The 288,358-nt window shown below is 31.8% G+C and overlaps 6 protein-coding genes and 1 non-coding gene across 17 annotated transcripts in view; 5 read left to right on the top strand and 2 right to left on the bottom strand.

Annotated features, from left to right (window-relative positions):
• Window positions 1-22,665, top strand: part of LOC143067832 (N-acetylated-alpha-linked acidic dipeptidase 2-like) — a 30,645-nt gene extending 7,980 nt beyond the window's left edge. The window contains exons 2-18 of the mRNA XM_076241410.1: window positions 3,818-4,121; window positions 5,390-5,512; window positions 8,733-8,922; window positions 11,677-11,773; window positions 12,789-12,881; window positions 13,702-13,787; window positions 13,932-14,051; window positions 14,419-14,504; window positions 15,606-15,669; window positions 16,514-16,581; window positions 17,063-17,160; window positions 17,603-17,693; window positions 18,642-18,731; window positions 18,923-19,088; window positions 19,614-19,695; window positions 20,716-20,808; window positions 22,090-22,665. Of these exons, the coding sequence (XP_076097525.1) occupies window positions 3,818-4,121; window positions 5,390-5,512; window positions 8,733-8,922; window positions 11,677-11,773; window positions 12,789-12,881; window positions 13,702-13,787; window positions 13,932-14,051; window positions 14,419-14,504; window positions 15,606-15,669; window positions 16,514-16,581; window positions 17,063-17,160; window positions 17,603-17,693; window positions 18,642-18,731; window positions 18,923-19,088; window positions 19,614-19,695; window positions 20,716-20,808; window positions 22,090-22,312 (2,074 nt within the window). The 3' untranslated portion in view covers window positions 22,313-22,665. The remainder of the gene's footprint in view (window positions 1-3,817; window positions 4,122-5,389; window positions 5,513-8,732; window positions 8,923-11,676; window positions 11,774-12,788; window positions 12,882-13,701; window positions 13,788-13,931; window positions 14,052-14,418; window positions 14,505-15,605; window positions 15,670-16,513; window positions 16,582-17,062; window positions 17,161-17,602; window positions 17,694-18,641; window positions 18,732-18,922; window positions 19,089-19,613; window positions 19,696-20,715; window positions 20,809-22,089) is intronic.
• Window positions 22,666-34,370: 11,705 nt separating this feature from the next.
• Window positions 34,371-53,684, top strand: LOC143067831 (N-acetylated-alpha-linked acidic dipeptidase 2-like). 2 transcript variants are annotated; one of them, XM_076241408.1, is made up of 18 exons: window positions 34,371-34,703; window positions 36,571-36,874; window positions 38,692-38,814; window positions 40,242-40,431; window positions 40,874-40,970; window positions 42,919-43,011; window positions 43,655-43,740; window positions 43,883-44,002; window positions 44,990-45,075; window positions 45,535-45,598; window positions 46,290-46,357; window positions 46,881-46,978; window positions 47,496-47,586; window positions 48,493-48,582; window positions 48,833-48,998; window positions 49,583-49,664; window positions 50,095-50,187; window positions 53,138-53,684. In XM_076241408.1, the coding sequence occupies exons 1-18, from the start codon at window positions 34,423-34,425 to the stop codon at window positions 53,358-53,360; spliced, it is 2,355 nt and encodes a 784-aa protein (XP_076097523.1). In that variant the 5' UTR covers window positions 34,371-34,422; the 3' UTR covers window positions 53,361-53,684. The 2 variants fall into 2 exon arrangements, with proteins under 2 accessions (XP_076097523.1, XP_076097524.1); XM_076241409.1 differs by lacking the exon at window positions 50,095-50,187.
• A 4,456-nt stretch (window positions 53,685-58,140) lies between these two features.
• Window positions 58,141-71,659, top strand: LOC143067830 (uncharacterized). The gene is made up of 5 exons (XM_076241407.1): window positions 58,141-58,277; window positions 66,535-66,721; window positions 68,575-68,641; window positions 69,517-69,617; window positions 70,776-71,659. The coding sequence occupies exons 1-5, from the start codon at window positions 58,222-58,224 to the stop codon at window positions 71,160-71,162; spliced, it is 798 nt and encodes a 265-aa protein (XP_076097522.1). The 5' UTR covers window positions 58,141-58,221; the 3' UTR covers window positions 71,163-71,659.
• An 11,830-nt stretch (window positions 71,660-83,489) lies between these two features.
• On the bottom strand, window positions 83,490-208,107 carry LOC143067828 (papilin-like). Of its 8 annotated transcripts, XM_076241398.1 has the most exons (47): window positions 193,963-194,108; window positions 186,316-186,422; window positions 185,401-185,455; window positions 183,568-183,670; window positions 182,667-182,803; window positions 180,110-180,221; window positions 177,150-177,230; window positions 175,998-176,167; window positions 175,375-175,561; window positions 174,641-174,782; window positions 173,452-173,668; window positions 172,828-173,007; window positions 171,554-171,574; window positions 169,650-169,743; window positions 144,111-144,293; window positions 126,598-126,621; window positions 124,712-124,885; window positions 122,287-122,454; window positions 119,890-120,057; window positions 119,030-119,194; window positions 118,280-118,585; window positions 117,629-117,775; window positions 116,341-116,385; window positions 114,915-115,097; window positions 114,055-114,222; window positions 113,412-113,518; window positions 106,009-106,207; window positions 105,175-105,327; window positions 104,560-104,666; window positions 104,139-104,184; window positions 103,523-103,681; window positions 102,703-102,870; window positions 100,981-101,181; window positions 100,353-100,535; window positions 99,096-99,269; window positions 98,444-98,638; window positions 97,356-97,571; window positions 96,791-96,958; window positions 94,787-94,951; window positions 92,524-92,826; window positions 91,706-91,876; window positions 89,904-90,047; window positions 88,642-88,768; window positions 88,079-88,233; window positions 86,539-86,811; window positions 86,032-86,304; window positions 83,490-85,748 (listed from the first exon to the last, which is right to left on the bottom strand). In XM_076241398.1, the coding sequence occupies exons 1-47, from the start codon at window positions 194,011-194,013 to the stop codon at window positions 85,612-85,614; spliced, it is 7,212 nt and encodes a 2,403-aa protein (XP_076097513.1). In that variant the 5' UTR covers window positions 194,014-194,108; the 3' UTR covers window positions 83,490-85,611. The 8 variants fall into 8 exon arrangements, with proteins under 8 accessions (XP_076097513.1, XP_076097515.1, XP_076097516.1 ...); XM_076241400.1 differs by lacking the exon at window positions 89,904-90,047 and having other exon boundaries at window positions 193,963-194,092; XM_076241401.1 differs by lacking the exon at window positions 124,712-124,885 and having other exon boundaries at window positions 193,963-194,092.
• On the top strand, window positions 186,965-187,037 carry Trnat-ugu (transfer RNA threonine (anticodon UGU)). Its single transcript has one exon. It is a non-coding gene; the product is annotated as a tRNA-Thr (tRNA).
• Window positions 208,108-232,451: 24,344 nt separating the features above from the next.
• LOC143067826 (N-terminal kinase-like protein) lies at window positions 232,452-272,578 on the bottom strand. Of its 3 annotated transcripts, none has more exons than XM_076241394.1 (20): window positions 272,345-272,578; window positions 265,906-265,965; window positions 264,542-264,622; window positions 263,929-264,051; window positions 262,976-263,202; window positions 262,211-262,301; window positions 261,627-261,782; window positions 260,389-260,547; window positions 258,975-259,082; window positions 258,099-258,212; window positions 247,710-247,802; window positions 246,334-246,396; window positions 245,817-246,005; window positions 241,065-241,140; window positions 240,163-240,288; window positions 239,120-239,289; window positions 238,459-238,599; window positions 236,126-236,305; window positions 234,543-234,870; window positions 232,452-232,637 (listed from the first exon to the last, which is right to left on the bottom strand). In XM_076241394.1, the coding sequence occupies exons 1-20, from the start codon at window positions 272,459-272,461 to the stop codon at window positions 232,504-232,506; spliced, it is 2,736 nt and encodes a 911-aa protein (XP_076097509.1). In that variant the 5' UTR covers window positions 272,462-272,578; the 3' UTR covers window positions 232,452-232,503. The 3 variants fall into 3 exon arrangements, with proteins under 3 accessions (XP_076097509.1, XP_076097510.1, XP_076097511.1); XM_076241395.1 differs by having other exon boundaries at window positions 239,120-239,286; XM_076241396.1 differs by having other exon boundaries at window positions 239,120-239,265.
• A 142-nt stretch (window positions 272,579-272,720) lies between these two features.
• Window positions 272,721-284,067, top strand: LOC143067827 (3'(2'),5'-bisphosphate nucleotidase 1-like). The gene is made up of 7 exons (XM_076241397.1): window positions 272,721-272,874; window positions 274,415-274,516; window positions 278,067-278,177; window positions 278,946-278,994; window positions 281,427-281,570; window positions 281,970-282,115; window positions 283,496-284,067. The coding sequence occupies exons 1-7, from the start codon at window positions 272,755-272,757 to the stop codon at window positions 283,919-283,921; spliced, it is 1,098 nt and encodes a 365-aa protein (XP_076097512.1). The 5' UTR covers window positions 272,721-272,754; the 3' UTR covers window positions 283,922-284,067.
• Window positions 284,068-288,358: the final 4,291 nt, after the last annotated feature.

Here is a 288,358-nt window from a genome sequence, read left to right as displayed (position 1 = left end):
TTTTAAAAGCAAAATTATTTCATTTGGCAAGGAATATGAAAGACAAAAATTACAATGTGTCTATATTAATTTTTTTTATCAAACAAAGGGTCCTTAAATTATTGATAATCCCTGAAATCATATTAGGGAATTTGTAGAATAATTATTCAAATGTTCAGTGATTATGTAAAATCACTGGTCATTTTCAGGGATTATATATAATTACTAAATGATTTTGGTAATTCTGCATATTCCCTTAAAAATCAGGGATTCTACATAATCCCTGATTATACAAATTCACTGTAACATATATACCAAGGGGAAACTTGATGCAGTGCACTAGTAGTTACTGTTAAATTGCATTAAATAGAAAGAGTACTTTGTGGCAAACAAACCAAGATTTTTATAGAAAATCCACAGCCTTTAATACAGAGAAGTTTGTTATAAAATTTGAAACATAGATTACTCACTTGCTTTTCTATTATGTGCTAGTGTTTATTTTTAACAAAAAGTTCTAACCAACCTGTAAATTCCAAAATACCTCTTGCTGAGTCACTAAAGTCAAGCGCACCCTAAAAGGTGTACTTGAATTGGTCCATATTTTTATTTGTTTTAGCCAATAACTACATTAATAAACTTTTTTTTTAGGGAAATCAATGCTAGCACTGCATGCAATACTCATATATCTATAAGTCATCAAATTGCGAAATATGAGAGTACAGGGATAAAGGCTGAGGATTTTCTATAAAATTGCCATATGTTTAGCATTAAATCAAGACAAGGGTACATAATTCTTAATCTTTTTATCGTTGAAAACTGTATCTAAAATCCCCCCCCCCCCTTTTTTTATCCTTGGTTGCTATCAGACGCTTTCCCTGTACAATTGTTGCTAGGGTGTTCTCTTCGAGGTCCGCGTTAGGAGCTCACCACTCACCTTCGGGCACCGAGGCGACCGTGCGAAGTCTGTGTAGCCAGTCAAGGTCGTTAAACACTTCCAGTTGTTGTTCAAGTTGTCAAGTTGTGACCGTGCAAGGGCTGTACAGGTACAGCCAGGCAATGTCGTTAAAAACTTACATTTGTTCAAGTTGTAATTCGTATCGGAGACGTTGAAAGAAGAAGAATAGAAAGGTAGGACCGTTAATATCTTAAGACGAGTAGCAGGATTAGTCAAACAAAGTGGAGTGTTTGAAAAAATGAAAATAGCCTTGCCAGACGTCATAATTATTTGGACTAGGGTTAGTGCTAAGGATTTGCGTTCCACATCTCTCACTTTTGCAGTGAGTGTTTGCTGTTAAACCATACCTTAGTGCTACCCTGTTCTAAAAGTTTTATAAATATATTTTATTAAAAATTCATACGTCGAAAGTTTACAACAGTTGGAATAGTTTCCATATATTCGTTTTGATAGGTTTTAGCCCTGTTGCATACATAAGGTTTCAGACCAGTTTTATACCTTTTAGGTTTCAGCCTAGTTTGATACATTTAGGTTCAGCCCCGTTTTATACATTTAGATTTCAGCCCGTTGGAAACATTTCGGTTCAGCCCCGTTTTATACATTTAGGTTTCAGCTCGTTTGATACATTAAGGTTCAGCCCCGTTCCATACATTTAGGTTTAAGACCAGTTGCATACATTTAGGTTTAAGACTACAGTTCCAAACAGTTGGTTTAAACAGGTCCGTGTTTAAACTGGTTGTGTTAGTATTGCTAAGTCTTTTAATTGGTTGTCTTTGTTGTGTTTTGTGTTTTGGCCATTTATTTTTATTGCCATGGCGTTGTCATAACGTGATTTATGAGTTTGAACGTCCCTTTGGTATCTTTCCACTTTTTTTTTATTGGGATTGCAAGCAAATATGCAAACAGTGATCTGGAGATTCTAGCATCTCTTTAGCTATATCTATTTTAAAGTTTGTTATGTTGTTGCACTGTACGTCAATATCCTAGATTAATTTAGAAGGCACACGAGTATATTTTAAAATAGGAAACGTGAATGTATCTGATACCTGGCGCAAAGAACCCTGTCCAGCCGTCCATCGACCATTTCCCTATCTTGTCTCACGATTCTTGTTTTTGAAACAAATCTAAAGCTTCATTGTATACCTCAAGTTAAAACATTGTTATGACGTCATTCTATTGTTTTACCTGTTCTTTATTTCAGTGATTGGACTATCATTTACCTATAAGAAACCATTATGTTACCTTTAGATGTCCAATATTTTTAAGAATAGCCCTCTTCTTTCTTACAAATATTGGACAGCTAAAAGTAGCATAACTGATTCTTACAGGTAAATGATAGTTCAATCACTGAAATAAAAAATCTAGTAATTCCCCTAATTATTTTCATCATGACATTTAAAAAAACATTTTATTAAAGTCAACTTCCAATACAATAATTTTGTCACTCATCAAAAAACGGTTTCTTTAGGAAAAATCACTTTCAATTGATTTTTAACACTACCAATACTTATATCACAGCCATTTTTCTCATGTTTTTGGGTTGTCTCTGTTTGCACTAATTCAATAAGTTGATTATGCTCGTTGTAAGTCTTGTTTTTTTTTGCCTTTATAAATTTCTTTTTTTTTTCAAAAGATTTATCGTCGTCCGTCTTTAGGTGATTTCTGATGTTGTTCTTATTCTTCCTAACATCATTTTCAACTACAATTAAAATGAAAAAAAAACAATAAAGTAATGCTCTTAAATTTGACATATCATGCCGCAATACAAGGGCCACAAACAACCCGAACCTTATCCTGTGCGAATCTAGAACTCCCTTCATGAACTAGGGGACTATAATCCTTTTAAGAATTTTCAGAATTTTTCAAAAGAAAATCGAGACTTAATTACTTTTCGGTAAGATTTAAAAAAGACACAAGGGACTCAATACACATATAAACGAAAAAAAGAGCGATACGACCTTGCAGAAAGAAGAAAAAACAAAAAAGAGGTGGGGGTATTCAGATGGTACCGTTTGAGTAAACAATAACAGTCTCTTGAAAATTCCAAAGTATATAACCGACTGCATGTTGTTATCTCTTCGTTTGTTCATATTAATTATGTATTTGAAATAAAATTTGATTTTAATACAATTGAAAGTTTGAAACAACACAATAACTAATAACGACATCTCTTTCTTCGTTTTTGCATTAAGAATATCATTTCATCACTTTATACATTTTGAAACACAAAACGCATGTTCATGTAGCAATACATGTTGTTTACCTTTAGCTGTACTTTCTTTTTGTTTCTTTTTTTTTAATTTGAGCTACTGTTTGAAGGGGCCAACATGTAGGATATCTTTTAATGTAAAGAAGTTTATTCACAAAACAATTTTCATACTTAATTAAAATAAATCTTTGTTTTCTTTTTCTGTTGTTTTACCTTTTCAGCGTGTCAAACAATGTTTTACGTAAGATAGAAGCCTCTAACAGTCCATTCTGTAAAATACTGAACAGGTCTTCGGCTTATATCCCTTACATAAATGAAAGGGAAGCACACACATGTTCTTCATTTAGCATTGGTCATATGTGTCCCATTCAAAACTCAGATTACATTACTTGACTTTCAAGTTCAATCATGGAAACATTGAAATTCTTCGTATGGCCATACCAGTTTAAAAAAAACACCCCTGCTATATAAACCATGTGAATTATTGTATATTTCCATTTGCATACTTAGGCAAAATTCCATAATTTTTCACTAGTGTGTGTGAACGGGCTTACTTTTCCATGGTTTAAAATATGCCTAAAAGTTTGTGTAACCAGGAAAGTTGGAAGATCTTATATTCTATTAAATTCATTAATATGAGTTAGCTAATATCATGTTCTTCCCCGTTATTCTAGAGACCTATCAGAAAATCCTCACCTTGCTGGAACTCCCGCCGACTGGGAACAAGCCGACAATTTACGAAAGTTTTGGACAGACAATGGGTTGGACGAGGTATTTATTAGTGAATATGATGTGTTGCTGTCCTATCCTAATACAACAGACGAAGATAATATGAACCAGATACAGATCGTCGACAACAGCACCGGCAATATCATCTATAAATCACCATTATATGAGGATATACTGGATGAATCGGAGAACAAGTCCAATGTTGTTCCTCCTTTTAATGCTTTCTCTAAACCAGGAACGGTTGAATCGGTAAGAATTACCAATTGATAAAGCACTGAACTGTTATTTCAATGTCAATATCTACATATTTGCGTGTTTTATTGGCTTTAACGTATTTGACCAAGTCTAGTGGTGCTGTTTCATATAGAAGTACACACAAGCACCATTGAAGGGTAAAGATAAAATTACATTTTCAAAGGGTAAAGATCGAATTAAAATTTTAAAATTACATTAATACTTCAGCTAATTTTATCAAAACCATTGAAATGTCAAACATAATCTAGGTTCTTTTCTTAGTGGTATAGTGTAACTGTTGACTGAAGACAGATTTGGTACAATTTGAATGCATTTGTTTTCTGTTTACTTCAGCTTTGTTATTAATATAAAATTCTCCTGTTTTCATTCAAGTGCCACTTGTGAATCTCCTCTGTTGCAATGCACGCCTGGTATCTTTGATGAATTTCATGACATCAGTGAAAAGAGTTTTGGTTTTATTCTGAGCAACAAGACTGTGTCCCCTAGTAGACTGTTATTGATTACCCTTTAGTATCACATGAGTTTATCTCCTCTATTTTGAGGAGTCTGTGTTACTCAATTTTAAGTTTTCTTTGCAGTGTTATGTGAACTCAGTGTTGTATGCTTTTATAGAATTTTGTTCTGGTCGTGTTTAATTTTGCCCCTTCATATATTCTTACTCGTTTGTGTATATGATTGATGTAATACGATTGGTATACGTCGATGAGGCAGCCATACATAACACAACAACCAACCTATATTTAGGGTTCAACTCTGCTTGTTTAATTAAACATTTAAAAGTACTAATTCCTGGTTTCAGATTATGATAAATGTTCGAAAAGAGACAATATGTGTCCTACGGCTATCTGGGGGAAACTTAAATTTCAGCGTTGTTTCTAATTTCTAATTTTGTTTCACACTTTAACAAATTATTGAAAGTAATATTAAAAGATTCACGAAAATCATTAGAAGATGCACTGAACGTGCGCGCTTCATTAACACACAAGTTACTTATGAATACTGTGGATTCATTTATTGTCGTGGGTATCCATTTAAGTGGATTGAGGACCTTTTCCATTTTTGTGAACATTTGATTTCGTTGTTTTGTCAATTACTGCATAAGTCTTTATAAAATTTGTAATTCATGGAAAATTTGAAATCATGGTCACCTGTATCTACGAAACCGACGAAAATTGTTATCCAAAGAAAAATTAAGAATCCACATTAGGTTGAATATTATGACTGTATGGATTTGTTATACATATAATATTGTTTTTTTCCAGGATCAGCTGATATATGTTAACTATGGAAGAGTTGAGGATTATACACATCTAGACAGTTTAAATATAAATGTATCCGGGAAGATAGTAATTGCAAGATATGGGAAGATATTTCGAGGAGATAAAGTAAGAGCCCTTGTAATGTATACTGAATCTGATGACAGTGGCAATAAAAAGGATATGGGGGAAGATGTCACTGAAACAACGATCCAACAAAAAAATGCAGATTGTTTTTACGTTTGACATTTTTTACTGAGTTTGCATACATAAAAAGTGATAGGTTTTGCATTAATATTGACCGCCGGATATATATTTGCGTCTTTATGGTTCATTTTAGGTATGGACAAGAGGTAAATAGGTAGGAAAAGCGTTTGAGGTTTTAAAAACATAAAATGTTCAAACCTTAACATCCTTGTGGTCTGTATTAAAAAAAACTGAAACATTCGTCAGTTCAGTGTGAGATCTATACTAACGTAAACACCTTGTTATAAATACATCCATTTAGAATCTATATAGGAAACTTTACGTTTTGTACAGTTGTGAAATCTTGTACTTCAAAGGATAACTTTGTTTATATTGTTAAATCATAAGAGAAACCACTCACACCTTTTTAACTAGGATGTTTAAAAGCCTTCTTGATGTTTAATTCCTCGGTAAATCTTGCAGTTCAGGTTATAGGATATTTTATTTTGCCCATTTTTATACGACCGCAAAAATTGAATATATTTTGGTCGTATATTGGTATCACGTTGGCGTCAGCGTCGTCCGAATACTTTTGGTTTTCGCACTATAACTTTAGTTTAAGTAAACAGAAATGTATGAAATTTAAACACAATTTTTATGACCATAGAAGGAAGGTTGGGGTTGATTTTGGAAGTTTTGGTTCCCACAGATTAGGAATTAGGGCCAAAAAGGTCCCAAATAAGCATTTTCTAGGTTTTCGCACTATAACTTTAGTTTAAGTAAATAGAAATCAATGATATTTTGACACAAAGTTTATGACCACAAAAGGAAGGTTGGGATTGATTTTGGGTGTTTTGGTTCCAACTGTTTAGGAATTAGGGGCCAAAAAAGGGCCCAAATAAGCATTATTCTTGGTTTTCGCACAATAACTTTAGTACAAGTAAATAGAAATCATTGAAATTGAAACACAAGGTTTATCAGCACAAAAGGAAGGTTGGGATTGATTTTGGGAGTTGAGATCCCAACAGTTTAGGAATTAAGGGCCAAAAAGGGGCCCAAGTAAGCATTATTCTTGGTTTTCGCACCATAACTTTAGTTTAAGTAAATAGAAATCTATGAAAGTTAAGGGAGTTCGCTTCTCAGTTTCAAAGTAATTAACTTTTCAAAAGACTAGTTTATATTGATAGGGGATTAATTAAGGAATCCATAGAGCAAAAAATATATATAGGTCGCCGTGCTCGTTTTCGATATATTAGCCATTGAAATTTTGGCGGGAAAATATTCTCTCTTGACTTTCCATAGCTTTATCATTGACAAGTTAAAGTCCTCAAAAACTATTAAAAAGTTATTAAAATTTTAAAAGACTTCAACAGACAGCTTGAAACTATACATGTAAAAGAATTATAAAAAGAAAAATGGGGGTCACCGGGCAAAATTTGTTAATGCATTCCAATGAATAAAACCAGAGGATTCCGAAAATCTGACCAAAATTCCAAAATATTACAAGCCAGCTTCCTTAAACACAAGGTTTATGACCACTAAAAGAAGGTTGAGTTTGATTTTGGAAGTTTTGGTTCCAACGGATTAGGAATTAGGGCCAAAAAGGTCCCAAATAAGCATTTTCTAGGTTTTCGCACTATAACTTTAGTTTAAGTAAATAGAAATCAATGATATTTTGACACAAAGTTTATGACCGCAAAAGGAAGGTTGTGATTGATTTTGGGTGTTTTGGTTCCAACTGTTTAGGAATTAGGGGCCAAAAAAGGGCCCAAATAAGCATTATTCTTGGTTTTCGCACAATAACTTTAGTACAAGTAAAGAGAAATCATTGAAATTTAAACACAAGGTTTATCAGCACAAAAGGAAGGTTGGGATTGATTTTGGGAGTTGAGATCCCAACAGTTTAGGAATTAGGGGCCAAAAAGGGGCCCAAGTAAGCATTATTCTTGGTTTTCGCACCATAACTTTAGTTTAAGTAAATAGAAATCTATGAAATTTAAACACAAGGTTTATGACCACTAAAGGAAGGTTGGGTTTGATTTCGGGAGTTTTGGTCCCAACAGTTTAGGAAAAAGGGGCCCAAAGTGAACTTGGTTTGATTTCATCAAAAATTGAATAATTGGGGTTCTTTGATATGCCGAATCTAACTGTGTATGTAGATTCTTAATTTTTGGTCCAGTTTTCAAATTGGTCTCCATTAAGTTCCAAAGGGTCCAAAATTAAACTTAGTTTTGATTTTAACAAAAATTGAATCCTTGGGGTTCTTTGATATGCTGAATCTAAACATGTACTTAGATTTTTGATAATGGGCCCAGTTTTCAAGTTGGTCCAAATCAGGATCCAAAATTATTATATTAAGTATTGTACAATAGCAAGACATTTTCAATTGCACAGTATTCAGCAATAGCAAGAAATCTTCAATTGCACAGTATTGTGCAATAGCAAGAAATTTTCAATTGCACAGTATTGTGCAATAGCAAGAAATCTTCAATTGCACAGTATTGTGCAATAGCAAGTATTTTTAATTGCACAGTATTGCGCAATAGCAAGAAATATCTTATTGCACAATATTGCGAAATAGCAAGAAATTTTCAACTGGAGTTATCTTTCTTTGTCCAGAACAGTAGTTGAATCAACTTAAATCAATGTTTTACACAATATACAATGTATATTCACTTTTACTACCAACTGATAAATTAAAACAATCTTTACCATTCAGTGATAACAATCACTTTTTTTTTATATTTTAATATTTCATGATGTGCTTAAATGAGTAGTTATTGTTGCAAACTCCATTAGAAATTTGAATTGAGATCAGTTTTGGAATAAGGGAAAGGGGGATGTGAATAAAAATTGGAGGGCGGGGTTCAATTTTTCTCATTTCAGATTTCATGAATAAAAAGAAAATTTCTTCAAACATTTTTGTTGAGAGGATTTATATTCAACAGCATAATGAATTGCTCAAAGGCAAAAAAAGTTCATTAGACCACATTCATTCTGTGTCAGAAACCTATGCTGTGTCAACTATTTAATCACAATCCAAATTTAGATCTGAATCCAGCTTGAATGTTCTGTCCATACTTGCCCCAACTGTTCAGGGTTCAACCTCTGTGGTCATATAAAGCTGCGCCCTGTGGAGCATCTGGTTTTATTTATATTGTAGGCAAATCTAGCTTATGTTCATGGGGCCATAGGAATTATATTATACTCGGATCCAGCAGACTATGCCATGGGACAAACTGATAGTTCACAAGTATATCCTCATGATTGGTGGCTCCCGGCCTCGGGGGCACAACGCGGGACAATATTTTTAGGGTCTGGAGATCCTTTAACTCCTGGGTATCCTGCAACAGGTACCGACTTATTTTGTAGTCAGAATTTAAATTATGTTTCATCATTCCCAAAATTATGCTCTATTTTTCATATAAAAACACTTTCTTAGGTTATTCATTGTCTGATTTTAATGAAATGTTTACCAATAACAGATATTATTGCAGTCTTTTAACTATATTTTTAAATTCTATGGCTTTTCGGATAATTCACTTCATTAAAATAATCACCATTTTAAGACAAGTCTGAATTTCTGCACGAAAAATATAATATGGGTATAAAGCATCTATCGGTATATGGAACAATGACACTTCATTTCAATGCTTGTATTTATTACTAATTATATTTTAGCAATGACATACAACACAATTTGTTCATAACAATCATAAAGGGTAAACATTTATGAGATCAAGACGAAATGAATTTATAACAATTAAAAAGTGTTTTCATATGAAATATAGGGTCCGAAATATACAGCATAATTTCTATTGATAAAACACTTTTGACTACTGAATCTTTTATTGTTGTTTATGGTATGTTTTTCACGTATAGCTCTGATTTCTTATCCGGGTATTGCTTTTTTATGCCCTGTTTGGGTTTTTTTTTTTATCAGAATTTCGAAGTTTGTGTAAGGTTTTGGCTTTTTCAATATTTTGGGCATAACCGAGGAGACATTAACTTAAGTTAATAGTCCGGATGCGCATCTGGTTCAATGTTATTACTACCACTTAGCCGATACCTTTGCGGATAGACTGTTAGCCACCAAGAGTAGCACCAGTCCATTAGCTTATAATTCGGAACTGGCATGAAAATACGGATAAAGATTTATCTAAATTTGTTGTTATACATAATTATTTTAATTAAGGAATATATCTCCCTCCTGCATTCCTTATTTGGTATAGCGTTACTTTTGTTTTTTTTTGTTTTTATGGTTTTATCAGCTCTCCATCGTTTAAATTAAGTTTCTGGCTTTCAAATATTTTGTCCTCGAGTGTCCCTGAAAAGATAGTAATAGTCGACATGGGCATCTGCTGCAGTCAGATGTGTACTGTTAAGGTTATCTGTACCATGTCATATCCAGCAGAGTTTGCGTATGAGTATATATTTCTCTGTTGATACGATAGTCCAGAACGTGGATTCTCTATCAGCATTTACTTGAGAGATGGTTGTTGCTTACACTGAAACTTTTAAACCAGCATTGTACTTATATGAGCAACCCGACAGATGCAAAACATGATCTGCTGTTACTTCCAGAGCACGTGAGAATACCCACGGCTTTTTTGGGGGCGTATTCGTGTTGATCAGTCTTTAGTATTTTTGGGGGCGTATTCGTGTTGATCAGTCTTAAGTATTTTTGGGGGCGTATTCGTGTTGATCAGTCTTTAGTATTTTTGTGGGTTTTGTATACTGTTGTTAGTCTTTTAGTCGTTTTACTAATTTTATTTATGTACTTAATTTTTTATTGTGTTTGTTGTTATCTTATTGTGTTCGTTTTTATTCTATTGTGCGTTTTGATCATGATATCTCGAAAGTTCTTTCGTTGATTGGGAGCAGAGTACACATATTTAAAAAATGTCATTATCCCATTAATCATTTCCTTCGATGTCATTATCTTTTTATATGGGATCTTTTAAGGACGGGGGGGGGGGGGGGTTGAGATCAATTGAGATGTTTTTTTTTTGTTAGTTTTTTGTTTAGTTGTTCTTTCATTTAAGTTTACCCTGTCACTCTTATTTCCATTCATGTCTCTATGTCAAACAACTAATGTTACTTCAAACATAGTTGTGTATTTTGTGTTAATAGAATTATTTTAATACATTCTTGTACATATTTTATTTTACGGTTAAGCAACAGTTAATTATGCGTTCTCACAGATTGATGGAAGATTTTGTTTGTTTGAAACATAAATTAATAATCTGTCACATCTATGTATATAAACAGTTTTAAAATTATCTGTCAATCTATGTTCTTCTAGACCCAATTTATAGATTTTTCGTTGAAATCAATTTCTTGTTTCTGTTTTCAGTCATTTGCATATATATTGCAACATTATACCATTGGTAAGGAACAACATATGGTTGCTTACTTATTAAACGTGCATTTTATAGAACAATTTGTACTTTTTCTGTTTTAGTTATAGCCTCAACATTCCGAATTTAATTACAAAATCTTGTAAAAAAACTTTGACATCATTGTTCTTTATTCAAACCTAAGAGCATTCAAACATTTTGAGTGTCTGCTTGACAAATGAACAGATATTCATATAATCGTTTCGAAAAAAGAATATTTTATCGACACCAACGCTGATGACCTATTTTGGTCGAACAGTCAATGCTTCATCTCCACTCTTTTCAGTGGCGGATCCAGCCATTTTAAAAAGGGGGTTCTCAACCCAGAGTAAAGGGGGGTTCCAACTATATGCTCCCATTCAAATGCATTGATCGACCAAAAAAAAGGGGGGTTCCAACCCCCCCCCCCCCCTGGATCCGCCACTGCTTTTCCTTCTCTCTCTTTCTGTCCGAATTTATTTAACTCGTTTAATCACAAAACTATAAGCATCGTTAAATAATTTTTACTTTCAAATTACCTAATCCATGGTTCAGACCAATGAAATATGTCATGCAGTTCTAGAGATGGTGATAATTTTAATATCCCAAAAAATTGCCAAAGTGTTTTCCAAAAGACATGAAGCTGTTTATACAAATGTTCCTTTTTTTCGAACCTAAAAAAATTGTTTGACACCCTTCAATATACGTATTTTTATATAACTTTATTAGAAACTGCATACCGTCTAGGAGAGGATGAACCAGAAGCTGGCTTACCAAAGATTATAACACACCCTGTTGGGTATGGCGTCGCTGAAAAAATACTGCAGTAAGTTCGACCTTTGAATAAAATTTGATCTGTTTTAAACTATACCAATTAAAGTTATATAACGTTCATCAAAATACTAATTATTTAATACAATTTAAAAAAAACCAGCCTAATCAAAAATATGCATTTGTCCTATTAAACACCATTGGTAGTCATTTAGGATGAAGTACTTCCTTTTTCGTGGATATATTCCCTCACTATGATATCAATCGATGTATTTTAAAGTAGAATTCATAAATCAACGTAATAAACAACATAGTAAAGATGCCAAGTGTATATAAATCAAGGCACAAAACTACGAGAGAATAAAAGGTCATTTAAAAGGATATTGTAGTTGACGTGTTTAAAATGTGAAAATGGTGAAAAAGCAATAAACAACGATTGCCAAGCAATAAAGTAGAACGGGCGTTACATCTACATCTGGCACATCAGTGACTCTTAAAACAGAAAATTAAAAAAGAAATAAAGCCAAAGACGACCAGACAATCTATGCTTGTAGTAGAAAAACATAAGAGTGTCGAATAAGGCATCAATTTATAGACCGTAAATTGACAGAAACTGAACATATCCATGATATTTCATGCAGACACTAACGTACTGAGGACTAGGCGGTGATACTCACAGGTTAGGGGTTTTCCACCAAGAGTGACATTGAACCTGAGCATTGAACTTGTGGTTAAAAATCGCATCATTAAAATACCAGGCTAATATAATTAAAACTCATTCTGTTAAACGAAATATATTATTTTAAGTTGATAAGTGGAACAAGCAGGAAGCTTATTCTTACAACATTTATTTTGTAATAAAGTGTATACCCGTTTCAAACTGTATCTGCTTAAACTATTTTGATTTAAAAATGTATCTCCTTAAACTATATTTTTGTTAAAACTAATGCATCGAAAAATACTAGCCATATTCAAAACGTACACGCCGTTTTTGTTTGTTTTTTTTTTTAATTAAAAAAACCACAATCGTACGGTTTGAATGAATGATAGATATTACAATTTGATTGCAGACAGATGACTGGTGATAACGTTCTATCGGATTGGGAAGGTAAGGTACCAAACGTCACTTACAGATATGGTGGACAATTGACCAATTCAACATGGTAATAATTTCGATAGTATCATTTCTGACGTTTTATCTTTAGTATTAATAGAGATTCGTCGTTTTTATATGTTCTTGAAAATTAATTATTCTAAATAAGTATGCTATGACCTTCGTCTGCAATCAGACGTGTCTATGTATCGAATAAGAAAGAAGATATCAAGGGCAACCAAAATGTCATGATGAAGAAAAAGAGAAATAGAAAAAAAAAAGAACAGAAAATAAACCAAATCAACAAATCACTACACATAACAAAGATAAAGAAACATGAACCCTGACCAAAGGATCAACTGTTTCCACACGGTCTGTCGAATGTGGCGTTAAATGTGTAAAACCTTCATACCAAAACGAACCGGAACACCCAGCAACAATATAAGCTTTGTCATATGCGTTCCAATTTTGGCATTAGCCAACACATGTGTTTGATTTATCGATCCAAAATATTTTATTTTGGTAAAACTGTGGCGTGACAGTAGTTTACCAATGTGCAAATCCCAGTTATCGATAGGGCATAGACAACCCAAAATCCTAGGAAATTACACGAAACTCCAAAGATAGCGAAACAAAGTGCGTCGACAGGCACATTATAACACTGAATAGAAAAATTCTCACTAATAGTATAAAATTGTATAAGTGGCGCACCTTTTTGGCATGACCAAAAGTATGATACTACTCACATAAAATGAGACTACATGCGCCTGCATAGACATGCTAGAAGAATACAATAAAAAAAATACCCGTTTTCTACAAGATTTTTCAGTATTAACCAATTAATGAGAATATGTTTTCGGAGGTTATCCTTATCAATTTTTTTCTTTCAGGAAAGTGAAAATGAGGATATCAACAGCAAATAAAAGAGTCAAAACTTACAACGTAATAGGAATAATAAGGGGAGCTATTGAACCAGGTATACACGTTTTTATATAAGATTATTTTTTTTAATATTTGTACTTCAAATATGATTTCATTGTTTTATACATGTACCTGTTTCTATAAAATTGGGGAATATATTAATCGATATGTTATTTACAATGTTTTGGTATATTTTAAGACAGGTACGTACTTATGGGTAACCACAGAGACGCTTGGGTGTTTGGTGCAATAGACCCTTCTAGTGGTACAGCTGTAATGAAGGAGGTGTCACGTGTCATGGGACAACTGGTTAAAACTAGTAAGTCACTTTTTTTTTATATTATCTGCATATATATATAATTCTGTCCAAACTTACACTGTTTGGGGCAATTACAGTAAATCTTTATTATGTTTTGGCCATTTATAGAGATAAGCAATTCCGTAACAAAACACTAATAATAGCTTTGATGGACAGTTGTATTTTCCGTTATATTATACATTGTAATCTTCCTTTTTACCATAATTCAACCAGAGTAACAAAATATAATATATAATGTATGAACGGTTGTTACACTTTTTTCTTCTCTAATGCAGTCAGGGTCTTGTCGGTTTCGTTAATATGGTTAACCCTTTAGCATTTCATTTTTTCTTGTAGTCAAAATTAAATATGTGTATACCGTTTTCAGATAAATGGCGACCACGTCGATCAATAATATTTTGTAGCTGGGGAGCAGAAGAATATGGTTTAGTTGGTTCCGTAGAATGGGTTGAGGTATACTTACTTTTATAAATTGTTATTTGGAAGGAGAGTGGTCTCAATGGCACTCACACCACATCTTCCTATATCTATTGAGTAACTGTTTGATTTTATTGTACAGCATGTTATTTTGTCATAGCATTAGTATAGCATAGCATATAGAACACCGAGGCAAATTATCACGCGCATGTGGATCTTCTTAAGTTAAAGAGTAAAGAGAAAAATGATAAAATGACCAAGGCTTCAAGTAAAAATTAAAGACAATTATAGTAAATATTACGAGATTGGATAAATATCAATGTTACAACATTCCAATGACAACGCTAATTAAGAAAATGATATCTAGTCCTTACATCAATAGCCTTATATACAATATATTAAAAGTTCTTACTCGTCCCGAGTCTTAAACAGTTGGGAATACACTTGATGGAAATTATCAAAGATGCTATCAACACAAAATTCGGTAAAATATTAAAACTTGAGATAACAACAACGCATTTCAAATATAAAAAAAAGTACGATGAACATATATGCTTCAAAGGAGTAGGTCCAGTAAGATCCCTTTTTGGCCCAAAAATATAGCGGTTTTACAAAATTGTTAAAATATAAACTTTTTGTTATTTATTGGAAAGTAGAATGCTTCTGCTACATAAATATGGGCTGTTTTTGACAAGAAAATGCACATATATCGGGTACAAGCATCATTAAGTTATCCCAAATTACTGAAATCTTCACAATTTTAGCAGTTTAGTTAAATTTTAGACGATTTCCGTCTTAAACGAAAGTGGCCGCATTTGTGTTCATTCTAAATATTGAAATGTAAGTTGTATTTGATGATAGTACATAAAATATATAGAGGTTTAGGACGAACACGGATGCGACCACTTTCTTTTTTGACAAAAACCATCTGAAAAGTTACATTTTTTTCCATAGTTGATAGATTTTTCATATTTAAGCTTGAATCGGAGCGTTTTTAATGAGTAAATCAGTTAAAATCTTTCACATAAACTAAATGAATCAACTGAAATAGATGAAGTTGTATATACTCAGTTTAACGATACTCGTTCAGATACTTCAAATTATGTTTTATATGAATTATTTTGGTGTTTATTTCAGCAATATATCAAAAATCTAGCGGAGAGATCACTTGCTTATCTCAATGTTGATTTAGCTTTACAAGGTATGTGGTTAGATGGCCAGTAGTAATTTAAAGTCGTTGATTGTGGATGATCTAATGGTGCTAAATATTAAGATTGCAATACAAATATGTGTATTCTCTGATTTGTCTTTTTGAATAATACCTTTACTGTTTCGGTTACTTTTTGTGATATTCATTTGACGTGACTCGGTACCTCTTTATCCCGTCATTGTGTTATTGTGCTGTGGTAAATTTTAGTAAGTGTCTTTTATTTTTGCGTATGTACCTTTTCTATATGCCCTTTTGTGTTTTCTTTGTTACATATTGGTTTGTTTTATAGTGATTAAGATAATAACACAACGTTGACTATTGTACCCCTATTTTGACGTTTTTACCTATTGTGTCTGTGTGTTTCTTCTCACGTCGTTATCAATATTATAGAACTTTATGCGATTGTCAAACAAGTGATATGTTTATATAGCTATAAAACCAGGTTTAGTCCACCATTTTCTACATAAGAAAATGCCTGGACCTATTCATATATATATATATGACAGTTGTTACCCATTCGTTTGATGTGTTTGAGCTTTTGATTTAGCCATTTGATAAGTGACTTTCCGTTTTGAGTTTGAAAAGTCCCTAATCAAATTGCAAAACCAAAGGTGTAAGCACTTCAAACGGTAAAATGAAATCGACAAAGATACCAGACCTATAATTATGTACCCAGGACGCGCGTTTTGTCAATAAAAGACATACCAGTGACGCTAAAACCAAAAGAAATCAGAGACTAAATTAAGTACGAAGTTTAAGAGCAATGCGAACCCAAAATTTAAAATTGATACCTTCCACTAATTTCTAGGAACTAAAAACGTTCTTTTCAATACAGGTAATTTTTCTCTGAGAGCGCTGGCGACTCCACTGTTGTATGATGTCATTTTCTCAGCTACCAAAAAGGTACAAATTATACAGGAATAAATTTTAAGATGGTAACTAAATTTCTTGGATAACTTGAATAATTATTTTATATTTGATATCAATATTTTGCTTCAAAAATGTTCCTGAGGGAAGGCATTTAAAAAAAACCGCACAAAATATACCAGGTTGATCATTTTGTACACCAGACGCGTGTTTCGGGTACATGCTACTTAATAGTGTTTAAAAATCTAAATATTTAAAAAAAATAGATTTTATTAGTTTATGAGCTGAAATGTAGTTATTTGGGATAGTTTTTTTTTCGTATTTATACAATTTACTTAAATTCAACACGTATAATGGATGAGAAAGGGTCTGAAATCTTTAAGTCTAAGAAATATAACTCCTGATATCTTTGTATTGTAATTTTATATAATTGTTTCATTAATCCGGTGCAGTTAACATGTATAAGATATATTAATGTTCAATTCTTATATCATGCATTTTATTTACTTACAACCAGGTCCCTAATCCAGACTCCACTGAAATCCATAAAACTGTGTATGATAAATGGAAGGCTTCTTTTCCAAAGGATAGTAGTGACCCTAATAGTGTTCCTAGGTAAGTTTACTATACTCAATTGGTAAATGATTTCCTCATTTTCCAACCTTTTTATGCAAAATTTTGTTAAAAAGTAAAATCACAAAAATACTGAACTCCGAGGAAAATTCAAAATGGAAAGTCCCTAATAAAATGTCAAAATCAAAGGATACAACACATCAAACAATTGGGCAATAACTGTCATATTCCTGACTTGGTACAGGCATTTTCAATGAAGAAAATGGTGGATTGAACCTGGTTTTATTACGCTAAACCTCTCACTTGTATGAAAGTCGCATGAACTTCCATTATATTTACAACGATGCGTAAACAAAACAGACATATAAGGTAAAAAAAAAGGTCACCATATGGGTACAGAAGTCATCACTGCGTCACAATATCAAAACATATTTTAATGTTTTAGATCATTTATAAACACGTGTACATTTAATTTATGTTTAAGTGTTGGTGGTGTTGGTTCCGGAAGTGACTATGCTCCAATGGTACAAATGGTTGGTTTACCAGTCTGTGATGTCCGTTATACATTTGATCCTGTAAGTCATAACATTGTCCCATTGTTTTACTGATCTGTGATGTCTGTTTTACCCTCGATCCTTTGTTGAAACTACTATTTACCCAGTTGTGATGCCCATTGTACATTCTATTACTGTAAGTCATTACATTATCACATCGATTAACCCAGCTGTAATGTGTGTTATATATTCGAGCCTGTGAGTCATTCCATTGTCACACCGATTTACCCAGCTGTGATGTCGGTTATACTTTCGATCATGTAAGTCATTCCATTGTCCCATCATTTTACCCAGCTGTGATGTCCATTATAAGTTCGATCATGTAAGTTATTACATTGTGACATCGATTTACCCAAGCTGTGGCATTCGTTAAGATTCGATCAATTATGTCATTACATTGAATCTCCTGTTAACCAAGCTGTGATATGCGTAATACGTTTGATCATGTAAGTCGTTCCATTATCTCATCTCAATAAGATGATGTCATGAAATCGAAATGACAAAATATTATGAACAATACTAGTAATGAACATCTGAAGTAAAAACATAACCTTTCCCCAAAAAATTAAAACAGTAATTTCCTTAAAAAACATTCGTGTTTTTTTTAATAAAAGAGGGGCGAAATATATCAGAGGAACAGTCAATCTGTAATAAGTTGATACAATTTTCTAAAAGCATGAATCTTGCAAAGCCAACCATGAAATATAAACAAAAAGAGGCAAAAGATGACAAAGTGACATTCAAACTGAAAAGTCAAACGAAACTGACAGTAACTGCTGAAATATTAAAAGAACAAATCTAAATTAAGCCTCCAAACAAATTATATTCAACTATGTTTTCCCGACTCAAATGTACCGATATCTCCTTGACATTTATTCCGTTAGTAATATAACAAAATCAAGTTTACAATATAAATATATGTCCTTTGGCCTGTCCATGATGATGTAGCTATTTCATTTTTCATTATAGAAAAAGTACCCGTTGTCTTCATATCCACTGTACCATTCAAAGTATGAAACTTTTAAGGCTGTTGATGAAATCATGGACCGAGGTTTCAAGGTAAGCTGCAGTATTTAAGCAAACGGATTGTTTGAAGTATAATACAAAGAACCTGCAACAGACTATTTCATAAAAATTAGGTATTTAAAAGTGTGCTTTATTTGTTATATTTAAGACCTCAAAGAAAGGAAATCATTAAATTTTATAATAATATTCGTATTACAGACAAAATGTATTCTTTTAAATCACAGCATCACCAAGCCACAGGACAGGTATGGGCAGAGATGGCAAGAACTTTAGCAGATACAATGATTATTCCATTAGATGTTGTAAACTTTTCAAACGAACTAATTTCGTTGGCCAATACCCTCGACAACGATTATGGAACAATGCTGCGAAATAACAGTATTACTTTTGGTGAGAGATTCTAATTTCCAAATCATTTATACAACCCCTTATAGGTTAGTGCTTAAAAGTTTTAAATATTTGAATCGTTTTCATTGGAAAAAATTTGGAAGCTTACAGAATTCAGAAATCCAATAACATTGTAGTACTTTGATTTTTGTGTGATACTGCATTTTAAAAGTATACAAATACCGCATATGTATCCAGTTTTTGATGAATGAAGTAACCTGAATTTTGAAGATTACCAAAACAATAATATGAATTTCAACTTCATACTTTTTGTTACCCTTTTAACTCTATTTATCTAATATTTAAGTGTCTCCGATGATTCATTTATAGGTTTGGTATTTATGATATTCTATGGGAGAAATTGAAAGTGGTGACCATGTAAATTATATTGAATAATAACAGTTCCAGCTTTAAGGATAAATAATAAAAAAACAAATTGGTAAGGTACAAAGTAAAATCATAAAAATACAGGACTCCGAGGAAAATTCAAAACGGAAAGTCCCTCATCAAGTTTGTTTTCTATTTTAGATGATTTAAAAACGGTGACAAACAACCTTAAAACAGAGGCAATGGCATTCAAAAGCAGAGTAGATAATGTAGACAAATATAAGTAAGTCGCTTATGTTCTTACAACATTTTAAATTTGCCGGAAAATTCATTCAGAAATACTAAACAGGTAAATAAACTCATCATAGATACCAGGATTGAAATTTTATGTTTACACCAGACGCGCGTTTCGTCTTCAAAAGACTCATCAGTGACACTCGAATCAAAAAATGTTAAAAGGCCAAATAAAGTACGAAGTTGAAGAGCATTGAGGACCAAAAATCCTAAAAGTTTTGCCAAATACAGCTAAGGTAATCTATTCCTGAGGTAGAACAGCCTTAGTATTAGATTAGGTAAAAGGTTTTATTCAGTAAATGTTATCGAATATATTGTAAATTCTGATAGACAATCAAATTAGCTTCAATTATAAACTAAGCTAACAGTAGTATGCCGCTGTTCAAAGTCATAACTATAGTAATAAATTGAGAGAAAACAAGTCTGGGTTACATCTAAAACCGAGGAAAACACATGCCCTATCAGGGGAAAACAAGAAAACAACAGAAAACAGAAGTGCAGCATACAACAAACGACAATATTTGTTATGAGAAAAAAATTGCTGATACAATGGTATATAAAAAACCACATAGACATACATAATTATCCTTTAAAACATATGATGAGGTCACAGCAAATCAAGACTTCTTGAGTGAAGGATGCATAGGTTTGAAGGATTACTTTTAATTTGTTATTTATGATTCTAATGAACTTACAAAAAATTATAAGATTTTGATTATTTTGAAATATTCAACTGGTTTAAAAGATTAGAGTGTTAATGTTGGTACAGTATTTTTTGATACATTTTTTCATTTCTTCTGAAAAAAATATGTACATTCCGTTTCAAATTCCATTTTGTCTGGGTATTTTAACGATGACACGTTTCAGTTCTGCTGATATGTTTTGACTTTACAACATCTTCTATGGTGGATAGTTCGTCTTGTTGGTGCCCATACCACATCCCATTTTTGTTTCTTAAAATAGATTGAATTTGATATCAAATATATTTATTTGACATGTGTTATTTCAGTCCACTAGCAGTCCGGCATATAAACGACCAGTTAATTTTGTTTGAAAGATCCTTCTTAGATCCACAGGGTCTTCCGGGACGTCCGTATGCTAGGTAAATTTATACAATTAATAGTATTCTATGTGTAAATGTTTACTTATATTATTTCATTGCAAATTATGGAAAACTATTTTTTTTTATCTTCAAACTAGGTTTTCTTTCTTTTAAATTAAGTTAGATCGGAATAGTAAAATAGCAGAAAACCTTTGGTTTAGATCTTCCATAAAATAAACAACGTTTGAGAGAGGTAGGATTGTAATATGATTTTTAAAAAAGTTTCTTTCCAAAAAGACCATTATGTGTTCGATACTTATTATTATTATTTATCTTTCAATGTACAACTTATGTTTTGTTTGTTTGATTTTTCCTCTTCAATGTAGACATTTAAGTTGAAATTACTCAGATAATCTAATTTTATTTAGGAATATGTTGTAATTAAAAAAAAAATCTAGTAAGACAAAAGTCTCATGACCCTTATTTTATCATTTTGTTTCACGCTCGACACGTTTAGTGCAGCTCACCTGTACTTCCTCTTATGTTAAGCGCTCTCACGTTTACAAATATTGACAAATTTATGTCAAAGGATTATATCATCAATGTTTAATCAATTTTTTTTTTTTAAGTAATGAGATTTGTAAAGATATTAATATTAGGAAAAATTGCATTGAAAGAGCCCTTACGTGTCTGAATCGCTGGAGTACTACAGTAACAATGGTTGCTGTATCTATATAAATAGGATGCAAACATTTATTCAACACTCTGTCTCTGATGAAGGTCCCTTTTGGACCAAAACCGGTCAGGCTATGAAACATCACCAGGTACTGTTAATTATGTGCATTGGCATATACGACATTTTCTACCGCTGATACACATGAATAAAGTGGCTTCTACTGACGAAAGTTCCATCTGGAGCTAATGTGTTTGGAGACCTCTTATGTCAGTACACCTTTCCTATATTACCTATAGTGTAAAAATTACTTGATTGATTGCTGATAACTTAATATTGGATATCATGGATAGAAATTTGTGTTCAAGTCAAAGAGTTGTTGCAGTGTGCATGAACATTCACAGAACGAGACTAGTCTTCAGATTTATAGTTTTTAGTTCAACCGGACGTGGGTGTGTATTCATACATCCAACATAGCCATAGGCCTTGAAAATAGAAAATGATGGCGAGAATTTGTCCCTTACCCTTACAAACTGCGTTATATCGGAGATATGTGCATCCTTCGTCTTCAGTTAAAATCCTTTGATTTGATTCGTCCTTGAAAAGGAGAGATTTCATGCTCAAACTCGATCAAATTTGTTTGTTATTTATTAACTTTATATCCCCAGGCATGTTCTGTTTGCCGAGAGCCAGGTTAACACCTATGCTGGTAGTAGTTTCCCAGGATTGGTGGATTCATTGTTTGAAATCGAAAAAGACCCGGATCAAAAAGGACGATGGAATATTGTTAAGAAACATTTTTCAGTCATTTTATTTACTATAGAATCAGCCACTTCCACTTTAAGAGATGTAACAAAATTTATGCCAGTATTTATTAAAGATAGATCGTGATTATTAAGTACGGTGGTTTTATTGTAAGTTTTTTATTAAATTTCTTATAAATATTGATTACTCATTGTAAACAGAAAATAGATAGCTTTAAAAAAAACTATTTTCCAGTATTGTGATTTTACTTCCAGAAACCAGAATGTTGTCAAAGCTCATTTTGATACCATGATTTTATATTTTTGCTGGTTTTTTTTATCATATTTTCTTGCTTTAATTGAGTGAAAAATAAAATACGTCATCAATAAATTAATGAATGTAGTAGACATTTCTCGTTTATAAACATGGGGAAAAACTGAAGGATGCATGCGTCATATATGTACATGTATATCATTCATTAATAAATTATTCTATTACCAGTTTGATTTTGTTTGTTCTTTTACCAAACTGTTCTTTTTAAATAAATAAAAAGATACAAGGGAAGCAGTCAAAACTATAAGTCGGAGTAAGACAGACAACACTATGGCTTAAAACCAAATAGTAGCAAAGAGGAAAAGGAACCGTCAAAAAAACACTCAAAAGGAATCTAGCGGATTTAGAGTCAGAATTAGAGGACAAACCTTTTCTGCCATGGCTCTGTCAGTTTGTTTTTTTACGTATGATTTTGAATACTTTTTTGGTATGTTTCGGACCTCTTTTAAGTTATATTGTAAAAATATCTTATAAGAATGAACTAGCTTTCGTGAAAAAAAATGCACAGATAGCAAACGTATAGAAATTGTATGTGTTAAAATCGATATCCGATATTTCCCTACCCCGGAGAAGTTAGAGTCACGATAAGTTTAAGCATTTTTTTACGAAATATAGACACTTGTCTGTTATGAAAGTACTAAACATTGGATATCCACACCAGTGATCACTGTTTCATAGGGTGCTATTATATGTAGCATTTTGTACAGCAAATTTTGCAAACAATGGCTTGAAAAAAAAAATGGTATAAGCTTGGAATAGTATACTATACTAGGAAAAGGTAATTCTTCCATTAAACAGTTTGTTCTGGATAAAATTGCGGCCTACTTCAAAAAATAATTATTTTAAACTATCATTTCCTATAGGTATATGTCCTATCTGATACAAAAACCGTATTCATAAATGGGATTGCAAAACATAACTATATGGTTAATCATTACATCTAAACGTTTTTATACCCTCTTAATTGTCCATCCGTGCAGATACATGATATGGCGCATATAACCATAGGTAATCTTTGGTTTTCATGAAATATCGTATTTACCCTGAGTATTTACCAAAATAATGACATATAATACAAGAAGGATCACGTCGTTACTACAAAACTGACTGAATGCAAGGCAGTAATCACATTGTCCAGATTGATCAAAACAAATAAAATATAGTTATGTCCTAATTTCAATAGCTACTTGTCTGAGCTTATTGGGAAAAGCCATATTACAACAATAGAAAGAAATTCAAAACAGTGTGGCTGTGGCCATTGATTGACACATTAAATTCATCCATTGACTGGGACAATTTAGGTGAACGTTTGTATGTAACGACCACTGCTCACTATGTACTTTTTAAAGACACTTAAACTATTGGGTCACCAAAGGTTCTCAACACCTTAAAGTAATTCGAAAAATTAATCAGAAATAACACAATGTTTTGATTTATATCAATTATATAAATCAAAACATAAAGGTTATTCCTGATTAATTTTCGAATTATTTTATAATTAAAGGCGTTAAGAAACCTTTGGTGACCCCACACTTTAAATGTCTATCGTAGGTACGTCGTGAACAGTGGTCGTTACAGACAAACGTTCACGTAAATTGTCCCAGTCAATGGATGAATTTAATGTGTCAATCAATGGTCACAGCCACACTGTTTTGAATTTCATTCTATGTCTAATCTAACCTCAACCAAGGTAACAGGAAGGAACTGGAATCACCTCTTTACTAAGCAACCGTCACAATTTGGTTATAGACCTTTTCAACAATTGTCTACACCTACAGTTGAGCACGACTACGACAGGTAAGATGTGACGGGTCATCTCAAAAATAAAAATTGAAAATTATAATAGTTTCGGTCACTGTTGATTTTATTGCGTGAAATTTACTTGATTAGCAATGATACAACTTTCCAACAGAGTCCAAATATGGATTTTTAATTTAGAATGAAGAAAAGGATTAATTTTACGGTAAATAAAAACTTTAAATGAAAGAAAATAAAAAAAAACAGCGGCCTCTGATTGACTAAAAATAATCAAATATAATGGAGAAATTATAATGTCAAAATATCAGATAATTTACTAAAACTTCTACCGTATCAAGGACGTACAAATTACTAACATTTTTGGACTTGTTTCAGGCCCACAAAACATACGACGAGGTTTAACTAGTCTAATTGGATCCAAAATCTGCCTTATGTATTGTCATAGATTAAGAAAAAGAATCATAAGTACGAAAACATAGAAAAAGGTTACAAAACCAAGGCTATGTCAAGCAAAAGAGAACTACAGAAACATTTTTTGACCCGTTGACAACAAAATTAAATAAAGCAATGACAGTGTAATATATAAAACCAACGATATTTGATCAACATGGACCCTATTAAACTTCACTGCTAAGCAATTCCCGCTTATTGTAAGAAAACCAGAGGTCATTTCCAAGAACTGCCCAGTGGGGAATGACACTACAATAAAGAGACAATGTATGTTATTTTCGGGACACGTCCATTATATTGGTCAATCAGTTCGTGAGGACGACCATATAACTAGACGAGGGATAACCTAAGTCATTGGAGTCCAAATCTCTGCTTAGCACTGTCTAAAAAGAATTTGCAATGACAACAAGCTCTGCATTAAATAACGTGTTGAAATATAAATTCCATACGCAGGTATGTAATGCTTACATGATTTCACATCGGAAAGAGAAGTCAATTACACCCCCTTCCCAATTCATCAAGGAAATAAATTAGCGTTAACAATGAAGTGGCGTAGTTCCTTGTTGATAAAAGTTACGATGTGATATTTTCCTTTGACCTTTCAAAACAATATGTGTTTACCCCTCCCGAAATTGAACCAGTAAATCGGGTAAAGTTGAGATCGGTTGGAAAACACCAAGCCAACCGTGTTTAAAAAAGTGTGTAACGGACGGACAATAGTTCAGTAATTATTTTTCAGACGTTCTCATAAATTTTTACAAAAACATTTACATAATATTATACAAATTTTCTTGTTATTGGCATGCGGCATAATCTTAAACTTGAAGAGAAAGATGATCAGGATGCGGAATGATTTCAGTAATATTTTTAATCAATTCAACGTGAAATATCGTGTTAATATATGAAATAAGAATATAACATAACAGAGAAATATATCTATTTGTTTTTGTTTGATATATCTTATGTAGCTATATAAACCGCCAAATCGAATCTATATACGTAGTGATTAGCAGATTGCTTCTGTATTTGAGACGACCCCTCCATTTTACCTGTAAACTTTAGGTGCCGAGAGTTGTTGAAAAGGTCTATTAGTACCTCGACTATACCTACTAATGACACCTATCTCTTTAATATGTCATATGAGTCGACATTCATTAACCTGGCAACGTCATAATCTTTATTTATTTCGTTCGTATCGGAGGCAAACTTATCGGTTCCAAAGACAAACTTGATATCTTCGTCAATGTCTGAAGGCATAACATTTTGTATATATATATACAATGGCATACTGTAAAACATGGTATGATACGATGGTATGGTATGTGTTATGGTATGATGGTGTGGTACAAATACCATCATGGTATGGTATGATGGTATGGTACAAATTACTATACCATGGTACAAATTATTATACCATGGTATGAAGTATGGTATGGTTTTTCAAAAGAGGAAATTTTGAAAAGTTAATAGACCTATTCTTAAACAGGATTTCTGTTTTCTTTTCTTTTTTTTTTTTTTACCTATTCTAAAACAAACTTTTTTTTTCAATGAGAAACAGGGACAAGAATATTAATTTTTTGTTGAAAAACAATGTAAATTAAATATTCATTGGTGCAATTTTTCCAAGACATTTAGAATCAAAACAATTAATTTAGAAAAGAATTGCCCACATACATTTAAAAGCTGAGTCAGTTCTTTAGTTAGGATATTGACATACATTAAGCAAGTTAAGAACTTCATGAAGTTGTTAGCAAAAATTAAAATTGATAAAATCTTGATTTATTCTTGTACTTTCCTTGCCACCTAGTAAAACTATCATGCTGAAGAAAAAACAGCCAAAGTGAGGTTGGTGATTAGTTGTAGTTAGTAAGAATATAATCTGCTGTGATTGTAACTTTTATTCAATCCCAAAGGACTTTTTTATTGCTATTTTTTATTGCCAGCAAATAGTGTCACTTCTGAAAATGTCAAGAAAATCATTCTAGGGGTCTTCCTTCGAAGACAAAACCATTTTAGACATTGGGGGATGTTCCATATAACAAACAAAAATAACCGGCTTCCTGGTGCAAGATTTTTTCACTGTGTAAAAGACTTTATTTTTGCCTTGTACTGTTTTCTACTCTTTGGTCGGGTTGTTGTTTCTTTGACACATTCCCCATTTCCATTCTAAATTTTATGAAGGATTTACTATACTCAAAGACAGTTACATATATGCTGTTTATGTTACTCCTTTGAGGAAGCACCGTAAAGAAAGAAATGGACAGCAAATTTAATGTGATAAGTGGGAATCTTAAAATTCTTGTAAACAACAGGTACATGTAAGATCAGTTCTCATAGACAAATTATGTCCAAAAACACTTTAAGTGTCTAGTAACAGATTACAGGAATCCCATTTTCATAAAAACAGTAAACAACATTACAAATTTTAACAGAACAGATAACAGCCAGTGGGTTGAAAACAGTTAACAGTTTATTTATGTCTCAAATAACATTTAAAAACACAACGGCAAAAACAGGTTAACACAAAAAGGTATTGCCCCCTCCCTCTTATAGGTCATTATGTTGATCATTTTCTTATACGTATAGTTCAAAATCAGTCTACATATATAAAGGATACTACATCATTATATTAATCAGTATCATTGAGAAATTAGAACATATGGCAAATAGCCTTTTGGTTTGGTATAATATAACACAGATGTTTACATGTCTTCCTAAAACGTCCTGTTAAACAAGCCCATGACAGTTTTGACAAATCAAGCTCCGCTGTCAATGTATAAATACATTTGTTGAGAATCATTTTAGAAAATAATACATTTGAATTCGATGGAAAAATTTAATAAACAAATAATAGTTGCGGCAATTGGTGCAGTCCCTTCAGGGGAAATCTGTTATATTCTTAATCATGTTAATATATTCGAAATAATGAATCAAATACTTTCTGCATTACATAATATTCTATCATGGCAGATATGGGACAATATGTATTCATAATATTCGATGGAACATCAGATGAAATAATAGATTTTTTTCGTCTAGCAAATTATTATAACCCTTTATTAAAGTTCAAACGAAAAAATGTCGTTCTTCGATGTTGATTTAATTAAAGTTCAAATATTTACAACACATGGCAATTATAATTGACCTCGAAGGACATTTTAAAGAAACCTATTCTTATCTCTATCTGCACAGAAATAGCTGTCACTCTCAGCATGTATTAAAAAAAATCGAAATAAAGTTGTTTAATAAAATCTCACATAATAAAAAAAAAGACTCATTCCTTGGTTGATATTGTGTATTAACTTCCATAATGCACATTGTTTTTACATATAAATGAAGAAAACAAAATACACTCTACAACATGTGGTATCTATCAACTAACATAGTATTATATTAGTGACAGTTTAATCTGAAAGTATGGTGTTTTCTAATCCACATAGGAGATGCTTTCACCTTTAGTATTCACATTTTTAGTGCAATTTCTTGGCCATAGATGTAGACAGAATATACAACTGTTTAAAGGGTCGTATTTCAAAACAATATAAAAGTTGACCATTGACAGAAGGTAATGCAATAAAACTTTAACTGCATTATCTAGATTATAATCAAAAGATATGCAGTACTTCCCAAAATTTCAAAGAATAATTGACAGCCATTTGCAACGTGTCAGAACAGGACATTATTTATGTATTACTGAAAAATTATTACACCAGGGTTTTCGATATCACAAACTAGTCAAAATATTTACTAAATTTTATCATCGGTATAAGGACATCATTCGTAAATATAGCTCAACATGCAGACTTCTTATACGTTCAGGTATTTCACATCCAATTTTTTAAGGAAATATTCTTTATAAAATACAAAGGTGTCAGTATTCACCTCAAAAACTAACAAAACCTCTGAATAGACTTATTAAAAAGGGATATAGTTACGATACTGTTGTCAGGTCATTAAAGATTGCATATTTTGGCGTTAATATTGATTCACTTATTGGGTCTTTGCATCGGAACTAAACACATTTATTCAAAAACTAGTTGTTGGCATGACACGGGTTATGTTCTTCTCATATATGTTATGATGGTATGATACTAAACCCCTAACGGGAAGGATTGTGCCTGATGTTCATATGATGAAATCATAATCTTTCAGTCAGTTTAATTGAAGTCTGGAGCTGGCATGTCAGTTAACTGCTAGTAGTCTGTTGTTATTTATGTATTATTGTCATTTTGTTTATTTTCTTTGGTTACATCTTCTGACATCAGACTCGGACTTCTCTTGGACTGAATTTTAATGTGCGTATTGTTATGCGTTTACTTTTCTACATTGGCTAGAGGTATAGGGGGAGGGTTGAGATCTCACAAACATGTTTAACCCCGCCGCATTTTTGCGCCTGTCCCAAGTCAGGAGCCTCTGGCCTTTGTTAGTCTTGTATTATTTTAATTTTAATTTCTTGTGTACAATTTGGAAATTAGTATGGCGTTCATTATCACTGAACTGGTATATATTTGTTTAGGGGCCGGCTGAGGGACGCCTCTGGGTGCGGGAATTTCTCGCTACATTGAAGACCTGTTGGTGACCTTCTGCTGTTGTTTTTTTCAATGGTCGGGTTGTTGTCTCTTTGGCACATTCCCCATTTCCATTCTCAATTTTATTATATCTATCTTATCTTAACTTGATAGTTATCTGAGATGTTTAAATTGAGTTTTTCTCTTGTTTTCGGTTCACAGCTTTATACATGTAAGTGATAGTCTATCTAATTAAAAAAAATCGTATTTCATATTACCTAAATTATTTTTTTCAAAATTTCCTACTTCAAAAAATCATACCATGCTTCATACCATCAAGTTATACCATGGTATAATAATTTGTACCATGGTATAGGAATTCGTACCATGGTATAGTAATTTGTACCATACCATCATACCATACCACGGTACCATTCATTCATACCATGGTATAATGGTATTCGTAACATGCCATCATACCATAACACATACCATACCATCATACCATACCATGTTTTACAGTATGCCATATACAATGTACTTAAATACACATATATAAAATATACTGTAATACTATATTATTGATGTCTACTTCAAATGTATTAAAGATGCAGCTTTTTTCTCAGTTTAAAAGGGTCAAAACGAGTACATGCATATATATCTGGATAAAAGCTGTAAAATTACATACGTCATTCTAATTCTCTCACTTCTTTCTATTGTCTTCTTTATTGATGTATGACCTTCGAAATGTGTAAGTGCACTGGGGTAAAGCTGATGACCGTAACTGCATTCACGGTCATCCCAAGATGTCGGATGAAAAATTAGGTCAGTTTCTGTATTGTCTGTTAAAGTGTTTCTATATCATTTTCTTTACAAATCATACATTGAAACGATGTAAATTTATAAAAGAATCACTCGGAAATCACTAATTATTTCTGAGAAATGTGCATGAAACGGGAAATTCGATTTGAAAAAATCGCCAAGATGACCGTAAATCACAATCGAGATGACCGTAACAGAATCAGCGATTCATAACAAGGCTGACCGTAACTGCTTTTAAGATGACCGTAATTTGTAAATGATGACCGTAACTTTTAAAGGATGACCCTCAATTCTAAGAAATATCCGTATTTATATAACTATCTTTTTGTATCAAATGATTAATCGTGTTGGTATACACATATTAATATGAGAGTTTTATCCTATAGGTAGAAGAAAATAAGACGTGCTTCAAATGCAAAGATTACCATATGTATCTTTTTTACAGTAGAGTGTTTAATTTTTAAAATGAATTTGCCAAAAGACATGCAAATGAACAGGAAGGGAAAACATGCTACAAAAGCGCGATAAAATGACACCTTACAAGCATAGTGAAAAAAATGCGGTGCACAGTTCAACTGCTCGACATAAGATTTTTTTTTTGTTTCTGGGATTCCTTTTAATGACATATAATAAATACACATTTTTAAAAATGCCAAAAAAATGCATGTACACCCATTGATATTATATCGTCTTTCATTTTGTCGTGCAAATAAAATAACAGAAATATTTTGAAAATATCATTCGAATAAACTAGTGAAGGTGAGCTCCAGCAAAGTAGATCCTTAAAATAGTATTGTACGAAAAGCGTATCACAAGGCGGAACGTTGTCAATTTGTATATACAATGTATACAGAAATGTTATTCATACAGTCAGGATTCTACTTCTTTAAAATTATCTCCCCATTACGCCAGTTCATGCTCACAATCGTAGAAATGGAAGCCATTGTAGGGATGACGCTCTGCCAATTTTGCTCTTGAAAACTGATAAATTTATCCACATAGCACCATTACGATCCATCGTTATATGTCAGTTATATTTTAAAAGACAAATGTATCTACTAGCTAATGAGCATTAGTTAATGATCTTGTCTGCATTGATTCAACTTTAAAATATTGTCTGTTCGGATGTCAGATGGAATTTTTGAAAATTCTTAAGCATTTAAAAAAATTCTAATTAAATATTTCGTGGAAGGGCAGACTAAACAATTTTAGTGGTTGAAGATTATAAACCCTAGTTATCACACACAAGAAAATCATATTTTTTCGAAGATATCCATTTTCATCATCCAAATTAAAAGACTGTCGTCAAGTACTTTTAGAAAAAAAATAGCTATTCGAACACACCTACTCTGTTTTTGTGATTCATTAGATACATGTAGGTATCTCACTTGACCCATATATTTCATCTTTTCGTACTGTCATTTTTTTACGTTATAAAGTCAACCTGTTTTCGATACAATCGTTACCTGTTTTGGGGGAATTTTTTCTTGATTCACATAATGGAAGGGCAGACACGAAAATTTCTGAACTATAAGATTGATATGTTCTCCGTCCGTGATAAAAAAAAAATCGGAGGTTATGCATTTTCTACATCCAACTTATAGATACTATATATGAAAAAAAAGATGTGGTATTATTGCCAATGAGACAACTATCCAGAAAAGACCAAAATGACACAAACATTAACAATTATAGGTAACCGTAAGGCCTTTAACAATGAGCAAAGCCCATACCGCATAGTCAGCTATAAAAGGCCCCGATAAGAACCATGTCGTCGACTTGATATCTTATTGTTTTGCACTACTATGTAATAGATACATTGAAAACTTATGCAAATGGTGTTTTTTAAAATAAGAAAATTGTCGTTTTATTTGTTTCTATTAACTTTTTAGAATTTGTTACTATATCAAACATTACAGTTAACATTTATCGCTTTCTCGGACGATACACACAGAGCTTTGATTCTTTTGTTCTATTTCAAAAGTGTTTCCGCCTGCATATACCAAGACAAATTAAGATTTTAATCTGCTTCCTCTGGAACCATACACATGGGCTCGATTACCAAATATTCGTATGTATTATTAATGTTTTTAATGCTCCATTTATTGGCATTATGTTTTTCTGGTCTGTGCGTACGTTCGTCCGTTCGTCTGTTTGTTTGTCCAGCTTCAAGTTAAATAAAATTGAAACTTAGTACACATTTTCCCTATAGTATGATCTTTTTAATTCTAATGCCAAATTACAGTTTTATCCCATTTTCATAGTCCACTAAACATAGAAAATGATAGTGTAGATGAGGCATCCGTGTACTAGGGACACATTCATGTTTCTTCAAATTTTCGTCGTATCGCTGTCAATTAGTGTTAAAATTTTAACGTCGATATCAATAAATATTTCATTGTTTACGAGAAATATGCAATTTACTATCATTGTTATAAATCCTTAATATGGCCAACTATCTTATAGTTTAAAAAAAGAAATTTATGAAACATATTTATATCCGCTAACCGTGCCCCTATTGAGATCGACAAACTCAACAAAAAAGCTTTGAATACAATACGGATATTTCTTAGAATTGATGGTCATCCTATAAAAGTTACGGTCGTCCTATATAAATTACAGTCAGTCTTTACAAATTACGGTCATCCTTTACAAGTTACGGTCATCTTTTTACCAATCACGGTCATCCTTGTTTTATGTTACGGTCATCTTGAAAATATTTTGATTATGATTTACGGTCATCTTAACGATTTTTTCAAATCGAATTTCCCGTTTCATGCACATTTCTCGGAAGTAATTAGTGATTTTCGAGTGATTCTTTTATAAATTTACATCGTTTCAATGTATGATTTGTAAAGAAAATGATATAGAAACACTTAAACAGACAATACAGAAACTGACCTAATTTTTCATCCGACATCTTGGGATGACCGTGAATGCAGTTACGGTCATCAGCTTTACCCCAGTGAAGTGTTAAACTTGTAGCAATTAAGGTCATTTAAAAACTCAGATGTATACTACTGCAGTACAGAGGCCCCTCATGGGGGGGTCCTAGTAATCACATAATCACCATTTTTTTGCCAATATAATCACATAATCATTAAATATTTCCTTATCTTTAGTAATCAAATAATCATAAACTAAAAATACAGTCCTAGGTAATCAAATAATCATGAAATATTTGGCTTAATAATCAAATAATCATTAAAAAAACGGCCAAGTAATCACATAATCAAAAACCCCATGAGGGCCCTCAGTACAGTTTTGTTCTTGAAATATTCGTGTTCAATTTATATCACTGTTAAAAGTATAATATCAAACTTTTTCCTTCAACAATGTATTTCAAAGGATTGGCAGTACATAAAGTAAGGGTAGCTTTGTGCATTAAGACAATCGCATATGTTGATATTGTGAAGATAATATTACACTAACATTTTATGGTTATGAGTATAATAGTAAGTACATTGTTCCCCAAAGTGCAACTATTGTAGCCGAAAATAATAGTTCGATATATCCGATGGGCAATAACCTTACCATTCCAAGAATATACAGTCAGTAGGTGTTTTACTATTCCGAAACAGACAATAAATTCCAAGGCTTAATCAACTATCGTAATATTAAAAGCAGAAACACAATCATACTTTTTAACATTTATTTTATATATATTCTGAATGCTAAAGATACGTCCCGCACTGACGTCAACCCTAGATAAAATAGACAAAACACGACGTCGTAACTCCAGCGGGAAGTCTCAGCACTGTCAAAACCCGTGACTGCAGTTGAAATTCCGCGGAATATTATGACATTTGCCGTCAAATAGTTTCATCGAGGGAAAATAGTTGGAAACAATTCACCGGTTAAACAGTTCAACGCTATCGATTTGAAAAATAGTGAAAATATTATGTATTTTTATAGAAAATGATAACTGAATTAAAATTTCCCTTGTTTACATATTGTCCATATGTATCTTTAGTCTGCTTCTATGATATGATAACGCTTGTCAATTATTAATATTACGTACTAGTAAACATGATATACATACCTGTTTCCGAGGGTGATCTCATATGTTGTATTCTTCAAAGCCAACTTTGCAATCAATGGTTCTTAAACAATAAATATAAGCTGGGAATATTACATTATCCTCTGTAAAAAATATCCGTCCCAAGACGTTCAAAAACAGCATAAAGTTAATAAACAATGTTTTAGGATGCATTGTAATGAAACGAAAACACTTTGCATTATAGCATGCAACCTATCCTATATATAGTGCCCCATTGTATAATCTACGTGTTAATAAATGTAAATGCACGTAAAATTAAAACAGCCTTCTTATACCAGTAGGACTAAGATCATTTCCATCGTATCGTCTCTGAATAACAACCAAATATGGAGATGTCGGATTCTAATGAGTATATGTTTAAGGATGCTAATCGCCGCCATGCTAACAGAAAGATCTGGATATGTGGTGCTGTGGCAATCATTGTAGGGTTTGTCATAGGCATACTGATTGGACGATTTGCGACATGTCCAGAGGAGAAAGTGGTTCCAAAACAGGACGGCACATTTCTACAAGGTGTTTCAGATTCTATCATAAAAGATGGTGATCCCAAAATAAGCGAGGAGATATTAAATGGCATACGAGCAGAAAATATTAGAGAATACCTAAGGTATGTTTTCCCTACAATGAACAACGCATAAAATTCAGTTCATTTTGATTACATAGCCTCACAGTATATTTTATATTCATATATTGTTAACAAGAGGTCAATGGTAAGCAAGTCCAACTGCGAGTAACCATTAGTTTTAAAGTACCCTTTTTAAAACATATATTTGTTTAACTTCTAATACTGATTCATGATACTCTGTTATTGTAAGATTATAAACCCATCAATCATTTTCATTTTTATGGTTAGTTTGAATGACTGTTGTGTTAAACCAAAATTTAGTATATATTTTTATGCCATATATAGTCCATGTAAATTTAAAAACAGAACTAAGTTATAATGACATGGGTATATCATTAACACAGTTCCACACAGTTTCTTGCTCCCATTTGTCGACCTGTTTAAAATGAATTTACATTTCATTTGTTCATTTTGATAGAAAAGAATAGGCGGTCTCTCTTTTAAGATTATAGAAATATAAACACGACTGGGCTTGACAACATTTGAATAATACATTAAGTGAATGTGTTGTATCTTTGTAATTCTTCATAAATTTACATGTATAAACCACTAAAACATGCTGTTTAAATTCATAGCTGCATGTAAGTATAAATGTAATGTTGAGATGGGAAAAGATAATTTATTAGATATTCCGGATAATCTGGACAACTACAATAAACTAGTTGAGTGAAAACTGAATATCAAGCTTTTTCCTAAACTCACGCCAATATTGTCGTTAAATAAAATGGGATACCCTGCATTTATCATGCTTTTCAAAAGCATATTTTACAATGGCTGAAAGATCCCCCTTTTCCCTTATTTATTGAAAACTATCATTTTGCATTGACATTAAAATGTTGGTGTAAATACAATGATATGTCCTTATAGGCTAACGCCTCAATGTCTTTCTAATACAGACAGCAAAATTTCATTAAATTCTATTGCGAATCCTATATTTATAATTTTTTTTACCTCAATATATGAGTAAACTGCTGAAAGACAACAACATTTTTCCTTAATCATTAAAATCTATCATTTTCAAATAACCTGCTATAATACATCGAGGTTAATTAGATTAAGCATCACACAATCACATCATCCATCGTTCAATGTGATACTATGCATATCTCTCCCGGGAAATAAAATACAGTCCGAAACTATTAGAGAAAAGTTTCGATTATTATGATATTGAAACGAAATTTCTCGTGTTGTTATTATCTAAGCTCTATCCACTACTCCTATGTAGTTAACTGTGTACCTTGATCCAACCATTTTTCATCAAATTATTCTAAATTGTTCCCACCAATATTTCATTGTTTCATTCACAAAAGATTCAAATCAGGTGTGTATCGAATTAATGATTGAACTTGTTATAATGAGGAATTATCTGTTAAACAAAGAAGATGTGTGCTTTATTTTTCGCACACACATATGGCAAAGAATCACACATTTTCTTCGTTTAGTATTGGACATTTGTGCCCATTTGCAATTTTAGATAACTTGACCCGACTTATAATTTCTTTTTTTCCGACTTATAAGTTCAGTAATGGTAAATAATAGATTCGTTTTAAGGTCTAGAAGGATTACATTAACATATGATGGCATTTTATAAAAGTACACTCCAGGTATATTAAGTCTGTGAAATCATTGTTTATTTGCATTTTCACACATAGGCATACTACACATGAGCAAATTTACATGCATGTACAAAATTATCGACTACATGTATATGTGTATAGGCTTACTATTCAATTGTTTTGAAATATGCCTAAATATATTTTTAAAAAGGAAGGTTGTATTTTATTAGATCTTTTATTGTTAGTATGATTGAAAATATTTCATTATACTATCATCTTTCCTGTTATTCCAGAGATTTAACAGAATATCCTCACCTTGCTGGAACTCCTGCCGACTGGGAACAAGCCGACAAGTTACGAAAGTTTTGGACAGACAATGGATTGGACGAGGTATTTATCAGTGAATATGACGTGTTGTTGTCGTATCCTAATACAACAGACGAAGATAATATGAACCAGATACAGATCGTCGACAACAGCACCGGCAATATCATCTATAAATCACCATTATATGAGGATATACTGGATGAATCGGAGAACAAGTCCAATGTTGTTCCACCTTTTAATGCTTATTCTAAACCAGGAACGGTTGAATCGGTAAGAATGGTCAATAAAACACAGAGAACTAAACATCAATCTTCATGTTTGCATACTGTGAAAGTACTTTAATTCGTGGGTATCAATTTTCGTGGTTTGAGCAATATTTACATGTTCGTGGGTTTTTAAATTCGTGGATTTTAGTTTTCTAAAAAAAAATAAAATTGAAAAATTGAAGCCTTTAGAAACGAGGGTTACAAATAGTCTAGATTGAAGGAAATTGCAAAGTAAACATTGACCCGTGTAAATCGTAGTGATAACACTAATTAACCCATGATAAAGTGATCAGCAGATTAAAGACCATCAAAGGTGTTAATTAGGCCATTAACATGTCACCTAAAGAAAACAGTAACATAAACAAATGCTATGAATTGCCAAATAATTCTTATCAAAATCAAGACCAGCATAATTTTTTTATTTCTTATATGTACGAGAACTATGAGGATATAAAATGAACACTTTATCATACTAGCATATCAATACCGGAAATCTGACTTTCATTGATCAAAAACAAAAGTTGTACATTTTAGGTTATTAAAGATTAAATGGGTATAATCCTGCATGCGGTTGTAGTTCTGTGACTGCTATTAAAGTATTCTCAGAGTTGGTGCTATTCAATATCTTCTCTTAGACTAGATCATACATGTCATATCAGTAGTCAAACCTACCGATTGGGATCTTTCCAGGTCTTGATTTAGACAATGGTTATTTTATTTCGTTGGACACTTAAATTCGTGGATAAAGTCATCCACGAAAACCACGAAAATTGGTACCCCACGAATAAAAGTACTTTCACAGTATTTGATTGAGGTATTTTGTAGGTTTAACGCATACCCATCACGTTATTACTACAGATTATCGAAATGTCAAACATTTAAATCATGTACTAGAAGTTATCCAATAAAATGACATACGTACGTTACTCGACATAGGGACCTAATGGGACTGGTTATTAAATGCTTTTGGTATAGGTCAAACGACAAAAAATTTAGAGAAAAAAAAACAGTTTAAGAACAATGACGTTGAATGAAGCATACGTTTATACGGGGTCTTCTCATAATCTATGCATCATTATAATTAAATACTAGATAATAAAAAAAAAAAACTGATTTAGTAAGTGTAATCACGCCGGGTGAACCATTTACTCTCAAGCAAATGGTTAAGCTTACAAGTATAATTTCATTCAGCTGAATATGTTTTTTATGCCCCACCTACGATAGTAGAGGGGCATTATGTTTTCTGGTCTGTGCCTCTGTTCGTCCGCCCGGTTAAAGTTTTTGGTCGAGGTAGTTTTTGATGAAGCTGAAGTCCAATCAACTTGAAACTTAATATACATGTTCCCCATGATATGATCTTTCTAATTCTAATGCCAAATTATAGTTTTGACCCCAATTTCATGGTCCACTGAACATAGAAAATGATAGTGCAAAGTTCAGGTTAAAGTTTTTGGTCAAGGTAGTTTTTGATGAAGTTAAAGTTACATCAACTTGAAACTTAGTACACATGTTCCCTATGATATGATCTTTCCAAATTAAAGTTTTGACCCCAATTTCACGGTCCACTGAACATAGAAAATGATAGCGGGAGCGGGGCATCCGTGTACTATGGACACATTCTTGTTTTTAAATATAACTATGGATGACGGATAAACTGTGTACAATACTAGGCAATTTAGGTCAGATATACAATAGAATTTTAGGTTTAGTTCTAGGTGATTCATTAAAAGAGCATACTTCTGTAAAAAGTAAATTACTATTGGATAGCTTTTTAACTATATTAATTCATGACATAAATATGATTTTTGTGTTTATTTTCAGGATCAGTTGATTTATGTTAACTATGGAAGAGTTGAGGATTATACACATTTAGACAGTTTAAATATAAATGTATCCGGGAAGATAGTTATTGCAAGATATGGGAAGATATTTCGAGGAGATAAAGTAAGAACCCGTGTAACGTATATTGAATCTGAAGACAGTGTAAATAAAATAGATATGAAGAAAAGGGTCACTGAAACAACAACAATAAACAATATTATACGTTTAACATTTACTTCTGAGCTTGCATTCACAACAAATAGGTTACAGACTCACAAAATGTCAAACAGGAAAAAACATTGACCACTGCACATTTATTTGCCTCCTAATTCGGTGTCTTTAAGATTCATTCTGGGTATGGAAAAAGAGGTTCAATGATGAGAAATTCGTATAGTATTTGTTAAATCATATACATTGTATCATCTTTTTACATCCTTGTGATCAATCTGTGTTTAAAAATTCATATTAAAAATGTTTCATTCCGGTGTGAGATCTAGCTTTGCATGTAAAAAGTAAAATCATAAAATAAAATAAACTCCGAGGAAAATTCCCTTATCAAATGGAAAAATCAAAAAGGAAAGTCCCTTATTAAATGGAAAAAACAAAAGCTGAAACACAGTAAACGAGTCAATATCAACTGTCATATTCCTGACTTGGTGCATGCATTTTCTTATGGTGGATTGGGTCTGGATTTATAGCTAGCTTAACCTCTCACTTTTTTGAGTCACACAAATTCCATTATATTGACAATGATGCGTGAACAAAACAAACAGACATAATAGGTAAAAATGTCCAAAAAAAGCAGTCAACATTGTGTTATTAGTCTTTATCACTAAAAAAAACAAACAAATTTGTAACAAAGAAGCACAAAATGGCATATATACCAAATATATTAGCAAAAAAAAGCACAGAAATACAAAAATTTACCATAGTACAATAACACAATGAGGGATGTATAAGTACAGAGCCACGTCATATATGTAACAAAGAAACATAAAAAGGCATATAGGTAAACTACATAGCAAAAAATGGAAGACAAGCAACACACAAATTTTATAATTTTAGCACATTATTGCCATAAACACCTTACTTTCAATTTTCCCGTTGTTATAGAAAACGCTAAATATCAATTAGAAGATGTGGTATGAGTGTCAATGAGATAATTCTCCAGTCAAGTCACAATGTGTAAAATTAAATAATAATAGGTTATCCCTTCCACACGAAGCCGTTGCTCCAACAAAGCAGAATGATATACATGTCCCCAAAATGACTAGTTTGAAACAATTCAAACAGGAGAACCGACAGTATAATCTATGTGAAAAACGAGAAAATAGAAACAATTATGAATCATATAAAAAAAACCAACAACATCTGAACAATAGGCTCCTTACTTAAGACAGGTAAGTCTTGTACAGTTTTGAAAACTAGTATCAAAAATGGATCATTATGGATTGATTTGGTTTTTTTTCATAAAAGAAACCACTTGCGAATATTTTAAAGACTTTATAATACTTAAATCCAGTTTTGCACATTGTCTTTTCATATTGTAGGCAAATCTAGCTTATATGCACGGGGCCATAGGAATTATATTATACTCGGATCCTGAAGACTATGCTATGGGACAAACTGATACTTCACAAGTATATCCTCATGACTGGTGGCTCCCAGCTTCAGGGGTACAACGCGGAACCATATTTCTGAGGTCTGGGGATCCTTTGACACCTGGATATCCAGCAACAGGTACCGACATATTTTACCGTGAAAAGTTAAATTATGTTTCATCACTCAAACAATTTGCTGTATTTAATATCTAAACACATTTTAAAACATCTTCTAAAGTTATTTATTGTTTGATTTTTATGAAATTTTACGATTAAATACAGAAATTATAGTAGTTTTTGTAATTTCTTTATCTGTTTCATTTTTTAATTTCAATGTATTTGTATATTACTATTTCTATTCAAAACTATGTCTATAAAGAACTATTTGGAAAAATGACACTTAACTTCAATCCATGTATTTAAATAATTATTTTTTAATAATGGCATGTCACAAAAATAGATAATAACAACCATAAAAAACGGTAAATATTGGTAAGTCCAAAAGGAAATAAATTTTTGACAGTTTTCTACCTGTAAAGACTTACACCCTTCTATATACGTTTTTTTTTTAACTTTATCAGAAACTGCATACCGTCTAGGAGAGGATGAACCAGAAGCTGGCTTACCAAAAATTATAACACACCCTGTTGGGTATGGCGTCGCTGAAAAAATACTGCAGTAAGTTCGACCTTTGTATTATACGTGTTTGATCTTGACCAACTGAAATTTTATATTATTAGATAAATACGTATTCTTAACAAAAAAAATAAAATGGCACATACAAAATATTAATATGGAAAGGATAATCAGTTGACAATATAGCACAGCACCCCTAACAGATGTATGTATACAGTATGTCTCTGCCTCGAACCATATTTTTTTTTTTGAAATCTATTTTTGTAGTGAACCCGAATCACATGTCACATTTATACGTAAGGGGACGACCATTTGATATTCTGGGGGGGGGCCAGGAGGATTTTGAAAATAAATAACTCCGCCTTGATAATCACAAAAATAAATGGTTTGTTCTGTGGTAGTTTGAAAATAAATTACCTGACTTGCAATGTATTGGAAATAAATAACTCAGCAGGTCTAATCGAAAGTATGAGATGGCACCAGATTCTTCATAAATTCATCTTTTTTCAAAAAAAAAATCTCCTTCGGCAAACACTGTCCAAATCGTTTAATAATAAAAGTATAAATATTATTTAAATATACTTGAAATGTCTGTAAATTGGCTTCATTTAACTTGAGGTATGTTTTCTCCGCAACACTTACCTCACTTTTATTTAACAGGGCCGTAACTACATTGAGGCAAATGCCTCATGTAGGAAATTTCAAAACCAAACGCTTGTCTCCATATCAAATTGTTTTCACGTTGAGTGCCTTGCAAGAAGCAAGTTCTGTTCTCCCTAAGACGTAGCCCCTAATTTTTTCGGGATCAATGTTTCTTATTTATTTGTCTTTTGTTCATTGATAGCCCTTCTGTATTCTGTTAGTGTTGCATTCCTTTAGTAATTTAGTAATTTTGTTATTAAATGATTAACTTGATCATGAGTTTAAAAAACAGAAGCCCCAGACTTCAACTATGTGAATTACATTATAAATCATTTGCTTTATCATGCATATTGGTCTATTGATGGTGTCCCTAAAAACTTAAGTTTTACACTGAATGTATACATTTGTACATTTTACTTCGAGACCAAAAATACGAAAGGGTCTGGGGAACACCCAGAAAGCATGATTTTGCATCATTTCTTCTAAAGCTTCTTGTGTCTTCTGTGGCTCCAAAACCCTTAAAAAAAATTTGCCTCGCTCTGCTCGGCGTACTATGTTTTGCCAATACTCTAGTCTAGATACAAAAAATCTTTAATATAGTGTCTTGAAGCAATACATGTATATGCAGTTGGAAATATAGAAGATTCATTTCTGCAGAGGATGATGATTTATTTTGATTAAATGGTACATGATGACTTAACTATACATGTATTATTTAAAATTTATAAACAGATAATTTAAAAATTGTATGTTTTTGAATATTATAAATTTAGTTGTGAAAATAAATAATCAGTCCCTTGCTTTAATGAAAATGAAAAATCTTACTTCAATAGTGCAGAAAATAGATAACATGTCCTCTTAGTATACAAAAATAAATAACCGATCCAAAACAAATCCTCCTGCCCCCCCCTCCCAGAAATATCAAATGGTCGTCCCCTAATTATCTCTTCTAAAAATCCTTTGTAGATGCATTGCTAGCACTTGTGACCGATTAAGTAGCCCCCTGATACTATAAGCAGATATGTAATCAATGCTTCGATACTGATGCGATCTATGAACTACCTTTATTAAATTAACTTGCTTTAAGAAATTTATTAAAAAAAAATCAGTCTGGAAGAGTTGACCTAATTAAGATAAATTATTTTTTAATGTTCTTTTTAATTATAATAACTCATGTATTGAAGTACTAATCATATAGCTTTAGCTTTTATATGTTTGTGTTTGAGCGTTTAGAATTGTATCTGCTATTTATTTTTCAAAACTCATCAGTAATTCGACTCTCCCTATACAAAAACATAAGACAATCGAAGGATTTGAATGAATGATGGACATTACAATTTGATTGCAGACAGATGACTGGGGATAACGTTCCATTGGATTGGGAAGGTAAGGTACCAAACGTCACTTACAGATATGGTGGACAGTTGACCAATTCAACATGGTAACAAGTTCTATATAATAATATTTTTTGCATTTTAGTATTTCTAGTGATTTGTCGTTTAAATATTTACTTGAAACTTAATTCTTCTTAAATCTTACGATAAAGTCAGTCGGTAATCAGACAAGTCTATGTTTAAGAAAAGAGAGAAGATACCGAGATACACAAAAATGACAATAGGTTGTTGCATGATATTTAAGTTTGTTATAGTGCCTTTTAGAGTATGGCATTTCGAACATACGTTTTTGATTTACCGTCCCTAACTATTTACTTTTTGTTCATGTCTGATTAATTAATTGAGTATAGACAAATAAAGGTAACAAATATCTGAGGAAATCGCGTGAACTCTTCAAAGAGTGAAACCGGTGCATCAATAGGGAAATAATAATTTTTAAATCACATAATACAAATATAACAGAATCAAAACCCTCACTCAGAATATGAAATACTACGCTTGTTAATCTCACCAAATGTATGATAATAATCAAATAAAAAAAGAAAGAAAATGTGACTGCAGGTATCTGTATGAAAGATTAACAAGTTAAACGAAAAGAAATTCTTCTTTCTGATAGTTCAGTATTAATCAATTAATGAATAAATGTTTCAAAAGGTTATTCTTGTCATATTTTTTTTCTTCTTTCTTCAGGAGAGTGAAAATGAGGATATCTACAGCAAATAAAAGAGTAAAAACTTACAATGTAATAGGAATAATAAGGGGAGCTATTGAACCAGGTATACATTGATTTTATTGGAATTATTCTCAAATTTGTACATCATATAATTATGATTTCATTGTTTCATATATAAGTTTTACCTAGTTCCTATAAAATCGGTGAAAACATCTCCTGTTAAGAAATATTGTGTATGTTACAAGACAGGTACATACTGATGGGTAACCACAGAGACGCCTGGGTGTTTGGTGCAATAGACCCTTCTAGTGGTACAGCTGTAATGAAGGAGGTGTCACGTGTCATGGGACAACTAGTAAAAAGTAGTAAGTCAGTTTTTGTTTTACTGCATAGTGTCTACCTAAGCTTATAATGTTTGATGCAACAAATATTTTATATATTTTGACCATTCATAAAGATGTGCTATTCCATAATGAAACGAAAATATAGCGTTTGAACTAAAATTGTGTTTACCGTTATTCAATTCATTGTTAGATGTCAGCAAAAGTGACAAAATATATATTTTATGTATGGTTCTCGCCGGTTTTCTTCATCTCTGAAATAGTCATTGACTTGTCCAATCTTTCTATTTACGGATTCCGTTAAATTGGCATTTACTGCTGGATAAACACACAAAATATAAGTTTTTTTGGTTCAATCAAAAATAAGAGTGTATAGTTAAAGACATATTTACTTCAGCAGCAAATCTAATTCAATTTTGTCCAAATAAGATAAATTACATCTCTGATGAATTATTCACTTGCAATAAATCGACTTCTTTGAATCAGTATTCATGTGATCTTTAATTTAATTTATTAGCTGGAGATGGGATACGTATGTATTCAGTTTTTTAAAGGAAATGAATGTCAACATTAAAAGTGAAACAAGGATGAATCATTTGGGTGACTGATCCACAAAAACATCGTACTAACACAAATAAAAACTTTTAAACCTACGATATGAAATCAAACAAACCTAGAACAACCCAATTGCACGACGTCGCTTTCAGTTTATGATTAAATTTCTGATTATATCGGGTTAGTTGGTAGTCTTCGGAAGTCATCTCGGTGGTTAATTATATGACGTCTAGACAAAAATACACACGAAATGTTGAAATAAATTATCGAGTCCGTGTATTGTATTTTGTTAATTTTAGACTTAATTTCTATAAACGTTTTAGTGTGCTTTAAATCAAATATTAGAATTTGAGTTAATTTGGGGAACAAGAATTTGACAGCTAATGCTTATTTAATCCTTTAGCATGTTCTTACCTTTCTTGCCGTTAATATAAAATGAGTATATACCGTTTTCAGACAAATGGCGACCACGTAGATCGATAATATTTTGTAGCTGGGGAGCAGAAGAATATAAATTGGTTGGATCTGTAGAATGGGTTGAGGTACTTAACTGTGATGTTCTGTGATTAACGTCATGTTATTTTCTCAGAATACTAGTCATGTGAGCAAAAGAAACACCACGGAAAATTAACACGATCCTGTAGAACTTCTGAACAGAAATATAAGAGCAAAGAGATAAAAAAAAAAGAAAGCAAATAGTAAAATGAAAGAAAACACCGAAGCATCAAGTAAAATTTTAAGGCAAACAGAATGAATATTCGGAGAAGGGATATAAATCAATGTTATAGTTATCCAACGACACCGTGAAATATAAAAAGGCGTGCATACAATATATCAATAAAGCTCTTGCTCGTCAACACAAAATGATGTTAATCATTAAACTTGAGACAACAGCAACCATCAGAAATAACCAACAAAATCCTAGAATGAACATAAATACTTCAAACTTTTCAAATATATATATATGTGTTCTTTGGCTTTTATTTTGATGTTTATTTCAGCAATATGTAAAAAATCTAGCGGAGAGATCACTTGCTTATCTAAATGTTGATAAAGCTTTGGAAGGTATGTAACCAGTAGCAACTCAATTTAATTGGAACTCGTTTATTGTTAGTGCTAAATAGCAATATTGCAATTAAATTATATACCAATCCTTAAGATTGCATTCGAAATGAAAAGAGGTAAAGCAGTGTAGTCATGTAAGTTCATGATACTAACCATTCTAGTCATTTATTAACATATGTATTGAAATATGGGAAGTCACGATTTGACCCTCATCTCTACCATCATAACTCTTTTTTTTTACTATTGAACGCTAAATCTATATAAAAAAACAAAAGTTGATACAAGAAAGAAGCAATAAACGAAAATTGTAAATGTCTGAATATCAGAGTGAAAAAGTATACAATAAATACGAACATGAATTTTAAACATAGCATTGACTGAAAAAAGACTTGTTATGAATATTTCACCAAATCAGTGCAGAATATGAGTAATTTTAGAATTCCTTGTTTTATATTGAAGATTTTTATTGAAACATTTATTCCTTTACCAACCAAGGTAAGCTTACATCTTCAAAACATTATCGAATTGCATCATGCAGATGCCAAACAGGACAATAGAACTGTTGCAAAAGAAGTTTCTAAAAACTGTTTAATTCGACATTGTTTTGTGATAATATATACAAATCGTACATGGATGTGCTAAAATAATAAGTCTAGTTTCTAGGTGCTAAAAGTTATATTTTTCTATACAGGTAACTTTTCTCTGAGAGCGCTGTCGACCCCATTGTTGTATGATGTCATTTTCTCAGCTACCAAAAAGGTACAAATTATACAGGAATAAATGCATAGCTGGTAATGTAATTCAAAATTCAGAGATAACTAGAATATTTCTATTTGTTTAAAAAGTTTAGAAATGCAATTTAGATACAAGCCTATCATTTTGTAAACCACACGCGCGTTACGTGTGCATGCGACTCATCCGTATTTCAGACAGTTAATTATATTTAATTTATTCTCCTACTGCTTCCAGTTTATAAAGTGTCATGTAGTAATTCTGGATAGTTTTGGGATGTTTTATTATTTAGTTTTACCGACACCCAACACCGTTAATGTATGAGACAGTGTCTGAAAACTTAAAGTCTAAAAATCTCATTCCTGATATCTTTGGATACTAATTGGCTATAATACTTTCGCTTATTCGGCGCAGTGAATAATGGAAGCAGTATTAGTGGTCAAGACAGGCACATTTGCTGAGATATTTCAATGATTAAACTCTATATAATATATATGATATATACAATTATTCATTATTAATAGTATATATTGTATATACTTAAAACCAGGTCCTTAATCCAGACTCTACTGACATTCATAAAACTGTTTATGATAAATGGAAGGCATCTTTTCCAAAGGATAGTAGTGACCATCATAGTGTTCCTCGGTAAGTTTACTTTATACTCTTGATGGAAAGTATCTTTACTTTTAAATGTTTTATGCTAGTTTTTAGTTGTGATATTTTATATTAAAAAAGTGAAGATGTGCTATGATTGCCAATGAGACAACTCTCCAGAAGAGACCAAATGACACAGAAATTAACAACTGTTGGTCACCGTATGGCCTTCAACAATGAACAAAGCCCATACCGCAATGTCAACTATAAAAGACCCTGAAATGACAATGTAAAACAATGCAAACGAGAAAACTGTAAAAAATGAACGAAAAACAAGTATGTAAAATATAAACAAACGACAATCACCAAATTACAGACTCCTGACTTGTGACAGGCACATACATAGAGAATATGGCGGGGTTAAACATGTTAGCGGGATCAAAACCATCCCTCTAACCTGGGACAGTAGTAAAAATCAGTTGAAAAAGGCTTAACTCATCAGATGGATAAAAATACAAGTGAACGTAGACCATAACTAAGTGTATATTTGATGTCAATCCTGTTCTAGTGTTAGTGGTATTGGTGCCGGAAGTGATTATGCTCCAATGGTACAAATGGTTGGTTTACCCAGCTGTGATATCCGTTATACATTCGATCATGTAAGTCATTAGATTGCCCAGTCAGTTTATCCAGCTGTGATGACCGTTATACGTTCGACCTTGTAAGTCACTACATTGTTCCATCGGTTCACTCAGCTGTGATGTGCGTAATTCCCAAAATGACAAAATATCTTGGGGAAATACAAAATATCTAAATTCAAAATTTAAACTTAAATAACTCTATAAAATACCATGCTGATCTTTTTTTGTTTACCAAATGCGTGTTTCCCCTTCTAAAAACTCATTTGAGAGGCTCAAATCTAAACTGATGGAACTTTAAGAAAAAAAGAAATTCCACTAAGTTTTTCAAAATAAGGCTCAGGCATGTCGAGGTAGAAAACCTTTTCAAATAATTCAATATTTTCTAAACAGTCAATTACATGTAACATAAAGGTGCTGTCTACTAGAAGGATGATACCCTAGCAATGGGATCCACCTAGTAGTTGTACAAACTCATCAATGAAATCAGGATAATAATTGTGTTTGGAAAACGCGCGTTTTTGGCAATATAAGATTTGTAGTATCTAAGATTTAAACAATGACGCTCGAATCAAAACAGGTGGTAGAAAAAGTTGAAGAGCATTAAAAACTGAAATTTTCCCTAAGATTTCCAAATAAAACCAAAGAAGTAATATACCTAGAAGACATACGTGTTTCTAAGATAAGTTATTATAATTTCCCCCAGGAATGAACCTTGCAAAGCCATCCTCAATATCTGAAAATTTGGAAGAACAAATCGAAATTAAAACTTAACATATTGATGCACTTTAAAGATTTACATAAGCTTTACCTGTTTAATGTATTGCGAATTCTGCCTCCTTTTCAAATCACAACTCAACTTTATACTGATGATGATGCTATATGGTTGAGGTTATACATGTAGTATATAATTTTTTTTCATTATAGGACAAGTACCAATTGTCCTCAGATCCACTTTACCATTCGAAGTATGAAACTTTTAAGATGGTTGATCAAATCATGGACCGAGGTTTCAAGGTAAGATGCTGCGTGATGTGGGGTATGGGACAATGAGAGAAATGTATACAAGTATATACATACATGTATATGGCATAATGAACTGGCAACTGACTCTATTATAAAAAGCTAAGTATAAAAGGTGACTTTTGTTAATATGTGCATTATTTGTCATGTCCAAATCAATACCTCAAAAAAAGGAAATCGTGGAATTGGTCAAGTTGATAATAATAATAGTATTAAAGATCAAATGTATTCTTTTAAATTCCAGCATCACCAAGCCACAGCTCGGGTGTGGGCAGAGATGGCAAGGGCTTTATCCGATACAATGGTTATTCCATTTGATGTTGTAAACTTTGCAAACGAACTGCTTTCCTTGGTAAATACCCTAGACGAAGACTATGGAACAATGTTGCGAAATCAAAGTATAATTTTTGGTAAGAAATTGTCGATTTTGTTTATAAATTTTACCCATTTACTACAGTGATTATATTTTTTTTTTAATTTCAATCATTTTCATTGGAAACCCGGCATTTAAAAGCAATGCAATGATAGTGTAGTACTTTGATATGAAATTGTAAATTCCTACTATGTGATATCATTTTTGTTAATTTACAACTTTTCCATATATATATACTATTTTTGATGACTGATATATGGTGATTTTTTCTTGGAGAGTATGAAAGCAAAATATAACTGACAATGGTCTTCCTCTTTGTATTTTTCCCTTTATAAACTTAATTTGATCTGAACATCACTGGTGAGTCGTTTATAGACGAAAAGTGTGTGCGGTGTACATAAATTTTTAGATTGGTATCTATGATGAGTTCTTTAAAAACATGAAAGAAAATCTATGGTAAAAGTTCTTAGAACTGAAAACAACGCGTTATATATTGCATGCGTCCGCGGCGCTTTTCTGAGTATTGACAGTGTAAATCATATTGAATAGTAAAGTATTTCAGCATAAGCAATGAATAACAAACAAATTTGGTACGGTCAAGTCTATTTTTTTCTATTTAAGATGATTTTAAAAAGGTGACAGACAATCTTAAAGCAGAGGCAATGGCGTTCAAAAGTAGGCTGCGAAATGTAAATAAATATAAGTAAGTCATGATTTATGTTAATAAAACAATTTTAACGTTGTTGGTAACAAGACAATATCATATTCAGAAGCACCAACATGTAAAAGTTTTATTCAGCAAAGATTGTCGAATATATTGTTAATTCTGATAAACTATCAAATCATGATGACACGTTGTAACTATGTGTATGTGTATCCACTATAGAACATCGTCTACGGTGGATATTATATCTAGTTTGCAATCACATCCGATCACCTTTTTCATATTATAAGAATAAAAATACCGAACTTCTAGGTAAATTGAAAACGGAAAAACCAGTATAAAAATGGCAAAATCACAAGCTTAAACAAATCTAACGAATGGAAAACAAGTGTCATATTTCTGACTTGGTACAGGCATCTCATTATGAATTTGCTCTCGCGTATATTTATTTTGTCATGTTTTATTTCAGTCCTCTAGAAATTCGGCGTATAAACGATCAGTTATCATTGTTTGAAAGATCCTTCTTAGATCCACAAGGTCTACCTGGACGTCCGTATGCTAGGTAAATTTATAATGTAAACAAGATTTAAGGTTTACCGTTTACCTATATTATTTGGACAACAGTTACTGTTTACATAAAAAAGAGAAAAGATCGAGGTGTCACAATAGAACAATACAAATTATTGTTCTATATCTAATTCTTCAATTAATTCCACAAATTTTGAGAGATGAAGGTTATATGTTTACAAGACTTTCATCCGAAAAAAAAACAATACATGTATTTAGTCCAATCACTACAACTTGGTTTTTTAAGACGATAATTTAAGCTTTGTTTGTTTTAACGTTGTCATAAGAGGGAAGGTTTGGCATGTCATTAAACCAGGTTTAACCCATGAATTTTTTCTTCAAATGTCCTGTACTAAGTTTGGAATATGGCAGTTGTTATCAAATAGTTGGTTTTTATGAGTGTTGGCATTTGTTTTGGTGCACCTCGGTGTTCTGGTTGTTATTTTGTTTTCCTCTTATTGTTGATGTGTTTCACACGGTTTTGGGTTGTAACCCGGATTTGTTTTTTTCTCAATCGATTTATGACTTTTGAACACCGGTATACTACTGTTGTTTTTATTTATTTGTTTTCTCTTCAATTCAGCCCTTTAATTAGAGATAAAATGGGGAATGTGTCAAAGCGACAACAACCCGACCATTAAGCAGACAACAGCCGAAGGCCACCAATTGGTCTTCAATGTAGCGAGAAACTCCCGCACCCGGAGGCGTCCTTCAGCTGTCCCCTTAAAAATATGTATACTAGTTCAGTGATAATGGACGTCATACTAAACTCCGAATTATACACAAGAAACTAAAATTAAAAATCATACAAGTCTAACAAAGGCCAGAGGCACCTGACTTGGGACAGGCGCGAAATTGCGGCGGGGTTAAACATGTTTATGAGATCTCAACCCTCCCCTATACCTCTAGCCAATGAAGATAGTAAACGCATAACAATACGCACATTAAAATTCAGTTCAAAAGAAGTCAGAGTCTGATGTCAGAATATGAAACAAAAGAAAATAAATAAAATGACAATAATACATAAATAACAACAGACAACAACAGACAACTCATCCGATCTAAGCTTTCATAATAAATGTGTATTTGTTTCTGTTTTGTAGCAAGAAAAAACAAGTCCAATGACCATTATCTTTTTAATGTGTCCCTTCGACGAGCTCTTCTCACTCTCTCGGGTACAATTCTTACTAGATTTGTATCAAACTTATGTAAGGGTTATATCACCATTGTCTAGGAGTATACCTTTTAGAATTATTGATATTATGGAACATTGCATTATAATCTTCTTCAATCTAAATTTCTTGATGTAGTTATGACAAATCATAAAAAAAATGCATATAAATGCATGTCTTTTTCAATATGAAAAATTAATTTTGATAATTGAATAATTAAATATTTCGGAAGGTTTGTTGAAGCTCATGCACGTGTATCAACACAAAATGACGATGTTCAATATATTTTCCACTTATGTTTTTTTTCATTCAACGTCCGTATCAAAATTTATATTTTAACAGATCTTAACAATATGCATTTCAATCAGTTTTAACCTCATCAGCCGTTACATAATGATAAGGTTCAATCCGGAAAGAATACAGACTTTGAAACTTTTGATTTTTATTGTTTTTCAACTTCGTAACTGATTTTGCCTTCCAACAGTTTTGATATACACAGTAAGTGTATATTGTGTACTCAAAAGTAAAACAACAAAAACGCAAAACTCCAAGGATTATTCAAAACGGAATGTCCCTTAACAATTGGCAAAATTGAAAGCTCAACCACATCACACGAATGGATAACAACTGTCATATTCCGAACTTGGTACAGGAATTTCCTAATGTAGAACAGGGTGGATTTGTCACGCAATAGAAGTTCCTTCATAATATAAGTTCCAAAAAGAAAATATATTACAGAATATGTTCCTAACGGAATAAATGGTATAGAATATTTTTTTCCAACAGGAATAGATATTATGACAATGTTTATAACAAAGTTTCCATTGGAACTTCTGTCAGGTGGAACAAATATACAGATTAAACATGGTTTTAAAGAAGCCAAACCTCTCATTTGTTTGTCAGTCGCATAAAACCCTATTATATTGATAACAATGTGTGCATAAAACAAACAGACATAAAAGGTCAAAAGGTCAAAAATAAGGGTACAGCCATCAATATTGTGCTATTATCTCAATTACTATAAACACAAACAAATATGTCATCAAAGAAAACCAAATTGACATATAAACAAAGCATATACGCAAAAATTAGACACAAATACATTTAAATAAAATAGCCACAGCAAAACAACACAATGGTGGGATGAACAAGTGCCGAGTCACGACTAAAGGATGTTACCAAAACAGGACTAAACAGTAAAAGTTAATAATTTACAAAGACAAATTAATTATGGTCAAGGATTTGATGTGTTATATCATTTGTTTTTGCCATTTGATTAGGAACTTTCCGTTTTGAATTTCCTCGGAGTTCAGTATTTTTGTGATTTTTTACTTTTTTCTCGTAATTGAGTTGATTAACGTGACTACTTGTTCATACATCCCAAACAACCAACGGATGCACCTTGATGTAGAGCGATACGTTAGAGATTCATGAGTTTGACTGTCCCTTTGGTATCTTTCGTCCCTCTTTTACACTCAGGAGGAGAACTTGGACTAATTTCTATAACAAAAGGGTCCATTAAAGTAATATTTTCTAGTGATTTTCAATAACACAAATATCAAAAAAACAAATATAATAGCTATATATTAAAAATAACAATTGATGACGATAATTTGTCCCCAACCACGACACATTATATCGGAAATGTATCCCCTTTCCTCTTCAGAAAAGAATACTCTGTTTTGATTCGTCCTTCAATGGAGCGATTTAAACCTCAAACTCAAGACGAGCCAACTTGTTTCTTATTAATTAACTTCTGTTTTATATTCCCAGGCATATTCTGTTTGCCGAGAGCAAGGTTAACACGTATGCTGGTAGCAGTTTCCCGGGATTGGTGGATTCATTGTTTCAAATCGAAAAAGATCCGGATCAAAAAGGACGATGGAATATTGTTAAGAAACATTTTTCAGTAATTTTATTTACCATAGAATCGGCAACTTCCACTTTAAGAGATGTTACAAAATTTATGCCAGTATTTAATAAAGATGGTTCGTGATTTGTACGTACTTTGGTTTCCTTGCAAGACCCATATTTTGATAAATATCTATTGCTTATTTTAAACAGACTATGCATAGCTTTAGGAAAATAAATATTTGTTAAGCGATTATAAACTCCATGCTTTTATTGTATTTTCTTACTTCATTTGAGTGAAAAATAAAATAATACATCATATATTAAAATGATGAATTATCATAGCACTCAATGTTGTATATTTTTCTTGAATATATAACAATGAAATAAAACTAAAGGGTGCATTAGTTATAAAATTATTTGGAATATGTGCATGTATATCATTCATTAATAAATTATTTCAATATCAGTTTGATTTATGCCAATAAAACAAATTCATAAAAAAAAAACATTTAGTTTTGTTTCAATATTTGAAAGCATCTTAACAATAAATAGTGAATGTTTTGTAGAGTTTGTAAAGTATACAGCACTGTTTATTTGGAAACCAAAAAAAAAGTAAAAATGCAAAAATAGAAAAAAAAAAGTCAGATTATTTTTGCATATGTTGTATAACAGGGAACCATGAAAGTATCCTTCAGTCTTCAGACTGTATTTTTCAATTAAGTAAGTAGATACAAAGGAAGCAGTCAAAAACTATACAGACAAGCGCCTGGTCTAAAACACTCAGAGAAACAAAGGAAAAACAGAATCGTCAACAAAACACTCAAAAGGAATTGTGTCGTTTGTTTTCTCCTATATTTGAGTGTGTATTCACATTACTATAAGACGTGTCATGGTACTTTTCTATTCCAAATTCATGTATTTGCTTTTGATGTTATATTGGTTATTCTCATCGAATTTTGTCTAATGCTTAGTCCGTTGCTGTGTGTGTTACATTTTAATGTTGTGTCGTTGTTCTCCTCTTATATTTAATGCGTTTCCCTTAGTTTTAGTTTGTTAACCCGATTTTGTTTTTTGTCCTTAGATTTACGAGTTTTAAACAGCGGTATCCTACTGTTGCCTTTATTTAGCTGATTTCGAATTAGAATTAGAGCACAAAAATGTGATTTGGGTTAGATTTGAGTCACATCGTCATAATCTATCATAAGAACATTCTTATTCGTTCTCTTCTTTTGTTCGTCTTTTTTATTCTGTTACGTGCTGCATAATGTGTCTGACTCATAACTTGAATCACATCCAGAAATTTTTAATGAGGGTCGGTTGAGAACAATAAAGTTTCCATTTCTATGTATAGCAAAATTTTAGCATTGCCTGCATATATGCCGTTATGGAATTCTGTTTCAAAACTGACGATGGATATGTTTCAATTGTCTCAACTATACCATCCTTCTTTTCCCAAAATATGACCTACAGAATTAGATTTATCGTCGTGTGTGCACTTATACACTAGCAACACGACGGTTTTCAAGCTCATGGGTAAAAAAACTAACAGCGCCATTGAAAAAGAGAAATAGACAAACAACAGTATACAAAACACAATAGAATACTAAAGACAGAGCAACACGAAGCCCACCAAATTCCGAGTCATCAGATTCTGTTCTATATATGAAACCCGTCGTGTGCTCATGTAAGTTCACACTCTATTCTGTAGGTCCCCAATTATATATCCATGCAGATCTCCAGATTGATCTTTTACTACTTATCATGCAGAGTGCAACTAAATGTAGTCCTCTTCTGATATTGAGTGTTTGTTGCTATCTTAATTAAAATTATTGAACAAAGATTCACAAAATCATTTGACAATCCTTGCAATCTTCTGCTTCTTTACGTAAATCTCTCCAGCGTTATAGCACACTCAGCTAGCTGTGTTCCCTTCTTCTTCTGTCGCATAGATATCCTTCCAGATGTCGAACACCACGTACAGTTGTGTATATGTATTGAGATGCGTCACACAATTTTAAAACTCATTTAAAGTTATGAATTTAAAATCGAAGTGGACACTTTAATTTTAAACAGTATTAATATGGGGAATACAATTTTGAAATTTACGTATTCGTATAAATTTAAAATCTAGGAGGAAACGTTATACAGTAAAAGTAAGGGACCCTTAACGGGTCATTTTAAAAAGTGTTAATGTATTCACAAAGAAGTTATTTCAAAGTTTAAATAGTTGAAAGGAAATTCTCCATAATGTTGCACATACACAACATTTATTCACAGGAATGTACATATTATATACACGAAGCACTGATAGTATGTTAGTCAATCTACAGCTAATTGAGATATATGAACTGTAGGCACATACCGGTATTTAAATTAGTGTCTCCTCCATGACAGTCTTGAACATTAAAACTCAATATTAGAAAAAAAAAAAAAAAAAATGCTATTTTCAGTGTTTGTTACAGGTTGGCTGTCACTATGCACCTATATAGAACCCTATGGTGAAAACCAAGAGAACACTTGTCAAAAAACACTGTCAAACATCCAAACATACTTTCCACACTGATCTGTGTCCACACTTGTTTAATATGAATAGATTAATTTGAATTAATTATGTGCTATATTCCGAACGAATTGATAATCTATTTTATTTATATATTCATGATCAATATGTCTAATATTAAGTTATGCTACAGATTTATAAGTTCCGTATTTTAAATTCTTAACGAATAAAATGAGATGGAAATTGGTATACTTTTGATACTGCAAACCATCAATTAAAAAAAAACAAACAATTAAAAGTCATAAAGAGGTCGTCTCGACATATACCGTCTCAAGTAATACTACATGTTTTTACAATACGTCAAGCTCCGAAGTTACCTTTTTCCTTTCTCTTTGTTTGTAAGAGTTAATGAATGCTAGCAAAGCACCAATTCTTCTATTACCACTAGCGTCGAACTTGTCCAATACAAGGGCTCGGTCAATATCTCTATCCTTGTGGATTTGCAATCCGTTCAATCTATGATCGGTCGTTGTTGTTAGATTCCATAGTTTAAGTCTTCTCAGTGCAGAAAAGAATCTTTCACACGGATCGGAACCTACTGGCATAGTAAGTAACAGATGAAATATTGTTTTTATAGTATGGTAGTAGTCTGGATCAGCTAGAATGAACGATTCAGAAAGCGATGGTTCTTGAAGGTGATTTTAGAAAGCCAGCGTCCCCTGCAGTTAAGCGCTGTATCATTCTCTTAGCTGTTTTTTCTAATTGGATATCAACACATGTGGCCAAAACGTTAATCTTTTCCCAAATACTGTCGAATACGGTATCGATCCTCTGTTCATTAATCACGGTTTTGCTGTGTTTGCATCTTGGTATGCTTTAATGATATCACAGTCAGTTGTCTGTAGAATCTGAGTTAAAGGTCATTTTGTCTTGCGTAACAACAAGAGCAACAATGAACTGGCTACTTTGCAGCATTATCAAATGGACACTTGTCTTAATTCTCGCATCGGAAGCCCTGTTTTCAATGATCCAGGATATCCTGAAGTGACTGTGCAATAGAATTGTATATTTAGCTATTAAAGAAGATAACGTGTCTACTCTTGCTGTCCAACGTGTTTCACATAGTTTTTGATTGAATCGAATGTCGTTTACCATCTTTTTCAATTAATATTTTAATGACCTTATCTAGTTGAAGTTCTTATAAAAGGATGTGAAGGTTTAAAAAAATTTACTGTAGAAAAGTATACTGCCACTGTGACAGAAGAATATCATTAATGGTTTCAACTTTGTAATAGCTGTATAACATTGTATAACAAAAGATAATATATAAGAACAACTGCCTCGGTTGTCCCAACGTAAGCTACGCCAATGGGAGCTAATACAAATTGTGACTTTTAAACTAATATGAGGAAGTTTAAAAGTTCCAGACAAAAAAGATTTTTTTTACATGAGAAACACAGCGGGTGCCACAAGTGGAGCAGAATCTGCTTTCCTTCCAGAGCACCGAATATCACCCCCATTTTCGGTGGGGTTCGTGTTGCTCATTATTTAGTTTTATATGTTGTGTTTCGGTTTTTTGTTTAAAGCCAAAGCGTTGTCAGTTTATTTTCTACTTATGAGTTTAAATCGGTCCCGTTTGCAATTTTTGTCATTCTTTTCAGTAAACTGTCCGCTATCATATCTTCTATCATCAAGAATATAATAATGTAGGACAGAAAGTCACAGGACAAAAAGTCACGGACAAAAAGACACAGGACAAAAAGTCACAATTCAGTTTTCGACGAGATTATTTTTCTTTGAATAATGAAACACTAATTTTGAAAATATTTTTTTAAATTTTTTTCATGAACTATCATATATAAAGCAACTTTGTAATTAAAATCTATTCAATAAATATCATTGAATTATGACCAAATTATTGTTATAAAAACAAAATGTCAAAGTGGCTTGGTACTTAAATGTCTTAAATGGCTTCCTTGTGCCAAGAAATGTATCCTTTGCATGATTAAAATTGAATAAATTTTCGTTTTTCAAGGCATATGAACAATATCCTAAACTTAGAAATAAATATATCTTATAAAATGAAAATGATTTCAAGATCGTTCTCTTATATATTTAACAATGGTGAAAAATTTATTTGTGACTTTTTGTCCTGTGACTTTTTGTCCTATCAAATTTGTGACTTTATGTCCTGTGACCTTTTTGTCCTGTGACTTTCTGTCCGTTTACCGAATATAAGTGGCAATATTTTATTACTTTTAAGTTTATACATCATAATTATCAATTGTCACCGTGTGTGAACATTTACTTTTTAACTCCAGATAGAAATATCCCTGGTTGTTTGATACTATAAAAAGAATATCTATAGTGGTGCTCCTGCTAAACGGAGGCTAAATACGTAGCAAACATACATAGTCGAACGCGTTTCTGTTCCCTTTCTTGACATTCCCCGTATACTCATTGACTTTGGATGGCAAAGTGATTGAATCTTGATGAATTAAAAATGCTACATAATGTTTTAAAGCTTGGATTACTTAAAAGATGTAATCAGTGTCTCTCGTAAGTTGTGATTAATAGCCATGTCTCTCTATTTGTAACCGATCAACTGCTCACATAAAAGGTATCGGGTTCGCTCCTAGTCCAAATAATTATGACGTCTTGGAAGGCTATTTTAATTTTTTGGTTTGACGCCTTCCTGCGCCGATGTAAGGCGTAAAAAAATAATATAATAGCCTTTGAAGATGTCATAATTATTTGGACTATAGTCGCCGTCAGCTGAAATTCGTAGCGGTTATCGGTAAAAATAATCTAAACTATCAATCGCGTTCACTCGAGATATAGTTTTTCACATTCCATTCATAAATCGCAAAAAGAAAAACCACTACTGATCTACCTTTTAAGTGATCACACTGTAATAATCCTGACCTTCACATTTTCCAGAATATTTTCCATTGTAATTCCGCCATCTTCGTTTCTATGAGGATCATTTGTTTACATATGACATTCGTCACTGTACGCAGTTTCCTGAAATGTTCCTTTCATTGATGTGATAAGGTTTCCCGCGCTTTATGCAAATTTTATGAAATTGAACTCCACGGAAACACTTCCGGTAAAAACAATGGCTGATTCCACCATTCAAAATCGTCTATGAAAAAGTGAAGGTCAGGATTATTACAGTGCGATCACTTAAAAGGTAGGTCAGTAGTGGTTTTTCTTTTTGCGATTTATGAATGGAATGTGAAAAACTATATCTCGAGTGAACGCGATTGATAGTTTAGATTATTTTTACCGATAACCGCTACGAATTTCAGCTGACGGCGACTATAGGTCCGCTCCCAAAAAGGTATCGGGTCCGCTCCCAAAAGCATAATGTTAGTTCGTGGTCTAACAGGTCAGGAATAACCCACCAATTGACATATAATGGTATAGACCAATTGGTGTATAATTCTTTGTTTTTCAAAGCAAATTATTCCACCAAAACAGTGATCTGGAAGGATTTTTTCTCTATGGGCCCAGGGCCCCTCAAAATTAAATTCAAGAGGCCATTTTAAAAAATAATGGGCCATGTTTTCAGATGAATTTGAATTGACTACAGTGGAAAAAATAAAAAGTGTAAATCCCGGCAAAGAGATGGTGGTACTGACCTTTATGATTCTAAATAATATCATGGATATTGTGCCTGTGATTTTGTTATTTCAATTTCAAAGAATGCAAAATAACTTCTTCCAAACCAGACAATATTTAAGATAACGATCTGAAATCCATTTGACGATATCTAAACGTATCGAAACGAAGTGAAAAATATCGTGCGCCACGTGGGCGCTTACATAAGTCACTCTTTGCGCCATTTCTGGTCGATATGCGCTATAGGCGCAGGGCGCATGTCCTTCCCGATCACTGCCAAAATGGAGCATTGTTTTCTTAAAACCATATTATGGTATATAAACTTGTAAAACATTCCTTCTTCTTTCGTTAATCAGCAACGAAAAAATACCATCACGCTGATGCTGTGGCATCAAGTGCAGGTGCTGTACAAGTCATGCAAGTTGTGATCAGCAAAACTGAAAAGTAAATAAATATATAGTATACAAGTTTAAAATTGTGGTCGGCGCAGGATAAAAACAAGGATGATCTTTACAGTATCACTGTGTCTCTAGTCTCAGGATGGAGGTGTGACCAGAGGTGTTCCTCGAAAGTGTCCGAGTCGGTGTCAGTTGCAATGTTTCCTGGTAGATGGTTTCAGTCTCAGATTGTTCTTGGGTAGAAGCTGTATTACTAATTAGTATTCTGAGATGTTACTTTGTGGCTGCATGATGCTGACTGTGTGGCAATGACATGTTTTCCTGTTGTTGACGAGGTAGTATATGGGAATTTGGTGGCTACTTGACAACTTTGATGGTACAGTATTTTCTGAAATAATATTAAGCAATTTACTGTTCTTCTTGTTTCAAGGGTAGGCCAATTCAAAGATTGTATAATTGCGATCATCTAGCCGTGTTGGTAGTTGTAGTTCTTGTTTACAAATCTTGCTGCCCTGTGTTGTACCATTTCTATATATGGCATACCCGTAGCCAGGGGGGGGTTCGGGGGGTTCAGACGAACCCCCCTTGAAATCAAATAAGCACTGTTAAAGTCAACGTTTTGTTCAATTTGTGACTGTTAAAGTCGAGTTCATGAGTCCAACGAACCCCCCCTTGGAAATTCCTGGCTACGGGCCTGTATGTTTTGTGTCCTTCATCCAATGGGGGTCCCATACTGAACTACTGCATTCCAGGTGTGATCTTACCAGAGAAATGTAAGCGTGTTGTTTGATTTCTTGAGGGCATCTATATAAATTTCTTCTTACAACTTACATAATTCAGTTGTTGTGAAGCCTCGTTAACTTTTGAAGTGATGTGATGGTTCCAATTGAGCTTGCTGTCCAGCTCCACCCCTAGGTATGGGTTATGTTCTTTTAGTTCCAGCTTTGTGGAATGTAGGAAGTATGGTCTTGTAATTCTATTATGGATGTTATGTGTTGTCTGTAGAATGTAGCATTTCTTTGGATTAAATGACTTTTTCCAATCAATAGACCATTTTTATAATTCAGTTAAGTCTTTCTGTAATATTTCTGTACGTATCATTATGAGTTTCTGTATAGTAAGCAATTATCTGCAAAGAGTCTTATGCTGGTACCAGTTGTTAAATTATCCCCAATGTCATTGATGTATAGGAGAAATAGAAATGGGCCAAGTACTGTACCTTGTGGAACTCCGGATCATACGGTTGCTGGTTGTGATTTACAGCCATCTAGGAGTACTGTCTGTTTTCTATTTTGGAGCCAGTTATCTATCCAATTTACGGTGTATTTATCAATACCCTTGTTCCTGAGTTTGTGTACCAGATGGCGATGTGGCTAGGTATGGAAGGCCTTACTGAAGTCCAGTATCAGTATACATATATCTGCTAGATCTTCCGTGGTGTTTATAAGCTGTTGTTTGCACGAGTGTTTTTTCCTGAATCCATACTGGTATATGAAGACAGGAGTTTGTTGTCATCCAGGTAGTTCATAATGTTACTATAAAAGATGATGTGCTCCATAATTTTGCAAGGGACAGATGTAAGAGAGACAGGACGGTAATTTGCTGAATCTGTTGTATTGCCCTTTTTAAAGATTGGGATGACATTGCTGATGAGCCAGTCTAATGGTACTGTTCCTGATTTGATGGATTTATAAAATATTACCTCCAAGTATGGTGCTATTTGTTCTGCTGTCTCTTTCAGGACTCTGCAAGGTATTAGATCAGGTCCTATTGCTTTGTGAGGATTTATATTTTTCAGCTGTTTGATAATTCCAGGTAACGACATATTTATTGGTTTCATGTGTTCACTCTAGGTCTTGGTAATTTTGGTAGCCTAAATTCAACATCTGTATAGAATCGTATGTCTATATACTGGTTAAAATCAATATCAGAAAAAGCTGATTCGTACTGCTGGTTAAGAATGTTTTCTTTTTCTTCTGTATGTATGATGTCCTTACCATTCTTACTAAGCATGCTGATGTTACTGCTATCCTTCTTCATACCTTTTATATACAACCAACATTCGTTGTAGCATATATTTGTTCTCTGCAACTGTCTGTATGTGCTTTTGTTGGTTCTTCTGGGGTCAGAATATCTTTGACATATTAGTCGTGGTTGCTTTGAAGTTGCTCTTTTACTTTTTTCCTATAAAGTTTAAAATCTTTCCAGTGTTTCTTATCATTTGATTTTTTGGCTTTGTTGTAAAGTCTGTTTCTTTCTTATCACTGTTTAGTTTCTGTTGTTATCCAGGGAAGATTCCATCTGGTGGTAGTATACTTTGAAGGTATGTTATTTTCAATTGATTCTGTAACTAGGTGTTTGAAGTTTGTCCATGATGTTTCTACACCTTCTTTATTGCTGTCTTCATTGAACTTATCAAGTTTTGATCTTAGGTCTGATCTTATACCTTCCTTGTTCCCCTTTTTATACATGTACGTGTATATTTTCCTAGGCGTTTTTTTGTGAATTTTTGCCTTTGTATTTACAGTGATCTTTACAAGGTTATGGTCGCTTATTCCTGGTCCTACTAGTCTACTTTCTTTATAAGATTAGGGTTGTTGGTGAAACATAAATCTAGAATGTTGTTTTCTCTTGTTGGTTCTGATACAACCTGTTCAATATTGTGTATCCTAGTTTAGTATCTATAGGGACATAACATATTGCATTTAATTAATAATTGTATTTGCAGTTTCTTCTATTGTTATCTTGTCAATTCTTGATTGGCAAGTTTACCACTAATCACCTATGAGGGGGGATAGGACCTAATTGGGACTCCGGGATCGGGTGTTTTTAAGCTCAGGATTCTCAAGAGATGCAGCAGGCTTTGAAAAAACTGAAACTTTTGGAGGAATCAATAAGGGTCATTAAATAGGTTGCAAGTTGCAAAATCATGCTCCTATCTCACACTAGCATTTTATTACAAAAAACTTGCATTATACGTCAATTGGTCTATATATATATAGATTATAAATCAATTGAGGTATAATCCACCAATTGGTGGTTATTCCTGACCTGTCTAATACACCTAATCGCTATTTATTCCATTCCGGATAAGATCTAAAATTACATAACTTTTTCATCCAGTTGAAGCTATCTGGGACCCTTTTTAAACAATTCACCATGCATGATACTTTTAAACTACCATAAATACTTCAAACAAAATATTTTTTTACTTCAATTTTAATTTCGAAAAAGTGGAGCATTCTCTATCAAAGTTTCTTGATGATAGCTTTCTAAAGTTTTTCCTCCCTCAGCTCACTACTGATCTTTTGACACTGTGACACATAACAAGCTTTTATCAAAAATTTTGACACTGTGCCACATAACAAGCTATTATCAAAAATGGAAGAATATGGAATCCGAGGACCACTAAACAACTGGCTAAATATGTTTCTTACACAGAGAAAGATGAAAGTTGTAGTAGAGGGGGAACAATCTAAAGAAGTAAAAGTGGACTCTGGAGTCCCACAGGGAACAGTACTTGGACCATTACTCTTCTTATGTCACATAAATGACCTCCCGGACACTGTCAAGTCATCAGTACGGCTGTTCGCCGATGACTGCCTACAGTATAGAACCATCAAAACAGAAAAAGACCACAAACTGCTACAAGAAGACCTAGCAAACCTAGAAGATTTGGCAAATAAATGGGGTATGCGATTTAACGCTAAAAAATGCTACATCCTAAGCATCAAAAACAAAAGCCAGAGATTCTACACACTCAACGGCCAGATACCCCAGCAAGTTCAGAACAACCCATATCTAGGAGTGCAGATATCAGAAGACCTGAAGTGGAAAAAGCATATAACAAATGTTGCAAAAAAGGCAAGTTCAACCCTTGGCTTCCTCAGAAGGAATTTAAGATACTGCCCACAGGAATGTAAGAAAACCGATTACATTGCCTTAGTTAGATCAACAATGGAATATGCAGCAATAGTATGGGACCTCTACAGTATAATAGATGCAAACAAACTAGAGCGAATACAACGACAAGCAGCACGCTTCATAACAGGCGACTACAAAACAAGAGAAGATGGCTGCGTAACAGACATGCTTGCCAAACTGGAACTTCAAGACCTAAAAGCCAGACGCACTAGCCAAAAACTTATATTTTTGTACAAGGTGGTTGAGGGATTGGTACTTGCTATCGATCCAGATGACTTTTTAAAATCAGCCAGACCAAGACGAACCATCACAGCGAAAAAGTTTGAAAATTACCAGGCAACAAACATAGTGGAAAAACAAGTGAGGAACAATACTTGGTGCTTTGACATTCCCACCAGTAAAACTCAGCAATACTCAAACTCATTCTTTGTGTCCACAGTTATTAACTGGAACCATCTAGAGGACACTATTGTGCGCGAAACGAGTGTTGAGAGCTTTAAATCTGCTCTCACCAGACGTCAGTAAATCAACTGGGCCTTCACCCCGTTGTATTAAAGCCAGAATTGGTAGCTACAACATAACCATACAGATACAGATACTGATGACCTCTATTTTCGGCGGCCTGACCCAAACAGGAAATTGTATAAATGACTTTTTCCCGAATTGGACTAAATAGTGATAAGGTGTATGGTTAACACCGATGACTACAGTGTTGAAGGTCCTGCGTTCGATCCTCACTTGGGGTGCTAAAAATATTAGTACACTAGAAGGGTTATTTTCACCCTTTCACACACACAGTGTACACGGATTCCACTATACCCTTGCAGCTCTGAAGGAGTGTGCTGTAAATGGAGGGATCTACATATATACATGGTCCATCTACAATGTAGGTCATTGCAAGATTTCCTATAATTAAAAAAAGTTTGCAATAGTGCCAACATTGGTAAATTAACTTCAAAATTAGCTGACGGGGGGGGGGGGGGGGGGGGGGGGGGGGTCTCTGTGGCTTGTTGTCTAAGTAGTCGAATATACTGTTGTCTGCTCTATGGTCAGGTTGTTGTCCTTTGACACATTCTCCATTTCCTTTCAATTTTATGGTTCACTTGCCTGTCATTAGTGAGTTTTTTTAAAATCTTTCTTATTGTAAGATTCCTATAGTTGACTAGGACTGTCAGTTCTCTCCTTAAGCAATTACTGTGGATTCATTTTTATTCATGGTTCACTTGTAACAACGTTTATGTAATCCAGGACCACAAATTTTTATGTTCAACTAATATCAAAGTTTCTATACCGGTAGTGTTATATGCAGACTTTGGCAAAACCATGAAATCAAATATCCACAAAATATATATTTAGGTTGTTTGTTAGTTTGTTACCTACATTCTGACATCAGACTCATACCTCAAGTTTTTGCTGTGTGTTTGTTTTCTTTAGAATGGCTAGAGGAATAGGGGAGGATTGTCCCAAGTCAGGAGCCTGTGGCCTTTGTTAGTCTTGTATTATTTCCAATTTTAGTTCATTTATATATTTCAGAGTTACTTATAACGTCCATTATTACTGAACTAGTACACATTTTTGTTAAGGGCCCGTCTGAAGCACGCCCCTTCAATGGTACGAGATTTTCTTGCTGTGTTGAAGACCCATTGGTGGCAATTGGATTTTTTCTGCTCTTTGTTCAGGTTGTTGTCTTTTTGACACATTCTACATTTCCATTCTCAAATTTCAATCGACAAAAAATGGTATCCATGGAATTATTGAATCCACAGAATAGGGCACTGTATGGCCTTCAAAAAGGAGAAAAATCCATACATTATAGACAGCTATAAAACATGAAAACTAATGGCCTAATTTATAACAATACTAGCTTGAACATTAAAATAATACTTCATTTGCATAAATTGACAACCCTACATATCAAGGTATCCACTTCGGGGACTTTATCGAATGATTCACACAGGGGTTGGTTCACCAAACGGAGTTTAATTTAATACTTGGAACATATTTAGTAATCAAAGAGCATGATTGCTCTGAGGGATACGATTGCTATTGTTTTCATTGATACATGTATTAGTATTATTTTCAAAAATAATTCATCTGCACAAAGTCATGTAAAATGTATTTACGTAAGTTAAGGAGTTACTCAACTTTAAAAATAGCTAATCCTCAATACAAGTGTATGAACAATGTAATTATTGTGTTTTATTTTTGTATTACCAATTCAAAGTTTACTTTCCACAGCGTTTACTAGAGTGGGAGAAGGTATTTTATTTCCTACATGTATCTCATCACCTATTATTTTTATATCGGTGACATATAAGAAAAACTCTACTTCAGTTCCTATATGACAAAAATAGATTTATCAGAATTCAGAGAACTCTCACATTTTATCAAAACTGGGGAATTCCATCTGATTCTAAATTTATAAAAACACTAAACATGCTAAATATAAATACTGTTTAATTCTGATTTTCTGTGTTGTTAAAAACACACATATAAGTCAAGGGAAATATCAAAAAATGAAGATTATGAGAAGAACATTAAAGGAAAGTTGTTTAGATTCAATCCTTTTGTATGTTTTTACCTTTTAAAGCAAGACAATCTTAAGAATTTGAGATGTTCCATAATGTTTAGAATAAAACGGTTGACGTGAGGGCATGGACCTGAGTCAATGGTAAAAGGCTACAAATTGCTTGAAAGCAAGAGTATCCCAAAAAGAAATACCCAATGAACTAATGTACCACAAGCTCATTGACTTGGGACAGGCACATAAAGAGTATACCTGGCAGGTGTGTAATAGTGGATACTTTGGGCCTCTGGTTAGGTTCTACATATATCTTGCCAATCTTATGTACTGAATTTTGAATTTTCAGGAACGCAGTCAGAAATCTGAATACTGAAGGACATTTTATGAAAACAGAGTTGCAATTTTTAACCCATGAAGATGAGTCAAACTACTTATATGTCCATGCTTTTAGTCAAATGGGATTTTTATTGAGCAGTGAAACAAGAGTATTGGGTCCAATTGCACTTTTTCCAAAGACTGTTTTACATTGGAATGTAAGTATATTTCTATTCTTAGGCTCATCACACATCTCACAGCGGAAGTGGTACAAACCTTGTTGTAGCAATTATATGTTTAAAGACCAATGTCAATATCAAAAAGAAAATGTGGTATTATTGCCAATGAGACAACTCTCCACAAGAGACCAAATGACACAGAAATTAACCAACTATAGGTTACTGTACAGCCTTCAACAATGAGCAAAGCCCATACCGCATAGTCCGCTATAAAAGGCACTGAAATAAAATGCACACATTCAATTTTGTGTAAGGCTCTCTTAAGATTTGCTTGAGACCAAAATTTGTGACTCTCAATCAATAAACATATAACTTTGAAGAACATCAAAATTCACCGAAAAGCAATATATATATGATCTTAATCATCATAAAGAAGAAGTGGTATGATTGCCAATGAGACAACTCTTCACACTCTTCTCATAGCCTTAAAAGTTACAATCAGAATGCAGAATTTAAATATAGAAGATTCTATTAAACTTGATGAATATAAATGATGTATTTGAAATATATATATGTAAGACTCTAAAGTGCGATGGGGACGCTAAAGTACGATGGTCACGCTAAAGTGCGATGGTCTACGCTAAAGTGCGATGCCTACACACGCTAAAGTGCGATTGTCCGCGAAAGTATAGACGTAATAAACGTACAATAAATTATGACGAGAACAGTCGTTTATACAAACGAAAAATGAACATGCCGAAAGATAAATGTTTAAAATACAAAAAATGTATTTGATTAATAACTTTAAACGAAATGTCCATGACTTACTTAATTTAAACCTAACCGTGCTTTGTTGGCTGAAGTAACTGTTTTTTCCGGGTTCTGAAAGAAGGACTTATGTCCTGCAGTCGACCATTTTACTATACAGATGAGATACAAAAGTATCCTTGATCTTGTTTCTATATTAGAAGCTATAACGGATAATTGAAATTATTGTTTATGTTGCAGTTTTTTTTCTACTTTGCGGTCCCCGTTAAAATATTTTATAGACTTATTGCCTGATTCAGTAGGAAGTAGGCATGATCATAATACAAGACAAGAAATAATATTACAGAAGTCAACACACGGACCCGTTTATAATCTAAATATTTCATCCCTGCAACAACAAAACTATGGAACACTCTTAACCTAAACATAAGAAAATGTGAATCTCTGTCATTATTCAAAACACAAATTAGTACCCAAAATAGTAAGGTCCCAGTGTATTATTATATAGGACATCGTTTTGGTCAAATTCTTCATGCTCGCTTAAGAATGGATTCAAGTTCATTGAATTCTGACCTTTTCGTTCGTAATTTAGTAGATTCATGTGTAAATCATAAATTGTCCGCTAAAACATTATTTTGTACAGTGTAGGAAAATATAACATGTAGTGATGCCTTTGTGTTGAAGGCCGTATCTTGACTTATAATGGTTTACTTTTATAAATTTGTAATGAAGTTGGATGAAAAGTTGTATCATTGGCACTCATACAACATCTACCTATATCTATTGGTACTCATTACGAAGAAGAGGAAAGCTTGGCGAATATTGCATATATGCAAGCAAGCTAACTAAAGTCTTACTCTACAAGCATTAGGAAATTAGCTCTAATCCCTCGAACCTTACTATATTGGTTCATTGCACTTTAGCGTGATATACAATCGTACGTTAATAAACAAAACAACCATCGCACTTTAGCGTCACGCCGTGATACACCATCGTACTTTAGCGTAGACCATCGCACTTTAGCGTGACCATCGCACTTTAGAGTACCATCGCACTTTAGAGTCCTACATATATATTTCAGGTCAGAAGTCATGAACATATATATATATATTTTTTTTTTTCAGGTCAGAAGTCATGAATATATAAATGAAGAATCTCTAGCATTGTTTCCATTGCTTGTTCCCAAGTTAGGTTAGTTTAACTACAAAGAATGAACGCTTCCTGTATAAATACTACAATGTATGTTAGAAAATAGCAGCTGGAATGTATTTCAAGATACAGCCACCATGCCAGGTCCTTCTCAAACGATCAACTTCTTCATTTAAAGTTCAAAATGTATGCATAGTTTCTTTTGTTTCAGCTTCTGGTGCAAGTATTTAGAAAAAGTATTTTTATATACAAAACCAAATATATTAGCATAAGCTCTATAATAATGATCTTATGTTTCCTAGGGACAAATATATGTATTAAAACACTGTAAAATTAAAATAATGTAGGGTAATTCATAGATATATATAACAATTCAGTAAGGTAAGTGTTAAGTGGATCTAAGTTCTTCACCCCTTGAATGCTTCCTGTATATGTACTATGCTAGAAAATAGCAGCTGGAATGTATTTCAAGATACAGCCACCATGCCAGGTCCTTCTCAAAAGTTCAACCTCTTCATTTTAAGTCAAAATGTATTCATAGTTTCTTTTGTTTCAGCTTCTGGTACAAGTATTTAGTAAAAGCAATTTTATGTACAAAACCAACTATACATGTATATGCCATAAGCTCTATAATAATATTTTTATGTTTCAATATTCTTATGTTTCGTAAGGACAAATATATGTATTAAAACACTGTAAAATTAAAATATTGTAGGGTAATTCATAGATATAGTTTCAGTGGATCTAAGAGTCCCCCCCCCCCCAAAAAAAAAAAAAGATTTAAATTAAACAAACAAACAAAATCAAACATACAAATAAAGCTATTGTATTTAATTCTGATAAACATTTTTGTATGATCTTACTTGAAATGATACCATTATCTTCACAGATGATCAAATGTTTTTTTTGTTTTTCAGACTTAGTGATAATAGGCTATGGTGACAGAGACAACAAAGTCAGTAACAGTGTCTTTACTTTCCTTAAATCAAAGAAGATCAATGTAGAAATATTACCTACGGTAAGTACACATTTTGGTGGTATGGTTCTTTGTTGAGCAATGATGTCACATATTTGATCAGCCATGAAAGTTACTTGACTATAACTTTTATAATGTATAAGTAAGTTCATAAATAGATTTGATGACTTCTGAGATTTTTGCCCTTTCATATTTTGAAAAATCTGCATACATAATTCCAACTTATCTTAGTGTATGCTCCATAAAGACCTATTTAGATTCTCAAAATTATTTCTGTTTTATTTGAAGTTTTATTTAGGTGTTTTATTCTTTGACATAGCTAAAGATAGTTATTATCTGCATTGTAAGCCCACCTAGCCAAAAGATGGGTTAGTATGAGCTTTTCTTTTCGTTTTTTTGACCATTGTTTGTAATGCAGCATTGTAATTAAGAAAAAATAATTCTGGACCAGTTAGAAATCAATTTTTTGACCATTGTTTGTAATGCAGCATTGTAATTAAGAAAAAATAATTCTGGACCAGTTAGAAATAAATTTGTCAATAAGCATATTAAGTAAAGTATGTAGATTAAATAATGATGATATTGTAAACTTTATATAGATTATAAATTTCCTGTTGAAGAGGATATTTGTCTTTTCTTGGAAACTGTTATAGTATTGAGTATCTTTTGTAGAAGTAATGAGTGAAAGCTTAAAAGGTCTTTTTTATCATTAAGTAACCTTGTAGTTGAAATTGAAAAAAAAGCTATTGGTTCATTTTAAATGTTGAATTCTCTGATTCTGAATGACTAAATCTATTAAAACTGATTTAAATAGATGATGAGGAAACCCTCTACAAAAATTGATAATTAGTGCTGATAAGGTTGGATACAGCAAGCACCAGCTCCTAAATAAGTACTTTCATGAGATACCAAAGAACAAAAAATTGTTAAAAGGACTTGTTCTTAATTTTTTGTTTTGCTTTTAGGTCAGATTAGGCTTTCAATGTGAGCAAACAATAGAAGTGCATACCTTATAGAAAAAATGGATTTTTGATGCACATTCTCTAAAGCATTTAGATTCTGTCATGAAGAGCAGACATCTGTATCTCATGGAATTTCATTGTGAAGCAATTTTGATCTGTTAAAGTTTAAATTTTGAAAAAAAACTGTAACAATTTATTACTCAGTCATCTTTTTTTATTCTATAAAAATCTATTGCAGGACATTGCTTGTTCTACTTTCAATTTCCTGAATTTAGAAAGGCGGTATGTGGCTGCAGCTCTGATTCCACCAAGAAAAGATATGGATATAAAAGTTAGAGAAGATGATCATGAGGATGTATTTCAAATAAATTCTACGATACCAAGAAATGTACCGTTGACTCATAGTGATTCAGATATAGTAATAGAAAAGGGTAAACAACTAGGGGGAACGACTCATAGTGATTCAGATATAGTAATAGATAAGAGTAAACAACTAGGGGGAACCAACAAAATTCCTAGCTTGCAACAAAGATTTCGAAAATATGTCCAAGAAGATGACGAGACAAAAGATAAAGAAACAAAAGACAAAAACAAATCAGATAATGAAAATGATAAGAAATCTTGATAAAAAGTTTAATTTGTTAATAGATAAATATTGATATTAAGTGACAATAGTGTTCTTAAAATTATATATGTATTTCACATGATTCAACATAAATAAAAACAGTACTAAGAAAATCATGTACTGTTTAACTCTCCACAAATAATCTAAACAAATGTAATAACTGACACCCCGGTAGTCATCATTCACATGTATTACCTATTTTATGTAATAACTGACACCCCGGTAGTCATCATTCACATGTATTACCTATTTTCCCCCATTTATTAGTTCGATTACATTTTTCTAGCCAAATTTTGTTTATAACTTTCCTGTGGATACAAAAACTACTGTGTATTCAACACCTGGACAATCTATACTACTTTGAGAATTAATTTTGTTTATTATTTTTCAACGTATGATATTTTTCAATTTCAGATATTTGTTTAGAGCATAATTTTTGAAATGTACATATTTTAATGTTTATTGTTTTTTACATAAATTGGGCTGTTCAATTACTTGATTGAATTATTTAACACTTGTCATGCCTTTCATATCTTGCTATGTGCTATGTTTTTTGCTGACTTTTTTATTTTTTTGTGTTGACCTACAGTTGTTAGCTTCTATGTTATTTGATCTTTGGTGGAGAGTTGTCTAATTGACAATCATATCACATCTTCTTATTGTTATATTTGGTGCTTCATATTACTGTGTTTAGTTTGTTTTTGCGAGATAAAGCATTATTAATAAATTTCTAAAGATCATTACTGAATACAAAATTTCTTTCCATGATATAGTGACATGCACATATTAATTAATATGATACTTTTAAAAAAAGAAACAGTTCTATCATCAGGCAAAGTTGCACTTACATTATTTGTGTATTCTTTTTTGGTCAATTCTGGTCCTCACATATACAAAAATGCACTTCAGACAGACCTAAATTTTAATATTTTTATTTTTTTGTTCGTTCATTGCACTGGTTGATTATCAGGAAAAAGTTCAGGCACCTGTAGTTGACTGTCCATTTGGAATTTATCTACTTTGTGTTTTATTATTGGAAAGGGCAGAGCAAATTCTGGGTATAAGCCTACATGACATAGCTATTTAAGTACAAAAGCTGTAGTTGCATTTTAACATATTTCAAATCTTTGATCTTACTTTCTAAACTAGTTAAAATACACCAAATCAAATAAATTAAGATTATTCAAAGGTCATGTTCCAACCAATGGACTTTGTCACAGATTTTGGTTAAATTTTGCATACATCTTAGGCTCTTTCAACTATATTATTGTGAACCCTATCATAGTTTTCCATAGATTCACCTGCAAGTTACCTGTCCATTTAAACTTTTGTAAGTACTATTGTCCCATTGAACAAATACAACAGGTATTGTTCTCTGTATAGTTTATTTGATGGGACCTTTAAATTTCTTCCAAGAGAAATCTATCACTCATTGATTAATTTACCTGAGTAAAAAAAAATTCTTCCAAATAAATGAAAATACACTTGTAATTGTTCAATATACCCTGGTTGTTGTTTTTTATTCTTCATTCAAAACTGTGGCTTTGTTATGTTTTCATGAAAGGATGTCAATAGTGTATTTATTAGGACAGAAATCAATATAATAGATGCCCAAGGTGTATGAATGTGTGTTTTTTTTTTTTTTTTTATATTCTGTAAACCAACTCATTTTCACAAATAGTTATTCATCTCAACTTATTCCTTTTATGTTGATTTCTCAGCTATGTATCTGAATAGATGAATAATTTTCTTGCTGTTTTTATGTAAGGGAAGACCAAAAAGTAACATTTGTACAATGATTTATTTGTACTCTTATAATAAGACACAACACCACAAAATTGCTTGCAAAAATTAGTTGGTTTACATATTTGCATATTTTTTTACTATTTGTATTTCTTTCAGCTGGATTGCAATAAATAAATAGGGGTAAACAGAGTGTAAAATTAGGAATCTTTTGTTAATAAGTGATTCCAAATTGATTAAACAAACGCTTTTAATTTCACATCTTGAATAATTTTGAAATTTTGAAAATGACTTTGAAATTTATTTTGCAAACTAACTTGACTAAATAATAGCAATGCACACTTGGCTGAGATTCATTTTACTATCATAAGTACTGAAGTATGAACAAACTAATCCCCCCTTAGACAAGCTAACCCTCCTATAGGTAGGTTAATTATACAAAAGTTTGATCAGAAATCAACTTTTAATTTTTGAATCAGTGTTTATATTGAAACAATTAAAAATGTATTATTGATATTGAATAAATACAATGCCACATGCAGTTTTGCAGGAGTTTTTAATATTATTTGTACATGTATTTTTATCATTAACAGTTCAATTTTTTGTTCAGGTAAATTAATCAATGAGTGATAGATTTCTCTTGGAAGAAATTTAAAGGTCCCATCAAATAAACTATACAGATAACAATACCTGTTGTATTTGTTCAATGGGACAATAGAACTTACAAAAGTTTAAATGGACAGGTAACTTGCAGGTGAATCTATGGAAAACTATGACAGGGTTCGCAATAACTGAAAACTAAAAAAAAAATAATGCATGCATCTTTTTAATTGTTTGAAGTATAACTGACTAAATTCTTTTGAAATAGGCAAATATTTGTATAGAAAGCACATATATTCGACAAAAAAGTATCTTAAAAAAGTATGTTATTGGTCATAAATTTCCATTTTAATGATGTAGAAATAAATGGTAAGTAATGGATTGTTTAATACACAAAAAATAAAGTCAGTGACCCTATGGTTATTTTATATCATTACTAGAAATAATGATGTTACGTTTCAACTACATATAGTTTGATTTTTGAAAAATCTATGGACTCAAAATTGGAGATTTGATATTTGAAGACAAATTTTAAGAACGTTTTTTCACTCATTTCATATGCTTTCTATACAAATATTTACCTATTTTGAAAGAATTCAGTCAGTAATATTACACAGAATAAAAGTTAGAAATACATTATTTTTTTTTGATTTTCAGTTAGCGTTCATGAAGCCAAAGTTAGTTGTATGCAAAATTTACCAAAATCTGTGACAAAGCCCATTTACTGATTCTCAACTGAAGTCCAAGCTTAATAAAACAATATAAGCTCTGAATGAGATTTTGAACAAACACCAGGATAACAAGAAGCATGTTCAACATGAAAACAAACTCCAGGCATTACATGTATGTCAGTCATATTTTTCGATTCTCCTTCTATTCATATCTATTAATCAGTGGCAACTGAGGAATCAACTATTTTACCTAGGAATTAATTATACAATTGAAAGTTCATTATCTCATAAAAAAACTATCTAGTTTTATTGTATACCATTACTTGGTTACTTGTTCATAGGGTAAGACTTTCGGTAGACTATTGCATGTCATTTATAACTATACATGTATTACAGTTGACAACCTCAGTTGTTCATGGTAGTTGGCTGCCAGGTCAAACTAAACCAAAGACTCGAAAAATAAGTATTTGCTGGTTCTCTGAGCAAACACCATAATGGAGTAAAAGTAAAACTGGTCAGCTCAGAATCATGTGTGTAGGTAGGGTGACATGTCTTCCTGTATACTGCTTCTTTTGTCAACTTATACATAATAAAAATTGGCTAGTTTTGTTGATTTAGTACAACACAGGTTTTATTAACCGGATTTTTGTGACAAAATGTCTGTTATTGATTTGGGGATGTACGGCGGGCTGTCGGGCGGGCGGCAATCAAATGTTGTCCGTTCATTAACTCATGAACCGTTCAACCAAAGCTTTTAAAATTTTAATATGTTGTTACTGACAATTAAATGAAGGTCAAGTTCAATAATGGCGATTTTGACTTTTACCGTTCAGGAGTTATGGTTCTTGAAAGATTGAAAAATGGAGTTTCCAGTCGTGTCCGTGCATTTACGCATGAACTGTTCTACTAAAGCTTCCCAAATTTTAATATGTTGTTACCGATGACAAAATGGAGGTCAAGTTCAATGATGACGATTTTGACTTTTACGGTTCAGGAGTTATGGTTCTTGAAAGATTGAAAAATGGAGTTTCCAGTCGTGTCCGTGCATTTACGCATGAACTATTCTACCAAAGCTTTTCAAATTTTAATATATTGTTACTGATGACAAAATGGAGGTCAAGTTCAATAATGACGATTTTGACTTTTACCGTTCAGGAGTTATGGTTCTTGAAAGATTGAAAAATGGAGTTTCCAGTCGTGTCCGTTCATTTACGCATGAACTGTTCTACCAAAGCTTTTCAAATTTTAATATATTGTTACTGATGACAAAATGGAGGTCAAGTTCAATAATGGCGATTTTGACTTTTACCGTTCAGGAGTTATGGTTCTTGAAAGATTGAAAAATGGAGTTTCCAGTCGTGTCCGTGCATTTACGCATGAACTGTTCTACCTAAGCTTCCCAAATTTTAATATGTTGTTACCGATGACAAAATGGAGGTCAAGTTCAATAATGACGATTTTGACTTTTACGGTTCAGGAGTTATGGTTCTTGAAAGATTGAAAAATGGAGTTTCCAGTCGTGTCCGTGCATTTACGCATGAACTGTTCTACCAAAGCTTTTCAAATTTTGATATATTGTTACTGATGACAAAATGAAGGTCAAGTTCAATAATGGCGATTTTGACTTCTACCGTTCAGGAGTTATGGTTCTTGAAAGATTGAAAAATGGAGTTTCCAGTCGTGTCCGTGCATTTACGCATGAACTGTTCTACCAAAGCTTTTCAAATTTTGATATATTGTTACTGATGACAAAATGAAGGTCAAGTTAAATAATGGTGATTTTGACTTTTACCGTTCAGGAGTTATGGTTCTTGAAAGATTGAAAAATGGAGTTTCCAGTCGTGTCCGTGCATTTACGCATGAACTGTTCTACCAAAGCTTTTCAAATTTTAATATATTGTATATTGTTACTGATGACAAAATGGAGGTCAAGTTCAATAATGACGATTTTGACTTTTACCGTTCAGGAGTTATGGTTCTTGAAAGATTGAAAAATGGAGTTTCCAGTCGTGTCCGTTCATTTACGCATGAACTGTTCTACCAAAGCTTTTCAAATTTTAATATATTGTTACTGATGACAAAATGGAGGTCAAGTTCAATAATGGCGATTTTGACTTTTACCGTTCAGGAGTTATGGTTCTTGAAAGATTGAAAAATGGAGTTTCCAGTCGTGTTCGTGCATTTACGCATGAACTGTTCTATCTAAGCTTCCCAAATTTTAATATGTTGTTACCGATGACAAAATGGAGGTCAAGTTCAATAATGACGATTTTGACTTTTACGGTTCAGGAGTTATGGTTCTTGAAAGATTGAAAAATGGAGTTTCCAGTCGTGTCCGTGCATTTACGCATGAACTGTTCTACCAAAGCTTTTCAAATTTTGATATATTGTTACTGATGACAAAATGGAGGTCAAGTTCAATAATGACGATTTTGACTTTTACCTTGCAGGAGTTATGGTTCTTGAAAGATTGAAAAATGGTGTTTCCAGTCGTGTCCGTGCATTTTCTCATTAACCATTCAACCAAAGCTTTTGAAATTTTTATATGTTGTTACTGATGACAAAATAGAGGTCAAGTTCAATAATGACGATTTTGACTTTTACCGTTCAGGAGTTATGGTTCTTGAAAGATTGAAAAATTGAGTTTCCAGTCGTGTCCGTGCATTTACGCATGAACTGTTCTACCAAAGCTTTTCAAATTTTAATATATTGTTACTGATGACAAAATGGAGGTCAAGTTCAATAATGACGATTTTGACTTTTACCGTGCAGGAGTTATGGTTCTTGAAAGATTGAAAAATGGTGTTTCCAGTCGTGTCCGTGCATTTTCTCATAAACCATTCAACCAAAGCTTTTGAAATTTTTATATGTTGTTACTGATGACAAAATAGAGGTCAAGTTCAATAATGACGATTTTGACTTTTACCGTTCAGGAGTTATGGTTCTTGAAAGATTGAAAAATGGAGTTTCCAGTCGTGTCCGTGCATTTACGCATGAACTGTTCTACCAAAGCTTTTCAAATTTTAATATATTGTTACTGATGACAAAATGGAGGTCAAGTTCAATAATGACGATTTTGACTTTTACCGTTCAGGAGTTGACAGTTAACACAAAAAAGACCAAGGTTCTTGTATTTAACAAATCAGGAAGACTTAAAAATATTAAAATATCATTAGGAAACCAGACTTTAGAATGTGTACAGAACTACACATACTTAGGTATAAATTTTTCATCATCTGGGAGTTTCCAAATAGCACAGAAAGAACTTTATAACAAAGGAATGAAAGCATATTTCAAATTAAGGAAGACCTTTTCAGTGGAAAGCCCAAAACCTAGTACTTTATTACACATCTATAACCATACAATCCGACCAATCTTGTTGTATGGATCTGAAATTTGGGGTTATATACCACATAAGAAACAAATACATTTGGATAACTTTATATCAAAAGAAACTGATTATCTTGTACTAGAGAAAATTCATACTAAGCTTTGTAAATTTTCACTCGGAGTTAATATAAAAACATCAAATATGGCATGTAGAGCAGAACTAGGTTCACTCCCTACACTGTATTATGTAATAATGAATATGGTAAAATATTGGATCCATCTTATGAAAGATATTGAACCTTCAAATATTATTCTAAGGGAAGCCATAAATCTATCTCATTCTATGGACAAACATAACCAGGAATCTTGGATAGGAAGCATTAAACATATATTTAAATTTCTAGACTTAGAATATCTATTTGTTAACCAGTCAAACTTTAAACAAAACTATATTCTAAAAAAAGTAAAAACATCTTTAACTATTAAATTTAAAGAAAGCTGGTTAGCTAGTTTAGAAAGCAATTCTGGGAAGTGTACTAATTTACAATCTGGCAATAAATTAAGAACTTACAGAAAATTTAAAAATATTTTTATGTTTGAACCATATTTAAAAATGAATTCAAAAAAAGACAGGCAAATAATCACAAGATTTAGAACTAGCTGTCATGATCTTGAAATCGAAAGAGGGAGGTATATTGGAATTAAAGCTGAAGACAGAAAGTGTAAGCTATGTAAGAACGCAGTTGAAGAAGAACTACATTTTCTTTTAAAATGTCCTGTTCTAAAAGATACTCGATTTCAAATCTATCTAATTTAAATTCAAAATTCAAAATTTTTTCAAGATTATCTGATGAAATGAAATTTGTTTGGATTCTTTCATCTGAAGATTTGTTTGTTACTTCAAACTTATCTAATTTATTGGACTCCCTTTTTGAAGAACGAAAGAAAATTATAGAAAATATTGTTGTTTGAAAAAAAAAATAGAAGAAAAATATATATAGATATATATATAGGAAATAAAATTGATCAGGAGTTGTCTCCCATAGACCTAGAACTATAAAGATTTATGTAATCTCTCCAGGTCACAGTGGCACCCATAACAACTATGTTTTGTCAATAACTTGGTTTATATCAGGTTAATTAGTGTAAATGTGTGTTCATGTGGTTTTTTTGTTCAAATGTACTTTAATCATTCTAATCATTTTCTGTGCTTTATTTTGTAATTCATTTGATTGTATAGCTCAAATTTTGGGCACCATGATTGGTTAATAAAATTATCTATCTATCTATCTATCTATCTATGGTTCTTGAAAGATTGAAAAATGGTGTTTCCAGTCGTGTCCATGCATTTTCTCATAAACCATTCAACCAAAGCTTTTGAAATTTTTATATGTTGTTACTGATGACAAAATAGAGGTCAAGTTCAATAATGACGATTTTGACTTTTACCGTTCAGGAGTTATGGTTCTTGAAAGATCATAAAATGGTGTTTCCATTCACGTTGTTGCATTTACTAATGAACCATTCAATCTAAGCTTTTCAAATTTTAATAATAATAATATAATAATAATAATAATTCTTTATTTAAAGAGGGTTACACAGTTAGCTATAAAGCTAATCTTCCCTGAGGCCCTCATGAAATACAATGAAATATAACAAACAATTACAAAATATCAAACAGACACACATACATGAATAATGAAATAAAAATTGTTATGAAATATACAATTTTCAAAACAGGTAAAAGTTACAAATTCATATATGACATGTATAGTATTGGCATTAACAATATCATAAGTTTGAGTAAGTGTGTGAAAATTATTAAGCATATAAAAAACGCACAGCTTCTTAATGTTCCATCAAGTAATTTTTTAAATCTTTTTTGAATGAGCTTGTACTTGATGTTGATTTTTTCAGGGATATTGGTAAGTTATTCCATAAAATAGATCCTGAATATATAAAAGATTTCTTATAAAGCTCTGTTTTGGCTTTTGGAACTTGTAAATTTTTGCAAGAGGCATTTCTCAAACAATATTGGTTTATTTCTGGCATTTCTTTACATTTTTCAGTGAGATATACAGGGGCTTCATTCTTAAGGCATTTATGTATCAAAACTGATTTGTGGTATGAGATTCTGTTCTCTACTGTCATCCATCCAAGCTGTTTAAACAGTAATGTTGATATATGTTGATACTGACTACAAAATGGAGGTCAAATTTGATATTGACAATTTTCACTTTCAGCATTCATCAGTTATGGTTCTTGTGATATTGCTAGGACACAAATAAATGTTAATAAATCCGGTTTGCTGTCGTTGTGACAGCCTCTTGTATTCATGTTGCATTTATCGTTATCATCCTAAATATGCATTTGTTTGCACTTGTCCCAAGTCAGGAACCTGATGTTCAGTGATCATCATTTGTTGATGTGGTTCATAAGTGTTTCTTGTTTCTGGTTTTTGTCGCTTGATGGAGACATAGGTATGCTGTTTCCAGCAACAAAGGCGGCGTCTACAATGTATTAGTTTGTGATGAGGTCTAGATTGTGAGGAACCACAAGTGGTAGGTAAATCATATTTGGTATGTAGATGCATTTATAGCATTGACACATCTCATTTCCATGAAGATTATTTGGCCCTGTCTCCTCAGTCATGGTCTACTGACTTTTGAAATGTTTGCTTATTTTACATGTATGTGTTTGTGACTAGGTCAGTTAATGGGGAACCACTAGCAGTAGGTCAATCATATTTGGTTTGCAGTTGTATAATCATTGGCATATATCATTTCCATGGAGATTGTTTTGCGCCACCCCCTTAGTCATGGGGTTAAAGTCTTTAAACTTTGCTCAGTGCTCGGAGCATACAAATCATGCTTGAAACATGAAATCAAACATTTCGATTGGTTGATTTTGGAGTACGAGTACAAAAAAATAACTCGAAAGTTTTATGACTTCAAGGCCAGGTGTATTGACTTTGAAAAATTTGCTTAGTTAACATGTATGAGTTTGTGATTAGTTCAGTTCAAGGGGAAACATTAGTGGTAGGCCAATGTTAATTGGTATTCAGTTTAAGATGAACTGCTTATGTTAAGTCAATGATATTTGGTATGCTAAGGACAAGGTTCACTTATGGCACAAAATGGCCTAAAATATCAACTTCATCATAAAACACCAAAAAGATCTCAATTTGGTTCTTAAATGGCTCTTTTTCAAAAGTCTAAATGCTAAATATATCAGTTGTTTTCATAAGAGTACATAATAATCTCCAAAGTAAGCCTATTTTGGATATTTTGTCTAAATATGTCGATTTTGTGCATTTTTCAGACCTAAAAGCTTTAGAAACACCTTGCCCTTGGCCGCCACCTACGATTCAAAATGTGTTGTAACCAAAAGATTCCAATTTTGATATAGATTTCATCAATAAAAAAAAAAATGGATGGTAGATGGCAGCCAAGGTTGATTATGCCAAAAACAATGAAAATTATCGAAAAAAGAACCAAAATTGACCTTTTAATACAAATTATGTTTATTTAAGGGGTCATAGCTCCATAAAGTGCCAGAAAAAATATTTTTGTCTTAATAGTATTATTACAAGTATTTTTATGTGAAATTTGTAATTTTTTGGTACGATTTAAAAAATAAATAAAAAATTCAGGGCCAATTTAAACCCTTCGTGAACCTTCTCTTTTATTGACATTCATAAGTGTCGTTTTCATAGAGATTATATAGCTCAACCTTCATGGTTCATTGACTTTGAAACCATTTTCTACATTTGAAAATGCCTGTACCAAGTCAGGAATATGACAGTTGTTGTCCATTCGTTCGATGTGTTTTGTCATTTGATTTTGCCATGTGATTAGGGACTTTCTGATTTAATTTTCCTCGGAGTTCAGTATTTTTGTGATTTTACTTTTAACATAGTTTACAAGTTAATGTTTGTGTTTTAAAAGGTTTATTTAAAGGGAATGAATTATAATAAGTCAATGATATTTGGTATGCAGTTGTATTAGCATTGACACATCTCATTTACATGGAGATTGTTTAGCTATGTACCTCAGTCATGGTTCCTTGACTTTGAATATTTGTCTAACTCAAGTAACATGTTAAAGTATTGCTATTTTAATTTCAACATTTGCATATTCAAAATTCCAAAAAAGCTGGACATATCTCTGTGATAACAGTTTATTTATATAGATTAGACGGTTGGTTTTCCTGTTTGAATGGTTTTACACTAGTCATTTTGGGGGCCCTTTATAGCTTGCTATTCAATGAGAGCCAAGGTTCTGTGTTGTAGCTAGGCTGTACTATAATGGTTTACTTTATAAATTGTGACTTGGATGAGAGAGTTGTCTCATTGACACTCATATCACATCTTTTATTTATTTATTAGCTGCTACATAAACACCATAAGTATTTAAACTAATGGTCAGAGAGACTTCCTTGGCTGAGTGGTCTTAGTAGTTCAACCACTTAGATCACTTATTTGTCAACACTTATTGTGTTTGACTTCATCTTGATTGACAAGAATTGCTATACAAGACTCAAGAAAATAAAAAGTTACAGAAAGGACTGTACACAATGCCCAATCAAAACCACAAGTTGCACAAAAACAGACATAGCCATGATCAGAGAAAATTTACATTAGTCCATTAAGCACTAAAAATATTAAGCCTAAAATTGAGTAACAAGACATTTCTAAAACAATGGAATCAAATTAAGGATCTATTTGAGGTTCTTGCTCCACATGATCCACAAATAGTGCTGCTTATGACCAGTAAAAATCCAGCTATGTTGCATTCAGTATGATAGTTGCCTTATACAAGCTAAGTAAGAAGGGCGCAGTTGATTCCATTAGGAATGCCAATGGTCAGTTGAAAAACTTGTTTCCAAAAGATATCTGATGATTTACAAATTAAGCATCTTGATTAAGTCACTGATCCACTGAATAAGTCAAAGTTGTTTACTTTAGAATGTTAGATGAGTCCAATCATACAACAAAGTATTTGTATCTATATTGGTCTTTTTAATGAGACAACACTTTTTCAATGTATATTTGTTGTAAAGGAAGATGTGAGGTCTTAGGTTTTTATACTGCTGCATGCGGTTAAAGATTTATGTAGGTAAGAGGAACTTTTAATATCCATGCCTAAATCACAACACCCTGTATTAGGGAGTTTCACAATAACTCAGCTTATAGCTGATATAGATACATTTATAAGTAATTGGAGCCTCGTCAACACTGAGATTGTGAGTTCGAAACCCTGATCGTGCTGGTACACTGGACTCCAATCTTAATTGATTAGGATTGTCAATTTTCCTAAGGAAGGTCAGTGGTTTTCTCCGGACACTCTGACTTCCTGCACCAATAAAAACTGGCCACCATGAAATAGCCCAAAAGTTTCGTTGAAACATTAAAATCAAAATAAAATGTAGAAGTTATTTGTCAGCAGTTGGAAGACCTAGCCATTTATAAACTTTGTTTTTCAAGAAACTTTCAGAGTTTTGGCCAATTGATAAATTGTTGGCTACTTAACATTGGCAAATATATTTATTTTCAGGATTATTAGATTCAATGTATATATATTCACTGCTTTGTATTAAACTTTCATCATTTCTTTTACCAATTTTATGTACTGAAGTCCAAACCTGTAACTGAATCAACAACTGATGAATCAATCTATGATTGTCACTTCTTCTTTAGTAAGTGTTGAAAAAATATATGATGGGTTACTAAAAGTTAAACAATATTGTGTGGAGCTTTGTTTGCAGGGACAACAACATAATCGTCATACAGGTAAGGCAAGTGTTTGTCAATATTTGTGCCTTTAAGAATAGATGAGTGTTTTTAAATGACCAGTAGTTTTTTCCCTAACTTGTACCAATGACTTCAAATTTTTTACCCATTTGAAAAGAGTAATGATGTCTTTTTTAACCTTTTGTCGACTGTCTGGCATAATCCTCTGAAGGATTAATTATTCAACATAAATTTAGTTTTCATATTTTTTAATAGTTATAATTTCTTATGTGACTTAGACTGATGAGGGTATGTAGGGAAAGAACTGATTCATGTCTATACACTTACAATACTGATTCTAATCTTACGGTTAATAATCCAAATTATCTCAAATAGAACTATGAATCAATCTTTTTCCTACAGACATATATTTTACAAAGCCATAGAAATAAGAATGACAAATTTGAAATATACTACAATGTCAATAATAAATCTAGCACTACTTACATATTACACAGTTTTAATACATATATACCAGAAATAAAGATACAAACATAATTTGGTATTTTGATTAAAAATATACAAGCACTCTCAGAACATAACATGGCATATTACAATGCCCAGGTTTAAGTGACGAAAGCATTTGATATTCACAAGCCATGATTTTGTTCTGCTAACATTTAAGGTATAAAATACATAAACATAAATTTTCATAACATCTCTATGTAGAACTCAATCTGAACTGGGATTATTTTCTTTAGAAAAATTCTGTAGACATGATTTTACTATGGCAAAATTTATCAAGCATATCTTTTTAAGCATTTGGAAAACAATCAATATGTAAACTACATTGCAAAAAGCTATCATCTAAAATTCATTCTAAAGATAGACATTGACCTTCATAAAAACAAAATTCACAAACTATATTATGCTACAGGTCATTCAGAAAATCTGGCTTCCATGACTGTAACAACTAAGTAACACATATACTGGCATAACACTGTATTGAACACAAGTTCTCAACCTCAGAAATAATATATGAAGAAAAAAAATTATGCTGGAAAATATCAGACAATTACCCCTTCGATTTTCAAATACAAAAATAATAAAAATGCAAAGGATATTTTCCAAGAGAATACTAGAAAATCTGTACAAGCTTGACTAGTCTTTTCATTTCGAAACACAAATTATGTGGCATAGACAATACATATAGACTGTTTCAATATTGTCTTTCAAATTATAACTTGCTTAATTCAATTTAAGTTGCCTGGTAGAATTTCAGCTTGACTTCTGCATAAATTGTTTTTTTCCATAAATATATGGACAAATTTAATTCAAATCTGTATAAACTACTGGCAATCAATTAATTAAGTATTTAATAAATTCCGACAACCGTTTTGAAGAGAATATTCAACCTCTACACAAAACTTTACAACACTTGAATTTACATTATTGTAGTGGGTATAAAATATTAAAATTTAAAAATTGGTTATGCTTTAGCTATATTTTTGAGGTATACATTTTCAAAAAAATTGATAAAAAAAAGGCTTACAACCCCTGATAAGTAAACATTGAATGGATATATTCTGCAACGAGAGTATTTACTTATGGATTTCTTCTTCGACACAACTTGTACATAGAAATATTTAACAACTCTTTCTTGTATATAACTATAAAACCAATATAGACAGGTAAAAATATTAAAGCTTTCTTAAACAAATAAAGTAATTATACAACTATTTTTTTTTACAAAAAGAAAATATATGAGCATAGAGTACAATTTTATAAAATGTATGTTACAGCAAGGTGACATGGGAGGTAATCTATTGTATTTGATTGAGTTATGTCCCTTGCATTTAGTTATCTGTAGAATTGTTATGCATAAAGAAGAAAAAATACTTCCTTTCACTGTCCTATGTTTTAAATTTCTAAATAAATCAAAAGATGATTGCCAACCAATGACAAAATGTAGCATTTTATTAGATATTTTATAAGTTGTCTCAATGATTGCATCCATTACAAAGTAGGAACCATTTTTTCACAAATTTAATTTATTTTCATTATTTTTAATTCTGGTACCTAAAACATATGGAATGCAGTCTGTTGATATTGGGGTCAACAAACCATCAAGCCATTTTTGAGTGAGATTCCTTTCTGAAAGGAAAAAAACTACCTTTGTTACTTAATTATATGTAATTAAGTTCAAAAATGTTTAAAAAAATTATCAATAGATTTTTTATTCTGATTTACATCAATTTAAAAAACATCCTTTTTTTATATAAAAATCTTTAAACTGGATATCAAATTCTTCAGATCCAAGAAATGTGTAAGATTTTATTCATGCATAATAATTCTACAGTAAACTCTTTAACATTTAGCCCCTAAGTTTTGATTGGTCACAACTATAGCAACATTGCTTTGAATAATCTGTATATCCACAGAGTCCAGCTCTAACAATAAGACGACACATAGTCAGAGATGCAGAATCTTTGCATTCAGGAAGTTCCACATCTGAAAAATAAAAGCATTTTCTTTTTAATTTATTGCCTTTTCCTATATAACAAATCCATATACATTTGAGTACAATTTAAAGTAGAAGACATTTCTTTTCCAATCTATTACAATTAAATTTTTCATATCAATTTTACAGAAAAAATATTAAGAGTAATCTTACTTAATACTGATCAATTGCAGAAACTCTTAATTTTCTGTAAATTACACCTAAAAATAAATGCAAATTATATGCAAATCGAGCTGAATTTGCTGCCTATACCCATTGATAACTATAACTGACCTTTAGGAATAACTTGTATGGATTTAGAATCTTCAGATTTTTCTTCAGCATTATTGGCCACACAAGTATAACTTCCAGTATCATCTAATGTTACACTGGTAATCCGTAGGTTAGCACCATTAACTGTCATCCTACCAGTTGTAACCAGCTCTACCCCCATCTTCTCCCATCTTACTGTAGGTGGGGGAAACCCTTGTCCATCACATGTCAAATAAAGAGTATCTCCTTCTCTTATTCTTCCTTCAACAGGTTTAATTCTGGCTGATACTGACTCTGTAATTGACAGACATTTGTTGTATAATATATATTTCATAAATGAAGTTTCTGAAATAACTTTCAAAATGACAAATAAATGCATAAAACACAAACTAGTAAAAAAAATGTAGATAGCAATGTAATAAATAGATAAATTATTTTAATAACATTTCAATACTCGTGCCTGCATTTTGTGGTCATATATAAAATGACTGCATATAAAGATATATTTGATATAATGTTGTATGTTACCTTGTAAAGATAATCTAACAAGTCTCTGTACTGGTGATGATTGACCATTTCTAGCTGTACATGTGTAATCATCAATATCAGTCTGTTGAGTATCAGTTATGATTAGTGTACCATTAGGATAAACATAATATCTGCCTGTGTTAGCGACAACTTGTCCTGACTTAGTCCATGTAATAGTGGGCTGAGGACTTCCATAGGCTTGGCAGTGAAGGAAAGCATTATCTCCTGGTCTGACAACAATAGTTCCTGGGGTTGGGAAGATTGTGATGGGAACTGTAACAAGACAATTTAAAAATTAAATGTAATCACAGGCTAATTTTGGCTCTTTTATTTACTTTAGTATGCATCAGCATAGTTCTTTTTTGTATTTATCTTGTTTGACTACCTATAGTCTACTTGTCATTTACTTTAGTATGCATCAGCATAGATCTTTTTTGTATTTATCTTGTTTGACTACCTATAGTCTACTTGTCATTAATAAAAACAAATATTTAAAAGACCATGCAACCATTAACAATACTCAACTAATCGAGCCAGCATTGTTTGAAATAAACATATAAAATTTAATGAAAAGATCAATAATCATGTTTTTTTTACTTCTATTCATTATATTAAAAAGGAGCAAAGTCCATTCCAACTGCTAAAGGACAAGGTACAATAAGGCCTGTTTTTGGTCCCCCTATTTTCTCACTTTTCAAATCCTGTTTTGGAAAGCTACTTATTGTGTTGAAATATTCCCTGACGTTTGAAGTTTGCTTAGATAAACTTCAAAACCACTAATTGTAACAACTGGGTGTGGTGAGGGGGGTTAACTTTCTGTTATTATTCAAATATTGTAATTATTATTCACTTTACAGGTGTTCTGTACAACAAATTTTTAGTTTTTAAGTGCCTGCGCCTACTTGACCCAGGATTTTTTTTATTCCAATGTCATGAGAACTGCTTTTGCTGACTTAATCGCCATAATTTTCTCCCGGTCACTTAGGCACACACTGTTGAATTTTAAGAAACAATGGCAAAAAATCGTAGTTTTCCCTTCTTTTGGCGTTTTTGATGCCCTTTTAACCCCCTTATCTCACCCATTTTCTAAAATTAATGGGTTTGAAGTTCATTTACACAAACTTCTAACCTAAGGGAATATTTTAACGTGATAAGTAGCTTTCCAAAACAAAATTTGAAAAATGGGGAAATAGGGGGCCAAAAACAGGCCTTATCATACCATGTCCTTCAAAACAATAATCATAAGACATTATTTCACTGGTTCAGAATTTTACCGAGTGTTTATAAACCTACATGTTATACATATATTTTAAATACCATTCAAAATGCTGATACAATTTATTTTTCTACTCGACAACATCATCACCTGCTTTGCAATCAGCAGAAAACAGAAATTTCTATGGGCACCATTTGTGCTACCTTAATCGCACATTTATTCCTATATTGTTATGAATCACAGTTTATTGCAAAATCCAGCCCAGATTGGAATTTCAAAAGGTTTGAAAACTAAAATTACTTTTATTAATTAAATGATTTCTACCTTCTATCTGGACTCTAAACCTTCTGACAATAGCCTTATGAATTCCATCATCAACTCTACAGGCATACACGGCTGAATCGTCTTTAGTCAGTGTTGTGATTAATATAGATCCATTCTCATATACTGTGTATCTACGATCTGATGTTATCAATATTCTATAAGAAAAGACAAAACACTGTTTTATCTAACTATACACATTTGAAATTTGAAACAAACATACAAAAACTTGCCATCAGTCAAAAACATTAACATTTCAGTTTATCTTACTATAAATAGTAGTTGTCTGAATTTTTGGGGGAGTTTTTCCTTAAAATTAATGGCAATTATACAAGATAATTAGTTTAATTCTGTCAAACTGATTGGTTATGAAAATGCAAAAATTTAAAAAATGCAGAGATTTAAAAAAAAAATAAAAACCAAACAAAAAACTTAACTTTGCATTCTATTCAAATGTAGAAAAAAAAAATGTTTTATGTCAGAGGCAGAAAAGTTACACAGACTTAGCAGTGATTCCAGTGCTTATCAAACTTATTGTGTTAAAGTCAAATGTATCCAATACTTACCCATTCTTGTACCAAGAAACAGTTCCCTGAGGACCTCCACATTCTATAAATAGATTCCTATCTGGTCGCTCCACAATAACTGTTGAGTTTCCATCCACTAAATTTCCTAATTCAGTTCCAGTATATACTAAAATAAGAAACATTTAATCAGCAAAGGACTTAGTTGTAACAAAAGGAACAAATTAATCTTAGGACTTTATTTTTCTTATTTGTCAATATATAAAAAAAAATAACATTGGTATTCCTGTATTATATGTTTCAATTGAAACTCAACAATTATAATAATCAAAATAATATTTTATATTCAATTCTTTTATCTTTAATTGTATGTTCACATGATCACATGATAAACCCATTTAAACATGTCATTTACTAAACATTTACTAAACATGAACACTCCTCCTATATAAAATAAGATGCTTCAACAGAACAGGAAACTTAGAAAATAAGTAAAGATTATTGTTGTTATTTCAAACAAGGGCATATCATGAAGGGTGACTATGTTATATTCATACCATACTATTAAGATATGCTTATGATAATATCTGGAAACTCCTGTTCAGATTCATATATAGAAAGACTAAATTATAGACAGACAGACACACAGACAGATGTATTTACAAAATGACAAACTATATGCCCAAGAATATTTTTGTCTACAAGCAAAAAAAAAGCACTGGTATGCGACTTCAAGAAAAATAAAGTTATATGCAAAAGATTACAAATAAATAAAAAAAACTTTCAGCAAATAAAAAGAAATATTTCTTTTATTTACATTCTTTGCAACAAAAAAAATATAGATATGTCAGAATGACAAGAATGGCTCCAATTGCAAAAACATGCTGGTCGTTAAGCCATTTTTAGGAGTGGAAATTTTAAAAGTTCAAAGCCTGAAAATTAGTGGAATAGAACCAAATGTACACTCAATCTGTAGCTAATCATAGAAGACTCACATACTAAAAATCAACACAATATTTAAAGGCCTTTAGAATAAACCATTTGTATAGCTGTTCCTTTTAGTTGAACAAAATATTACATGTGTTGTTTCCATAATATAAATCATACAAATTTATTGGTTTATGTATACAAAGTCCTACCAAAACATTTCATTTTGGCATTAAAATTGTATTATTTCACTAAAAATCTAGACCAATCAATTAAACTCATTTGCAATCCAAGATAGCTAAATACTCCCATTCCGATTCCATCCTTATTCATTATATAATTACACATAATATGAGTACTCAGGTAATTTATGTTACCTCTGCAGTTACTGAAGTAAAAGTCATGAGCTTCAGTGATCCCATCAGGACAACATCCCCATGGTGAGTTGTCACATGGCCTCTGGGGACGGGGTCTGGAAGTTGTACGAGGTCTCAAAGTAGGACGGGCTGTAGGATATATTCCTAACAACATGCAAAGGGTTAGAGTTTAATATCAGGTGAGAAAGATGTTTGTGCTTTACTTTGAAAAGCTAGTGTATTTAAAAATGTTAACCAAATACTGTTTCATTGATAATGAATTCACAAATGTTTGTGTTTAGTTTTTTAGTTGGACTAAAATGAAAATGGAGAGGTCCTAAATTGCAATAATTAAGCTCATATTTTTTACCATTTTTCAACAATTGCAATAATAAATAAACACAAAAAATATCCGAGTTTACACTTATTCAGTAATTTACTCCAATGAAAAATTACATGATAATTGAAACATCATTGTAGAATGACATCTGCGATAACAAAAAAATAAAAGCTAATTGTATGTTATTCCAAGAGATTTAAAAGATACAAAATTTTTTACTTTTCTCATCTGACATTGAAGAACAAGTCAATCATAAAACAGTTTAAAACAAATACAATCAAACATTGCTATTAATCATTACAGACCAAAGTTATGTTTCTGTCAAGAGCAGATCTGCTGTCAATTGTTTTAAACACTTTTTAGAAACAATGTTTGAATGTCAAGAAACAAAATCCAAGGTCAATACAAGATATAATTGTACCAAGAATTTAAAAGGCATTTTTTTTCACCACTCAAAAAATAACTGGCTTACATTTAACGTGAAGACTGAACAGTATTTCAAAAGAGAATTTAAAAAGTTCTATAAGCTTGACGTCAATGTATAATAAGAAGTTGAGACAAGATCAATTCTATAAATGAGCTATCTAATAATCTTTTGATGATCATGTATCTCAGTCATGTATGTCCTTTTTACATTCATATATGACCTATCTATTAAAGTACCTTTTCCTTCTTGTTACAAATTCGTGTAATGACCACAAACAAGCTATAACTAAACATCAGAATAAAAAAACTTGAAATACACACAAGGCTAAAGGTAGAAATTGAAAACAAGAAAGCTGTTCCAAAAAATCAATAAGTGACTGAAAAGTAATTTTCAAAATAATATTTATAAATGCACTGATAATAATTTCCTGCATATATGAAAACTTGTTAATGAAAAACTGCAAACACAGCAGAATAGAATATGTCATATATTATTTCTTTTGGAACAGCTGACATGCAATGTAAATTTCGTTTTTTGTTGTTATTAGTACTTCTAACTTCAAAATGAAAACGGAGAAATGAAAATATTTGTTAAACATTCAAAGAAACTAAATATTCAGAATAACATATAAGATTGACAATTCATTCACATGCTTTCAAATAGTTTAAATTATTTAACATAGAAGTACATGCTTCAGTCAAAAATTATTTTTTCAGTTTGGATGTTCAACCCCTGCCAACTGCCCCCCCCCCCCCTCAAAGAACCCATTGATCCAAATGTTGATAAATTATAATATCTATACAAAATTTTCATCTAAGATTATTTCTCATGGCTGCTTGATATATGATGACACTTCCAAATGAACTTTACAGGGAACAAAATAAATTTTGATGTGAGGATGTGAAGATTCCATTCATCATACAGTTTAAAAAATTCCTAATTTTAATAAAAAAAATCATTTACTATCATAGAGCATGTTTGTTAATCAAAGTTCCATACCACCATACCACAATAGGAACTATAATAAGGATATACAACCATGCCTGGTGTAATTACCTTTGTTGATACACCTTTTTTCACAATCTGCCTCAGTAACAAATCGGTTGCCATTTCCCCCACAGCCTCCATACCAGAATCGTGTACAACGCTTATCTCCCCTGTTGTAGTACCAGCGTACAGTATAGTTAGTACAAGTACCTCTCTCACTATCATCTTCACATTCATCACCTATAACATATCAATTTAACAATTACTATTTTTAATTGTTGCATTTTACTGATAAGGCTGTAACTAAAATTCATATTTGATCTTCAAAAGTTTAATAACAAGAACTTTAATAGGAAGTGAATTATAAATGTGAGTAAGGGAGTAGATTTTTTTTTCAGTGAACTTTAATTTCAACCCATTTTATGAAGCAAGAAAATGAAAGTGATGACCTATTTGTCTCCTTCATTACCTGAACTTTCCTATTGTGTGTTATGTGAAACATGATATAAACTACATTGTAAGAAAAGTATAAATAAAATGCTATGTGTTTTAGTTTTATAATTTCTTACTACACTATTGTTTATAAACTTATATTACATGCACAAAGAGTATCTGCACCACTATAAATTCGTATCTTATCGAAAAAAGCAAAAGTATTTATCTTCTACCATAATTACGGGTGGTCTCAGGTGCATACACCTTATAGCTATTTGTCAACCATTACTGGACATCACAAAGTAAATTTTTGATATCATAATTGAAAGTATCTGATGACACAATGGAAAAGTGATTCTTGTATGACGTCAAAAGTTCAAGCGGGACAGATTCTCTGGTTGAGCGGCACAGTATTCCAAATAGTGATAAGGTGTATTGCCAACTTTATTTACCTGTTATAACAACATTAGTATCTATGGTAGGTACAGGTGTGGTTGTTGTTGGTCTTGGCGCTGGTGTCACAGGAATTACTTCATTAGTATAGTCATCTCTACAAACTCTCCTACAACGTGTAGAATTCTGGAATCTATTCTCATTTCCTCCGCAGCCAGAATACCAGAAAGGACGACAATCGTTGATTGTATTGTCGAAATAGTACATGACTTCTTGTCCATTACAAGTTCCATAATCCTTTAGTTGTCTACACTGTTCCGTTACAACAGGTGGCTGGATTGTAACATCGGGAGTAGTTAAGGCTGTACAAAATAAACATTTACATAAATGAATAACATTAAATGTGTGTATCCATAAAATCACAATTTTAATCCTCTTTATGATCTGAAAACCTAAGTATTAATATTAATTTCAGAGCTTTAAATGTTAATTTTTCAGAAATAATTTTATGTATTTAAATTAGTATCATAATAAGAGTATATATATATAGATGATAATGAAGTTATATCATGATAAGAGTATATATATAGAGATGATAATGAAGTTATATATCTACAGATCGAAAGAAAAGAGTAAATACAATTTATGTTGATAATGACATTTTCTCAACCTAAACTACAATAAAGCATTGGAAAGGTGATGGTAAGGCATGTGTGTTAGTTGTCTGGATTTCACATCTGTTATTATGAAGAATAGAAAAATGAGAGAAAAATAAAATTGAAAGAGAAAGAAAAAGACAATGATAAAATAAACAGGTCTAAGTTGAATTTTAAATGTAATAACAGTGCCTGGCCAAGTTTTTGCTACAAGTATTGTTTTTCTACATATTTCATATAAAAGATTAAAATGAGGTTGTTTCTAGTTGGATTTAAAGGGACATTAGCTGTCAACACTGAAATTCTCATATTTGATTTATAACATACTATATATGTATTTTTAAAAATCATAAAAATTCCAAAAGAAACAATTTACAATGCATGGACTAGTTGTAATGGATCCACATTTTGTGTGTACTTTAAACTAGACCCCATTTAATTAAATTATTTTGACGAAATTGAATCAAACCAACTGCTTATATTAAAAAATATTATTTTAAAAATGTTATATCATATAAATATATAGCAAAATATGGAAGGTGACAAATACTTGTGGACATGCACTGCAATTGTTTTGGTCACAATAATATGAATATATTAATGAATTTCATTTTTTCTGAAAAGATGATGTGTTAAATTCAATAGATAGAAATATTTTTATCACATGTCAAAGGCCTAAAATGACAAGCATTTACTTTGAAATAGTTATCTCTCAGACAGGACACTAAATGAAAATAAAAAAGATTTTATTTTAGATATCTGAAGAAAACTCTGTTAAAGCAAGGAGAGGTGACATGACTTTTGTACTAATCTAATATAACTACCTAAATGCAAAACATGGAGATGGGTCATAAACTATCTAATAGGTGTACTATTATCAAATTTTTTGGTGTAGGGACAATGAAAAAACTAAATTTTGACCATACAAGTAGAACTGATGATCTAAAAATTTGCATAAAATATGTTATTAAGCTTTTCTATTTCAGGTGACTGTTCACTTCATGCAAACTGACCACTTTTTGTTGACACCACAACTTCATCACTTGGGTCACTATATATTTCTCCATCGACGGTAAAGACCCTTAATTCGTAGACAGTACTCGGAATAACATCCAGTGTAAAATAAGAAGTGGTGGGAGGGTATACACGTTCTTGGACTTCTTTCCAATCAGAGTTATGGGCCTTTATTTGTACAATATAATGGGTAAAGTGGTGGAAGACATCAAGAGGGGCCTTCCAGGTTATATTTATGCCACCATTGTAAAACACAGCTGTGACATTTCTAGGTGTAAATGGATTTACAAAAGCAGCAGGAATCAATACATCTAAATCTGAAAAGTCTGTAAAATGACATAGAACTTTTTAAATATTTGCCATACTGTTAATGGTATTACCCCTAATACTTTAACATCCAGTAATGACAATAAGTCTTAACTAAATAATATGTCTATTTATGATTCTTAACTGATTTAAATGAAGAAAAAACCAATGAATTTTCATTTTCTTTCTAAAGGATTAAAGGTTTAAAAACATTAACAAAGGAAATGAAGGCAGAGATTGATTGGACAAAAGTTTATTATATTTGTGTATTTATCATTTCATGTAAAAATAACGTGAATCCACGGAGTGTCAAAATTTATCTAGTTACTGTAAGCAAAATACTTACCATCTCCACATTTCCTTCCACATGACTCTCTGGTCTGGAAACTATTAGCATTCCCTTCACAACCACCGTAGGTAAACTGTGTGCACCGTCCAGTTCTTAGATCATAATAAAACCGAGGGTAACTGGCCCTACATCTACCTGTTACTGGAGGTAGTCTACAAACAGCTACAAAGAGATAAATAAACATCATAATAATACCGTGGGTAACTGGCCCTACATCTACCTGTTACTGGAGGTAGTCTACAAACAGCTACAAAGAGATCAATAAACATCATAATACCGTGGGTAACTGGCCCTACATCTACCTGTTACTGGAGGTAGTCTACAAACAGCTACAAAGAGATCAATAAACATCATAATACCGTGGGTAACTGGCCCTACATCTACCTGTTACTGGAGGTAGTCTACAAACAGCTACAAAGAGATCAATTAACATGATTGTTCAACTGATATACAAAATAATTACAAGTTAGATACCTATAATAAAAAGACCATTTTTTTTAGGGCTCAGCCTATTAATTTGTCTTTTTATGTTTGAAATAAAGTCTATTGTTTTTTGTATCAAGTTTTATTTTCTTTAAAAGTACAGAGTGCTTTGCAGTACAAAATCTGACATTTTTTAGGTGTAATTTTTCAGGGAAAATCGGATAAAGACATCCAGCTTTGTTTACAGTGACTTGACTGTTAGTGTTGCTATTCACCAATTGCAACTCATTCAAAATTTTGACCCAATTGCAATTTGTTTTATTAAATCAAATTGTTCAACTGGTCAAAAATTTGAACAAACTGTTCAGCCAAAATGTGAAAGTGCAAAGTGATAAAATAAATCATACTTACAATCCTATAAGTCTGTAACTCCACTGTATTGATGTAATTCCTAAATCAGTCTATCAATCTGTATAGTTATATTACAGCCATTACCATACTAAAGGTGAACTGTTTTATTTTGAATTGCTATAAAAATGTCAAAACTAAGCTTTTATAGAGTTTTTCTTTTGAAAAGTATTCTATATTTATAAGTATCACACATTATGTGAATAAAAACATTTCATATTCAGTAAAATATGTATGAAATAACAATATGCTTCCTTGGGGAGATAACCTAAAATACTATTCTTTTGAATAAAGACTTTTTGAAACCTAAAAGCGATTATCTCCCCTTCCTACAAACACATTGCAATTTCAAATATTTTACTGAATATGAAATGTTTTTATTCACATAGTGTGTGATTCTTATAAATATAGAATACTTTTCGAAAGAAAAACTCTATAAAAGCTTAGTTTTGACATTTTTATAGCAATTCAAAATAAAACAGTTCACCTTTAGTATGGTAATGGCAATAATATAACTATACAGATTGATAGACTGATTTAGGAAATACATCAATACAGTGGAGTTACAGACTTGTAGGATTGTAAGTATGATTTATTTTATCACTTTGCACTTTCACATTTCGGCTGAACAGTTTGTTCAAATTTTTGACCAGTTGAACAATTTGATTTAATAAAACAAATTGCAATTGGGGCAAAATTTTGAATGAGTTGCAATTGGTGAACAGCAACACTAACAGTCAAGTCACTGTAATGCAAATTCCACTTTGTATTGTATTCACTGTCTGAACACTTAAACCAAACATCACAAATAAACTCTTAAGAACACTCAAGTTATGCAGTGGACAGAGTTCAAAGAAAAGAATTCATTTCCTTGATTTTACCTTTTGATGATTTAAGTCCAAATTAAACTATGCCATAATTTGAGTCATTCAAAAGCAGATTTACTTTTCTGTTAACCTCCCATTTATGTTCCTGAGGAGAAATCTAAACAATTATCCTAGCTAATGATAATGACATAAACCAACTTATATGTAAAAATTGAGAATGGAAATGTGAAATAGATCAAAGAGACAACAACCCGACCAAAGAATACATAACAGCCGCCAATGAGTCATCAGACATTGAAACAGATTGAACATAAACAAGAATAAAAACTAAGTTTAGTTGTACCTTCTCTGCTACAAGATGATTCACACACGTCTCTACTTGTAAAACGATTTTTGTTGCCACCACAACCTCCAAAAACAAATTCTTTACACACACCATCTAAATGATCATAATACCAGGCTGGGAAAGAATTCTCACAATCTCCACTCTCTTTGGGTAAATGGCAATAGGCTGGAATATATATTTTTATAAATTGTATATTTATGAATAAAACAAAAACAGATTACACTTTCATATTTCTTATGCTTTTATCTGTCACTGGACTTATAAAGATGAAATTCAAATACGTAACACCACTAGACAATGTCATCAAAGGGGTTTTCATAATTTTGCTGGGATTCTCATTTTCTATCTTCAAATAAAAAAACACATTCTTTTAACAATGAAAACTTTTCACTTTTTAAAATATAGCCCATTGAATTTTCCAATTATTTGCACACTAATAACAGTATAACATAACTAAACAAAATTGAAATATTTCCATAAAAAAATTGTCACACATAATCAATAACAATTTGATCATGTTAATTCTTTCCAAAAAGTATTGAATACATCCTAAAAAACTTACAACTATCAACAGTTACATCAGGATCTACAACAGTTACTTCTCCTGAACCTTCATTATTACAGAAACTATCACACTCGTCTTCAGAATCAAATCTGTTAGGGTTTCCATCACAACCTCCGTAGTAAAACCTCTCACATCTTACTGTTGTACTGTTGTAAAACCATTTAATATCTTGTCCTGTACATCGGCCTGCCTCTGGTTTTAAGGCACATATATCTAAAGAATTGAGTAAAAACATTTTCCATGAAAAACTTTCATGAGATAAATATTATTTAAGTTTGATTTCCCCAATAAATTCAAATTTAATTTCTGTTTTTCTAGCTTTGAACCTATAGTCATACCCTTTTATTCAAATAGCTGAACATTCAAAAACACAAATAAATCTAAATTTAATATTTCAATCAAAAGCCTTTTTTTATCTTACAGTATTTTACATTTGAAAGCAGAATTATGAAATGATCTGTGAAAGCTATTTATAATAATATTCATTATGACCCAATAATTTGTTCTTGCATGCATTTACAGTAAAATAAAATATCAAGACCAATAGACCACTTTCGAGTCCATCTGTCACCAGAAAAAACTCATCAATTAGGCGCGCCTTTGTGGCGTCATTTACCAGACAGAGGGGATCGCCTGTACCCCTGAATTATAAACGTTCATCAAGCGTCTTAGTGATCATAATTGTGCAGGATAAACTAGAAATAATGTTTGTTTTGTAAGTACTTAATCACAATTCCCTAATGACAGCAGTGCTGATTGTCAATTATGAGAATTTAGTTTGCCGAATAAATCATGTAATATAGTATTATAGTTTTCCAACCACTCGCTCAACATTGGAAAGGAAGTGACGATGCCCCTAAACACACGAATGATGTTCACTAAAACCAGAGTTTTTGACGGAAATGCATCGAACTTGAAAGTTGTCTATTAAAGTTCTTTTTTTCAAGCATATACATTTTGAATTTTATAAATTTTACAAAACATTTTTTAAAATCATCCAAATAACTAACTGAATCCAATAACAAGTATGCACTAGATAAATTTAAATATCCATGCTAAAAAAACTATATGTCAAATAATCTTACTATCATAAGTTTTAGGATCTGTTACTCCAGGAGCACATTTTCCCCTGCAGGCTTCCAGTGTCTCAAAGTTGTTCGAGTTCCCGTTGCAACCCCCATAAATAAACTCCTCACAGTCTCCAGTCTGAGCAGAATATCTATATCTCTTGATGTAAGCTTGACACGATATCAAAGGTTCTTCATACGGCTGACATACTCCTGAAAGACAATTATAAGGTGCACAATTGTATTATATGGTTCAGTTTCTGACAAAATTTCATTAAATTCTTATAAGGTGCCTAGGAGCAAATATAAATGTAAACTGTAGTGTATTGTAATGACTAATTACCCAAGTAAACCATGAGAACAATTGGATAAAGAAATGAAATAGGAAGTGTATAAGTACAGCATGGAATTAAGATTCTGAGAACAAGCCTTTCAGGAGAAGTATATTTAAAATCGGGACAGAAAGATGAACAAACAGACAGAATTACTTCCTACCATCGACATAAAAAAACAGGGGGCATAATAAACATATGATTTAAAGCTTACCAAGCCGAACTACTAGTCAAAACTAAAATTAATTGACGGAATGCAAATTTTTACTCGATTAAAATCAGATTTATCATTGCACTAAGGGAAATAGGTATAAACGAATACTTATTTAATGACTTACGCTGCCTGCTACACATGGATTCACATTCTTGTTGAGTTTCGTAATTATTTTGATTTCCTTCACATCCTCCATATGTAAACTGGCTACATTGACCAGCAGTATGATCATAAAACCAGCGAGGAATTGAGGCTCTGCAACGACCAGTTTCTCTTGGCAGTGTGCAAACATCTGTGGCTAAAATCATTGATCAAGAATATAACAATGGATAGAATATAATGAGTGGAGACTAGGTATATAATTTTAATCAAAAGTGTGATATTAGTACCTACATGTTTAACAAAGTGAAATTTGTCATCTATTGTTATCAGTAAATACACACTAAATAAGTTTGAATAAATAATATAATGAGTTCCTTTTACAGTTCAAACTGCATATCACATCTTCAATGACATTTAGTTTAATTAATCGACTAAAACAGTTAGGGTTTTTTTGCTTGTGAGAGTTCTGAAGGACCTATAGTTGTTAATTTCTGTGTCATTTTGGTCTCTTGTAGAGAGTTGTCTCATTGGCAATCATACCAAATCTTTTTTTTTATAACCAAGGTATTTCCACTATGTGAGGAAAGACCTTATTGTTTTTCTAATGTTTTTTTTTATTTTTCTTTCTTTTTTTTCTTCCATCATTTTTTTTACATGCCCTTCCCCCGTTTCTGTTGAAGTTATAATTGTAGTCTGTTGTTTGTCTTTTGAGTATTTGTTTGTTTTTGCCATTGCATTGTCAGTTTGTTTTCAACTAATGATTTTTACTACCTAGTTTGTACTTTTTGCCTCTCTCTTACATTTTGTTTTCATATTAATTTTCAATTTTAAGATCTACCAGATAAAGATGATAGGCTGATAATGAACCTGATTTGATCAATTATCAAAGGAATCAATTTTTAATTTAAAATTACATCCCAAGTACAAACACCTGTTAAATCTGAAGTATACTTATCCAAATCATATCTCCCTAAATCTTTTTTGATCCAATATAATAAATATTTTTGAGTTCATGTAATATCCTTTTTTCCGTACATATATATGCAATGAACACTTCTTTCGTAACAAAATGTTTTAAAGTGACATAAACTACAACATAAATATGAAACAGATCCAAATTTGACATTTCATCGACATTGGGGGAAAAATCAGTATTGCCCTATTTATTTATTGAAAAACATGTGATTGAAATTTCAACTTTATAATAGAAAATAGTATATTGTGCTGTTATAGATGCTGCTCCTAATGTCAGAACATAACCCTCTGGTGCATGACTTACTACTAGGGATAACAACGCTGAGGCACCCATCCACACATGCCTCTTTATCAATGAAGTTATTTAGATTTCCTTCACAGCCTCCCCATCCAAATTCTAAACATTCTCCTCGTCTAACATCATGATACCACCTTGGAATGTTACCCTTACATGGTCCTACATCATATGGTAGCTGACATTTGTCATCTGAAAATAAAGGAGAAAAATACTGCTAAAAAATGTCTTTAAATCAATTAGTTACCATTTAAACCTAAGATCTCCCAAATCAATTTCTTCTTTTGCCCAGTAAATTCTCAGACTGTCTGGAATCTGTCTAGTAGTCTTTATTACAGGGGATGCATTCATTTCAAAACCTTTTGGGCCTTGGTGGCGTTCTAAGCAGTACATCTACAGCATTTACTAGCCTGTAAATGCTGGGGTCGTGAATTTCAAACTGGAAAAGATTTTGGTGAATTTGACTCTCACCTTAATGGCTAGAATTTCATGACTGCCATGAGTTATGAAAGTGGTGTTAAAAACAATCAATCAATCAATCTATTCAAAGCCTTATCCATTGTATGTTAGTTTACATATCATGATCATCCTCATTTAAAAGTAACCAGTACATATAGAGTGTTATACCATAACTTACTTGTTAATGTTCCACCTGTCCTGCATCGTCTTTCACATTCCACTTGCGTCTCAAAGTTATTGTCGTTACCATCACAACCACCGTATATAAATTGTTCACATTGTCGGCTATCTTTGTTGTAGAAAAATTTTTTGAAGTATCCACGACATCTGCCCGTCCGCTTTGGCTGCTGACATACTGGCAATGTCTCTACTACATCCTCTGTAAATTCATATTTCATAAATATATATGATCTTAAACTAATTTTTCTTTCTTCAGCAAATGTGAAATCAGAAAGAAAAATAATCTGGTATATAATTTTAAAAGTTTACATCATAAAACACTCGTGTTTCAAGTTTCAAGTTGATCTGACCACACTTTATGGTAAATTACTTTAACATAAAACATGAAATTGTACTGGTTTCCAAGTACCAAATTATTGAACCCTAGAATTGAGCATACAATTCAATTACAATTGGAATACAATCTAGACATTATAATGAACATCTGTACTAAGTTTTAAGTCACTGTGACTTCAAATTCATCATAAACTACCCTTAAAAAAATATCAACCTCACATAAATGAATGATAGATGGACTAATGGATGGAAGTAAGGGCATTAGGAATTTGTGTCAGATGTTCAGACTCCTTGGTCTTTTTTCTACGATACAAGATAACTTATCGGACCACATATGAATTATCACGTTATGATTGGTTAAATGCCGTCACGTGGTGACCCCCTATGAGACCGTATGGGGTTAGTAAGTTTCATATGGGGTTCATGACGCGTTAATGGTGACGTCATCTATTAATAATGTTGAGTTTCATTGTTTATTTTTCAACAAAACGCCGCAGAAAAAGTCCAGCGTCCGACAAATTCGTTATACGGTTAACTACTGACCCCCTACGGATCTATAGAGGGTGAATAAAATTCATAAGGGACTCGGCCTCCGGCCTCACCCCCTATGGATTTTACTAACCCTCTATGGATCCGTATGGGGTCAGTAGCGAACCATATAACTTATAATATTTTGCCCCATAACACCCATTTTTCCTTTCATATAAGACTTCAATAGCTCATAAAAGGTCATTCACCAAAATTTAAGCAGATTTCTAGATTTCTTTTCTTTTGATTAGAAACCAAAACAATACAAATGCAAATATAAAATAAGAGACTGAGTCAGCCTTTTTCCATCATTTCTAAAGTGAACTCAAATATCTCGAAAAGGAGCTCCATAACCTATCAATATTTTTAGCTTATTTTGTTCCTCAACTTATATTCTTTAAACTTATAATATCAATTTCACCTAAGCACATCGTTAAAAGGTACCATAATGATAACATACAAACTGTATGTAGTACTGCAAAATACTTGAAAAAGGATTCATAAACAAATGAACTCTGTTCCATTAATACCGATCAATTGATAAAGCCTAATATTTAAAGCTGTAGTGAAAACCTCATGGAGTGAAATAAAATATATGTTTAAATCAACTTAATGCTGACATGTAATACTGTTGATTCATATCTTTTGTGGGAACCAATTTTCACGGTTAAAGGAAACTTGTAAGTTTGTGGATATCTAATTTTGTGATTTTGCCGAGGTCTGCATATAAACTTATTTGTTGAACATTAAATTTCGTGGTTTACCTGTACCCATGAAAATTGGTATCCAACGAAATAATATTGAATCCACAGTAACAGATAAAGTACCATCCATACTACATGACTTAAACACATACTTTTAACACATTCAGCTTGGCATTCTTCATCGCTGTCAAAATTATTTTGATTTCCTTTGCAACCTCCATACCAGAATCTCTCACATTTGCTTGAAGTTGTGTTGAAAAAATACTTCACAGTGTAATCAGAACAGGTTCCTCTCTTTTCAGGTTGTTGACAAACAGGGCCTTCAATAAAAATTTATTAAAATAACTTATGATATATTTTTTATGATGATCATAAGTATGAACCTTTTATTTTCACAAAATATCATAATTGCATAGATTAGTATTGGACATGTGCATTTACAAATATAAACCTCAGTAACATATATAGCACTAATAACTAAAACAGCATAAAGCAATTATATACTCTGTGCAAAATATTGCTTTTCTGTTACAATGGAAGATTGTTTTTAACGTTGAGATAGAGAGAATTTATATATACTGGTACCAAAAACTGCTTCAAAGGTATTCATTCAAAAATTACACATTTACAAACAATTGATGAATGATTACCAGAAGTCCAGAAAATTAAGAGAATTGTTCTATAATGTGAAGAAATATCAAAGCAAAATAGATACTTTGTCAACCTACCAAACTAATGACCAGTGTTACCTTTTAAATCAATATTAAATGTTTCTTGAGGTATTATTCTGTATGTTTTGATTAATCAAGATTTCACATGTAAAATTTTCGGACTTTATACAGTTTCTTTCAATATAGTTGTTTTTATTTCTTCCAGATGACGTAATTCAAATATGAATTAACGTGTTGAGTATATGTCAATAAAACAGCAAGCAACCCAACAAAACAAAATCATTTAGTTAAGTCTACCTACCGAGATCTGGTTTCTCTGTTACAATAACATACTCTTGACAGCCTTCCTTGTTAGGACCTTGTGCTGGTGTAATGCCGTCAGCACAACATTGATAGACAGACTGTTCACAGAAGTTATCCTCATCACCTGACCCTTCTTCACAACCGTCCTTGTTTGGTCCTGTTTATAGAAAAATATGTACCGATGTCAAAGTGGACAATAGATATGTAATCAATAAAATTAATATTTCAATATTTATCATGAATAGATTAAGTTAGTAATAAATGTATAAAACATTATCACAAATGTAGACCTAAAGTACTGTAAACCAACTTAATTTTTGGCGTTTGGATCTTTCTTTCCCAAATTTGCGGAAAATCAATTTCATGATTTTCAAAATAACTTGATGTATTAAGATCCAAGTCTTAAATTTTTGCGATGATTCATGTTATTTTTCTACTCTTGAAAGTTGCAAAAATTAATATCTCGCAAACAATTAGTTGTTTTATAGTATGCACATAAAACTTTTTTCTTATCTGCTGTTAAACAGTACCAAGTATCAATTTCTTCCAAAGATGGGATTTTAAAAGATGAACATCTATTTTATTTTTACTAATTACAGGTGTTAATATATTACCTGTAGCTTGAGTGAAACCATCATCACAACATCCATATTCTGTACCCTGTAATAGAGGTCTTGTATTTTACTTTTCAAATTACACTTGCATGTACATCAATTAATAAGTATTTTTTAATATCTGGGACAAAGATAGATAATTAAATATTAGTACATTTTTGTACTTATTTCAGGTAAAAATAAATTTTCTTTCAATTTCCTACAATTTTCTCTTTTTACAATTAATGAAGACTTTTTTCATAACTTTTGAAGTCTACTCAAAAGTCGTCTAAAATTTATACCACATTATCATGAATTAAATCTAAATTATCACTCATATACATTTGCATTCATAATTCTTTTTGCTCTTTTTTATTTCAAAATTAGTTAATAAATATCTAACCAAACTAGCACTTTAAATATTTGACGTAAGTTATTATACCTGACAAGCATCAGGACATCCTTTATAGTTAGGTCCTTGTGCTATTGACACACCATCCAAACAACAACCCCACATTGACTCGAAACATAACCTCACAGTCTCTACAGCTGTAAACACAAATAAAAACTCAACAAACTTTCAGTTTCTTTAATTACATATATTTATTTAATTTAATTTCTTCTGTTATACAATATCACGAAATACCATAGAAAAGTAAATCAGTACTTTGGGAACAAAATAGTATTAGCAGTAATTTATATCTACGGTAATATTCTTAAAATTTAAGCCAAAGTAATTACAAAAATACAAAAAGTACTTAATATATATATACATGTAGTATAAAGTATATTATAATTTGCTTTGCAAGTGATATTTCTATCCTCTTGTTTCATTCATACCTATTCAATGACCGTCTCTTGGTGATCTTGTAAGCATAAGGTTTTCTGTAATTCTAAGAATGACATCTTTGTAGCAGAATAAATTTGAACATCACATTTCTTTGACATTTCTTATATTTTCCTGGTAGACATTTTATGACAAGTTTACATGGCATAAAAAAACAACTCAATGTACAGTATATGCTGGTTAAACTTTTAATATAACATCAAAACTTACGTCTAGGTGTCTGACAAGACATTCCGCAGACATCGCGACAACACTTTAAATCTCCAGAACAATCATAATCTGCCTGACATAGCCTAGCACAATCTGGATTGATGTTAGATGTCAATTCTACACGAGGACATTCACCAGCCTTGTACTCAGGAGCTACAAGTATACAGATCTTAATAAGCACATCATAATTCATACTTCAATATTTCCTAAAGATGGAGCAATGTTCTATTTAGCATAGTATACATGTATTCAGTAATCAATTGATTGCACCATTCTTTTGAATTCATTTCCTAGCAATAAAGTTAATTGCCTTTACAATATCAACTCTGTGATAAGTATTGAAGATGGACAATCAAGATGATAAATGAATAATACTAATGAAGCATTTCAGAGACAACATACAAGGGAAAAAGATCAACTTCTTGTCCAATCATGTACACATTTTGTATATGCTTACCCCAAACCAAGAGCCTGTTTTCTTCCAATTTGTGGCCCCCTACTGAAAATTTCTCGATTCGTCACTGGCTACAGTCTACCATAGTTGTTTTTATTTAATTTTATATAAGCTTTAATCAGGACATTATTTGATTCAAATTTATTATCCTTTTATAGCTAACTATATGTTTTTAGTTTTTCTCATTGTTTAAGGCTTAACAGTGAGCAGCATCTATTTAAAACTTTCTCCTTTTGGTCTTTTCAGAGGTTTATAGGTAGGTGTAATATACAATTTAGGGTCACACCTGCTTTATATATATTAAGGCAAGATGTACCAGTATATGCATAGAGCTTAGGTTAATAATAAATCTATTAAAAATTCATTTATGAAACACTTACCTAACATAGTATCAGCTACTACTTGTTCTGTTGGTCCCCTCCTACCATCTCCTAGAATAGCTGTCAAGTTAAATCTGTATTGTGTGGAAGGTTTTAATCCATTGATACTGTAGGAGGAGACACTGCCAGGAATATCTATAACACTCACGCTGTCCCGCTGAACTTGGTCTCTATAGGAACGCTCTCCCATATAGGACAGCTACAAATTTAAACATTTGGAATCAAATTTTTGTAATGTATTTCATATCAATATTTGTATTGCTGATATTATCATTTCAATATGTTTTTACAATTAATTTCATGACTTAAATACAATTAAGTGTTTAAATAAAAAATATGTGACTTTAGAACATCTTCTCCCACTTTCACAATCACATTTTAATATTCAGTAAACTGCAAAATCTCTATCCAACCCTAACTTGATATGTATTTAAAAAAAATCATATAGATTGCCAAACTTCATAATGAACTTCCTTCAACTAAAACTTTTACCAAATACAGGGAAGAACAACCAACAAACAGACAGACAAAAAGACAAGAAATCATAATGCTTCATGATATTATAAAATGTCCCTTTCACAGATAACATTTACCACATAACATATTAATGAACACAATGCATATTTTCAGTGATTAACATAGAAACAAGAGGCCCCAAAGAGTTTGAATGGTTCAGCAAACTATCATTTCATGCAAACCTCCAAAGAAAAATAATATTCTTATTCATATTTCGCCTTCGGTCTCAAGTAATGAATTAGCTTAACTTCTCTATGAGGGGTGAAGCTTACATATAATATCTCTGTTTAAAGAAACGAACTATACCCACCAGACCATACCTGGCCAGTGACCTTGACCCTAGTATATAAGCACCTGTTCCATAATAACTTGTCATTATTTTTCTTGAGGGTTTGAAGTGAACAGTGAGTACTTTTTAGTTATTTTATTTTTATCTTAAATTTGGGAGAAAGTTATTAAAGTTACATTAACTTGTCTACGATGTACGACAAGTTCTAATGTTATTTTGTTATTTACAATTAATAATTCCTCAATTGTCTACGATGTATGACAAGTGTTGATGGAAATGAATTTAAAAATTTCTTGTCTACGATGTATGACAAGTGTTCATGGAAATTAATTAAATATTTTATTGTCTACGATGTATGACAATTTTATATATTCATTAAGTTTTTGCCTTAGTACGATGTATGGCAATTACTTTTTCATACCCCTGTTTGTTAAACAGGTAGATATTTAAAAGTATTTCTATTCACCTGAAGGTCGTGAGTACTCTTCACATTTTACACGTGTTTTACCTGCACAGGTACACATTTTTGTATTACAATGGCTGAATTTGTTTATACAAATGTTTTGTTTTTGCAAGATGTTTAGAATGATGTTTACACTTACAAGGTTGATGGTTATGATTTTCATCACCTCTGGAATGTTTTAGAAATTAAAGATGATAAATTTAATAGGAAAACAAGAGGTATTTTGAATAAATCCTCTTCTTAAACAGTTATAAAACCTAGTAGTTTTATAATAAATCATAATGGCATGGCAATTGGAAATAATTGAAAAAGCAACAGAACCTGTAAAATTAGTATTTTTTAAAATCTAGTGCTACTTGTATAACTTCAAAATCTACTTGATTTGTGAATGTTTCTCACGAAAGTGCTGTTGAGATTTAAGATAGGCATGTATATTGATTCATTTACTCATTATTATTAATGACTATGTAGTAAAGAACCTGTATGAATCATGAGGTTTGAGACAGTTTCACTGCCTTCAACTCTAGCAGAGTTTGTAGAGAAATCTGCTGCTATATTTGAATTTTGCCATTAGAGGCTTATTTTAATGAAGATTTAGTTCTAACTTTTGATCTGATCTACTGAAATGATACGGTGTATGTTTCTCCTTTTGGAGTTTGTGCCATGGCTGATGATAGTCCAGCCGGAGTTGAATTTGATACATCTTTTGATCCTGCATTAAGGTTTTCAGAAGCCTTTAAGGCTTCTTTTATTGAGATTAATGGTCCATTATCTCATCCTGTTTGTTGAACAGTTTAATCATGATTTTGATAAAATCAGGAAAATATAAAGTTCATAGAGGAAATACTATCACACTGAGAACTGTGACAATCCTAGTGTGTCTAGGATAAATAAAAAATCGATATGGCACTGCCTAGACAGGCCCACTCTGTGGTTTCAAAGATGCAGGAAACCCAGAGATACTTTTTTAAGGGGTTGATCATCACCCCTTTTGTTGAGTTGGCTATTTCTTGTTGTAAGAATGAGCCATTGGATCTTGATATTACAAGGATTTTATTGTAAAATTCTTTTTGTTTGTTTGACCATGGGTTTCTGGTTAAACCCATAGGAGATGCTCAGAAATATTTAGATGATAATACTTATTTGTAATTCTGTTGTGATAGTTGCTTTATCACATTTCTAGTTATGATTGCAAAAAGCAAACTTAGTGTTTATACAAAGATTCTAAAGCAAATTATAGATTCCTTGGAAGAGGTTCCAGGTCTAGCAATTAATTTACTCCCAGCTGTTATGGGAAAGGCAATATCAGTTTTTTAACTGCAGAGGCTCTGTTGGTCAACAGAGCGACTATATTAGTAGGCATTTCCCTTCATTGAGAGGGAGAGGTTTCCAAAAAGGGAACAGAGAATCTCGAAGAGGTCACATTTCTCAACCAGTTGCTATATATACAGTAGATAACTTAAATATTATGATTTGGAAAATGTTACTAATGATCTATTGATATTAGATTTATTAAGAAATGGTTATTTTTTTAATGATGTACCACAAGGTTTATCATTTTTGAATCAAATACATTTCACCTTTCATAAGGATGAATTTATTTCAGAAGTCCAAAAATTGATAGCTAAGGGAGCTATTTAAGAGGTTGATCGATCAATGGAAAATCAGTTTTTTTTTTTCCTATATTTTCTTAGTTCCTAAGAAAGATTGGTCTTCAAGGCCTGTATCTATTTGAAAAATTCAAACAAAATTAGCTTGTGGCTAATCAGCATTTGGAGCAGGACCATTTATCTTTTGTTTAGAGGTAATTCTTTAGGATAATTATCTATATATATAGAGAGAGAGAGCTAACATCTATAGATCTCACAAATGCATATTTAAGAATCATTTATGATTATATCACAATTTCCTGTTTCATGTGGAAAAGACATTGAAATGATATTTATGTTTTTTGTTTTGGATTGGCTTCTGCATCAAGAGTTTTTACTAAGGTTTTAAAACCTGTCTTATGTATTTATGAAATAATGTCACTTGAAGTATATACATGCTATAGTTTATACATTGATGATTCTTTTATTATGGATCAGAGTTTAGATTATTGTATTGTGAATACAGAAGAAGTGGTGCAAATGCTTGATAAGCTGTGCTTCGGAATAAATTTTGAGAAGTTGGTACTCATTCCTTGGAAGCACATTGTTTTCCTTTGTCTCATTATTGATACTGAGCTATTTTAGTTTTTTCTGACAGATGAGAAATGGTAAAATTATCTCCCTTTGGAAATTCTTCTTAAATAGAATTGTGTAACTGTATTATAGATGATTTACATCATTTATTGGTCTTGTGACGAATGCTTTTAATGCAGTATCTGTGGCATGCATGGGAATGTTACATTGCAGAAACATGGCGAGAAATAATGTTGAAACACTGTATAGTTGTTACAGTGTTTATTATCATCAATAGGTGAAATTTTTTTTTAATAATTTAAAATCAGAAATTAAAAATTTGATTTATAGACCCATCCAAATAAGGTTTTGGATTGGACCAGATTCCTCTGACATAAGAAGGATTTGGGATCCAAATTTGAAGAAAATGTTTCTGTTGGTAGATGGAGCTTCTTTAAGAGTATGCACTTATTTCATATAGATTTCATAGTATTGTTGGCTATATTTTTCTTATGGAGAAAAAGTTTTAGTCACAGAGAGTTATACAATCAGAAAATACAATTTCAGTAGCTTTTATTATGCAATAGGAGGTATAACCTCTTTGTCACTTAACATACTTACTACAAATATTTCATTATTTGGGCTTGGTGTTCAAGAAAGAACATTTTTATCACAGCTCTTTATATTCCTGGTAAGAAAATTTTGATGCTTATCATATGTCTAAAAAATTTACAGATTTAAAAGGATGGCAATTGAAAGAAGATATATTTGTTTTGTTTTTATCACGTTTTCATTTTCAAATCTGTAGATAATTACCTCGTTGTCTTTTGACCAACAAGCTCCTTTCAGAGATGTTTGTATTTTTCATGATCAGAATTAAGACCTTATATTTTCCCAACTTTTTCATTGTTGGGGATAATTATAAAGGAAATTATTAGTGATAAAGTTCAGAAGGCTCTTTTGGTTATCCTTTTTGGCTTGCTCAGAGTTGGTTTTCTTTGCTAAGACCAATTTTAATTTTTTGTCAGTTAAACTGCTAAGCATAAAAATTAGTAACAATGTTGCATACTGTAGATAATGTCTTACCGTCAGGAAGAGACTTAATTTAACTGTATATTGTAAAAAATATAAGTGAACCAACACCTGAAGGGTTGATTGTGCAGTAGGGTAAAAGTGTGTATTATTCTCAGAAATCACTTTAATATATACAGGAGATTTCAGAATCATTTGTAAAATATATTTACACTTCATCTTGGAGACCTTGCATCTATAATCAAGCATTATCAATATTTTTTGAGAAATTTCATTATTTGGTGTGTTCAATTAGAGAACCAATTCCTTATCACCATCTAAAAAGGATGTTATTGATTATTGATTTTTTTTTGTAAAACACAAGCTTTTCATATTCAGCATGTTTAATGTGTATTTTCCTTGTTCTTTGTTGAAACAGACTTTATCCTTTAAGAAATAGATGTTACTTATTTTGTTTGTTTACTACATGTATTTGTGGAAGGTTGCTTAAACCTGAATCTGCAATTGAAGAGTTAGATACTCTTTCACTTGGGAGATGAATTTAGTGCTTTCTTTTTTAAGTTCTTAATATTCATTGGAGTATTTAACATTGAAGACTGTCTTTTATACTTGTGTCTTTATTTGCCTTGACTACATCTGCCTTAAAGTACTATCTTTATCAGCTGTAGATTTACATTCTATGTCTTTCATTCTGAGACATGGCACTTTATTTTTTCATATACATGAGTTTTTGAAAAATACTAGATCTGTTAGTTAGTTTACCTAATGAGGTGATCAAAGGTTTTGATAAACCAAAACTTTGTGTTGTTAAGACAATGATTTATCATGTTTTGTGTACAAAATAGGTGAGAGAATTCATCTAAGTCTTTTCGTAAAGTTTAGATAGTTAGAGAGAGTTCTAATTTTATCCGAGGTTTTAGGGTTAACTCATTTAGAGGAACCTTTTCATAAGTGCATTTAGCTTCAGGATGTTCTATTAAGGACATTATGGCAACAGTTTTGTCTGGACATATGGTAAAACTTTTTACAAGTTATATAACAGGAAAGTAAATAATATCAGTACTAAAACACTTTTCTTCAGTTGTAGTTACTGGATGATCTTGTGATTTTTATCCTTTATTAAATGTTGGCATTTATATAAAAATTGTTTTTAGTTTGTGTCTACACTTTAAACAAGCTAATTCATTACTTGAGACCGAAGGCGAAATATGAATAAGAATGTTCCTTCATCCAAGCATATCTTGGATGTGCAGGATGAAGGTCATTCTTAGAATATGAGCCTGAGGCTCGAAAGTAATTAATTCCCACCCTAGGGATTATCAATCAGACCCACCCTTTTCCACTGGGTTTTATTTTTGGTCGACACAAACTTGCTTTAAATTATGACAAGTTATTATGGAACAGGTGCTTATATACTAGGGTCAAGGTCACTGGCCAGGTATGGTCTGGTGGGTATAGTTCGTTTCTTTAAACAGAGATATTATATGTAAGCTTCACCCCTCATAGAGAAGTTAAGCTAATTCATTACTTTCGAGCCTCAGGCTCATATTCTAAGAATGACCTTCATCCTGCACATCCAAGATATGCTTGGATGAAGGAACATTATACAGATAAGTTTGACCTGAACTACTGCATAGTTTTTGAAAAGAACTTTTTTTTTATATTAGTTTGCACATGATCTATAATATATAAGTTTATAAACAAAACATTCAAATTTCAAACAAATAAAATAGTGTTGGTTTCTTTTTTCTAAAACCCTATCTTTCTGAAAGTTCCAGTGTTCAATGCAGAAGTAAAATGTGGTAAATAAAGCAAAACTTGTTCTCAAAGGGGAATAATTCAGTGTTTTACTGCATATTACATAACAAATTTCAAAAAGCAATGCATGCACAATCTAACAAATACTTTACCTAGTATTTTGTATTGAACATAAAACCCAACTTTTGTCATGTCTCAAAGTCTCCATGATTTTAGTTACCTTAGCACAACACTAGTAAGTTTGAGTTATCTCCCTTTTGTCTACTGTGAACAGGCAATGAAAAAATGTACATAATGTCCTAAAACTTTAGCCAAAAAGTACTGTAAACCTGATTTTCAAGTTACTTGAACTGGATTTTACAATGCCCAGCCTTATACCACTTATCTATAGACCATTCATCTATCAGTACAGAAAAAAGGACATAAAACATCTAATTTGAAATAAAACTCAATTTCAGAAGAAATAATTGTACTAAAGATGTCATGTCACCTAGAAATTGACTCAATTATGATCAGAAACCTCTTTATATCATACAATGACATTTCAAATATAAGCTCAATATCTTTAATAAAAGAGAGTTAAAGGCAACCAGAAAGAATTGGAGCATTTCTTGAATTTTACCCCAAATATAAACTGTATATCTAAAAAGTCATTTTTTTCCCTTGAGAATATTGAGCCCATTTGGCGAAATGAGTTAAATAGAATTTTTTGATATTTTTTTCAATTAAAGATAGATAAATGAGAAATTTTAAACCCTCAAGCTTTTAACAAATGGTAAAATTTCCATAATTTCTCGTGTTATCTTACTCTGTGTTGCATGCATACTCAAACTTACCCCTCTCAGTGTAAACTTACCCTATATTGTCTGATCACACTCTCAGTGTAAACTTACCCTATATTGTCTGATTATACTTAGTGTAAACTTACCCTATATTGTCTGATGACACTCATAGTGTAAACTTACCCTATATTGTCTGATCACACTCTAAGTATAAGCTTACCCTATATTGTCTGATTATACTCAGTGTAAACTTACCCTATATTGTCTGATGATACTCATTGTGTAAGCTTACCCTATATTGTCTGATTATACTCAGTGTAAACTTACCCTAAATTGTCTGATGATACTCATAGTGTAAACTTACCATATATTGTCTGATGATACTCATAGTGTTAACTTACCCTATATTGTCTGATATCATCTTTCATCATAGGAGGATCCCATTTTAAAGTTATTTTATTATAAGTTTTATCCATAGCATGGAGAGCGTGTACTTTCAGTTTTGTTTCTGAAATGAGATTTTTTAAATTTTTATACAAATGTAGACACAATAAAATAGCAATGAATCATTGTGGACATTCATAGATGAAAAAGATGAACAAGATGAGTCAACCATCAATAGATGAACAAAATATAAAGTGTCTACCATAACAGACAACATATTATATGTACCAAAAATGCAGACAATAAAATATTGTTATGTTATTATTTGGTTCATTTTTCTTATTTTAAGTATAACAGTTTTGGTTTGCTTCTATACTTACTAGTACAAAAGCAGCACTGGTTAAATATATGTAGGAATAAAGGTATTTTAAGTTTGAAATTGACAATTACTGGAAGGTTGGACAGCTCCCTCCAATAACGCAAAAAGAAAAAAAATCACATTTTTCTTTTTTATAATAAATAGAAATTTTTTTGGTAGGGAGAGAAGGCTAACAAAATGGATGAAAATGAGAGAACAATCCATGATATTACGGGAAAGAACATAACTTTATAATGCATCATCTTATCAATAATGGACGAATTATGGAAGAAAAAACTAACCATCACTACCACATCTAATCAGACATTCGGCACGTGTCCTGAATCTGTTCTCATTACCACGACAACCACCATAAAGAAATTCTGTACAATCTTTGGTTGTCTGGTCGAAGTGCCATCTTCTATGTGCTGCTTTACATGGTCCATGAGCCTGAGGTAGCTGGCAAATATCTGCAATTTAAAAAAAGAAATAAATGTAAATGTGAGATACCATCATATTATTATTTTTTCCTTTTGCTACTCATCAAAACAGGTAAATGAATAGGCATAGTCCCAAGTCTGGAGTCTTTGTCAGTGGATGCCTTTAAAGTTTCTTTATGTTCTTTTTTATTTATCAGGGAATTGGTATAGTGTGTGTTTTATTTGTTCCCTTGTTTTATAGACTAAAGGTGATTAAGAGGTCAACATATTTTGTAGGAAATTGTCTGTTGTTAATGACCTAGTGTTGACAACAAAAAAGTAATTTTACTTTTTAAAATCATTAGTTTGCTGTCTAATGGCTGTTGGGTAGTGTACCCATCATCTCATTTATTTAAAATCAAAATTTAATCAGAACTGAGAAGGAATTATATCATCTGATTTAAATAAATTCTTTGAGTTTGGAATATTGTTATCCCTCTGCTTTTTTACAAAAAATATTGAACAAGATTAAATTCTATGAATAAATTGGGATATTGGGTTTACATATCTGAGATGCCAAGGCAACCAAAACAAAAACAAAAGCCTATATTTTTATGATTTACCAATATATTTTTTTATACTTAGTGTTCTAATCAGTAACAATCTGAACCAAACATAGTTAAATAGTGTGTATTGTGTACTGCATTTTATCAATCATCCTAAAACAAATACAAACTACATACCTTGAACTGTAACACTCCTACGACATGCTGCATCACACTCCTCCTCAGTCTCAAAATTATTACGATTTCCGTCACAACCACCATACCAAAATCTTTTACACTTTCCATCGTTTCCAGAATATGACCATTTTATTTTGTAATCTGTACAGGAACCTCTTTCTGCATCCAAGCTACAGAACTGAGCTGAAATTTATAAAAACAAATGTTATTACAGATGTATATCATTTGATATGTCTTGGTAAAAGCTCATTAGAGCTTATGTTATGTCTTTGTTTGTATATTATGCTGACTCTAAATAAAGCTTATTTATGTATGAAGCCGTTTTGTCTTTAGTTGCCCATGTTGTGTCTTGTGTACTATTATTTGTGTTTGTTGTTTTCTATTCTAGGCCATGGCTTTGTCAGTTTATTTTCAATCTATGAGTTTGAATGTCCCTCTGGTATCTTTCATCCCTCTTTTAACAACCCTTAATTAATTTGCAGCAAAGCCCTGAATATTTGAAGTAAAGTCCCAAATAAGAAATAAATTGCTTGAACATGTTACAGTATTTCTGGAACTGAAATTGAGTGTGGCAGTGGTTTAAGCAATCATTATGGTAGTAGTATTTCATCAGAATGCTTTAAATTGAAGTTGAACACAAGCATAAACTAATATTTCAAATTAACAAAGATTTTTCACAAATGTGAATTTTGCAAGATTTTGATGTTTGGAAATTATTTTTGACTTATAAGATCTTATTTCAGCAAATGACCCTTACATTTTCCATACCTTCAGTGTCTTTTTATTGGTTTTGTGTCATTTAATATTTGAATTGGTTTATATATGATGATGGAAGTTTTTAACGACCTTGTCTGGGATTACTGTCAAGTCAGAAATTATTGTGAGCTTTTTATTATTGTGAAACATGAGACAGAGTTGTAAATGCAATAATTTAAACTCACATTTTGAAATTATTTTATATGAATTAAACAGGATTAGTCTAAAAATAGTAAAAATTAATATCAAATTTAAGTCTAAAATGACAAAATCGCTATAATAAATGAACGCAATAATTTCTAAATTTACAGTAACAATCCTTGCACGGTTTCATATATTGTCTTGTCAGTGCTTTTTATGGTTGACTATACAGTGTATGTTTTGCTCATTGTTGAAGGCTGCAGTGTAACCTAAATTTGCTTATATTTATGCCATTTTGACTCTAGTGGATAGCTGTCTCTTTGGCAATCATTACATGCTTCTCAATTTCTACTAGTAAGAAACTAAAACTGATGATGACTTGGAAAATATTCAACCTCTAGATTCTTTATTAAATTTTTGTGTTATTTATTTGTCGTCTCATTTACATATATCTCACATCTTTTATCCATACTGATGTTACCAAACCCAAATGATAAACAAGAGAGGAATAATTCATGATAATTCATACCTGATGTCTGTGGAGCATCAGTGGTTTCTGGAGGGGCTACTTCAACTGAAACCAAAAATACTTTTGTCAACTATTTTTGTACTTAAAAGTAATGTATTGTTATTCCTTTGCTATTTACCATCTATCAGCAGGCAAAAATTCATGAATATATCTTGTTAACAATTCAAATATCTGTACATTTGTCTTTGATGAATGTGAATTAGTCAAAACTCATTTTTCTGACATACTGTAGATTCATTTAATTTTGTAGGTACCAATTTTCATGGAGGAAAGAAAAGTTACATGTTTGTGGATAATCAATTAATTGTTTTTTCCGAATTCTGCATAAAGCCTTAAGAAAATTTGTCATTCGTTAAACATATAATTTCGTGGTTCAACTGTACCCCTGAAATTGGAGAAAAGAGGTATCCAACGAATAATAATGAATCCACAGTAATAATTTTGGACAGACAGGCAACCTTTCTTAGTGCCCTTATAACAGAATACGAATATTAAGGTGTTTTCATATTGCCCATCGTGAATCTTTTTTAATACTGACTCAATCTGAGCTCAGTCAATCTTCTATTTTTTTTTAAGTCACCCTCAGGGACAGAATTAACTGACCTGATAAGAGAGGTGACTTTTGAATTGAATTCCAAAATGCATAGGTATAATTAGACCTGGACCACAAGAGGGTGATTTGAAAAAATAAATTTTTGCTTAGTAGAGGTAACCATTATATATATACATAAAAGTCTTCAGAATTTGCAACAATACCAATACAGATAGCAATATATGAACAAGATGTTATGAAATCAGTTTTATAACATCTTGTTCATATATTGCTATCTTATATCAGTATCGTTGCACAAATCTTATTGACATTTATCCATTTTCCTATTTGCATGGGTAGCATAGTCAATCCTAGACAATTAGATTCTTATCAAATTTGCTGGTTGGTCTTCTTTATAGGCAAATAAAGTCATTGGTTTCTCTTTTAAATACTTCTACAATTTGTCAGGAAATTGACATTTGTTATCCACTTGTTTGATGTGTTAGAGCTTTTAATTTTGTCATTTGATTAGGGACTTTCCATTTTGAATCTTCCTTGGAGTTCAGTATTTTTGTGATTTTACTTTTTGTTAGCATTCTATATAGTGTGGATCATGTTCATTAAAGAACGCTGTACAAAACCCAATTGTTTATATCCTTGTACTTTGGTTGACTTGTGATGGGTTATAAAAACAGAATGGTGTTCCCACAGAATATTCATAGCTGGTTTAGGTCATGCATGGGTACACAGTATTACCTATATTAGGCTCCCGGCAGGTATGACCACAACCGTTAGAACAACATTTCTGTGTCCCGGTACAATCATAATCTGATGCACATCCTTCAACACATATTCCTCCAGCTCCTGCAGTCAATGGTGGACATTCTCCAGCTTTATATCCTCCTAAAAACATTAGAGATAATGAACAAAGAGATAGCTAGGACCATGTAATGTGTATAGCTGACTGGCATTTGTTATTTCAAGTAGGAAGCATTAGCAATCTATGTTAAATCATTGCTGTCAGAGTGACCCTCTACTAGGTCCTATATGGTGAAGAACCCTTGTAAGGAGTTAATTCACAATTTCTGTCACTTGATTTTCTTGTGGATCTTTTTTTGTTGATAGTTTTTTGCAGTTTAGAGTTTATCATTTATTGTTTTAAGTTAAATAGAGAAAAAGAAAAAAAAATAATAATTTCAGAAACAAAAAACTTTGTTCATGTCTATCTGCAGAGTGGCAATTTGAACTGCTTTGGTATATTTTTTATGTAAAGTTTAAAAACTTACTGAAGGTTTATGTATAAGTTAGATATCTTTCATAATTTTGTTATTGCATGATGAGAGACTGTCTTTTATTAATTTTAACTGCAAAGTTTCAAATTTCTTATTCTATTACCATGGTACTTACCCCTTACAGCTCTTGTAGTGTTGTAAGCTGATATACTCCACAAGCTGAACTTTGTACCCTGGATGACCTTGACACTAAATTCATATTGTTGACCTGACGATAACCCTGTGATATACACTTGTTGAGCTGTAGTATTGACAGTGATATATTGATTTTCTGTACCTGCCACAAGTTGCCTATATCTAACAGAATATAATCTACGCTCCGTGGCATCAGCGGCATCTACATCTCGCCATGTTACAAAAGCTGTATTATCTCTGACTATGTCAGCTCGGATGTTTACTGGAGGTGTCAATAAATAACTGTCTAAAATAAGAAATAATACATACTTTGAAATTTTAAGCTTTTACAAGAATGGGTTACTTCTTAAAAAAAAAAAAAAAAATTAAAAAAGATACCCTTTTCTAATATCACAGAGAGAACACAAGAAGATGTATTACCCGCTTTACATAGATTTATAAGACACCTTGTAAAAAAATATCTATTTTTCTAAATATAAAAGAAATCTATTTTGGGAAATTTTTGCAGATTTGCACTTATTGCATGATGTTTGAAACCCATAAGCAACTTCCTAAACCTTCTTAACAAAACAAGTGATATCTGAAAGACATCTGAAGCATGTCACTTGAAAATTTTATATTACTTTTTAATTTCTGTTTTGAAGTGGCAAAAAAGATGACCTTATCATACATACCTCTCCTTTAGAACAAGAGAGAATATTGTGAACAAAAAAAAGGTTATACTAACTACCTTCAGGATCTTGGCAGGTTGTGCCACATCCGTTTGAACAACATTTTTGGTTGCCGCCACAGTCTACATCTCTACGACAGGCCTGAACACATGATCCTATGTTATTTATAGAAAGTTTAGGACATTGTCCTGGTTTAGTTGTGGGCAGTGGTGCAATCGTGGTAACTGCAATTAAAAAACATTATGATTACAATTTACCAATCTCAAGTTGTTTTCACGAATGAGTTACACCAGTTGACCCAAGCTCAATCGTAAAAATTACCTCAATGAACAATTGATTCTAACTGTGATGTAATAACTTAAACATTCTGACATATGTAATGTCTGGGAATATGCATAAATTTGAAAGATGTTATAGGAGCTTTTGATTACTAATTACACTTCCTCTCAAAGTTGTTGACTAAATATGATGATAGTTTCTTAAAAAAGCGTATTTTAAAGATGCAAGTTTTTGTCAAACAGGAAGAATAATATTGAATAACTGAAAGTGGTTCAAACTGGTTGCATGATCAGATAAACCATGGTGCCCTATATAAAGAATCCATGACTTGAAGTTGCTGAAAAAATTGTGACATGACTGTTAAAGACAGACAGGTTAATCAGTGTATTCTGTTCTATATTAGAGGGATGTATTATAATCAATTTAATCTATCTTTCTTTGATACATCATTAAAATAACTAATATAAAATAGTAGGCAAGCAATAAAGTCTTTGACATAAATAAAAAACATTGGTAACAAAATTAGATTTAATGTCCTTTCAGAATTTTTATCTGCAGTACTGTTAAGAAATAATTAATAGTAAGCTATAAAAATGAAATCTTGTTTCCTATTTTGATATTCTAATAATTTTATAAATACCTGTGATGGTACATCTGGCTTCACAATCCTCTTTGGTATCAAATCTGTTAGCATTACCCCCACAACCTCCATACCAAAACCTTGTACATTGACCAGTGGTAGAATTGTGGTAATATTTCACTATATATCCTCTACAATTTCCCAATTCACTATGTAAACGACAGATATCTGAAAATAAAGTAAAATTTGATTATACAATATATTTTTTTTTCAAGAGGGCTAGAAGATACAAGCCCTAAAATAAAAGCAGTTTCATTCTGATAATAATTTTTTTACTATTTATAAATGAAATATATGAGCACCAAAATATCTGTGATGTAAATATTGGCTCCAAACAAAACGGGTACCAGTAACAAATATATGTATAACATTTTTGTTTAGAGGTCAGTAGAAACATGCCTCCAGGTGATGGATTTTCTTACTGTGTTAAAGACCCATTGGTGGCATTTGGCCGTTTTATGCCTTTATGTAGGATTGTTGTCTCTTTGACACATTCCCCATTTCCATTCTCAATTTTATTATTTTATAGTATATACTTTGTGATTAAATTCAATAAAATATAAATTATTGATTGTTTCTATAAGTTAGGTTGCAAATTGAAGAAGTGGATGAGGGTGGAAAGGACTCCTTAAGGAGCTACGCATATGGTTAATGTATAGACTTTTAACAAGTCCCACTTCTAAAGTTGCTTTGGTAACCCCCTATAGGCATAGGCGGATCCAAGGGGCCCTGGTCCCCCTTTCGTGGGAAAAATTTGGTTGATTATATAGGGAATCATTGAAGCATGACTGGAGCGGGCCCCCCCCCCCCCCCCTTAGGTCAGTCAGCGTGCCCCCCCTTAGGAAAAGTTCTGGATCCGCCACTGATAGGTATCAAAATCTTAGATCTGCATATGATCATATTGATAAGATATGAATTAATAATTGTGTGCACTAGTATGACACAGATTTTTAATGTGATGGCAAACATATTATCCTACTCAGACACATTATTCTGACTAGTCTTTGCTCTTACTTTGTAGAGCAGCAGTAAATACTAAGTTCGTGTTTGAACCACCTGGATATTACACCCAGTATCTGCCCCTGTTGAACTGCACTGTTCAAGTAAAACTTTGAGGTGTTTAAACAATAAATAAGTTCATGTTACATAAAACAAGCCAAATTCATTGTTTTTTTGTAATTAATGACATTTCTTAATAATAATGAAATTTTTGTCCTCACATGTGTGGAACTTGAGAGACATAAACTTAATTAAATCACAGGTGCTATAACTTTATTATATTGTAATTGCATTTCCACAATGTGTTACATAATAGTCTTGACTTTTTAATATGAAATTCATAAGAAAACTAAAAGTTCCTAGGAGAATGCATTGCTCATATGGCATCCATGTCTAAGAATGCCAATCGCTGTGTGATATAGCATCTGTTTTATACACATTACTGTAAAGGAAGATCATTTGATTTTCTGGGTGGGTGAGGACAAATGCACTAGAGACACATAGATTTTGGAAATAAGTTAGAACTGATAATAATTATTTTTTACCAAGATAGAATGCAATAAAATTTTCTGCCCCACAAAATGCAGGAAATAATTATAAACGAAATATTTTGATGTGTAAAGTTTTTTCAAATAAAGATCATAACTGCTTTGAAAGTCCAAGTACATGTAGTAGCATTTTCATGTACAATACAAGAATGGCTTCAAATGTCATTATAGATTTTTCTGTATCTACCGGTAGTCAAAATGTTAATTATGCAATTAAAGGACCTTAATGAGCCCGCCCCCACATTGTCACTGGACAAATTAAATAACTCTAAGAAAAAAAATTGTATCATAATTTCCTGTTGATATGCACATCTTCATAGTATGTCCTTATTATCTAAAAAGGTTCCATGAAATTATGTTGTGTGGTTTCAGAGGAGTTGTGACGACAAGAAAAGGACTGACAAACAGACAAATGGAAGGACAGACGGACTGACAGACATATGGTCGGGTCAAAAACATAATACCCTCTGCAACTTCATTGCGTGAGGTATAATAAGACTTGATGCAATCTTTAATGGCCATTGATTTGAAAAATAATTCTGATTAATGCCTGCAAGACAACTTCCACATGGCTAGTTGAACGTCTTTAAATTGTTCATGTCTGTCATGTTTTATTTGTTTATTGTATCCAATCTATAACAATGTCTACTGTCTCCATCCTCTCTACACCACTAGCAATACTCTAATCTGTATCATTGTCTAATCCCAGTCAGCACAACTGTCTACAACCCCATCTGTACCACTGTCTTAACCACACCCCTTCCCCTGTCTATACCCTCTGTTCTTATGTCTCTACTCCTTCTTATCCAATGTCTACACCCCCTACTATTATTATTAGATTAAGGTTTACCTGTATTCCCTGAGTTATCTATTCCACCATTAGTGCCACCGTTTGTACCACCATTAGTACCATGATCTGTCCTGTGATCTGTCCTGTGATCTGTTCCGTGATCTGTACCACCGTGTCCATTACCATCTGTACCATGGTCAGTACCTGTATGACCATCTGTACCTGTGTCTAATCAAATTTATAAAATAGCTTTATAATACAAATGTACTTATATTAAATAGCTTTATAATACAAATGTACTTATATTTTAAGAAAAATAAGTTCAGGCTTTGGTATTATTACCTATTTACAGTTTCAGGTTTGGTAGGAATTGTGAGTGCAAGTGACAGAGGCTTTATAAAGTGGAAAAGGTTGGACATAAAAAAATAGGATGGAAAGGATTTAATATAAATAAAACCAAGTTTATGTTTCCAGTATCTCTTTGAAGGAACATGCTCTAGGATCACTCAAACACTTTCATTCATGCATATAAGACAGATTCATAACCAATAACTTGATAAAATAATAAAAGTCAAAAGAAATACATACTAGTGCTTACAAGAAAGAACAAATTTTGTGATTTTCAGCCCTAGTTCTTAGTGATCATTCATAAGCATTCATAAAGATATTATGGAATACAATTCTTAATCTGTAATTAATTCATCATGCAACTGTGATGTTTCATATTTTTGCAATAGTATAAAGTGGCAAAAGACTGAAAAGCGTTCTTTTTTTCATGCCATGGTCACAGTATAATGTCATACTGGGTTTTCTCAGAATACATGTAGTACAGCTAGTTTTTGCATCTTGCCTTCTTTCTTTGAAGACAAGGGCAAACATTTTTCATTTCTTGGAGAGAATGAGTAATTTAAACACTATGCATTCAACATAAATGAATGAACAACATGATATATAAATGATGATCGGTAAATGGCATGAAATAACAGTATAACTGCATAAATATGTGATACTCTGACCAATATTATCTTGTTTTAAAAATAGACATAGGTTTGAACTCTCTTCTTTTCAACAGGAGCCTCTAGATAAATTTTTGTTGGGGGAGGGGGGACCCTTTCACTCTGTGCCCATCACCCTTTAAGGGGTTAGAATTTAAAATTATTCAAGTTGTGAATTTGGCATTTAGAATTTGGCATAGTTTAAACGTGTTTGTTCATTGTATTATAAACACATTTTGAGATACGTTACATTTTCAATAATTTTCTTTTAATTTTAGAAATTTTGTCAAGAACTTTCCTTCCATGACAAGAGGGGACACAAAAAATCAAAGAATATTCACGATTGTCAAAAGCTTTCTTGATCATAAGTCAAGTGTTCTATCATGGACTACAAAGTAGAAACTTCACAAAAGGTTAAAATTGGCCATTCAATTTTAATGTATTTTCAACCAGGTCAAAATGATACCAATTTCACAAGAAAGTAATTGTGATATTACAACTTATACAAAATAATTTCTTTTTGACACATAACATAATAAATGACGAAATAATGACCCTTAATTATACATTATTTAGTAGTAAGGCTTTGGAAATAGATACATTTATTAACCTTAAGAATAAAATTATTTCTTTTGTATATTTCATGATGAAGTTAAAATTCAAGGCCATGTTTAGACTAACCTTAAGTGAACCATTTCCTTTAGCACGATACATATTTTAGTATTTTTTAGTCAGGGCTGCATAATTTGTAAGTTCTTTTTAATGACTAAATAGGGGACAGAATGAGTAGAAATATCCCACTGAATAGGGATGTAGTAAATTTTCAATAGAAACATTTTTATCCGAGACAGAGCTCCCAAATTAAAATATATAAGGAATCTTCAGTTAATTACCTCCTATAGAAACAATTTTATCTGAGGATGAGCTCCCAATTTGAAGAAATTTGAAAAGTTGATACCTATGCACAGACCATCTTTTTCTTTGTCTATTCTTAATTTATTTTTCTCATAATTTTGTCATTGATGATTTAATGAACATGGTCAAATGGAGTTCATCATTTTTATGAACATGGTCAATTGAAGTTCATCATTTTTATGAACATGGTCAATTGGACTTCATCATTTTTATGAACATGGTCAATTGGACTTCATCATTTTTATGAACATGGTCAATTGGAGTTCATCATTTTTATGAACATGGTCAATTGGACTTCATCATTTTTATCAACATGGTCAAATGGAGTTCATCATTTTTATGAACATGGTCAATTGGAGTTCATCATTTTTATGAACATGGTCAAATGGAGTTCATCATTTTTATGAACATGGTCAATTGGAGTTCATCATTTTTATGAACATGGTCAATTGGACTTCATCATTTTTATGAGCATGGTCAATTGGACTTCATCATTTTTATCAACATGGTCAAATGGAGTTCATTATATTTATGCACTGTTATCTAACACAACATTATCACTTATAGATACAAACCTATGGCTTTAGAGGTACAAGCGGCCTTACATGCCTCTTCAGATTCAAAACGGTTGGTGTTGCCACGACAACCACCATACCAAAATCTCTGACATAGTTTGTCATTGTAATTATAGTACCACTGAACTTTATATTTGGTACATTGGCCCCTGTCTTGTTTTTGGCGACATCGAGCTAAATAAATTGAAGACAAAATATTGGATAACCACTCCCAGTGCATAGAAAACAAACACACAGTGTTAGCAACAGTGATATAACAACCATGTTTAAATTCTTTGTTACTAGATCTGTTATGCTGCTCTGTCTTTCATTTCTGATGTTAGTAGCTGCAGTAATAAACAACTCTAATGTTCATTATTCTATTTTTGATTATTTTTAACTGGTTCTGACATCTTTATTTTGGTTTTGTTGTTTTGGACTTTAATCTGATTAAGGTCCACAGCATTCTAATCCAAATATGTGAATAATACCAAAAGATTAAATAATTTATTCGGAATCTTTTTTTGCAGCAAGAGCCAGCAAAACAAAGATTACAACATGTTTGTTTAAACTAACAATACTTTACACAATTTTGCTTGTATGTTTATTTATGAAAACACAAATTGAAATAAATGTTAAGAAAGGTTATTTTAAAATAAAAAGGCAAAATATTTTTCTCGCTTTATTACTGATCAAAAGTTCTAGTAATCAACATTATATCTACATATAAACTGATAACTAATCACTTAACAAAATTAGGACCAAAACACCCTATTCAAAAATTACATAAGTTAGATATAACATCTGAATTTAAGTTAATATCAAAACTTAGAACATAAACATCTTATCTTACGCAGTTGTATAACAGATTTAATAAGTTTTAAATAGTTCACAAGACTTTTGAACTTTGAAGGTGAATCATAAGTACTCTTTATAGTTATAAGTACCTCGAATCATTTTGGAACAGTCGTTACAAAATAAACCACTACTTAAAATTAACATTTAATCTGAGTATTCTAGATTCAAGAGGAACATTTGTAAAAGTAGAATTATAATAGCATGCAGAAATATAAATGTAAAGATATGCAACAGTATCTAATTTAAAGCAAAGATTTATCTGCATATAATGAAGGGATAACTACTATCTCTTTTAGTTTCTACTCCTTCAAGAATAGTATTAGCTTTAGAAAAAAATAAGACAAAGTTTCTGCTTAAGTCAAATGGACTTTCCTCTAAAAAATTTAGTATAGGTTTACCACAATTTATTTATTCACATGCAGATGTGGATTCGAGTTTTCCCTCACTAATGTATTACCCCCTAAATATATTTTACACCTAATCAGTTTTTTTTAATTCTAATTTTGGCATCCATGAAAATTGTGCAACAGCATTTTCTACAGTTTACAGGTGAAGGTTGGGTGAGGTGAGAGGTGCAAAGGATAACTGGTGTGCAAATTGGTGCAGTGATTCTAATCTACTATCTGGTGGATGTATTTTAATGTACAATTGTAAGATGACTTACTACTTGTAGTAGTACTTCACATTTTATAAAGTACATAGTAATAATCATTTGACCACAAAAATGACTGCTTGATTTGATGAGAAAACTTTTCAGTTATTTGAATTTCAAGATCAATAACAATTATTGAATAGAGTTTTTGTTTAAAAACATTAATGTATTTGAGAAGTAGTAATCTTCATCCTTTTATTTGGTTATTCAGGTTTCCGAATTCACTAATACATGTATATTTGTGTACTTCATTTGAAACTACCTTGAAAAGTATGCATTATCTTTATGGTCAAAAATCTTATTCTTTATTTTTGTGATTTTAAAAACTTTTCACTTTGTTTTTTTTATCATAACAGAGAAATAATTTGTATAGTTACCAAATCCTTCTATTACTTACCTGTATCTATAACTACTGTATTAACTGGAAAGAAAGAAAAATACTATATTAGCACCAAAATATGATAACAAAATAGACAATGTTATGTATGGTACCTTTCCATAACCATATGCAGTCTTGATCACTTCACTAACTTCTACAGACCGATACAGAAGACAAACCCGACTGTAGCTTTATATAAGGGGCCTGATGGGTTATTTTTGTTCTTCGTGATCGGCGCATTTTTGCTTTCGTGATCTGTTGTTTTTAAATTTAAATTTTATTTTTTTTAAATTTTCGTGATCCATAATCAGGGAAATTTATTTTCTGTGAATCGTGATAGACAAAAAAATCAACTTGTGAATCGTGATGAGACCCCCCCCCCCCCTTTCCCTATCAGGCCCCTCATATATGCATAACAGGAATTCTATACATACAGAGCACATGACCTAACTACCCACAATCTTATGCAGTTCATGTATCTCTTTGTTTTAATTACATTCAAATTATTCTCTATTTCTCTAATTAAAAAAAATGTCCTGTATGAAATGAAGAGATTGTAAAAAACATATTTGAGCTGATAATCACAGAAATGTAGAACTGAAACTAGAATAGAATCATCCCACAAATAAATAATACGGAAAATTAATTAATTTAAGCAGATAAGAGAACACCCATAATAAAAAAAACATGACAAAAGCAATGAAAATTACATTAAACTTTGTGTTCAAAGCATATATCCTTTACATGTTATTGTGTTATAACTTAATTTATTAATTTATATTCTGCACATTAATCATTATACTTTTAAGTTTGATTCCGATGTCCACACGGTTACAAAGGATAATAATTTTGAAATTTTAACAACACCAAGTCGACATCAGAAGAAAACAATGATAATAAAATTGCATTAGCCCTTAAAAACCTGGTGAGCTAGTGTGATCTCACTATATCTAAAATTGTTCATGTTTCTGTGCCAAATGGCACACCCCCCCCCCTTTTTTTTGACAAAAACAGGGGTTACAATACATTCACATATAAACAGTTCACTTTTTCCAATAGATGCAAAATGAACAATAGATGCAAAATGAAATTGCAGACTAAAGTTGAAAGAGAGTAGAAACTATGATTTTTAAAGCATTAAATCAAAATGTTACCACATCAGAGAGATTTTAACAAACAGACTGTAGAAACTAATTTATTCCACAACAAGCAGTCTGAAACACTTGTAATTGTAGACTATACTAAGACATGGTTTCCTTTTCTATTCATAGATAAAAATATAAAAAAAAGCTTATCAAAGTCAAGGTCAAGTAATACACTTCAGTGCTTCTAATTGCATGTTTGTTGTGTAAATTCTCTTGAAAAAATCATAGACCTGCAAGTCTTAGATCTGATATTATGCAATAAATAACATCAATTTAAGAACCACACATTTGAAAATAAAGCTTATGTCATGGGGAGATGTGTTTATGTTGGATAGGTACAGAAACTTTGCTTTTTTACAGGCCACCTATACTGCCACTTCAGAGGGTAGCTGCAGAGGTTCCTTTATTACTCATATCCACTATAATTTAATTCTTCTCTTTATGTATCTATCAGTGTAGACATGAACAAATTATTTCCTACAACAAATAATGATGTTTCTGTGATTGCTGTAGAAAGTAATTTAAATACTATGATGTGAATCAAGTAATCAGCCTTGGGAACACTTTCTGATTGCACTGATTAATTCAAGGCAAGAACTTATTGTTGTGATTGCATTTCTATAATGTATACACAAATAAAAATAACTAATGCCAAACTTATTGTTGTTTTGTCTGTCAATTTGTTAAACCAAGAGGTCTAGCTATAGGACAAATATTGTTGTTCAGCCAAAAGTTTACAGCATTCCATAATATGTCTTCATTTCCATTTATAAATCCTTTGACTTCAGTGGGCTCAGTGTCAATATAATGTGTCCCAATAGAATGACATGTTTACTTGGACTCTTACCTTGAGAGCTGAGTACATTAGAAATATGACTTGTATGTCTTGTCTACTTCAAACAAATGGTATAGGTATTCATATCCACATATTGACCAAGTTATTATATGCAATATTTGCCACTGGTCAATTGAATTTTATTCACCAGTTAAGCAACCTTACTAAAAAAATGTAGGAGATCTCCCTCTGATGTCGATTTAAGGAGGAAGATTTGCATCTGAACCTACTTCAAGTATTATCTACATGATTTATATCTCATTTTTTAATTCTCAATATAAAACAGTGTAATGAAAGCAAGATTTGCCAAGCCTTCAAGATTTCATAATATACCGGATGTTTAAAGATCTCGGTCTCCTCGATGTTTTTGCGATTGGGAACATACTAAAACGCAGAACGTATTCTATATTTATAATAGTAACTCATGGTAAGTATATTTAACCCTATAAATTCATATAAAATCTCTTCTTGAGATTTCAAAAATTACCATTTCAAGTTTTTATACATTTTAAAATTTCCATAAAAAGCAGGTCATGAACAAGAATATTTGAATTCATTCTGACTACTGTATCAAAGATCTGATTAAAAGCTGGATATAACAAAAATTTCTGTTACTCGAGAACAAAAAAAAAGTGTTCCCTAACCTACAGACCTCTTTGTCTGTAAACAAAAACCTTGAACTGTGAAAAGGTTTTCTTTTATTTTCCTAATACAGTTATATTTTTTATCATAATACTGATTCAAAGTTAATATGGACTGCTTTAAATGACAAATACTTTTTACATTAATATTTAAATTAATGATTAGTACAACATGTGTGGTACTAGTTGTTGCTTGGCATGTTTGAACTTAGTAATCTAAGTCAATATTAAGTCAATATTTAGTCTTTTTCTTCTTACAAAGTAATTTTGTGGTTGTGACGTATCAGTCTTATAATCCTTCTGTATTTATGAAATATACCTATCATAAAGCTACCAAGTTATTCTACACTATCATAACTGCCAGAGAATTTAAACAGGAATAACAGTTAGGGGTGTACTACTGACCCCCTTTGATTGCCAAAAAACTAAAAAGCCACATGTTAATCATGATTTATATGATTTTTTAGCATAAAATTGTATAAAATATTTTCAAAATTGCACTGCTCAGCAGTATACATTCCCTTTTCTGGCATTACGCCCCCTTCCTATAAATTCTTTAAAATAGTTACAATTTGTCACCCATTAACAAACTGTTGACACTAACGACAGACTTTTGAACTTTCTAAAACATTCAATTACACATAAAAAGTCAACATTATCACAGGGGACTTAAATACTAGGCTGATACAATTATTTAGGGCCATAAACTAAACTTGACATTTATAAAAGTCACACTGTCCAAAAACATTCCAACCCTATCATTTTACTGATAAATTGGTCCTTATAAAATACATGTATAACATATTAAAATACAGCTTAACATTACTATCTTTGGAGTGCTCTACGACAACATGTTATCTTATCTACTCTCTAGTATTGGTCAAACTTGACCATCAGTGTGTGATGGCTAATCCTTTAAAATCCTATCAAGTACTTATTTAGGTGTGGTTAAGTACTGGTCATCAAAGCTACTTCACTTATAATTAATATTATGACTTCCGAAAATAATTTTGATTACTTTAAGAGATACATTATTAAAATTCAGTAAACTGACTTTGATAATGGACAGACATGGGACATACAAAGCATAATGCTTCATGCTTTAACTCCTATATGTTTGGGAAAACTAGTCGCTTCTTTGAACTTTAACAATCAGTCAAATCTAAGAAAAGTTTCATTTCAAAGCATACTTGAGTTATTAAAATGCTTGGACAGACAGATGGACAGTCAATGATTTCCTTAATACCTTATTTTTCAACGGGCATTTAAAAAGAATCTATTAGTAAAGTAATAGACAAAATGACCATAGCATTCTTCAATATGCGCTTAGCTTCATTAATTTCATATACATGTATCTCCTTTTATTCACATCAATAGATCTTTAGAAAGACTTTAAACAAAGAAGCAATACAAAAACAAGTCTGCACTCCTCATTTTTATATTATAAATAAAATAAAGCACATGTGTTAAAATTCTGGTATTAACTAAAAACACTGATTAAAGTACACCCTATGATAGATAGCCAATGATTCCACTTGCCCAAACCAAATTAAAATAACATGCATGTAGTTCAGGATGGGGACATGGTTTACTACAATCATATATAGGATCAGAAAAAGTGGATCTAGAATGAATGGAATCTCTGTTGAAATATTAATAATTTATCATAAAGGGTCTTTTCTAATAAATCAAATCATGATCTTTTGCTATTACAGAAGTATGTTGCTTCCATTACTCATACATAACATTCTAGGTGAAGACTTGTACTTAACATTTCTTATGTCATACTTAAGTATAACTATCTTTTCTCTTTGATTCAAACTGATTTTTCTAGATAACAATATTGTATTATGACTTCAATTCATCCAGACTCTGAGTAAATCATGACCAAACTACAGTTAAATTTTCACTACAATTCATTCATTACTTGCTTCATTTAGCTTCAATAATCCTTGTACAACAACCCTATTATTATACACAGCAGAACATAACAGTAGTTTATCTATAAATCACTTAACCTCATAATTTATGGTTTAAAAATATTTTTTAATAACTTAATTTTATCTTGGAATTTTTCATAAATTTTATAAAATATTAATTCTTTAAGACAGCAATATGATAATATTTGTATTTACTTAGCTGGACAATCTCAAGAGTGATATTTATAAAATGTAAACCATAAACATAAGATACCAAATCAGGCTAAAAGAGTTAAACAACATTAATTTATCTTAGTTAATGATATGTATGTGAGGCAAATTCTCAGCTATTATTTAAAATTATTTTTAAAATAAAATTAGCTTTAATGAGCAAGCTTACATAACCAATGCTTCCAGGGGGAAAGCTTATAAGTAATCTGCTTGCATATGTTTTCTATGAAGGAAGTGCCATTTGAAATAAAGCCCTTATTGTTTCCTGCATGAAGTAAATTGGACTTTAATATAGACTTTAGGCCTATTTTCTGCTGAAAGGAATCTCTTTATCATTTAATTGTGAAGTATATTGGACAATCAATAAAACTGGTGAAAGTTATTTACTTAAAAGAATCACATATACCTTGTTCAAAAAGTCAAACAAAATGACACTTCAGACGTCAGTTAATACTTTTATCAATTGTCAAATGTTTACTGTAGAAATAATGGGCAAAAAGTTCAATGTCCTTTTGCAAATTTTAAGCAAAAATATATTGCTGCATTGAAGACCCATTGGTGGCCTTTGGCAGTTATCTGCTTTTTGGTCGGGTTGTTGTCTCTTTGAAATATTCTCCATTTCTATTCTCAACTTTTTTTCCTGTCCTATGCATATTAGACATGTTAGAATCTCTTACAGTTCATATTGGACTAACAATGATTTGGTCCTGTCTTTACTGTTCTTCTTCTTCTTCTTCCAAGTAAGAAACCGAATTCATATTGAATGTGTATGGTCCCATGAAAACTGGACAAACCATTATCAATGTATATCATCTTATAAACTTCTTATCATTGTCCATATCGTGCAGAGATCATTCCAGACTAGTACGCGCAGAGATCGTACCAGACTAGTACCGCCTGTATTGGTTGTAATGTAATTAAAATTCAGATGAATGAATACCATAGACTATCACCACCATGAAATTTCTATATGGTATAATAACATTAGGATAGTGCTATAGCCTTAAGCCATACTGTCTGTCGGACACTAAGTGTTTTAATAATATAATAATTTTGTGGTTTTATACATCAGTAGACATGTGTACTATCAATTTTTAAAGAATTCAAATTCAAGTTAAATATTTCTATAAATCTGGGTCAAGTACAGAAAGTTGAGATAGAAGAAATCTTTTAATACTTGGTATGACTTATATCATCCTTATAGGTTATATAAATACCAAAATTTAATATAAAATTGAATATCTAAAACCAGAAAGGTATTTGAAGCTTTCTGTTCCTATAACATTTTGACTTTGACTGTTGTGAGGTGCTGAAGGATCTTTTTCTGGAACTCAGGATAAGGTCTTCAACTTTTGCTGGAAATTGGGATTGGGCCTTTATTTTTCTAGGTAATTCTAGATTTCAGGACTCAGGAACTAATGATTATTTTTTTTAACCAATTCAAAGGAATGTTATACACAGTAAAGTCAGACATTTTTCATCTACATTTTATCATTGTAATTGTTGTAAAGATGACATAATACAGAATTATTTATTGTGTTTTTAGGAATTCCTGCATACAAATATCGCTATCAAAATTTAAATTGAAGTTTTCATTTTTGTACATACACCAGGTTGTTAACTGTCTCTTTGGCACATTCCCCATTTCCATTCTCAATTTTACCTATATCATCACAATTTTATCAAAAATAAAAACACCGCCAAAAGTTCTCAATTTTCAGTACTTAAGAAAACATATCACACTACATTTTAATATCCATGTCCATTCTATGATGTTTCATTTTTCTTAACATTTTTCACCTTTAGTATAACTTGATACTTTAATTGTGCATTTTATTTACAATTTTGTTAAATATAACTGGTACTTCTACCCTAAATTGAAAAATAAAGCTACACATTTTCACATAAGAAGAATCATGTTAAACTATAATATTTTTGTCAGTTATTTGACAAATGTTCTCAACTATGAAATATATTTAACCTATTTATTTATGTAAATTAGTATTTTACTATAACAGTGTGAGACAACATATAGCATATAAAAGTTTTCGCAAGTCAATTTTATTGGACTTCAGTATCTTATATTACAGTAATTGATAAAATTTTGAAGCACAATAATACAAAAGTGCATGGACACCATCCAAAAGAGTAGGATAATCTGTCAAAATGAAATCTTATGTAATCTATACTAAATGTTTTACTTTTTTACTAGCTGCAAATTGTATTTATGCACGAAATGTTTATATATTTAAGCTATCTAAATTCAATATGCCAAATAATTTTGCTCAATGCATTCAGAATCTGTCTAATTATTCATTAAAAACTGAACCTACACACAAATCCAATTATATACTGTAGTCTCTGAATTATAGTCATTTTATTTCAATTAAATTTATCTATAGCCCTAAAAATTATAAGAGATCAAAAATCACACAAATACTTTGATTAGTTCATTCTACTGGTATCAATACTCTGATTTTATTTTTCGAAACTGTTTTTATAAAGCAGCAAAAACTGTAAATTGGTTTTTCACCAAGTTAGAATGTTCAAATTTTTATTGCTAAACCATTAGGATATGTATTCAGGAATCTTCGGTTACTGTGTCTGCTCTTCCTTTAAGATCTTATGCCACTAGATATCTTCATGAAGCTAATAATAATCTTATGTGATATTAGCAAAAAAATATAACCCTTGTGAAAATTTACTACTTCACAGTTTCATTATAAATACAATAGAGGTGAAGATACCAAAGGAGTATTGAAACAAATTAGTCCAAGACAAACTGACAAGGCCATGGCAAACAAATAAGTTCAGGACAAACTGACAAGGCCATGGCAAACAAATTAGTCCAGGACAAACTGACAAAGCCATGGCAAACAATTAGTTCAGGACAAACTGACAAGGCCATGGCAAACAATTAGTTCAGGACAAACTGACAAGGCCATGGCAAACAAATTAGTCCAGGACAAACTGACAAGGCCATGGCAAACAAATAAGTTCAGGACAAACTGACAAGGCCATGGCAAACAAATTAGTCCAGGACAAACTGACAAGGCCATGGCAAACAATTAGTTCAGGACAAACTGACAAAGCCATGGCAAACAAATTAGTCCAGGACTGACAAGGCCATGGCAAACAAATTAGTTCAGGACAAACTGACAAGGTCATGGCAAACAAATAAGTTCAGGACAAACTGACAAAGCCATGGCAAACAAATTAGTCCAGGACTAACTGACAAAGCCATGGCAAACAAATTAGTCCAGGACAAACTGACAAAGCCATGGCAAACAAATTAGTCCAGGACAAACTGACAAAGCCATGGCAAACAAATTAGTCCAGGACTGACAAGGCCATGGCAAACAAATTAGTTCAGGACAAACTGACAAGGCCATGGCAAACAAATAAGTCCAGGACAAACTGACAAAGCCATGGCAAACAAATTAGTCCAGGACTAACTGACAAAGCCATGGCAAACAAATTAGTCCAGGACAAACTGACAAGGCCATGGCAAACAAATTAGTTAAGGACAAACTGACAAAGCCATGGCAAACAATTAGTCCAGGACAAACTGACAAAGCCATGGCAAACATTAGTCCAGGACAAACTGACAAAGCCATGGCAAACATTAGTCCAGAACAAACTGACAAGGCCATGGCAAACAAATTAGTCCAGGACAAACTGACAAGGCCATGGCAAACAAATTAGTCAATGACAAACTGACAAGGCCATGGCAAACAAATTAGTCCAGGACAAACTGACAAGGCTATGGCAAACAAATTAGTTCGGGACAAACTGACAATGCCATGGCAAACAATTAGTCCAAGACAAACTGACAAAGCCATGGCAAACAATTAGTCCAGGACAAACTGACAAAGCCATGGCAAACATTAGTCCAGGACAAACTGACAAGGCCATGGCAAACAAATTAGTCCAGGACGAACTGACAAGGCCATGGCAAACAAATTAGTTCAGGACAAACTGACAAGGCCATGGCAAACAAATTAGTCCAGGACAAACTGACAAGGCCATGGCAAACAATTAGTTCAGGACAAACTGACAAGGCCATGGCAAACAAATTAGTTCAGGACAAACTGACAAGGCCATGGCAAACAAATTAGTCCAGGACAAACTGACAAGGCCATGGCAAACAAATTAGTCCAGGACAAACTGACAAGGCCATGGCAAACAATTAGTTCAGGACAAACTGACAAGGCCATGGCAAACAAATAAGTTCAGGACAAACTGACAAGGCCATGGCAAACAAATAAATTCAGGACAAACTGACAAAGCCATGGCAAACAAATTAGTCCAGGACAAACTGACAAGGCCATGGCAAACAATTAGTCCAGGACAAACTGACAAAGCCATGGCAAACAATTAGTTCAGGACAAACTGACAAGGCCATGGCAAACAATTAGTTCAGGACAAACTGACAAGGCCATGGCAAACAAATTAGTCCAGGACAAACTGACAAGGCCATGGCAAACAATTAGTTCAGGACAAACTGACAAGGCCATGGCAAACAAATAAGTTCAGGACAAACTGACAAGGCCAGGGCAAACAAATTAGTCCAGGACAAACTGACAAGGCCATGGCAAACAAATAGTTCAGGACAAACTGACAAGGTCATGGCAAACAAATAAGTTCAGGACAAACTGACAAGGCCATGGCAAACAAATAAGTTCAGGACAAACTGACAAAGCCATGGCAAACAATTAGTTCAGGACAAACTGACAAGGCCATGGCAAACAATTAGTTCAGGACAAACTGACAAGGCCATGGCAAACAAATAAGTTGAGGACAAACTGACAAGGCCATGGCAAACAATTAGTCCAGGACAAACTGACAAAGCCATGGCAAACAATTAGTTCAGGACAAACTGACAAGGCCATGGCAAACAATTAGCTCGGGACAAACTAACCTGGCCATGGCAAACAAATTAGTCCAGGACAAACTGACAAGGCCATGGCAAACAATTAGTTCAGGACAAACTGACAAAGCCATGGCAAACAATTAGTCCAGGACAAACTGACAAAGCCATCGATAACAATTAGTCCAGGACAAACTGACAAAGCCATGGCAAACAATTAGTCCAGGACAAATTGACAAAGCTATGGCAAACAATTAGTCCAGGACAAACTGACAACGCCATGGCAAACAATTAGTCCAGGACAAACTGACAACGCCATGGCAAACAATTTAAAATGACCAAAAATAAACAACAGTCTACACAACACAACATAAAAAACAAAATGCTGAAAAAACTACATTTATTGGAAGTCCATTTTGGAACTAAAAATGTTTGCTCTTGAAAGTGAAATATTCTCACATGCAAGTAAATTTGTCAAACAACTATTTCACTCTGCACACAAAAAGATATATATAAGCATGTCAAAAATTTGGTTGTAACAGGATATAACATGACCATGAATACAAGAAAATTGGAGCTGTACTGAAAAGTTTAATGCTATATTTTACACATGATTTAACTTTATTATACAATATAACATATTCAAATTATGTAATGCTATACATTAAATTAAATTAGTTTGTAATCTTGTCTGCTGTGAAATAGCCATTTATCAATGAATTGATTCAAAATTAAGTTTTATAATACAAACTGAAAAATTACTGAAGTCTAAAGAATACATGTTCAATTATTCTACAAGGATGCCTTTCGCAATCCACTTATTAATATTTTTGTAATCCATGAATGTGAAGTTTTAGAAAGCATCTACTTGTAACCACCTATATTGACTTAAGCATTCTAGCATTACCAAAGCAAAACATCTTATTCTGATTTGTAGGGTTTGTCTGCCTGCTGGTAAAATGAATCTCCTAAATAAATACATTTGAAAAAAGATAGTTATGTAATAATATAAGTTAACAGAAAATCACTGATTTATTTACCCTTTCCAATGATGTTTTAGAGGTTTCATTATTTTAGGGGATGCTGTTTCATTAAAATGTATTTCAATTTCTGCTTATTCTTGTTTATCAACATATCTTGAAATTCCTGACTACCTTACAATGATTCTATTGAACAATATCTATTACCCAAAATAACTAACAATATTACCAAAAGCAGGAAAATAAATTCTGCTGATCATTGAAAAATAAAGCAAGGTCAAGGTCAGATGACTCCTGTCAGATTGCCACATTCTTAAATAATTTTATCAACCAAATATAGTTTACCTATTATTCAAATCAAATTACAATCACTTTCAGCTGAAAGATATATTGACAACTAGCATAAAATGAGAAATTTAAAAAAAATAATAATAATTAATAAATATTGAAAGCCAAAAGATGATATTGCTAAAAAAAAATTCATCCCCTACCTGGATATAAAGTGAATGTATAAAATGCAACTTGGAAAGGTAAATGTAAAAAGTACAAACTAATATAAAGATATTTTTTATATAATATTAATCTAATACAATCTTGATTTTGAATTAACTAAGCAACAACATCTCTATAATACCTTTCACAAATCTGTACGAGATTGGTAACACCCACCAGAAAGTGAGGAGAAAATCATTTCACAACTGTCTTGAGAATTATATCAGGAAGCATCCAAATACTTTACTCTTTTATTGAAGTACTTAAAGCAAAGATTTAGACAAATTCTACATTAAAAAACTGAGGGTTATCATCTATTGACTACAAAAATATCTGTGAAGACAATCTTGATGATCTATGATTAGAAATTCGGTCATATCAATTTTTGCAAATAAAATCATTTTGGAGGATCAAAGGCTTTGAGAGGGAACAGCAATTTTCTGAGTGAATTAATATTGGTATAATTGTTGCTTTCAGATACAAATCATACTAAAGTGTATAAAGCTGGTATAATTGTCAGTTTAGATGTTATCGGTGTAATTATTATGATCACTTTTATGTTTTTTAACCCATTGATGATGTCATAGATGAATTTTAACAAGTTTTACTTTGCAGGAGGTTAAAATAGTGGATAGTTGGTTAATAAAACTGATGATGGCATGATTTAAGTAGTGCAAAATAGTTATAAGGGCTTATTTTTGCACATACTGGGTCAATATTCGAACGGTGTTTGAAACTAAATGAAATTTTAGTACCTTTGTCTTCTTTCAATACAAACTCAAAATACTCCTTTTAAGCATCATTTAATTGGAATCATATAAAGGATGTAATGTTGCCGCAACCTAAAGATACACACAAGAAGCTGTTTTAAACCATCAAATTTAGTTTTATTGAAAGAATTTTGAATATGATCTTTTTTTTTTTAAAAAAAAAAAAAAATGAAACTTTAAAACAGAAACACATCACAAAACCCTTGTTAAATAGATTGCTTTATAATTTCTTAGATCTCAAACCAAATTAGAAGCATTTTGAGCAAAGAGTTATTATACAAATTAGAATAATTTTCCCTTTTTGCATTTCGAACTATAGTTATGCTGTAACACTAATATGACTTTACTTCAATGTGTACATGTACAACCTATCTTCCAAGATAGGCCCACTGGATGTTAAGCAGCCAACAATCAATCAATCCAAGAGAGGCCACCTCCGTTCAACAGTAAAACTTCTCATCCTTTGTAACAAGGGCAGTCTTAAAGGAGAAACTACTGTACTCAATATGACAAAATCAAAATCCACAACAGTTAGCCACTAATTAAGAAAACATCAACACCATATATTTGTACTTTTTCCATTCACATAGTCTCACTGCTCACCTTTACTAATTCAGATAAAAGATCAATTATAATTGATGAACTTTTAATAACTCCCATTACCATATAAATATCATAATATCATATTCAAAGTTATTCAATTAAAAAACAATTTACCTAAAGCTTTTCAAAACATAAATTTTATATATTTTTTGTATCATAAATCTAAAGACTTTTTATTCGTTCGAACTCACATCATAATAGCATTCACAGACTTTAACTTCGTAAAATTCTTACTCACAAAATCAACAATATGTATGAGAAATAAAGATTTCTATTTTGCTTCAAAGAGGTTATCATCCTATAAGAATACTAATGTACATTTTAACCTTAATAAAAACATTGAAAGTTTCAAACCATTACCATAAAGCTTTGTTGGTTGGGTAACTAATTACACATAACCTCACACTAAAGGGTGGACAGTTTGTCAAGTTTACACAACTAAAGCTACAAGATGCCCCAAGCTATGAAAGATAGTCTTCAAGCTATTAGAGCTTAATTTGTTCATATACTTTACAATGTGAGATGAAATTTTGATAAAGCAATACACAAATCTAGAATTTATTGTTTACAAAAAGCATTTTCAATAGTTAATCATTAATCAAACAGAGGGCCAAAATGATGAGATGTGAATGTTTCTAGAGTGCAAAGATAAACTTTTTCTCAAATCAAATTGAAACATTCAGTAAATGGTATACATGTATATAGAGGATTCCCTTGGTCTGTGTCTACCAATATATCAGGTAAATAAGAAAAAAGAATAAAAGAAGATGCTTGGTATGCATCAATGAGACAGCAACCACCTGACAAAAATAACCAAAAAAAAACTGGGTGTCCAAACAATTTATAAAGCTCTTAAACAATACTTAGTCTTTAAAAAAGTTAAGTACAAACAATTAAAGATCTGCTTTCAACACTCAATTAGCGCTGCCATATAGCTTTTTGTGCTGATGTGGCTGTTTAAGCATTCACCAATAAACCAATCAACACTTAATTTGTCAAATAAGAAAACAAAATATAAAGTATGATGCATGAAAACTACAGGTGATGTCCAAGGACTTGAATATATAGCAGGGTTAAACTAGTCTTTAATATCTACAGTCAAATTGTCTGAATTGACCCTTAAGTAAATTTTAGCAACATGCATTCAATTGAATAGCACACTTAATGTCTAGCTAAAATAAATTAATTGAAGAGCTGGACAGATTGTTTAGACATCTGTCTTTTGTTGAAGACTATATGCTGCCTTCTAAATGTCATTTCATTATTTTTGCTGTTGGATTGCTGTCATTTATACAGTTGCAACATCTCCTTGCATCAATATGTTAACCAATCCCATATTCAGTCAAAACCATAAAGGTATTCAACTTAAACTTCATTCATAAAATTTAAAAATTAAATACTGAAAATTATATAAGCATGGATAATTTTAAACGTTGTATGGGTAATAACTATGTTGGAAAAGAGAAAACGTAAATGTCAAATGAAATAAGGTAAAGGCTGACATTTAACAAGAATACATTAAACTGAATGTCACCACTAATTTGTACAAGTATGTAGATAGCTTATCTGTGATCAACAGATTTGGGTGTTCTTAAAAGATCGTAATCTCACTAATCAGTCAGCATAAATCATTACATGTACTGGTAGGGTTTAATTTTCAAATCAATTAGTACTAAAATCTTTTATTATTTAAAACATATACAATTTCAATTAATTTTTAAATAATTTCTCCATCAATCTATTTTTTTTTGGTTCTGGCTAGATTGGCGTGTCTCTGTCATGCTCATGTAAGTAGTTATTCCTCTGGAATACTTTTAAAATGTCTTGACCAAATTTGAAGTGTTTGTACCAAAAGTTGGATTGCAAACAAAGCACTTTTGAATAAAAATATTTGTCAGAGATTATATCAATAAATTTTACAAATGGAAAAGTAATAGCTGGATTGTACCAGCTTCATGCTGCTGAACTCAGTGCACATTCTAAACTATACTTAAATCTCACAGAAATGTGTCACAATTGAACTTAAAATTCTACAGAAAAAAGAACAGTTATAACAACAAAAACCAACATTAGTTAAAAATTCAATTTTTATAATTATTTTTTTGTTATGCCCCAGAATCTAAAAATTCTTTAAAAACAAATTTTGGATTGATATAATTCCATCAATTCTACATACAGAAACTTGTGATCAGCAGATTTAATAATAGAAGGCCTGTCCATTTTCTGACCTGTTATAGAAAATCATACAGTAAAAGTGTGCAGAATTTCAATTAAAAAAATATACTACTGTAATGGAAATGTATTTGAACTGTTTGTACTATAATCAACTTAACAAATGGGATATCTGATGAATAAATTTTATTGCAGAAAATAACTAAAGGGGACATATAAGAAGAACTTTCCAATTTCACAGTGTGGATCAAAATGTGTATACTCTGTGCAAATATTATGAGGTTTGATAGTTCTATAACATTCATGTTCAAAGTTATGCAGCACCTGGTCTAGAACAGAACAATCCAATGTATGACTCAGTGTGTCAAATATTAGAGTTCCATTTTATAATGACGAAAAGGCATCCCAGTTATCCTTGTATCTTAATTTTGTTCTACTCCACCCCATCTGATAACATAGCTGATAGTACCTAAACATCACAAAGAAACTTGAACCATTGTTTATGTCATATGAAGAAAATTATGGTTGTAATCTGTATATTATTACTTGTGATTGTATTAAAATTCTGGCCCACACTTCTGATCTATAGTAAGCTTCTAATGTATACCAGATTTTGTACAAGGTTTCTGATTTGGAAGACATATTTTTATATTTTACTTCTGATTTGTACTAGGCTAATGATTTAGACCCACTTCTAATTTGACCCCAAATATAATTGGTACCAGCTCACTATTGACCCACTTATAATTTGTCCCCATGTCTTATTTGTACCAGACTACTGATTTAGACTCACTTTTATTAATAATTTGACCCCATTTCTGCTTTGTACCAGGCTACTGATTTATACCCACTTCTATATTTACCCCACTTCTGATTTGTACCAGACAACTGATTTAGACCCATTTCTAATTTGTACCAGACTACTGATTTAGACACCATTCTGATTTGACCCCATGTCTGGTTTATACTAGGCTACTGATTTCAACCATCTTCTAATTTGACCCCATTTCTGGTTTGTACCAGGCTACTGATTTAGACCCATTTCAAATTTGACCCAAATTCTAATTTATACCAGGCTACTGATTTAGACCCACTTCTAATGAGACCCTATTTCTGGTTTGTACCAGGCTACTGATTTATAGACCCACTTCTAATTTGACCCATTTCTGGTTTGTACCAGGCTACTGATTTAGACCCACTTCTAATTTGACCCCATTTCTGATTTGAACTAGGCTTCTTCTGCTGTTGTCTGCTCTTTGGTGGGGTTGTCATCCCTTTGACACATCCCCCATTTCCATTCTCAATTTATTCTAATTTGTACCACACTTCAGGTATCTTCCGTTTTTGTTTTATGCCTGGACTTTGACATGTAAACATCAGCATACCAAGTTTATATTTAGATAACATGAAGCAGGTTTCAGACAAATAAGAATTTTGTCACAAGTAGATATTATATATATATCATTTGGCAATCAAGTTAACTTAATGCATGTGAATAACAACTAAATTCATCTACAGGACACCAAAATAAACAGCTTCTACAAACAACAACAAATAAACAATCTTTTGTCTTGGCAAATAACTGCATACTTCTGATAGTCATCAATTATAGTATCCTATCATCAAATTAATACTAAATTCACACCACTCAGCAAATATATTGCAATTATCACTGTAAGCATTTCTATCGGAAAAAAAAATTCATTTCCTATTTGCGGTTACTGCTAATACATGAATGAATATAACATGAATTGTGGTATAATGGCATTATCAAACAACTATTGCTCATGATTTTGATATTTAAAGATTCATTCTCATCAACTTTTTCTCCTGGTGAGGTGTGTGGATTTGAACCATACGAGGACTAATAAAGAATGCATAGGGAATAAAAGTTACATGCCTGATCAATTGAGTATGCAAATTGTCCTTGGCAAGTTGCTGTTCCTAGCCTTGAATGAACAAAAACTTAACTTGTTACATAAGACCATACATAATAACTGAAATAGCATCTCCCTGTGATATTTGTATGAATGGTTTTATTTTTTGTTTAGTCTCATTACCTTATACATATCTTTTAAAATTTGGTGTGAAGTTTTATATATGTACATCTCATCAGTTTCACAAGTCAAAATCAATATCTGCTTCATTAAAGTCGTTGACAGCGCAGGTCAACATATCATGTAGTGATATACCCTGCCTTTAATATTATTTAAACTTTGTATAGAAGATATCAAGATACAGAAAAAAAGATATATAGGTACAGCTCAACATGACATTAAGGATAATTTAAAATACATTTTTGTGTTTGTTGTCATGCAGAAATTTTGTCAACTGCTGAAAATTTAAATGTTAGACCTCAAATTGTAACATAAAAAAAGTACAATTGCTGAGGTATTTTTTCATAAAATAATAAAAATAAATAATGTCTAATGTCATTCTTTATTAGTTATATGTCTTAAATATCTTATGAATTATTTCTTAATAGTGTGTATTTCTTCTTTATTTTTGTTAATACATTGCTTTTTTTCTTTAAATTTTCAGTACATGTTTTTATTCTGTTCTTTATCCTTATTCTGAACTCTATTGGAGTTTTGCCTCCATAGTTGTCTACAACAGTAATTAACTCTTACAAATGTTTTCTTATACCTTTTCTTATACCAAACTCTATTTCTATAAATATGGTCAAATATAGAACTGTTTGTACATATTTAGCATTGGTAGACTACTCGGCTATTCATTAAAGTATAATGCCTTCTGTTTAAGATGGCTCCAAAAATCAAAGAGGAATACCAAAAGTTTAAGTCACTATTTGAAAAGAACTATATACCTTTTCAATTCAAATTAATTTCTATAATTCAAATGATTCAACTTACCTGTTTTTGTTTGACTGCAAGCATTTTTACAAACATCTTGTGTTAAAAAATTATTTTCCCCTGCATCACATCCACCGAACCAAAACATCCGACAGTCTCTCTCTGTTTGGTTGAAATACCATCGTACTGTATAGTTGCTACAAGATCCAACTTCAGGAAGTTTTAAGCAGTTCTCTGCAGTAGCTGTCAGAACAAAAACACAATTTAATAAAATCACTAAACAACAAAAACTTATCCGAAGAAATTTAAGTTTTTCCATGATGTTTAAATTAGTTCTGATATGTTTTTAACTTGCACTGAGACAAATGTTGAGTGGGTGAATTTTTTTCTTGAAGTTGATGATGGTATTGTAGGCTGTCCTTTCTAAACACTAGACACTATCCACTGACTCATTCAAAACTTATGAATAAATGAAATAGGAAATCTCCATTCAAGCCACTTATGCAACACAAATAATCATTAAAATTTTGAAATCCACTCTACCATAAAATCTGTGTTGCTCCTGTAAGTTATGAATGAAAAAAAAAAATATGTCTTTAGGTCTGGTGTATATTTTTTTTATATTTATATAAATTTCCACTTTTATAAATCTTGCAAAAATTCAATAGAGAAAAGCCATGGGAAATGAATTATCACTGTAGAATCTAATGATTTAAATATAATTCATGTATTTCATCCACATTTACATTATGGTATCTTAATGGTTCATGAGAATAAATGTGATCCTATGTACAAAGGTTGTGACTATGTGTAAGTATTTAGATGAGACATTATTGTTTATTCAAACTTAGTTTAGAGAGGGACTTGCTTTAGCCACACCTCTTTATATACTTTTATTGTCCACAATGAAATAAGGTGGGGATACCCAGGGGATATTTGAAAATGATAAACATTTAAACTTTCTAAGTAAATTACTTTGAAAATGTTAATCTATTTAAAAAAAAAAGAGAGACATTTAAATATTTAGGTAGATAAAATATACTTGTATCCTCATAATAAGAATAGGATCTGATGATGAACATATATCTAGGGGATTCTCTGGAAAATATTCAACAAATTATGAAAATATGATAAATGAAGGCGTGTAAAGGAATTTCTTACTATCTACCTGTCAAACTTAAAGAAAAGTGATAGTTTAGTGTTAGCTTTCATTAAAATGGTGTTGTATTTTAATATAAATATGACATGAAAAATGACTATTTATGTTTAAAAAACAAACATACAATAATTCCTGCTTGTTTTAAAATGATTAGAATTAAGCACTTAAGCATGAGATTTAGATTTAACTTGTGATTTTAATAATTTTAAGTTGATTCATTGGATTTCAATTTCAATAGAAATGATGTAAGTGATTGCAGGTGTACTGGTCAAGATTAAAAGGTTTATTATTTTAAATATCAAAAATTAATGTATTTACAACTGTGAGAACTATATAATATACACAGGTCACATTAGAGAATTTAAACTATTTAAAGGTTTATCACCCCTTCTATAGTCCTATGTATAACAAAATATTCATAGTGAATATCAAGCAGCAAAGACACTAAGTAAAAGAGACATCAGATTACTAACTAGTTTGTCTATGTTATACTACAGTTTATTGTTTACACCAAGACCTAATCAACCTTTACAATCCCCCCAAAAAGTCAGCTGAGTCAATTAAGTCAAACGCACCTTGGTGTACTGGAAAAGGTACATACTTGTAGTTTTCAATCTAACATCTTTATTTAAACTAAAAGAAGAATCTGTCAGATGCCCCCACTTTGAACTATTCAAGAGTCGATGTACAAATTTTAACATGATCTGTGGGGTCACTTTTATCACTTTTTTCTTATGTCCCTTTTAAATGAATATATTATTTTATTCATAACTTTCTTAACTATGCAATTAAGAGCCTAACACATTGAAGTGAAACTAACTGGTATATTATTTAAACTCATTAGTTGACCACAAAATGTATCCATTTTTTTCATATGCCATCTATTCAAAACAGCAAACAGTATCACTGCAAAAAGTCAAAAATCTTTTTTTTCTAAATTTATAAAAAAAAAATTGAATCTAATGATATATATTACAAAACAAAACTCCCCTCAATCCATTTCAACATTATTACAAAGAGTTATTATACAACATTGTATAACTAATGAGAGGAGAAATTAAGTATCATCATTAAACAATAAACAAGAGAAATGCGTGTTATTTACATGCCTTGTAATATATACGACATGTTTATCGACTATAGCTATTTCTTTTGATATTCATAATTACAAGCAACAACAAAAACACATAACTTTCTTTTTGTCTACATCCGATTTGAAATTCTATAGAGTTTCAACTCCCAATCTTAAAACTAGGCACAAAGTCTTCTAATCATTGCGTCATTGTTAACCAGAAGGACCAAAGATGGGTTTATACATCTATGGTAGGACTAAACTTTTCTCCCCTTCATATACAGAAGTTGTTGAGGTAAAAAAAAATTACAAACTTCTAAGCAGACATGATTCTAATAAAAGTTATTCACAGCAGATAAATTAGTTTCAAAAAGGACCTTTAGTTTCCATTTAAAGTAATGATGACAATGCCAGTTTTTGAAAACAAGACACCTAAGATCAGAATAGCTAAAATTTCTAAGTAGCTTTAGGATAGAAGGCTTCAGAGAGAAGGTTGTTTTGATAAATCATTGCAACAATAATGTTTGAATCAAACCTTTAGGCCAAATAAGGTAAGAACTAAAACAGGTCTAATTTGCTCTTTTAGTACAATGATTGAAATGTTACCTATTATTAATACTTGTAAGTGTATTCAATTAAAAGATCCCACCATGATGAGCTTGCTGATATCCTTTAATTGGATTGTAACTACTTGAGAAGTAAATCCATCATCTTACATGATACTTGAAATTCTGGTTGGTGACATCGTTATAGCTTTAGATGAATCAAGAGTAGAAAAAGGTCAGGTATAAATACCAAATTTTAATAGGGTAATCCAAATTGATCTTCTGGTCTTTTTATTCAAATTGTAATGAGGTTAATCTATCATATTCATTAAAGCTTTTTGTTCAGCTTGTCTCATTGTTTTATGATTATGTAATGCAAAAGTTCATGCATGCAGTTGAATCTCTCAATTCTAATATGAACTATGAAACCTGAATTGAAAACTATATAATTAATAGAAATTAGCTCAGTTTCCTAAGTGTGTATGAGAAGTTTATTGTTGAAAATTATACATTTATTGTTTTGTTTAAGTTCAAACATGGTGTTCAATCACTATCATGGATCAATTTTGAGATACAAATATTAGCAGATGTGGTATGAGGTATGAGTGCCTATGAGACAACCCTCCATCCAAGTCACAATTTGTAAATATTAACCATTATAGGTCAAAGTAGACTTTGAACACAGAGCCTTTGCTCACACAAAACAGCAAGCTTTAAAGGGCCCCAAAAATGACTAGTGTAAAAACCATTCAAACAGGAAAACCAACAACCTCATCTACTCGAAAAAGCAAAAGACGAGAACAAAAAACAGCCACTGAACATCAGGTTCATTTTATCCTTTTATGTACATTTATTGGTTTATATAGATTTCTTTTCTTGCATTACCCATAGTTAAAAGAGTTGGAAAAACATTGCAAAAAAAAAACACAGCATTTTAGAATAGATATATCAAATGGATCACAGATTATTCAAGGTTAGAGCATTAGCTTGAACTAGGGATAATCCAGCTGATTTTCAATTCTTTTTCTTTAAACCAGTACCTTGATTGATATTGAGCTACTGATTCAAATACTAGTACCTATATCATTGCATAAAGTTTGAGCTCATTCCTCTATTTCCAAAAACAAGATACTACTGTTCAAAACCACAGATGACACTAGGGCAAAGCTCTATTAAAGAAAAAAAGAAAACCACCAGAAAACTATTATTCTACTGAGTACATGTAAAGGATGAAAAATTATAATCAATATTGCAATCAAAAGTCCTTCAACTATAAAGGAAGAATTTGGTAACAAGACCAAACCTAAATTTCAATTGCGGAATTGACCAGTAAATAAAGGAAATGAAATCCATGTGACAGCTTTATGACCCCGTCCATATGATTAACTTTGATGTGACAGGGAGACCTGCAGTGAATAGTTAATAGGGTTATAATTACAATTGTGGGTCATAACCCATTTTATCAATGGTCACCCCAAATAAAATATTCATCAATGCATTAATTCTTACTGTTGGTTTTATAAGGTAGAATTAGCTGTGCCAGAAAAATTGACAATCTTTAATCATTGTTTAAAGTCTATTAGACGTTCAAGACACATGGTCTAGTTTGCATTTCAAATATACCCGTCTATAAATATTATATTGTAAGTACTACCAGGTCAATTTAACACAAATAGTGAAGCCCTATCTTTAAGTTTCGTAGAGTTGTATAAGAGATAACAGTAATTTTAATCCTCTGGACAAATACCCTCTTCATAAGTGGATTTCTACCTTAACATAATCCATTTTACAAACAGTCTCTTTGGATATTCAACTCTGCTATCATTGTAATATATTATGAAATATATAATTCACCATGGAGTCAAAATATCTTGCATTCAATCAAAAGATTTTTAGATTAAATGTAGCAGATCGTTTAAATCATTTGTTTGATGTTAAGCACCTTCCACACTCAAATCCTTTCAAATTTTAAATTCTGTTAAAAAGAAAATAAAAAGAAAGAGATTAATCTTGAAAGGACAAATTGAAGAAAAACTAAAGCTATAATATTTTACTATGTCTTAATCTTTCTTTGATGATTCTATGTGTTGCCAAACTTAAAAATCTATTAAATCGGAGTTAACTTATATACCTCATTTTACGAAAAAACAACTTTCTAAAATTTAAGGATAAAGGTTAACTTTTAGTTTATGGAACTGTATCAGATTAACCCAGGGAAGAATGACTTTAAAGTACCTTGCACTAATCACATGTTAATTAACTTGTAAAAGTGCATTTGTAATGAGAATAGACTGGTCATATAACTTTCATTGAAGTTTTAAACCTTCCACTAAAAATCAATTATGCAACAAGGGTAAACATTTCCTCTGTGAAAGATCAACATTTCTTAGAGAGGTTATTGGGTAGATATTGCAAGTATATTTCATTCAGTTTTTTACACATTTAAACTTTAAGCTCATTCATACTTTGAAGTAACTAAACCCACTTTTTTGTTTACCAAAAAAATGTCCATGCTTACGTAAAATGACAGTATATTAACTCTTGAATGTATGACGTAACACGGGAGAAAAACTTGGTAAAAAGTAAACCACATTTAAGATATAAGAAATTTATTTGACCTTTTGAACTTTTTTTCATTTGAGCACCACAGATGAGTTCATTGTAGTTGAAAAGTGCATCTGGCTTATCAAATATAAGACTCGATCTAAGATGAGTTTATATGCATTCATTTTAACAATGAATCAAATAATTCAAAAAAAAATCCAATAACCCTCTTTATGCAATTCCAGCTGAACGCAACCAAGGACACCCACAGAACTACAAGCTTTCTGGCTTTGGACAGGTACATAAAGAAAGTGGTGGGTTTAAATGTGTTTCTGAGAGTTCAAATCTCCCATTAGCTTGGAACAATGGTGCAACAGTACAATATTAAAACAAACTGTTCAAGTTATTTGACTCAATAGATAAGTGATTTAAAAAGAAACTGTCTTATACATTAAATGCAGTCTACAAAATAACAATAGCCATTACTCAGGTGTCATAAACACCATAGAATCATGATATCAACAATGAGAAAAATTAAGTTTATAGTCAGATTTGGTTAGTTTCTGTTGAATAATGCAATTGCTTACATGGTATATGTAACCCAAATGAATCATGCAATGCTCATGGGAAAGATTAGGAATCAGTCAATGTTGCAATCATCCAGTTTAAAAAAAATGAAACTATGATCAAAGCCTAAAACTAAAGAAACAGACAATATATTGTTATAAATAAAATGTGAAGTGGGGTTTACACTAATGAGACAGCAACCGAACAACACACAAAACCTCCAGAACATCCAGTAGTCTGCAACAAAAGACAAGGGTCTATAAAATATATCAAGCCCTTAATTGATGTTAGTTCAGAAAACTACTGATTACTGAATAGTTTGCCATCAAAACCATATTCCCTAACAGACAAAACACATCAATATCAAAATATAACATTTAACAAAAGACAGCTATTTGTGCAGTTCTTAATTGGGACATGCACATGAAAATATGGCTTTGCTAAACTTTTCTATCTCAAGACGACCGGACCCCCTCTATTCCACCCTTTTTGTTAAATTTGTCGAAAATATATAATTTATTTCTATTGTAATGAAATTCTGTTAACTTTCAAATATATATAAATAAGTTAATTGTGAAAGAAAGACCTTATTATAAGGTTCTGTGCAACCACTACATAACCAAACTTCTAATGTCTATATCATTACAAATCACTCGACCTAATTTTCATATTTTCACAAGTTCACATCAGTACGCAAGTTAAACACAAAACCACAGAGTTCCTGTAAAAACTCTTCCAATATACTTTGGTAAACTGATTCTCACCTACGATAAAGAGCTGAGTCACAATGAAGGTTGACAAATCGTAGAATGATCAACTCTTAGTTCAAAGTCGTCATGAGATTTTCCACCTACACAACAAAGTGTATCATCAAATTATTCTGTAATTGTCGTTCATCCTGCATCCTTTGCATTGCTTTTATTGATCTCATTTTTATATTTTTTTTCCATTCTTATAGGTTTAAACAAAACACAAGTTATACTTCTTTGGAAGAATGGAAGAATGAAAGAATGAAAATGTTCTTTTTTTACTATAAACATTAATCTTTTTTTTTTAGTTAACTGTGGTATGGGAGACAACTCCATTGTTTTTATTTTAACTACAACTTGTTAAATATAATTTTGTCATAATAAATGATGTAAAGTAATAAATCAAAGTCAAACAAAACTTATTTTCATCATTCAAAGGACTGGATAAAAAGTATAAATATGGTAAATTTAAACAATACTAGTCATTACATAAATAGCTCATAATTTTTATATAAAATCATGGGAACCTACAAATTATAGTTTTCAAAAAATCCAAATGATAATTTATACAATACTCTTATAACCATGAAAAAGAAGGGTCTATACCCTAGGCCATACAAGTATCTTTTATAACTATCAAGCCCTACAAATTCAAGGTTGATATACATTTTAGTACTTGTATATTAAATTTAAGTTGATATCAATTCTGACAAGCGTTAGTTTTGTAATCTAACAAAGAATTTTTGTGCGTACCTAAAAATACTTCAACATATTGTGTATTCCTACATTGTTCATGATGCTCCAGAGAGAAATTTTCTTTGAAGCACAGCCACTGATATTAGAGTGTAGTATGGCAAGATTTCACATCAACATGCTTGTTCTTTAAGCTGGCTCAAAAATAAAATGTTCTTTCATGACAATAAAGAACAAGAGTGCACACGCTGAAATGTCTCGCCTTCTATACTAATCATTGATATTATGTTGATAGTCCTAAGTATAAAGCTTTATTACAACTGTCTCTTAAACTTAACATTAACCAAGATAACTAAACAAAGACCAATGAACCATGAAAATGAGGTCAAGGTCAGATAAACCATGCCAGACAGACATGTACAGCTAACAATGCTTCTATACAACATATATAGTTGACCTATTACTTATAGTTTAAGAAAAATAGACCAAAACACAAAAAATTAACACTGCAATGAACCGTGAAAATGAGGTCATGGTCAAAAGAAACCTGCGCTACTGACATAAAGATCATAAAATATTTCCATACACCAAATATATTTGACCTATGGCATATAGTATTAGATAAATAGACCAAAACTCAAAAACTTAACTTTGACCACTGAACCATGAAAATGAGGTCAAGGTCACATGACATCTGCCCGCTAGACATGTACACCTTACAATCATTCCATACAACAAATATAGTAGACCTATTGCATATAGTATGAAAAAAACAGACCAAAACACAAAAATTTAACTATAACCACTGAACCATGAAAATGAGGTCAAGGTCACATGACATCTGCCCGCTAGACATGTACACCTTACAATCATTCCATACAACAAATACAGTAGACCTATTGCATATAGTATGAAAAAAACAGACCAAAACACAAAAATTTAACTATAACCACTGAACCATGAAAATGAGGTCAAGGTCAGATGACACCTGCCAGTTGGACATGTACACCTTACAGTCCTTCCATACACCGAATATACAAGCCCTATTGCTTATAGTATCTGAGATATGGACTTGACCACCAAAACTTAACCTTGTTCACTGATCCATTAAATGATGTCGAGGTCAAGTGAAAACTGTCTGACAGACATGAGGACCTTGCAAGGTACGCACATATCAAATATAGTTATCCTATTACTTATAATAAGAGAGAATTCAACATTACAAAAAATCTGAACTTTTTTTTCAAGTGGTCACTGAACCATGAAAATGAGGTCAAGGACATTGGACATGTGACTGACGGAAACTTCGTAACATGAAGCATCTATATACAAAGTATGAAGCATCCAGGTCTTCCACCTTCTAAAATATAAAGCTTTTAAGAAGTTAGCTAACACCGCCGCCGTAGCTGCCGCCGCCGCCGGATCACTATCCCTATGTCGAGCTTTCTGCAACAAAAACTTAGTTTCATAATTTATAATTGAGGTAGTCTAAACAGATGATGCATTCAATTTTTTAAATGACGTATTTTGAATAAGTAATATACTGAATAAAATAAGCATTTCTTTTCATGTCTCTTTAAATGTCCCTCTGACATAAGTACCTAGCTAGATTACAAAGTGCTATATACATGTACAATGTAGGTAAATAATAGGGTTAGATATACATTGTACCAGGTAACATATTTCATTAAATAAACATGAAAGTAAATTAACTTTTCAATTTCATAGTCAGATGATAAGATATTTTATGGCATTTATAAAGAATGACCAGTGGACAGACAGGTACTGAATCAACAATAGGTAATGACCATATCAACCTGGGCACTGACCATTACCTGGACAAATAGATAAATAAGTGATGGACAGTTAAGAATGAGGTCCTAAATAAGGATATTCTTCTAAATCCCCATCTTATCATGTTTATTTGTGAAGAGGGGCATAAAATAAAATAATGAAAAGGGGTAAAGCTAATTTCCAGTCATCCATACTATGGTACATTTGTGTAGTGGGGAAGCCTATTTCACATATATAGGTCAATAAACCATCTTAAAAAATAAACAGGTGTTTATACATATGTCATTCAAGCTTTAAACCCCATAGTCTTAAATAATACCTGATGCCCTTGATTTAAGATAGAGAGAAAAGTCGATAAAAAACAAGTGTTACCAATCAATCATTTATCTATTAAAATAAAGCAAACTTAAAATCTGACAAAAAAATTGAGATCATTGATTGATACAGCTTTCTGATACTCAGACAATTCAAATTTGTAAACCAGATATATTTACTAAGTGAACTGCACAACGAATTTATGACAAATACAAATACAAATACAAATATTTTTATTGGCACAAACTCATTAAACAATAAATGGTTAAGACCTATGGCATGACATATAACTATAATAATTGACATGGTAGAATGAAAGGTTACATGAAAACATATCATGCTATAATGAAAAGTTACATATTGACGTATCATATAAGTTCACTATTTCTTATATTTAGACACTCTGATATGAAAGAGCAGGACAGTTTAAGTAATAATGCTGATCTATTATTAACCAATAGAGATATTTTTTCATCAACAGTAATGTCACGCTGTATTTGAAATATAACATTTATTTTATTTTTGTTATATTCTTGCTTTGAGGTAAATCTATTACATTTTAATAAGAAATGTTGTTCATCCTCAATTTCCCCATTTTTACAGATAGGACAGTATCTTTCCTCCCTAGGAATATTAAGATGTCTTCCCCTTTCAATCATTAAAGGATGTGCACTTATGCATATTTTGCATATTGCTGCTCTATCATTTAAATTGTTTAGTGAATCAACATATGATGGTCTTTGACCCATTTTGTAGACTTGACGAAAGAAACTGAGCTTAGTTTGCATTTTGATTTTGCAAGCACTGATCATAAATTCTCTGTTTTACTTGTCCCAAGTGCTGCTTTGTTAGACAACTTTTTTCAACAAGATATGAATATCCTAATTTTTTTAAAATGCACTTGATCCAAGGGTTTGAAAATCTTTTTGCACAGAAAATTTGATTAACAAGTGTATTTTCTGATGAAAGTATATGCTCTAAAAAATTTATGCTTGAAAATACAATTTTATTTTTGAGTGGAATTCTACCAAGCCTTGGAACACCAAGTGCTTCTTTGATAAATTTACTGTGTAGTTTTTCTATGACACACAAGATTTTTTTCTATAAAAATTAAGGATGAAATACTATAGATTAGTATAGGATGTCACCATTAATAGTAGACATGACGTCATAACCATATGAAATCTAATGACCATGTTGTGGCGCTTAACCAATCACAACATAGCTAATTTGCCAGAGGTGCGATAAAACTTGGTATTATGTATAGCATTGAAATGTGCAATTGAGAATTGAAATGTGATGGTTATGACTGCCACTTTATTCCAGTAGTGTTTTAGCTGACATTGCACTTTGATTATTTTTATAATTTTCTGCTGTCATGCAGTAATTTTAAATTTTGACATATTATAAAGATGGATTCCTAATAAATATCCGTATTTGATTATTTCAAAAGCTCTTCAGAATCAATAAAATTAAATTAAATGATAAAGATTACCAAAAGGATTGAGAATGATTTATTTTGAAATGTGTGGCTTGTCAATGGCAGTTGTTTCACTTAAACAAGATGAATGTTCTCTATGCAGCTAGACAGCATGTCAAGACATTCTAAATAATTATGTTATAAAATTAAACATTCCTCACAGTTCCAAACTAATGTGCCAGATTTACCCCATTCTCACGGTCCACTGAACATAGAAAGAGATAGTGCGGATGGGGCATCCGTGTTTTATGGGACACATTCTGGTTTGTTTTAAAGTAATATCCCTAAATTCCCTTTAAATAGCTCGATCCAAATAAACTTGTAAAAAACTCAATTGAATTGATTTTATTCCTAAACCTCAAATTCAATGTTGTTAAATCTTATCATTCGATTTCATGAATAATTAGTTCATTTTAAGAATGTTAGTTTAGCAGAATTTTATTAAACCTTCTAAAAAGGAGACATTTGTATAAATTTGAGTCACTTGTTTCATCTATTGGTTGAAACACACTATTTCATATGAAAGCAAAAGCTGTTTTATATGTGTTGTATGGGATTTTTCACATATCTAGATTGGCTATAGTAGTCAAACACTGGTATACAAATATCACAATGATTATAGAAAGTATTCTCGAAGCCCATATCTGACCAAGTGAGAATTAAGACTGATGTATTTGTGATTTTATCTGTAAGATTTACGCCTTTCTTTTGTCTGTAGATGCTATCATAAACAAATTATTTACACCAATTCTTATCTTTCTGCTGTAGCGCATGGTCTTGTTATGTCAGATAGGCCTTGTTATTTCTGATTTATATTCTGACATTGCCTAAGCATTGCTCATCATACTTCAATAGTCATTTTCAGCTCACCTGGCTCTAAGACCAATTTTTGTTCTATTCTTATGACTTTTTATTTATGTAAACTGTAAAATAAACTCTCTTCTCTTAAACCACTTTGCTCATAAAACTCTAATTTCGCATTAAAATAAAAAAGATAATATCATAGGGAACATGTGCACTAAGTTTCAAGTTGATTGGACTTCAACTTCAAAAACCACATCGACCAAATACTTTAACCTAAACAGACAGACGGACAAACAGATGACAAACGGACCAACGGACGAACAAACGGACGGATGGACACACAGACCAGGAAACATAATGCCCATAAATGGGGCATAATAAATGGGGCTTAAAAAGAATATTATTTCAATTATCCTCCTACTGAAAACTTAATAACTTATGCAGTTTGCTGTTCTAAAATTCTCCAGATGTCTAGACTGATCATATATAACTATAGCAAGACATGTTTCAGACCTCACAAAACTTAAGATATTTAGTGATATCCAGTGGGTAAAGCTTAACCATAAGTTTTTTAATCTTCCAAAAGATATATATCTTGCTTTTATCTATTTTTCCCCAGAAAATTCTTCTGGGCAACCAAAAGATATTGAAGAAATGTATTCAAAATTACTCTGTAATATAGAAAACTATAGTCAATATGGTGAAGTATTGATTCAAGGCGATTTTAATGCCTACACTAGCACAACACCAGACTTTGTATACTCTGATGAATCTATTTATCCTCATGCTGAGGATGATAGCTATATATATGATATAGGTACACCAAGAAATAATCTTGATCATAAAAGGCCAAATAAGAGTGGCAAATTATTAATCGAGCTTTGTAAAGAAGCTGGGCTACGAATTTTGAATGGTAGAACAATTGGCGATCTACTTGGTAAATATACTTGTATAAAATATAATGGTTCTAGTGTTGTTGACTATGCAGTTGCATCTGCAAACTTATTACATGTTTATGCCATAAATAGTTTTACTGTGCATGACTTTACAACATTATCAGATCATTGTGCAATAAGCTGTAGCTTGTTAACATCTTTTTATGACAATACTAAAACCCAACAAGCATATTTAAAACCACTCCCAGGTAAATTTTTATGGGATTCAGAAGCTATAAATCGTTACTCTACACTAATACAGGATAAAAATACAAGTACCAAACTCAGGAAATTTCTCTGTACAAAATACTTAAATTGTAATGAGGCTGTTAATGACTTAAACACAATTCTTCAAGAAACAGCTTTGGCTTCGGCCAAATTTATCAAAGGGCGCCTTAAAAAGCAAACAAATAAACCAAAAAGAAAACCCTGGTTTTCAGGTTCATGTGATGACTTATATAAAACTGTTAAGCACTATGCCTTTCTTATAAATAAATTTCCATTTAATGGAGCTTACAGAAAAGAATACTACTCTTATCGCTCAAAACTGAGGCGAAAATGTAAACAAGAAGAAAAATTATACAAGAATAAAATATGTTCTGATCTGTCCAATAATATCAAAAGTGACCCAAAATCCTTCTGGGACTTACTTAATAAATTGAAACGAGCATCAGAAAATAATACTACTGAAAAACTGGACGAGCAAACATTCTATAACTTCTTCAAAAATTTAAATTCTTGTGAGGCTCAACCAAAGGACAATAAATTTCACAAAACTATCCTTAAAAAATTAGATGAGCTAATAAATGCACTAAAAAACAATAATATAAATATGTCATATAACCAACCAATAACATCAGATGAAATAATCAAAGCCTCTAAAACCTTAAAAAATGGCAAATCCAGTGCAAAGGACTTGATTTCAAATGAAATGATTAAATATGGTATACCTGTACTAGTTGACCCTTTAACTAAATTATTTAACCTAATTTTCAAAAAAGGAACATTTCCTAAGGTATGGAATGAAAGTTTCATTTCATTAATACACAAAAAGGGCAATAAGCTAGACCCTTCAAATTACAGAGGTATTTCTATAACCTCCAATCTTGGAAAATTATTCAATAAAATTATATATATGAGAATTACAAAATTCATGAATGAACACAACATTATTAGTGAAAACCAAATTGGATTTAAAGAAAAATCCCGTACCTCAGATCACATATTCACCTTGAAATCTATTATAGAACAAAAGAAAAATAAGAAACAGAAGGTGTTTGCTGCCTTTGTTGATCTCAGAAAGGCCTTTGACACAGTTTGGAGAAATGGATTATTTTATATCCTTTTAGAACTTAAATTACCCTGTAAACTTTTTAATATAATTCATTCTATGTATGACGATACTACATGTAGAATTAAATTCCAAAATGGTCTCAGTGAAGAATTTATCTCCAACCGTGGCGTTAAACAGGGAGATGTTCTCAGTCCTTTATTATTTAATCTTTACATAAATAATTTAGTAAAAAGTCTCCAAGATGCTAATACAGATCCCATTGTAATTGGAGATACAACAATAAATTCCCTTTTATTTGCAGATGATATAGTTTTATTATCAAATTCTGAAAAGGGACTACAAACAGCTTTAAATGTTCTTAGTGATTTTTGTAAATGCTGGAAACTAGAAGTCAACATAAACAAATCAAAAGTCATTATATTTAACTCAAATGGAAAAACCCATAATAATTTTTTTAAATATAATAACGAATTCCTGGAAACTGTCAAATCATACTGCTACCTTGGCATGACACTGCAGCACACAGGAAATCTAAATCTGTGCAGCTCATTGCTTGTTGAAAAGGGTAGAAAAGCACTTTTTAAAATAAAAAAAACAATTGGACTAAATAACCAATGCAAGCTATTAGAAAAATTATTTGACTCCCTAGTTGTGCCTATTGCTCTATACGGTAGTGAAGTATGGGGAATAGGCAAACAACACAGGGATTCAGATCCCTTTGAACACTTGCAGTATAAATTTATTAAAGAAATTCTAGGAATACATTGTAAAGCATCAAATGCTGCATGTTTAGCCGAGCTAAATAGATTGCCTTTATATACCAGAATAGAATTTTCAGCAATAAAATATTGGCTTCATATACTTGAATCAAATAATTCACTTGCCCTAAAAATATATAAAGCAACTGAAAAAAATAACTCATGGATAATAAATATGAAAAATCTCATTTCAAGACTTGGTTTTCATTTTATTAATCTAAATCCTATTGATATTAAGATGTATTTAAAACACATTCAAGAGAGAATCAATGATATAGCCTTCCAAAAGCAAGAGACTGACATCAATCAAAATAAAAAAATGAACTTTTTTAATATACTTTATAAACCAAATAAAAGACCCTCGTATGTTGATCAATGCAAATCCAAAAGTGATAGATCAACATTATGTAAATTGAGGTTAAGTGCTCATACTTTATCTATTGAAAGAGGGCGATATCTAAAAATACCAAAGCAGAATAGGGTATGTCTTTGCTGTAACAATGGAGACATTGAAGATGAACTTCACTTTCTTTTAAAATGTTCCTCCTATAAATATGTGAGAGATAACCTTATTAAAAAATTAAATAATGTTCTATTGAACAACAAATTTTCTTCCTTATCATATAACTTACTTATATCAATTCTAAATAGTAATTCCCAAACAATATTAAAAATTGTTGTCAACTATTTGAATGAATGCTTGTTGGTGAGAAACTCATTATTAAAAGGTACTTGATTTTTGTAATAATGTATATGCTTCTCATTTATTTTTTATATATTTCTCTCATAATTATCCACTGTCACTCCTTCATTGTATATATATGTTATTGTAGTTAGTCTTTAATTTGTTGCCATAACCATTTATTGTCAATGTGTTAGTGCTAATAAAGTTATCTTATCTTATCTTATCTTATTACCAGTCATCCACAACAATTAACAGTTGAGATGAGTATAATGAGTTAATAATTGCTACACAAAACAAAAGCAACAAAACAGGTAATAATTTCTAGAGAACCTGTAAAATCAATTAGCAATCCCCACATCTATATTGATCTATATTGTTGTATAAAATTGTGATTATGTAATATGTGAGATATAATTAACTAAGGCAGTGATTCATTTTACATGGCAGTGCCACATGCATGTTCTCGCATGTATTATTAAAGCAGGTTTCCAATTGTGTCTGAATTGATTAGCAGTGAAAATGTCATAATTATCATATGTAAATTTAATTGCATTTTCTAATTCTGAATCTTCAGTCTCAATACCATACATTTACATATGATTTAATTATCACTTTACTCATGGTGTACAAGGAAAGGATAATATGAAGCTAAAAGTCAGTCAGGTGAAAAATATATACAAGAGCCTGCTTTTATTATAAACATGTCTAATATGAACATGTCTAAATGATACCATCTTTAATATAGATGGGTTTATCTTCACCAATGTCAAACTGTATCTTTCCTGTGAAGTTCTGTAAAATTAGGATTTTAAAACTTGTATTTATTTACAGTAAAATTGAAGATAGTCTGTTGTTAAATATTTTAAGAAAACTTTTAACAGACAGACAGACAGACAGACAGACAGAATGTCATTTGTCACTATGATATCTTAAACATGTCAAAACTGTCGATTTTTACCTTAAATGGCCGATTTGCACCCAAAATTAGGCAAAATTAAATATAAGAACCAAACCTATAAGGCATCTTGTACCTAAATGCTTTTTCCAGGGGGAAGCCAAGGCTATAAGTTTATCTCAATATTAATGACAAGATCATAATGGGAAACACCTTTTGCAGTTTTTGCATTGAATGCAGAAAAATTGCACCCTTAATGTATAGAAGTATGACAAAACTATAAAATTTATATCTTACAAAATAAGGTCCTGCAAAAATGATGGGCTTATGAACACACACATGGCATTGAGACTGGAAAACATAATGCATCCTTCTATGGAAAACAGAGCATATAAGTCAAAATACTTTTGGATTCAATGTACGGCTTATAAAATGATAATTGTGTTTATCTTGGACATATAAAACAAATTTTCATCCTAAAATCAGATTAATATTAAAATGCTTACATCCTCCTGTGCTAGTTGTCCCTCCTGTAATAGTTGTGCCCCCTGTGCTAGTCCTGCCTCCAGTGCTAGTTGCGCCTCCAGTGCTAGAAGTGCCTCCTGTGACAGAAGTGCCTCCTTTCTTAACTGTACTATTGGTTGTCACTACAAATGTCTGCGTCTTCTCTACAGTTTTAGGTTTTACTTGACGCTGAACACGGAAAATATCTGCTGAGCCCATCAGACAGGTCTTCTCATGTGCCATTGGGAAGTTCAGGCAGCTCAACTCTGCTGGCCAAGGCATTCCAATTGTTTGCATTATTGTTGAACATTCTCTCTTCACGTTCAAACAAATTGAACGACACGGTGGGACTGGTTCAGGAAATTGTTTATTGCAAGCTGGAGTGAACACTGAGCAAATTAAGAATGCAAGCTCACTTGAACAACCAGTTAATATAATGGAACTATAAGATGACTGATCTAGGGTAGCTTCATAGAGACTTGAATGTCCAGCAAAGTTAGGCATCTTGGTTTCTGTATATCCAAACTGCTTGCACATACCACTTCGTAAGGGTTCACAAGGTGATTCAGAATGTGGTCTAGCGTGACCGACACCAACCTGTGCTGAGACTTCATATCCATTATGATGACCTACTGGTATTTCTTCTGGTACAACTGTGTCCACTACATTTTCTGGTGTCGGCTCAACTTCAAATGTAATTTCTTTATTGCCAGATGAGGAGTTAGTATGAATTTTCATATTGTCATCCTGAGATAGGCTTAATTCTAAACTATAGTTTGTATTTTCTGACAAGTTGGTAGTAATATTCCAATTAAAGTCTGAATCTGCATTTTTCCTTGTTTCAGAACCATTTATGGTGAACGAAATGTCTAAGGTTTCATTAAATTTAAACTGTGGTAATTCTGTCTCTGGTGCCTGAAGACATTGCTGGGTATTGTCTTTTTCTGATACAAGTTGGGAACAGTCTAAGTCCTCTGGCCATGAAACCCCTAACTTCTGGAGAGATTCTTCACAGCTACTGCGAACACTTGTACATACTTCCTGGCAAGGTCTTGTTATGGAATATAAACCATCCTCACACTTAGGCATGAAAAAGGAACACATAAAAAACCTGAACTTTTCTGAGCATCCAGTTTTTATCAATGGTATGACAAGTTTGAATTGGGCTTCGATGTGTTGTCTGGGATCAATCCCTTGGCCAATAGATGGGACAAATGTCTTGTCATATCCTATTCCAAAACACATATTAAAGTTAAAGGGCTCACACTGTCCAACTGGAGCCTGACAAAATACTGACTGTTCTTCAAATTTGGAAAGTAAAACCAATACAAAAATGTTCCAAAAGAAAGCCATATTTATGGATAATCCTAAATAAACTTTAAAAGTTAATTACTCAACCAATATTCATTTGAGCACTGTCCAAAAGTCCATAAAAAGTCATATAGATATACTTTCTAATATAAAGAGTTGTTCTGTCTGTCCTTGATGATAAAAGAAATCACAAATCCAATTAAAAGTCACACGCCATTGTAATGAATTAATAGAAGTATATTACTTCAGAAGTTTTTCACACTTCTAATAATTTGTAATTCTTTGAAGTTTTAAGAGTTTGAAGATGTATATCCACATGAAAATTCCTGTTGAGTAACTGAGAGAAAATGATCAGATCTTCAAGTCAGTCAAACACTGGCAATTACATTACACAGTTCAAAGACTACCAACTACGGCTTATCAACACATTGGTTATGTAGCAGAAATGTTAGCAGAAATATTGTTTGTTGTCAAGAGGACAGTACCATCTAATTGCTCCATTAATATCCAATCAAAATTTCTTTAAAAAAATATGTAAATCTTGCAGCCTTCAAATTATAGAAATCAGCATTTTTCACCTGACTTTATAAATTATTCATGTATTGGTCTGTTGTAACTGACCACCCACCCATAAATTTTACCACTTTAGGTCAATCAAATTTAAGGACAGGACAAAAGCTATCCATCATAAAAAATTCAATGATTGTCAATTCTGTTTAAATTTCTGTGAAATAAAGTCCTAAGGATATGGAAATAGAGTGTCTTGTTCAACTTAGTTACATTTAGGGTAATGAACAGAAAATCGTACTATCCAATTCATTTTTATTTTATATAACCACTTGTTTGAGTTATTTAGTTACTTATGCATATTAAGAAATCTCTAAATTAGTAAATACATAACACCTTAAAAAAAAAAGGTATACAAGGTACAGAATCTAAATTTTGCTAAGAGTTGCCCGAAGTTATTTTCTTTTTTTTTCTTTTCTTTATAGTACATACTGCAACTTCAATTTTATTCAGTCAAAGTTATCATATAAACAACTTAGAATTAGGGAAGATTAGTTATATAGCTAACTGTGTAACCCTCTTAAAATAAAGTATAGTTGTTGTTGTTGTTGAATTAATTTAAATTTTGGGTTAAAAGTGTGAAATTTATAACCATATTTAACTGTGTTACATCTCAAAGCTAAATGTCAAAAGGAATAAAGGAATACACATACTATTTTAATGAATGTGAATATTTCAATATTCCCCATCAGTAAAAAAAAAAAAATGAAAATATTTTTACTCATGAAGTTTTATAAAGTTTATTGATAAGGAGTACCAGAAAATTAAAGTTAGTATGGATTTCTTGGGACAAAAAAGTATAAGTCTTCTATAGGCTTGCATGAAGACTTTGGCAAAACCATGAAAGAAATATCCACAAAACAAATTACAACTGTCCTCAATCCACAAAAAATGGTACCATAAAAATATACAGCTAAAAGCATGAATGAACTTATGACTAAAACTTGAACGAACCAAGTGACAAAAAACATGACATTAGAAATAGAATATCATATCTTATAGTATTTTGTGAGAATCATTGACAGCCCTTGTAATAATTCATAATTCACATATCACAAATACTAGTATGTAATAACAATTGTCTCTATTTACTTACACAAATAACATCAATTTGCAGTTTCTCTATCAAAGATCATTGGTAGGGAACATTCTTGAATGGTCCCCTAGTGATTTATGTTCTGTTAAATTCATTTGGAAAATATCTAATCATGTAAATAAGTTAGGGTTGGTTATGCTATGTTGACCACACACCAAATGAAGGAAATCGGTGATTGCTCCAGTCAAAATATAAACAGTTTTTTCCCTCCCAGGAGAAAAAATGTTGATTACACAAATCATTAAAATATTACAAGTCATGTTAACATAATACCAGTTCAAAAATGTTTTTGTCATTATAAAACAACTTTATACACATAGTTACAGCATGTTTATTCAGCCAGAAATGTTTCCCAGACTTTGTTAGCCTTGTAAATCTCTGTAGATGAGTGAACGGCATTCAGAAATTGCATAATTTGGTGTAATTAGAAGCATTTGTTAACAAGATGTCCGCTTGATGTCTATGTCTTCATTTATAGTATAATAACTTACATTGTCTTTAGGAGAATACAATTATTTACCTGCTGTTTTTCAAATAGCTTTTCAAAACTTAATATAGCCGCAAATTTTGCAGCAAACTTTTTATTTCTGAAAGGGTAAGCCCTCAGGGTAAGCCTACACAAACTGAACTAGAGCGAATATACTCCAATGTTAAAAGTTTTAATTTTATTATGTATCATCCCCAACAGAAAACATAAACTAAAACCGATATATTAGAAATAAACACATAGAGCACATCAATAGTTGGGAGGTTTGCCAACAATGTCCCCTAAAAACTAAAAACTACAACTAAGATTATAAAAGTGGAGATTCAGATTGAAGATTGACTAAACTCAGTGTCATGACCCCAAATAACCTGCCTCAGAGACATCCTGGATATGGGCTTATAGGTGAAAGAAATTCACCATCAAACAGCAACTAAGTAACTAACTTTCTAATGAAAAGAAATGCAGCCACCAAATCAGTGAACACATAGACCTTTTTCTTATGAAGCAAGTTTGGTCGAATTTGGGTAGAAAAATGATAGTACCATCTTCTGACCAGACCTTTAAACCTTTAAACAATCCCAACGCAATGGCAATACATATAAATGTTCTCAAACAAACAAAGGGGTTCTCTTGTTATCTCAATCTGGAAAATAGTTTCATTTCAAAATAGCTCCATATTTTTTTATTTTTGACCTAAAAATTGATAAGAAAGTTGGGTGTCTTATGATAGGTCCAAAAGGTTCATAGCCTTTAAAAACAAATAATTATTATTCAGTGTTTCTCAAGTATAAGAAGATCATAATATATTTGAATGTAAAATGGCTTTCCAAGTCAGTTTATATATATATGACAAAATAAATTTCAAGAAAGCATTCCAGTAGCCAAAAAAAAAAATACTATTCAAGTTCATTTAAGTCATGATTCAGATTGAAGTCAGAGCATCTTGACTCCAAGTAATCCCCCTCAGAGTCATCATATCTACTGGCCTGGAAAGTGATTACTAAAACATACTATAAGGAATGTCAATGGGAAATAAAGTTTGATTTTCACACAATACATTTGCCATTACCCCTGTCATCTGTCAAAGATATCAATGAAAGATGTAACTCTTGAAAATCTTTTTTTCTCAACCTGATCAATAAGAGGTGTCAGAACAGCAAAGCCTGGTATAAATTCATGATGCCAACTTTTCATTGACAAACTTTTCTATTCAACAGGAAGACATTTTTGTGATACCATATAATTTCATTCATAATTTTCACTTCAAAATTCATATCTAGCTTACCTAATAGTTTACAATAAGGAAAGCCAACTTTGTCCTGGGCTTTCTTTTCTTTTTAATATCAGTTGTAAAAATGCAAATATCAAAATTATTTTTTTTTTAAATCTACAATTCCCCATCATATACATATAATCTGTTCCCTGATCAATGTGGACTTTATTATATGACTTTTTTTACAACAAGGAGAAAATAAAGCCTGACCTTTAGATGACATTACTGGGTGTCCCTTATCTTTGGAATACATCCAGATTACATATGGAACAAAAGCATACTGTCTGCCATTTAACAGTTTTACAAGCTGACAAAATACCAACAACATTAAAAACATGGTCACTTTGCTATCAAATTTCCAACACCAAAAGTGGTTTTGTTTTCACAATCAAACTGACTTATAAAAAGAAATACATATCCTCTAATGGAACATTAATAAAATGTATTACTAACATAGTTATACAAAATATTGTTCCTGTGCGTGGTTTTAATTTACAAAGTTATGATTTAAAATGTCGCAATTAAATTTTATAGATGCAATTTATAAGAGAGTAATTTGACAAATTTCCTATTCATTGTTAACCTTTTACAGGATGTGACACAATTTCATCTTATAACAAGTCTGAAAACTATCTGGAATCAATTCATTTTGTTTATAAATGTCTTATGGTAAATAGTTTGTGCATATTCTGATGATTAAGACAATACCATAATGAAACTGGAAATACTGTGATCAAGTTTAAAGATACTCCATTGTCAGGTCAAGAAATGGCAAGTCATTCAATTCTTAAGACGAGAATTATTTTCCTTCATATTTAACATCACTAATTATCTGTGATAACTTTTACAGAAGTCTGACTAAAGTAAAGAATTTATGTTTGACCTGTAGTTGTTAACCTCCTACATCATTTGGCATAATGTATTGTATGGAGTGGAGTGTTGGAGTGGAGTATTGGAGTGGAGTGTTGGAGTGAACTTTTGGAGAGAGATTTTGGAGTAAAATTTTTGGAGTGAGATTTTGGAGTGAAATTTTTGGAGTGAGATTTTGGAGTGAAATTTTTGGAGTGAGATTTTGGAGTGAAATTTGATGAAAAATTTTGTAGTGAATAATTTAAAAACAAACTATACTGAAATAGAAATAAAAAATGCATGCAGTGAAGTATTCGAATAATAATGTTTCGAATAATAATGTGAACGACCTCATATCAACAGTCCTTTATAAACAATTTCAAATTCTCCTGATCTACTGATGTATAACTTAGAGTTATATAATTATTTAGCATTGTGATTTCCCAATCTCTTAAGAATCTGGCAGCATCCTCATTAGAATTTTATATGCCTGTGTATTAGGTTTAGTCCCCATTTCCATTCTTTATTATATTATATTAATTTGTAAAATGAACAAAAAATCTTCACATTATCATGTTTAAAAGTATCATATTTATTGTTTTTGCACTGTTGTTTTTAGTTTTTTAAATGATTTACAAATTAATTGACTTGAGCTTCTGTTTAAATAAAAAAGAATGTTTAAATGTTTTCAACAATGATGAAAGTATTTTCATTTTCTGAATTTAATTTAGATGAAATTTGGATTTATGAAAAAATAAGTTATTAATTGGTATTACCTAGCTATCATTTCGGTATCAATAGAACACAATAATAAAAGATGAACTGCAATTACAGTGTTATTTCCTGGATTTACATTGAGAAAATATTGTTACACCTGGGGTGTGTGGTTAAACCTTCGTAGCAGGCTGAGCTATAAATATAAATATAAAACATAGGTAATATGGTAATTTTTAATACAGGCACTGGTATAGATACATCAATAGTAATATCATATCATATATATATATATGTGATAAATCTCCAATATGTGGATACATATTAACAAGAGAGATTGGTCAAATTTCAATATTTACAAAACTATTTAGTTGAAGTTATAAGGCATATAATAATTATGGTCTCAATAAAATATATAAGTCTTGAGATTCATTACGTATGTTGGTTGAAGGAACTGCATTTAATAAAAGTTGAAAATAAATGAACCTTGTTGTCAAATCTATAAAAGATATTGTTGAAAATCTATATAGGAAAAAAGAAATAGATTCACAAACTTATAATTTCTAGAGGAATAATAATGAATCAAAACATGGACACATGTACCTTCTTCCAAAAGTTCATAAAATTAATCTAGAAATAATTAATGAGGCATTCCGAACTGGTCAAATAGTTGGAAACATAAACATTCCTTACCGACCAATCATCAATAAGTGTAACTCTCCCACGAGACGCATTGAAAGATTACTGGGTCTAATCTTAAAACCATTATTGAAGAGGCATAACTTTTACATTCAAGATACAAAAGACTTCATTAATAAAATAGAGTCACACGAGGTCGTATATCAAACGAAAGGTCGTACAAAGAACATTACGAAAACATCACTTTTACAGAAAAGACCTTTCAATTGTTTTACAAACAATTGAGATACTAGTTATTACGAATTTTATTCTTTGCACAAAGATATGAGCATTATTATGATATTCTGGTTCAATGAGTTTTCCCAGATTTTTGCCCATTAGGACTTCGAAATTCTGTGCAATTCAATGTGCAATTTGTCACCACAAGTCAAATGACACTCCCACAAGGTGAGTTAATGAGAGTAGCATATTTCATATTTTTAAATGAACATGACCAAATAATTATTCATGATTATCTGTGATCAAAATTTTAATCAATATTTAGCACTGTAATTTTTCTTTATTTATTTTTAATGAATACTTGTTCAAAATTAAACAAAACATTTAACCCCCTGACATTCTACTAATAATATACTATATACTCTAAAATTTCACCCCCAAAAAAAATCACTCCAAAATCTCACTCCAAAAATTTCACTCCAAAATCTCACTCCAAAACTCCACTCCAATACTCCACTCCAACACTCCACTCCATAAAATACTTTATGCCACATCATTTGGTCTAAAGACAAATAGTTGTCTTATTGGCAATCATACCACATTTTCTTACTTTCAAATTTAAATTATAAAAGTTAATTTCTCTGCTCATCAGTAAAAGTGTAGTTAATTCAAAACTATCATTAATGATCTATAACATTCCTCAAACAAGATTCCACCCAAGCTCAAAGAAAATAAAATATAAAGGAGAAATGGAGACAACATCTGTATATATAGCCTTTCATAGACACTCACAGCTAAACTTATATCATGGATATTTCTTTACTTTTCCAGGAAATCATAATTTGATTCTTATGTAAATTTTAGTTAACTAATCAGATCTCTATTTTTCTATTGTTCATTGAAGGAAATATAAATTGATTGTTTTTTGCTAAGAAGCAGAAATAGAATTTTGAAAAGGAAGCTCAAGGGACAAAATTTGCAGTGGACCTAAAAAAGTCTTGATTGTGTTTTAACCATTAAGAATGGTCTGTTCTAAAAATTTAAACATACAGGCCTACAAAATGTTATTCAAACAATTTTATAATAGCACCTGCACAACTTAAATATATATGGAATCAGTGTGTGTAGATTCAGGAGATCTAGGAATGAAAACTGAAGGAGTTTGTACTGGTTTTTTTTATAAATTTTATAAAAAATGACTACCTGTAAGTTCCCAATTTTGGAAAAAAGCAAAAAACTAAGTTTTCACACAAGAATAGCTACCAATTTCAATTACAAAATGTACTTATTTCTTTGTCTGATGCAATTTCAAGCTCAATGGTATATGGTCTGTTCAAAATGCAACAGCACAACATAAAATTGCTGTCTGTCAACTAGTTTCTTAGACCTTGATGCATAGATTCATTAAATGAAAGTATCCTTCCCTGAAAATGTGGCTAAAACCCAAAGAAATCCAATGAGTAATACTTTGTCAAACTTTCTCTTTATAGAGGTACACCTGCATATAATCTTTAATTACTTCTTCTCATGTTCTCAGGTAGATTATTCCATTATAACATATGAATTTGCAGACTTTTTCTCTTTTTATCAAGAAACCTTGAAATAGTTTTAACATTACTTACACAGTTTTCAATGTCAATAGAACACCTACCTTCATGACATCCTCTATAATTATAACCTATAGCAGGAGTGTACCCATCACGGCAACAACCATACAAACTATTTCTACATCTAGGCTGTCCACGCTGAAATAATTATTTACCAATTACTGTATGTGAAGAAACCAATGCAATGTTTTATTTCTTAATATGAAACAGGGTGTTTTATTCATGTATGGACGTATGTGTTTTTGAAGTTAAGTTGTGAGGGTTGTGTCCCTTTGTATAATGATGCTTTTTGTTATTTGATGTAATTTGTCTCTTCTGAGTTAACCTGTCGTGGCAATAAATGTGTTTTTATTGTTCTCAAACAATTATAAGTTAAATGACAAGGGAAGGCAAGTATATGTCCCTAATGTACAAAATATGGGGGTAAAATTACAACAATTAAATCTAACTTTTCATTTTTTAGTGGGTAATAATGAATTACAACAAGCAAAGAAGCTGATGAACTAACTAAGTTTACATCATTTGTCAGTTGTCACATAATTACATTATCAAATACACACATTAAAGGGCACTAGCTAGGGGATCTAAAACATGATATTTTTTTGTGTTCAATAACATTAATGAAAGTGAAATAGTGAAATAGTAATTCACTTTGAGCAGCCAGTCTTGTTCAATTTTGTCAAAATAAGCTAAGAAACATTGATGATGAATTATTCACTTGCAAGTGAATAATTTGACCTCATTGAATCCATATTCTGTATGGAGATAACTCACATTTTCAGAGCTTCTTATTTTAAAATGTTAGAAAGAAATTTATCTAAGATGACAAGATAACAAATGATTTGGTATAGAGTCTATTTGATTTTGTAATTTATGGGAAATAAAAATAAATTGCTATCATATATTGAATTATAATTTGAAAGCCATCTATGTACACACTGTTTGAGATCAGTTTGTATGCCTTAGGTTTGTAATCTACTTGATGTGCTTGAATGGTAATTGGTTACTCTGGATAATAATCCTTGTCTTATATTCTTTCACTTTCATCACAAGTGAGACAAAAACTGTTGGGATTTTTTTTTATATATATGCACATAATATTTGTTAATTTCACTAAATGTATCCAAAATGTATAAAGTTAAATTATATTAGTAATGCAAACATACTACAAGATTTGAAAAATCTTAGTTGAAATTTATCATCAAACTACAAAAATGTTGTTAAAACAGATGATGTGTCGGTATAACAAATATGCACATTTGCCCTACACTCCAAAGAAATAAATGTATTTGAAAAGCTATCGAATACTTGCACATGATGCAAAACTTATCACAGGTTTCCAAACCATAAAATGAAGGTCATCACAAGATAAATAAATAAAAAGTTACACCATGGGGGCATGATATGCCAATCCCTTTTTCAATGAATAAATTTTCCTACCTCCTCAATGTTGTATCAGAAATTTATGAAAAAAATAAATAAAGGGAGCTTATTTCAATAGATCTAAACCAGTCACCAAAGTTTCATGAAATTTGCTCAAAGCATTTTTGAGCTATTGTCCCCTCTTTTTTAATGAATAAAATCTCGCAACTCAAAATTGTGTAAAATCTAAAATTAATAAAAATTTAACTGAAGCTTTTAAAATGCTATAGATATAATCAATTAAACTATGAAAGGTCGTAAAGATTACCAAAAGGTAAACCCATTGAACTTGCATGCTTTTAAGGCTCCTCATTAGTGAAATGAAATGTCATTTTCAATAACATGTTAGCTGTGCATCATCTTTTGCAAGGGTATTATGATATATCTTAGTCAGTCTTTTGAAAAAGCTGTATATCTTAAGCAATGGATAGGTCAATAAACATACATAACATGTAAAGCTTTTTAAATGAACTATTACCTATAATATGTAGAATGTAAAATAGTAATTTACATAGGTGAATGTTACCTTTATTTCAATTCTAGCTATCTACAATTTCATCAATTAAACATTTTGTTGATGGCAATGATTCTAAAAACAATTTAACTTAAAACATGTTGATAATATCTTCTTTGGCAAAGGGTTTACAAGTAAACTTACTTTGCATGTACATTTACATAAATAACTTGAAATTCTACTGAAAGTCTACTCAAAATAACATCAACATCATTTAAGGTCCAACACATTATTCTGTGTTAAGATAAATTGATCTTTAAATGGCATTCTCTTACAGTTGTGGTCTGTTATCAATTTCTTGCTCAAAGAGATATTTCTTGGTATCTAATTGTGAGTGCAATTTCCACCTGAAAATGTTTTTTTTGTCAAAATTTTTACTATATTCTGATAGTTCAAATATATTCAAATAGTTTTAAGATGTCTGATGTTATAGGTTGACATGGGGACAGGACATTAAATGTCAGTCTTGTATGGGCAAAGATAGGATCAATGATTTGCTGGATTCTCTATTTAACAGAAAAAGAATGATTAAGAACTAAATAACTTGAGTTGATATCAAGCACTATCCAATTCTCAGTAGATACCAGTAAGTAAGACACTAATACTAGCCCACTTAAGCCCTGATTTTCTTATATTCATCAAGCGGTTATTGCAGAACAATAATTTAAACCACCGTTTATCAAAACTTGTTAGTAAACTTCATGTGACATACTATATCATCTGATGAGTTTTCTCTTCAATCCCGCATTAACCTCCTGTTTACTGAATATTTGAATATTCTAACATTTTGACCATGTAAAATTTTTTATCACATTTTACTCAGAAACTAGCACAGCTTACTAACAAGTTTCAATAAATGGTGGTATGTAGTTCCTTCAATACAGAGAACAAATTATCATGCAACAGACTGATGAGGGCAAACAAGTTTATCCCAGTCCATTGGATCCAAGTTAAATTTTCTTTTGCATCAATAAACAACTTTGGAAACTAAATTGGCTTAGCCAGGGTCTGAGATTTAAATACATAGCTAGGAGATGTTTTGTTTATGCCCCCATTTTTAATGAGATTAATGGTATGTTAAACTCTGTATATGATGATATGGGATTTTGGATTTAAATAAATGAAGTAAATAGGACTTCAGTTTTCAGGTTGCTTGATTTGTGATCCTATTGTCATACTAGATAAAGGGTATATTAATATGTTCAAATTCTTTTTTTACCACAGACATACTTTAATTTCTAACCTTTATAATTAGAACGATGAATATTTGCACGAATAATAAATACCTCTAGTTCACCAACTGGGCCTTCTTCACATCTAATACTGTCAAAGCAACTTTTTCTTTCCAGCGGTCTATCTAGTGGGGAACATGCTGATGATGACAGTATGTTTCTACCACCAGATGGGTCTGTGCCTCTACAGTACACTCTTCTTGTCTGTTCTCCAATTCCACATTTTTTACTACACTGGGAGAAAACATGATAATTCAAAGTGTATTTGATGATTGTTTTATGGCTGTTTTATATATCCAGCGACAAATATTACAAGCATGTCAAGGACTATAACATAATACTGTGGTAATAATATACTGATTTGTACTATAATATCCAGACTTTTACCATTCTATCTCACATGGTTAGTCTGCATGAATGCAATTCCCTGACACATTCTTTGCACTGTAAGCAGATGAGTCTTGGTACTATCTCTGAAATACTGTATCAATAGTGAAAAGGCAGCAAATACTAATTCTATAGTGTGTTACGGTTAGGGTTAGATGTCACTAGGGTTAACTATGGTCTCCAAGATTTGGAAGCTTGCTTCCACAAGGCTACACCAAGAAAGTTTTAAAATTGAATAAAGGAATAAGTAAAATTAATCATTTGACAGTACAACTGTCAATTTGACATTACCTTAGACCAAGCTGTTGTTTGCCATTCTGGACATTTGACATGGTCATTACAGGATCTCATATAGACTGGTTTGATTGGATAAGCCTCTAGACACTTGGCCTCATTAGTAACAAAGTTAAACCCATCTGACCTTTGAGCTTTACAGAATACTGGCTTAGACTGCTCTCCTAGACCACATGATGATGAACAGGGTCCCCATTCACCACTCTCCCATTGTCTGTAATAAATAATTTAATATATCAAATTATTGTTTATCATTTAATAGATTTACAACAACTATTTGTTTTAAGGGAATTAAAGGGGCCAAAACGGCAAGGGATCAATGTAAGAAATCGTCATTTTAGGTTTGAAATTTTATTTAAATTAATTAAAAGTTCACATCCATAAAATATATATACAAAATTTGTTTTCTTTGAATAACACTAATTTTGTTTCCATTGAAATAACTGATCCTGAAATACAAGCAATTTCTATCTCAAACACATATGAACTCTTTAGTTAAGACAAAATGACAACTTTTTTGAAAGAATAGTGAAATCCATTTGTTTTAATTTGAAGAGATTTGTTTATGTTATTTCACAGGCCAAACATGTATAACATCATTGTTAAGTTGTAAAGAAATGTTCCTTTCCCCTTATAAACATAATGATGAACAACCTCTTTTAATGAACATTTGCAAACATATCATATGTCAGATGTGGTCTCTTGGGAGTTACTTACATGGGATCAATATGCTACAATAGTTCTAAAGTAGTCGAAGAAAGCTAACTCTCAACGAAAATAGTTGAATTGTCAAGATAAAATAAAATTTCAGTTTATATTTATCAGATTTGGGACTTTTTACATTACTGTTTTTTTTATATTAACATAATCAATGTAATGTCTTTTTACTGACCTGAGAACACAATTATTTCGTAGTGCATTAATTCTTATTAGAAAATATATTTAAATTATCTAGGGACACAAATGCCAATTTCTTTATCCCCATACTTTATATTAATGCATATCATATAAAGAAATAAATTTGAAAAGAGAATGAACAAAATTTAAAGTTATTAACTGTCCACACTAGGGAATTTATTTTTAGACAACCAAAGTAAAGGACTATAAATGTGACATCAATCTGTGCAGGTTGTCTGATATGTTCAACAGTATTACAGTAAATTGAATAACAGATAACAGTTCTTACACTTGAATGGTAGCAGAATCATTACAAATTTTCCCCATACATTTCTGTTGACTTGGTGGAGGATTTATACCATTACAGTAGACTTGTCTCACTACCTTGGGATTTTTAGTGTCCATACATGATACTGCTCTTCTCTGAACACCTGAAATATTGAAAAAAATGTTGGGCAAATGTTGAAAAAAACAAAGCAATCCTTTAACATGTCAATTATACAAAATAATCCAAGTCAATGAACCATGACTAAAGGACTAGGGCCAAATAATTTATCAAAATGGTTTCCCCATAAAATGACCTAGTCACAAACTTTAACATGAAACTCTGCAAAAGTTTTGAAGAAAATAGACTATGACTGAGGGGACAGGACACATAATGTCCAATGGAATGAGATGTGCCAATGCTTATACAACTGCATATCAAATAGCACTGAATCATCTTAAGTGTTTTCCCTAGAACTCACCTAATCACATACTTGAACATGTAAACTAAGGAAAAGGTTCTGAGGTCATGATCGAGGGTACAAGCCAAATAATCCCCATGGAAACAAGTTGTCCTAAGCTTGTAGAACTGCATACCAAATATCAGTGACTTATCATTAGTGGTTCCCTTAAACTGACCTTATCCAAAACTTCTACAAATTATTGATTTAGTCCCTAAGTTTTGATCTTAATAATCTATAAATATTTGCAAATAATTCTTAGCTATACATGTGAGTAACAAAATAAATCCATACAAACCCTCTCCACAGTCCTTGTCACACACAGTCCAGTGTCCTGTTAACCATACATATCTACCAGTGTCATCTCTTTGTCCAGAAACAGCTGCTGTTCTAGGTCTTTTGTCCCTCGAAGATTTTACTTCATTGTTAGTGGCTATAGAATACTGATAATGGTATATTACATGCTCTCTCTTTGGCTTCATGACCTATAGTTATATACAGACATTCACATTTTAGATAATTATCAAATCCAGTAACCATGGTAGTCTCTTTACAACCACTATTTGTCTCTTAACTACTTTTCAAAAAGAACGATTTTTTTTAAAGCAAGTATGGATATTTTCAAATTTTTTGGGGGAAAAAGGATTGCTGCTTTTTGTTGTTAATAAAATAATTGAATAGTCTTGAGAATATGGCATTAAATATAGCTTTATATTACCTTTACGTGATACACTTACAAGACTATTTCTAAACAGAAATTCTTTTAAACAATATTTTATAAAACAATGCACTTCTTACAGTAACGGGTACAATACCAGTACTCTCACATAAAAAATATCCTATAATGAGACTAGTAAATGGTGTTTATGTGACAAAACAATTAGTCTCTTAAAAGGTAAGAAACATTCTAAAGAAACTTACAGTGACAATAACCGTGTCATTAGTAGGTCCTGCAGCTGTAAGTTTCTGTGTACCTCTCCCCTCACTGGTCACATGATACTCCAATGTTAGACCTTGTAAAACCAGCATCACTTTACCATTCTGTCCTATGTTACCTACTAATGTTAGAGATTCTGTACCCTTCTGAATAGCTGAAGAAGAAAAAATAAAGAAATGGCTGAAAAACCAGAAGGTAACAGATAAATCATAAACCCAACTAAAGGTAAGTCAAAGGTGAAAATATATATAAATAAAGAACTTGCTTTGGGAGAACACAAACTTAAATTTCCAGTGTAAGGTACTGTGATTTAATTTTTATTCATGAATTTCTTAATTAAATGTGAAAAAAATTCAATATTGAATACAATACAAATTTCCTTCCAGTGAGAAAGTACATTGCACAGTTTGCAGCACCAGAAGCAATATTTCAGCTGGCCTTAGTTGGGGCACAATGTGTTAAAGCAATTGTGAATTGGTCTTGTTAGCATTTTTTTTTTTTAATTTTATGTACATGTACAAGGGCAGTGCATAGTAATGGTTAAATATACTTATAGGTCACACAGGTCAAAATAGACAATATCTTTTCTTACAAACAAACTTAATATAGAAAAGGAGATTGCCAGTTCCAAGAAAGAAATAACAAGAAAATATAGATCATTGAACAGCCTTCAACAATAAGCAAATCCCTAACTTTTTCTACAATAAGAGAATATGGCCCCAAGATAACAAACATTTAACTTGAAAATAAAAACCACATAATTCATGTGAAGGGCAATAACTCTGACAGATTTAAATATACTCAAGGATATTTATTCAGTATATATAATTGTATTCGTCTTATTAATTTTTTTCTTTTTAAAAAACCCAAACCATAATATGTTTAAGAATTATAAACAAGATGCACTGTCATTCAACATTTGTTCTTTAAAAATCAAAACAAGGTTATAGGTCCACAAGAAATATTAGCATTATTAACTTTCTTTTAGTCTTACCTCAATTTTTGAAATTGAAATAGAAATAATAAAGAAAATGTTTTAATTAACAGAAATGGATTCATTATGCATATACATACATTCTTTTCTGAAAAGAACATGCTTTTGTTTACAAGATCATAACCAGTACAAAGGTACTTACCTAAATATGATTGTCCAGGTTTTTGTGAGGTAATCTTGATTGATCTTGCATTAGATGGAATTCTCAGAACTCTATTTTGACCTGAAAGTACAAAAGAAAAGCATTTGTTTTATAACTTCATATATCCAAACAAACTTATATTTCCACTGTTCAGAGCATTAGCATGGTACATATAAGATATAACCTTTAGTGTCATATCTAAAGATTGTTTTGGGGCTCAAATTACATCTTAAATCGTAGAAACATGACAATAAATACCATAAAGGTTGAGTGAACATGCATCAATTTTGAAATAAATAATTATCATACAGTTGACCTCTTAAAGCATAAAAAGCAAAAAGAGCTGAAAAGCATGTATTTTAGGTAGAGGCTGTGAATTTACAATCCAACGGTAAGGGTTAAGAACATTTTTGTAAATTAGCATAGTGTTGTCCAAAATATTTTTAGCCAGTGTAAAGACAACAAATAATTACACTTCTTGATTAAATATATTTTTTATATATATACATATTTGAAAGGCATAACTGAAACATAATTTCCTGCAGATTTTCAAATCCACAAAGTATGTTCTAATAATCTACAAATTTTCATGAAATTCTGTTACTGTGGATTCATTTTTATTCGTGGTATACCAATTTTCGTGGGTTTCGTGGGTCACAGCGAACCACGAATTTAAGAATTCAACGAAGAATAATCCCGAGAAATGTGTATGGAGTTGGATGTTTATTTCCGGTTATGTTATGCAGTTCTAGTATAGTGTTGACTAGCGATAAACATTGTAACATAACACGTGATATTTATTGAAAGAAGATACAAGTATTTTGATTAAATCTATAATAAATATATCGAATATCAGTGATAATTTACTTTTTAAAATTGATTAAAACTGTTCATGGAAAATAACTGCAAGTTGTTAATTACCGTGTCATAGTTTGGTTTACCAGTGATTAACAAGAATGTGTCCACAGTACACGGATGCCCCACTCACACTATCATTTTCTATGTTTAAAGGACTGTGAAATTGGAATAAATTCTCTAATTTGGCATTAAAATTAGAATGATCTTATCAAAGGGAACATGTATACTAAGTTTCAAGTTGATTGGACTTCTACTTTATCAAAAACTACCTTGACCAAAAACTTTAACCTGAAATTTGCACTATCATTTTCTATGTTCAGTGAACCGTAAAATTGGGGTCAAAACTCTAATTTGGCATTTAAATTAGAAAGATCATATCATAGGGCACATGTATACTAAGTTTCAAGTTGATTGGACTTCAACTTCATCAAAAACTACCTTGACCAAAAACTTTAACCTGAAGCCAAAAACTTTAACCTGAAATTTGCACTATCATTTTCTATGTTCAGTGAACCGTAAAATTGGGGTCAAAACTCTAATTTGGCATTTAAATTAGAAAGATCATATCATAGGGCACATGTATACTAAGTTTCAAGTTGATTGGACTTCAACTTCATCAAAAACTACCTTGACCAAAAACTTTAACCTGAAATTTGCACTATCATTTTCTATGTTCAGTGAACCGTAAAATTGGGGTCAAAACTCTAATTTGGCATTTAAATTAGAAAGATCATATCATAGGGCACATGTATACTAAGTTTCAAGTTGATTGGACTTCAACTTCATCAAAAACTACCTTGACCAAAAACTTTAACCTGAAATTTGCACTATCATTTTCTATGTTCAGTGAACCGTAAAATTGGGGTCAAAACTCTAATTTGGCATTTAAATTAGAAAGATCATATCATAGGGCACATGTATACTAAGTTTCAAGTTGATTGGACTTCAACTTCATCAAAAACTACCTTGACCAAAAACTTTAACCTGAAGCCAAAAACTTTAACCTGAAATTTGCACTATCATTTTCTATCAGTGAACCGTAAAATTGGGGTCAAAACTCTAATTTGGCATTTAAATTAGAAAGATCATATCATAAGGAACATGTGTACTAAGTTTCAAGTTGATTGGACTTCAACTTCATCAAAAACTACCTTGACCAAAAACTTTAACCTGAAGCCAAAAACTTTAACCTGAAATTTGCACTATCATTTTCTATCAGTGAACCGTAAAATTGGGGTCAAAACTCTAATTTGGCATTTAAATTAGAAAGATCATATCATAAGGAACATGTGTACTAAGTTTCAAGTTGATTGGACTTCAACTTCATCAAAAACTACCTTGACCAAAAACTTTAACCTGAAGCGGGACAGACGGACGAACGAACAGACGAACGAACGAACGAACGAACAGACGGACGGACGAACGGACGCACAGACCAGAAAACATAATGCCCCTCTACTATCGTAGGTGGGGCATAAAAATCAATAGGATTAAGTACGGGGATATTGCCCGTAGTTAATATTGTTTATGACAGGAACATTTATTTTCACACCTTATACTTATATCACTGTTTATTATATCGTGATTAGGGAAATTAGCTTTCAATCATTAAGTTTTGAATGCCTTATAGAATTCAGACAAGAATTTATAAATTGTAAAACAAACAAATAATTAGTTGTCTCTGCCCATTATTGCAATCGAAGTTATCAATGAACACTTTAACCTAGAATGACCAATTAAGCGAGGATTTTGACAATTCAAAACTTTTTCAATGAATTCCTTCTTTTTTGTTTTGTTTTATTATTGATCGAACCAAGGATGTTATATGATCTCCTAAATCAAAAAGAAATCCACGAATTACGTATCTAATTTTTTTTTGTTGTAATCAGCGATCCACGAATTTACGTATACCACGAAACGTCTTTTTTTCTCTATCCACGAAAATTGATACCCACGAAAATAAATGAATCCACAGTATGAGGTTTCAGATGAGTTGTGATGATAAGAACAGATCTGATAGACTGACAGATGGAGCAGTCAAAAACATTTAAGCAAAACATTTGTTGCATAGGGTATACTGTGGTGTATAATAGTAGACAAACCTTTGCGTCCCAATGATCCTGTGACTGTTTTACAGTTATGGTTTCTGCCATCACATGCACCACATTTATCTTCTTCTTTTGTAGAATCTAGTACCCTGTCACATCCAACACCCTGTAAAACATATTTGATTGAGAACTGCGGTCTCAAAATACAACATTATCACAGCAATAGGTTAATGTGCCTGTTGCAAATTAGAAATATAATTTATGAATGTCTGTTATCATATCTTGATGCCTCTTTTTGTCTTGTAAGGTGATTTGGAGCTGAGAGCATATCCTTTTCAAGTTTTTTAAGTTAATGCACTTTTTTCTACACTCAATCAAAAGCTATAAATGTTTATTTGATATTTGTCTCATTGCCTAACATACCACATCTCCTAATTTCTATGTCCATACTAACATACTGTAAACAAGATTAATGCTGCTTACCCTACACTTCCCATTGACACATTAATATCTGGTCTCCTGATTGACACACTCACTTCTGGTCTCCTGATTGTGGATGCTTACCCTACACTTCCCATTGACACACACATTTCTGGTTCTCCTGATTATGGATGCTTACCCTACACTTCCCATTGATACACATTTCTGGTTTCCTAATTATGAATGCTTACCCTACACTTCCCATTGACACATACATTTCTGGTTCTCCTGATCATGGATGCTTACCCTACACTTCCCATTGACACACACTTTTCTGGTTCATCTGATTATGGATGTTAACCCTACACTTCCAATTGACACTAAAATTTCTAGTTTTCTGATTATGGATGCTTACCCTACACTTCCCATTGACACACACATTTCTGGTTTCCTAATTATGAATGCTTACCCTACACTTCCCATTGACACACACATTTCTGGTTCTCCTGATTATGGATGCTTATCCTACACTTCCTATTGACACACACATGTCTGGTCTCCGGATTATGGATACTAACCCTACACTTCCTATTGACACACACACTTTTGGTTCTCCTGAATACAAATGCTTACCCTACACTTCCCATTGACACACACACTTCATGTCTGCTGATTATGAATGCTTACCCTCCACTTCCCATTGACACACACATTTCTGGTCTCCTGACTATAGATGCTTTCCCTACACACTCTCCATTGACACACACATTTCTGGGCTCTTGATTATGGATGCTTACCCAACACTTCCCTTTGACACACACACTTCTTGTCTCCTGATAACATATACTTACCCTATACTTCCCATTGACACACACATTTCTAGTCTCCTGATTATGGATGCTTACCTTACATTTCCAATTGACACACACACTTATGGTTTCCTTATTATGAATGCTTTCTCTATACTTCCCATTGACACACACACTTCTGGTTTCCTTATCTTGAATGCTTACCCTACACTTCCCATTGACACATAAAATTTCTAGTTTTCTGATTATGGATGCTTACCCTACACCTCCAATTGACACACACACTTCTGGTTTCCTTATAATGAATGCTTACCCTACACTTCCCATTGACACACACATTTCTGGTCTCCTGATTATGGATGCTTACCCAACACTTCCCTTTGACACACACATTTCTTGTCTCCTGATTACAGATACTTACCCTACACTTCCCATTGACACACACATTTCTGGGCTCCTGATTATGGATACTTACCCTACACTTCCAATTGACACACACATTTCTGGTTCTCCTGATTATGGATGCTTACCCAACACTTCCTTTTGACACACACATTTCTTGTCTCCTGATTACAGATACTTACCCTACACTTCCCATTGACACACACATTTCTAGTCTCCTGATTATGGATACTTACCTTACATTTCCAATTGACTTATGGTTTCCTTATTATGAATGCTTTCTCGACACTTCCCATTGACACAAACACTTCTGGTTTACTTATTATGAATGCTTACCCTACATTTCCCATTGACACACACTTCTGGTTTACTTATTATGAATGCTTACCCTACACTTCCCATTGACACACACATTTCTAGTCTCCTTATTATGAATGCTTACCCTTCACTCCCCATTGACACACACATTTCTCATCTCCTGATTATGGATGCTTACCCTACACTTCCCATTGACACACATTTCTAGTCTCCTTATTATGAATGCTTACCCTTCACTCCCCATTGACACACACATTTCTCATCTCTTGATTATGGATGCTTACCCTTCACTCCCAATTGACACACACATTTCTGGGTTCCTGATTATTGATGCTTACCGGACACTCTCCATTGACACACACATTTCCAGTCTCCTGACTTTAGATGCTTACCCTACACTTCCCATTGACATACACGTTTCTGGTGTCCTGATAATTGATACTTACCCTTCACTCCCCATTGACACACACATTTCTCATCTCTTGATTATGGATGCTTACCCTTCACTCCCAATTGACACACACATTTCTGGGTTCCTGATTATTGATGCTTACCGGACACTCTCCATTGACACACACATTTCCAGTCTCCTGACTTTAGATGCTTACCCTACACTTCCCATTGACATACACGTTTCTGGTGTCCTGATAATTGATACTTACCCTACACTTCCCATTGACACACACATTTCTGGTCTCCTGATTACAAGGTGTTCCATCTATTACCTTGTCTGATAATTTGTGGAAGAAATATTCTTGTTCTGCTGTACAATATAACTGGCACTGAGTAGATTCATCCCCTACAACAGGTGTATTTTATCATGATGACCATTCTAAGACTATGATCATATCAATAACAATAAAGTATTGCCTACCTGACTAAACATTCAACATACTTAAAGAGAAAATAAACTGAAAACCCCATGGCTAAAAAATAAAAAGACAAACACATAAAACTAAAGACTGAGCATCAGGTGGGTACCCCATCACAAACGTAAGGTGATCTCAGGTCCTCTGGAAGTATCTTACATGTCAAACGTAAATCAACAGCATTTTTTTCAAAATTGCTACATGCTTAGCAACAAAGAAGTATACATCAATATGTTTTTGTATGATGGAAAGCATGCTAACCATAAATAACACTTAAGTGAAATGCAATAGGGGCAATGTATGAAATTTTGAAATTGAATTCTTCAGTTATCTTCATATTAAGTCTCAAAATCTGTACTATTTTCTCCAGACAAACAATTTGTCACCTTGAATCTAATAAACTACAAGAAAAAAATCAAGTCATGTTTACCAACACCTTAGATTATTTGCAGAAAGTGTTTGATATGTAATCAATTATCTAGGTAAACAAATATATTTATCTGCATATCCAATTATAAAAGATCACTTTGACCTGCATTTCAAGTTTTATTTACACTGAAATTAAATTTCACTTCCATGATATGGCTAAGACTATGTTAGACTCAAACGTTTAAAAAGCAACTGTGAAAAAGAGACAAATTTTGTTTTCATTTATACCAGAACTTAAAATTATTATATGTACAAATATATGTACCTCCATAATATGGCAGCCATTTGTAAGACTTTCCATCTAAAGGTATGGAGTTATACTCTGAGCACTGGGCTGCTCTGAAATCTCCTGATCCTTTTGGACAATCCTATAAGAAGAAAGATAACTCTATAAAAAATCAAACTATTACTATTTTCCTTAAAATCATAAACAAGAACATGGAACAGTATATAATCAAGTTTTATACTAAAACAAAACATTTCATAATTCAGTCTATTATTACTTCAGAACAAAAAAATGCATGTGCCTCAAGGGTTAAATATTGTCTGAAAGAATAAACTATTATGAAATCATATACATTTGGTGTTGAAGTAATACATAGTATTCTACAAAGTCTTTATTATTAATCTGTTATTTATTATGAAAATTAACTGAGAAAAAAGTTTTGACAAATTTCATTTTTTCTTCTTCATAAAAATGACAAATGTGCTAAGAATTAAGAAGTTAATGCAACTGGGGAATTTTGAGTGTAGGCATCAAACAAGCTGAGTTAATCCTGTTTGTCATTTTTGTGCCCCTAGTCAGAAACTTTCACAGGGGTGGCCTCTGGAAATTTCTCTGTTTAAAATTATTCACAACCTTTCTAGACTCAGAATTGCTATAGAACTTGACATATTGACCTGACACTTAAAGCTTGTCACTTTGTTGAAAGCAATCTAAAGTTCAGGTTGTTGTCTCTTTGACACATTCCCCATTTCCTTTCTCAAATTTATTCTAGATATCTTTAGTGTTTTTTGTTATCCTTGGTTTGCTGCCTTAACAATGTTTTCTGCATATCACATTTTATTCTTATTTGAAAACAAATCAAAATGTGTATGGTTGGTTTCTTTCTGTTTATGGAGCCATTTAACTGGTTGATTGTACAAAGAGACACTAATTCTACCATGTCTACCACTTGGCTTTTCTAAAGTAGGCCAAACATACTTTAATGAATATCTTAAACTTTCTACAAATCCTATGTTTCTTTCTGGCTGGTTTTTTCCTACAACTTCAACTCATGACTATTTATTATGTACATACTTAACAGGTACTGACTAAACACTATTATATCAATGTTTCTTTTGATGCACATGATATGTGATGTGTATTAATAAGCCTTTCAAGGTCAAATATTAATAAGCCTTTCAAGGTCAAATACTGATGTTTACACAGTATAACATTTGCTATATTATATTTAACAGTATGAAGTACCATTGACATTACACCTAGAACAGTTTGACAAAGTAACATCAAATTATGTAATATTTACTCAGTAACCTTTTATTTAAAATGAATACCAACAAATAGGTATCATATACCTTTTCAATTACAAATTTAACAACTAATATTTATACATCAAGGTACATTAAATTTTATGAAGTTTATATAAGGCCATGCCAATAATTTTCCAGTTCTAATTTCAAAAGTGGTCACATATTATAATTTATTCCTGGTTTTAAGTATATATTTTTCAATCATTTTGTTGTTTTCCAATTACTGATGTTTTTCAATTTTCTTTGCATTTTTTGCATATACCCCCAGCAACTTAATTCCAGTATATATCATTTCACACTTTAAAAGCTTTTCGTGTTCTGTGCATGACTGTTTTCTTGACTGCTGCCTTTTTTGTCTTCTTTCTATTGGCCAAGTTTTGTTTGTTCTTTCTGCACTCTTGGCAACCATGCTACAATGTGATTACTAAAACAGTTTCATCTTTTTGAAATAAAAGAAATGTTTTAATATCATTTCAAACCTTCACTCTGCCTATATTTATTGTATAATTGTACACCTGTACAATTGTATATGACATGTGTTATATCTAATTTATTAAATGTTCACCTTTGTGTTACATGTCCTATATTCTGTTTTCTTCCCTTGACAAGATTCAATTCTTCTGTAATCATAAAGAGCAAAATTATTATTTAAAATGACTCTAACAAACTTTCAGATCCAGAAAGAAAGAAAGAGACAAGAGAAATAGAGCAAAGCCTATTGACATGCTCTGCAGTCTGTAACTTGTTGCCTGTAACCACTAACCTGTAGCCCTCATCCTGCAACTTAGTGCATCAAGGCATTTTCTTTTAAATAGATGCTCTATTATATATATTAATATGTATACCTAAAGTTGTGTTCAGGTGTAATTAAATAATTGGGTCAACTTCATTTTTTACATGTTTTCAAGTGAGAAGTATCAATTATTTATTTTTTTAAAAACTCTCATTGTGTATTGTTTAATGTGACAGTACATATGTACAGATTTTTTTTCATATCACTCAGTCAGAAATGCCATTTTACAGACATAATATTGTCAAATACAATCTCTGGCCGATCCATGTCTTTTGTTGATAAATTGTTTTGATTTCTACTTCACTTCACTGATTAACTTAAAGTGTTAGAATGTCAAATGAAAAAGATTGAAAAAAAGATTCATGTATTTGATGATTACATCCATGTTATATTATTTATACATGTCAGCTATAATTGTTAACTCTGGTATAATTCAACAGGTTAGGAATGTATAAAAGTCATGTACTACATGTACATGATGTATTTTATCCCTATTCTGATTGCAATATTTACCTGGTACTAATATAAGATAAATTCAAAGAAAGACTGTATATGTCCAGATTACAAATTTTCAAATGACGAAATTGTAGATTCTTTTTATCTCAACAAGTTTTAGATATTTTAAGATATGTATATGTCTATATACAGAGGTACATGTACTACATGTAGTATATGTCTTCGACAAACCTTGTATCTATACAAGATCTATGTCTGGACTGTATTCCTCCTCCACAAGTTCGAGAGCATGCACCAAATCCACTCCACTCATTAAATCCACTAGACTGGCATAACACCTACGAAGAGAGAATTTAACACAAATATTTACATGATTATGATGATCAGTGCTCAATTTTTATGTTTGAGATTTTATCAATTAACAGGACTAGCTAGACACTAGAGGGTGGGGTGCCAACTCAGGATATAAAGGGGGTTCCAACTGTATGTCCCCATTCAAATGCATTTGATTGTCCAAAAGAAAGGGGGTTCCAACCACTGGAACTCCGCTCCTTCCCCCTTTTCTCAATCCGCCACTGCACTAGAAATTCTATCAATATGATAAATAATGGGCAATGGAAAAAAAGTCTCAATGTGTATGTAACGGGGTGTCATTTGGCTAACAAAACCAATCCAGTAAAAGTTGATAATTTTATTATTGGCATCAGACGTATTCAATATAATGAAATAAACGCCCTACAAAACATAATAAATACAATTATAATTATCTGCCAATATCTGTATTAAAATTATAAATATAACATTCAACATATATAAACGCATTTACGTAACACAATGCACAAGAAAACAAAGTATTTATATTTCTCATTTTAATACAGATGCCTCCATAGCTCAGTGGTTAGAGCACTGGTTTTGTAAACCAGGGGTCGTGAGTTCGATCCTCACTGGGGGCTCCAAATGTAACGGGGTGTCATTTGGCTAACAAAACCAATCCAGTAAAAGTTGATAATTTTATTATTGGCATCAGACGTATTCAATATAATGAAATAAACGCCCAAAATTATGGATTTTAGGCTCACTGACCACTCATACTTGTGCGTCAAGGATGTGCATTCACTGATATTTTCAACTATAACAACCACATGACTTTGGACAAATCTTCAATACAAAAGAACATCCAACCCCGTCAACTTTCAGCAGCGAACTAACTAGATAACTATCTACCCGTAAAACGAAAACAATAACCAAGCGTGCATGACTAGCGGGAAATCTACCCGGACTAAACTCATTTGCATAATAATGTAAAGGTAATTCACATTATATAAAGAGACCAGTTTCTATACAATAAATTCCAACACTTTAATTAAATGATTCAAACAATTTATTAAAAGATTTAACTGCTATCTTTTTATTATTTATTTTCTGACTTTTATTATTTTTATAGCAATGGTTTCACAATAAATTATTTTGATTTTTTTAGTATCTTTTATTTCATAAAATAAAACACATATATAAAAAGGAGAAGCTTTCCAATGCCAAATTCAGCAAAATGTAAACAAAGCGGTTCATTAAGACTTGCTTCTTTTTCTTCCATATTCTTTCATTACTGATAGAACATCGTCATTGAATACCGCCTTTATTGTATCTGCAGCAGCAGACTTTTACAAGGAGATCCTAGAAGAACTCATATTGCTAACATTAGATGCTCAAAAAGCTTTCGATAAACTACATCACGAAATCCTTTTTAACAAAATGTACCATGATGGAATTGTGGGAAATATGTGGTTACTACTAAGAAATATGTACAGGAATGTAACTGTAAAGGTCAAGTGGAATAACAGCATTTCAGATAAGTTTACGCAAGAAATAGGTGTAAGACAAGGTGCAAAGTTATCAACTGTACTATACAAACGCTATAACAACAACATCTTAGAAGCATTAGAACGATCTAATATCGGTGCACGAATAGGCAACATTAACGTTGTCGCTCCAACTTGTGCGGATGACATTGCCATACTTGCCAGCAAAGAGCATGAGGTTCAGGCTTTACTTGATATAGTCAACGATATGACAAACAAAGACTTCGTGGCAATCAATCCTGCAAAATCGGAAATTGTGCCGTTAACAAAAGTTCAACAACAGCTGAATGTTTATTTAGGAGACAAAAAAAATCGACGAAAAGAACGAGGTTAAACATCTGGGTCTTATTAGAACTATTAAGAACAAAGTGAATATAGAAGACCGATTAAAAGTGGCACGTCGTACTATATATGCTATGCTTGGTCCTGGACTGAGTGCCAGAAAAGGAATGTCACCAATCGTCTCGGCACGACTCTGGCAAACTTACGCCTTGCCAAGGAGCCTGTATGGTATTGAAGTCTTAAACTATACAAAGTCTGACACCACAAAATTGGAGAGACTGCAACTACAAATCTGCAGACAGATACAAGGACTGCCAAAAAGAGTTGCTAGTGCTGCCAACTATTGTCTACTTGGTATAGAACCAATACAGTCAACTGTGGACCGACTGCTACTCAATTTCTTTGGAGGCATTATTCAAGACAATACCAGCATAGAGTACAGAATTATAGAAAGACAACTTGTAATGTCAAAACAAACTGCAAATACGTTCATAAGTAGATTGGAAACTGCTCTATGAAAGTACAAACTGCCAAAAACTCAAGAACTGCTATTAGTCAAACCAACTAGAGAAAAATGGAAAACAACTGTCAAGTGTGCAATTCAAGATTATTGGGCAGAGAAATGGGGGATGGAAAAATTGGAAAAATCAACAATGAAGTACCTTGACATTAAAGCAAGGCCAATTGGACATGCTCACCAAATATGGAAATTCACTTCAAATAACACCTTAGAAGTAAAAAAAGCAGAAATAAAAGCAAAACTTATAACAAGGACTTATACACTCCAAGTAGATAGAGCCAAGTTTAGTAGAAATGTAGAGCAGGACATGTGCCAATTATGTAATTCAGCTACAGAAGATACAGAACATTTTATGCTGGAATGCAATGCACTGAAAACCGAAAGAGATAAACATTTAACAACACTTATATCATATGTGAAAAACAATATAGGCAACAAGATATTCAATAAAATTATGAATGAAGGACAAATTGTGCAGTTTATTCTGGACTCATCATCTGAAAAGATCAAGGAAATAGTTAACATCAAACATCAAAATATCAGAGACATTGAGAATATCACACGAACTTTATGCTATGGTCTACATACAAAACGAACAACCCTGTTGAACAAGAGTTAAATTTGACTAAATGAACTATATCAGTCTATCAAGCGAAAGTAGGAGTTTCTTGGTTTATGGTGTTACTGTACAGGTATAATTCTTTAAAAGTTTAAATGTACAACTGTAAATAATGTACATATTTAATTACTAACCTAAATCAGAGACATATAATACAATTAGGGTTTGTATATTGTTATAGTACTTTACAATACAGTTGTCACCTGAGAGAGAGAGCATCTACAAATGATTTAACCCAACTTAAGATTATTTTTACACATTCTGCATGAAACAGAAATTTAATACTACAACTTCACCCGAGACTTCACCATAAGGGCCGGCCTCTGATGTCTCACCTGTCGTAAGACCTTTCTCTATACTTTTAAAAACCAGACTTCACTTTACACTCTACCAGAGACATATATGGTTGACATACTCAGTTCAATCATTTTTAAAACAACAATTTCGATATAAAAAGAGACCGTAGCAATTAAGGGCAAATGATTGCAGGGGAAAGGAGCGAAGATGTTGCTTTCGGTTCCAACATTTCACTTTTCCTGGTCACGGAAAAGTGATCAAAAGTGAAATTATCCGAAAATGTAGCTGCCTCCCGATTGCAGACAATTGATAGACATTTCCAGTTTATATAAAGAACCTTTAAAATTTAATTGTTATAGTATAAAACCACTAAGATAATTATCTAGTATAGTGGGTTCGGCATATGTGGGAAGAGTATAATCTATGGGGTCATCTATAAATATTTGTTCCTGTCCATATAAAATTGCGGTTTTTAATTTTATCAAACGCAATCATAGGTTTGAACGTTGTTTTTAATTTAGACTTGTTTGTATGTTCCAGAGCTGTTACACTCTCAGGTTAGGGGAGATTTAAAGATCTTTAAAGGCTAAGTTAACCGTGAAACACCACCACATTTCAAGAACTATGTGCCTGTCCCAAAGTGCGATGCTTGTAGTCAAGGATCTGTTTCATGAGGGTCTCACTATACACAATCATGCTTGTAGTTCAGTGGTTGTCGTTTGTTCTTTGTTCAACCTGTCACGTTTTTTTTTTTTCTTTCCTTTTTTTTTTATAACCGACCGTACACGGTATGCATGGGGCTTTCTCATGACAAGTTGAAGGTCGTATGGTTGCCTCAGTATAACTGCTTACATCCACTTCATTTTAACTTTGCTGAATAAGTGTCTCATTGGCAATCATACCACATCTCCTTATTTATATATTTATATATATATTTAAACAAATCTTGTCTCCCACGTCCTGTGTTTCACCAGAGACTGTTATAGTAGTCTCGGGTTTCACCAATAGACATAACATGTAATGAAATGTCTGTTTTTGTTTAGGGTATTTTTATTTTTTTTAAATATGATATAGACCACGAAGGTGCAAAAGCAAACATTAAATGAAATAATCTTCAAGACTGGTGACATTTTTAATTTTCAGCAGGCACAAGCTTATTTCAATTTTTATTTTACGAAATATTTTTGTAAATCAATTTTACCACAATTCTTCTTAATTTGTGTTTAAAGGACTAGTTTCAATATTTTTCATAAATTTCTACTTTCAAATTTATTGGCAAGCCAAACTGCTATTAATTTAGGCCCATTTTGTCTGTCATTGCAAAACCAAATATTATATATCTTGTGACTGAATGTAATTTGTGGAAATGGCAGTGAAACGAAAATACCAGAATATTTTCCAAATTAACAGAAGTGCCTGCTTTAATGGTTAGGATTGATTTTTTTAGGAACTTCCTTTACTACGGAGATTCGCACAAACCTATAATATTAGTGAGGAACCATGAAAAGAATGTGAGAATAACGGCCATGTCAGACGACATATCCGATTTAAAATCATAACATACACCGAATGTATATTTTGGCATTTTATTTATAGTATCTGAAAAACTCGATTCACAAAAATCAAATGTAAACCAATAAATCATGAAATGAGACAAAGGTCAAAAGAAAGTTGACCACTGTACCATGAACTGTAGACAAGGTCATGTAACCTTGTGTGTTCATACAAACATTTAGTCTTAGCAATGGTGATATATTTACCGTCAAATACAGTTTTACTTTTACTCGTGATAACTGTTTAAAAATCATGTTAACAAAATCTTAAGCCCGATTTTTAAGTGGACATGGAACCTTGAAATCGAGGTCAAGTATAACAGACACATGTCTATTGGAAACTTCGGCCATGAAGCGTATATCAACTATGGATTATTCATCTGTTCTATCCACTGAAATGTGAAATTTTATACTAAAACCTACCACCGCTGCTTTATTAGTATTCTAACTTCTCGCTGTCGGCGACATTTATCACAGGCGAAACAAAAATACATATGAAACAATATCTGAAAAAGTCTAATCTTTGGCAATAAGGAAAAAAAAAAAAAAAAAATGTCTTTAGACCCGGTATTTTAATAGCACAAATCAAAGAACACACATTGAGGATCTAGAAATTGTTGTCTGTAATTCAAACAATTCTTAAATGTGGTAACAATGGCAATTTTAAAAATGGTACACAAAAATCCAGTTCTTCTCTGTTACCAAAGTGAATCAACTTTAAAAAGTTTCTAATGGGAATAGTATATCCTGCCATAGTTTATCAAATGCCAATTATTGATTTTAACATTTGCAATACAAAAAGTTTAGAAATATACTAAAATATAGTCAGATATGTCGGTAACATGAAAGAATCTTGAGTAACAGGACAACGGTATCAGGAAAGAGTTGGTAACAGAAAGGATTTTTTTCTGAAAAAAAAAATCCTTTATTTTATAGTTAAAGAAAAATACATCATTTCAGATTGGTCACAATTGGACGATAACAACACACAATGTCATTTATCCTTTGAAACTGTATATGCAAGATGAAAATTCTGCCGAAGTAATGAAAAATTCTAAAATTCACTCCTTTCTGTTACTATCTACTATACTAGAATTGCACATTGTTCTGTGTTGTTATCAAAAGCAAAAAACTATTTTTTCATTCAATAGGCTGTATATTATTTTGAAATTCATTTAATATGGTGATGATAACTTATATTAAATGAAATTGTTGGCATATAGTAGATTAACTTTTTGATTCATCAGTGAAATTGTCTTGAACATCCTTCCTATTACTGTTTATGGTTATGCTGTTACCTTTTATCAGGTAACATGACAGAACGTAACAGAAATGAATTACGCAGTACTTTTTGTTCATTTACTCGAACTGTGTAGAAGTTTACTTCCATCTTCATATCAATTTGATAAGATACTATAAAAACACATGTTCTGTTATAGTGCTGACAATGAAATATTCTCAGAAGGTACACATAAAGGCTTACGTAACAGGAGAGAACAACAAAATTATTTTCTCCAAATTCTGATCTTTGGGGAGTTTAGATTTTTCAAATTGGCTGCTATTCACCTAAACATATGGAGTCATACATTCAGGAAATGATGCTCTTCACGTTGCGTTACAAGAAATAAATTGTTGGTCTTTCAAACGTGTCAACAGGTGGAGAAAAAAAAACAGCGGTAACATGAGGGAAATTACCGCTGGGGACAACATTTAAAAGACCTTTAAAAATGCAAAATTTTCTTACATGCCTTTAGTTACAACAAAATCAGACCAGTAATGGAGAAGTTTTATATATAATCTATCAGATTTCTGTAAATCGGAAGACTGTTTACATATTCTTTGAATGATTTAATTTTCAGAATAGAACAGGGGACATGCTTTTTTGGGGGTTGACCATTTAAATTATTATATTTTATTAGAAGAAATATTAAAAAGAATGTTTAATTAAGTGCAGTTGGTGCATTATATACTCTAGTTAATACTAAAACTTAACATTTTCCAAAAAGATGCCTGAATAAAAAAATAATTGCTGGTGAAAGATGGGACATGGAAATTAGACTTTTTCAGATATTGTCTCATATGCAGTTTTTGTAATGTGATTTGCACAATTGAAAGACGCATTCACTTGACACTGGTGTACTTTTAAGAACATCTTTCAGACTAGGTATAAAACAGGATATTATAACTGACTCAGATTGTCGTCTGTATGCCAAAATACAACTCAATAAAAGTGCATGCTCTCTGTTTAAGGTCTTTGCGCCATATACGAGTTTTATTTCATGCAAAATGTAGTTAATAACACGATATTTCATACTTACAATAGAAAATTGCTAAGCATGTTTTTTAAGATAAAGGTTTAAAGAAAAAAATCCTTATTTTGAGATGATGTTATTTTCGAAAAAGAAGCGAACTGTACCATCATACACTCGACAATCAGGCTCTCATTTTTAAAAGCGCTTCTATTTATAGTGAATATACTCCGCGTAGTTTTGTGAGAAATCCAATTGGCAATACAACCCTGAATTGAATTATATCTTTTGTTTTAACTGCCGTCTTAAACCATATTTTTATGTATATGCATGCAGGCACACATTAAATAGTTGTATGTCCTTAATTTCGTAAAAAAAATAATAAAAAAAGCAAACAACATCAAAACAAAATAAAACAAAAAAGAAACAATTTATAATCGCTAATAACAACTGCAGTGATATATATATATATATATATATATATATATGAGTTTCTTACCTTATATTCTGTTACAGAAACAATTATATAAACCAGAAGGTGGATTCTCATTTTATCACACAGGATAATTTTTCACCGGTCATTGATGCGACTTTTTGGTCTCCGAAATTAATGTTTCCTATAACCAGTCCTGCATTAAAGAAAAATGACAGTTTTATTTCATTACATCCAATTAAAGATTCATAGGCAGGTGTCCATTTTAAATGTGCGATTCTCTTCCAGGCGAAATATATCTTTTATATTTTATGTAACCACAAAATTAATTGAAAATCGAACAGCAGAACATTTACTTTCGTAATTTTAAAAGATTATCAATAAGATAACAATGTATTTATATACAATGACCAGGTGATGTCGGGAAGAACCCCAAAAACTATTGTTGAACCGGTTAAACTGTCTGCAGTACAGACCAATATATCTTTTTTTGCGTCACATTGGGACGAGTCCAGAAACAATATTTATATCTATCAATAACATTAGTACCAGATAATAGCAATGGAAAATACACTTTAGTAAATACTAACAATACAGTTTAGTATAATGACATCCTTTTAGTCACAAGAATGGAACGTCTTCCCACTAATTCACACGATTTTCGGATCAGAGCAGGTTTTTTTCATTTGCAAATTGCCATTGGACTGACAAGATTTGCATGTCTTCATGACAGGATGACAAAAGAAGTTTCGTAATTGTCGATTTTAATAGGATAAAAAAGAAATCTCTGGTGACAATTTTGAGATTAATTGGATTTTCAGTTCAATTCTTACAAAGACACAAACATGCTTTATTGTTTTGATTATTGCATTGTCAGGTTGTAAAACGCCTTGAGGTGCGACAGTCGAACATGTAAAACGATGTTACTGTTGCTGAACTACAAATATCCATCTGTCGGTTTATTCAATAAAACAAAGAACCACGCTAGCTCAAATTAACATAGCTATTTTGGTATGAAACATTGCAATGAACACGTCGGTTAATTTGTTCTAAAAATATTTACTTTGATAGAAATCTTTAATTATTTAGTGTCCGTCAGTTCGGTGATATTTTAGTTTGAGGTTCAATACGAGTAATCGAAAGCCAGCCATATATCACTTTTACACACTTGATTATTGATGCGTTGATCTCAACGAGTCGGTGTTATGCAAGTGATGTCTGCCGTCTCAGTGACTCAAACGACGTTAGTGACGAGTACCATTATATTATGAATTGTGGATATCTTTTAAGTTTGATAGAAAGAATTTTTTACCTACATACTGTTGGTCAAACCCTAATATCTATAAATTTGTTTAATTCATGTAAATATTGTAATATTAGAAAAACTATGTAAATTTATCAAAGTTATAAATGTGAAAGTAAGTCCCCCAAGTTAATTTCATTGTTTTGTTCACACATGCTTGTAATAATTGTACCTTATAGTTACATTTATGTATGTTCTCTATAACTATGTAATTGTAGTTTTATGAGAAATAAAGTATTCGTATTCGTATTCGCCAGATATACTGCAAAGTTTGTCTTAATGAATGCTGTCGAACCCCGCCGACGAACTGAATTTCAAATTAAAAGATTGTTCAGTTAATCAAATGATGTTGATATTAGAATTTAGTGTAAACCAAATATAACATGTTTTCCACATATGAAGGCAGTGATATATATATAAATTAAAATAATTTACTACATGTAATTATGTTTTGAGGAAATTAAAATTAAAAGACCGCACAAATAGGATAAGCTTGTAATGACTGTCTTAATCCGACATATAACCTCTTCAGTGGTCACTTTATTATACTATAGATATTACAATACTATAATGGGGATAAGTACAATAATTTAGATTCAGACATCACACATAGAAATCGAGTGACATGTAAAAGTGACCGACTGTACATGCAGAGTAAGCAAATTAAATCACAGCAGTCTGTTGCTTAAATGTCCAGTCATATATCATGAGATCCTTGATACAGTTCCCCTAGGCTAAGTTTACCATTTGAACGGTCAATTTGTAACGCTGTTGAGGCCCATTTAATATTGATGCTCACTCTCGTTTGATGTATTTGTCTGTCCATGCTCCAGATCTTAGGCGTTAGCCCTGTGTGAAGATAGACTTTGACAAATTTAGTTTTACACGACCCACACTGACACACAAAACAGATACACACGTTTTAAAACTGAAGCTTAATGTTAGTACTTGAATTTGGAACGTCGCTTATAAATTATTTTAAATTTTTTCTTCAAAGTATTTTAAATTGAAACTGAGTTCATTCGTTCACACAGGAACATATATATTGTTATATTTCACATAACTTTTACATAATGCAATTGCTTTCTATAATTACCATTTGGACCATTCTTGTTAAAGTCCAAAAAAATGATGTTTAGAAAGAAAATTAAAACAAATCTTAATCAGTTGGTATAACGGACACAGTAAAACCTCTTCTTCTTTACATTTTATGAGATACTATATACTAATAACAACTAGTCGTGAATCTGATAAAACAACTTTTTATATATATGAGCTTTAAGTCTTATCCAACTCTTTGGGGTAAAAAGTGAGAAGTAACACTAATATTCACTACTCACTTATATGTGCAGATTATTTCGGTTTATATAAAGAATTAGTAAAAACTGTGTCTTAATGGGAGGTCAGACCCAGTAAATGTTTGTCAGATAATGAATTAGGCTGTGCAATACATATTAATTATTTTATGCTCTATTTTCTTTTTATTCATTCATTTTTTACAGACCTATTTGCTAACACAGAACATGACTAACAAATTTACATCATATAATCCTGAAATATGCTTATAAATGAAAAAAATATACAAGGTCAACAAAAGGCATGTACTTTTGTCAAGTATTTGTGAAACAAATTACTCTTTCCATCAAAATGCAGACAGCCGTAACATCAAAGATGTATAGTGAGGTCTGTCATAGACAAAGAATACATTTGGCTAATGCCACTACCCAGTTTTATTGAAGGATTGATATTTCCGATATATATAGTTATTTCATATCGGTTGTCAAGGCAAATAATTATAAGATCTTATAAGGTTTTTTTTTTTTCAATTCTTAAATTTTTGGCAAACGATAAAGAGCACAGCAATAAGTCCTGGCATGTTCATAAAATGGCAGAATCAAAGGCTTTGGTAGCTTAGTCGCTCCTATTCAAGCTATCAAAAGCAGCAAAGGGCATTGATATAGACTATAGAATAGATTAATGTTGTATTGCTAACCACAGCGCCCAAAGCTGAGCTGAAGAATTACATTAAGTTTATATCTACAATGATAACAATGATTGTTTAAAACAATTGCAGATGAAAAATTAAAAAAAAGAACTTAATAAGTTCGTTAATTCTGGAGGTTTTTTTTTTTATAGAAGTTTAAACAAATATTCTAACTTTCCACTAGTGTGGTAGAACGACAAAAAGAGGGCAACATAATCAAAATAAAAAGCAGCCTTGGTAAAGAAGTGAGTGGTTAAGATAAAAGCTATAATACGAAAAAGAAACCAAAAGAGTCTTCGAAGAACGACGTCTAGGAAATAGCAAAGTTTAAACTGAAAAAGATCATAAAGAAACAAAAACATGCATGCTGGCAGAGTTCTGTATTTATATAGGATTAAGGGAAGTGTGATAATCAGGGCATAACGTTAACCAAGATACCAAAGGTATATTACACCTTAAAGGAGACATCATCTATCTGTTGACATATTACTAAATAAGAAACTGATACCTAAATATGCATTGCAGGATTCCACCAGATTTTGGGCCCTATTACATCAATGAGGTGAAGAACAAATCAGGCAATTTCAAGAAAAGAAAATCAAACCATAAATAACAACAGAAAAAGATCAAAATATATTTTACACTATCAAAGATTTTCACACTCGGAGACACAATGGAGTGTGGTACATAATAGGTATGATAGTATATAACGCGAAATTCTATTAATAAAAGCAAAGTAATATGAAAATAAATGAAAAATGAGGTATGCACCGTCGGATGGAATACAAATGTTTAATAAGAATATGTATTTATGCAGCTTGTATTGGAACTAATGTCGTTAAATTATGTCAAACCAGTCTTCGCACCCACGCGTCTATATGTTCATCTATATTTTTTTTTGATAGATTCTTTTTTTAATTCAAACAAATGTGACAATTACACTTTTGTTATCTATTTGCAAAGTAATAAAAATATGTAACCTGAAACACAGAAGATAATATAATACAAAACATTACATTTGGATTATATAACTCTTGACAACATTGTTAAATCACTGCTCTCGAATCATAAAGTAAAACGTTAAAAACCTTATAATTGAAAAGGGACACTTATTCAACGTTCTTGTGATTTATTCCTACTTCACACACATAAATTACTGTTGTATATTGTATATTCAAGCTAAAATAAGTTTTTGTTTTAAATAAGCTTCATATCAAAATATTCTTTGTCAGGCGTCATCTTAAAATTCACAAATAGGGTTATTTGTAAAGCTGTAATCATTCCTTTGGAAAATTTCTTGACGATATCTTGGTTTGCGTGAAAATCATGAAAACTGTGTCAAAGATGTCCATGGATAAATTTCCAAGTCGTATAGACACAATCTCGTCATGTTCACCCTATTATGCCACCACCGAATGCGACTTCTCGCAGAATTCCAACTAGCCATGACCAAAACAATAGCTATTTGTGAGCAGGATCTTCCGGGACACCAGAGACCACCAGGTTTTTATTTTGTAGGGATCCCGATGCTCTTCAGTTGTCTGTGTATTCTTTTGAAAAATATCAATTTACTTTTTGTCGTGTTTCTGAATGCTTAAACTTTCTTTTTTTTCTCGTTCACCTGCATGTACTTTACTCTTTTATTCTATTCAGATCCCCAACTGGAAGGCCTCTGAAAGACTAAATGAGAGTAAAATCACTGATATCGATAGCCGATGATAAACAAGTTGAAGGTACAGGATTCAGTATTATTAACAACATATGTATTGCGGTTGTCCACGCTGTTATGAAAATGATTCTAAATGTTTGATTGCTGTTCTGTGCTTACACCCTTTGATAGGAATTTAGATCACCCGTTCTGCGGGCCGATCTGGTCATTATACGAATTCGCGCTCTAGTTAGATCTGCTGTATAGTTAATTTTGTGAAAAAGTTATCGAAACCTGATTGAACTCTACATACATATTTGAATATTTTCTTGCAAGGCATAACTACCGTGGGAATAAATTAAACTAATATTTGTAACCTTATAATGCACTCATTTACCATCTGTACATATAATTAGCAGTAAAATACCATATATATAGAAGTAAAATGTCATATGCAAATCAGTCGGAAACGAGCCGGTAATAATCTCTCTTAAGAGAACATCATAGCAGTTAACACGGACTCCACTGTTACTAGTATCCAAATGAAAATTTTAAAATTAAGAAAACAAAGTTATATCATGTTAAAAAAGTCAGATGGCACCAAGTTGGCCATCATAATTATCATATCACAAATCGAAGGACAGACACCTCTTTGACCAGAAGAAATTAAACAAAGAATCGAATGTAAACTTGTTCAACTGTCTTGTTTTTCAGTGCTATTTGTTGTTTTTGCGCATGCATCCACTTTACCTTATAGGAAGTTTTAATTCTATTATCGTCAGGTGACATTATGTTTTCTGTCTGTCCGTACGTACCGTCTGAGATTAACACTTCGCCAAAAATATACTCAAAATAATAGTGTTCACCCAGATTTTCTGGTTCACTTAACATTGAAATGTGATATTTCATACTCTTGTTTCTGTATTTAAATGTGTTGTTTTTCTGTGCTATTTGTTTTGTTTATGCATGTATCACTTTTAATCTGAGAGACGATATCCAAGTGCAATGGTCTATCTACCTATAAAACTGTAATACAAGATATCAGCACCCTACGAGTATTTGTCAGAATTTCAATATTCAACTCCCCACTCTAAATAGAACTATGCTTGAATTGTTTGCATGGTTCAAACTCAATCACGGTATGAGCAATTCTTAGCGAATCCTGTATGTCCTGAAATGGGGATTTTACACAGACAAAAATCCCTGAAAAACAAAATGTATTTAGTGAATTGTTCTATCTCCAGAAAAGGTGATACATTATTTATCTTATTTGATTGTCTATTAAAAAACAATCAAACAAAAAGTAACTCTCCGTGTGTATAAATTCGATTCCTATATGTCTCGGTCAAATATTTATGATATTGCGATTTTAAACTTTAATTTAAAATATTATCACTATTACCAAATGGGAAATACATCATTATAGGATTCACACGACGAAATGTCTGCTATCGAGTTATTTAACACCAGACCAGAGGATCCTGAAATTTAAAGAAGTATTCATTAGTTTCCAGGTGTACACAGAAATATAATATTTATAATTTCAAATTATGGGTGAGAGTTTGGTGTAAAGGTTACGTTTTGGTAATATTGGTCTTCCATAAACTATGCTGGCAACACAATGAAGCATCACCTTTTATAACCTTATAGTTTTGTAATTTTACCTACAAAATATGCCGACAAATTGTGATGTTCTTTCAAGTTTTTTGAATGACAAAGCAAGCAAGCAATTGACAAGAACATGGTTAAGTTAATTCTGACGGTAAAAAGTGTGATTATTTATGTATAATGTTACAAATTTTTACACCTTTTTTAAGGATCAGGTACTTTAATAATTTACTTTAGGCCACTAAGGATAATTAATAGTGACAAATGGGACAGCTTTATTTTTAATGATACAAGACATCCTCAGATAGAATAATTTCCCTATATTCTCCTGTATAAAAGCTTATAATAGTTCAAAAACATTCTAGCGATAACTTGTTTTGTGATTTCATGCCAAACACAGGTACTTATAAAAGATAAGAAGTTGTGATAGCCAATGAGACAACTCTCCACAAGAGACCATAATGACACAAAAAAAAACAACTTTAGGTCACTATATATAAACGGCCTTCAACATTGAGCAAAGCCCATACCGCATACTCAGCTATAAAAGCTCCTGAAAAAATGTATTTAACAATTCAAACAAGAAAACTAACAGCCTAGTGTATGTACACACTAATGAACGAAAAGCAAATAGATGTCTACGATATAAAGTAACAAACGAAACCACTGAATTACAGGCTCCTGACTTGAAAAGACACATACAGAATGTGGCGGTGTTAAACTAGTTTGTTGGTGTCAAACCCTCCCTCTAACCTGGTACAGAGATGTAACAGTATAACATCAGAACAAACTATGAAAATCAGGTGAAGTAAACTTAACTTATCAGATTGGTACAAATAGAACAACATCTAACAAACGCACATACTGGACGTGACAGGGTACGGCAAAAAGACAATTAGTATACAGATCTGAGGGTACTCGCAGTTACTGACAGCTAGTTCAAAGCCAATAACAATTAATAGAAATAAAACATGCTTCTAAGACTTATTAAATCAGTTCAGTCAGCATCCAATAGATTCAGTGTGAAGACGTCATCATCAGTCAGAGAAGAACATGATCTTGTGCAAAGTAAGTTAGTAAACTCGTCAAGAAAATGATTTATTTCTACAGTTTCGAAAATTTCAGCATTGCTCTTTCATCAATACTTTGAATGTCTTGAAGTACCAAATTTATAGTCCATTGGAAAATTTAATTTAAAAAAAAAGCATGCAAGTCAGAGTAATTTTTTGCAATGTAACATCATCATGTCATTTTTTGTTGAGTTATTTTTTTGTTGTTGCATGATGAAAAAGATATATTTTTTACATGTAAATGTTAAACACAATCAAATTTTTTTCAGTGTGTTAGTCTAGTACAAAATAGGTCTCATCATATTGTGCACATTGACAAGTTATTTTCCTGAATATGCATGTAATATTTGTCGCTGGACAAAGAAAACAGTCATCAAACAATTAAATATGTCCATACAATGAAGGACACACCAACATTGAGATGGATATGATACAAATGACAATTAAACTGATTATTATTATTAAATGGAGGGTACCATGATTATATATAAGCTGAAATTGAAGGACTGGCGAAAAATAGTGCAAGTTGGAACGGCTATCTTCTGTCAAAAGTTATTTCCATTCAACAACTGACTTTAGAGCAGATTTACTTAAAAGAGTAGAGACAAATTAACTGTCAAAGAACCAATTTATTCAAACAAAATTCAAGTTGGTATAATATATGTATACATGTACATTTGTATCAGAGATACTGTCTAGTTGCCTAATTGATATAAAATAACACGTTTGTGATCTGATATAAATCAAATGCCTAATTTAGGTAATAACCTTTATGAAACTCGGTTATTATACGGTAACTAAAATGATTCTACTTGAGTTCAACTGTATGCATACAATCATGAAATTACATAAACATTGATAATAAATTATAACTTCTACATTGAATACTATGGTAAAGCAATTATTCAAATTGAATGTGTAAGATAAATAGTTCATTTTTGACTTCATAGTAAAGCAATTATACAAATTGAATGTTTAAGATAAATAGTTCATTTTTGACTTCATAGTAAAGCAATTATACAAATTGAATGTTTAAGATAAATAGTTCATTTTTGACTTCATAGTTTTAAGATGTTACCTTTCCTTTCAAGCTAGGTATCCTGTCCTGATTCTGTTTTATTTGATCAAAACTAATCCAGAGCAAACTTTAAATTTCAATGGAATTAGGTGAATGATAATTGCACACTTTCGGATAATTCCCTAAATTTGATAAGGTGCATAACCTTCAAGTTTAAAAACCTAATAAGCCAAAATAAAACTTGAACTGTTTAATATGGTCAATGATCTTTATCAAGAAATTCAAAAGGATGTTTAAATGGTACTTTTTACTACGGTTTTTATGTTTACCATCCCGTTGGTCTTGTTATAGCACTCTATAGTACGGGAATATGAGCATATATATAATACTGGAAGGTTGGTCGCCACGGAGTAATTTATCAAAGAAGAGTAATTTTTCTTGCTCCTGATTGTTAATTTGAGAGTTAACATGTTTAAATCTGACTCAGTGAGTTAGTCTAGTATAAAATAGGTATCTCTGTATTGCATTGACATGTTATCGTTCTGAATACAAATGTAATATTTGCCGCTGGACAAAGAACGTAGTCATCAAACAAAAAGATATGTCTCTTACAACTAAAATGTGATTGGATAGCAAATCAAATTCATTTTCTGTGACTATGTAGAATCAGAAATTTTACCAATTTTATACCTAAAAAAATAACTTTAAAGTCGCTATCCGTATCGTTGTGGTTATGTATGTGTTCATACGACCAAACAAATGAGTGATTACCCTTTTCGGGTCTCATTGCAAAACGGGATAGGTTCAGGTAACCAAATTGTATACCCAGTCAACTTGTTTTACTAACGTAAGAATGCACATACGAAAAATATTGTATGTTTTACGGTATCAATTATGCGCAGGCGTGTAATATATGAATTGATTTACAATAACATAATTACACTGAATACAATCCTAAAACGGTTAATAAAATGTTTAATCTAGATTTAACGCGATTGAGACTAAACCCAGATTAACTAACTATAAGTGTCTATAATCTCATTAGTCTGCAACAGAATGTAATTCTGATCAAAAGTTACGTAATGAAAGCAAAGGGAATGTAGTACTAAACTATTTGATATTTTAAAAGTATTTTGTTTAATTAATTGCTTTAGTATTGCCGGGGTATCTCTCAAATATCGACCGCAAGGAAGGTCTGGCTAAAATTCATAGTCACATTGGTTGTCGTTTATAAGTTTGTGACTGAATGGTTGTTCTGACTCCCCAACATACTGTTTACCAAATTTACACTGTAGAAGATACGCAATACTTGTAGTATTACAAGTAGTATTGCAAAATATAGTACATGTGTTTTGTATTAGTGCATGGAGTGGCTGCTGAAAGTTTGGGTATGCAGTATTTGCTTACACATCAGACATCGTTTGTTCCAACAGCCCTTGCAAGAATCCACACGATCTCAATCGAATGAATATAACCATCATTGACAACAACACTGTTTGGTATTGGGAAAAGAGAATTACTTTGGAAAGACTTTGAATCAGAAAATTTAGAACGTTGGCTTCAAATGAGAACAATGAAAATGAGTTATTTAAACCGTGTAGTGTTAACCGCCGCAGCTGAGTGTGTGAGTTTGGGGCATGGGATAATTAAAATTGGCAGTCTCTGTTGTAAATAACAAATGTGTGTTAACTGAGAACTGGGAACAGTATATCTATATATGTTCCTGCTGAGAAATATCTTAACTTTTGAGATTGTTTCAGAATAATCAGAATTGACTAATTCGATTTATTTGCATAATACTGAAGATAGATATGAATATTTTATCCGAAATAGTTATTGATATGTTTTTATTGTTTCCTTTTTTGATACTGGTGTTATTATGTACGCCTTTTAGGTGTATATATAATTTATTTACTGAGTACGGTATTGTTTTACATAACGATAAAGTGTCCTCGTAAGAAAGATAGTTGACTATTATCTGGGGGGGGGGGGGGGGTACATATACATGTATACATATCATATATAACTCATTAACGGACTTTACTTATGGACGTTTTTCAACTACGCTTACTTGAAAACAAAATGAAATCCTAGATGTAAATGTCGTACATAAAAAATGAATAAAAAGGTCAAAAACCGAAAAATGTTAATAGATTTTCATATTTTACAAGTATAGTATAAAACTATGAAGTCTCAATTTAACCATAAATCCGACCTCTTCACTATCAGAATTTAAGCTATATCAAGATTTAGTCATATTACATAAACATTGGGTAAAGGCTTTATCATATTCTGAAATTAAATATCATCTTTGATATAATGTGTTACAGTATAAAACATAAATATACAAATATGATCCTAAAATTAAATAGGACAGTAAACTTTGTCAGTTATGCTAAATAATAATTATTGAAATTGAGATGTATTTAACGCCCTAGTTGTATATATAAAGTATTATGTTGCAGTGATAGTACAGAACAGTAAATATCACAAAGTATGTTACTGAACTTTAGATTTCAAAGCAAATTGTACCTTTCGCATATCCAAATTAAATAAATAAATGAATAGTATATCAATGTCTTACTTATAAATTCATTTTAAAGTGACAGACACTATAAACACGAAATAAACCTTAAAATAAGCATCTCCGTCTGTGTACATATAGACTCGTGCCATGCTATTGTACCGTATTAGGGATAGTGACATCTTACAGTATATATAGGATCCTTATTTGATATCAAAGACTTGATGATATTATATTTAAAGTTTCCAAAGGTTGAACTATTGGTCTTCTAACCTGGCCATTAGTCAAAGTACTGTGTAGTTAAAGTACAACAGACGAAATTTTTGTCATACATTGGTTTTTTGTTTATCTGTTACGAAATGTCTGCACAACTCAGACATCGATTGTGATGTATCCATCATTCTAAACTATTTGTTTTGTATATCATTTAAAAAAATCTCATCATAAAACATACATTACATACCTATGTAAATTTATATACTTGACAAATGTAATTTCAGCTATATGAAAATTAAATACAATATGAACTATAAAATAAAAAAAAAAAACTGCCTGGATTTGTTCATGTATATTTCATATAGGACAAAATAATAGAAATTGGCATATGAATTCATTTCAAATTGCATGTCTTCTTCTTCTTATGAGTACACATTTAACATCAGTACTGTATATCCCGAAGGTTGATGAACAGATATGGTTAAAGCTATCAGTTATGTATAGTTTATCAGTTAAACAAGTTAATATGCTAAAGATGTTGAACAAAAACATAATATTTAGTACACAAATATTTAATCCAGAAATTTCGTCATCAAACCGTTAATTTAACCAAAGTTTTATGTATATATAATTTCACCGTATTCATCAGATAAGATATCATCTCCAAATAAAAAGGCTTTTAACCTCACCTACAAAAGCCGAATGGATAACTAACACAGTTTGTTAACTCTCGAGAGCTTCCTGATGAGAGATCATATTTGTATGCTGCTCAGTAAGGTTATATCGACAAAACTGAAACAAGCAAACAATGGTCGCCCTTAGTTATATGGATTGGTGTTGTTAGGTTGGTGGCAAAACAGGTTTTAATCGTATGTCTCTAAGCGATAACACCTAGCTATTATTGACCATTCTTTGGGTTTGGTCAGTCGGTTATACGACTGATATCTGGGTAAAGTTGGAGAACGTTGACCTTAGAATTGACCATTCTTTGGGTTTGGTCAGTCGGTTATACGACTGATATCTGGGTAAAGTTGGAGAACGTTGACCTTAGAATTAATATTACTACGAGGTTTTTTTAAGAGTTCGCATTGTATTCACAACGCTTCAGTAACTTAGTGCGTCTTTCTCTCCTAGTTCGTAATTTCTTGAGTATGTTTCGCCTCCATCGTGATTAGTCTTTTTCGCTTATGCTTATATTAAAATTGTGACAAAACATGCAAGAAAAATTAGTTTCCTTCCGATAATGAAATGAACACCAATGCTTCTCAATCTTTTCTTTTCAATTGTTTGGTAAAATTATTTTGTGTATAAATTGAAATTTCTACATGACAAAGTCTGAACTCTTTAGTTCATCACTGAAAACATTCCAACAACTCTCAAGAAAATCCAATCGATCATTCCCTGTTTTTTCATGTACATCCAATCTACTTTTTCTTTTTTACGAAACTAGTTGACAGTTGTCTATAATACTGTTGATTTAGTCAAACTGAATTTTAGACCCCCTTAACACAGAATTGTCAATATTTTGAGTTAGAGCTGGTAGAAGTTCCTAGACTCTTAATTTTACTATCATTTACAGTTATCGAGTGACTGTCTTGGCAATCGTTTTGATTTGTATGTCCTTTGTTGGGCAACGAATGACAAAGTTTCTAGGAAGAGTTCCCCTGTTTTGATATGAAACGGATAGGTAAGTCATGAATGATATTTACTCATATGTCAACACTGTTGCACAGCAAAATTGCATTAATTGTATTGCATATCAAGGTTATTCAAATATTATGAAAAGAAATATGATATTAGATCCACAACAGAACTGTAATGACAACGTTGGGATAATTTTACATTTCATGCTCGACACCTTAGTTAATTGATCAACTATCAACTATATCAAACATATCATCCTTCCTCAAAAGATCTTAGTATGGGACTTTTAAATATCATTAATCAATTATACTGACTATATTAAGGTGTCGGAACTTAAAATTCGGGTTAAATGGAGTATTTTTTTTCATAATCATATAAAAAAATCTGTTTGAAGTTGGTCTAAATACAAAAAAAAACATATAATGCCCTTTAGGACATCGATGATAACTATTTAGTGTCTCCCGTTATTTCGCACATTTACACATTTAAAACGACTATTTACTGTCATAACAGTCAGGTATACTTAGAGTCGCGAATTACTGTTCTCGTATAATCATAGGTCACTTGAGCTTCAAACTTTACATGTACATCTTAAAAAATTCTTTTCTACAAAAAAAGATATATTTCGTTGTTTTTTGTATCATTCTATATTTTATCCAGTTTTATCTATAAGTCATATTTTAACTGAAATAATAAATGATAAAGAAATGCAAATTACTACCTTTTCACCTATGTATATCTATACATTTCTAAATCTCTGAGGTTGACTTGTCTGAAAGATGCACTTTCAATCGGTGGAAACACTGTTGTAGCTAGCAAAACATAAAACTCCACAGATGTAGAAAATGTTAAACCAGCAGAATGAGTCGAGGCCAAATTACGAAGATGGTCTCAAACAAAATCGACAGAACTATAATAGATTTTCACTGTCATGATTAAGTGGCAGCAATCAATATTTAAAAAAAAACAAACAATTTAATAAGCACCCTCATTGTTAAATTGGATCCATGCCTAAAAAATGCCATCCTTTGATTCTAGCAGCAGTTATATCGAAGTTACTTAAAATGTATCTTACCTTTTGTGTGTCTTGTGAAGTTTATGTTTGATTTTCCTTGTACAGATTAAGATACTTAATCCAAAGAAATGGCAATTTATTCCAAATAAAGAAAGAAATCTGAAATGTAAGCAGGTTGTTCGGCACTAAATTTATCAATGAAAATTGATTTCTAGTCCTAGTACGATTTAACAGAACAGGTGCTTCGTTTAAATGACCCAGACACCACTGTGCACTGTAAACATGTATATCATACCGTTATAGGTAGTCGGTCGTCTTTACCTGTATCACCTAAAATAACGGGACAGCCTTTCATATCAAACAAATGTAAACATACTTTTTTTTTCATTGCTTACTAATGTCTGATTGAGTTTATTAAATAAATGTCAAAAACCGAACATATTGCCCTTGATTACAAAGCGCCAAAATTAAGAATTTGAAGAAAAAAAATATATTGCTTCTTTCCTGTTAGCTGTTGTAGTTTTTTGCTTTTTTCAACAAATTTTGAATCAAGTTTTTGCACACTACTATTCAATATCAAATGTTTAAGAGTGCTTAAAGTGCTTTGTATTTATCATCCATAAATCAGAATAATCAGGATAGGAAGAGTTATATGGAAAATCAAAAGCTGTACCTTAAAAGGCGGAACAGAGTGTGACATGGATATTTGAATGATAATAGTTTAATCCTGCTAACAGAGAAAAGCATGAACTCGAACTGTCACAGATTATGTTTTTCATCGAATAAGAAAAATATATACAAGAAAATAAAATTGATTGATAACAAATATTTTGTTATCTCACTTAAAATTATTAAGGGCTCATTTTCGCTTCGAAAACGTGAGGCTAAAGACACCAAAGCGACATTCAAACTCATAAGTCGAAAATAAACTGTAAACACCATGGAAAGCCAAAAAAGAAAACAAGAAAAAAAAATTATAACATAGAAAACTAAAGACTGAGCAACATGAACCCCTAACCGAAAACTGAGGGGATCTCAGGTGCTCCAAAAGTGTAAACCCGGTGATAAGTCTATTTCATTAAGCGATTGTTGATCGCAAGCTTATTAGTATACTGTATATATATTTAAAGCCCGAATGAGAAAACGTGATGCATTTGTTTTTGTGTGGGTTTAAGACATAATTTATGGTAACCTCATGGTCTCAATATTTTAAGATACTGTCTCATTGATAGCGTATTAAGTTATCCGCTCTATTAAGATGACATTTCAAGTTAAAAACAAACAAACAATACTAGATTAAAATGTCAATTTTCATAATCTCTGAAAAACGAATTTTCAATACAGAATACACCTGAACTTCTGCCTATATTTACATTACAACGTAAAGAATTTCGATCGCCAATATGTGAGGAATTTATAATTTGATAAAGCAAATCTTTTTGCAAAGCCAACAAGTTCAATATATAAGTAAACTTGAAATCGTTTTTAAAAATACACATAAGTTATAGATTCTATATGCAACCAAATACACCTTATAGAATGAAATTCAAAACAGTGTGGCTGTGGCCATTGATTGACACATTAAATTCATCCATTGACTGGGACAATTTAGGTGAACGTTTGTATGTAACGACCATTGCTCACTTTGTACTTTTTAAAGACACTTAAACTATGGGGTCACCAAAGGTCCTCAACACCTTAATAAAGTATTTCGAAAAAGGCCACACACTGTTTTGAATTTCATTCTATATAGTCTCTTCTCTTTAGAAAACACAATAGAAACATTCTAGTTTCTATAGGCAACCAACTACACCATTTAGTCTCTATAGAAAACACAACACAGACATTCTAGTTTCTTATAGGCAACCAACTACACCATTTAGTCTCTATAGAAAACACAACACAGACATTCTAGTTTCTTATAGGCAACCAACTACACCTTTTAGTCTCTATAGAAAAAAACACACAGACACTTAAGTTTCTATAGGCGACCAACTACACCTTATAGTCTCTATAGAAACCACAACACAGATATTCTAGTTTCTATAGGCAACCAACTACACCTTTTAGTCTCTATAGAAAAAAAACACAGACACTTAAGTTTCTATAGGCAACCAACTACACCTTATAGTCTCTATAGAAACCACAACACAGATATTCTAGTTTCTATAGGCGACCAACTACACATTATAGTCTCTATTGAAAACACAACACAGATATTCTAGTTTGTATAGGCAACAAACTACACCTTTTAGTCTCTATAGAAAAAAAAAAAACACAGACACTCAAGTTTCTATAGGCAACCAACTACACCTTATAGTCTCTATAGAAACCACAACACAGATATTCTAGTTTCTATAGGCGACCAACTACACATTATAGTCTCTATTGAAAACACAACACAGATATTCTAGTTTGTATAGGCAACAAACTACACCTCTATAGAAAACACAACACAGATATTCTAGTTTCTATAGGCAAACAACTACACCTTATAGTCTCTATAGAAAACACAACACAGATATTCTAGTTTCTATATGCAACCAACTACACCATTTAGTCTCTATAGAAAACACAACACAGACATTCTAGTTTCTTATAGGCAACCAACTACACCACTTAGTCTCTATAGAAAACACAACACAGACATTCTAGTTTCTTATAGGCAACCAACTACACCTTTTAGTCTCTATAGAAAAAAAACACAGACACTTAAGTTTCTATAGGCGACCAACTACACCTTATAGTCTCTATAGAAAACACAACACAGATATTCTAGTTTCTATAGGCAACCAACTACACCTTTTAGTCTCTATAGAAAAAAAACACAGACACTTAAGTTTCTATCGGCAACCAACTACACCTTATAGTCTCTATAGAAACCACAACACAGATATTCTAGTTTCTATAGGCGACCAACTACACATTATAGTCTCTATTGAAAACACAACACAGATATTCTAGTTTGTATAGGCAACAAACTACACCTTTTAGTCTCTATAGAAAAAAAAAAACAACACAGACACTCAAGTTTCTATAGGCAACCAACTACACCTTATAGTCTCTATAGAAACCACAACACAGATATTCTAGTTTCTATAGGCGACCAACTACACATTATAGTCTCTATTGAAAACACAACACAGATATTCTAGTTTGTATAGGCAACAAACTACACCTCTATAGAAAACACAACACAGATATTCTAGTTTCTATAGGCGACCAACTACACCTTATAGTCTCTATAGAAAACACAACACAGACATTCTAGTTTCTATAGGCAACCAACTACACCTTATAGTCTCTATAGAAAAAACAATACAGGCATCCTGGTTTCTATAGGCAACCAATAACACCTTATAGTCTCTACAGAAAACACAACACAGACATTATAATTTCTTTATACAGTGTACAAGCAACCCAATACAGACCTTTAAGTTTATATCTTATAGACAACGAAGTGTCTCAACAAAATTGAAACTGTGCAAGTGGACAAGTGAATAAAACAGAAAACAGAGGACCATAACATATTACATCAAATTGAAGAAAAAAAATATTTTAGTTGTAAAGCAATCAAACAGTGATCTATTAGCGCGTATTGAAAAAAAAATCAAATCATCAGTGGTGCGGGGAAACTATACTGATAGGGAATTCGAAAGTATCAATAGTAATAAAGCAGGATTTAAGACACCAGTAGTAGAAAATACCACAGAGACATTTAAAACTCGTATAAAGAACATGCACAAAATCCACAAATTCCAACAGAAAATACTTTTGCATTTGAAGGATAACCTAAACATTTTACAAATTTTATTTCCACAAAATATAGATACTCTAGTTCATTCCTGGACTTGAATCTTCACCATTCCGGCAGTAAAGGCATCAGTTATAACTTTACACCTTTTGTACACTATGTTTATGTGTATACCCGAAGGACGGATAAGTTATCATATAATTTATCAGCTATAAATGTTGATAATCATCGTGATGACATTAAGAATAATATGTCAGCGATAAAATCTTCACTAACTTTTGATTCTGTTGAACTATATATGTGGGCATATACCTGTGGGTTCTGTTGATTAGTCGTAATCAGCAAAAACAAGTCAGTAACATATGACGTTACTGGCAATGCAAACGCTTAGCTGACAAAAGGGACAGTCTATTGTCATGCGTCTATCATATATCTGAAAACTTGAAAGGGGGAAAAATCACAAAATAATACGTACCAACTCCCCCTGAATTTCTTTCAATACCAAAGACAAAATATGAATGGTTTTAAAACATATTTGCTTAAAAAATTGAAAGTCTGAATGTAACACAATAGTTTTTTTACAAAAACTTGACACATTTTGCTTTATTTGAAAATCTTGCATTGTAGGACATCATTAGCCAACAACAATTGAAAGGTGTTTTGTCCCTTCTGAAACACAAAATAGAGCTCTTTCTTTTTAATAACATTTGCTCTTGGTAAAGAATTATTTTTTATTCATTTTTGTGACAATTGCTCAAAATTGTCCAAAGATGATTTTCCAAAAATTAAGGCTTTGGACCATCAATAAACTTTTTGTATTATATTTATTAAAACGCCATTCACCTTTAAAAACACACATGCAGCTTTTTAGTAACGCCTGGAACATTATTTGAAAATGACCAGTTTGCGTCAAATAAATCCAGGGGCAACTGACCATACCTTTTTGGTGTTATGTATTCACTAAACAACCAAAGCTACTTACGATGTCGGATTGGTTTTTTCTTATCATCGATTGACTCAAAACCATCCATAATGACCAAGTGATGAAACATAAGCAACACAAATTAATTGCAATACGAGAAGCTTTTATTTTCTTACATAAACACGTAAATAATATGTGGGCTTAATATGTTTATACTCAAAGTGACATATATGGTTTTTATAATATGATATAATTAGAAAATATGAATATGATAAATAAAATGTTTAATTTATTGCATAGACGATCTGTAGACCATAAAGATACTATCCAAAATTTCAAAAAGATATGAATACAAAAATACCTGGATGAAATATATTTATTTTGATTTCGTTATGCTAATCAAAATGCGTTATTTTTAACCACACGTCACAGTATAAAACTGTATATATATAGCTGTCAACATATCACATTTGATTATTTTATTATATAGAGGTATAGGGGGAGGGTTGGGATCTCAAAAACTTGATTTTGATTTTTCTTATAACACGTTATTGATTTTTCTTCTTCTTGCCTTTTCTTGCGTATGAAACTATTTACCTTGAGTATTAAGTAATGGAAACGATTTATTGGAATGCACACTTATCTCGTCAAATTAACCTTGGTATCAGGTATATCACACCTTTAGTATATTTTAGAGCTGTATATCCAAAGGGTGGAGGATCAGATACCATCTAATTTATGGTGGATTTTCATCTTTATGCTCACAAGATTAATAGGTTACATAAAACCAAGGTATAATCGTTTACACCTGCTTGAACGACTGCGGTGTTGTATTGTGAATTCTGTAATTCGTGGCGCTTGGCTATTTGGCTGTAATATTTTATAAAACGTTTTTTTTTCGGGTTGGATATCATCTTCATATTAAGCTTGTTGACCATTTAGTTATATCTCTATATATTAAGTAGTCAATTGTATATTTGAAACTTTCCAGGAATATTAGGTGTACCAGCAAATAAATAATAAATACAAAGACGACCATATGAAGGTTATCATAACTTATTAAAGTTCCCTATAAAAGAGGGTCGAAAGATACCAAAGGGACAGCCAAACTCATAGATCGATATTATATACTGCCAATGAATTATATTGCTGTGTATACCCCCTCAATGCACCAAGTCTCATTCTGAATTATATCCGACCAAGTATATTTACCAATGTATTGACAGCAAGCAGCAACCAAACTGCCATATCAACTATAAATGTGCTGCAAATAGCTTCATAAGGTCAAGAAATTGTCTCGCTGGCTTTTTTTCTATCAAATATCCAAGGCATTTATGTTAACGAGGTGTATAATGTCAATATTACTTCGTTATGTTAAGCACTTAAAAAAAAACTGCAAAATAGTTCACACATATCGTTTACAAAGCTATGAAATGTGAATCACTGGTCTTTTTATAAAAAGGTAGAAGTTTTATATAGGTTTCATGTTTACTTATTCAACAATAACCTTTTGATTTCATCAAGTCTTTCACCTTGATAACAAGAGTATATTATGTACGTCTCTTGTAATACTAGTGATATCAAACACATTACAATTACCTTGCAAGATGAATTAGTAGACGCCTGTTGCATTTGCAGGAATGTCTAGTAGTTCATCTAAACACCAAAGAATACCGGCGACTTGTAAATGATGGAACCTTTTTTTTCTAAAATAATTCAAGTATTTACCACGTTGTGACATTATCGTTTTTATTCACAGTCACCTATGCTATTTATAGTATATAATATCAGTCACGAATAGTTCTCGATGCTTTTGTGTATGTTCTATGAAGAGTGTTCTATGCGTAATTCTGAAACAACAGGAAATGATATGACATCTGCATTCAAATCATCTTTAAAGGGGAGAAATTGTTGCTGTTCTTGTAGTATCTTCAATTTCAAGTCTACATGGCTGAATATATATCAATCGTAATTATTTACCCATATTAAAATTACTGAATGAAAGGAACATTATCAATATATCTAACCCCAAAGGTTTACTAGGTTATGTAAATGAGGTTATCACTAGTAAATCATTGCTTAAGATTACGGGATAAATATATGAATATATACTAAATAAACGAACTTATTAATAAGTGTTTTCAGTATACTAGTATATAAACATTTTTTAAAAAATAATCTCGTCTGGTACTTATGCTTAAGACGGGCGACCGTATTGCTGTGCAAGATGTCAAAGTGCACGGCCATTCGATGCATCGTGCAGGGTGAACATCACGCTCTTGGCTTGTATAAAACCTATTGGGATAATTTCGGGACTTCATAATGTCTCTTGTTGCAAGACAAAATATCCAACATTCTCCTTTCAAGGTGAATTACCATTTCCAGCATCTCATACAGACATACATATTTTATCAATTGTTTATAATGCATAAAGTGGCCAGAATTTCAAGCATCTTTTTCCAAGGAATAATTGAATTGTAATATACACAAAAGGGATATAAAACAGGAATCGCCGTAAATATTGCACAGTCCAACCACCAAAATAAACTAGCTATCTTCATGAATCTATCATTATCTGAGATTATCATCAGAGATCATCATCAGGAATCATCATACATACTTTTTTTTAAATCAAATATCTGAAAGCTTTGACGATAAAGATCGAGTGCAGCTTGTATTTCACAAATATTTTGTGAAAATCGTTTTTTATCTCTTTCAATCGGAAGTTATGAAATTTAAATATTTTAATTTTTTTTTATCTTTTTTATTTTGAATTTCATTGTCCATGAATGATAATAAAAAAAAAATCTAAATCAGAACATTTATTTTTAGTTTTTTAGTATTTTAAATATTTCCATTGTCTTTTATATCTATAAAAATTCAACCAGCACTTTGACCTATTCATAATGGTTTACTATTACAAATTGTGACTTGGATGGAGAGTTGTCTCATTGGCACTCATACCACATCTTCGTATATCTATGTATGGTAGATAGATTGTCTACATTAATCAAGGGCAAACCAAAACAGTCAATTTGACAAAAAAAAATTATTTCACTTTACTTTTAAAATAGGATTGTAAACAAAATGATATAACCATATAATTGTATGAAAATATGAATTATAAGGTTGAGGTATAAAAATTTTAACACCCATTTGATTCGTTAACAGATAATAAAGAAAGATCATTTAGAATGCAGTGGACCTTGATAATGTGTTTTCTGGAGCGATTTGAGGCGAAAAATATCTACTTTTCGAACCGCAGATTTAGGCTGCTATCTTTTTTTAAAATTTTGGAATCAACTGATTGATTGATTGGTGTTTAATTGATTGTTGTTTGCTTAACGTCCAGTGGTTGAATATTTGAAAGTCGCTCTGAATGATAGAAGAGATTTCAGAATTGAAGACAACAAGAATGTCAATAAACGTTTATATGTCCTTTTTCAACAGGTTTCAAAATACCAATTTTCCAGCCTGAGAAATATACTGAAAGCCAATTGAAACGCAACACCGACAGGTATTTTACTTGTAAGAAATCCACATCGACTGATCTTCTTTGGAAATGAACCAATCGTTATAAGACTTGAAAGACTTCTTAGGGTATTTTATTTAACTACTTTTCCAGCAAATTACTATTTTCAGATTTGACCGTTTACACTCTCATTTTTGTTTACAAATAAATTGAAATTTAGACTCTTGATAGCAAAATTCAACCATCATATCAATGTGATCACAAATCTGAGATTTACACTTTTCCTTTGCACATGGTCTAGTGTGAAAACATTTGACAGATCATTTTGTATTTATATTTATCCCTTTGGTACTAAAAGGCAAGTTTCTGAGCTGAAAAGGAAATGTGTCTGTGAGCTAAAAACTTTTCAAGAAACATTTAGCCAAAGGTTGAAAGAACATATTTGGTACTCAGTATGTGATATAAATTTTGTCAATGTTTGTTATAGGTATTGTATAGTTTATATTAGCGTACACATATATTTAAATTTTAGTATTCACATTTCCATTATTGATTCTTTTTCTTGAGTAAAAGCTTTCCAATTTTAGTAACTCATTTACTCCGGTAATACTTTACTTGTTGGATTTTTTTCTGAATCAACTCGATAGATTCCATTAGTATAGCAGAAACTGCTTGCCCATCCGAGGCATCTGAGCTAAATTCCTATTCTTTATCGGGTATTCCTCAATCTGCAGATAATTTGGTTGTTAATTAATAGGATCTTTTTTCTTTGGCTACAGTGACGTATGTTTTCTGTGGGTTTTTTTTTTATTACCTTCCGACTTCTTACTTGTTCAGGAATAACAGATAGAGGATTGTGTCATCATAGTCATTAACAAGGAAACTAAACATGAAGTTAGTGCAAGATACATGAACGGCACAAAGCAGCTCCATACCGGAGAACTAACAAACAAGAACAACAACACTTATACGGATAGCTGAAATTGATATTCCTTATCTCCGTTCGTTTTAGTTTTATAAAGTATATTCGACTACAACCATCGTATTCCCCAGTGGTTAAATCGATAATTAGTCAAATATGTAAGGACTAAAACTAACTCTTTCGGACACAAAGTCTTAAGAAGCGGAATAAGCATTGATTTTTATAAACTAAGCATAACGATAAGAATATGCATTGTTCCAATTAATTGCCATTGAGGGGCAACATTACATCCACCTTAACACACAAATACATTAAGATATGAATGATGAAGGTAAATTGCTACTAATAATGGGAAAATTCACTATTTAAAAACTATTCAATCCCGTAATAAAGTTGTTTCACTGTTATCTTTCATTACTAGGTCATTGGGAAACAAAAGTGTTGATTAACTTTATTGTAATTACACAGACTGCTGAGTTCTTATAAATGGTAAGTAATGGTATAGAGTAGGTTTTAGAGAATGGTTGACATACGTTTGCAAGGAGCAGTGTACACTTCTTGGATGCAATATTTTGACCATTTTTGAAGATTTGTTGCATTCTGATTCTGTTTTTTTAAATATCTTGAATAAAAAACCAAAAATAAGCACAAAACACCGAGAAGAACTTCCATAAAAAAAAGATGACATAAACAGGAAAAAATAATGACGTCTGTGCTCTTACAGATATTTTATTTCAAATGTCAATATTTCGACACTCAACAGAAAAGATGAACTTTAATATTGACACTAATTTGAGAATGTTTGACATAAACCAATTGTATGGTTAATGATGAAAATTGCTGCACTTTATCAGAATGTCATTCAGTTTTTGTCAATTACATCATAAATACACAAATACAAATGTCAAAATGTAAAATGGACACACACTGATTAAATAATTACAACTTATGTCTTTCGTACTCTGCTCCCATTCAAACAAATAAGCAATGTTTTTTTTTCTTGAAATGAACAAAAACTGAAACCACAAAAGCTTCAGATAGAAAAAAGAACTCTGTCTGTATAAATAAATATACTTTTACATATTAATTAAGCTAATATCGTCGAACGGTGACCTATAATTGCCTACATCTAAGCCATAATTTGTTCTGTTGGATAGTTGTCTAATTACCACATCTCCTTAGTATCTTATACTATAGTGTGAGTTAAAACATCACTTAAGATGTATAGTAGTCCAACAATTTAACCAAAAACAGATAAGAAAGTATATATATAAAAAGATGTGGTATGATTGCCATACACACAGAAATAAACAACTATAGGTCACCGTACGGCCTTCAACAATGAGCAAAACCGATGCCGCATAGTCAACTATTCGTATGACTTGAATCGAGTACACGTTCACATGACATGTACAACTCTAAAATAGCTCTGTGTTTAGACAAGTTGTCAATAACTTAAAACAGAAACTAATTTATACATACATTTATAATACGTTCTGTAATTGTATCTAATTTATTTCTTTGCTCTCACACATGCACAGACATTCAATTTGGAGACCAACAAGTTTATCGGGTATTTTACATGTTAGTAGATAAATCACGATTAATGTCGGCATGATATGAAGTTGTGTTTGAAACACTGCATTTAATTTAATTGTGATCAATTGCAAACAAATCCTTGTTGGCGGCAATTTCATTCATTTTACATTTAACTCTTAGCAACCTGTAAATGTCATGAGAATCAAACATGTTCCAATATATTTTCTGTCATAGTAAAAATCATTGCTTACAGTAGAACAAGTCGATTATACTTTCGCTACAGTATTGCTAATCCTTAACAACAGAGACTTTAAAGGTTGTTTAAATTTAAATAAAGAAAAGAAAAAAAGAAGGTCACACTATGAATGCAAGCTTGCAAAAAGGTGTTCTTTTACATCCTGTGCTATATTTGTATTGACCGTGAACCATATAAAAGAATAAAATTCTGTTTTTAATATGGATTGACAGAATTCTATCTTTTTCTTATTATCAATTTGGATAGACACTGATGAGATGTGTCTTAATATGGACAATGGTGTCTAACCAGTTAGCAAGTATGGTAAAGATATTGTAAAAGTTGGCCTTAAATATATTCTCAGCAGGTGCATACATGAGTAACAGTTCTATAGTAAGATGTTATGAAATTCCAAGTGAAGTTTTCAAATCAAGATCCATAGGCCATTGACAGAAAATTGACTTTATCAAACTATAATAGATAAAAGTGAAAGGATATAATATAAATAGGTATATATAATCACATGAAATAAAACATAAAATAAACCAACTTTCCTACCTACCTTTTTTGTATGTCTTTACTTTGTCAGCATTAAAAGTACGTTTTGAAGAATGAGACTTGAAATTAATTTGAAAATTCCTAATGCCAACTAAAAGGCCATGAGACACAGAAATTATCAATGAATTTGGTAATGTCTATCCGGTTACACTTTTATTAACTATCATTCGTTTTAAAGCGACCTAATAATCAGTACGCGTTAGTATTTTATAAAACATCTAGTACTACTGGTATACAGGTAGTTGTACCTGTTACACTGAAATAACGTCATGCACGATGATATCATTAAATTTGAAAAGTTGAATTTTGAAATGTTTGTTTAAGATAACTTTATAAAGGCTAAACTTTTATCAACTATTATGATCTAGTTGTACAACTTTAAGTAGTAAGAGATGCACAACTGTATCTTGTGCAAAACTGTCGACTTTTTTGGTCCAAATAGCAACATTAATTTTAATTATAGTAAACACACACACTACCTGTTTCTTTTAAAATAGAATTACTATTATTTCTAATGTACCTTCCATTTTTTACAACTCTGTACTCATGACACCCTTCGTTCAAAACATCACTAATGTTTGTTGTGTCTACAGCGTTTCGTAGTCAATATTTGAAGTATTTGGGACATCTTAAGTTTATCTTTAATACGTGAAATGAAGATAGAATTTATCACAAATATTGGACACAGCATAACCACGACATAAAGCACTGCACCTTCTCCGTGGTGAATGACATATCATGGTTAATTAAATGTGTCATTGCTAAAACATACCATGGTTAATTAAATGTGCCATTGCTAAAACATATCATGGTATCTAATATGTGTTTTGTCTATGACATATCATGGTTAATATATTTTATGATTATGATATATCATAGAAAGTGGTATGTGTTATGGCTATGACACATTTTGGTAAATGATATGTGTTATGACTATGGCATTTCATGGCTACTTACATGTTTGATGACTATGGCATAACATAGTTGTTGATATATGTTCTGTTTATGACATATTATGGTTAATAATATGTGTTATAACTATGAAATTTCGTGGTCAATGATATGTGTTATGTCTATAAATAAAGGCAACAGTAGTATACCGCTGTTCAAAACTCATAAATCTATGACATATCATGGTTAATACTTTTAAAATAGTATTACTTTTTTATGACTATAACATGTTATAGTAAATAATTTGTGTTATAACTACACCATTTCATAGTTATGTGTTATGACAATGACATTTCATGGTTAATAATATGTGTTATGACAATGACATTTCATAGTTAATAATATGTGTTATGACAATGACATTTCATGGTTAATAATATGTGTTATGACAATGACATTTCATAGTTAATAATATGTGTTATGACAATGACATTTCATAGTTAATAATATGTGTTATGACAATGACATTTCATTAAGGAATGACTTTAATATTTTTTCTGTCTATGAAAAAATAACATAAAAAATTAGGTGTAAACTGAATAACGCGCGTAGCGGGTTATTTAACAGTGCACCACATTTTTTATGTTATTTCGAATAGACAGAAAAAATATTACAGTCATTTCTTATAATTAAATTCTAAATTCCATTTTAAACCGTAGAAACCATGAAAAAACGTTGATGACGTCACGGTCGCATGACTAAATTATGTCTATGGGCTCATAACAAAATATCGTTAGCCAATCAGAAGACGTGTTACATCCAAAATTAAATTATTAGTTAATAATATAGGGTTATTGCATGAATATTGGGGAATATTGTCCCGAGTAGAATTTTATATTGCACGAGCTTGCGAGTGCAATATATGTTCTACGAGGGACACTATTCCCCAATATGCATGCAATAACCCTTTTATTGTATAGCAATATAATATTTGAAAGTAACAATTGGTTATAACTAAGATTTTGTCGTTGATGACGTCATGAATTTTGAAGATTTAGTGCACTAGTGCAATATTAGAATTTATTGCACGCTAACTTTACGCTTACTTTTGGTTACTTTCTGTAGGAAATAATATATTGCTATGCAATAATATGGGTTATGACAATGACATTTCATGGTTAATAATATGTTTTATGACTGTGAACTATTATTGTTTATGACATACGTTATTAGCACGACACGTCATGCTATGCGTTATGTTTATGATATATTATGGTTAATATTATGTGTTATGACTATGCCATTTAATGGTTAATAATATGTGTTATAACTATGAACATTTCAAGGTTAATAACATCATGATTATCAATACATTTTTGTTATAATGATAGGTTCTATAATGTTGAAATTTCATGGTTAATAATATGTGTTATGACAATAAAATATTATGCCTAATAGTATGTGCCATGACTATGAAATTAAATGATTGATACTATTTGTTATGACTATGACATTGCATGGTTAATAATATGTTTGAAGACTGCAATATAACATTGTCTATGCCATGTGTTATTGCTATGAAATGTCATGTTTAATACTATGTGTTATGGGTATGACACATTACGGTTAACAATATGTGTTATGACTATGACATACTGTGGTTAATAACATGTGTTAGTACTATGACATTTCGTAGTTTTTTTAATATATATTTTATGAGCATGTGTTATGACTATAAAATTTCATGGTTGATACTATATGTTATTACACGACATTTCATGGTTATTCATACATGTTATGACTATTACATAATATGGTTAATAATATGTAAATTTACTCAGACATGGTCATTTCATATTTTGAAACTATACCATTTCTTGGATAGTCTAATTTGAATTTAGTGTGTATGAAATCTAAAAATTGTGGTCTGCCTGTTATATTTCAATGTAAATAAGATGACATATGTTGTATCTACAAGTATTACATCTCATGTTTAGCTAATTCATAAGTTGTATGTTTGATATATCATGGTGAAGCTCAAAATACATTGTGACTTTGCAAGCTCTTTGTTAGGCTAATTTGTGTCATTCCTTTTTCAAGGGTTAGTTGTTAGTTAATATAGAATGAAATTCAAAACAGTGTGGCTGTGGCCATTGATTGACACATTAAATGCATCCATTGACTGGGACAATTTACGTGAACGTTTGTCTGTAACGACCACTGTTCACGACGTACCTACGATAGACATTTAAACTGTAGGGTCACCAAAGGTTTCTTAACGCCTTTAATTATAAAATAATTCGAAAAATTAATCAGGAATAACCTTTATGTTTTGATTTATATAATTAATATAAATCAAAACATCGTGTTATTTCTGATTAATTTTTCGAATTACTTTATTAAGGTGTTGAGAACCTTTGGTGACCCCATAGTTTAAGTGTCTTTAAAAAGTACATAGTGAGCAGTGGTCGTTACATACAAACGTTCACCTAAATTGTCCCAGTCAATGGATGAATTTAATGTGTCAATCAATGGCCACAGCCACACTGTTTTGAATTTCATTCTAATTGTGTCTATAATAACATATTTTTGGGGATCTCATCAATAGTCTAATATGTGCCGGCTATGTATCGGCTATGCTATCGCTAGCATGGCTATGTTAATTCACTTTGTGTCTATGAAAGCTCATGCAATGGCTTATACACTATGTATCATGTACAGTATCTGAATTCAATATGTGTTGCATCTGTCACAGTTCATAGTTAGTATATGTGAATGACATTTTCATGGTTAGGCAAAATATACAGTATGACTTGCTCTCGTGTCAAGCTGATATGTTTCGATGACATATATCAAATAGGTATACTATATGTTGTATATGAACCTAGTGATTAGGCTAAACATAGGTGGTGTCTATAACATCGCATGTTTAGGCTAAACATTTGTTATGTCTTTGACATCTAATAGTTATTCTAATACGAAATATGTCTACGACATATCATTATACATAATGTCAATAACCTGTCATGATAAGGCTAACATGTGATGTGTCCTTAATACAGAATGGCTAAGCTAAATATTTGTCATGTCTTTTATATCTAATGGTTCGGCTAATGCAAGGAATGTCTATGGCTTACCATGGTGGAAGTTATCGATGACATATCATTAGGTTAAAATATGTTACGTCTAGATTCATCTCATGGTTAGGTTAGTATGTGTTTTGTATTTGACATCTATCAATAACATTATGAAATGTTTATTTAATATTAAATAGTTATCGAATGTTTGTATTGTATAACTTGATGAAGTAAATAATTGTATTTCGTGCAAATCGATCGACACATTAAGAAATCATGTCTGAATAATAAGAGTGGTTAAAATCATCATAAACACTTCACCTGATATTTTTCATTATTTTCGAAAACATGAAAAATGGCAAAATTCTTGAATTCTACGTTCGGCTATATAACTGATATTATCTTTTAACTGAACAAGAGTAATATAAAATAAGGGGATGTTACCTGACATTGTGCTACTAAAGTAAAACTTTATAGTCCTTGTGGAGAAGGGGAAAAACTGTAAAGAGACGAATGTGGAAAGAAGTTAATTTTGTTGCCCCTTTAATAACAATTTCAATATGAAAAGAATTTTCTCAAAATAACAATGCTAAATCACTTATTTCTAAATATCACGACCCTTCTATTGTCTGTCATGTTACAGGGACAAATAATCTTATCATCAAAGACTTTAAACTTTGTCAAAATGAAAGATAAACATTGTTTATATTTTATTGTTACATTACATTAATCACTTGGCATTGGTTCACATGACATGCTGTATTACAATGTATATATTCACATCCAAAATAGTCTACTTAGAAAATCAAGTGTTTTATATGGGATATTCGTATAATACACATAGCGTGGAACATCTTTCAGTCCCTTTGATTGTTCTACTTTGTGGCAGTATCATTATATGTCCTGACATTGAGATAATATCATTATAAATATATTCCTACGTTGTGACAATATCATTATATGTTCTTACGTTGTGACAATATCATTACATTTTCTTACGCTGTGACAATATCATTACATGTTCTTACGTTGTGACAATATCACTACATGTGCTTACGTTGTGACAATACATTATATGTTCCTACGTTGTAACAATACATTATATGTTCTTACGTTGTGACAATATCATTACATTTTCGTACGTTGTGACAATATGATTACATGTGCTTACGTTGTGACAATATCACTACATGTGCTTACGTTGTGACAATGTCATTACATGTTCTTACGTTGTGAAAATGTCATTACACGTGCTTACGTTGTGACAATATCATTACATTTTCTTACGTTGTGACAATATCTTTACACGTTCTTACGTTGTGACAATGTCATTAAACGTTTTTACGTTGTGACAATGTCATTAAACGTTTTTACGTTGTGATAATATCATTACTTGTTCTTACGTTGTGATAATATCACTACATGTGCTTACGTTGTGACAATACATTATATATCAATTAGTCCGGGTCTTCCAGAAATAATTTTCAATTTTTGAAGATGATCTTTTCAAATATATATGGTTGCAAGGCGTATTATAGACTTTTTTTTTTTTATTAAAGAACATAAATTTTAAAAATGATCGTTTTACGAGTATGTACTTGATTCATTCTATGTATCTTAGTTTTGAAATTAAAATGGGAGCAAAGGTGTGCGCACCGGAACAATAACTTATCTTAGAGTATTTAAATATTTGTTATGAAACACGTCAAATGAACTGTGTTCAAAAAATGATTATCAAGCAAATATACTATCAGTAACAATTTTGACATAGTTATCTATTTTATACCATTTTATACTAGACCTATTTCTCCTAAAATACTACATCAACCCACTTCATTTTGTTTGTATAACGATAAACTATCAGTATATAGGCTATCTGTCGGTTTGGAGGACTTAGTCAGAGTTTTGAAGGAATAGTATTTGTGACGTTATGTTTACATATGTATTACGACTATCTAGTGATATTGTCTTTGAATTAAGATATAAAGGTTATCGATGTCATCCTCCCTTTAGTTTTAAATGGTTTGTGCAAGTTCAAAGAACTAGAATTACCCTTATATAGTATGTTATCAACTCATATCTTTTATAGAGCAATGTATAGAGCAATGGGTTTAACCAAATGTTAAGAGGGAAATATGATTGGATAAAGTCAGTTTTCACTTGAGGATATTAACTTAGTATTGTCTGGTATATTTTTCGCCTCATATGAATACTGTTCAGTCAAATCCTTTAACTTCTTTTTTTGTTGTTGTTGCTGGTTGCTAACATGTTCCTTGCATACCGGGTTTAGGAATATACTTATTGTATAAATCAAATGATGAAGTTTGAAAAAAAAGAAATGCCTAGAATGCATGATGAAATAAGGTCAGACACAGTTTCCTCGTTCATGAACTCAAACACTATTGAATCAGAGGAAAAGTCAATAGGTGGATTGCTAGCTTACTGCCAATCAGTAGTTTTGGATGGAGAAAGCTCATCACATATTGATGTAGAATCTGGGTTACCCCCAAGGCTCTGTCATTGGGCCTTCGTTATTCATGTTCTACACCAAGTTGCACGATATGCCTGATGCAATTAAATCCACTATCCGTTTATTTGCAGATGACAAAATAGCATATCAAATGACAAAGATTTGAACGACCAACCCACACAAGTGCAATGTACTTACCATCAACTGGGAAAAACAACACCATTGCAACATCCTACAAGCAACATGGTCACACTCAAGCGCCAAATACCTAGGCTGCACATTCACGTCCGAACTGAAATGGAATGACCATATTAACAACGTCTGTAATAAAGCCAATAGAATAATCGGTTTCCTAAAACAAAACCTGAGAATTGGATCTACTACTGTAAAGACAAATGCGTATAAAACACTTGTTAGACCCATAACAGAATACGCCATTCCGGGATCCATACAATAAAACAGAGATTGACAGACTATAGATGGTCCAGAGACAAGCTGCATGATATGTGATGAACAAACACCATAATCACATGAGTATAAGCAAGATGCTTAATCACATAGAATGGAGATCTCTTGAACAAAGGCGAAAAGATGCAAGACTAACCATGCTTTTCAAAATTGTAAATGAGAAAGTTGCAGTGACAAAGAAAGGTCGTCTGATGCCACCTAAACGATTCTCAAGAATCATGCACGACATAAGCGTACATATTCCAGCAGCGGAAATATTCTTTCTTTCCATGAACCATCAAATATAGGAACACTCTCCCTCCTGGGGTTGTTTCAACAACGTCAGTCGACAAAGCTGCACTAAATTCAAACAATATGGGGGAGGGGAGGGGTTCGTACGCGCACCGAAGTAATGACAAAATATTCAGTTTGTTGATTGTGGTCAATATCCGGTAGAAATAGAAGTACCTGTCATTGCTCTTTTTAGAAATCGAGAAAAGATAGATTCCTGTACCATCTTATGTAATAATATAGTTTTCTTGACAAGTATAACCAAAAATAAACACAACATTACCTAACTTGAATATCTAAATTTCATTTCAATTAATTGTTCGACATGTGGATGTAAAGAATTGTTTACCTTGATACACTTTGTTTTTGAGTTCTCAAAAAGTAGTGATGAGGTCTAGAATACTAGGAATGTGTCCCTTTAACAAATGGACAAAAATAGCAGTGTGTTCACCTAAAAATTAACTCCTAGTGCAGACAAATCTGTGCAATTGGAAACTTTTTAAGATCTAGCATCCACTAGATACATCAAAGTTAAATGCATTTTGTGTTTCAAAAAGATCATATTTTATTTTGAATGACATTTGTTTACAGTTCCTGCAATCAGGTGTAAAATATACTGATGTGGGTTACATCTTTGAGATGATCCCTCTCAGGTAACAACTGTTTTGTATTTTGTATCTTTCTGAAACACAAAAATCACTTCAATCCTAAATATCTTGTGGACGTCAGTCAGGTCTTAAAACTTTTCAATCTGCACAAGTAAGTCCGTAGTAGTGTAAACAGACATTTTTGTCCATTTGTTATGATGAATCTTAATGAAATCTTTATCAGTGTTTGATATAACCATCACTTAACATGCAGTCTCTATCGGTTAACTGTTAGCCTATCTGGTTTGCAGAGCCAGAGTTAGTTATAACCATTACTTAACATGCAGCCTCTATCGGTTAACTGTTAGCCTACCTGGTTTGCAGGGCCAGTGTTAGTTATAACCATCACTTGACATGCAGCCTCTTTCGGTTAACTGTTAGCTTACCTGGTTTGTATGACCAGTGTCTGTTATAACCAACACTTAACATGCAGCCTCTGTCGGTTAACTGTTAGCCTACCTGGTCTGTAGGGTCAGTGTTACACAAACATGTAGTTATAACCATCACTTGACATGCAGCCTCTGTGGGTTAACTGTTAGCCTAACGGGTTTGTAGGACCAGTGGTTGTTATAACCATCACTTGACATGCAGCCTCTGTCCGTTAACTGTTAATATAGCTGGTTTGTAGGACCAGTGTTAGTTATAACCATCACTTGACATGCAGCCTCTGTCGGTTAACTGTTAGCCTACCTGGTCTGTAGGGCCAGTGGTTGTTATAACCATCACTTGACATGCAGCCTTTGTCAGCCTACCTGGTTTGTAGGACCAGTGTTTGTTATAACCAACACTTAACATGCAGCCTCTGTCGGTTAACTGTTAGCCTACCTGGTCTGTGGGGCAAGTGGTTGCTATAACCTTCACTTGAGATGCAGCCTCTATCGGTTAACTGTTAATATACCTGGTTTGTAGGACCAGTGTTTGTTATAACCAACACTAAACATGTAGCCTCTGTTGGTTAACTGCTAGCCTACTTGGTTTGTGGGGCCAGTGGTTGTTTTAACCATCACTTGACATGCAGCCATGTCAGTCAACTATAAGCTTATTTTGTCTGTAGGGACAGTGTGTGTTATAACCATGTAGTCTTTTTTAGTTAACTGTAAGCTCACCTGGTTTATTTGGCTGGTTTGTATGTCCTATGTGTGTTATAACCATTACTTGAAATGTGGCATCAGTCAGATAACTAATCAAAGAGCTGAATAGTTCTGAGGGGAAAGACGGCCCTTGTTTCTATTTCATTTTTTTTGGAGGGGAGGGGGGGGGGGGGGGTGTGGTATCGTTTGATAGTTTTCATGTAAAGAATGAAAAAAAGAACAGCTAGAAACATGTAAAAAGGTTGACAATCTTGAAATCAATTGTTGTTTAATGTAATTTCGTTTCTTTAGTTTCTGGTTCAATTTAGACCAATGGAAGAGATCTGCATCTTCTAAATCTAAACATTCAATTAAAGTTGACAGTTAATTATCTAAAATTCATAGTTGAATTTGGTCATTTAACAACAACTACAATATTTTTTGAAATCTTAATAGTGTGCTAGGGCCATTTTCCATTTTTTGTGACAGTACTCTTAAGAATTTTATTTTTTTTCTTAAGAAAGTTCGGACTGAAAAATCTATTCAGTTTTAAATTTCCAGTGATAAAGTTCCCAGTTAAAACTCTCATCACACGGGTACAGGTACTAATAAAAAAAACAATATGATTAATGTAAACTGTGTGAAGCTTGTTTCCAAATACTACATTTTAAAATATTTGTAAAATATCATGAATAAATAGGTTTAAACAACAAAATGCAACATTTGGAATTTAATTTTTTCTTGTTACCATTACAATGATTATGTTGGTACACACAATTAAGTTTTAATGGAAGACTATATATAGCTACTTATCATATACTAAATGTTACATTTTAAGTGTTTAATTTAGTGGATAATTACTCATAAATTGAGGTGCTCCTGATCTGGAGAAAGATTCTCAAAACAAAGTTTTACAGAAAAAAATGAAAAAAATTGTTTCTCTCCCCAATCTCATGTAGCCCTCGGACTTTGTTTACTTTGAAAGTTGATGACCTAAAGTATTGCATATTGATGTTTGAATTATCTACAGCAAACATAATTATGTTTAAATTAAACAAATACGATTTTTTAATTAGTGCACAATCTTTGAGAATGTCTGTCATGTCATGCATGACAGACATTGGACAGAGTTGTAAAGTCTTAACTGGAGATTTAGAAATTTTCAGCTGGAGTTTGTGCCTCATAACTGGAGATTTTTTATCAACATTTTTATCGACGTACGCAATGTTTTTTTGGTGTTTAAACTGCATATTTTCCTTTTTTGTTAATGATTCTATATTCTCCATAGCCATTTTTACCTGATAGAAATAGAAGATAAGGGTTTTTTAAATATTTATTCATTATATATAAAGTTCAAGATAGAGTGATTAGCCATCATATATAGTTGGTAAAAAGTATCTCTGCTTAAGCTACATTGTCAATTTTTGTACCACTAACTGAACAGTGGTGTTGACTTGATAGAGTTGTGAGCTTTCTGGTGGGTTTGCTATATCCATATGTTTGGTCAAGTCATTAGGGTCACCATAGTCAGCTTTGCAACAAGTGTAGCAGGCATACATATCATATTTGAGATCATTAAGACATTTGTCTTGAGGTTAAGTAATATAACTGTTCAATGTTTTTAACAGTACACAAAAAAGTCGTTGTTTATACAACTTTAATTAATCCATTGTCAGTATTTCACTTTTAATCATCCAGACATGTGTCCTAAACTTGCTAGTTGATCACCAGGTAATTGCCAATACTCTTTTATTGCTGTTTATACAGTCTAATCCTCAACACCTTCATAGATAACTCGAGGCTATTTACCTTTTGACATCAAAACAGTTAAAGGAAACTTCCGTTTTTCTCGGACTTTTCCGATATGAATTTTGAGTTTCTCGGACTTTTCCCCTGTCAGTATTAATTTTGTAAACAAAAATTTCTACTGAAGATTTTTCGAGGTTGACATTCTCAAAAAGCGGAAGATTTCAAATTTTAACGGGAGGGACGGAAGAGGGTCTTAAAAGCGGGAGATTTTGACTCCCGCCGGAAGAATCACATGTAATCATTCAATGATTTAAATAACCAGTGAAGGATATCCCTGCTTCAACGTAGTGTGGCATTCCAACAATGACGTCACTATAAACTATAATGTAGGTTGGATATATTTAGAATATCTCGTCATACTGATTTTTCCGGATTGTAAAAGAAACGTAAATAGTGTAAAGGAGAGAGCTCAATATACGATAATTTCAAGAGAAACAGAAGGGAAATGTGTAAAAAAGTGTTTACAGTCAATCTATTCATTTGTGTCTCCCCTTCTCATCAATCTCAGTAAGATTTGTTGGGGGGTTTTCCACACTATAAAAACAAAATGAATGATGTGAGGGAATGTCACTCTGGTCAACCCCATTGGGGATTGACGGCTTGAAGCCGTCTTCCCCAAAAACTTACTCTTTCTGTAGGGTCATTGTGTGTTATTACCATCATTTATCGTTGACATGCAGCCTCTGTCAGTCTACTGTAAGCTACCTGGTCTGTAGGGCGAGTGTTAGTTATAACCATCATCTACCATGCAGCCTCTATCAGTAAACTGTAAGCTTACCTGGTCTGTAGGACCAGTGTTAGTTATAACCATCACCTAACATGCAGCCTCTGTCAGTCTACTGTAAGCTACTTGGTCTGTAGGGCGAGTGTTAGTTATAAACATCACTTAGCATGCAGCCTCTTTCAGTTAACTGTAAGCTTACCTGGTCTGTAGGACCAGTGTTAGTTATAACCATCACCTAACATGCAGCCTCTGTCAGTCTACTGTAAGCTTACCTGGTCTGTAGGACCAGTGTTAGTTATAACCATCACCTACCATGCAGCCTCTGTCAGTTAACTGTAAGCTTACCTGGTCTGTAGGACCAGTGTTAGTTATAACCATCACCTACCATGCAGCCTCTGTCAGTAAACTAAGCTTACCTGGTCTGTAGGACCAGTGTTAGTTATAACCATTACTTAACATGCAGCCTCTGTCAGTTGACTATAAGATTACTTTTTCTGTAGGGCCAGTGTTAGTTATAACCATCACCTATCATGCAGCCTCTGTCAGTAAACTGTAAGCTTACCTGGTATGTAGGACCAGTGTTAGTTATAACCATTACTTAACATGCAGCCTCTGTCAGTTGACTATAAGATTACTTTTTCTGTAGGGCTAGTGTTAGTTATAATCATTACTTAACATGCAGCCTATCAGACAATAAAACCTTTTTTCACACTGAGTATTAAAGCCAATCAATACCAAAGATAAGTTACTGATAAGAATGCATTTTTTTTTATTAGGATTTTTTTTTTTAAACCAGATAATTGGTTGCCAGACAATTCATGATTCTGATCGGTCTATTTCCATATTTGGTATCCTTTTCATTACTGGATCATGAAATTAGCCTAATTAAAGTCAATAGAAAATAAACTGTTGACACAGAGATATGTCTATCTTTTTTGTAATTTTAATAATATAATGCAAATGTTAAAATTAAGCTGGTACATGTAATATTCAAGAATGTATACTTTGCAAAACATTCAAAGTCAATGAAGGGGTGTGGTAAAAATATCCATGGAAAAGAAATGTGCACAAGTTAAAACAACGGATCACAAAACATCATTGACATACCACTAGTGATTCCCAATAAACAGACATAATCACAAACTAATACATTGTTGACAATGGTGCTGGAAACAGCATGCCATAGTACTGTTTTTCTTTTTTGGCAGGAACCCAAAACAGGAAAATAACAACCACATAAACTACAGTTTATGAGTCTTGCTTCAGGCAAGACACATAAGTAAACATGTAATGAGCAATGAATTCTTTTAGAATAAGATATTTGTTTTGTAACCAGAACATAATGTAATCAACAGTAAAAATTGACTTAAAGACCTTTTTAATTGAATTCATATTTTTTTATTGCATTTAATATACATTATAACGAAAGACATTTTCCAATCTCTCAAGGACCAATCTTTGCCATGTCATACTGTGAATTTCAAAAGCTACATGTTGTAATGTAAATATAAACAGTTGCATCAATTTTCTAAGAATTTTTTTTATGCATCTTTAAAAGTAATATAAACAACTAATAAACTCATAATGGTGGTTAACAATTATTCACAGGTCACCTTGAATAACATACATATACTAAAGTAATGGCAAGCCTTGTGATAAAAAAGTTGAAATTACTTTTAGAAAAAACAACATAAATCATAATTCATAAATAATTTATTATTACATAATGACTTCATAAATACTATAATCTCAATCTGCAGCCATTTTTTTGGCTCCAAGTTTTAATCCACCGCGAGCCTTTCGGGCCTCTCTTTTTTGTTGAAGTTCTTTTTGTCGTTGCAACCTTTTTTCTTCCCTATTTCCTACATCACTTTTTGTTGAGTCTGAAAGAATTTATAATTTATTAATACATGTATGTATGCATTACCTTGAATTTACATGAACTAAAATATATCTTCCTGTAGGAAAACTGTTTATTTCAATTTATCATATGTTTAGTAATAAATACAGTAGTTTTGCATATTTGATAAATAGCCTGCTGTTTAATCAATATCGAACAACTTTGATGCGCACCCTTTATCACATACCCTTTATCACACCCCTACAGTTCATATAATATAATACTCTTCTGTTGAAATATATGATAAAGCGTATAATACATGGCAAAATCCGTATCACATGCAGTATCACCCTCGATCAATATCATCCCTCCGGCCTTAAGGCCCTTGGGCTGATATTGATGTCTCGGGATGATACAGCATATGATACGGACTTTGCCATGTATTATTCTCTATATAACAGTACCTAGTACATGCTCTAAATGTTAAGCTTTGTTTTCAGCAATATGATGGTGGCATAGTTTTGTATTTTTCCTAATATGCTGAAACTATTGTGCTGATCTGACTTTAGATTGAAATAAACCATCCTTACTACTTTTGAAAAGTGTTCGGATAATAGTCCACTAAAACATATTGAATCAACATGCTTTCATGCCAATCAACAATCAAATTATGCCTGTATATTTGCTTGTACATTTGTTCTTCCAAAGCAACATGAGGGGTAATTTTACAGAAGGTAATTCATTTTATTACCATTTTCAATATCGATGCTAAATGTATTATGATTCCAATAATTAAAATCTTGAAATTTTTTCAGATTCTCAGCCTCCACCTGAATCTTCCCATGATGTACTATTATATCTTACCATCAAATGAATCCCATCCACTGTCCTCCCAGCCTCCACCTGAATCTTCCCATGGTACACTATGATATCTTACCATTAAATGAACCCCATCCACTGTCCTCCCAGCCTCCACCTGAATCTTCCCATGATGTACTATTATATCTTACCACTGAATGAACCCCATCCACTGTCCTCCTAGCTTCTACCAGAATCTTCCCATGATGCACTATTATATCTTACCATTGAATGAACCCCATCTGCTGTCCTCCCAGCCTCAACCTGAATCTTCCCATGATGCACTATTATATCTTACCATTGAATGAACCCCATCCACTGTCCTCCACCTAAATCTTCCCATGATTCACTATTATATCTTACTATTAAATGAACCCCATCCACTGTCCTCACAGTCTCCACCTATATCTTCCCATGGTGCAATATTATCTTACCATTAAATCAATCCCATCCACTGTCCTCCCAGCCTCCACCTGAATCTTTCCATGATGCACTATGATATCTTACCATTAAATGAACCCCATCCACTGTCCCCCAAACCTCCACCTGAATCTTCCCATGATGCACTATTATATCTCACCATTAAATCAACCACATCCACTGTCCTCCCAGCCTCCACCTGAATTTTCCCATGATGCACTTTTATATCTTACCATTAAATGAACCCCTTCCAATATCCTCCCAGCCTCCACGTGAATCTTCCCATGGTGTACTATTATATCTTACCATTAAATGAACCCCATCCACTGTCCTCCCAGCCTCCACCTGAATCTTCCCATGGTGCACTATTATATCTTACCATTAAATGAACCCATCCACTGTCCTCCCAGACTTCACCTGAATCTTCCCATGATGCACTATTATATCTTACCATTAAATGAAACCCATCCACTGTCCTCTCAGCCTCCACCTGAATCTTCCCATGATGCACTATTATATCTTAACATTGAATGAACCCCATCCACTGTCCTCCCAGCCTCCACCTGAATCTTCCCATGATGCACTTTTATATCTTACCATTAAATGAAACCCATCCACTGTCCTCCCAGCCTCCACCTGAATCTTCCCATGATGCACTATTATATCTTACCATTAAATGAACCCCATCCACTGTCCTCCCAGCCTCCACCTGAATCTTCCCATGATGCACTATCACTGTTTGCCTTAACACTAGATTGTTTACTATTAGAATTGACTGATGTCACAGATTTGTTTGTTACTTTAGAATCACTCCATGAATCATCTTCCCACCCTGTGTCTTCTACATCCCAACCTTCAAATTTATCTTGACTAGAGTTTATATTGCTGGTTACCCTTGCTGGACTTGACCGAGAACTACCACCACCTGGAGCTGGACTCAATCTAGAATGGCCACTGGAAGCACTGACTGTTGTCTTTGAAAGATTGGTTGGCTTTTTCTTAAAAAAAAAAGTAAAAATATTTAGTAAATTTACACTGCAACTTATTATATAACTTATTATATAAGTTATTATTATTATTATACTATTATTCATAGAAATTTAAACAAAGTGAAATTTTATATTATTCCGCTCATTATATTATTCAACTACATCAGAGCTGACTAAACCATTTGCTTATAGAATCCCTGAAATTTTCAGGGATTATGTAGAATCACTGGCTAGTTTAGGGCTGATATATTCGTTTGTTCGTTCAGTTGTTCGTTTGTTCGGTTGTGGTTGTTGTTGTTTTTTTGTTTTTTTTAATGAATATTACACAATATACTTTTCTACATCCAAACAGTTGTTGTGTACATTATGTTTTTCACTGAAAAGTACCATTGATGTGTAGGTCCCAGAATTTGCTGAGTATCACCAGAATGCCATGCGATAACGTTACAGGAAGGCATGTGATAAATATTTCATATCAGCTCGATAAGCACCAATTAGAAAAATATGGAATTTACGTTAGCTTTATGCTATTATCATACGGTAAAAATCATATGTTATTTAGTCTAAGTATATGATAAATATTTTATATCAGCCCGCTAAGCACCATTACAGAAAAATAAGGAATTCCCATTAAATTAATGCTATTATCATACGGTAAAAATCCTATGTTATTTAGCCTAAGTATATGATAATATTAATTTTGAAATCTCCAATTTTTTTTCGAAACCCTGTGTTGGTTATATCTTTAAGATCATCCTCTGTATTTAAAAGCAAAATTCTTTCATCTGGCAAGGAATATGAAAGAAAAAATGATAATTTGTCTTTATTTAATTTTTTTATCTAACAAAGGATCCTTAAATTATTGATAATCCCTAAAATCTTAGTAGGGAATTTGTAGAATAATTATTAAAATGTCCAGTGATTATGTAAAATCACTGGTCATTTTTAGGGATTATATATAATTACTAATGATTTTAGTGATTCTGCATATTCCCTGACAAATCAGGAATTCACTATAACATATCTACTGTAGGTAAACCATTGCCGATTCAAAGAAATCATCTTGTTCAGGTTCTCCCTAGGTTTAGGAGCTGGCTTGAGGTCAATAATTGATATAAGTTAACCCATTGCTCAGATTTTCCCCAGATATTAGAGCTGACTTGAAGGAAATAAAAACTTTACGTCAAACCCATTGTTGAACCAAATTAATCATCGGGCTGAGGTCCTCGGCTGATTTAGGTTCTGGCTTGAGTTATATACTTACTTTTGGTAAACCCATTGCTGAGGCAAAGAAATCATCTTGCTGAGGTGCTCCCCAGGTATAGGAGCTTGCTTGAGGTAAACCACTATCTTCAGTTGACAGAAATTCATCTTCACTATTCCTGTCAGAATTCTGTGGTTTATGGTCCAGTTTTAATGCATGAGATCTACTGGGAGCTGGCTTCTGCCAAAAGATATATTGACATTAAATTTGTAATTCATCCATTTTATCTTGCTCTCTAAATATTATTATTACAATTTAAATAAAATGATTCGCTGAGAGCAGCCTGATACGACCGCACAGGTCGAACCCTGAACAGTTGGGGTAAATTTGCCCACAATATTCAAGCTTTGTGATTGTGATCAAATTTTGACATAAAATAGATTTCTGACACAAAATGAATGTGGTCAAATTTCTTACAAATCTAGTGCCCAATATTGTACATTTGAAGATTTCTTCTTGAAACATTTTTTGAAAAAAAAAATTGAATCCTTTAAAACAATTGTAAACAAAAAATCCCCCTCCCCCAACTTATTGAAACCCCCCATTGGAGCAATAACCCCAAAACTCAATCCCAGACTTTCCTTTGTAGTATGGAACCTTGTAGTATAATTTCAGAGAGATCCATACACTAAAACACAAGTTATAGTCTGGAAACTAGAAATTTTTTTCTTTTTGGCCTTTTTTTGGCTCTTAATTTCTACATGTTTGGGGCAATTAACCCCAAACTCAATCCCAGCCTACCCTTTGTTATGTGGAATTTTATGGTACAATGTCAGAGAGATCCATACACTAACAAATAAGTTATTGTCCAGAAACTAGAAAAATGCTTGTTTTTGGACCCTTTTTGGTCCTTAATTCCTAAACTGTTTGGCCCAGAATAAATCCCAATCTTCTACTTGTGGTATTATACATTGTGGTACAATTTCAGACCAATTGAAATAATTATACTCAAGTTATTGTCCTGAACCTTGATAAATGCTTGTTTTGGGCCCTAATTCCTAAACGGTTGGGACCATCATCCCCAAAATCAATCCCAACCTTCCTTTTGTGGTATTGAACCTTCTTAAAAAATTTAATTTGCGGTCGTATAAAAACTACAACTCTTTATATTTCTATAAAAAGCAAATTGTAATCAGTAATATAATTGTTATTAAAGGCATTTTGATAAGAAAAGAGCAAATTATACATGTTTTTGTTGAATTTTACAGTAGATGTTTGTTCATTTTCTTTTGTTTCGTTGGACTCACTTAAACTGAGTTTTACTGTGCGTATTGTTGTGCGTTTGTTTTTCTGGATTGGCTAGAGGTATAGGAGGAGGGTTGAGATCTCAAAAAACCCCGCCGCAATTTTGTGCGTGTCCCAAGTTAGGAGCCTCTGGCCTTTGTTAGTCTGGTATGATTTTTAATTTTAGTTTCTTGTGTATAATTCGGAGTTTAGTATGACGCCCATCATTACTGAACTAGTATGCATATTTGTGTAGGGGCCAGCCGAAGGACACCTCGGGATGTGGGAGTTTCTCGTTACATTTCCATTCTCAATTTTATTCTTTTCAAAATGAATTAATTTGTATAAGAGAGATAATAAACAGCTTTACATTCATCATTATTTGGTTTTGGTAAATCCTTCCTATTTGTCTTTTTCTTAGATACTTAAATATTTGCCAATATTAAAGTTCTAGGCTTTTGTCATGCTTTTGTTGTAACCTCATAGAACACAGACTGAGCTAAAAACTCCTAACTTACATAAAGATTGACAGACTTTTAAAAGAATGGCCCTGTAGTGAAACAAATTCAGGGGAAATTGGCCCTTCTTCTGTTATAATAAAATGTGGAAGATAGAAAGCAAGAAAAGAGAGAAATATATTTATACAAAATGTTGAAGCTGTAGCTGCATTTGAGACCATTTTTGTTTAGATGGGATATTTGAATAGAAAGCATCCTGTAACATACAATTATCAATTATCTTTTTTTGTTGTTAAATATTGCATTCATGTGATCTATATCCAATGTGTTTAGACCTGGGGTGATTTGTCATTTGTTGACAACCATATCTTGACCTCTTAATTCTAGGGTTGTTGTCTCTTTAATGTTTAACTTAAAACCCCCAAAATTCTTTAATTCAGATTCTAACAGCAACATTTAGAGTTTTTATGCCCTACATATGTAATCAAAATTCTTATACAAGTGCAAAGCGTATCCATTTCAAAACTTTCACCTTTTTGTTGTTTACTGAAACCTTCTTTAAGTTCCAAAAATTCCAGAAAACCAAAATATGCAATATGATAGCAATTGAAGTTCTTGAAGATATTTGTTAGGTTTAAAATTGAAACGTACATATTGCATTTGAGATGGTGTCTCCTCCAGACTTCCCCAGTTGTCATCATCATCATCACCGTTGTCCCATCCAGAGTTATCACCACTGACACCAGCAGTGGCTGTAGTAGATGTCACTGTTGGACTGGAAACAGGACTTGCCTAAAAATAAAAAATACAATTAACTTTATTCAATGTTAACATGATACCGTATTGAAATTTGATCATTAAAAGGTTTTCCCAAAATAATTTAAAGAAGTTTTATTTCCTTACCATTAATTCATTTTTTGTAATTTAATACAGGATTTTTCTAATGGTAAATTAGATAAGAACTTTTTTCTAATTGAGATACAACTAGCTTTCACTGTACACAACACTTTTTTAGCATGAAATTTCATGCAAACCATTGAAAAATAACAGGTGAAAGGTTATTTCCCTTTCATCTTACAAAAATTTGTTGAACTGATTTCCATACAAAATAGTGTGAAAAAGATAACTGATAATAATGAAAAATGAAAGAAAACTAACTAATTAATTTATCAATTTATTTTGAAATTACAATTAAGTGATCATCTTACTTCTAAATCAATCCAAAACAAAGTAGTGGTAGGGAAAATGGGAGATAACTCTGTTCCCGTTTTATGTAATGAAACATTGAAATTAAAATGTGCTATATAATTACATCAATATCACCCCAATCTTCATCATCCCATCCTCCCCCTTGGTCTGGTTCCTCTGGCTCTGTAAGATTAGTTTCGACTGGTTCTGGTTCTGATTTAGGTTGAACTGTTGGTTTTGTTGATTCCACGGTAGAACTTTGTGCTCCTCCTGATAATGAAGGATTTTCACCTGCTAAAAGATTTATTTGCTATCTTATAAATATTTTTTTCTAGGAATATGACAAGTATCATTTATTCTTTTAATACTCAATATACTCAATTGGATTCATCTGAATTAATTTGTGTGGGAAATATAAGAAATCTACACATCTTCAGCAGTTCAATAGTCTCTTAAAGGATTACACTTTTCCTTCTTTCTCCTGCTCTTAATATAACAACAATTCATTACCTACACCTTGTTATGTGATTTAGACCACCTTAGTTATTTAATTAGTCTCCAAGAAACAGGAATAGCTTTTACCAGACCAACACTGTCAAGTCAATTTTTTTAAGTGCAGGAACCAGCAAATTTCAAGTCTTAAATTTAACCCAAAAGGGGCTAAAACACGGAACCTCATGCACTCTAGGTGAGCACACAACTAAGAAACCACTGAGGTGGATACAGGTAATGGAGGATTGATCCTAAATAAGAAGACATGCTCAAATTGACCCAATTAACTTGAGATGACAGTGTTATCAAATTCTGCTAGTTTTGTCACATTCTATATATTAAGACACATTACAAATATCTAATCTGCAACATTAAATATTTACTACTGATATAAATCAGTATGTTTACAATCTATTTTTAACTGTTGAAGACAAATTGCATAAACTTCTGAAAAAACAGAGGTCAAAGATACCAAATGGACAATCAAACACATCAAATATAAACAAACTGATAATTCTGTGGCAAAACAATGACAAATTATATAAAAACCCAAAACAAAGGTACACAAAATACTGCAAAAGAAACCTAAGATAAAAAAATATGTAGAAAAATACAGTAAACTATAGCATTATTAACCACTACTGGATGTATAAATGATTCTTCATTCTTTTTTACCTTGTGGATTTTTAGCTTTAGCTTTGCTGTATATTTTAGAAGTTAATGAAGAAACACCAGTAACAGCCCAACCAGCCCATCCTGCTGCGACACTAGATGGTGAACCACCAGTCATTACATTTTTTTCTACAAAAATAATATACAAGTTATATAGTAACATTCAATCATGAAGACTTATGTCAGAATTGATAGCTACAAAATTGATATGTATGATCAATTCAGTCAGACACATTACATTATTGATATAAAAAAGTATACTTTTGGATAATAGCTATTTTGATTGATTTGATTTGTAGCATAGTCTAATGTTTAATGACATCATGTTAGGTTTTTAAACTATGTGTTATCCATTTGTTTTTTTTCTGCTGCTATCTCAATAACATGGAGGTTTGAGTGTAAAAAATCTTTAATTCTGCAATATCTTTTCAAAAAAAAAGTCAGTAAAAAATCACAATGACTGTCTACGTGCAATACTTTTTTTTATTTTATTTTATTTTGGTGTTCTGATAAAGAGTAAATCACATTAATATGTGTAAATTATATGCAAATTGTTTTTGTTTATTCTTTTATAATGAAATTATATGATGATTTATCTCTTGATCACAGCAAAGAGTAATGACAGAATTGTTAACCCAATAAAATGTCATATAACATAATGTACAATCAAATATTTCTGTACATGTATAAAAGAAAAACAAATGATATAGGGTATCCATCCATGACACACAATTAGTTCATTGATTCACAGCGAAAAACATATAAAAAGCAAAGTAACAATAATTTTTTTTTAGTTTTCTATGGAACTTTTCTATATTCAACAAAAGTTCTAAGAAAAATTTTAGGTATAATATTTTTGAAAGTGTTTTAAATAAGTTAACTCTTAGGTAATAATTTGTAATTACCCATGTCTTCCAGTAAGTCAGGATTTTCTGATACCTTTTCCAACTTTGATATAAAACCTTTGATAGCTTTGAAGGCCTGCAATAAATAATAAAGGTTCAATTACTTCATGGGAACCTTGACTTATCTGCCTAAAAAGCTAGTATATTTAGCTATATCCTTATCCTAACATATTCTTAGTTTAATTTAGTTTATTAAAGAAAACTCAGCCGCAGAAGACTGTGTAACAGGAGCATATTATACACAAAATTAATTACAACATACATGTAGTTCATAATACAAACCGAATACATTTTTAAATTATACATTTTCAGAAATAAGTTTGTGTTTATTACAGTTTTAAATTAGACAAGCATCTTTTCTGCCTTTTGAATAAAAATTGACAGCTTAGACAGCACATTACTATTACAATATTTAAGCATGCCAAGTACTTTCTTCATTTGGATATTTTAAATAATATGGAGGTATGAACTTCCCTCTTAAATCCTTAACTTCACAATTGGTACATTTACATATATAGTGGTATACACCCCTCTTTAAAGTGTAGATAAAATTCCCCCCTAAATGAGTTGTTTATATCTGAGAACCATTTTTGAATAAACTGGTCCTGGAGACGCTGCCTTACATTAATTTTAATATAATTATAATCAACTTGCTCCGGAAAATTATATAGTTCACAAAAGCCACAGTCATTAAACACAGATTTTACATAGTTAAACCACTTAAAATTATAACCTTCATGCTCATGCAAGTACCAAAGTAACTTATAAAGTTTACCCGATAGTCTCCAACTTACTTTACCCTTACCTTAAGATAAAACCTACCCTAACCTTCTTTAAATACAATAATCTGAATCCTAGACAAAAAGTGCTTGATGTTTAAACAAGTTGGCTTAGTTGCTTTCTTTAAAAAAAGAAATGCAATCGTAAACCCAAATGCTTGTTTGGCATTGAATATTAGATAATTGTTTAATAAGGATGTATTGTTTTATATTATTTTTGTGGTATAAGAGACTTTACTAACTGTAACTACAGGCCAATGTGTTGTTTATAAAGGAATCATTGCCCGTGTTCAAGGATTTTTTTTTCTCCTCTCTCCCGAAAGACAACATGCTAAGTCACCCACCGGATGTTCCATTCAAAGGCGATGTTGGTTTTTTTTAGATAAGAGTTAGTTTCAAATGCAAAAAATATTTGTGTTTAAGAAATGCAATACGAGAACCTGTAAAATAAAATAGCCATGTTTATTAAAATTTGATATATGTTCATGGTTATTTGAACAATGGCTGGATGTTGTTCATTATTCAGATCCTTACACCTGCTCTACAAGGTTTTTTATGCTTAGGGTAGTAAGCATTGACAATTTCAAGTTGTGTGCTTTGCGCTCTGAAACGTTTTAGATGACAAACCTCTTTTGTAAAAAAAAAACAAAAAACTTTTTTAAACCTTTAACTTGCTTTGAATATAGTTTCCGAATGTCCCTTTTTATTTTGATGCTTTCTTATACTTTAAATTGTGGGTCATGAAATTGGCCTGCAAGTTGAATTGTAAATATATATAATTTGAACTGCACTGTATCCTCTTCACCTTGAAGACCGAAACCAATTCATCAATAAAGATGTTTATAGACTTGACAAAACAGCTTACAGCTTGTACTTATAAATTAAGCAACAAAATTGAAAACAAAAAAAAAGATAACATAGTCAAAACCTAAAATTACCACTGAATAACCATCACTTAAACATTAGTTTGTTTAAAGGCCACATTTATGAACTGTTCGTATCTGAACACGATGTATTCATTTACTTTTGAAGGATGCCTTTTACATGCTAAAGTTACACTACTGTCTAATGGTATGTAAGTGAATTCTCTTAAACCAGGCGTATTAATAAGCACATGTCCCACGTCAGAAGCATGTTGTTTAGTGGTTGTCCAGGGGCGTAGCTACCCGGAGGCACGACAGCACGTGCATCCACGTCGTTTTCAAAAAAAAAAAAAAAAAAAAAGCAGAAGAGAGAGAGATGAGTTGGTCAATCAGAATCGGAGACTGTTGGTGTCTTTTCCGTCTATCCCGGATATTAGTTTGACTACCTAGTTACAAGTGTTGATGAAGCTGTTCATTCAGAAAAAGATCGTAGCTCCGAAGTTGCGTGCACATTGATTCGGCATGCAAAAAAAGAAATGGCAAAATAAAAATTTATAAATTGAATTTTAAAGGAAACACCTATGTTGTCACTTTTTTTTAATTGATGAAATATCATTAGATAACGACATTTGGTTTCAAAATAATTTTTTTTTTTTTTGGAGATTATGACAAAATCGGAAGGTTACTTGTATCTTTTACAAGATTTTTACTTTTGAATTTGTAATACTCAGTCTATTCTAAGATATGTAGTTTTGGAGCACATTTTACAGAGTACAGTTCATCAGTTTGGCATTAGAATTATCAGATCCCTTCGATATCGTTGAAAATATGCCGAGGCGATGTGGTTGACAGACTACCGGAGCCAATCGCCCTGAACCACGCCAAAACAGTATTGGAAAGCCTCATTATTTTTTTGTGTTCATAGACCATATGATAAGGCAACTGGAGAGTGGAGTCGCGTCAAGTTATCAGAAAATCGCTTCTTTGTGCTGTATCTCACGGCTTCATCGTGTTGTAGGAAATTTCACAAATTAACAAATCTCAATATTGTCTGAAACATACGAAACTGACCTAGCATGTAATTTTGACGAATTCAATTGGGAGGTCGCTCGATGCCGAACACGTACGCTGGTTTATAACATCTCGCGAGTGCTACCATGCCATGATGGCCCTGAGATATATCAGTCACGGTACTACGTATGTAAATGAAAACAAATGTACGATCAACAATGAACAACGAAAGTTACATAGCATTACCATGATTACTGCATGTTCATCGGGATTTCAGTGTGAATGTTGACAAAGTAATAGATAAGTTTGTTTCTGCCCAGACCCGAAGAGCAGATTTTGGACAATTTTGAGTAAATTCTGTATCACAAATATTTGTTGTTTATGTATTACTATATTCAGAAGATTTATTAATACTTTTACATTCATAAATTTTTATCTACATATCGCTCCTCTTTTAACCGTCCTATGACCGAAAACCGAAAAAAAAAAAATTTCTGCATAATAGGGTCCCAAAATTTTTTCGCCTCGCTCCGCTCGGCGGTAGTTGCTTCCACATCGTTTCTTTCTAGCTACGCCCCTGTTGTCTTTTTTTTTTTGGTGCACTTCATATTTGCTTTTTCCTTCTGGTTTAAAGTTAAATTAATTTAGTTTTTTCCTGTTTAAATTGATTTATAACAGTGTTTAGAAAAAACTTTTGGGGTCCTTAGTAGGATGCTGTCCAATGTGATCCAAGCATTTGTTATGAAGGCTATATTACAACCTATAATTGCTACCTTTGACTATATTGTGTCTACCACTTGATTGAGAGTTGTCTCATTGGTATTCCCACCAAATTTAAAAAGATATTCCCTCTGACATTTGACAAATTCATTAGAATAATCTAAATATTGAAACTGAACTGAAGTTGCTTTGTAACGGTTTCTTATATTAACCTATCCCTTTCCCTCTTGCTGAATAGTTTTATACTGGTCGTTTTGGGTAGCCTACTGATCAGTGAGATGGCTCAAAATCTTCTTACACTTTTCGTACTTAATATATTAAAACCGAAAATTATCTGATCGTCTTCAAGAAATAATAATTATTTATTTTTATTTTGACGAATAAGCTATCGCGCATGTATATGAAAGGTGGACATAGAAAGAAAAGATGTATTCCGAATAACATCCGGTGTTCCGAAAGACTACGGACATCATCCAATATATACTGCGTAAACCCTCAGGGGTTTACGCAATAAAGAACGCCTTTAAAAAAAATATTATCCACCAATACATCCATGGCAATGGCAAATTTTGTTATAGGAATATTACAGTCATAATTTAATAACAAATAATGGGATTCAATTTTGCAATGTGACTATTTTCAAACATTTATCAGAATGATACTAATACTTCCATAACCTTGAAAGGTATCACCCAAAAACCAACACAATTGTGATCATGGTTTAATTGCTAACAAAAAAATCTTTATAAACTCAGAGAGCTTAACCAAATTAATGTTAACCCTTCACATGTTACAAAAATATTTCCAAACAGTTCCTGTCGAACAATATTCAAGAAATACAGAAATAGAAACAGGGCATGTGTATTCAACAAATTGAAGCAGGATAGTCATCACTTGTACTGTTATATGATTATGATATCTGATACTGGAGGATGGCTGTTTAGCAATCAGGGGTATATTAAATGCATATTAACGACAAGAACATGATACTGGGATATGAATTTAAACCATGCTTTGTGCTAGAACAACACACTCATCCTGATTTTAACAGGCTAGTTCACAAGGCAGGAAGACACATTATCCTAACCTAGACACATAATTCTGGCAGCAAACACCAATTTTTAAGTTTTTAGGTTTACCAAGCCAGGGTTGGAACCCACAATCTCCAGCACTGAAGGCACTTTACCACAAGGCCACAGAGGGGGTTTAAATCTGATATTGAATAACAGGGATAATTTTAACCTTGTTAAACGTTTGATAATAAAGCTTCAAAAGTATACTCATAATGTTTTTGACAACTTCATGTATTTTAATCATCTACACTGTATAACTCTTAAAACACTTAAATTTTAAACATTTTTTTACATAAACTAACTTACTTGATCACGGACACTTTTTTCAGGATCCATTGTTGCATTACATAAAGCTGGCAGTAACCTCATTGAGACTTCTTTGAGATGAAAATAATTCTGTGTTGCCGCCATACCTAAGATACCTGCCTGTCTGACTGCAGGGAAGGGATCTCGTAAAGCTCGTAAGAAGGCAGAGGTGATTATCTTCTGTCTAATCTGTAATACAAATGAATAACCCATATTATACACACAAAAAATTCAAAATTCTGTATTGAAAAAAAAGCATATTAACAATTGTGATTGGAGTATTAAAGATATTTTTTCTTTCTTGTTTGTATTCTAATGCTGTACTTTAAAACTATCAGTAGAAAAAACATGTATTCCATCAGCCAGTCAAATTCGTGACTTTGATTATAATTCATAAAAAACATAGGTAAGAAGTACTCTAAAGTTACAGTGAAAATCATTACAAAATTTGTATTTCCATTTAAAAAAAACCTAATTTTTAAATATAAAAACACAAAAATTGATATGAAGTACTTACATTGGGACTAAGGTACCCTGCTATTTTACCCAGACATACTGTTGTGTTTGTTCTAATACCTCCCTGTAATGTGAAGAAAAATTACTACATACATTATACATGGCAATGGTTTGAAATACAGAATGCATTGAAGGAAAATGTCAAATCTTATAAATGGAAAAAGCTGTTTTCACTTTAAGTAACTACACAAATATCAAGGTAGTCCCTAGATTCAACTAAATGCCCAAAGGCGTGAGTGTCTACAACAATTATCAGAAAAAATCTCTGTCTTAATATTAGCAGAAAGCTTGGATACTGTGGATTCATTTTTATTCGTGGTATACCAATTTTCGTGGGTTTCGTGGGTCACAGCGAACCACGAATTTAAGAATTCAACGAAGAATAATCCTGAGAAATGTGTATGGAGTTGGATGTTTATTTCCAGTTATGTTATGCAGTTCTAGTATAGTGTTGACTATCGATAAACATTGTAACATAACACATGATTTTTATTGAAAGAAGATACAAGTTTTTTTATTAAATCTATAATAAATATATCGAATATCAGTTATAATTTACTTTTTAAAATTGATTAAAACTGTTCATGGAAAATAACTGCAAGTTGTTAATTACCGTGTCATAGTTTGGTTTACCTGTGATTAAAAATCAATAGGATTAAGTACGGGGATATTGCCCGTAGGTAATATTGTTTATGACAGGAACATTTATTTTCACACCTTATACTTAGCTTATATCGCTGTTTATTATATCGTGATTAGGGAAATTAGCTTTCAATCATAAAGTTTTGAATGCCTTATAGAATTCAGACAAGAATTTATATAAATTGTAAAACAAACAAATAATTAGTTGTCTCTGCCCATTATTGTTATCAATGAACACTTTAACCTAGAATGACTAATTAAGCGAGGATTTTGACAATTCAAAACTTTTTCAATGAATTCCTTCTTTTTTTTTTTTTTTTTTTTATTATTGATCTAACGCACTCAGTTATAGCATAAAGCAATTTAATATGCCAAACAAGAATGTGTCCTCAGTACACGAATGCCCCACTCGCACTATCATTTTCTATGTTCAGTGGACCGTGAAATTGGGGTAAAATCTCTAATTTGGCATTAAAATTAGAAAGATCATATCATAGGGAACATGTGTACCAAGTTTAAAGTCGATTGGACTTCAACTTCATCAAAAACTACCTCGACCAAAAACTTTAACCTGAAGCGGGACAGACGGACGAACGAACGAACGGACGGACGGACGAACGAACGGACGGACGAACGAACGGACGCACAGACCAGAAAACATAATGCCCCTCTACTATCGTAGGTGGGGCATAAAAATAAACAAAATATCTTTTTCAATACAACATGAATATTTACCTGATCATCTTTGGCCTGTAATCTTGCAAAGTGTTTCATCAATTCTTCATTTAAGTTTTTATAGTTCAACTTTGCAGCTAACTGTAACATTGCCTGAAAACATGGAAAAGTTGTCATTAAACTGATTGATTTTTGGCGTTTTTACACCACTTTTAAGCACCGAAGTTAGGCTATTTAGTTGTGGCCAGTTTTTATATGTGGAGGAAGCCAGAGTGCCCGGAGAAAACCACCAACCTTTGATAGGAAAACTGACAATCCAAGTCAATTAAGTTAGAGTTGAGTGGGGTTGGAACTCTCAACCTCAGTTTTGACTGGCCAGTGATTACAGTAGTAACTACTTAGACCACTCGGCTGCTGAGGACAGGGGCTGTTCTGGCTTCCAAAAAGTTGGAGCCAGAAAAATCGCCAGCTTCTATATTTTGTCACCAGTTTTGAAAACTTGGAGCAAACTTTAGAACTAGCTAGAGTCTTTATTTCTTCTACAAAAATTTAAACTATGTTTAATTTAAATTTCTTATGCACTCAGCCCACACTTTTCATCTTTTAACATTTAATACTAAGTAAGTTATTGCATAGGGTTTATATACATACAACAAAACAACATGCGTACTTTATTTTCTTTTTGTCAGTATTTCATCTGTTGAAGAATATAAATTAACTCATGGTCTGTATATGCTACAGAATAGAGAAAATGTCTTTGAATTAAAATATAAAGAATTATGATTATGATGGAAATAATAAAGGAATTAATAAACCACATTGAGTGTTTCAGAATTAAAATCCATTTAACCATGTATTTTCAGACTGGTTAACTTATATTTAATTTGTAATATTATGTTAACCCCCCCCCCCCCCAAATTTAAGGTACAGTCAAGCAATGTTTTTACTTTCTTCTGGATTAAAACTAGTTTTAAAGATCTTTAACTTAAAAAATACAAGAGCTGTCAAAATGACAGTAAACCGGATTCTTTAACATTTATTTGTGTTCTGGCATTTATCAATATTACAAGGACCAAAACTCCTAATAGGTAAAATTTATGATTATCAATATCAAACTTGACTTCCATGTTGTCAACAATAACAACATATAAACTAGATAGAAAATGACCCTCTAGCAGGACAAACTGTGTGCCCTTAATGCATAAAGCAAGAAAACAGTTTTTGTCACAAAATTAATGTGGTCAAAGATCTAACAAATCTATTGCACAATACTGTGCAATTGAAGATTTCTTCTTGAAACTTCTTTGAAAACAAGAGGTTCTCAAGAGCCTGAATCGCTCACCTTAATTCTTTTGGTTAAATCTCTCATCAATGATTATTTTGGCTTTTCAATTTATTTAAATGTTTTTTGGATCGTCCTATTTTCTTCAAAAGCCAAAAAAAATAATCATTTTCTCCTATGTTCTATTTTAGCCATAGGAGCAATGTTTCTTGACATACAAGGAAATAAAATATAAAATTTATACTAGATACTCTGAAACTCATTTAGCCTAAGTTTGGCTAAAATTGATACAGCAGTTTCAAAGGAGAAGATTTTTTAAAGTAAGTCAACATGATGAACACAAATTGTGAAAAAAGTCTTTAAAGGGCAATAACTCCTTAAGTGGTCAATTGACAATTTTGGTCAATTTGACTTAATTGAAGATCTTACTTTGCTGAACATTATTGCTGTTTACAGTTTATTTCTTTCTATAATTATATTCAAGATAATAAACAAAAACAGCAAAATTTCCTTAAAATTATCAATTCAGGGGCAGCAACCCAACAACAGGTTGTCTGATTCATCTGAAAATTTCAGGGCAGATAGATTTTGACCTGATAAACAATATTACCCGACGTCAGATTTGCTCTAAATGCTTTGGTTTTTGAGTTATAAGCCAAAAACTGCATTTGACCCCTATGTTCTATTTTTAGCAATGGCGACCATGTTTGTTGATAGATCATAACTTCGGATACAATTTACAAACTAGATACCCTAAGGAACATTCAGTTAAAGTTTGGAAGTATTTGGCCCAGTAGTTTCAGAGGAGAAGATTTTTGTAAAAGATTACTAAGATTTACGAAAAATGGTTAAAAATTGACTATAAAGGGCAATAAATCCTAAAGGGGTCAACTGACCATTTCCGTCATGTTGACTTATTTGTAAATCTTACTTTGCTGAACATTATTCCTGTTTACAGTTTATCTCTATCTATAATAATATTCAAGATAATAACCAAAAACAGCAAAATTTCCTTAAAATTACCAATTCAGGGGCAGCAACCCAACAACAGGTTGTCTGATTCATCTGAAAATTTCAGGGCAGATAGATCTTGACCTGATAAACAATATTACCCCATGTCAGATTTGCTCTAAATGCTTTGGTTTTTGAGTTATAAGCCAAAAACTGCATTTGACCCCTATGTTCTATTTTTAGCAATGGCGACCATGTTTGTTGATAGATCATAACTTCCGATACAATTTACAAACTAGATACCCTAAAGAACATTTAATTAAAGTTTGGAAGTATTTGGCCCAGTAGTTTCAGAGGAGAAGATTTTTGTAAAAGATTACTAAGATTTACGAAAAATGGTTAAAAATTGACTATAAAGGGCAATAACTCCTAAAGGGGTCAACTGACCATTTCCGTCATGTTGACTTATTTGTAAATCTTACTTTGCTGAACATTATTCCTGTTTACAGTTTATCTCTATCTATATTAATATTCAAGATAATAACCAAAAACAGCAAAATTTCCTTAAAATTACCAATTCAGGGGCAGCAACCCAACAACGGGTTGTCTGATTCATCTGAAAATTTCAGGGCAGATAGATCTTGACCTGATAAACAATATTACCCCATGTCAGATTTGCTCTAAATGCTTTGGTTTTTGAGTTATAAGCCAAAAACTGCATTTGACCCCTATGTTCTATTTTTAGCAATGCCGACCATGTTTGTTGATAGATCAAAACTTCGGATACAATTTATAAATTAGATACCCTAAGGAACATTCAGTTAAAGTTTGAAAGTATTTGGCCCAGTAGTTTCAGAGGAGAAGATGCTTGAAATAGTTTACGACGACAGACGCCAAGTGATGGCATAAGCTCACTTGTCCCTTCGGGACAGGTGAGCTAAAAAAGGAAGCCCTTCAAAAAATGGTAAACAAAAAATCCCCCCCAACTTTTTGAACCCCCCTTGGAGCAATAACCCTTAAACTCAATCCCATGCTTTCCATTGCAGTATAGAACCTTGTAGTACAATTTCAGAGAGATCCATATACTTAAACACAAGTTATTGTCATAATTGTTTGGAAACTAGAATCATGCTTCTTTTTGGCCCTTTTTTGGGCCCTAATTCCTACATATTTTGGGCAATTAACCCGAAACTTAATCCCAGCCTCCCCTTTGTTATATGGTACATTGTGGTACAATTTCAGAGAGATCCATACAATTACACATAAGTTATTGTCTTGAAACTAGAAAAAAGCTTGTTTTGACCCCTTTTTGGCCCTTAAAGGGAAACTTCGCAAAAAAATCAAAAACTGATATTATGTTCATTCTGTATAAAAATGCTCAAATTCATAGATATTAAAGTTTTATTCCGCTAGATAAGCGATCACCATCGATTTTAAATTTAGAGTATCAATTCTCTGCGTTCGGCCATTTTGTCTTCGTTCCCGATTAATAACAACGATATGTCTATAAACCACAAAGGAACAAAACTACAGTAACCGATGTAGTCGTAATTGCGTGTCGATATCTTGTCAATCGTACGGTTGTTTTATCCGACTAACTAACTTGATACGGAAAATATTCTTATTTTTTTTAAATTACCATGGTCTGTTGTTTTTAAACTGTTGATATTGGAATAAGGTAAAAAGTCAAAGTTGAAATCATAAATAAGTGTTTCGTAAAAATTGTTTTCGAAAATCTAATTTGTTCATAATTCTTTAAAGTAATAAACTTTTTTCAAATAAATTCTGATCTTCCCTCATCTGATCACCAGCATGGCTAAAGGTATTACTTCCAAAGGTATTGTGAGGGGTGTGAGGTGACACGTCCAGGTATTCAAGCGATTTCCTGTCGGGTTTGCAAGTTCATGCATCGTTTCACTTCTGCAGGTATTGATCAGTGTACACGGCCGATAACTTATAACTTTCCATTTTGAACTATCAGATGTATAATATACAACTCTGTCTTACTTGTCATTACTAAACTCATACGCTTGTTTATAAATAACATTTCTGGTGTAAAGAATATTATTCATAAAAATATAAATAATACCCAAAAAATAAGATTTGATGAAATTAAACTCTACTTAAATATTTTTTCCAAGGGTGAATTTGGGAAAATGTAATATATACTCATTGTCAATAGTGAAGGACAGATTGGAACATACCAGAAATATTGATTTAAAAAATGCACGCACTTGTCGACGATTCGTTTATACGACTGGGTAGAAAGTTATACGGAACTATAGCGCAATTTAAAATATATACATGTATACATTGAACATAAGAAAAAAACATATATTTTGAATAAATTGGGGTAAAAGATTTGTAAATAGACTAGTCCACGTATGCCAACAGTATGTAATCATCGAATGTCGATAGACTATTGTATACCAGAAGAAGAAGAAGAAGAAGAAGAAGAAGAAGAAGAGAACCAATTTGATTTAAATACAGGTCGATGTATAATTTGCTTTGGTTCATCGAAGTTGTGGACATAGTAAAATCACAGAATTATATTTCAATAAGATTGTTCACGAACAAAGGAAGAAATTCGTCATCACAATTGTTATATATGCCGCTGGACGAACACTGATTATCCCCAAGGGATGTGAATATTTTGCTAGGAAACTATTGAGTATCAAAGTTTCAAATTAATTTCGGGATTTATTTTCTTTCTTGGTATTCAATAACAGAAAAAAGAATAAATTACTTGTCCGCTAAATAGGGGTATTCTTGTCAGATAAAAGACTTTTAGTTATATTTAAAAAATAGGGAAATATGACATTAAATTGGTTCTGTCTTTTTTTTTAAATATCGTTAAAAAGATGTGTGTCTAAGGTGAACACCACAAGAACCCTGTAATACTAGTACGAGAGTATAGCATGTAAACATTCCTTCTCAATAATATGGTTGTATTGGAAAGCTTTTCATACAGATTGACAACTCATGGTCCGATATGCATGTAATATTTGCCACATGACGCCCGTAGTTCTTTCTACCATCATCATCTTATTCTTTGATATTGCTGTAAACATCGATGGTTCACACCCAAACAAAATGGGAGTAATGTATCTTCAGAGCTTCTCCGTGTTATACACTTGTGAAACTTAATATATAGATGAAATTTCTGTATTGAAATGAATCTACATCTCACAAACAGGATTTTCAAATAACGATTTTGAGTAATCACCTTACAAACCAATATAAACGTATGGCAAGATATAACAATGAAGGAATTTAGTTTTTGTCAGACGTAAGAACTCATCACTATCATAAATGTATACGTATATATGCATGCAGTTTCAAATATCAAGAACAAGCAGTCGATGTCGATAGTCCATTTTCTAACTGTTCAGAGTTAGACATGTCACTTGTTCATTCTAACAAACAAACTAACGAAACGCTACTAGTCTGCTTTCTCTGGAGCTCATCCTCAATGGCGCTTATACGTCAGGAAACTAACATGTATACTAATAATGATTGTTTCAAGAACAACGATGTATGGACGAACTATTCTAAATTCGTCAATATCAGTTATGCATGACTAAAATATAAGTTTTATTACAACTACTGTATTACTTATTTGGATTAATGACGCCTATCATGTTCAACATTGCACAAATATTATCATAGAATTTTAAAAAAAAATGTACAAAAATCCTCAAAAAAAAATAATGCCTTAGCTTAGATAATTGGTATTCTTTTCACAAAAAGTTCGTGTAAATGATTGTCAAATGAATTTAATTATGTAAGAATGAAATGTTAAAAAGAGACTAAAAAAAAATCATGCATGTTGCATGTTGTATTTTTTTTCAATTAAAAACTTTAAAATTGCAATAGTTTTATGAGCATTTAAACACAGCCAGATTTGAATACAAGTTAAGAAATTCCGGTAAAGTCAATGATATCAAACAGATGTGCAATGGTATATCAAATTGGGTAATATTGCATTTAGTTTTTATTAAAGATTAAAACTACTATTTTTTACTTCATATTTGAATCTTTACGCCAATTGCCGGTAAGAAAGTAATAAAAAATTGTTTACTTTTATTTTTATACACTTTCGGAATTACGAATCTGAATTTTATTTTCAATTAATTTACACAATTTAATTATTGTCTTTTTATTCTCATCGTGTATTATAACTTAGTGTATTAAATACAGCATACTCTTTCTAATCCTTTCTGTCAAGTTATCCTTTCCAAATAACAACATTCATACCTGTGTACGCTTGAACTCACACCTGCGGCTAAAAAGCTACAAGGTAAACGAATTGACCTCAAGCCGAGAAATATACAGTGACCTTTACAAAATAATATACACACTCTGCTCACACATTAGTTGCATTGAAATGATTATCAAACAATAACGGTAAATAGAACTGAAATATTTTCAGTTCAATATCAGTAAAAATGTTCAATAAATATTTTATGAAAAAAATCTCAACAATAATTAATGAAATTTATTCGAAAACATTTACTAGAGATAATTTATAGGAGTTTAATTCAATCAATACAAAACGGTATATGCATATTCATTTTCGTTCATTCTTATATTGTGGTTAATAACTACGACCATTCGTCAGCTGTGCGCTTTTAATTACGTATATTGTCGATAAGCTATAAGAGTTAAACAGATTTTATTTTTTCCCAGAATTCAACACATCGGGCTAAAACGTCACGACCCACTCGAGAATTCAACCAAAAAAGTTACAAATACTTGATTTTCTCTGTTATTAGAAGGAATATAAATTTAAAACTTTGCAAATGTGTTTTTTATGTTAAGATGAACATAATTAGATGATAAGTAAAAAATCGCGGAATTTCCCTTTAATTTCTAAACTTTGGCTCCATAATCCCCTAAAATGAATCCAAACCTTCTACTTGTGGTTTTAAACATTGCTGTATGATTTTAGAGCAATTGAAATACTTCTACACAAGTTATTATCCTGAAACTAGAAAAATGCTTGTTTTGGGCCCCTTATTCCTAATCGGTTGGGACCATCATCCCCAAAATCAATCCCAACCTTCCTTTTGTGGTATTGAACCTTCTGAAAAAATTTCATGAAGATCTCTTCACTTAAATTAAACTTATTATCCGGAAACCAATGTGTCTTCGGACGACGACGACGCAGACGACGACATCATACCAATATACGATCCCAAAAAATTTTTGGGGTCGTATAAAAATGGATGAATTTAAAAGATTTGGTTGAACGGTTCATGAGTAAATGCACGAACACAACATTTTTTAAACTTTCAAGAACCGTAACTCCTGAACGGTAAAGTCAAAATCGTCATTATTGAACTTGACCTCCATTTTGTTGTCAGTAACAACATATTAAAATTTTTAAAGGTTTGGTTGACTGGTTCATGAGTAAATGCACGGACACGACATTTTTTAAACTTTCAAGAACCGTAACTCCTGAACGGTAAAAGTCAAAATCCTCATTATTAAACTTGACCTCCGTTATGTTGTCAGTAACAACATATTAAAATTTTAAAAGGTTTGGTTGAACAGTTCATGAGTAAATGCACGGACACAACATTTTTTAAACTTTCAAGAACCGTAAGTACTGAACGGTAAAAGTCAAAACCGTCATTATTGAACTTGACCTCCATTTTGTTGTCAGTAACAACATATTAAAATTTTAAAAGGTTTGGTTGAACGCTTCATGAGTAAATGCACGGACAACATTTGGTTGCCGCCCGCCCACCCGCCCAGCCGTCCGCCATACATCCCCAAATCAATAACCGACATTTTTGACACAAAAATCCGGTTAAAAATAATCTTTGTCATCAAAACAACAGACAATCTGAAATATATTGTGACCAATTAATTTTTTGAACTCTGCTACAGAGGTCAAAGTTACATCATTATTCAAACCAATGATGTGTATTCTCTGTTACAACTAATAAACTGCGTTTGATATAAATATTTCAATAAATTAACAATTTCAAACATACAATTTCAAAGGTAAAATTTATACTGCAAAAGATTTACTTTTTATTTTTCACGGAAGGATATTTGGAAGCTGTTTCAGGCTATAATACTTATCATTAAAACAATTTAAACAAATGAAATAGACAAAATGACTTTTTGACTTAACAAGAGTGCACACGCTGAAATGTCTCGCCTTCTATACTAATCATTGATATTATGTTGATAGTCCTAAGTATAAAGCTAAGCTTTATAACAACTGTCACATAAACTTAACATTAACCAAGATAACTAAACAAAGACCAATGAACCTTGAAAAAGAGGTCCAGGTCAGATGAACCATGCCAGGCAGACAGGCACAGCTAACAATGCTTCTATACAACATATATAGTTGACACATTACTTATAGTTTAAGAAAAATAGACCAAAACACAAAAACTTAACACTGTGCAAAGATCATAAAATATTTCCATACACCAAATATAGTTGACCTATGGCATATAGCATTAGATAAAAAGACCAAAACTCAAAAACTTAACTTTGACCACTGAACCATGAAAATGAGGTCAAGGTCACATGACATCTGCCCGCTAGACATGTACACTTAACAATCATTCCATACAACAAATATAGTAGACCTATTGCATATGGTATGAGAAAAACAGACCAAAACACAAAAATTTAACTATAACCACTGAACCATGAAAATGAGGTCAAGGTCAGATGACACCTGCCAGTTGGACATGTACACCTTACTGTCCTTCCATACACCGAATATACTAGCCCTATTGCTTATAGTATCTGAGATATGGACTTGACCACCAAAACTTAACCTTGTTCACTGATCCATGAAATGAGGTCGAGGTAAAGTGAAAACTGTCTGACAGACACGAGGACCTTGCAAGGTACGCACATATCAAATATAGTTATCCTATTACTTATAATAAGAGAGAATTCAACATTACAAAAAATTTGAACTTTTTTTTCAAGTGGTCACTGAACCATGAAAATGAGGTCAAGGACATTGGACATGTGACTGACAGAAACTTCGTAACATGAAGTATCTATATACAAAGTATGAAGCATCCAGGTCTTCCACCTTCTAAAATATAAAGCTTTTAAGAAGTGAGCTAACGCCGCCGCCGTAGCCGCCGCCGCCGCCGGATCACTATCCCTATGTCGAGCTTTCTGCAACAAAAGTTGCAGGCTCGACAATAAAAAGTAAATTTAGAAATTTCTAAGTGCATTTATGATTTAAATTGTTGAACAATGGACACAAATGTGAGATCGATTATAACACAGAACAATGGACACAAATGTGAGATCGATTATAACACAGAACAATGGACACAAATGTGAGATCGATTATAACACAGAACAATGGACACACATGTGAGATCGATTATAACACAGAACAATGGACACAAATGTCAGATCGATTATAACACAGAACAATGGACACACATGTGAGATCGATAATAACACAGAACAATGGACACACATGTGAGATCGATTATAACACAGAACAATGGACACACATGTGAGATCGATTATAACACAGAACAATGGACACAAATGTCAGATCGATTATAACACAGAACAATGGACACACATGTGAGATTGATAATAACACAGAACAATGGACACACATGTGAGATCGATTATAACACAGAACAATGGACACACATGTGAGATCGATTATAACACAGAACAATGGACACAAATGTGAGATCGATTATAACACAGAACAATGGACACACATGTGAGATCGATTATAACACAGAACAATGGACACACATGTGAGATCGATTATAACACAGAACAATGGACACACATGTGAGATCAATTATAACACAGAACAATGGACACACATGTGAGATCGATTATAACACAGAACAATGGACACACATGTGAGATCGATAATAACACAGAACAATGGACACACATGTGAGATCGATTATAACACAGAACAATGGACACACATGTGAGATCGATAATAACACAGAACAATGGACACACATGTGAGATCGATTATAACACAGAACAATGGACACACATGTGAGATCGATTATAACACTTTTAGAAAATGCTGCCTACAAATAATGCTGTTAAGATTGAAACTGTGAAGAGTTTTTTTGAAAGCCTATCCAATCACACTTTTCTTTAAAAAAGAAAAAAAATACAGCCACATAAATTTCTGAATTTACAGCATAGATAATACATAATTATATATTTCTTACCTTTACAGTACTTTCTCTGACTACTGGATTTGTATCTGAGAAACCATGACTGATCTGAGGGAATATCTGGTTATTAACTGTATCTGGTTGTAAGAACTCACCAAACGAATCAATCTGTCAACAAAATGTTAATGCTATTAAAGTACAATACAGTGATTTACTAAAGAATTTACATTTCAGAATAATAAACTAAAATGGTGCCTTTGTAAAAGTAATATGAAGATTTATTATTGGAATAATTTTTAATAATGAGTAGCAAAATTTTTGAGATAAATAAGAAGATACAAAGACAAAAGGGACTTAAAAAAGCACTGGCCAATGAATGTCAGTGTCTATGTAAATTACAAAGAATACATAGGAATGACAAGGTAATAGATATCTTGGATGACAAGCTTAATCTATACACCAAAAGTCAACTGTAAAGGTCTCCCATGTATTATTATATTTGAACATCAATAGAAAAGTTAATATAAATGTTTTTATACTGTATAGTCATGACAAATATTAAATATTTAACAAATAAAGATTAATTAATTGATTTCTTTGATTCAGGAATTGATTTCTTTGATTCAGGGATTGATTTCTTTGATTCAAGGATTGATTTCTTTGATGCAGGAATTGATTTCATAGCTTCAAGGATTGATTTCTTTGCTTCAAGGACACAGGCAAAAGAAACAGAGATCACATGAAAGATCCATACACATATTTATATAAAGATTCTACAACTGATTCCTATGATTTAGACAAATGTCTAAATATAAACCTATAAGGAATGAACATTTTACTTCTACAACAAAATCATGTTTCAAAATAACATAATGTATGCATTGAATCATATCAGTCTGACCCTAATCAACACACTACAAAATGATCTACCTGTTGTAATAATTTGACCCTAGTAGCTCTGTCTGTTGAAGAGAATAATTTAACCACACATGGAACTATCTTCTTCTGATACTCATCCATATCTAACAGTTTACCTATCTAAAATGAGAAGAAATGCTTACAGCAAAGGGTTTAATAACATCAGTAAATAGATTTGTATACTAAACACTGTTGTATGAATAAACCTGTCTAAAACTTTAAGGTATCCGACCTATAAGTATGATTGTATAACACCCCTTAAATTGTGTTGAAGGCTGTACTTTGACCTATGATGGCTACTTTTACAAATTGTGACTTGGATGGAGAGTTGTCTCATTGGCACTCATACCACATCTTCTTATTTCTATTTTAGTTTTATTACTGTGGATTCATTTTTATTCGTGGTATACCAATTTTCGTGGGTTTCGTGGGTAACAGCGAACCACGAATTTAAGAATTCAACGAAGAATAATCCCGAGAAATGTGTATGGAGTCGGATGTTTATTTACGGTTATGTTATGAAGTTCTAGTATAGTGTTGACTAGCGATAAACATTGTAACATTTTTTATTGAAAGAAGATACAAGTATTTTGATTAAACCTATAATAAATATATCTAATATCAGTGATAATTTACTTTTTAAAATTGATTAAAACTGTTCATGGAAAATAACTGCAAGTTGTTAATTACCGTGTCATAGTTTGGTTTACCAGTGATTAAAAATCAATAGGATTAAGTACGGGGATATTGCCCGTAGGTAATATTGTTTATGACAGGAACATTTATTTTCACACCTTATACTTATATCACTGTTTATTATATCGTGATTAGGGAAATGAGCTTTCAATCATAAAGTTTTGAATGCCTTATAGAATTCAGACTGAGACAAGAATTTATAAATTGTAAAACAAACAAATAATTAGTTGTCTCTGTCCATTATTGTAATCGAAGTTATCAATGAACACTTTAACCTAGAATGACCAAGCGAGCTTTTTCAATGAATTCCTTCTTTTTTGTTTTGTTTTATTATTGATCAAAACAAGGAGGTTATATGATCTCCTAAATCAAAAAGAAATCAACGAATTACGTATCTAATTTTTTGTTGTTGTTATCAGCGATCCACGAATTTACGTATACCACGAAACGTCTTTTTTTCTCTATCCACGAAAATTGATACCCACGAAAATAAATGAATCCACAGTATGGTAAATATTAGAAAAGTTATTTATAATGAAATAGATCACAATACAAAAATGATACCAAGTAATAATTCTAGTTATCTTACATTACAAAATTGAAACCAAGTAATAATTCTAATTAACTATTGAACCTTGCGTGCAGTATATTAATAGTGTCTACATTAATAAAGTTTTATTTTTATTTTCTAATAATCTTTCACAGGGTTTGTTATTTTATGATATCTTACCTTAAACAATGGAGCTAATACCGATGAACCAGCATCACCATACTCAAAGGCATTTAACAATTGTGGAAGGATTTTATTCTTACAAAATGATGGAGGGAATGAATCTAACGATGGAGTTAATTTACTAAAAAAGTTTGTTTTCTCTGTCTTTTCTTTAATCTGCAAGAAAAAACAAACAGTATCTATCATATCACCAAACAAGAAAAAACAAACAGTATTTATCATATGATTCATATCACCAAACATGTTTATGAGCTTAAGAAATAAAACCCAAATGATTGTTTTGTTTCATAATGATGAATTTATTATCACTATTAAAATCAAATAACAAGAGTTGATATCAAGCAATGTGCAATACTTATTTTTCTTATGGTAAAGTGATCTCTGTGTAACAAAGAAAATTCTGTAAAACATTATTTAGAACTACACAGTTTGAAATCATCAGTTCCTTCCAGCATCAAACAATAACATTTTCAAGCCTTTTGTGAACATCTGAATAAAATCAAAATTGAAAAAAAAAATATTTCAGGTGAAGTGTTTTGTATATTACATGTATTGAAGAATCACAAATCTCTGTTGCCAAGGGGGAACAGCAGTTTGTTGTGACCTTTGAAAGTTATTATTGACCTTATGAATCGAAAATGGAAATGTCATAGTAAAATAACATATTGTTAGATAATTTGTATCACTTATCTATATCACTTTTCATTCCATGTGATAGGAGAAATAGACAAAAGGCCACAGCATCACCATAAGTGAATATAAGTGAGAGGTTTAGCTAGCTATAAAACCAGGTTCACTCCACCATTTTTTACATTTGAAAATGCCTGTACCAAGTCAGGAATATGACAGTTCTTGTCCATTCGTTTTTGATGCGTTTTGTTATTTGATTTTGCCATGTGATTATAGACTTTCCGAATTGATTTTCCTCTGAGTTCAGTATTTTTGTGATTTTACTTTATGCATTAACACAAAAGACAATGTTTTTTATTTGTAAATTAAATTATAATTTATTTTGAAACAGTTTATATCAACAATCTGGTTGACATCATGTTTTTCATCATGATCAGATCAGAATAAACAAAGGACCATTTGTAGAAGAACTTCAATGTATAATGGCTGCAAATTTATAATTAGAAAAGAGGTTTCAGAGAAGAAAATGAAAATGTAAAATGTTTAAGGAAGATAGACAGAAAGTGATGAGAGCCAGGTGAGCTAAAAGGACAATACAAACATACCTGGATTTCTTCTAAAAATAACATGGTATCAACAAATGAATTATGCATCACACCTTTGGCACTTCTACACACTTGTATTAGCTTGGCTGGGTTTGGTCTTGTGTTAGGATTAGCACTAACCAGTTCACAATAGTTGGGAACTAGAGATTTTGGAATCTGAAACATAATAGTTCATTTTTTATTAAAATTCTGAAACAAACATAAAATATATGGAGAATAATTTTGTATTTGAAAATAATCTTTGTTTCCACTTTAAAAGTCATGTCTTGTTTGAAATGTGTAAATTTTCCAAGTCTGTTTACTAAAAACCCAACCCTTCCTGAAATGTCAATTGTCTAGATGAAAATCTTAATGTAGTGTTATGTCTGGAATAAATAAGAAGACTACTTCGATATGATAAAAAAATATTTAAGTTCTTGCATGTGTCACAGATGGGGGAGACATTTGGCACCCAAGACTTGAACTGGGCCAAGATAAATAAATGCACTCCATATGAATGATGGCAATAAAGGCAGAAACTGACATCTAACAATATATCATAATGATACAATGGAGTGCCTTGAGAAAAATAGTTACGAACTTACTTTGCCAAATGCTTTTAATGATGAAGTTTGTGGTAAAGGACCATTGAATACTTCCCATATCAAACAACCTACTCCCCACATGTCTGATGACCTACAATATAAACATATTATAAGTTGAGTTTATTTACCTTTCATGGACTAGTAGTGTTTTATAGTCTATTATATGTCTAATACCCTTGACTCAACTTTGAAGCTACAGTAGAATGAATAAGAATCAGCATGTTTTTGAATGACATTCATAATGACTTCCTTATCAAATAATTCTAAAAAAAAAAACTTCATCCCATTTTCCCCTAATTTTTTTACATATCTATCTAATTATGCACAAAATAGCTGATGTTAATGTATCTAAAGTTTTAACATATATTTAAGGTAAAATTAAATCAAATTTAGAATAATTTGGAAAAGTAGGTTATTTTTCTGTTCATATGCCTTAACTTATGAAATAATCAAACAATTTTTTAAATATTCTACTTCAATTTATCATTTGCTTCCTATCTTTGAAAACTTGACAATTCAATTCAATTCAAATTAGATAATGCAAATTCGGAAATTATTGTGAAAAATGTGACAGGGTTAAAACACAATAATTAAACTCACATTTTATATTTTTTATATGAATTAAACAGGATGTTTCTCAATTTGGCAAAAAAATTAAAATCACATTTTTAGAATAAATGACAAAATCGCAATAATGAATGCATGGAATAATTTCTGAATTTACAGTACATTGTAACAATCAATAGTCTTTAATTAGGAAAATACCATTTTTTAGCCATCATTCCTTTCCTTAAATCTACTTTTTCTGGAGGATCATATTTTTCTAACATAGGTAAGATCTTGACTGGTGGTGTACTGTCCTGACCAGATGCTGGATACATATAATCCACACCACCCAGCTTCCACTCACCAGCTGAATCCACAAATATGGATGATATACATACATTGTTGTGGATTAAATTACAATCATTGATAAGAAATGACAATCCTTTCTGAAAAATAAATTATGACTAGGTTAATATTTTTCCAAACTCTTGTTTCTTTATCCGGGTTTGATTATATTTCTCTTATACAATTCCTTTCTATTGTTTTATCACTTCAAAGTTTTTCTTAAGTTTAAATTGCTTATGTTTTACGTTTCTCTTCTTCCTGGACTAATTTTGCTTACCAAGTGAAGACTGTGCTGCCTATTGTTTCAAAAATCTTTAAAGCTATGGTTAATTTATCAAATAATGACTGATTTGTTTAACATTCTGTCAAGAGAATTATCTCCTTTTAACATTGCGATTTTCATCAGCGAACTATTTTGATTTCTCAGAAAGACAGAAAAAGGAAATAAGGCCACTCAATATGTGTATGACTTAACAGATTTGATGCCAAAGTCTGAAAAAAACCCATCTAATGGTAAATTGTAAAATAAAAAAAAACAACTTATATAAAATGTATAAAATTAACTAAAAATGTTATGGTATTGATAGAATTTACTTAGAATGTTATGGTATCGATAGAATTTACTTAGAATGTTATGGTATCGATAGAATTTACTTATGACTTGTTGTTACATGCATCTATATTTCATTTATATGTTGTTTTAATATTATTATTGTCTGTATTTGGATCATGCCTCTGTTGTGCTCTTTCTAATAAAATATTGAATTGATTTGAATAAAATGATGTTTCAAGTCAATAACGAACATATAATTGCAAAAAGTACCCACCACAACCTGGTGTAAACCCCAAGAAATAGCCAATTCATTTGTTGATCCTTCACTGGAACATTCTCTGATATAGGTTTCTAGTGGTGTCACAGGTTCTGTGGCAAAGTAAATCACTTTGTCTGTCTGTAAAAAAGATAAATAGATAAGTTAAAGATAAATGAATGTTAATTTTCTGTCTCAATTTATTACACATAATAACATTATAAACATGGAACATACAAAGAAATGTACTTGAAAAAAGAAGTAGGTTCAGATTATAAATATAAAAAGAAAAAAAATGTCTGATGTTGCATACATTGTAGATTGTGTTAACAAGCAAAATTATTTTTCAATGAAGAAAACAATGTTTACAGTGTATATTTCAATCATAAAATATTTTGTTACCTTTATTTTCATATGCTGTATAAAATAATATAAATTTCTCAATTACAAAATAAAAGAATTTTCTACTGATTTTGAAATCTGAACTGTGTTACTGGACATGTATTTTCTGTGTCTGGTATGTACAATGTATAGTGTCAAATGAAAGACTTGTTGTATGTATGTGTACTGAGTCTGGTATTATAATTCAAATTCTCTTTATCAAATCACAGACTATCAACAATTTAAATACCTCAATTCCATCCAGAAATGTTAATATGTTTGGATGTCTCAGTGTCTTTATTCTTTTCAAGGAAGCTTTAGCAATTTGAACCTGAAAAATAGAATAAAAATTATTTTTTATAATTTATACATTCACTTCATCATGTTAGGGGCTTCATACTGTACTTGGTTTATGCATCTCACTCACTAATCCTATTTAAACAGTAAACCCTAACATCAATCCTAAATGTGAGCCTTAAGTTTGGCCTAAATCCTAACCCTAGTCTAGGATGCTAGATTACCATTGGGCACAGCGTATGGCATTATATTTCTATTTGAACATTAACCCTAGCTTATAATGCTAGTTAACCATTGGACACATCATATGACTTTAGATTTATATTTGACATAGCAGTAAATCCTTTATTACATTACCGTGGTGCCAGAGAACCATAGATGCAAAAGTGGCACAGTACAAGGCATTATATTGTTCTTTGCCAAATCCTACCAATGGTGACAGATTGATCATAAACCAGTGACAGTGTGTTGAATGTGTAAACTTGTAGATAGATGTTTTTGTGTTCTGTTAAATTTTTCCTTTTAAAATTGTTACATGATGATGACTGATGTACCCATATTTTGACTATTTTATTTATTATGTCTGTTTAGTTCACGTATCATTGTAAATATAACAGAATTTGATGAGACTGTCACCAAAGTGAGAGGTTTAGCGCTATAAAACCAGGTTTAATCCACCATTTTCTACATTTGAAAATTCCTGTACCAAGTCAGGAATATGACAGTTCTTGACCATTCGTTTTTGATGTGTTTTGTCATTTGATTTTGCCATGTGATTATGGATTTTCCGATTAGATTTTACTCTGAGTTCAGTATTTTTGTGATTTTTCTTTTTGATGTGTTGATATGACACTGTTGTCAAAGTGACAATGTGTGGATGTGTCTATGTGTCCATGGTTCAGATTAGCCATTAAATTTAATGCCTTTCACTCATTGATGATCTGCTGATGAGAACTATTTCTTCTTTATTCTCCAGCTAATCTGTTCATTGGCTATCATATAAATCATGTAAATCTTAATCACATCAATGTTTGTTTATAAACTGTTACTTAATCCCTGTTGATCCTGTGGCATAGTCTCCTGAACATTGGCATACAGGTACTGTAAATTCAGAAATTATTGCGTGCATTTATTATTGTGATTTTAATTTTTACGATTTTGAGAAAAATCCTGTTTAATTCATATAAAATATTTCAAAATGTGAGTTAAATTATTGCGTTTATAACTCTGTCGCATTTTTCGCAATAATAAAAACCTCACATTAATTTCTGAATTTACAGTAATCAGTTACATATACATTACATTTTTTGTACTTACTTGAGATTCACTACTTCCTTTGACATCAAAAGCAAACACAGACACTGGATCCCCAGATCCCTAAAACAGGAAACAATATTTTCTTTAAGGTCATGTTGCAATACATGGGCTACATGTATATGTTAAAAATAGTTATAAAATTGCATACTATTATGGCTTGTTGAACAAGGAGTGAAACTCAAATAAATAATGCATTTATCCATTTTATTTTTTGAAATATTTCTGATTGATTTCTTTCCAGGGACAAAATGTAGGTGATCATTTTAATAGATACTATAGCACATAAAATCACTAAAAGGCATTCTTCATCCTGCTTACATGTACAACCCAGCCACATTCTTTATATGTATGTGCCTGTCCCAAGTCAGGAGCCTGTAATGCAGTGGTTGTCGTTTGTTGATGTGTTACATATTTGTTTTTCATTCATTTTTTGTACATAAATAAGGCCATTAGATTTCTCGTTTAAATTATTCTACATTTGTCATTCAGAGCCTTTTATAGCTGACTATCAAGTATGGGCTTTGCTCATTATTGAAGGCTGTAAGTTGACCTATAGTTGTTAATTATGTGTCATTTGGTCTCATTGTCGAGAGTAGTCTCATTGGCAATCATACATATCCCGGTCTGTTCGCTCTGGTACCTGATCGCCCCAATTATTATTTTTTTTATCTGGAATCTACTGGTTTTTACAGTTTATATAAGATAAGATATATAACTGATAAGAAAACTTTATTTTGATTCGCCATAAGTACAAAATAAGCAAAACAAGCTCTAAGGAGCTTTTGACCGAATATAAAAAGCCTTCTGTCATATTTGGCTGCAAAACAGTCAATTACTTTATCAATGGGCGTCTCTGTTTACACGTTAAGGATACATAGCCCCAAAATAAGTCATTTAGTTGTCATCATAGAATGCAGTTATGTTTTAACCCGGCCCATGACACTGAAACTGCATGGATTCAGCGGTGGCATTGGTCACAGGCATTGTCAATTCTGCGTTGCATTGCAGAACACCCCACAGACACAATATTCATCTACTAAAAAAAAAAGAAAAAAAAAAGTGCTGCTGATGGGAACGAACGCGAGGAGTCTGAGAAGTGATATCGACTCATTGGTTTATACAACTTTTTTTATTCAACTGCTTAGTGCCCATTTATTTTCCCCTACACTATCTCTCTTTTATACCTCTAGCTTGTTTTATTTTTATTTTTCTAATTGTGTTGTTTTTTTGGTTGACAAAACCATGTTGAAGTCTTGGCTTCCCAGCTTCTGCCTAGCTATTCCACTGCTATAGGCAAACAAACTCAGGGCGAACTGAAGCAGACATTTAATCAGGGCGAACAGACCCTTATACCCAGTCAAACCACATCTACTTTTTTATAATTGACATGGGGACAAAGTCCCCAATAACAGTAGAAAAATCAATAAAAAAAAAGGGGAAAATTTCCCGAATTTTTCATTGTACTAATGAAATCCAGCATCTGCGCAGAAATCTACAATGTACTTCCTTTTTCCGGTCTGGTTTGTATGAAACTTTGAGTAAAATATATATTTATCAGTCTAGTATAAAATAGGAAGGAAGGCAATACCAATTTCATTTTTAATAGTTCCTTGATATGAAAAAACGTTGCCTGATGATAGCGTTTCTTTGTTTACACTGCATATGACGCCACAACTTAAATAACGTCACAAATAAAATCCCTAACAACATAACCAAAATCGGAAACATTACTGTATTTCCGTTTCTTTTTTTTAAACAAATATTTAAGTTACAAAAAAATAATTCATACAGACTTCGTCCCCATTTACACAAGTCGAGAACTCTAGATTTCTTTACGTCAGAATATATTTGCATAGTAATTTCCCAAACACAAGGCCAATACCGCCTTGAAAAACTGACCAATCGACTCAATGAGCTACAATGCATTGTGGGCTACTACGAGTTTACTACAACTGGAAAACACGTGGAATTAGTGGAAGAACTGTCAGCTAATATAGTGTCTGGGATTCTCAAAATATATGTTTTTGTTCAGCGAATGTGATTATTGTTAAATATATAACATAATCTTTAATTTGCATGCTCAGATTAAAAAAGTATTGTTTACGGGCTTCACTATTCGACTTTCTTTTTCTCCTTGTTAAAGTTGTTTAACAGGTTTTTTTCCATTGTTATGCATTGTACCTGTGCAATAAGTTTACGACCTGAAACAGTGAAATTTCAGATGAAATGACCACTGTCCACTATGAAATTTTTTGAGCTCTTTTAAACCTGTATAATGTCATTCCAAACTCATTTCTGCCTAGAAAAACACGAAAACTTTCATTGAAACACTTTTTTCTGTACTGGATGTGTAAAATTTTTATCATGACCTGAACTGAAAGTAAGAACATCATAATATTCCAACTACATGTCCCCATTCAAATGCATTGATCGTTCAAAAAAAGGGGGGTCCAACCCCCGGAACACCCCCTTGTCATGTTGACGTATGTGAAATATCTCAAATATTAATAGCCTCGGGATCACAGTAGGTGTCATATTACCTATTATTTTTATTCTAAAACGTGCTTTGTATGTAGAAATAAGAAGATATGAGGTATGAGTGCCAAATGAGACATCTTTCAAAAAAAGACATAATCTAGTAAAGTATGCAGTCATAGATTCAATGCCGAAAAGTACGCTATAAATGACCCAAACTTACTTATGTAAAACAATCCAAAAAAAAAACAAAAAACAAAAACAACGGCCCAATATAATATATATAAGGAGAAGAAATCTGTCAAATAAAAAAAAACGTATACAGGTTTGTATATATAGGAGCCTGTATTTCAGTGGTTGTCGTTTGTTTTTGTGTTACATATTCGTTAAATTCGTTAATTTTTTCATATAATTAAGGCCGTTAGTTTTCTCGTTTGAATTATTTTACATTGTCATATCGGGGCCTTTTATAGCTTACTATGCGGTATGGGCTTTGCTCATTGTTGAAGGCCGTACGGTGACCTATAAATATTAATTTCTGTGTCATTTTGGTCTCTTGTGGACAGTTGTCCCATTGGCAATCATACCACATCTTCTTTTTTATATTAGATCCAACGCTGCAGTTTTCACAAAACATATCAAATTTTTCACCTCGTCGCACATACATATGGATAACATCATTATAGCTTATTTCCTACTGATTGTAGAGCAAAACTTTGGTTAGCTTGCTTGCTTTGTGTGTAAATTGTACAATCATATTAGGATAACAACCAATTAAATTCAAATATAAAATATACAAGCTAAACTATGCCTATATATATTGTTTAAAGATGTCAATCTTATTTTGAAAGCTTGAATAAACAACTATACACACAAAGAAAGCAAGCCAACAAAAGTTTTACTTTGCAAGCATTAGGAAATCAGCTGTAATGATTTTATTCAGTTTGGCAAATGTCCGAGCCCGTTAAAAAACGAAAACAAAATAAAACTAGTTGCTGACTTCACTACCTTCAAAACAAAGGGAACAGTTTGGAAGTCTCACATACTGAAATGTGACAAACATAAATACATTTTATACTTATAGATTTTGTTAACACTGCCATATATGTAAATATTTCTTCGCCTTTTTTACGAACACAAAATTCAAGGATCACACATTTGCCTTTAATTATCTATACGGAAATTGCTGTACTCGTGAAGTTTAGCACCTGCTGTTATAGATGGCTTACTTTACACTAGTAAGATTGTCTCATGGGTAATTGTGTTTTTCGCTGTTGTTTTGTTGCTGTCTGGTGGACGAATACATGAAATCTCCGTGCCATCATCAAACATATTAACGGCTATATATCAGGTAATTCAAACCCTTTTTTCTTCGCATAGAAACAACTCTTCGTTAATCTGAGCATGGAAGGAATACTTTGTATCACGAACTATAAATGAGGATACACAAAATGAAAAACTAAGCGAAATTGTGAATCCCGCATTGCACGAAAAAATGTGTTGTATTTCAGTAAATAACACGTGTTCTCGGTTGATTGTAAACACATAGTAGTCCATCATGCATTGTTACTCATTGTGTGGATTGGTCAAAAACCTAGGTAAAAAATAAATTGCGTCACATGTAAATAAACAATTACATGTGCGAGAAAATAAGTATGCTAATTTATGCATTTCCATATAAGGTAGTGGTCCCGACCTGTTACAGGCGGTCTCACTAATTAGCGACAACAAGAATTTTAGCGACAACAAGCGTCAACAAGCGACAAGAAGCGACAACAAGAATTATTTTAGCGACAACAAGCGACAAGAAACTATTTAGCGACAAGAAAACATTTTCTTTTAATTAAAATTAATTATTGCAATAAATATTAAAAGAATATGCAAAAGAAAATAATTTTAGAGACAAGAAAGTTAAAATTGATAGAAAAAAATGAAACATTATTTACATAATATTTTAACATCTATTATGAATAACAGCCAGTATTGCGTTTAATTATTGTATTATGAGATTACTTTTCCTTGTGTTTTAGAACATATTATTTATCTTATAATTTGTTTTTTAAAACTCTTTTCGTGCAATATGTATTAAGCTCGCAAAATGAATTACTTGTGCATCATTGTCCTGAAAATATTGACACAAATTGTGAACTGAAACCAAACAGGAGGAAAAGAAAATTGAAATGTGAATATTTTCATCTTTTTATTTGTTTATTGCCTCATTAAACGATATTTATCATGTTTATGCATATTGATTGAAGATGAAAGGAAATTAATCACAATCTTGAGTTTTCAACAGGTGTTCACTATTTACAATGATTGTATATTCTGGCGCGTGTAATTGTATAGTCTGACGCGTGTACAAAGTTGAAGGTGTTAATTGGATGTTATTGTAGCAATAAAACAGGGACACGCGACTAGTTAATCTCATTTGATGTTCCACGTTGTGTGTACTGTTATTACCTTAGGGTGAAGCCACATCTAATGTTGTTCCTATCAAGAACAATGAATTATACTGTTAGAAAGGAAATAATATTTCATGTTTTTGTTTCAATAAATCTTTCAAAGGAAAGTTGACCTATTTTTAGCTCACCTGGCCAACAGGGCCAAGTGAGCTTTTCTCATCACTTGGCGTCTGTCGTCCGTCGTCGTCGTCCGTCGTCTGTCGTCCCTCGTCCGTCGTCCGTCGTCGTTAACTTTTACAAAAATCTTCTCCTCTGAAACTACTAGGCCAAATTTAACCAAACTTGACCAAAATCATCATTGGGGTATCTAGTTTAAAAAATGTGTGGCGTGACCCGGCCAACCAACCAAGATGGCCGCCACGGCTAAAAATAAAACATAGGGGTAAAATGCAGTTTTTGGTTTATAATTCAAAAACCAAAGCATTTAGAGGAAATCTGACATGGGGTAAAAATGTTTATCAGGTCAAGATCTATCTGCCCTGAAATTTTCAGATGAATCGGTCAACCCGTTGTTGGGTTGCTGCTCCTGAATTGGTAATTTTGGTGTCCTTTGTTTAATAATCACATAGACCAAGGTGAGCAACACAGGCTCTTTAGAGCCTCTAGTTTGTTTTTGTTTCAATTTTATAGCGTGTGCATTTCCTTTGCTCTACCAAGCTGACTGAAGCCATTCAACTTTTATGTTTAGTATAAAATAAATTGTCATCATTTCAATATTATTCTCGCAAAAGTATGTTCTCTGTATATGGACCCCAAGGTAGAACCACGTCCTCGTCGTGGGGTCTGGAAACACGCTTCAATAATAAAGATGGCAAAGCGTGGCTGAGAGTTCTACAAATAAAGCATCGAATTGACATAACAAGAGTACACTTAGAGCATAGTATTAAGCAAATGAATCAAAATATTATATTCCATTATGCCCGCTCCATATATATCTCCATTCGTTTATTCATACTTTGACTTTGATGAAAACAGATACATACATATGTACATTATCTTATACATATTCTTCATATTTAAAAATAAAAAAAGAAGCTCAATCTCTTTCTTTTTCACAAATGTTAAATTTCTTCATCTACCAATATACTAATATAAACTTCACAATCTCTTTCTTTCTCACAAATGTTTCATTTCTTCGTCTATCTATATAATAAAACATTTTAATTAGACATATCTGCTCGTATATTTAAAAAAAACCATTAAATACAAATTTCTTTGTATCTAATAAAAAAAAATGTTTTCTTGTCGCTAAATAGTCTTCTTGTCGCTTGTTGTCGCTAAAATAATTTTTGTTGTCGCTTCTTGTCGCTTGTTGACGCTTGTTGTCGCTTCTTGACGCTTGTTGTCGCTAATTAGTGAGACCCGTTACAGGTAATGCCTGCCTCATATTAGTAATAAAAACATGTAGAAACCATCTGTTGAAAACCAATAACATTTCCAAGCTCATCAGGAAGCATTTGCATAATATCAAAAAATAGTCAATAATGTAAATATACTCTCACCTTTTTCTTTCCTTTGTGAAGAGTCCAAATTGACTTGTCATCTAAACCAGGTACTTTTTCAGGACTTATTTCATAACTGAAGTCTTTTGTGGGATCTCTTGAAAAGAATGACCACATAATTCAATCTTCGATTATTGAAATAACATCAGAAAACAGAGACACCTGAAAAGAATTTACATTTCTTGCTTTCGACGTTTCGTGTTTTCGTTTTCGTGTGCGGAAGTTTCAAGTTTACGGTTGTCGTAAAATAGCATAAAGTCATCTTAAGTCAATTTCTGATCTTTCATAGTGCTACCTATGTTATAACATTTAGATATTACGTGTTCTAGAAAGGATAGGAAGTAAATTTTCCTAAATTGTCATTTGGGTATCAACTTTTATTTACGACTTTACTGTTTACATTGACCATCATGGCTGCCAAGGCTGCACTTCTTATGAGAGTTGTTTCTGCCTCAGTAGCAGTTTCAAACAGAGCTTGTCAAATCATTAGAGACGTGCTCAAGAAAGGAGAATTGGGGATTGTCGAAAAGGTCAGTATCTTTTTACCACTATAGAGTTATCTTGTCTAACGGGGGTATGGCAATTACATGCAGCTTGAAAAAATTTCTTTTTTTAAATTTTATGTTCAGACTTGTTCAAACAAATAAAATTAAAAGTTGAAGCACTATTAATTTATTCATTCAAAATGCATATTCTAATTTAAATGTTAATGATAGTTAGTATCACACTGTCATGAATACATATGTAAGGCAAAATATTGTCCTATGAAATATTGTCCCTGAAGTCAGTGTCAGTATAATTTTTCATGATTATGTAACAAATTACCATGCTATTTAGTCCCCAACTATGAAAAAATGTCAAGAGAGGGACTAAATTTCATCTTGAATTTTGTCTTATTGTACAATATTGCATAGGTGGGTAGAAATGAAATTTTGTCTCGTTAAAGGGAGGTAATCCAAAGTTACATTTTGTGTTTATTGAGACAATATTTCATGGTTGGAGCCATCAACCTGAATAGTTCATGTAGATATTTAACTCAGCCAGCTACAACAGAATGCATTTTGTTAAGACGAATACAAGAATTTTAAATGTCAATCTATATATAAATATATTTACAAAAAATGTAGTTTTGAATTGAATTCCACTTATTTCATTCCACTTTTCGATTGATTAAACAACATTTTTCACTTTTTGACATACATCTTTAATTTTAATTAGTAACAATAACAATATTGCAACAACAAGTTGAAAGGAGAACAAAAAAAACTTTTTAAAGTCTTTTAAGGTTATAAGGTGGAACTTGTGTCCACAATGTCATTAGGTGGAATTATCATGTACAATGTCATCAGATAAAGTTCTGGAATAAGATGACATGCACATATCAGCATAATGATTAAATGTATTTGCTATCTTACAATGTAAACAGACAAAAAAGATAAAATTGGAATGTTAAATAGAAAATTGTAGGTTATAAATTAAGGTAGAATTCTGAATACTTTAAATTTTAACCATCATTCATAACTACATGTATAAAATGTCCTAGAAATTAAACCTTTTCTTGTTATGAAGATGGCACACATATTTTGGGTAGAATTCTGATGACATATAAATATACATGTACATGTAAATGTAAATTGTACTGGAAATTAAACCTTTTCATTATTCATGTTATTTTTGAACGAAAAACCTTCCACATAATTTTCCAAATTTGACACATGTTTTATGTAATTCAGTGTTCCATCTTAAATCTTGGGGCAGAAGCTTAATGGTACCAGCTGTCTGGAAGTGCACTTTAGCAGAATAACACAGATTGATAAGGCAATGTTGGAAGTCTATAAATAACCTTGCATATTGCTACACTGTAGGTTTAACTGGAGGACATTGGTTGTATTTCAAGCACATTTAGAAATTGTTGTATTCTTGATATTTGGTTTCATTAAAAAAAAAATCATTGAATTATTATATCATGGTGCAAAGCATATCATTTTGATTTTAATCTTAACAAACTTGTACATTTGGTAAGGAAAATATATGATACATAAGAAAATATGTATTTATTAATTGTTTCAGGGTAAAAATGATTTTCAAACAGAAGCAGACAGAACTGCACAGAGATGTATCATAGCATCACTACACAAACAGTTTCCCAAAGTCTCTATATTTGGAGAAGAGGTATGTACAATGCAATATTATCCACAAGACGTGAAGTATATCAGATAAGTAAAAGAACTTAGCCACAGGACTTTCAAGAAATAGATAAAATTTGCATATCCTACATCTATTCTATGCATATAATAATAATGAAATCAAATATCCCCATATATACCGGTATGTCATTATAATAGAAGTTTTCATATCTATGTCAAGCTTTTTTAAACCAGAATTAGAGTTCCTGATAAGTAGATGTTCCAATTTCATGAAAAACAAAAGTCAATTGATTTGATTTGATGAAAATTATAAATTTTATACACTTGCAACCTTTCACAATAGAATTAGAGCATAAATATTTCATCTGTTGAACATTCAGTATTTTGGAAGGACGAAGCCTGTGTAAAAAATGCATGTGGTGAACTGCATTCATTTGCCTTTTTTTTAATCTGCATTAAATTTGAAGGTTGTCATACACTATTGTCCTTTCAAATGAACTTTAAAGTTGACAAACCTGAAGATCTTCATCTTTGTCTTTTGGAATAGGATGACTGTAACATGAACAATCTTGGTTTGACAAGTAGATTGTCTCCCTTTGGTCCATGTCCAAACAAACTACATACAGATGTATCTCCCATGGTATGTTAACTGCATTGCATGCTTTAATATCCTTTCTGTTTACCTTATTTGTGGCTAGGTTACATTTTTATTAATGAAGGGGGAAAATATGTCCAATTGAAACAAGATATTATGTTGATAAGTTTATGACAGAAAAAAAAATTGATTCATGTACAGCCACTCACATAGAGATGAATCTATGAGTAAGATTTTATCTCGGGTCACCAAATGTATGCATCATCATTTAGAACAAAAAGTTGACCAAACATGAGGGAAATTGACAAAATTGACAAACGACACCAAAGTTTGAAATGATAAAAGGGAATATATGATTTAGATAGACTTCACTGCAAAAAAGTCCAAAACTTAAAGGAATGTGACTGTCATTACCCTAGAAGGCAATGGCTCTCATTCAAACTATATAAGGTTAAACAAAACTAATATGTCTAAACTTTGACTCAAACTGAGATTATAAATGTTTCAAGGACAGCATAACTAAAGAAAATAAACTGTATCTTACTGTTCTTTTGTAATAAGGCGTCATGAAATAGGTGATTGGTCTATTTTCTTGTTAAGGCCCATGGCCAGCTTAAACACAACCAAATGCATGAACTGTCAGTTCTAATAAATTCTGTAACTGGACTGAACACGTTATATATACCTGTATACTAATCACAAATACAGTAAATACACGATAGCCAAGGTCAAATACAACAAATACCCGATAGCCAAGGTCAAAGATACTTTGGATTCATTTATTAATTTTTTGATATTGCAAAAGGCTGAATACAAGCCAATAGATAATTCTTTCTTTGTTATTTAAATTTGTGGTTCACCTACCCCCACAAAATAAGATAAAAAAACTGGTATACCACAAATAATAATGAATCCACAGTAGTCAATACATGCATATGGATATTGATATTTTGTTTGTTTCATCTTTTTGTTTAGTTTTGATACAAAGACATTTTGTTTTGTTTTGTTTCTGTTTGTTTATTTTATTTATATTTCATTTCATATTTTAGAACAACTACATATTTCATTAAAAAATAAATATTCACTCATATGTGTATCTTAAATTTTTTTTGCACATTTTACCTTAAAAAGCACAATTTTCTCCTTACCTCAGGTATTACCTCTGGGGTTGATTACAATGGTTACATCATGTGCTCAGCAGTCTGAAGGGTTGAAATCATTTGTATTCATAGTCAGGGATGGGGTAATCGTAATCTGTAATCGTAATCGATTGTAATTGATTACATTTTTTCTAGTAATCGACAGTAATCTGTAATCGAAGACATTTTCGATTACATGTAATCGTAATTTAATCGATTACAGCAAAAATCATGATGTAATCATTGATTACTTTTCGATTACATTTCGATTACTTTAGTAAAATAGTTTGATGAAATATAACCTATTTTAAAAGAAAATATGTATATATTCAATATTCATCACTTTGTAGTACAGATGAAATAGAATGTATTGATATGACTTAAAGAATTTTAAAGAATTTTTATTTATTGTCTCAAGCTGCATTATGTTCAACCAGATCTCCTACCAAAAGTTTGAAACAAATGGATTCATGTGCTTGTCAATAGTTCATGATCTTTTATATTAATATAAAAAATAAATTTGAAATAAGAAAATAGATTTAAAATAAGTAATGTTAGGTTCTGTACTACACTAAAGTAGAAAGGTAGTAAGCTTATTTCTATAAAATTCCTTAAAGCATAGAATATAAACAGTTGATTTCTTATAATATTATGACATACATGTATATCAAAATTGAGAAAGTACACAATGAACCAATGACTATGCATTGAATTCTTTTTAGAAATAGATACATGTATCTCTCTTTGACACTATAAATATATTTTGTTTATAATTTGATTTGACAATAAAAAAAAATCTTAACAAACTTTTTGTCTTTACTTATCAAATGATCAATCTCTTCTAATCAATAAGATACAGACTTTGTTTTTATTTCAATTACTGTATGTCTAATTAAGAGGGAATTTTTACATTATTTTTCCCCAGGTTATAAATTGTACTCCATTGGCAGTTTTATAACCTATAATTAGGTTGGTTATACAAACAAAAGGATTAAATTATGCATCTAATTATTACTTTTGATCTTTAAAATTAGGTGAACAAATAAATTATTCTATCTTTTTTATATTTTTTTCAGAGAAAACTTCCAACCTTGTAGAGAACTATGCAAAAATGTACCTGTCTTTAATGAGTAAAAACAATAAAGCTAACTATGTCAGTATAAAAACAAAAATTTGGAGAAAAAAACTTTGATATAAATAAGTACTTGATGAAATGCGATGTCATCTCTCATTTAGTTGAAAGTAAAAGTTTTTTTAATTTCTGATCCTCAGTAACAGATTCCTTCTAGAAAACAACTGCCAACTTATAACTTGGAAACAATGCTTCAAATACTGGTTTTGTAAATTTTCCACTATACAAATGTTGAAGCATGTAATTGACAGTAATCGAAAAGTAATGTAATTACTTTTGATAAAGTAATCGATTGCAATCGATTACATACAAAAATCTGAGTAATCGATTATTAATCGATTGCACATAAATCACTCATGTAATCGATTATTAATCGATTACATTTGTCAGTAATCGTGCCCGTCCCTGTTCATAGTATGATATCCCATCTTCCAAAATGTTTGAAATAATTTCTTATTGTTTTTTAGAAGTCATGACATTTACAACGGGTATTCATAAACCATTAATTTCATTTTCAATTTAAAGCAAAAGCAGCACATATTTAAAACATAGAACTTATAAGTAACGATTTTTCTGTATTTCATTTGAATAACTTTACATTTAAAAGTTACAACACGTTTCATATACAAGTTTGTTCTGATCTAGCAATTGTCTCATCATGAACTATAAACCATTACTTTAATATGAATTGATTTAATATTCCTTCCAGGCATTAGATCCATCAGAAAAAATTCCAGAAGACTTGTTTGAATTGGGATTTTCAGATGAAGTTCTTGCTCATGACTGTCCTGAATATCTTAAAGATGTAAAAGATGAAGAAGTAGGTGAAAAATACATAGTTGTCTTATGCAGACTGTTTGTTCTTTCATCATCTTTCTTTTGGGCCATTGTAATTTCCATTTTTCATTGACTTAAGATTTCTGTTTTCTTAAAAACACATTCAATCTTACACATTTTGTTTATGCAAAGTTTTTTGTTTATCCTAATAATATTTCATCAATTTCTCTTTAAAGCACTACAGTTTGTTTAGTGGGTTATATACCGGGTAATGAAATTTAATTAATGGAAAAAATAATAAAGTATAGCCTTGTTGTCACTATAGAAATATATGCAAATTTCAAGAGAGATGCATTTGACCTTTATGTTGCAAGTACACAGCAACAAACAGTTTCATTGCTTTGAACAGTCATACATTTGGAAAATTATCCTAGAAATTAAAAAAAAACAACAACATTGGTTTCATTGCTTTGCACAGTCAAAAGTTCAGAAAATTATCCTAGATATCAGTGATAGGTGCAGTTTTTGTTTGCAACCAAAAGGTTACAAGAATGATTTTTTTTGTGCATGGATCATTATAATAATTTTTATTTACAAAAACAACCTAAAGGCATATATGGGTAGGACTTGACCGTCTCTCATTATTGTATCAGCATCACAGAAATATTAAGTAAAATGACAGAAATCACCTAAAAAATCTTATGCATCCTTGAACAAATGTCTGCTCTCAACAGAATCTAAAGCAGCAAATTTAACCTACATGATTACAGTTTTAGCTTCCTTACATACATGTATAATTTTTTTACTTTAGATAGTTATATGGGTAGATCCTGTTGATGGAACAGCAGAGTATACACAGGGTAAGTTATAACTTTCAGGGTTTCCGCTGGCGGTCGCCATTTTCGCAATTTGCGAAAAAATAATAATTGTGGCGATAAAAAATCGTCATTTGCGAAAGAATTTGGCGAAAGAAATATTTATAACGATTTATTTTCTCCATCTTGTTTATTTACTTGTTTATTTACTTTTTTCGAGTTTCTCGGACTTTATCCTATCAGACAATACTCTGACTAATTAATAAAGGTGTTGATTGTAATGTTTGAAAAAATGATATTGTTAAATGGCTTCCACTAAATGTCACATACATTAATTATTGACCACTTTGCGATGCACGTGTTTGAAGCTAACTTTTGACGTCTCCTCTCTTTTAAAGATAGTTTAGAAAAGAAAGCTGTTGTTGTGACAAAAAATGTTCAAAAGCAAGAAAAATCTCCGATTTAAAACTTTAATTATCCTTTGACTTTAATATAGGTAATTGCTTAGGGAGTCTACTGTAATATATAGTCTACTATAAAGTCGTTTGAGTGACACACGTGTTTCAAGCATAAAATTACGTCTCAACTTTTTCATTTACGATGGTCAAGAAAAGAAAACTGTCCAAAAGGTTGGGAACAATTATCCCTCGAATGAGAGTAACCCTTCAATGTAATGACTACACATGAAATGAGGGATCAATTTCATGTGATAAAAGCTTTTGTTTGTTTGTTGTAAAAACCACTTCTTAGCTAGTACATGTTGTTTAAAATACAATGAATATTTTTCCCTTTTAAGTTAAAAAAAATCTGTTGTTTTAAAGTAAATGTTTAGTGTTTATTCATTAAAATGTAGACTCTAAAATAAGTTTGAGAGAATAATCATAGACACAATGCACAATGGCGCGAAATCATCTTATTTAAGGGAAGTAGGGGGAGGGGGAGGGGGAGGGGGTTAGAAAAAAAGGTAAATTTTAAACGAAACATATATTTATGTTACTTGGCGAAAAAAATAATCAATTGCCGAAAAATATATTGTTTTGGCGAAAGAGGTGGCGAAAAAAATAATTGACCCAGGGGAAACCCTGACTTCACTTCCTTTCTATTATTATAATCTTCATGTCTGAAATCTAATTCAACAAAAGGTATCCATGCATAAATCATATTGCTACATAGCGTAATAGTTAGACAATGGTGAATGTCCTTCAACTTTGATTCAGTTGGAGAGTAAGGAGGCTTAGAGTAAACAAAAATTAACTCTTCTAACATAAACCTTATTAATTATTGCTGTACTAAATCTTGCATACAAATAAAAGAAAATTTAGAACAAGTAGGGCTTCATATATGGGTCTGAGAGACATTATATTAAATAAATAGCCAATTCAATTTTAACATATAAGTCTTTGCTCTTTAAGGGCATACAATACAGTTAAGATCCTGTATAGGCTATTTTTTTACCTGATTAAATCTAATATGTAATAAAAAATATACCATCATGTGCTCATTTTTTTAGCAAAATGAGGTATAAATTTGATATTTTTGCTCAAATTTCAGATTTGTGGACATGTTTTTCCTTTCGACAGAAATTTTGTTTTAAAAAAAAAATAAACACAAGCTGTTTTTTGTTAAATTATTTGTAAATTCTGTTTTATATAAATGTGCTTTAAAGGAGTCAGTCTGGTAAGTGCCAATTTTGGCCTCAAATTTCAAGTTCATCTAACAAAAGATTTTAGACACTTTTTTAACACTTAAGTGTCTATTTCAATTGATTCGATTAGTTTATGTGAAAGATTTTAAACGTTTAAGTCATTAAAAGTGCTCTGATTCAAGCTTAAATAGGAAAAATCTATCAAATATGCCAAAAACGTCACTTTTCAGATGGTTTTTGTCATAAATGAAAGAGGCCGCATCCGTGTTCATCCTCAACCTTTATATATATTATGTATCATCATCAAATACAACTTTCATTTTAATATTATGAATGAACATGAATGCGGACGGAAACCGCCTAAAATTTAACTTAAATGCTAAAATTGTGAAGATTTCAGTAATTTAGCATGACTTAATGATGCTAGTACCAAATATATGTGCATTGTATTGTCAAAAACAGCCCATATTTATGTAGCAGAAGCATTTTACTTTCGAAATAAATAGATTAAAGATTACATTTTCACAATTTTGGGGCCAAAAAGGGGTCTTACTGAACCTACTCCTTTGTGCAATTTGTTTTTTAAAATAACTCATTGTTATCAAATGTTCACATGTAGAAAAAAAAACATCATTTTTTGCTGTATATTTATCAAATTTAAAAAAAGTTGCACTATTTACGTTTTCATGAAATTTGGCACACACAATCTTCATATGTAATCAAACCAAATGGCTCTTTAAAAAAAGTCATTACCTCCCCAGTAACTGTATCGTATGCCCTTAAACATCCTTTATTTATTTTCAGTTCAGACAAAATCTATTGTTTTTTTCAGGCTTATTAGATCATGTGACTTGTTTGATTGGTATATCAGCTAGAGGTCATTCAGTAGCAGGCATCATTAATCAGCCATTTTATAATTATAAAGCTGGACCAGACGCAGAATTAGGCAGATGTATTTGGGGAATCATTGGTTTAGGTAAAATATGCAAACTTTTCCCTTTATACGGAAATTGCCTAATAGCTATATGACATTCACAGAACTTAGAAATTCACCTGACACAACAGAACTTATCAACACTTAATAGAGTGTCTTATTTCACTACTTCTAAAAGTTATGAGTTCTGGGACTCACCATGAAAAATTCCTAGTGAGAATCCTGTGTAAAGGGGGAAAACTGTGTAAATGTAGAATATTTTATTCACATCATTAAGATTAATGGGGGTAATGATATGCATATAATTGTAAAAAAAAATAATGTTGTCATACTTTTGATTTCTTTGATCTTTAAAAAGTTTTGGTGAAATAATATGAAACATTTGTTCTTCAACATAACCAGACCAACAAATTTTCAGTTTTTCCTTTAATGTATTTGTAGGGTCATTTGGATTCACCAGAGATGTTTTACCGAAAGATGAATTCATTGTTACAACCTCTAGATCTCATTCTGACCGACTTGTAACAGAAACTGTAGAGGCTTGTGAGCCTACAAGTGTGGTGAGGGTAGGAGGAGCTGGTCACAAAGTAAGTACAGTCATTTAATTATCTGTTGTTCACATGTTACTTTACCTACAAATGTGGTGACAAATGTGGTGAAGGTAGGGGGAGCTGGTCACAAAGTAGGTACAGTCATTCAATTAGCTGTTGTTCACATGTGCTTTTTCCTTTATATTGTCATGTTTTTAGGACACAACAGAAAAAAAAAACAACCTAAAATCACAATGGCCAACCATCAGACTGGAAGCAACTCCTTTGAAGTATTACAAATCTCATAGAACCACAAAAGTTTGTAAATGAATGGTCAGAACAAGTCGACAAAGTTTGTTTGTGAGTGACTTTAGGTGCTATAAACAGTTTCGTATAAAAAACTAGGGGTTATTCCCTGACTAAAAATAACCGTGGAGGGAAACCCCTGTTTTTTTGGCAGTGAAAATTGAAAACTTATTTGCAGCCACTGTAGCTCTTTTCGGAGCAGGAAACCGTACCCTGAAACAAGATTTTTTTGAAAGGCCAGGTAAAAACCTACAAATTTCATACAGTTTTGATTATGTAAAATGTGCATGGATCATGTCTTCATGGGTGTGCACATGACCTGGTTTCAAGTTTTTTATGTTCAAATTAGACCTTTTTTTCCAAATGTTCATTGGATGGAATATTTTTAATATATTAAAACTTTAAAAGTACACATTATTTTTATTTCATTATAAACTAGAGAACATTCTGATTCCAGTGATATCTAGTTTTATACAAGTATCTTTATTAATCAGTCCACCACTAAGGGTCACTTATGCATGGTCCCTCAAAATGTGACGTCATAGAAAAAAACTGTTGATTGCACCCTTTGTGTAATGTTTCTATGATCTCATGAATAAGATTAAGAAACCAATTCAATAGACAACATTCAAGTTCGATGCATTTCCGTCAAAAACCTAGGTTTTAGTGAACGTCATTTGTGTGTTTAGGGGCGTCGTCACTTCCATTCTAATTTGAGCGAGTGGTTGGAAAACTATAATTCTATATTGTACGAATTATTCGGCAAATTGAATTCTCAAAATTGACAATCAGCACTGCTGTCATTAGGGAATTGTCATTAAGTACCTACAGAACAACCATTATTTCTAGTTTATCCTGCACAACGACTATCACTAAGACGCTTGATGAACGTTAATAGTGCAGGGATACAGGCAGCCCCTCTATCTGGTAAATGACGTCATAAAGGCGCGCATAATTGACGAGTTTTTCCGGTGACAGATGAACTCGAAATTGGTCTACTACATTGAAATGTCTTAGCCCTGAAATTATTTATTTTCATCTATACAGAATTGATTGTTTTAAACATTGTTATGACATAGATGGTATGAAAATAATGATTAAATTTTAAAATTCCAATAAATGTATTTGCAGGTACTATTGCTGATAGAAGGGAAAGTCCATGCATATGTTTTTGCCAGTAAAGGATGCAAGAAATGGGACACTTGTGCTCCAGAGTCTGTTTTGGCAGCAGTTGGTGGACGTTTAACTGATATGCATGGTATAAAAATGTCATACGGTGCAGGAGTTCAACGCAAAAATACGGGAGGAATTCTTGCTACAGTTTCAGATCATGACTATATTGTCAACAAAGTTCCCGAACATGTGAAAGAAGTTTTTGATAAAAGCGTTGAGGCCCAAGATTGGCCTGAGTTCGAAATAGCCAGAATACAGCACATGAATAATAAAGATGTTGACCAAGGTGTCAAAAGAAAGAAAACAGATACACCAGATTCTGATTCTAGCAGATCTACAAAAAGTGACTTGTTAGCTGATGAAACTCTTGATACCAAGCTTTAGATAATTAAAATGTCTAGGTATTTTTATAAATTTAGGGAAATTTAATTCATTATGTAGGATAATTTTATATATAGATTATAGTAAATGTACTAAACAGAGAATAGCTTTAGTGATGCAGTGCGTCATAATCGTTGTTACAATATAAGAAAATATATACTATTTTTACTTCCATTTTTTTTTTTTGCATATTCTAATTTTATTATTGTTGTATAAATATACAATGTACTACGAATGTGTTGCCAAATTTTTGTTTCTTAGGTGTCTGTTATTCTGTATGAATTTTGTTTATTTATTTGTATAAAAATTGTTAGTTTTCTAATTTTTTATTCAAATGAAGATAAAAGAAAGGTAGATATCATTTCTCAAAGATGTCATATCATAATGAGTACGCTGCTGCTAACTGAATTAATGTCTAAGTCAGCTAGCTGATATATCTAAAACAAATATTTCATGAATAATGAGCATATGAGGAGATAAAATTAAAAACGTAAATATACTTAAAATAAAAATATAGGTATTGTGAGTTTTTCAACATTAGGTCATCTGTTCAAATAAACTATTAAGTTACTTTTTGTTGTATAACACTTGTATGTATCCTCACAAGACTGAACTTCTTTTAAACATCATAACTTACTCATATTAATCTTTCAAATGAATTTTGATCCTACTTGGCAGTAATAGTTTATGCAAGGTTTCTGATTTGGTAAAGGAAGGAGTAAAATTTACCATAAAAATGGTGGAGGACCTTCTACAAAAATTTGTATTTGGCAGTAAATATTTGGAAAATAAGTTGTTAAATTTGTTCTGAGACATTTTTGTAAATATTAACAAATCTGTGAGAAAAAAATCTGGATAAATTCAAACATTTCTACATATTTTGGTTTTGGAAAAACAAGCAGAGACAATTTATGAAAAGACAATCTGTTAACAATAAAGAAATCATCAGAGAAACCATTTTTCATTTATCTATGTTATTTGTAATAAAAATATCATTGTGCCAAGAAAATCATGTCATAGTACTGCATTATATGGGTGACATTTATATATATGTATATCTTTTATCTATATATGTTACATTTTGCAAGGATAACATTTCAAAGTCACATTTTTTTCCTTCAATTTTCACTTAAATATCACATTATTGCATAAAATTTACAGCTTACAATGGTTTTAACATTTCAAAGTTTTCCTACAACATCAACTGTAACACATGTTAGAATTTGTGCTGCGATTAATTTACTTTCATAAGGTTTCAATTTACAAAGTACAATACCTGAGCTTGAATGTTTTTGATTCGTTAAGACATTTAAAAAAGGACATACTAAAAAATGTTCACTGAATTTTGTAGTTACTTGGAATAAATCCTTAAAAGTTTTATTTATTTGAGGAATAACTGTAATATTTTTTCTGTCTATGAAGAAATAATATAAAAAATGTGGTGCACACTGAATAACCCACGTAGGGGGGTTACTTAAAGTGTGCACCACATAATTATGTTATTTTGAATAGACAGATAAAATATTACAGTTATTTCTTATAATTTAATTCTGAATTCCATTTTAAACCGCAGTAAACCATGAAAAAACGTTGATGACGTCACAGTGATATGACTAAATTATGTCTATGAGCTGATAAACAAAACAATGTCAGCCAATCAGAGGACTTGTTACATCCAAAATTAAATTATTATCCAATCAGATATAGTATTTAAGTTGTGACGGGGAAATTAACACTCACTTTCTGTTTGGGATTAATCTTATTTGCTGTTATGCAGCTATGATGTTAGAATGTATGTTTTTCTTTAGTATAGGGTTTCACTAATGATGTTAAACCTATAAAATCATGTCAAACAAAGATATGATTCTATTAACTTATTCATGTTTATATGTATATAAGATGAATCAGAAATACAGAGACATAAGGGGTCAGTAAATATAATGGAAGGAAATTTATTATTTCTATAGGAAGATGCAGTTTAATATACCTTATATAAATTTTGGTCAGGAAAAATCACCATGCATCACATCCTCTTTTATTCATAAAGTGATTTCATCTTTTACTATATGTGTCACTTCCATAATTGACTTTTCATTAACTCAAGAGCAAAGATATATTCACAAGGAACTTAAATGTTTTTGCTGTACAACATGTTTCATAAATTATCCCAAAACTGTTATGGTAATGTGATGATCTCTTTATAAGTAATCATTACTATTTATATATATTTTCTTTTAAAACATTTTATAGCATCCTTTATATAACTTATAATATCTAAAACAAATATTTCATGAATAATGAGGAGATCAAATTTAAAACGAAAATAAACATTTTATAGCATTCTTTATGTAACTTTTGTTAAGTTGAAGATGTAAATTGAGTTATTATAGTAACAGTATTTTTTTGTTAGTTTAGAATGTCTCGAATGTAGATAACATTCCATAGGTAGGTTGCCATACATGTTCATTTATCATTTTGCTATCATCTTTATAATCCAGGGAAATGTCAATTGATCTGAATATGTAGATCTATCTGTATACATTTAACCAAAAATGAGAAATAAATAACTACCATAAAATTGAATGCTTTGTTTTTCTACATGTTTTATTAAACTATATTTGAAAATAAAAAGAAATGGGTTATGAATGCCAATGAGACAACTATCCATCAAAGTTCAAATGAAGTAGATGTTAACAATCATATTCAATCTAAGACCTTCAACTAATGAGAAAAACCCAAACTGTATAGTCAGCTAAAAAAAGGACCTGACATGAAAAATATCAATCAATTTAATAGACCACTTTCAAGTTTGTCCGTCACTGGAAAAAACTCATCAATTATGCACGCCTTTATGACATCATTTACCAGATAAAGAGGATCGCCTGTATCCCTGCACTATAAACATTCATCAAGCTTTTTAGTGATTGTCATTGTGCAGGATAAATTAGAAATAAAATTTGTTCTGTAAGTACTTAATCACAATACCTAATGACAGCAGTGCTGAAGGACAATTATGAGAATTCAATTTGCCGAATATTTCTGGCACTATAGCTTTATAGTTTTCCAACCACTCGCTTAACATTGGAATGGAAGTGATGAAGCCCCTAAACGCACGAATGATGTTCATTAAAAAAAGTTTTTGACAGAAATGCAACGAACTTGAAACTTGTTTATTGAGAAAACTAAAAGCATAAACAAGCATGTCATTTTAGACTTAAATGCGATTTTAATTTTTACGATTATTAAAAAAATCCTATATAATTCATATGAAATATTTCAAAATGTAGTTTAAAATATTGCGTTTATAACTCTGTCACTTTTTTCGCAATAATTTCTGAATTTACAGTATCGTTTAAAAATTAGTTAAAGCATTTCCTGCACTTGGATATATTAAATTATCAGTGATCACTGCATCTATTATTATTAAGAGACAGTACATCATCAATATACTGAAAGATGAAATTAAAAGACTGGGCTAATTTCTTTTCTCCTTTCTGTACAAGCTCTTGGATAAATTCTGCTTCATAGGAATACAAAAACAAATCTGCAAGTAGAGGAGCGAAATTGGAACCCATTGGGATTCCAATAGTCTGTTGGAAGACCAAACCTCCAAATTCAACAAATATGTTGTCAATTAACTAGAGGCTCTAAAGAGCCTGTGTCGCTCACCTTGGTGTATGTGAATATCAAACATAAGAAACAGATGGATTCATGACAAAATTGTGTTTTGGTGATGGTGATGTGTTTGTACATCTTACTTTACTGAACATTCTTGCTGCTTACAATTATCTCTTATCTATAATGAACTTGGCCCAATGAAAATTGTTAAAAATTGACTATAAAGGACATTAACTCCTTAGGGGGTCAATTGACCATTTCAGTCATGTTGACTTATTTGTAAATCTTACTTTGCTGAACATTATTGCTTTTTACAGGTTATCTCTATCTATAATAGTATTCAAGATAATAACCAAAAAACAGCAAAATTTCCTTAAAATTACCAATTCAGGGGCAGCAACCAAACAACAGGTTGTCCAATTCATCTGAAAATTTAAGGCCAGATAGATCTTGACCTATTAAACAATTTTACCCTTGTCAGATTTGCTCTAAATGCTTTGGTTTTTGAGTTATAAGCCAAAAACTGCATTTTACCCCTATGTTCTATTTTTAGCTGTGGCGGCCATCTTGGTTAAATGGCCGGGTCATCAGACACATTTTTCAAACTAGATACCCCAATGATGATTGTGGACAAGTTTGGATTAATTTGGCCCAGTAGTTTCAGAGGAGAAGATTTTTGTAAAAGATTACTAAGATATAAGAAAAATGGTTAAAATTGACTATAAAGGGTAGTAACTCCTAAAGGGGTAAACTGACCATTTCGGTCATGTTGACTTATTTGTAAATCTTACTTAGCTGAACATTATTGCTTTTTACAGGTTA

This window comes from Mytilus galloprovincialis, chromosome 3 (assembly GCF_965363235.1).
Source record: "Mytilus galloprovincialis chromosome 3, xbMytGall1.hap1.1, whole genome shotgun sequence".
Lineage (NCBI taxonomy): Eukaryota > Metazoa > Mollusca > Bivalvia > Mytilida > Mytilidae > Mytilus > Mytilus galloprovincialis.
This window is presented reverse-complemented; position numbering and strand designations above follow the sequence as displayed.

Excerpts from the sequence above, each read along its gene's own strand:
- LOC143067828 (XM_076241398.1), bottom strand. The coding sequence starts at position 194,013 with ATGAGAATCCACCTTCTGGTTTATATAATTGTTTCTGTAACAGAATAT. Across the intron at positions 104,185-104,559 it reads GATGTCCTGATGCTTGTCAG|GGTACAGAATATGGATGTTG; the intron begins GTATAATAACTT and ends CCTCTATTACAG. Across the intron at positions 90,048-91,705 it reads AAAAAGGTGTATCAACAAAG|GAATATATCCTACAGCCCGT; the intron begins GTAATTACACCA and ends GCATGTTGTTAG.
- LOC143067830 (XM_076241407.1), top strand. The coding sequence starts at position 58,222 with ATGCTACATAATGTTTTAAAGCTTGGATTACTTAAAAGATGTAATCAG. Across the intron at positions 68,642-69,516 it reads ATTGCTTGTTCCCAAGTTAG|ACTTAGTGATAATAGGCTAT; the intron begins GTTAGTTTAACT and ends TTTGTTTTTCAG. Across the intron at positions 69,618-70,775 it reads ATGTAGAAATATTACCTACG|GACATTGCTTGTTCTACTTT; the intron begins GTAAGTACACAT and ends AATCTATTGCAG.
- LOC143067827 (XM_076241397.1), top strand. The coding sequence starts at position 272,755 with ATGGCTGCCAAGGCTGCACTTCTTATGAGAGTTGTTTCTGCCTCAGTA. Across the intron at positions 274,517-278,066 it reads TCTCTATATTTGGAGAAGAG|GCATTAGATCCATCAGAAAA; the intron begins GTATGTACAATG and ends TATTCCTTCCAG. Across the intron at positions 281,571-281,969 it reads TTGGGGAATCATTGGTTTAG|GGTCATTTGGATTCACCAGA; the intron begins GTAAAATATGCA and ends ATGTATTTGTAG.
- LOC143067826 (XM_076241394.1), bottom strand. The coding sequence starts at position 272,461 with ATGTGGTCATTCTTTTCAAGAGATCCCACAAAAGACTTCAGTTATGAA. Across the intron at positions 247,803-258,098 it reads TCAGAGAAAGTACTGTAAAG|GCAATGTTACAGTTAGCTGC; the intron begins GTAAGAAATATA and ends CCATGTTTTCAG. Across the intron at positions 234,871-236,125 it reads CAGCAATGGGTTTACCAAAA|AAAAAGCCAACCAATCTTTC; the intron begins GTAAGTATATAA and ends TTTTTTTTTAAG.
- LOC143067831 (XM_076241408.1), top strand. The coding sequence starts at position 34,423 with ATGGAGATGTCGGATTCTAATGAGTATATGTTTAAGGATGCTAATCGC. Across the intron at positions 34,704-36,570 it reads AATATTAGAGAATACCTAAG|AGATTTAACAGAATATCCTC; the intron begins GTATGTTTTCCC and ends CTGTTATTCCAG. Across the intron at positions 46,358-46,880 it reads TTTTCTCAGCTACCAAAAAG|GTCCTTAATCCAGACTCTAC; the intron begins GTACAAATTATA and ends ACTTAAAACCAG.